This window comes from Phyllobates terribilis, unplaced genomic scaffold, assembly GCF_046119375.1.
Source record: "Phyllobates terribilis strain yellow unplaced genomic scaffold, ASM4611937v1 Scaffold_3__8_contigs__length_932513732, whole genome shotgun sequence".
NCBI classification, from domain to species: domain Eukaryota; kingdom Metazoa; phylum Chordata; class Amphibia; order Anura; family Dendrobatidae; genus Phyllobates; species Phyllobates terribilis.
Genome location: NW_027362763.1, coordinates 517029087 through 517317444, shown reverse-complemented (window position 1 = coordinate 517317444; position 288358 = coordinate 517029087). Strand labels below are relative to the sequence as shown.

The 288358-nt window shown below is 42.8% G+C and overlaps 1 protein-coding gene across 4 annotated transcripts; it reads right to left on the bottom strand.

Annotated features, from left to right (window-relative positions):
* Positions 1–73150: 73150 nt before the first annotated feature.
* Positions 73151–274608, bottom strand: TMEM200A (transmembrane protein 200A). 4 transcript variants are annotated; one of them, XM_073673212.1, is made up of 4 exons: positions 274402–274608; positions 273553–273878; positions 133412–133578; positions 73151–75541 (listed from the first exon to the last, which is right to left on the bottom strand). In XM_073673212.1, the coding sequence occupies exon 4, from the start codon at positions 75523–75525 to the stop codon at positions 74071–74073; it is 1455 nt and encodes a 484-aa protein (XP_073529313.1). In that variant the 5' UTR covers positions 75526–75541; positions 133412–133578; positions 273553–273878; positions 274402–274608; the 3' UTR covers positions 73151–74070. The 4 variants fall into 4 exon arrangements, with proteins under 4 accessions (XP_073529313.1, XP_073529312.1, XP_073529314.1 ...); XM_073673211.1 differs by lacking the exon at positions 133412–133578 and adding an exon at positions 153216–153262 and having other exon boundaries at positions 274402–274607; XM_073673213.1 differs by lacking the exon at positions 133412–133578 and having other exon boundaries at positions 273553–273814; positions 274402–274606.
* Positions 274609–288358: the final 13750 nt, after the last annotated feature.

The window sequence follows — 288358 nt, the reverse complement described above, 5'->3', positions numbered from 1 at the left end:
TGTCACACACCACATGGTCAGATAAGGTTGTAAAATGTTAAAATGACATTTCCAGGTGAATGCATTTGTTTTAAAAAAAAACATAAAAAAATAATAAAAACACAGTAGGATCTTTGTTTAGTACAAAAACCAGACTCGCCAATGTAACCTTAATGTAATCACATTGTTCAGCTCCTGCACCTCCTCCTTCAGTTCGGCCTCCATCTCCAAAATGACCACATCAGTCACAAGCTGAAAGCACTGCAGCACTGCCTTGGCCAAGCGACAACAGGCTGTGCTGAAGATAACATGCTTAATGCTTAGGTGACAAACCACCCACCGCTGCAGAGTTGTTGAAAGCTGTAACACAGTGACCTGATCTATGGCTCTCACCGCTGAACATACAGCCAGGCATGGTCGTGTGTGACAATGGGCAGAACCTGGCGACGGAGAAATGACAGCTAGAGTAGATACGGTTTCTCAAGTCCTTTCACCGAGCTAAAGAATATGGCTGTTGTAAAATACAACTCTCACCGACAAGCTATGGACTGGCTCCGTACCGTCCCTGGCCACATTCACTTGTCCACGTGTTTGTGGTTAGGCGGTCCTTCCCAGTAAGTGGTAATGTTGTGGGACCCGTGCTTGTCGAAGGCGGAGACGATACCAGGAGAAATAGCGGGGCTGGGGACAGAGTATGGACACCTGGCCACCACCGCCATGAGGTTGTGAAAAGCTCCTGCCTCTAAGAGCCTAAAAGGCCACATTTCAAGTGCTAGCAGCTGCCCATAAATCTGTCATTGTGGCCTGTGGGTGGGTGGCTGCATACTTGCGTTTGCATTCCATGTAACAGAAAACTAAGCAAATGGTGGCCTCTATTATCATCATGGCCCCACCTTGGCACTATGAACTCTCCTGAAGGAGAAGCCAAGGCCCATCGGAGGAATTTTTGGTTCTCTGGTGGGAACGTCCAACCCTGCCGAGAAGCAGCCCTGGCTAAGAAAAGTGTGGGGGAAGGTTCTCGGACACTCTATGGCTCCTTTTTTAATGTGGATTGGACATGCTTATGCATATTATTTCTCAAACCGCATTGCAGATCAGGCCATTGCCCAATCTGTAGTCATGAAATTAAATGCGCAAGGAAAGATGTGTGTGTGTCAAAGCACCACCGACAAGTGCGAATTGATGTTGGACGGGCTGCCATTGCTTCTGCAACAAGCTGCATTAGAGGACTTCCTGGGAGAAATTACACCCAGAGTAGATACGGTTTCCCTCTATGCCAGTCCTTTCACCAAGCAAAATACAACTCTCAGCAAAAACAGCTGTGGACTGGCTCCATACCGTTCCTGGCCACATTCACCTGTCCACGTGTTTGTGGTTAGGCGGTCCTTCCCAGTAAGTGCATTGGAGAGGGCACGGGTAATGTGTGGGACCCTTGCTTGTGGAAGGCGGAGACGATACCGGAAAAATAGTGGCGGCTGGGGACCGAGTATGGACACCCGGCCGCCGCCGGCATGAGGTTGTGAAAAGCTTCCGCCTCCACGAGCCTAAAAGGCCACATTTCAACTGAAAGCAGCTTTAGAGGACTTCCTGGGAGAAATGACAGCGGGGTAGATATGGTTTCCCAAGTCCTTTCACCAAGCTAAAGAATATGGCTGTGGTGAAATACAACTCAGCAAAAAAAGCTGTGGACTGGCTCTGTACCATCCCTGGCCACATTCACCTGTCCACGTGTTTGTGGTTAGGCTGTCCTTCCCAGTAAGTGCACTGGGGAGGACACAGGTAATGTTGTGGGACCCATGCTTATGGAAGGTGGAGATGATACCGGGAAAAATAGTTGCGGCTGGGGACCGAGTATGGATATCCGATCGCCATCGCCATAAGATTGTGGACAGCTTCCATCTCCACGAGCCTAAAAGGCCACATTTCAAGTGCAAGCAGCTGTCAAAAATTTGGCAGTATAGTATTGCAGCCTGTGGGAGAGTGGGTGGCTGGCTGCATACTTGTGCTTGCATTCCAATGAATGGGGTAGGGACAACTGAACGCTGCACTGGGGCAAGGATGTGGACGGTGATTGCTGCAAGTCTGCAATGACAGGTGCATGGCGGGAGGCATCTTCGCATGCACCAAGGATCACTTATGATGGGCACACTTTTAGGCAGTGACCTGGGAGTCAGAAATGCTTCCAGAAGTCTTCCCCATGCTGTTCCCATGTCTTTTCAGCACTGTATGCATGTGTCTGATGATTTGTCACACACCACATGGCCAGATAAGGTTGTAAAATGTTAAAATGACATTTCCCAGTGAATGCATTTGTCTTGGTTGAAAGCAATGCAAAAGTGCAAAAGCGCATAAAAAACACTACGTGTGAACATAGCCCAAGGTGTGGAGAAGTATTTTTGGTTTTGGTTATTTATTTTGCCTTATATGCAAGTCATTACCCTGGAAAGGATGTTCCTTAACATATTTCCCAGGAAAATCCATTTTGGTTTCGTTTTTGTATGTTTTATTGTGAGTCCATAAAAGTGGCATAATACTCTGACAATGTTGTTGACAGCAGTGACCTGGGAGTCAGAGATGCTTCCAGGGGTCTTCCCCATGCTGTTCCCATGTCATTTGAGCACTGTTTTCATCGATTTGGGCAATTTTTAGGCCCTCTGCAGACCACCGGGGGGAGCCGCCTGAAAAATGCTCAAGTTTCCCATAGACTTACATTGGGCACGTTGCTCGGGTCGAGCAGCCGAGTATTCCAATTTGCTCGACCCAAGCAACGAGTACCCGAGCATGTTAGTGCTCGCTCATCACTATTGCAGATTCAATGATCGGAACCCTAACCCGAACATCAAAACATTCGCTCATCTCTAAATATGACTAATATATTTGTGAATAGGAGCTATTCTAAACAACTCTTTTAGGAGCAGAAAATTAAAACCAAAAAAGTTGATCACTCAACTCTCTTTAATACAAAACATAAAAAAAGAACCAATGGAATGGATTGCAAAGATATTTACTTATGGGAAAGTGAGTAGTAAGGTAGCCAAAATTATAAGAAAGCACTGGTCCATTTTCGGTAATTGTTTACCAGATGTTTTGACATTCAAAAACCCTCCTTTATTTTCATACAAAAGAACAAGAAATATTAAGGGCAAAGTAGTGTGGCGCCCCTGAGGGTTCAGTCGCCACAGGGGTACTGCACCTCAGATGAGGTGTGGTATCTCCTCCTCCAGGTAAGGATGGAGCATCACACAAGACCCCACTCCACACTCAACACTACACCACTCCTGTCCTGTAGGGGGCCTAAATGCACCAGGGTGCTGCCCCGGCCCGGGATAGAGGAGATGGGGGGAACCAAAGATAGGGGGAACCAAGTAGTGGGTGAGGGTGGAGGAAACACTTACAGGAAGCACTTATAGAATCTATATAATACTTGGCCATCTTAGTTTCAAGGTCCTTTGATTGTGGTCTTCTGTCGGGGTCCAGCAAGAGTCTGTAGCTGGCTGAAGATTTGCGGTCCTCGCTCTCTGGCCTTGAGACGAGGAGCGGGTCAGAGTTAACCAGTGTCTCTGCCTGGTCAAGGTCCTGATCTAAGAAGGCCTCAGAGGGAAGCAGAGGAGATAGGCTCCACAGGCAAAAGGATCCCAGGGGGATACGGACATTGCGCAGTCGCCCCCTGTATTCTTTACTCTGGCCTAGCCAGAGGGATTCCTGCTGCAAAAGGGGTAACCGGCCCCCGATATCTGACTTTGTCACTTCACGTCTCAGTCAGAAAAACCCGGAAGCTTAGTGGATCCCAGGGGGATACGGACGGAGCGGAGTCGCCACCTGTATCTCTTAAACTGCGTTTACCCAGTGGGACCCGGCCTTACAACACGTTCATATCACACACAGTCAGGAGAAGACTCAGTGGGAGAACTTACTAAGGAGAGGAACACACCAGCGGGGTCTCAACAGGTGCTCCTGATCTACCTGGGAAGTACAGAACCCCCTTCCTGGTGGCCGCAGTACGCCGTGTGTAGCAGAGAGAAGTTTTGCGGCTGAAAGTTCATCTAAAGTGAGTAAAGACCCGGATGACTTCATTCACCGCCTCCGCTTGTTTATTACCACGTGGCACTGCACCCACTATATCTCCACACTGTTCATCTCACACTGCCCTGAGGCCTACTCTGCCTGTGGGGAGTAGTACCAACCAAGCTGCCAGTACATCAGCCTCAGAGGACTGTCGCAGCGCTGGTGGCCTTCACCAGAAACCACAGGTGGCGTACTCGAACAACCACTCGTCCAAAAAGCCCATATTTTTAATGTGACAGCCCTGGGCACGGAACGGGTCAAGGCCACGACTGCATCCCCCACGACTTCATCAAGGCCCGACTCCGAGTATCCCCCATTGGCTCAGGGAGGGCGAGTCACTTGTACACTCAGATGTCAGATCTTTGACATTGCATAATCAAATCTATTTGACAGGTGCTTCAAGGAAAGGGTGTTTCCTGTGTAAACTGTCCCCTGTTGTGAAAGAAGGACAGATTTGTACATTCGTGGACTCATGAGGCATATCATATTAACCGCTACTTAACTTGCAATACTGATAATGTTGTTTATTTGCTGCAATGTCTCTGTAATTTATGGTATATCAGCAAAACAACATGGGACGGTGTCAATCACTGATATACCATAAGTAAAAAGCAACTGGATTTACTGCTCTCTAAACACTTCTTTGAATGTGAACATTTTGAAAAACAATTGAGATTCAGAATAATTGGCTATATCCAGCCTCAGAAATTAATGCTATATTGTGGGGTGATTGCTTGCCTTCTTTCCTAAGATTTGCATCTGGATATTTTTGTTTTTGTACTATATTTTAAATGTTATGTCTACCTTGTATTACTTTTTCTATTTTAAATTTATAACATTGAAGATGACTAATATGTTGTAATACTGAAGAGAGATGATTCACATACGAGATTATTCTTGACCCTGAATTTTACTGCGAACACAAACTTTTTTTTTTTTCCCAAATTAAAATTGTCTGTAAAGTATTTTTAGCTAGCTGCATTGGGGATTGTTTCTGAACATGGGATGTTTAGTATTTATGGAACATAATAGAGTATAAATTGAGGTGTATGTGCGTACTCTACTATAAGTGCTATAAGGTGGGATCCCTTATTATTTACTACACATATAAATGCATAGTCAGCCTTTAGGACCATGGTGATCAGAAGAGTACTGTATGATCTGAAGGGATTATGTCTCTTTGCTGATTCCTCATATTCTGGAGTGTTCATCTTATGATATGGGGGATCTTTCCAAGACCGATGGTTTTAGGCTACTTAATGCATCTGAAAAGCAAAAAATCTGGTTCCCAGTAGCTCTAATTTTTAGCTATATTTTTGCAATTGAATATTTTCATACTATAAATTATTTCATTTCGATCGTATGGTCATAAGAGGCACTGTAATTTTCTGTTCAATAGTTTATGTATTATGCTTATCATACTACACTAAACAAGAGATCCCTTATTTAAGATTGTGCTTATTCAGTCAAATCGTAGTGCGTATGAGCCAGCTATGTTTAGTACATAAATCTGGTGATTCCCTAACAAAACATGGCGCTTATTTCCCTGCTGCAAGGTGCTGCACCAATTATTTCTATGTTGCAGGGAGCTAGTGTCAATCTCTCTTATGACGTAGAGCTCATCTTTCCCAATTATGATTGCATAGTTCAGTTTTGACATGCGCAGAAAGTTCTTTAGAACTCTGAGATTGGTGCTTTTCAACTTTTATGAGTCTTAGGGTATGTGCAGACTATCCGGAGCCGGCTGTGGCCCTGAGGCTGCGGAGAAGCCGCCTCTGGCTTCCGTTCATTATGCAAATGAGCGGCGGCCATATTTTTTTTTTCTCACAGGTGGGCTTTCCCCATAGAGATTAGGCCTATGGGGAAAGGCCGCATGCGAACCCGCAGGAGGAAATAGATATGCTGCGGTCTGGAAAGACGCGCCGCATGTCAGTTTCCACGGGTGTGCCGCAGACGCATAGTGGGCATGGGATTTGTATAAATCCCATCCACTATGCTGTAACATCTGGCCGCTGCGGATTGCATGCAGCGCAATTGCTTTGCGTCCAATCCGCAGCGAACACTGATCATGTGCACATACTCTTATATTCTACCTTATAGAAACTGAGTCATCTTTTCTAATTATGTATGAACCTGTATTTGATCACAGGTTTTGTAAGTACTATGCACTTTATTACACATTGAACAGTATATGAACTATGATTACTTTGAAAAATTACCATTATGTATATGAATTATATGCTCAGTTTATGAATTACCGGTATTTCCTCTTTATTTTTAATACATACATAATTATGCACCTGATTGTGAAATTTATATTTACTCTCATTGTACACTTGTTTGCTGCTTCAGAAATGTTCTGTGGTAGAACTAAAACGTTGCCACATGGGCTAATAAAAAGTCCACTTTTTGCACATGAATTATCTGTTACAGTGTGTTGTATTGCTAAATTGTACTGCTATTCAAACCAGAATCAGCTCCCAACATAGGAATAATTTTTTCTTAACCTGTTGTCAAGTTATTTCTTCTTCCCTTTGAAAACAACTAATCGATTCCTGCTCCCTAAATAAAGGGATATGATTTTTCAGATGGCCTGTGAAAAAGCTGTGGCTTCTTCATTTAGCAAATAACACAGTTCTTCATACTCTATAATAGGAATAATTTTTCCACCACTCCACATGAAAAAGCCAGTGATTCTTCTGCTTGCACTGTGTATGTATGAACAACAGTAAGGCATGCATCTGCCCTAAAAAAGGACATTTTTTTCACAATTTTTACAATTTAAGAAGCTAAAAAAATCTATTAGCATAGTGCAGGGGTGGGGAACCTCAGGCCCGCGGGCCATTTACAGCCCACAATGACCTTTTCTCTGGCCCCGGGCAGATTCCTGGGGACCATAGTGCTTGGGCCAGCAGCTGTGTTTTGATGGCCATCGGCCTTTAATTTTTTCTTGCTCTGTGAGCACACGCAAGCAGTATTCACTACTGAACGCTGAAGTACATGCAATGAAAGATTACATCCTGACACCAGTGCCAGCATCAAGACTTACTTTGTGGTGGAGTTAATTGGTCAATTTGTACGACCCCCAAATGGTTTAAATATCCAAATGGCCCCTTGCAAAAAGAAGGTTCTCCACCCCTGGCATAGTTTGTTGTTAGCTACCACTGGTTACCATCTGTTTTTCACTAGCAAGAAGTATTGAGTTCACGTGAACATTTCTAAAGCTTTGTTTGCACTAAAGGTCTTGAAAAGGGTTCAGTACAGTTATAAGGAACCTCAAAACATTTCTTCTTTCTTTTCCAGACAATAAGAGGTTCTGAAATGTTGAGATTCATGATGAATTGAATTGCTATGAATCAAATGTTTTGGGAAAATGTGTCAAGCCCAACAAATTTGAATTTCAAAAGATTCAATCATGTCTACTAAAGACCCATCCACATTTCCTGCAATCTGTCTCAGCATCTCTGCTGATAGAAATGTAACACTTGACAACAGGCACTGGATGGCAAGTTATACAGAGTGGAGATACCTAGTGGCCTGCATTTTGGAGTGATTTTTCATGGTTAAGACAATGTCATTTTTTAATAAAATTATATGTAGATTGTCTATTTAGCACACTATCAAATAAAATCAAGTTGTCTTAAAGTGCAGTGACTATTTAAATTATTTAAGCCATTACAGCAGTGTACCTGGCGATTTTATTGCATTGCACAGTGAGATAATAACTTGTTTCCCCTTTTCAACTCATTTTCTAATTGTATTAGATCCACTTGAATTCATTAACTGATGGTAAAAATTTCATTTGGTTGCATGTATTTAATTCAGCCAAGGTGATTTCTGTTGGAAAATAATTACACAATGGCATATGGCCTCACTGTGTAAAAGTGTCATGCTTTAAGGTATATTTCCATGTTTTCTGGGGTGTTGTGCTTTTAGCTGTTTTTACATACAAGAAACGCACTGCTTTCATTGTTTTTCATTTTTTGCTTTTCCATACAAAAGTGTAATAATTTACAGCTATAATAAAGCTGGTAACTTGGGATAATTCTTCACAAACACACAATGAAATTTTCGGCACTAAGCTGCCAAATAGTTTTTGATGTAATCATCAATGATATATAAGTTATTGAGCGAAGTATTAAGAGCTGTTCAATATTGTAATATTTTTATGTCTAAAAAGCGATACTCCAAAATATTCTAGTATAAATAAGCTTTTAGAGTCTGCATTGTTACAGGAAAATGCAATGGAATATACAAGATGGCAAGAAAAAAAATAACACAAAACAGCAAAAAAATAGTATAATTTTGCAACCAATGCAGCTATTCTGGACAGAACCATTGTGTCAGTTGCCCAAAATACTGTGTACTGCAAATAACCACCTATTTCTCCCGAAGCAGCTGAACCTAGACGATGTATGTGTGGACAATTCACATGTAGTTTCTAGAAATTAATCTTGATTTAGTATAATGTATATCCCAAGAAACACATATATATCATATATCTAGTCATTTTGAACAATTAAATGGATAAATAAAGAAGCAAACATCAAAAATAAGTAAACATTCTTGAAACTTTGAAACTTTTCATCAGCTTTTCAATTCAACTACTGGAGGCGGTCTGAGTGTCAGGCAGCTGCTGTAATAAGCAGTTGAGATGCAACTATAATCAATTTCAGCAATCTGCACCCTGCACACAGATCAATTTGTGTTTGATGGGAGCGGCTGATTTTTGCTGTTGCTGCAGCTCAGCTGTTTGTTACTGAAACTGTAAACTTTATGTTAAAGGGGTTGTCCGGTCCAAATCAATAAGTCTGCAGTCACTCTGTGTGACTGCATACTTATGAATCCCCCCAATGCATGCACTGTGGACTGCGGGGATTCACCGGTTTCTGACTCTGGACTGAAGGGTATGTATGTGTTATACATTTACCCGGCCAGTGGGCGCGGCCTTGCTTCCATACACTTGTATTTAGCGAGGCCGCGCCCTCTAGTTGACCATGCCCACTGGTCGGCCACATCACTCGGCTGGGCGTGGCCTTGCTTAATACAAGGTTATGGAGTGAGGCCATGCCCAAAAGGTGAGCCCTGGAGTATAACTTATACATACCATTCGGTCCTGGGTCAGAAACCGGCGAATCTGTGCAACGCACACTGCTTGTGTTGAGGGGATTTATAAGTCTGCAGTCATACAAAGTGACTGCAGACGTATCGATTTGGACCGGACAACCCCTTTAAGTGGTGCTCTGAGGGTCTGATGGGAGCATCTGAGTCCAGTGGCTGCTAGAGCACAATTGATTTCTCCTGCAGTCACTTGCTCTCTATGTCTGGTGGGTGACTGCTGCATTGATGGTGGGAGGAACACAGCTAAGGGGGGAGTGAGGGGAAGGGCAGGTAAGACTTATGATATTTTAATCAATAATTGCCTGTATAAAAGTTCCTTTGCTGTTTAGCTGAAATACTATAATTCAAGAAAATACACTGCTCAAAAAGTAAAGGGAACACTTAAACAACACAATGTAACTCCAAGTCAATAACACTTCTGTGAGATCTACCTGTCCAGTTATGAAGCAACACTGATTGTGAATCAATTTCTCCTGCTGTGGTGCAAATGGAACAGACAACTGGTTGAAATGATAGGCAGTTAGCAAGATACCCCCTATAAAGGAGTGGTTCTGCAGGTGGTGACCACAGACCATTTCTCTGTTCTCATCCGTTTTGGCTGTTGTTTTGGTCACTTTTTCATTTTGCCATTGCTCTCACCCCTAAAGGTACAGTAGCATGAGGTGGTGTCTACAGTACAACCCACAGAAGTTGCTCAGGTAGTGCAGTTCATCCAGGATGGCACATCAGTGCGAGCTCTGGCAAGAAGGGTAGCTGTGTCGGTCAGTACAGTGTCCAGAGTATGGAGCAGATACCAGGAGATGTGGAGGGAGCCATAGGAGGGCAGCAGGACTGTTACCTCCTCCTTTGTGCAAGGAGTCACAGGAGGAGCACTGCCAGAGCCCTTCAAAATGACCTCCAGCAGGCTACAAATGTGCATGTGTCTGCACAAATGGTTAGAAACCGACTCCATGAGGGTGGTATGAGGGCCCAACGTCCACAGATGGGGGTTGTGCTCATAGCCCAACACCGTGCAGGACGCTTGGCATTTGTCACAGAGCACCAGGATTGGCAAAGTCACAACTGGCGCCCTGTGCTCTTCACAGATGAAAACAGGTTCACACTGAGCAAATGTGACCGAGGTGACAGAGTCTGGAGAAGCCGTGGAGAGCGATCTGCTGCCTGCAGCATCCTTCAGCATGACCGGTTTGGCAGTGGGTCAGTAGTGGTGTGGGGTGGCATTTCTTTGGAGGGACGCACAACCCTCCATGTGCTCGCCAGAGGTAGCCTGACTGCCATTAGGTACCTAGATGAGATCCTCAGACCCCTTGTGAAACCATATGCTGGTGCGGTTGGCCCTGGGTTCCTCCTAATGCAGGACAATGCCAGACCTCATGTGGCTGAATTGTGTCAGCAGTTCCTGCAAGATGAAGGTATTGAAGCTATGGACTGACCTGAATCCGATTGAGCACATCTGGGACATCATGTCTCGCTCCATCCACCAACGCCACGTTGCACCACAGTCTGTTCAGGAGTTGGTGGATGCTTTAGTCCAGGTCTGGGAGGAGATCCCACAGGAGACCATCCACAACCTCATCAGGAGCATGCCCAGGCATTGTAGGGTAGTCATACAGGCACGTGGAGGCCACACACAATACTGAGCCTCATTTTGACTTGTTTTAAGGACATTACATCAAAGTTGGATCAGCCTGTAGTGTGCTTTTCCACTTTAATTTTGGGGGTGACTCCAAATCTAGGCCTCCATTGGTTAATAAATTTGATTTCCATTGATGATTTTTGTGTGATTTTGTTATCAGCACATTCAACTTTGTACAGAACAAAGTATTCAATGAAAATATTTCATTCATTCAGATCTAGAATGGTTATTTGAGCGTTCCCTTTATTTTTTTGAGCAGTGTAGTTTTTTTCTAAAATCTATTGTTGTATTGACTTATATAAAGACTACACCTTGTAAAGAGGTATAGTTAGGTTTGAAATAAACACCCTTGGTGGGTCCAATCTGACAGGGTCTTCTTAGATTCTTATATCAAAAAAGGTGTTTGGTTGGCATACATCTACATCTTTTTTTGGTGCACATCTGAAAATGGGTACAAATGGTTTGGTAGGTTTGAATGAAAGATTGTAGACTAATTGTAATGAAAATGAGCAAAATTGTTACTATAGCTCTGGACTATAACATAGCAGATTCCTGAGTTTAAAAAAAATACTAAAAATATTTCAAATGTTGTAATTAGGCTGAAAGAAATTATTTGTATTATACATTTCTGGCAACAAAGAAAAACAATGCTGGAGGCAAGAAAATTCCATTTAGAAAACCATTGCAAGATTTAAACAAGTCCATCAGATTTGTTTCCTACAGGAACCATGCATTACATAAGACAGAATTAATGAGTATTTCCATTACATGTGCAGAATTCTAATGTAATATCTATTTTTTCCTCTACAAATTGAATGACATAGATTTGCCCTGTAGTTACCCACTAGTAGGAAAGCTTAGCTGTCAACTGGCATTTCCTTAGGATATCTTCTTTTACAGATGGCACAAAGTATTGAAAAGGTCTGACCCCTTCCATGCATTCCTTTCCAACTGATGCTTCTATAGATAGATACCATCTTTAGCTAGAGAGCAAAAATATAAAACATATATATATTCTAGTATATTTAAAGGCAACCTGTCAGAACAATTTTAGCACTGAATCGAGTGATATGGCTATAAACTATACCTACTAATACAACAAAAAAAATTTAATTGATCGTAATTCAGTAGGCCTGCTCCGAGAAATCAACTAAAAGATTTGGCAGGCCAGAAGACATTAAAGGGAGCCAGTCAGTTATAGAATAGGGGGAGCTTAGTGGATTTATATATAATTTTGTGAGAAAAGATTCAGTATAACCTGAGTTTTAATAATTGAATTATTTGCTCTTTCAATAATTTTTATTCCAGTGGGTGGTCCTATAAGTGACTAGAATTATCTCTGTATACATACTTATACAGAGTTAGCTGTCAATCACTGATAGGACCTCTCTCCGAACCTAAATCCCTGAAACTACTGAGGTTTAAAGAAGTTGTCCACTACTTTATCCCCCCCCCCCCAATGTATTCACCTGGGGCCCCTAAGACTTATTGTAAATACCTTCTGTTGCTGATAATGCCTGTGAGCGGCGCTATCGGTGGCCGCTCACAGGCATCACATGACCCCACGCTGACGACACGACAAGTGAGGCGTGACTCAGCGCTGGGGTCCCCGCGGTGGCTGCTGGATTGTGGGCGGCTTACCCCACGCGTCACACCCAGGATCCACCACGCGCTTTCCCAATGAATGGGGAGAGGCCGAGCGCAAGGTGGATGCTGGGTGTGACGTTGCTGGGTAACCCCGCCCACAGCCTGGCATCCGCCGTGGAACCAGGAAGATCGTGACCCCCGGCAGCAGCCGGGGGTCTCGTGATGACTGTGAGCGGCCAGTGATAGCGCCGCTTACAGGCATTATCAGCAACAGAAGGTATTTACAAGAAGTCTTAGGGGCCCCGGGGGTATACATGGAGGGGAATATAAAGTAGTGGACAACGCCTTTAAATGATGAAAATACAGTGGCTGGAGTCACTCTAATCAAGGAGTGGTACGAGTGAAATCTTTATGGTCTTCTGTTTGTAATGCGTGTGCAAGGTGAGTATGCAAATTTTTATACCATGCCATCCATGTAGTTTCCATAAATTATCCATATGGCATCCATATATGTTGTGATATTTAACATGCTTTTTCAATCAAATACACTATTAGAGGCTGATTGTTTAGAATTAGTAATGAGCAAGCACTAAAATGCTCACGTACTCGTTACTCGGGTCGAGCAAATAGTAATGCTCGGGTGCTCGACCCAAGTAACGAGTATAATGGAAGTCAATGGGAAACTCAAGCATCTTTCCGATGGCACCCCCAGAGGTCTGGAGGGGTCTAAAAATGGCTTAAATCGATGGAAACAATGCTGAAATGGCATGAGAACAGCATGGGGAAGACCCCTGGAAGCATCTTTGAATTCCAAGTCGCTGCTGGGAACAATATTGTCAGAGTATTACACCACTTTTACTGACTGACAATAAAACATACAAAGCAGAAGATAAAATGGATTTTACGAGAAAGAATGTTAAGAAACATTTTTTCCAAGACAATGACTTGCATGTAAGGCAAAATAAATCAGAGAAAAAAAGATGCTCCCCCACACCTTGGGGTCACACGTAGTGTTTTTGCTGCATTTTTGCACACTCGCATTGCTTTCAACGGTGAAAAAAACATTCACCAGTAATTGTAATTTTAACATTTTAATACCTTATCTGCTCATTTAGTGTGTGAGACATGATCAAACACATCCTGCTTAATTTATGAAGGAGGGACTCTGAAAGTCCTATTTTTTAGGCCATCAGGCGACCCTATTTTTATGGGCCATCAGGAGGCCCTTACTATTGTTAGAAAGCCAGTAGTCGGACCTTACTATTGTTAGAGGGCCAGTAGTCAGCCCTTACTATTGTTAGACGGCCAGTAGTTGGTGCTCACTATTGTTAGAGGGCCAGCAGATGGCCCTCACTATTGTCAGAGGGCCAGCAGATGGCCCTCACTATTGTCAGAGGGCCGTTCGGCGTCCCTCACTCAAATTTTAGAGGGTGAGCAGTTGGCCCTCACGCAACATTTTTAGAGGGTCAGCAGCCAACCTTACTAAGCATTTTTGGAGGGCCAGCAGCCGGCTATGCTTTGCATAGCCATATGTTACTACTGCAATATAATGTATTCATCTGAGGTGGTCAAATTTTCTTTTTCGTACAGTGAAGGAAATAATTATTTGATCCCTTACTGTTTTTGTAAGTTTGCCCACTGACAAAGACATGAACAGTCTATAATTTTAAGGGTAGGTTAATTTTAACATTGAGAGATATCCAAAAAAAATCAAGAAAATCACATTGTATAAATTAGATAAATTTATTTGCATTTTGCAAAGAGAAATAAGTATTTGATCCCCTACAAACCATTATCAGTTCTGGCTCCTACAGACCAGTTAGACACTCGTAATTAACTTGTTACCTGCATTAAAGACAGCTGTCTTACATAGTCACCTGTATAAAAGACTCCTGTCCACAGACTCAATTAATCAGTCACACTCTAACTTCTACAACATGGGCAAGACCAAAAGAGCTTTCTAAGGATGTCAGGGACAAGATCATAGACCTGCACAAAGCTGGAATGGGCTACAAAAGCATAAGTAAGACGCTGGGTGAGAAGGAGACAACTGTTGGTGCAATAGTAAGAAAATGGAAGAAATACAAAATGACTGTCAATCGACATCGATCTGGGGCACCATGCAAAATCTCACCTCGTGGGGTATTTTTGATCATGAGGAAGGTGAGAGATCAGCCTAAAACTGCACGGGGGGAACTTGTTAATGATCTCAAGGCAGCTGGGACCACAGTCACCAAGAAAACCATTGGTAACCAATTACGCCTCAAAGGTTTAAAATCCTGCAGTGCCCGCAAGGTTCCCCTGCTCAAGAAGGCACATGTGCAGGCCTGTCTGAAGTTTGCCAATGAACACCTGGATGATTCTGTGAGTTATTGGGAGAAGGTGCTGTGGTCAGATGAGACAAAAATTGAGCTCTTTGGCATTAAAGCGAATCTGTCACCCCCTGGGAGATATTAGACCTCTACTATGGGCATACAGGTTATAGAAAACTAAATCTATAGATACCTGTATGGCCCATAGTAGATTTGATTGCAGAGAAATGTGTTTTTATCAACTCTGTGTATTACAGGCTTGACGTCCCCCAGACACCAAGAAATCCCCGCCTATCTTCTTAATAATCCCCGAAATCCCCATGTATTTGTTTAGTTACCATATTCCCCCCCCCTGCACGTCACAGGGCCCAGTGACGTGCACTGGTCTCCCTCACTTCCCGAGGATGTGCAAAGCGCCGCTCACATGGTGCGCGCTTTGTTCCCTCCCGGCCTCGTCTGCCTGTGCACTGCACCACAGGGTTCTATTGCGCAGGCGCCGGGAAGTGAGGGAGACCAGTGCATGTCACAGGGCCCTGTGAAGTGCAGGGGAGGGGGTGGATATGATAAATAAGCACATTGGCAGGTATTTCCGGGATTAATAAACAGATAGGTGGGGATTTCTTGGCATCCGGGGGACGCCAAGCCTGTGCAAAATAGAGTTGATAAAAATACATGTCTCTGCAATCAAACCTCTACTATGGGCCATACAGGTATGTATAGATTTACTTTTCTATAACCTGTATGACCATAGTAGAGGTCTGATATCTCCCTTTCACTCAACTTTCCATGTTTGGAGGAAGGGAATTGCTGCCTATGACCCCAAGAACACTGTCCCCACTGTCAAGTATGGAGGTGGAAACATCAAGTTTTGGGGGAGTTTCTCGGCTAAGAGCACAGGACTACTTCACTGCATTAATTTGAGAATGGATGGAACCATGGACCGTAAAATCCTGAGTGACAACCTCCTTCCCTCCTCCAGGACATTAAAAATGGGTTTTAGCTGGGTCTTCCAGCAAGACAATGACCCAAAACATACATCCAAGGAGTGGCTCAAAAAGAAGCACATTAAGGTCATGGAGTGGCCTAGTCAGTCTCCAAACCTTAATACCATAGAAAACTTATGGAGGGAGTTGAAGCTTCGAGTTGCAAAGCGACAGCCAGAAAATCTGAATGATTTAGAGATGATCTGCAAAGAGGAGTGGACCAAAATTCCTCCTGACCTGTGCGCAACCCTCATCATCAACTACAAAAAACGTCTGACTGCAGTGTTTGCCAACAGGGGTTTTGCCACCAAGTATTAAGTGTTGTTTGCTAGAGGAATCAAATACTTATTTCTCACTGCAAAATGCTAATAAATTTATCTAATTTATACAATGTGATTTTCTTGATTTTTTTTGGATATTCTATCTCTCAATGTTAAAATTAACCTTCCCTTAAAATTATAGACTGTTCTTGTCTTTGTCAGTGGGCAAACTTACAAAAACAGCAAGGGATCAAATAATTACCGTATTTTTTGGACTATAAGACAAACCGGACCATAAGACGCACCTAGGTTTTATGTAAAGGAGGAAAATAGGAAAAAAAATGTAAGATAAAAATGTGGTCATGATGCCCTGTTATGGGGGCGGGGTCTGCTGCTGACACTGGTATTGGGGTAATGTCCCCCAATTCTGTTAATATCCTCCATCCTGGTATGTATGGCCCCTCCTTCCTGGTATAAGTTGCCCCCATCCCATCCTGGTATGCATGGCAGCCCTTTATCCCCCATCCTGGTATGCATGGCACCCCTTTATACCCCATCTTGATATGCATGGCACCCCTTTATCCCCCATCTTTGTATGCATGGCACCCCTTGAGCCCCCATCCTGATATGCATGGCACCCCTTGAGCTCCCATCCTGGTATGCATGGCACCCTCTGAGCCCCCATACAGGTATGCATGGCACCCCTTGAGACCCCATCCTGGTATGCATGGCACCCCTTGAGCCCCCATCCTGGTATCCTGGTATGCATGGCACCCCTCTGAGCCCCCATCCTGGTATGTATGGCACCTTCTGAGCCCCCATCCTGGTATGCATGGCACCCTCTGAGCCCCCATCCTGGTATGTATGGCACCTTCTGAGCCCCCATCCTGGTATGTATGGCATCTTCTGAGCCCCCATCCTGGTATGCATGGCACCCCTCTGAGCCCCCATCCTGGTATGTATGGCACCTTCTGAGCCCCCATCCTGGTATGCATGGCACCCTCTGAGCCCCCTTCCTGGTATGTATGGCACCCTCTGAGCCCCCATCCTGATATGTATGGCACCCTCTGAGCTCCCATCACGCTGCCTACAAAAAAAATGAACAATCATACTCACCTCCTCTCTCCTCCAGCGCTGTCCCGCTCTGCTGCCGACACTCTCACTGTGTGAGCGGCGCATGACAGGGCGCCCATGGCGTCCCTGCCATGCGCCCTCACACAGTGTGAGACGCTGTGCTGGAATAGTCACTGCTCCCCACGCACAGAGTCCCGGCGTGGGGAGCAGTGACTATTCCAGTGACCATTTAGTCTGTTCAATAGCCGGCACACTGTACCGCAGCGCGGCTCCTGCTGCCACTCTGTGGTCAGTGTGCCTGCTATTAAAGACCATGGATATTCACTACAACCCATGGAGTGGGTTGTAACGAATATTCATGAGCTTTAATATCCGGCACACAGACCGCAGAGCAGCAGCAGGAGCCACGCTGCGGCTCCAGTGTGACGGCTATTAAGAGAAATGAATATTCATTGCTCTCCACGCCCACGGGCGAGCGGAGCAGGGAATATTCATTTTCTTTAGTAGCGGGCACAGCTAGGCTGCAGCAGGCGGTTGCTTCCTCCTGTGCCACGCTGATCACCCGCAGCCGCTCCCCCACACCCACCACTATGCGGCCATACAATAATATAGTATTCGGACTATAAGACGCACCCCCCCAAATTTTGGAGGAAAAAAGTGCGTCTTATAGTCCGAAAAATGCGGTATTTCCTTCAGTGTATATATTCTGTAAAGTTTGAAACTTGGAGTGCTAGCAGGCAGCTGTCACAATTTATAGAGTGTCAGCAGATGGCCTCCACTAATTTTAGACGGCCAGCAGGAGTCTTGTGGACAGATGAGACCAAGATAGAGCTTTTTGTTAAAGCACATCATTAAACTGTTTACTGTAAATGGAATGAGGCCTACAAATAAAGGCACGGGGTGCCTTAACTGTGTGCAAGGCATAATGAAATGTGAAGATTCCCAAAGTACTTTGGGTGGGAATGTAGTACCCAGTGTTAGAAAGTTGGGTTTGCATCATAGATCATGGGTCTTCCAGCAGAACAATGACCCCAAACATACTTAAAGAAACACCCAGAAATGGATAGAAACAAAGCACTGGAGAGTACTGAAGTGATAATTCCTGCTCCAGTAGTGTAAAGTCTCCCACCACTACGTCTTACATATAGAAGCTACAGAGAAACTGTGAATGGACGCACTAAATCTGTTAATTTTGCCTGTGTTGATAAATTTCTGAGTATAGATCACTGTAAAAATCATGAATCTGTCAATGAGGCTATTGAAAAAAGCATTAAAGGAATAGACAGTGTAAGAGATGTACAGTACAGACCAAAAGTTTGGACACACCTTCTCATTTAAAGATTTTTCTGTATTTTCATGACTATGAAATTTGTACATTCACACTGAAGGCATCAAAACTATGAATTAACAACACATGTGGAATTATATACTTAACAAAAAAGTGTGAAACAACTGAAAATATGTCTTATATTCTAGGTTCTTCAAAGTAGCCACCTTTTGCTTTGATGACTGCTTTGCACACTCTTGGCATTCTCTTGATGAGCTTCAAGTGGTAGTCACCGGAAATGGTCTTCCAACAATCATAAAGGAGTTCCCAGAGATGCTTAGCACTTGTTGGCCCTTTTACCTTCACTCTACAGTCCACTGGTGAGGCCAGGTCATCTGGCGTAGCACCCCATCACTCTCCTTCTTGGTCAAATAGCCCTTACACAGCCTGGAGGTGTGTTTGGGGTCATTGTCCTGTGGAAAAATAAATGATGGTCCAACTAAACGCAAACCAGATGAAATAGCATGCCGCTGCAAGATGCTATGGTAGCCATGCTGGTTCAGTATGCCTTCAATTTTGAATAAATCCCCAACAGTGTCACCAGCAAAGCACCCCCACACCATCACACCTCCTCCTCCTTGCTTCACGATGGGAACCAGGCATGTAGAGTCCATCCGTTCACCTTTTCTGCGTCGCACAAAGACACGGTGGCTGGAACCAAAGATCTCAAATTTGGATTCATCAGACCAAAGCACAGATTTCCACTGGTCTAATGTCCATTCCTTGTGTTCTTTAGCCCAAACTAGTCTCTTCTGCTTGTTGCCTGTCCTTAGTGATTTCCTAGCAGTTATTTTACCATGAAGGCCTGCTGCACAAAGTCTCCTCTTAACAGTTGTTGAAGAGATGTGTCTGCTGCTAGAACTCTGTGTGGCATTGACCTGGTCTCTAATCTGATTTGCTGTTAACCTGCGATTTCTGAGGCTGGTGACTAGTGTTGAGCCACCCCCGTAGTGTTCGGGTTCGGTTCGGTTCGTCGAACACCAGTATGTTCGCCGAACTGTTCGTCGAACACCATTAAAACCAATGGCAGGCAAACAAAAACACATAGAAACACATAGAAAACACCTTCAAAGGTGTCCAAAACCTGACAAACTGCTCAGAAGACACAACTAACACATGGAAAAGTGACAAGTAAATATAGTCATGCGAAAAGAAAGAAGTGGAGGAGTAAAAGGAGGGGGAGACACAGATATAGGCATGTCATGCCCTTCTAAAACCAAAAAAGTGAGAAGCTGACACAACCAGTCCGTTCCTGCCCATGCGACCTCCGTGTCGCCGGGTTTGTGCCAGAGCTGCGGTGGACCCCGACGGCCAGCCCCCCTCTCCCAATACTGGTGCCTGTGCGCTGGTGGGTCGAGCCCCCCCGCGGTGGAGGCAGGTCTAAGCACTGTAATTTAAATTGTCTCTCTAATTTGAATGAGTGCACTTTAAATCCTTTTACAAGGATGTATTGGAGGGCAAGTCTGATGCCAGCAGCCGCGGTAATTCCAGCTCCAGTAGCGTCCACTAAAACTGCTGCAGTTAAAAAGTTTTTATAAGGATCGAGCTTGGTTGTCCACCGCAAGGCGTCCTACCGCCAGTCCCAGCCCCTGTGCCTTGGGGTGCCTCCCCCGATGCTCTTCACTGAGTGTCCTGGGGGCCCGAAGCATTTCCTTTGAAAAAATTAAGTGTCCAAACTACAGGTGGTGTAGCTTGCTTAACAGCTGGGATAATCCGCTGACTAGCAGACACTGCTACTAGGCACAAAGTATTGCTTGGGCTAGATGCAGTTAAAAATTTGTAATTAGATCTACAGGCGGTGGCTACTCCGCTGACTAGCAGACACTGAAGCTTTGCAGCAGACTTCTGATTCCCAGGCTATAGTATGAGTAAACAGCTCTTCAGACTCAACCATCTGTGTTACCCCAAGCCATAGTGTATGTACTTTCTTACGGTTAAAAGGGGGGTAGAGACCAGACCCACCTGGAATTGACAATGCCAACGTCATGTAAAACACAGCAAGGGGACTCCAAAAAGAGTCTCCATTTTTTCCAAAAATTGTGGCACAGACACCACTTAAGTGGCATCAATTGTCCCAGAGTTGCTTAAAATGGTTGGTGAGGTGATTTTACCAAATCCTCAAGCTTTTACTATCCCCAGGATGACACAGGGGTAGAAAAGTCCTTGCGGACAGATGGTGGTTGGACCGGCCCGCTAGGCCGCATTGTAGCACAGTGAGCTTCGCACTGCAATTTATGCTTCATATCCATGTGACGGTTCAAGCATAAAGTACTCAAACTATTGTTTTTTTGGCCTCTACTTAGCTTTTGGTGACAAATGTTACAGATAACTAGTGTTGAGCCACCCCCGTAGTGTTCGAGTTCGGTTCGGTTCGTTGAACACCCGTGTGTTCGCCGAACTGTTCGTCGAACTGTTCGTCGAACACCTTCGAACACCGTTAAAACCAATGGCAGGCAAACAAAAACACATAGAAACACATAGAAAACACCTTCAAAGGTGTCCAAAAGCTGACAAACTGCTCAGAAGACACAACTAACACATGGAAAAGTGACAAGTACATACAGTGCTGGCCAAAAGTATTGGCACCCCTGCAATTCTGTCAGATAATACTCAGTTTCTTCCTGAAAATGATTGCAATCACAAATTCTTTTGTATTATTCTCTTCATTTAATTTGTCTTCAATGAAAAAAACACAAAAAGAATTGTCCTAAAGCCAAATTGGATATAATTCCACACCAAACCTAAAAAAGGGGGTGGACAAAAGTATTGGCACCCTTTGAAAAATCATGTGATGCTTCTCTAATTCGTGTATTTAACAGCACCTGTAACTTACCTGTGGCACCTAACAGGTGTTGGCAATAACTAAATTACACTTGCAGCCACTTAACATGGATTAAAGTTGACTCAACCTCTGTCCTGTGTCCTTGTGTGTACCACATTGAGCATGGAGAAAAGAAAGAAGACCAAAGAACTGTCTGAGGACTTGAGAAAACAAATTGTGAGGAAGCATGAGCAATCTCAAGGCTACAAGTCCATCTCCAAAGACTTGAATGTTCCTGTGTCTTCCGTGCGCAGTGTCATCAAGAAGTTTAAAGCCCATGACACTGTGGCTAACCTCCATAGATGTGGACGGAGAAGAAAAATTGACAAGAGATTTCAATGCAAGATTGTGCGGATGGTGGATAAAGAACCTCGACTAACATCCAAACAAGTTCAAGCTGCCCTGCAGTCCGAGGGTACAACAGTGTCGACCCGTACTATCCGTCGGCGTCTGAATGAAAAGGGACTGTATGGTAGGATACCCAGGAAGACCCCACTTCTTACCCCGAGACATAAAAAAGCCAGGCTGGAGTTTGCCAAAACTTACCTGAGAAAGCCTAAAACGTTTTGGAAGAATGTTCTCTGGTCAGATGAGACAAAAGTAGAGCTTTTTGGGAAAAAGCATCAACATAGAGTGTACAGGAAAAAAAAAGAGGCATTCAAAGAAAAGAACACGGTCCCTACAGTCAAACATGGCGGAGGTTCCCTGATGTTTTGGGGTTGCTTTGCTGCCTCTGGCACTGGACTGCTTGACCGTGTGCATGGCATTATAAAGTCTGAAGACTACCAACAAATTTTGCAGCATAATGTAGGGCCCAGTGTGAGAAAGCTGGGTCTCCCTCAGATGTCATGGGTCTTCCAGCAGGACAATGACTCAAAACACACTTCCAAAAGCACTATAAAATGGTTTGAGAGAAAGCACTGGAGACTTCTAAGGTGGCCAGCAATGAGTCCAGACCTGAATCCCATAGAACACCTGTGGAGAGATCTCAAAATGGCAGTTTGGAGAAGACACCCTTCAAATATCAGGGACCTGGAGCAGTTTGCCAAAGAAGAATGGTCTACAATTCCAGCAGAGCATTGTAAGAAACTCATTGATGGTTACCGGAAGCGGTTGTTCGCAGTTATTTTGGCTAAAGGTTGTGCAACCAAGTATTAGACTGAGGGTGCCAATACTTTTGTCCGGCCCTTTTTTGGAGTTTTGTGTGAAATGATCAATGATTTGATTTTTGCTTCATTCTCTTATGTGTTTTTTCCTTGCAAGCAAATTAAATGAAGAGAATAATACCAAAGAATTTGTGATTGCAATCATTTTCAGGAAGAAACTGAGTATTATCTGACAGAATTGCAGGGGTGCAAATACTTTTGGCCAGCACTGTATAGTCATGCGAAAAGAAAAGAGGTGGAGGAGTCAAAGGAGGGGGAGACACAGATATAGGCATGTCATGCCCTTCTAAAATCCAAAAAGTGAGAAGCCGACACGGCCAGTCCGCTCCTGCCCGTGCCACCTCCGTGTTGCCGGGTTTGTGCCAGAGCCGCGGTGAACCCTGACGGCCAGCCCCCCTCTCCTAATACTGGTGCCTGTCCGCTGGTGGGTCGAGCGAGCCCCCCTGTGGTGGAGGCAGCTCTAAGCTTTTTAATTTAAATTGTCTCTCTAATTTGAATGAATACACTTTAAATCCATTTACAAGGATCTATTGGAGGGCAAGTCTCATGCCAGCAGTCGCGTAATTCCAGCTCCAGTAGCGTCCACTAAAGCTGCTGCAGTTAAAAAGCTTTTATAAGGATCGAGCTCGGCTGTCCACCGCAAGGCATCCTACTGCCAATCCCAGCCCCTATGCCTTGGGGTGCCTCCTGATGCTCTTCACTGAGTATCCCGTGGTCCCGAAGCATTTCCTTTGAAAAAATTAAGTGTCCAAACTACAGGTGGTGTAGCTTGCTTAACAGCCGGGATAATCCGCTGACTAGCAGACACTGCTACTAGGCACAAAGTATTTCCTGGGCTAGATGCAGTTAAAAATTTGTAATTAGATACTCTCGTTGGATGCTGAGAAAGCATTCCATAGAGTCTCCTGGCACGCCATATATGATTCTCTTAAAAAGCTTGGGGTAGGGGTCTAGGGGACCCTTTTATAGCCAAAATCACGGCCCTGTATCGCAATACGTCACCTAGGCTGAAGATAAATGGAACTGTAGCAGCCTGAGGGCTCGGTTGCTACAGAGGTATTGCACCTCACCCAGAGGTGTGATATCTCACTCTCAGGTAAAGATGGAGTGTGGATCAGGACCCGACACCTGCATGCATTACACCACATTGCCGTGGGGCAGGGCGACCAATATGCCCCTGAGATGGGCACGAGAGTCCCTGTCCCTGGCTGGAGTGGGGTGAGGGAACACTGAGGAAGGGGAACCCTTTAGTGCAGGAGCAGGGAGGAAGCAGTTCCTGGGTGCATTGAGAAGGGAGTATATAAGGTTCAGTGCAGAGAATTCTGAGCAGAAGTGACAGGGAGCAGGGGCTCTGCATGAGCTCTGCTCCGGAGGCGGGACTAGTAACAGAGGCCCAGGCCTGAAAGAGGGAGAAGGAAGGAAGAGGAGCAGAGAAGGCTCCAGGAACGAGGAACGAAAGGATCCCAGGGGTGCGGAAGGGCGAGTCGCCACCGCACGCCCGAATCCACCTGCGTGGAGGGGTCAGGCCAAAGGGCGAGACCGGTCCCCAAAACTAGTGGAGGCAGGAAACGACCCTAAGCTAGAAACCGGAGGCTGTGACATTTTATGTGGCGCAGCCCCTCGCTACACCCGCTAGGAAGGCACCACCTAGGGTCAGGGAAACTGGCGCCAAGTTTACCAAGAGGAGGCCCGAGGCAGCCGGACAGAAGGGTTGGTAAGAAAGGCCAGACAAAGGACACACAAAGGGGGTCCTGTGAAGCGCTCCAAAGTTATCTGGGAGTTGTCTGAGCCCCTCACCTGGTGAGCACAGTACGACGTGGGCAGCCGTTACCTGCAGACGTGGTCTGGATAATAAGAACTGTGAGTAAAGGCCCTGGACTGCATCACTGACTCCGTGTCGTTACTGCTGCTGCCCTACACCATCACCCCCATCCTCCGCATACACTGCCCTGAGGCTATACTCCTCCCGTGGGGAGTTATGCTACGCTCTGCTGCACCCACAACACCAGCCTCAGCGGTCTGCCCTGCAGCGGCGGTTCACTCTGACCGCAATCCACGGGTGGCATAGTCGGACATTTAAACATCAAAACCACATAAATAGTTCCGCCACTGGTTTGACCGCCCTGAGCCACGGAACCGGGTCGCCGCCACGGAGACTACAACCACCAGCATCCACCAAAAAGGGTCCGGCTCCAGGTATCCCACGGCCCAGGGGGTGCATCAGAACATTTTCATCACCTTTCACAATCACCAATGGGACAAGGCAGGGATATCCTCTGTCCCCTCTCTTATACATCCTAGTGACGGAGCACCTGCTCTCATCAATTCGCCATAACCCCAATATTAGGTGGATTGAGGTGGGAGGCACCGAGTACAAGTGCTCTCTATTTGCTGATGATGTCCTAGTATATATCACTCAATCACATATATCCATCCATGCTGTTATGGCTGAAATAGATCACTTTGTTACATGGTCAAAATTTAAAATCAATGGAGCGAAGTCTGAGGCCCTCGATGTCTCCCTCCCCAAATCCATACAGGATTCTATCCAGTCCAACTTTCCCTTTGCCTGGCCCTCACAGGGTATCAAATACTTAGGAATTCCTATTCATAGAGACCTCTCCCATCTATGTTATCTTAATTTTGGGCCCTTTATTGAACAACTCCATACAGACCACGGTTGGCAAGTTAGAACTGTAAGATTCACTACGTGAACCACTGGTGTTTTGTGGAAAAGCACATGTACACTGTGTTCCAAATTATTATGCAATAAGTGTTTAGGAGTGATAAGGGAAGAATTTGTTTGTTTGTCAGTTAAACTCATTGATGGTGATGTGTGTCAGGGCTCTTTATATCACTGTAAGCAATTGCAGACACCTGTGCTAATTAGTTTGGCAGGTGTGTCCAATGAAAGGCAATACTACTTAAGAAGGCTGTCCCACATTATTAAGCAGCCTACATTTTCTGCCAAAATGGGAAAGAAAAAGGATGTGTCGGCTGCTGAGAAGCAACAAATTGTGGAGTGTTTAGGTCAAGACATGACTACAATCAACATTGTGCGATGATCAGGATGAAGTGTCTTGGCAATCAAGAAGTATGTAGCTGATTCACAGTACACACGCTGATAAGGGCAAATTGAGGACTCTTTTCTACAGGCAATTACATCAGGTTAAAAGAGCAGCGGAAAAAAGCCTTGTCATAGCAGCAGACAAGTTTTTGAAGCTGCTGGTGCCTCCAACGTCCCCCGAACAACAAGATGCAGGGTCCTTCAGAGGTTTGCAGCTGTGCATACGCCATCATGTCGACCTCCGCTATCCACTTCACACAAGCAGAAACGGCTCCAGTGGGCCAAACATTACATGAAGACTGATTTCAAAACTGTTTTGTTCACGGATGAGTGCCGTGCAACGCTCGATGGTCCAGATGGATGGAGTGGAGGATGGCTGGTTGATGGACACCCCACGCAAACATGGCTACAGCGCCAACAAGGAGGAGGTGGAGTAATGTTTTGGGCTGGAATCATGGGGAGAGAGATTGTCGGCCCCTTTAGGATCCCTGAAGGGGTAAAGATGAACTCCATAATGTATGTGGAGTTTCTCAAACAGCACTTCCTGCCATGGTTCAAGAAGAAGAACCGTGTATTCCACAGCAAGATCATTTTTATGCATGATAATGCACCATCTCATGCTGCACATAAAACATCTGCATCTCTGGCAGATATGGGCATAAAAGGGGACAAACTTATGGTGTGACCCCCATGCTCCCCTGACCTCTACCCCATTCAGAACCTCTGGAGCATCATCAAAAGGAGTGTCTATGATGGCGGGAGGCAGTTCACATCTAAGCAACAGCTCTGGGAGGGTATTCTGTCCTCATGCAAAACAATTGAAGCAGAAACCATCCAAAACCTGACAAATTCAATGGACGAGAGAGTTCAGAAGCTCCTTTCGAACAAGGGGTCCTATGTGAAAATGTAACATCACCTAGAATAAAGTTTTGTGTTGAAAACTGTTTGATTTCAGTTTCTAATAACCTGCTAATGCTTATAATTTCAAAAATGACCATTTTTTTGGTCTTTATTAAAATGAAAAGGTTGATCGAAAAGTTTGGGGGATCTAAGAGTGTGGCAACCCAGTAGTCAGGAATACTTCGAATTCTGACAATATGAGGGTCATGTTGCAGGTAGTGCAGCAAGAAGGCACTTATGTGTCTTGCGCATCTCGGAGCCCCAAAATAATTTTCCGGGCTAGATGCAGCTAAAAATTATTATTAATTTTAAATCTGGTGGAGCTTAGTATAGATGGCCTAATAGAATCAGTGCTGCACACTGCTACAAAGCCCAAACTATTTTCCAGCCAAGGTACAGATAAACATGATTAGTAATTTTAAATCTGGTGGAGATTAGTCTAGATGGCCTAATAGAATCAGTACTGCACACTGCTACAAAGCCCAAATTATTTTCCAGCCAAGATACAGATAAACATGATTAGTAATTTTAAATCTGGTGGAGCTTATTATAGATAGCCTAATAGAATCAGTGCTGCACACTGCTACAAAGCCCAAATTATTTTCCAGCCAAGATACAGATAAACATGATTAGTAATTTGAAAGCTTAAAACGGTTGGTGAGGTGATTTTAACCAATCATCAAGCTTTTACTCTCCCCAGGATGACACAGGGGTAGAAAAGTCGTTTCGGATCCATGATTTGTTCATCTTTATGAACGTGAGTCTGTCTACATTATCAGTGGAGAGCCGCGTGCGCTTATCTGTCAGCACACCACCAGCAGCGCTGAACACACGTTCAGACAGAACACTGGCTGCGGGGCATGACAAGATCTCCAAGGCGTAAGTGGCTAGCTCCGGCCATTTATCCAGATTGGAAGCCCAAAAAGAGCAAGGGTCCAGTGACACAGTCATGGCTTCAATGTTTACTTGGAGATACTCCTGTACCATCGTCTCTAGGCGTTGACTATGTGTCAGACTTCTTGTCTCCTGTGGCCTTGCAAAGGATGGGCTAAAAAAGTGGTGAAATGATTCCGCAAAATTGATGTTACCAGCAGATACTGTGGTTCTGTTACGGTTTGAGTGCTGAACACTCGACGGTCCCATGGTTGGCAAGTTGGAACTGTGAGATTCACTACGTGCACCACTGGTGTTTTGTGGAAAAGCAATGTAAGATTCTGCAACAGTCTCTGCTGATACTCCTGCATGCGTGCATCCCTTTCTATGGCAGGAATAATTTCTGCAAATTTACTTTTGTACCGGGGATCTAACAGTGTGGCAACCCAGTAGTCAGGATTATTTCTAATTCTCACAATTCGAGGGTCATGTTGCAGGTAGTGCAGCAAGAAGGCACTCATGTGTGTTGCACATCCAGGAGCACCAAGTCCCTGTTGTGTTGGTGGCGAGGTAACAATCATGCTTCCTTCCTCTGTCCTCTCCCCCCAACCTCGCACAACAGAAATGTGATCAAGGTCTCCCTCATCTGATGAGTCTTCCATCAGTTCGTCCTCCACTTCTTCCTGGGCTCCTGCACCTTCCTCACTAGTTTGGCTGCTACCATGCGCCCTGGTAAAACCATCTCCCCCACCCTCACATGCCTGCAGCCTTGGTGCTGCCGACCGTCTGGACCTTGCAGATGATAGCCCTTCCGCATACAACTCCTCCTCCTCTACTTCCTCCACCTCCTCTTGTGCCACCACCTGACTCCGAATTCTGTTTAACATGTGCTCCAGCATGTAAATCACCGGAATAGTCATGCTGATAATGGCATCGTCAGCACTAAACATCTTCGCCGCCATTTCAAAACTGTGCAGAAGGGTGCATAGGTCCGTGATCTGAGACCACTCCTCCAGCGTGATTTGCCCCACCTCTGGATCTCGTTGGCCCAGGCTATACGTCAGAACGTATTGCACCAGGGCTTGTCGGTGCTGCCACAGTCGCTGCAACATGTGCAGAGTTGAATTCCACTGGGTAGGCACATCGCATTTTAGCCGGTGAAGTGGCAGGCCCAACGAATTCTGTAGAGATGTAAGTCGCTGAGCTGCGGGATGCGAACGGCGGAAGTGAGCACACAGCGACCGTGCCCTCTGCAGAAGGCCATCTACTCCGGGATAGTGGGCTAAAAATTGCTGGACAACCAGGTTCAACACGTGAGCCATACAAGGCACGTGTGTGACATTGCCCCGGCGAAGGGCCGCACCCAGGTTTGCAGCATTGTCGCACACGGCCTTCCCTGGTTTCAGTTTCAGTGGAGACAACCATTCATGAAATTGGTTCTCCAGAGCTGACCACAACTCCTCAGCTGTGTGACTCACATTTCCCAGACATTTCAAAGTAAAAACCGCCTGATGACGTTGAGCCCTACTGCCAGCATAGTAAGGAGGTGAGCAGGATCCCTTCTGCGCAGTTAGAAAGCTTGTGGCATGACCAGACAGGTTTTGGGTGCAGGTGGAGGACCGAGAGGAGGTTGAGGAGGCAGAAGCAGTGGAGGAACTTTGAGATAAAGAGGATTGACGCACAACTCGTGGGGACGGCAAGACTTGGACAGCAACCCCTTGTCCTGCTGTCACCATAGTTACCCAGTGCCCAGTCAGCGACATGTAACGCCCCTGTCCACGCCTACTCGTCCAAGTGTCTGTGGTGAAATGCACCCTGTCACACACAGAGTTTCTCAAAGAAGCGGTGATGTTGTGTGCGACAAGCTGGAGGAGCGCAGGCACACCTTTCTTTGAGAAGTAGTGCCGACTGGGCATCTGGTACTGGGGCACTGCGACGGACATAAGGTCTCGAAAATCCTCTGTGTCCACCAGGCGGAAAGGCAGCATTTCTGTAGCCAAGAGCTTGCAGATGGTGAAATTCAACCTCTTAGCTTTCTCATGGCTAGGAGGAAATGGTCTTTTACTTGTCCACATCTGAGGGACCGAGGGTTGGCTATTGTGCTTAGACGGGGTTGATAAGGGTGTCCCCGGCAAACTGCCGGTCTGTGAGGAAGATGCAGGCGGACATGTTAGGTTGCCTTGATCCAAAGGTGGCGCTATCGATGTCGGACAGCGCTCAACACGAGCTGGTGTTACCACCTTCAAAGAAAATGATGACCTGCCAATCACGCTGGCTGTTGCGGGTAAAGAGGTGGCAGGTCTGCGCCCCAAAACAGGTGTGACTGCTGTCCCCCCAGTCACAGAGGATGAAGAGGCCGCGGATGCACAAGATATGGCAGACGGTGGTTGGCCCGGCCGGCTAGGCCGCATTGTAGCACAGTGAGCTTTCCACTGCAACTTATGCTTCATGTCCATGTGCCGGTTCATGCATGAAGTACTCAAACTATGTATTTTTTGGCCTCTACTTAGCTTTTGCTGACAAATGTTACAGATAACACGAGTTGGGTCATCTTTATCGATCTGAAAAAATGCCCAGGCTATGCAAGGCTTAGCACCCATGCGACCTGAAGAGCCACCACGACTTGTGGTGAGAGGCAGAGTTGTGTTTGAGGATGCAGTTGTTGACGTGCTTCCAGTACTACGTCTCTGTCCAGGAAGGCGCAACCTGACCTCGTCGTCACTAGCATCCTCCTCCACCTCCTCTGCTGACCTCATCTCTTGGCTGACTGTGGGTTGACAGTAAGTGGGATCTCCAACCTCATCATCATCACCCTGTACGTTATCAAACCCGTCGTCCTCAGAGCCAAACTGTTCCTGCCCTGACAAAAAACTAAAGTTGTCGCTCCAATCAGGTATTTGAGTCTCATCATCGTCTTCCTCATTGTCTCCACCAACAGGAGTTACAGTTTGGGAATGAGGGTCTACATTATGGTCAGAACCTACTGCGTCTGGTCCTGGATCCGACTCATAAAGATTCTGGGCATCAGTGCAGATCATTTCCTCGTCTGGATTCACAGAAGTGCTGGAGTCGACCTCTGATTCCCAGGCTATAGTATGAGTAAACAGCTCTGCATACTCAACCATCTGTTCTACCTCATACTCAGACGGGCAGCTAGAGATTTGGGAGCTGTGAGGAAGCAAGCGCGATTGGGGTGACACCTTTGAGGACTGGAGTATTTGTGATGTTGAAGTTGATGTGGAGGAGAGCCCACTTAAAGGAACACTTGATATCCGTTGAAGCACCTGCTGTTTTTGTGCCTCATCTGGAATTTGTAGCGATTGGCGTGGCCGTAAGAAAGGGATCTTATCACACTGTCCGCTAAAAGAAGTAGACATTTTAGTTTGGCTGGAAGATGGTCTTTCTTCTGCAGATGTTACTGTTGCTTTAACACCTACCCCACGGACACAACCTTTTTTCCCCTTCCCAACACGCCTATTCCCCTTTCCACCAGCAGAAGGCCTTTTTCCACTCATTTTGGTGGTTAACTAATTCACAACTCTGGAGTTGTTTGCACAAAAAAACAATGGATGGGAACCGAGCAGAGCTGAGTGGCCAAACTGTGGTATTAGGCCAAAACTATTGGCTGGGTTAGATGTAGAAAAAAATTATATTCAATTTGCAACCTGATGGAGGTCAGTATAGATGGACTAATAGAACAAGTCCCACACACTGCTAGAAGGCCAAATATTTTTTCAGAGGTAGATGCAGACAAAAAATTATTTTTAATTTGCAACCTGATGGAGGTCAGTATAGATGGACTAATAGAGAAAGTCCCACACACTGCTAGAAGGCCAAATATTTTTTCAGAGCTAGATGCAGAAAAAAATTATATTCAATTTGCAACCTGATGGAGGTCAGTATAGATGGACTAATAGAGAAAGTCCCACACACTGCTAGAAGGCCAAATATTTTTTCAGAGCTAGATGCAGACAAAAAATTATTTTGAATTTGCAACCTGATGGAGGTCAGTATAGGTGGACTAATAGAACAAGTCCCATACACTGCTAGAAGGTCAAATATTTTTTCAGAGCTAGATGTAGAAAAAAATTATATTCAGTTTGCAACCTGATGGAGGTCAGTATAGATGGACTAATAGAACAAGTCCCACACACAGCTAGAAGCCCAAATATTTTTTCAGAGGTAGATGCAGAAAAAATTATATTCAGTTTGCAACCTGATGGAGGTCAGTATAGATGGACTAATAGAACAAGTCCCACACACAGCTGGAAGCCCAAATATTTTTTCAGAGGTAGATGCAGAAAAAAAATATATTCAGTTTGCAACCTGATGGAGGTCAGTATAGATGGACTAATAGAGAAAGTCCCACACACTGCTAGAAGGCCAAATATTTTTTCAGAGCTAGATGCAGACAAAAAATTATTTTTAATTTGCAACCTGATGGAGGTCAGTATAGATGGACTAATAGAGAAAGTCCCACACACTGCAAGAAGGCCAAATATTTTTTCAGAGCTAGATGCAGACAAAAAATTATTTTGAATTTGCAACGTGATGGAGGTCAGTATAGATGGACTAATAGAACAAGTCCCACACACTGCTAGAAGGCCAAATATTTTTTCAGAGCTAGATGCAGGAAAAAAATATATTCAGTTTGCAACCTGATGGAGGTCAGTATAGATGGACTAATAGAACAAGTCCCACACACTGCTAGAAGCCCAAATATTTTTTCAGAGCTAGATGCAGAAAAAAATTATATTCAATTTGCAACCTGATGGAGGTCAGTATAGATGGACTAATAGAATGATGCTATGCCCAAAAGATTTTACTTCACTAGTTGCAGTAAAAAAATTGGTATTCTATACACAGGTGGTATATCTTGCAACACAGATAGGCTACTCCACTGACTAACACACTCTGCAATAGGCCAAAAAGGATTAGCTTTGCTAGATTCAGCCAAATGCTGTGAAAAAAACTTGCACAGCACTGGCACAGACCTGCCTGGCAAAAACTGATAGGAACTGATGCAACCTAGTCCTGAAAAGGACTGCAATTACAATTAGTCTTTACTCCCACAACCTATCTATTTAAGAGCACACACCTGCCTGATAAAAGTCGTAGGAAATGCTGTAACCTAGTCCTTAAAAGGACTGCAATCACAACTATTCCCTACTCCCAAGCTATCTGTAGATTTGTGCGAAAATTGGCTTGAAATTAACAAAGTATAGCGCACACAGCAACAGCGGTGCCGTCTAACACGCAGCTGCAGCAGTGAGAAAATGGTGGCGACGGGGAAAATGGCTTGGTCTTATAGGGCAAGGACATGTGACATACACTGCCAATGACACATGCCCTTGCTTGTGTGAAAAAAAGCACTTCGCTCCGTGTGTGCGCTGCTGATAGGCTGACAGATTGCACCTCCCCACTGTAAATGCGGGAAAGAGGAAAAAAAATGGAGATCTTCATTATTCCTGCAGAGATCCATCCCCTGCCCCTCCCCCCGCCCCGCTGTACACTCAAACTGCGTATTAACATTAATTTTCATCATTACTGAGAAAAAATCCAGTTATGATTTTGGTGCACAAACAGTTATCGAACATAACCTCGAACAGCCTAATTTTTCTCAAATCGTTCGTGTTCGCCGAACGGCTCGAACACCGCCCAAAACAGCTCGAATTTGAGATTGGCGAACAGTTCGAGTCGAACAACGCTCATATTTACAGATAACATGAGTTGGGTCATCCTTAGACATCTCAAAAAATGCCCAGGCTATGCAAGGTTTAGAGCCCATGCGACTCTGCTACTAGCAATACTATCAAATGATTGTCTGGGTTAGATGCAGTAAAAAATTCTTATTAGATACACAGGCGGTGCAACTTGCTTCGCAGCTGGGCTACTATGCCCAAAGTATTGGTAGACTCTATACTAAATAAGGAAGGATTCACTGACTGTGGTGGCCCCTCCGCGAGCTGTGGCAATTGGTCATCCACTTTCGCTGCCCCTTACTCAACAAATTCACAAACATCTCCCGTCGGTTGGGAGTCCCATTATGCCCAACCAAAAACATAGGCCCCACAACAAAGATATCGTTCTTAGGCATCGAAATCGACACCACAGCAAGGTTGTTCCACCTCCAATGGGAAAAAATACCAAAACATTACACCTGATCTAGGTTTTTTGCGCAGTATGGAAAGTAACACTACAGCAGATGAAAGTATTACTAGGTCTCCTCGTGTTTGCGAGCCGGGTGATGCCAGTCGGAAGGGTTTTTTCTCTTCATTTATCGCCCGCAACAAAAGGGGCATCTAAACCGAGTCATACAATCAGAATCAGCAGGCAGCTACAAGGGGACTTAGAGGTGTGGAAAACCTTCTTATAATCATTCAACGGTCAAACGTTATTTATGTCAGCAGAACAGTCAAACATTGAACTAAGATTATTCACCGGGGCGGCAGAATCAGGCGGATATGCAGCGATACTAAATAACCAATGGTGCACAAGCTTATGGCCTCCGTATTGGGCAGAACAAGTGCTGACAAAAAAACAGACAGTCCTGGAACTGTTTCCAATAGTGGTAGCAATAGAATTATGGGGCGCGCGCCTGGCTAACAAAAATATACTCTTCATAACAAAAAACACCAGCCTAGCGCACTTCATTAATAATATGGCATCATCGTCTCTCCCAGTGCTAGGCCTACTACACCGGCTAGCATTCCTGTGCCTAAAACACAATGTATGGGTCCGCGCTAGCCACGATGCTGAGGGGTCTAACGCTGCTGCTAACGCTTTATCACAATTCAATTGGCAGATTTTCACAGAGCTCCTCCCCAACGCCCACCCATTGGGCAACAGTTGACAAGCCTCCCTATGGTATCTAGTGGAGAATAGTTGATGCCATTAATCAGAGCGTCAGTTGCCCCGTCGATGTGGCAAGCATACGGTAAGGCATGGGAAGAGTGGATACGACTAGTAGCAGGCAGACGGGTTGATCAATGTGAACAAGCCAGATTACAAGTCACCATAGAATTTCTCCACCAGCTAATGATGAGGGGCATATCAGGGGCGCCAGCGCAGTGGTGGCTGACCGGAGTAGCATTTCACTTCCAACTACTGAATTGGGGAGATGTGACAAAGAGATTCATCATCAGACAATCCATAAAAGGGTGGAAAAGGGGTCAGCCAAGTCAGGAGTGTAGACGTCCCGTCCCGTGTCACTAAAACTGATTTCTCACATCATATCCCTAACACAATTAACATGACACTCACAATTCGAAGCAGCACTACTGTCTACTGCATTTGCGATCGCCTTCTTCGGGGCGCTATGCATAAGCGAATTAGTCCCTCAATCCAAAATTACCACCAGTGGAGGCTTATTACACCTGGACGTAGTCATAGCCAATAATGCAATATGTCTACGCATACGCAAATCAAAACGGTTCCAGCGGGCAGGGGCACTTGGGTACTTCTACAACCCACAAACGGTACACTGAGTCGGGTAACAATAGTAAAAACATATATAACCATCAGATCACAAAGTAATTTCTTCCTATCACACATTGATGGAACGCCATTATCAAGATACCGGTTCCAAGCTATATTTAATAAATGCCTAACATCGGCAGGGAACCACCCCAAAGATTATGGGACACACTCATTCCGCATAGGCACGGCCACAGAAACAGCAAGAGCAGGACTGTCAGAAACGGAAGTTCAGAGGATAGGGAGATGGCGATCCACGTGTTTGGCGAGATACATAAGACCGGACTTGTTATCCTAAAGTGTTTTTTTTCTTTTACAGGTGACGCTAAGCCAACAGTGTGGGTGATAGGCCACTCGTATATATATTGTGCAGAAAATAGGGCGAAGGTCCGCCCAGGCGGGAGGAAATTTGAGATTCATAACACATATTTCAACTGGAGAGGTATTAGGGGCCTGCAATGGCCACAGGTACTAATGGAGGTAATCAAGGTAGGGAGATAGGCAAGAGGTCCAGTCATCTTAGTTATACAGGCCGGGGGAAATAACATAGGTTATCACAAGAGCGCATAATTAATGGCAATAATGAAACTAGACACTGAGCGCTTCAGAGAATTTTTCACAAAAATAACTATAGAATGGTCAGAGATTGTGCCGAGAGCAGTATGGCAAGGTGCCCGAGACATCACGGCCATTGAACGGACAAGGCAGCTAATAAATATTTGGATGGCAAAATTTATAAGAGACAGAGGCGGTGTAGTGATACGACACCAACAACTGGAAGGAGATAAAGCAGGCCTCATACGGCCCGACGGTGTTCACTTAATGGATATTGGACTGGACATATTCCTGTCAGGACTCCAGGACGGAGTGGAACAAGCGTTAAGAGTGATGGATGGGGGTCAGAGTCCTGCATACGAGTACGCAGGATCCTCCGTGGCCTGGAAATAGAAAGGACATGTTGGAGAGTTACACTTGTTGGCCAACTTGCCGGTGTGGAGACACAGGGCATGCTACAACAAGCTGAATTATTTTAGAACTAAAATGCCTTTCTAATGTCATGAGTATAAACAGTTAATAAAGCTGTGACCGATCCTCACCCATCCAGTTGTAAGAGTTACATGATTGTATTGTCAATGAAAGGGGGGCGGTAGGGGAGCTGAGCGTCTGGGTTTGGTTGGGGGTCCCCACAGTCTGCCTAGGCTAGATGCAGTTAAAAATTATTATTAGATACACAGTTGGTGTAGCTTGCTTCACAGCTGGACTACTACGCTGACTAGCAGATACTAAAGCTTTGGAGCAGACCTCTGAGTAAACAGCTCCTCAGACTCAACCATCTGTGTTACCCCAAGCCATAGTGTATGTAGTTTCTTACAGTTAAAAGGGGGGGGGGAGACCCAACCCACCTGTAATTGACGATGCCAACGTCACGTAAAACACAGCAAGGGGACTCCAAAAAGAGTCTCCATTTTTTCCAAAAATTTGTGGCACAGACACTACTTAAGTGGCATCAATTGCCCCAGAGTTTCTTAAAACGGTTGGTGAGGTGATTTTACCAAATCCTCAAGCTTTTACTCTCCCCAGGATGACACAGGGGTAGAAAAGTCCTTGCGGATCCATGATTTGTTCATCTTTATGAACGTGAGTCTGTCTACATTCTCAGTGGACAGCCGCGTGCGCCTATCTGTCAGCACACCACCAGCAGCGGTGAACACACGTTCAGAGAGAACGCTGGCTGCGGGGCACGACAAGATCTCCAAGGCGTTTGTGGCGATCTTAGGCCATTTTTCCAGATTGGAATCTCAAAATGAGCAAGGGTCTAGTGATACAGTCATGGCTTCGATGTTCACTTGGAGATACTCCTGTACCATCGTCTCTAGGCGTTTACTATGTGTCAGACTTCTTGTCTCCTGTGGCCTTGCAAAGGATGGGCTAAAAAAGTGGTGAAATTATTAGACAAAATTGCTGTTACCAGCAGATACTGTGGTTTTGTTACGGTTTGAGTGCTGAAGACTCGACAGTCCCACGGTTGGCAAGTTAGAACTGTGAGATTCGCTACGTGCACCACTGGTGTTTTGTGGAAAAGCACAGGTAAGATTCTGCAACAGTCTCTGCTGATACTCCTGCATGCGTGAATTCCTTTCTATGGAAGGAATTATTTCTGCAAATTTACTTTTGTACCGGGGATCTAAGAGTGTGGCAACCCAGTAGTCAGGATTATTTCGAATTCTGACAATCCGAGGGTCATGTTGCAGGTAGTGCAGCAAGAAGGCACTCATGTGTCTTGCGCATCCAGGAGCACCAAGTCCCTGTTGTGTTGGTGGCGAGGTAAGAATCATGCTTCCTTCCTCTGCCCTCCCCCCCCAACATCGCACAACAGAAATGTGATCAAGGTCTCCCTCATCTGATGAGTCTTCCATGCCCTTCGCCTGTTCGTCCTCCACTTCTTCCTCAGCTCCTGCACCTTCCTTAACAATTTGGCTGCTACCATGCACCCTCGTTAATCCCTCTCCCCCACCCTCCCATGCCTGCCGCCTTGGTGCTGCCGACCGTCTGGACCTTGCAGATGTTAGCCCTTCTGCATACAACTCCTCCTCCTCTACTTCCTCCACCTCCTCTTGTCCCACCACCTGACTCCAAATTCTGTTTAACATGTGCTCCAGCATGTAAATCACCGGAATAGTCATGCTGAAAATGGCATCGTCAGCACTAAACATCTTCGTCGCCATTTCAAAACTGTGCAGAAGGGTGCATAGGTCCCTGATCTGAGACCACTCCTCCAGCGTGATTTGCCCCACCTCTGGATCTCGTTGGCCCAGGCTATACGTCACAACGTATTGCACCAGGGCTTGTCAGTGCTGCCACAGTCGCTGCAACATGTGCAGAGTTGAATTCCACCGTGCCGGCACATCGCATTTCAGCCGGTGAAGTGGCAGGCCCAACGACTTCTGTAGAGATGTAAGTCGCTGAGCTGCGGGATGCGAATGGCGGAAGTGAGCACACAGCGACCGTGCCCTCTGCAGAAGGCCATCTAGTCCGGGATAGTGGGCTAAAAATTGCTGGACAACCAAGTTCAACACGTGAGCCATACAAGGCACGTGTGTGACATTGCCCCGGCGAAGGGCTGCACCCAGGTTTGCAGCATTGTCACACACGGCCTTCCCTGGTTGCAGGTCCAGTGGAGACAACCATTCATGAAACTGGTTCTCCAGAGCTGACCACAACTCCTCAGCTGTGTGACTCACATTTCCCAGACATTTCAAAGTAAAAACCGCCAGATGACGTTGAGCCCTGCTGCCAGCATAGTAAGGAGGTGTGCATGATTCCTTCTGCGCAGTTAGAAAGCGGGTTGCATTACCAGACAGGCTTTGGGTGCAGGTGGAGGACCGAGAGGAGGTTGAGGAGGCAGAAGCAGTGGAGGATTGACGCACAACTCGTGGGGACGGCAAGACTTGGACAGCAGCCCCTTGTCCTGCTGTCACCATAGTTACCCAGTGCCCAGTCAGCGACATGCAACGCCCCTGTCCATGCCTACTCGTCCAAGTGTCTGTGGTGAAATGCACCCTGTCACACACAGAGTTTCTCAAAGAAGCGGTGATGTTGTGTGCGACATGCTGGTGGAGCGCAGGCACACCTTTCTTTGAGAAGTAGTGCCGACTGGGCATCTGGTACTGGGGCACTGCGACGGACATACGGTCCCAAAAATCATCTGTGTCCACCAGGCGGAAAGGCAGCATTTCTCTAGCCAAAAGCTTGCAGATGGTGAAATTCAACCACTTAGCTTTCTCATGGCTAGCAGGAAATGGTCTTTTACTTGTCCACATCTGAGGGACCGAGGGCTGGCTGTTGTGCTTAGACGGGGTTGAGTATGGTGTCCCCGGCAAACTGCCGGTCTGTGAGGAAGATGCAGGCGGAAAAGTTAGGTTGCCTTGATCCAAAGGTGGTGCTCTCGATGGCGGAGAGCGCTTAACACCAGCTGGTGTTTCCACTTCCAAATGAAATGATGACCTGCCAATCACACTGGCTGTTGCGGGTAAAGAGATGGCAGGTCTGCGTCCAAAAACATGTGTGACTGCTGTCCCCCCAGTCACAGAGGATGAAGAGGCCACGGATGCACAAGATGGGGCAGATGGTGGTTGGCCCGGCCCGCTAGGCCGCATTGTAGCACAGTGAGCTTCCCACTGCAACTTATTCTTCATATCCATGTGACGGTTCATGCATGAAGTACTCAAAATATGGATTTTTTGGCCTCTACATAGCTTTTGGTGACAAATGTTACAGATAACACGAGTTGGGTCATCCTTATCGATCTGAAAAAATGCCCAGGCTATGCAAGGCTTAGAGCCCATGCGACCTGAAGAGCCACCACAACTTGTGGACAGAGGCACAGTTGTGTTTGAGGATGCAGTTGTTGACGTGCTTCTGGTACTACGTCTCTGTCCAGGAAGGCGCAACCTAACCTCGTCGTCACTAGCATCCTCCTCCACCTCCTCTGCTGACCTCATCGACTGGCTGACTGTGGGTTGACAGTAAGTGGGATCTCCAACCTCGTCATCATCACCCTGTGTGTTCTCACACCCGTCGTCCTCAGAGCCAACCTCTTCCTGCCCTGACCGAAAACTCAAGTTGTCGCTTCAATCAGGTATTTGAGTCTCATCATCGTCTTTATCATTTTCTCCACCAACAGGAGTTACAGTTTGGGAACAAGGGTCTACATTATGCTCAGAACCTTCTTCATCTGGTCCTGGATCCGACTCATAAAGATTCTGGGCATCAGTGCAGATCATTTCCTCATCTGGATTCACAGAAGCTCTGGAGCAGACCTCTGATTCCCAGGCTATAGTATAAGTAAACAGCTCTGCAGACTCAACCATCTGTGCTACCCCATACTCAGACGGGCAGCTGGAGTCTTGGGAGCTGTGAGGAAGCAAGTGCGATTGGGGTGACACCTCTGAGAACTGGAATATTTGTGATGTTGAAATTGAGGTGGAGGAGAGCCCACTTAAAGGAGCACTTGATATCCATTGAAGCACCTGCTGTTTTTGTGCCTCATCTGGAATTTGTAGCGATGGGCTTGGCCGTAAGAAAGGCATCGGATCACATTGTCCACGAAAAGAAGTAGACATCTTAGCTTGGCTGGAAGATGGTCTTTCTTCTGCAGATGTTACTGTTGCTTTAACACCTACCCCACAGACACAACCTTTTTTTCCCTTCCCAGCACGCCTATTCCCCTTTCCACCAGCAGCAGGTCTTTTGCCACTCATTTTGGTGGTTAACTAATTGACTGTAGTAGTTTGCACAAAAAACGATGGATGGAAACCGAGCAGAGCTGAGTGGCCAAACTGTGGTACTAGCCCAAAAGGATTGGCTGGGTTAGAAGCAGTAAAACAATTTTATTACATACACAAGTGGTGGAGCTTGGTATAGATGGCCTAATAGAATGAGTACCACACACTGCTACAGGCCCAAAATTATTTTCCAGGCTAGAAGCAGCAAAAAATTATTATTAGTTTCAAGGCTGGTGGAGCTTAGTATAGATGGCCTAATACAATGAGTACCACACACTGCTACTATGCCCAAAATTATTTTCCAGGCTAGATGCAGCTAAAAATTATTATTAATTTCAAAGCTGGTGGAGCTTGGTATAGATGGCCTAATACAATGAGTACCACACACTGCTACTATGCCCAAAATTATTTTCCGGGCTAGATGCACACGGTGACTGCAGACTTATTGGTTTTGACCAGAGAACCCCTTTAATTTGTGCTGTTTAAACCTTGAATTTGTGGATGTAGGTTATTTAAAGCTATGTATACAGTATATGTGACCTTCTCTACCCTTTTGGGTCCATATATACCAAGATAAGTGGCACGAGATTTTGTTTCAACTGTAAAGCTATACATGTTACATGTGTGATCACCCAGTGATTGTGATGTAGGTTTCCGCCCGCAGAGGGTTTTACTAGCATCTTATGCCAAACCTCAAAATATGTTTACACATTTGTATAAATATCAGTTTTAGAATTTCCATAAATGATAGACTGTTGACATTTTAGGCAGCACATTCAGAAAAGTTATAGCCCATGTTTATAATTAGTCTTGTACGGTAGTCTGATGTGTAAATCAAAAAGTTTGATATGAGACTAATACAAAAGTCATTTTTATCTTTCATTGTTTTATTATTTGTCAGCTCTTACTTATATAAAACCTTAGGCAAAAGTAGATATATTTTCCTTAAAGGAGATATCCAGAACTAACTTTTACTGCAGAACTAAGAACAGACAGTCAAGTAATTACTAACAACCTGCCTGTTGTGCCCAGCACCAATGTCTGCTGGCACAGAAGGGTAATTTTTTGCGTTTCCGCTAATGTCAAATTGACAGAGAAGCGGCTTCACTTTCGCTCTGCTCTGTTGACGGGGCATAACTGCCGATGTCATACTGGTTGACAACTGACTCCCCACTGCATAACTGTGGGAATCTGGCTGTCATTCAGCATGATGTCGGCAGTCATGCCCATTAGACAGAGCAGTCCGGAAGAAGAAGAGCTGCTCTGTTGACATGGAACAGCTGAATCAACGGCAGGAGAGATCAGCCTTGGATAAAACAGGTTCATAGTTGCTAACTGGTTAGCAATTACCTGTCTGATAGATTTTTGGTTCATAGTAAAAACATTTAGTCCTGGATGACCCCTTTAAAAATGTAATAACCCCATGCCAGAACTGTAAAGGAGAGCATATAGCTATGGTAACTGGGTGTCAAGTGTCATTCATTTTTATAATGAATAAAAAAGTAGAAAAAAAAACATTTAATTAAAAAGCGTACTGAAAAATGTAAACCCATTTACATCAATTGTACAGATGCAAAGGCTCTCAAGAGTATTAGTAAAATGTCAAATTTGATTAACTCATGATCTTTATCCTGGCATAAATTATAAAGAAAAACATATCCATGGAGACGAAGTTGTTATTATTCCATTTCAAAGCTCAGTTAGGCACTCGTTAGATAATATACTTTAATTATGACATTTTCTTCTATGATCTTATCATTGTTCCATGATAATGATATTTACCTTTCAGGGAGCAATAATTATAACTGTAGTTAATATAACAAAATGCAGTAACGTTCACAAAACCTGAATGTGGTTCATGAAAAATGATTAGTTGCTGCTACTGTTATTCAATAAACTCTAACAAGCTTGCCGTATAAATTGTGGTGCACTTGCTACCTGAGATGAGCAGAATGTTTGAAATTAAAATATGCCAACTTTGCCAAATTTTCCCCAAAGATTTGATTTGGGGTAAATACATTTGTGTGGATTTCAATACTGGAAAGGAAAGAGAACAAACTATACAAATAATATGAATTGTCTTACCTGGTGAATTTAGAGAGGGAATCCAGCTCTGCCGTACATATCACCATTACTGTACCCAACTGTAATCCGCTTGTAACCACTGAACAAGATATGAAAATCAGATCTATAAACTGAGATGTATGTCATACGGTAGCTGCTGGGTATTCCTGGGAAACCCCCCTCAGTCGTGTAAAATGGTTTTAGCCCACTCTCTTCAACAGTGTTGGAAATAGCAAAAGAGCCGTTAGTCAAGCAAGAAGAGGCAGCGCTGGACATTTAATAGAGCTGGAATGACAGAGGCTTGAGATCTACCATAGCTATTTGTGTATTAATTCAAATGCTGATTTGTTAGAAACAGAGGAATGGATTGGCCATGTAAAGGTATTGCTAGACTTGTCTTCGAAAAAGCTACTTGTGCATATAAATAGTTTGGGGTGTGAAATTCTGTTGACAGATTCCAGTTAAAGGCTCCCCTTAGACTTTAACCACAATATGGATGAAAATAGGACATGCTATAAGTCTCACATATAATCTCACATATAAGACACATGGATCTAATTTTAAATTGTATGTGCATATGGATTAATGAAACTTTATTGGCCAGTATGCTATCTATTTAAAAAATGAACAGCACATGGATGTGTACAATAGATGAGTGTACGCAGCCTTTTTCATACTGTATGTTAATTAGAATGCTCCATAAACCGTTGATGTCGCTTATCGGATAGGTTCACTGATCTGCAAAATTGAGTAAGACTGCCTCCCTCTCTCTTCATTGACAGCACTCTCTTTCCAAGTGTGAGGGTCGCCTGCAGAGGAATCTCATTAATTTGCTCACTCTATGAGGTCTGGAGTGGTGCGCACACCTTTCTCTCTTCATCAGACACTCTACACAGGTACTCGCAACAGAGATGAGTGAGGGCTCTGTGTTCCACTCCGATACCACATAAAGGGTGCATCATGCACTCTATTAATCATATGGAATAAAGTGAGTTTGGAAGATAACTAATAAGGTGAATTTAAAAGTATCCCTCACAAGACCATATACTTATCTTACAGGGGAATGGTAATATCATGTAACATTTAAGAATAAGCTTTCTTGTGTGTACATGAGAAATAACACCATTTATGACCATTACATGGCTTGCATTCTATCTGTTCAACAGTTTTCTCTTTTGCAAACTCTATCTCTAATTTGTAATCCACTGGTATCTGGGGGAGGAGATGAGCTCTTCACTTTTTAGCTCACAGAGATAAGCTGCAACATGGAAGACATTGTATAGCAGAACTGAGCTGTTGTGATCTGAATCAAGCCTGACCTTCATTCACTTTTTAGCTCACAGAGATAAGCCTGAGCAACATGAAGAACATTATGCAGCAGAGCTGAGCTGTCTTCGTCTGATCAAACTCTGCTGTGAATTAAAGATCTTGTTAAAGAGCTCTGCACAATCTTTCAGCCCACAGTCTATCTACTCTGAGCAAGAAGTACTTGAGCTCTTTTTTAACAATGAATTGTAAGTTCAGAAGGCAGGGGGGGAAGGAAAGAAGTGTCTGATAAGTGGGAAAAGAAGCTGATTTCTCTGAATGGATACATTACGTTTCTTAAAATCACCTGTATTATTGATCTGTGCAGTCTGCTGAAAATATTATTCCTTTATAACCCCTTTACCCCCGAAGCCTCTTTGCACGTTAATGACTAGGCCAATTTCTACAATTCTGACCACTGTCACTTTATAAAGTAATAACTCTGGAACACTTCAATGGATCCCACTTATTCTGAGATTACTTTTTCATGACATATTGTACTTTATGGTAGTGGTAACATTTATTCGATATGACTTGCGTTTATTTGTGAAAAATCGTAAATTTGTAATTTTCAAACTTTGAATTTTCATGCCCTTAAATCAGAGAGATATGTCACACAAAATAGTTAAGAAATAACATTTCCCACATGTCTACTTTACATCAGCAAAATTTTGGAACCAGAATTTTTTTTTGTTAGGAAGTTATAAGTTGACCAGTGATTTCTCATTTTTCCAACAAAATAGTTATAAGTTATAGGAAGTTATAAGCTGACCAGTGATTTCTAATTTTTCCAACTAAATTTATAAAACCATTTTTTTAGGGACTGCATCACATTTGAAGTCACTTTGATGGGTCTATATGAAAGAAAATACCCAAAAGTGACACCATTCTATAAACTGCACCCCTGAAGGTGCTCTAAACCACATTCAAGAAGTTTATTAACCCTTCAGGTGCTTCACAGGAATTTTTGGAATGTGGAAGAAAGCAATGAACATTTAACTTTTTTTCACAAAAATTTTACTTTAGACCCCAATTTGTTTATTTTTGCAAAGGTAACAGGAAAAAATGGACCACAAAATTTGTTGTGTAATATCTCCTGAGCACACCGATACCCAATATGTTGGGGAAAACCATTATTTGGGTGCATGGCAGGGCTCAGAAGGGAAGGAGCTCCATTTGACTTTTTGAATGTAATATTTGCTTGAATAATTAGAAGACGACATATCGCATTTGGGGAGCCCCTGATGTGCAGTGGAAACAGTGGAAACCGCCCACAAGTGACACCATTTTGGAAACTAGACCCCTCAGGGAACTTATCTAGATGTGTGATGAGCACCTTGAACCCCCAGGGGCTTCACAGAAGTTTATAACATTGAACCGTAAAAATAAAATTTTCCCACAAAAATGTTTTTCAGCCCCAAATTTTGCATTTCCATAAGAGTAACAGGAGAAATTGCACCATGAAATGTGTTGTGCAATTTCAACTGAGTAAACCGATACCCCATATGTAGGGGAAAACCACTGTTTGGGCGCATGGCAGGGCTTGGAAGGGAAGGAGCGTTATTGACTTTTTGAATTTAAAATTTGGTTGCATAATTAGAGGATGCCATGTCGTGTTTGGGGAGCCCCTGATGTGCCTAAACAGTGGAAACCCCCACAATTGACCCCATTTTGGAAACTACACCCCTCAAGCATTTTATCAAGGGGTATAGTGAACATTTTGAACCCAGCGGTATGACACAAAATTGAAAAACATTAGATCATTATATGTTGTCATTAGTCTTGAGCACAAGTGCTTGCAACTTGAGTTTGCATCGGGTACTCTGGTATGCACCATGCTCATTTTTCGGACCTGCACGTTTCACGGTAGCTAGACACCCCAAAAAAACCATTCGGGGATTGCTCGTGTATGGCTGGCAATCCTTGCATGTTTTTTTGGCTGACAAACATATGGGGCGGAGACTAAATAATGTCACTCGAGCACCCGCGATACTCGGTGCATATGTGACGCCTCTACTCGTAAAGCCCGTGTTTTACCCTGGGAGTTGGGGGACTCGGTGTCGGGCCCTGTGATTGAGAGATGGGATACAGCCGTGGCCCGGGCCCGACCCGTGCTCAGGGCCGTCACATTAAAAAGAGATGGTATGGGCTTGTCCGGGTTGAGTGGCTGATTTGCGACTACGCCACCTGTGGTGCCTGGTGAAGGGTCACCAGCGCCGCTACAGTCCGCTGAGGCCTGGTATAATGGTGGCCAAAGTTCTTACTACTCCCCACAGGTGGAGCATGGCCTCAGGGCAGAGGGACAGGAGGATGGGGGTAGTAGTAGAGGGAGACGGGCGCCGAGTCGTGCGGTGTGGCGCAGAATAAACAGTCCGGAGGCCATAGAGGTGAACTTCCAAGGCTTTACTCACTTTAGAGATGGCAGAAGGAAGGCGATTCCCTGCTCCCCGTGGAATCCTGTGGTCACCAGGGACTGGGGTCCGACAACCTCCGAGTAAGTCCAGCATTCAGTCGGGACCCTACTGCAGAGTGTTCCTGAACTACAGACCGAATCCTTTCCTGTCCGTGTGTGTGCAAATAGGCCGGGACTCTCTCTGAGCTCCTCTCAGAACAAGGGCACGGGAGGCAGCTCCGCTCCGTCCGATACCCGGTGGGATCCTCTGGGCCTACCGGGCTTCCTCGACCAGGACGTAGAGTAGCAAGGTCGGGTGTCGGGGGCCGGTACCCCTTTTGCAGCCAGAGTCCCTCTGAATATATCAGCATGGCGAGGACAGGTGGCATACACATCTGCATCCTGCCTGGGATCCATTTGCTGTGGAGCCACACTCTTAAGCTCCGGGCCTTCTTGATCCTGGTCCTTGGCCGGGTTGAGACATTCCTTGTCTACAACCTACCTCTCGTCCCAAGGCCAGGGTATGAGGGCTGTGTCCCTTGCCGGTGCAGGCCCACACAGGATCTGCGCTCCCGGAGGGAGGTCACATTACACACAGTATTTGACAGCACAGTACGACCAACTAACTAACAACGAAAGACCAAGATCAAAGATGGCTTTTGTATTAAATATGAAATTTAAAGTGTAACTAACTTGTAAGTCCTCCACCCTCACCCACTAACTGGTTCCCCTAACTCTTGGTTCCCCAGTCTCCCTGTAACCAGGGGAGCAGCACCTAGTGCATATTAGCTCCCTCTGGTGGAGAAATGTGGTGTTGGATGCAAAAGGTTGGGTCACGACTATCACACTGGCCTTACCTCAGAGGAGGAACACTACACTCCCTTAAAGAAGTGCAGCATCCCTGTGGCGGTCGAACCCTCAGGGGCGCCACACATACCTGAGCACCGATGCAAACTCAAGCAGCGAGCACTTGTGCTCAATACTAGTCACCATATTGTCATCATTTTGTTTTCTTTACTTTTGAAAAAATCCCAACCCTAACACAAACCTAAGAGTAACCCTAACACAACCCTAACCCTAATCCTAACCGTAACCCTAACACAACCGTAACCCTAACACAACCTTAACTGTAACCCTAATCCTAACCCTAGCATAACCCTAATATTTACTCTAACACAACTCTAATTCTAATCCTAACCCTAACTCAACCCTAACTTTAACATAACCCTAATCCTAGCACAACCCTAACCCTATCTTGAGGGATCCATTCACTATAATGAGGCAGCAGAGTTACTCTGGACTCCATCTGGCCTCTATTTAGCGGTGTCCTTGTTTTCTGTGGTTCACAAAACTGTGGCCAACAGCACCTTTATGCACGCTAAATAAAAAGACGGACACCATGGGATCACAGGCCAGTTGGTGTCCAGGGTGCCTCCATCCAGGGCCGGCTCCAGGTTTTTCTGGGCCCCGGGCGAAAGAGTCTCAGTGGGCCCCTTTAATACATACCACGATTCATGATGCACAGATACCGCAGAGAAATATATATATAGTACAATGCAAAGATTTCACTTCTTACATTACATGAGCGATATCTATTGTAAATTCCACAATAGCTCATAAACCGGTGAATCGCTCCACACAAAATACTGGCCCCCATATAAGGCCCCATACGGAATACTGGCCCCCATATAAGGCCCCATACGGAATACTGGCCCCCATATAAGGCCCCATACGGAATACTGGCCCCCATATAAGGCCCCATACGGAATACTGGCCCCCATATAAGGCTCCATATGGAATACTGGCCCCCATATAAGGCTCCATACGGAATACTGGCCCCCATATAAGGCTCCATACGGAATACTGGCCCCAATATAAGGCTCCATATGGAATACTGGCCCCCATATACGGCTCCATACGGAATACTGACCCCCATATAAGGCTCCATACGGAATACTGGCCCCCATATAAGGCCCCATACGGAATACTGGCCCCCATATAAGGACCCATACGGAATACTGGCCCCCATATAAGGCTCCATACGGAATACTGGCCCCCATATAAGGCTCCATACGGAATACTGGCCCCCATATAAGGCTGCATACGGAATACTGGCCCCATATAATGCTCCATACAGGATACTGGTCCCCTTACAAACCTCCATACAGGACTCTAGCCCCCATATAACGCTCCATACAAGATACTGGTCCCCTTATAAAGCTCCATACAGGATACTGGCCCCCTTATAATGCTCCATACAGGATACTGGTCTCCTTATAACGCTCCATACTGGATACTGGCCCGCATATAATGCTGCATGCAGGCTGTTTCCCCCCACATAATGCCCCATACAGGCTGTCCCCCCCTTATAATGCTCCATGCAGGCTGTTACCCCCCACATAATGCCCCATACAGGCTGTCCCCCCCCCTTATAATGCTCCATGCAGGCTGTTCCCCCCCACATAATGCACTATGCAGGCTTCCCCCCCCTTATAATGTCCCATGCAGGTTGTTCCCCCCCTTATAATGCCCAATGCAGGCTGTCACCCCCTCTCTCTATAATGCCCCATGCAGGCTGTCACCCCCTCTCTCTATAATGCCCGATGCAGGATGTCACCCCCTCTCTCTATAATGCCCCATGCAGGCTGTCACCCCCTCTCTCTATAATGCCCCATGCAGGCTGTCACCCCCGCTCTCTATAATGCCCCATGCAGGATGTCACGCCCCCTCTCTTTATAACGCCCCATGCAGGATGTCACCTCTCCCCCCATATAATGCCCCATACAGGCTGTCCCCCCCCTTATAATGCTCCATGCAGGCTGTTCCCCCCACATAATGCACTATGCAGGCTGCTCCCCCCTTATAATGCCCCATGCAGGCTGTCACCCCCTCTCTCTATAATGCCCCATGCAGGATGTTACCCCCTCTCTCTATAATGCCCCATGCAGGCTGTCACCCCCTCTCTCTATAATGCCCCATGCAGGATGTCACCCCCTCTCTTTATAATGCCCCATGCAGGATGTCACCCCCCCCCCCATTATGCCCCATGCCTCCATACATTAAAAAAAAAAAAAATCAAATACTCACCTCCCAATCAAATTTATTAACCAATGGAGGCCAGGATTTGAAGTCACCCCCAAAATTAAAGTGGAAAAACACACTACAGGCTGATCCAACTTTGATGTAATGTCCTTAAAACAAGTCAAAATGAGGCTCAGTATTGTGTGTGGCCTCCACGTGCCTGTATGACCTCCTTACAATGCCTGGGCATGCTCCTGATGAGGTTACGGATGGTCTCCTGTGGGATCTCCTCCCAGACCTGGACTAAAACATCCGACAACTCCTGGATAGTCTGTGGTGTAACGTGACATTGGTGGATGGAGCGAGACATGATGTCCCAGATGTGCTCAATCGGATTTAGGTCTGGGGAACGGGCAGGCCAGTCCATAGCTTCAATGCCTTCATCTTGTAGGAACTGCTGACACACTTCAGCCACATGAAGTCTGGCATTGTCCTCCATTAGGAAGAACCCAGGGCCAACCGCTCCAGCATATGGTCTCACAAGGGCTCTGAGGATCTCATCTCGGTACCTAATGGCAGTCAGGCTACCCATGGCGAGCACATGGAGGGCTGTGCGGCCCTCCAAAGAAATGCCACCCCACACCATTACTGACCCACTGCCAAACCGGTCATGCTGAAGGATGTTGCAGGCAGCAGATCACTCTCCATGGCGTCTCCAGACTCTGTCACGTCTGTCACATGTGCTCAGTGTGAACCTGCTTTCATCTGTGAAGAGCACAGGGCACCAGTGGCGACTTTGCCAATCCTGGTGTTCTGTGGCAAATGCCAAGCGTCCTGCATGGTGTTGGACTGTGAGCACAACCCCCATCTGTGGATGTCGGGCCCTCATACCACCCTCATGGAGTCGGTTTCTAACCGTTTGTGCAGACACATGCACATTTGTGGTCTGCTGGAGGTCATTTTGCAGGGCTCTGGCAGTGCTCCTCCTGTTCCTCCTTGCACAAAGGCGGAGGTAGGGGTCCTGCTGCTCAGTTGTTGCCCTCCTACGGCACCCTCCACGTCTCCTGATGTACTGGCGTGTCTCCTGGTAGCGCCTTCAGCCTCTGGACACTACGCTGACAGACACAGCAAACCTTCTTTCCACAGCTCGCATTGATGTGCCATCCTGGATGAGCTGCACTACCTGAGCAACTTCTGTAGGTTGTAGAGTCTGTCTCATGCTACCACGAGTGTGAAAGCACAACCAACATTCAAAAGTGACCAAAAAATCAGCCAGAAAGCATTGGTACTGAGATGTGGTCTGTGGTCGCCACCTGCAGAACCACTCTTGAGGGTGTCTTGTTAATTGCCAATAATTTCCATCTATTGTCTATTCCATTTGCACAACAGCATGTGAAATTGATTGTCAATCAGTGTTGCTTCCTAAGTGGATAGTTTGATTTCACAGAAGTTTGATTTACTTGGAGTTATATTCTGTTTTTTAACCCCTTACTTACCGGGGACGTATTAGTACGCATATTTACGTACCCCCCGTTCAGTGAGGGCTGCTGCGCTGAGCCCTCACTGAACGGAGCACATGTCAGCTGATTCTTACAGCTGACATGTGCCCGCAACAGCCGCGGGTGGAATCGCGATCCACCCGCGGCTGTTAACCAGTTAAATGCTGCTGTCAATCTCCGACAGCAGCATTTAACGCACGCTTCCGGGTAGCGCGGCATAAGCCCCGCCCACTGGCGACCCCATCACGTGATCGCGGGTCGCCGATGGGCGTGCATGACAACCCAGGGTCTGCAGCAGACGCCTGTGGTTGTCATGATCTTGTCGCTATGAGCGCCACCTAGTGGTCGGCGCTCATAGCACAGGACCATTTCTGCTGCATGCAGGGGACCTGCTCGTCCCCTGTATGTAGCAGAGGCGATCGGATAGTTGCTGCTTCTAGTCTCCTATGGAGACTATAGAAGCATGCAAAAAAATATAAAAAAAAATAAAAAAATATAAAAGTTTAAATCACCCCCCTTTCGCCCCATTCAAAATAAAATCTATAAAAAAAAAACCACATACACATATTTGGTATCGCCGCGTTCAGAATCGCCCGATCTATCAATATAAAAAAAGAATTATTCCGATCGGTAAACGGCGTAGCGAGAAAAAAATTCTAAATGCCAGAATTACGTTTTTTGGTCGCCGCAAAATTGCAATAAAATGCAATAATGGGCGATCAAAACATCGGATCTACCCCAAATGTTATCAATAAAAACGTCAGCCTGGCACGCAAAAAATAAGCCATCAACCAGCCCCAGATCACGAAAAATGGAGACGCTACGGGTCTTAGAAAATAGCGCTATTTTTTTATTTTTTTTTTTACCAAATTTTGGAATTTTTTTTCACCACTTAAATATAAAAGAACCTATACATGTTTGGTGTCTATGAACTCGTAATGACCTGTAGAATAAGAAGCGCAGGTCAGTTTTAGCATTCAGTGAACATGGTAAAAAAAATAAATAAAAAACAACTGTGGTATTGCACTTTTTTTGCAATTTTACCGCACTTGGAATTTTTTTCCCGTTTTCTCGTACAGGATATGATAAAACTAGTAATGGCGTTGAAAAGTACAACTCGTCCCGCAAAAAATAAGCCCTCACATGGCCATATTGACCAAAAAATAAAAACGCTATGGCTCTGGGAATAAGGGGAGCAAAAACGAAAATGCAAAAACGAAAAATGCTCCGGGGCTTAAGGGGTTAAGTATTCCCTTTATTTTTTTGAGCAGTGTAGTTTTTTTTATGTTTTGGCGCTTTTACACAATAAAAGCTATTTTATAGAAAAATATTTTTTTTTGAGAGCTATAACTTTTTTATTTTTTGGTTGATGGAGCTGTATGGTGGCTTATTTTTTGCGGGACAAAATGATGTTTTCAGTGGTACTATTTTTATTTACATTTGTCTGTTTGATCGCGTTTTATTCCACATTTTGTTCGGCAGTATGATGATAAAGCACCATTTTTTGCTTTGTTTTTTATTTTTATTTTTTACCGTGTTCACTAAAGGGGTTAACTAGTGAGACAGTTTTATAGGTCAGGTCGTTCCAGATGCGGCAATATCAAATATGTGTACTTTTATTGTTTTTTTTTTTTTCATAATAATGTTCATTTATGGGTACAATATATATACAGTTGAAACCAGAAGTTTACATACATTATATAAAAATACACATATGCCTGTTTTTCTCAATATCTGACATGAAATCAGAATAAACCTTTCCCATTTTAGGTGAATAAGGATTACCATAATTTTTAATAAATGACAGAATAATGAGAGAGAGAATGTTTTAAGGCATTTTTATTTCTTACTGCAAAGTCATATTGAGAAAAAATTGCATATGTGTCTTTTTATATAGTGTATGTAAACTTCTGGTTTCAACTGTATATATATATATTTTTTTGGATTATTTTTTCATTTTGTTTTCACTTACTTTCACTTTTTTACTTTGTCCCACTATGGGACTTTCATGTTTTGCTGGTTCTTTGCTTGTATAGCATAGGGATGCATGGGGAAGGAGAGAGACACACTGCTGTATTTCTCGTGGGAGGATCGCATCGTAAACCTCGTACTGGCCGGCATCTCTCCTGACCTGAGCTTGACAGCTGCATAGAAATACATCACGCTGTCATGTTCAGGTCAGGAGAGATGCTGAGCCAGTCCGTTCAGTGCGATGCGATCATCGCATGAGTTATACAGCAGTTTGTCTCTGCCCGAAACGTATAAATGTTTTGGAGTTGCCTAGTCAAAGCCCAGACCTTAATCCAATTGAGAATCTATGGTCTGACTTGAAGATTGCTGTTCACCAGAGGAAACCATCTAACTTGAAGGAGCTGGAGCAGTTTTGCCTTGAGGAATGGGCAAAATCCTAGTTGCAGGATGTGGAAAACTCAGAGAAATATCCAAAGCGACTTGCAGCTGTAATTGCCGCAAAAGGAGGCTCTACAAAGTACTGACTTTAGGGGGGTGAATAGTTATGCACACTGAAGTTTTCAGTTATTTTGTCCTATTTGTTGTTTGCTTTACAATAAAAAGAAAACTAAATGTTCACAGTTGTAGGCATATGTACACTTTTTAGTACGCAATTGATAGGTGTCTACATTACCACCTGCTGCTTTTCCTCCTGTCTCAATTAAAAACACTGCTCCCGGGTTTCTTCATTGCATCTGTATGTTTCCATTTACCTGTGGAGTTGTATGGTTTAATCTTTGGACTGTTCTGAATTGGCTCAAAATAGTGGTGAGTCATTATACCACTGCAACTGAGGATTGAGCATTCTAGATACCATATTGCATATACACTCCTTGATAAAGCCACCCAGCGAAACGGCGTTGGAGGTGTTGGGGCCTAGCTATATGGTATTTATATGGTATCTATTCCTTCCTATGTATTTACTTGATCACATTTAATGCATTTAATTTAGCACTCCAATTTATCTTTATCCACTGTGATTTAATATTTATTTATTTATATTCTTTATATTCTGGAGTTGCTGTTATATGTATTTATTGCACTATGCACTTTTACACATAGTTTGAATTTGCCATTTATAATTTTCTTTCTATTGATCCATGCCCCACAGCAAATGAACTATTGGGTACTTACTATATATCCCTGAGTCTGTGTTTTTTTCTGTAATCATGTCTGTTGATCTATACATATATTTTTAATATGAATTTATTAAAATGAATAATTTTTTAAAAAGAATTACGTGGTTGTTAATTGTTTATCTGAGTGGGTCTTGCATTTAAGATTAATGAATAACCCATCATAAATATATTATACTATTTCTAGTTAGTTGTGTTGCCAGTTTTTATATTCTCTATCATCTGCCACTAGCTGTGTTTAGCGTTGTTTGATACTTTGTTTATATAGTATATTACTCTTGATAGTTTCTATAGAAAACTGTTTATAAGGGATAACTGAGCACTATTGTACACAAATCCATTCATGTAATGTAAAAAATGAAAATAGGCATATTTTGTGTGTGATCGGAAAGAAAGTAAAATGAAATAAAAAAAAATATATATATATATATATATATATATATATATGTATATTTCAGACATCGAAGGCTGGGGTTCCATGGTGGTCTGGATCTCTGTATGCTTGTTGCAACATCGCAGCATAATGTAAGTGAATAATCTACATCATAAATCATGACCATGACATCTTCTTACAAAAAATTCAGAAGTAGATTAATTTTTCGTAACTTGCAGGTTGCAATATGGCCCTATTCACTTGCAGTATGCTATGATGTAGCGGGGCATATAGAGATCTTTGGCTGTGCGACTTGTTACATAGCCAAAATCACAATGTAGCCTCACCCTTAGGCCTCGGCCCCACTATCAGTATTTGGTCAGTATATTTTCTCAGGAGTGGGAGCCAAAACCAGGTGAGGAGCAATCAGAGAAAAGGTATAATAGAAACAAGTCACCAATTCTGCATTTATCACCCACTCCTGGTTTTGGCTTCCACTCCTGAGAAAAAATACTGACCAAATACTGATAGTGAGGCCGTAGCCTAAGGGTTATGGTTATAACAGGGGCAGACATATCATTATTGCAAACTGTGCAGCCACATAGGTGCCCAAGAGGTTAAAGGGCCCATTTGCACCTCCAAACAGGTGGAATTGTGCATTATGATAAGATATTGGGCTGCAAAGGGCCCATATAATGTTCTTGTACAGGGGCCCTCTTCTGTGTGTACCCACCAGTGGGCTACAGGCATATTATTTCTCCAAATAATCTACTCAATGCTGTTTATGGGGCACTATTTTACATTATTGGCCCTTAGATTCCATATGAATGTTTTTTTTTTCCTTTTCTGTCAGATATTGAATGAATTAGGCAATCAAAAATACTGGGATGCTCCATGGTTTCATACATTAGTGTATACAGGCACCATACAGCTGCACATGGAGTAATCTATGGTACATCAATTTCCAAAGAAGCCACAGTGAAGTACAAGATATCTTTACTCTCTCTGTATGTTCTAATTCCCAAGTGAAGAATTAATGCATGATGGACACAAAATCTCCCCTGTTGTGTGGAGAAAGACAAAAATACCACCCAGTCACAATTATTTCTGTATAGCCAAAACAATAAATTTATTCATATATTTTTCAAAAATAGTAAATGTATTAAGAACACAAAACATATATATATATATATATATAGATCTTGAGTCCTCGTTAATAAAATATTAAGTAAAGTTAGTATAATACAACAGGCTTCTGTTTTAGCAAATTATATTTTTCTGTTTTAACTTGAAATTCTAGCCATAAGAAATTATTAAATTATCAAATCGATATACCATAAGCCGTATCTTAAATAATAGGCTAAGCTTCTGAAAGAGCAGTTGTTATTTTTGACATGTTGTTTAGTAAGAAGAATATAAACGTATTTATTCATAGAAGCGTTTTAGATACGAATGTTCCCTTTACATATGAAGATTGAATTTCTAGATGAGAGCACCACATTGGTTCTTTAACTTTCTCGGTATTGAAGCAGCGTTATCCCTTTAAATACAACAATGACATTCTCTTTGTACTGCATTGAATAGTAAACCCCATGGTTTCAGATTTTTACATTCGTGGTCCTATGGTTTTTAGAAAGCCTTATCAGCAACAGCATAACTGTAGAATTGGTGCAATCCATCAAACTGAATGATTAAAGATGGAGGTACAAGATTAAGGCAGTGGAAAATAAATAGTTCCCTTCTTGCATTTCAAGATGGATGGGAGAAAATACATATTTCATTTATTTCTCTTGATTTTTCTAGATTGCTACTTAATATTTAAATGAATGTTAAACACCTTTCATAATTCATGTACAGAGTACGCTTCTGGATTTTAGGACACATTTACACAGCCATATTTAAAGTTACTATTATTCTTGTTTTATTTAATTTATTTTATTTTTTTCAAATATTCGATTGGACACCAAAGGAGACAACTAGTATAGCAGTGTAAAAGACCCCTAACATTGAATACCTTTTGTTCAAAATTACTACAAAGAGTAAAGCAATATGTCATATTATGTATTAAATAGGATAAAAGGGAATCTGTCAGTAGGATCAACCCTCCAAAGCTGTCTATATGGTCATGTAAGTCATAGGAAGCTGAATAAAATGATACCTTGATATCTGCAATCCAATATCTTATTCCAGAGAAATCCATGTGTTATTTTATATGTAAATGAGCTATTAAATACTATCGACCAGACACTGATCTGCATGAGAATCTGCCTCCAGAACACATTAGCGGTGTGATATGTAATGGCCGCTCTCGGCTCTCCCAATCTCACTGCAGAGCTGTGTGTGACTGTAACTGACACATCTGCAGGTTTCTCTCAGTGTTGTAATACTGTTGTAAAGCAGCAGAGCTGTGAGAACTGCAGCTGCTAAAGTATTTGTAAGGAGACAAAGTTCAGTTCTACTGTTCTGTATTAGTTACATGTCTCACACTGATAACTTCCTTTTTATTTAAAATAAGCTCTGGGTGCAGATTCTCCTGCAGATCAGTGTCTGGCCCATAGTCCAGAACAGCTCATTTACATATAAGAAAAACATGGATATATCTGGAATAAGACATCGGATCACAGATATCAAGATATCATTTTATTCAGCTTCCTATGACTTACATGCCCATATAGACGGCTTAGGAGGGTTGATCCTACTGACAGATTCCCTTTAAAGCAAAATTTAAAAATTACATATCTACTGCAATTTTGAGCCTCTAAAGCAACAACTATTCAGTCAAAGGTTTTGTTCATTTGTGTAGCACTTCAGTAAATCTTTGCTTATAACTTCTATTGATTAATCCAACAATATATTGACTGTTTCACAATAAATAAAGTTCTGTATTAAACAATCTGTTTGTGACTCCATTGAAGCCCATATTCTATTTTCTTCTTGTGTAGAAAAGAGCACAAGAAGCTGAGATATAATGAGTTATTTCTTAAAGTTCAACAGTTTTAACAGTTCTGCCTATGTCAAGAAGGTGATGGCTTTTTTATTGGCTTAGAAAAACCCGTACCCCTTTAGCTGTTTCTGGGCTTTAAACAGCTAAAATAGATATGCAATGTAAGGTCAAACAGAAACCTTTCCTCCTGAAACCATTAATATGATTCTGTAGCCCTTTAAAATATAAGCCAGTCAAATCACATTTGAACATGTGTCTAGAAGTGCACGGGGTCGTGTCAATGCACATTAAGCTTCTTAGCCTAACGCTTTATTTCCTACATAGCTGCACCCTTCCTTACCTGATTGACAGGTCAGTGGCAATGTATCGTAGCAAATGACCTGTCAATTGTCCAGGGGAGGGAACTGTAAGTGCATTGTCTTGCCCCAATGCACTTCCAGACACAACTTCAAACTACAATTTTTGTTGCTGGAGTAACTCTTTTGGGGTCATAAAGGGATCAACTAACTCATCATTTAAAGAGTTACAGAAGGATGGGGGAGGAAGTAAAAGTTTCTGACAGGTTCCTTTTAAATATAGGCATTAAAGAGGCTTCAGAGTGTTGTCTTTTGACCTACAGCAATTTGTTCTTTACACTCTTCTACCTCTCCTTCCTCTGTCTTTACTTTTCTATTATAACTGTATTTTTTGGACTATTACATGCACTGAATCATAAGACGCACTCCAAATTTTCAGGATGAAAATAGGGAAAAAAAAATGAATGTGTCAATTGGGGGTTCGTCTTACAGTCCAAATTCAGCTTACTCGGGTGATGCTGTGAGTCCCATCCCAGGCTTGAAGAAGGGGCTGCTCAGTGGTGCTCGGTGGCAGGAGTCAGGCAATGCTGCGGGTACTGCTCTTGAAGGAAGGGGTGTCCGGAGGTACGACGCTGCGGGGCGGTGCTGCGAGTCCCAGGGTGGTAGGATAGAGTGTTTGATGGTCCTCGGCGATACTCTGCAGTCTGCCGACATTTTGTGAAGGTCCGGAGTCCACACACTTCCTTGTTTTCTATGCGATGGACTCCAGGAAAAAGGCCACTGGAGGCAGTGCCTGCGCAGATTGATATCTTGGCACTGAGGACCGTCAAACACCCCCTCTTATCACCCTGGGACTCACAGCATCACCCCGCAGTGTTGTACGTTCGGATACCCCCTCCTCCAAGGCAGGACCTGTAGCATTGCCCGCAGCATCTCCCAACTCCTGCTGCTACCGGCCCCCTGGTAAGCTACATTGGGTCTATAAGACGCACCCCAATTTCCCCCAAAATTTTGAGTGAAAAAAGTGGGTCCGAAAAGTATGGTACCTGCCAATCTTGCTTTATTAATTTCATAGTCACCTCAGTGACTTATGATTATGCTATTAGTAAAATGGAAAGGCACTATACTGAGGTATGGATGCCCACAAAAGAGACCATCCTGGAAGATATCAACATGAGGACAAAGTAATTCTGCAACAGTTTTATCAACTGTAATAGCCAATATGGACTGAAATATGTATGGCTGCGTCTGTGAAACGTTCATTCAGCAGACAGTCGCTCATTCATCAATTCTTCAACCATCAACCTACCTTATTTCTGTCTAAAAGGACAACATTAACCTGTTCTTACACCATAGAGTTTGATCAAGCAAAAAGGACAAATCAGATTATTTTCTAATGCGTATTGATGCCTTTTTATGACACAAAGGAGTGTGACAGATGTTGACTCATGGCAAATATTTGTGGAAAAGCTACTTTGGTGGATTTTTTTCTTACTGTTGATCAGTATAGTCATTGCAATGTCATTCATACCAATAACAGATTGGTATCTCTTAATTCCTCACTAAGGCTGTGTGCCACTATGCGTTTTTTAAGTGTTTCCGCAGCGGCAATTCCGCCGCAGAAACGCTTAAAAAATGCTTGGTAGGAGGTCTGCAATGTTCCCCAATGATAATCCGCATGTGCTATGCACATGCTGCGGAAATTTCCGCTGCGGATTATCATTGCGGAAAAATCCGCAGCACTATCAATTATTTTGTGCAATTGCGGCATTTTCGCTGCCATTGACTTGCATTGAATCGCTTAACATCCGCAAGACTACATGTGCGGATATTAAGCGATTCAATGTGCGGATGATACCCGGGTCTGGAGAAGAGGAGACTCATCCAGACCCGGGTACCATAGTACCTGTAAAAAAAAGAATTTAAAATAAAAAAATACATTATACTCACCTTCAGATGGCCTCCGGTCTCCTGTATGATGCGTCCTGGCTCCCCGGCAGCTCGCGATGGTCTAAAAGGACCTGCCATGACATCATTTAGTCATGTGATGGGTCACATGACTGCTGACATCGGCGGATGCGTGACCCCTCACATGACTAAATGATGTCATGGAAGGTCCTTTTACACAACCGCGAGACACCGGGAAGACCGGACGCATCGGATAAGGAGACAGAGGCCATCAGAAGGTGAGTATAATGTTTATTTTTATTTTTTACCATTTTTATCTTTTTTTTTTAACTAACTTGGTCACACTATATAAAATCCATGCCGGTTGCATGGATTTATATTGTGTGACCAAGTTGTCAAGCACTTTCCAAGTGATGCTAAAATCGTTTGGAAAAGCGCTTGACAACCCGCATGCGGAAATGCATGTGAAGAACGCTTCACTTCCACATGTCCCTGGCAGGAAAACGCATGTAAAATCTGCATGTACAATCCGCATGTACAATCCGCATGCGTTTTTTCTGCCAGGGAAATGCAGGAACGCTCAGGAAAAATCCAGAGCATTTCTGCATTGTGGGCACATAGCCTAAGGGTTTCATTCTGACACAGTATTGCACATGCACTAGCCTTAAATGGGCAGTGTTTTTTAAAATAGGGGTGGCTAATCGACATTTCAGGTCACATACTCTCTGTCAGTGACTATATGAAGGCTGGGATGACCAGACAATTTGAAAATATGACAAATATTTAGGCAGTATGAAAAATCTGGTAAATGTGGCAAAACAATACACTTGTGTAAGAGCCAAAAGATACTATTGGACATTTTAGTCATATTTCAATTATGTGGGTCTGCAAAAATCCATTTGATAAACCTACAAGGATAGAGAATCAAATAATAGTAATTTGGCCAATAGATAATATAGTGAAATGTGTCACTAAATTTACTTTACTAAATTGTGCAAAGAGAGCATTTGGTCAAGAATAGTGTTGAGCCACCCCCGTAGTGTTCGGGTTCGGTTCGGTTCGTCGAACACCGGGATGTTCGAGGAACTGTTCGTCGAACTGTTCGTCGAACACCTTAGAACACCGTCGAACACCGTTAAAACCAATGGCAGGCAAACAAAAACACATAGAAACACATAGAAAACACCTGCAAAGGTGTCCAAAAGCTGACAAACTGCTCAGAAGACACTCTCTTTAAAAAAGCCGGCCGGCAAATTCAGCAGCGGCATACACCGGTACCCGACAATTTAGACAAGAAGGAATAGAGCATCACACATAGATTAGATAGATAGAAACATGTCAGTCACACATATAAGAAGCACAGTGACAGTGTTGGTTACTGCACTTGTCATTTAGTGTAAAGGATTTATTAAAAAAAATATTAGTGTTTTCATGCACTGTCTCTTTAAAAAAGCCGGCCGGCAATTCAGCATCTGTACCCGACAATTTAGAACAGAAAGAATAGAGCTTCACACATAGATTAGATAGATAGAAACATGTCAGTCACATATATAATAAGTACAGTGATAGTGTTGCTTACTGTACTTGTCATTTAGTGTAAAGGATTTATTTAAAAAAATAATAGTGTTTTCATGCACTGTCTCTTTAAAAAAGCCGGCCGGCAATTCAGCAGCGGTACCCGACAATTTAGAACAGAAAGATAGAGCATCACACATAGATTAGATAGATAGAAACATGTCAGTCACATATATATGAAGTACAGTGATAGTGTTGGTTACTGTACTTGTCATTTAGTATTAAAATAAAGGATTTATTATTAAAAAAATTGGCGTGGGGTTCCCCTTAATTTTAGGCTCTAGCGGAGGTTAAGCAGACGGCTGGGGCAGATGTTTGAAGCCTGGGAAGGGGGTAATACCCACGGAGCTTCCCAGGCTACTAATATCAGCCTCCAGCTGAATACATAGCCTTTACTAGCTATTAAAATGGGGGACCCCCCCAAAAAAATGACGTGGGGTCCCCCCTAATTTAATAGCTAGCAAAGGCTAGGCAGACAGCTGGGGGCTGATATTAATAGCCCAGGAAGGGAGCCATGAATATTGGCCCCCTCCCAGGCTAGAAACACCAGCCGTCAGCCGCCCCAGAAATGGCGCATTCATAGGATGCGCCAATTCTGGCACTTAGCCTCGCTCTTCCACGCTGCCCTGGTGCGGTGGCAGGGGGTAATAGGGTTGGGGTTGATGTCAGCTTATAATGCCAGCTGACATCAAGCCCAGGTTAGTAATGGAGAGGCGTCTATAAGACACCCCCATTACTAACCCCATAGTCAAAGTTAAAAAAAACACAAACACCCAGAATAAAGTCCTTTAATTGAAATAAAGACACAATCCTTTATTGTTCTAAATTAAACCATACTTACCATCACGCCCATTCCAGCTGAAGCCAACGATCTCCTGCAATAAAAGAAAAATAATAAAGCAACCTCATCCTTACCTTTCCATGGTTCCCACGACAGCTTCAGCTCTGCTACATCGAGATGACAGGCTGGACCGCAGCAGAACGCTGCCATCCAGCCTGTCATCCCGCAGACACTGAGAAGCGCAGGCTTGCTTGCGCTGCTCAGCGTCTCTCTGTGACGACATCCAGATGAGCCGAGTTCATGTCCAATGAACTCGGCTCACCTCATGCACGTCACTGACAGCGTGGGAAAATTCTCACGCTGAAGCGCTGATTGCAGGAGAATTTTCCCACGCTGTCAGTGACGTGCAGGAGGTGAGCTGAGTTCATTGGACATGAGCTCACCTCATGCACATCACTGACAGCGTGGGAGTATTCTCCTGCACTCAGCACTTCAGCGTGAGAATTTTCCCACGCTGTCAGTGACGTGCATGAGGTGAGCCGAGTTCATTGGACATGACCTCGGCTCATCTGGATGCCGTCACAGCGAGACAGTGAGGAGCGCAAGCATGCCTGCGCTTCTCAGTGTCTGCGGGATGACAGACTGGATGGCAGCGTTCTGCTGCGGTCCAGCCAGTCATCTCGATGTAGCAGAGCTGAAGCTGTCGTGGGAACCATGGAAAGGTAAGGATGAGGTTGGTTTATTATTTTTCTTTTATTGCAGGAGATCGTTGGCTTCAGCTGGAATGGGTGTGATGGTAAGTATGGTTTAATTTAGAACAATAAAGAATTGTGTCTTTATTTCAATTAAAGGACTTTATTCTGGGTGTTGTGTTTTTTTTAAATACTTTACTAGAAATTCATGGCGGTCATGTCTAATACTGGCGTGACCCCATGAATTTTGGGCTTGGGGCCAGCTGATAATACCAAGCTGGCCCTAACCCCTTTATTACCCAGTGAGCCACCGCACCAGGGCCCTGGATGAGTTGGGTACAGCGCCAGAAGATGGCGCTTCTATGAACGCGCCATTTTCCGGGGTGGCTGCGGACTGCAATTTGTAGCGGGGGGGGGGGCCCAGAAAGCTTGGGCCTCCCTGCGCTGCAGATTCCAGCCCCCAGCTGCCTAGTTGTACCTGGCTGGACACAAAAATAGGGCGAAGCCCCACGTACTTTTTTTTTAATTATTTCATGAAATTCATGAAATAATTAAGAAAAAAAGGGCTTCCCTATATTGTTGTGTCCGGCCAGGTACAAATAGGCAGCTGGTGGATGGGGGCAGCCCGTTCCTGCCTGCTGTACCTGGCTGGACACAAATATAGTGCGAAGCCCCACTTCAATTTTTTTAAATTATTTCAGGAAATTCATGAAATAATTTAAAAAAAATTGACGTGGGGCTTCGCACTATATTTGTGTCCAGCCAGGTACAGCAGACAGGAACGGGCTGCCCCCAACCACCAGCTGCCTATTTGTACCTGGCCGGACACAACAATATAGGGAAGCCCTTTTTTTCTTAATTATTTCATGAAATAATTTAAAGAAAATTGACGTGGGGCTTCGCCCTGTTTTTGTGTCCAGCCAGGTACAACTAGGCAGCTGGGGGCTGGAATCCGCAGCGCAGGGAGGCCCAAGCTTTCTGGGCCACCCCCGCTGCAAATTGCAGTCCGCAGCCACCCCGGAAAATGGCGCGTTCATAGAAGCGCCATCTTCTGGCGCTGTACCCAACTCATCCAGGGCCCTGATGCGGTGGCTCACTGGGTAATAAAGGGGTTAGGGCCAGCTTGGCATTATCAGCTGGCCCTAAGCCCGAAATTCATGGGGTCACGCCAATATTAGACATGACCACCATGAATTTCCAGTAAAGTATTTAAAAAAAACACAACACCCAGAAAAAAGTCCTTTAATTGAAATAAACACACAATTCTTTATTGTTCTAAATTAAACCATACTTACCATCACGCCCATTCCAGCTGAAGCCAACGATCTCCTGAAATAAAAGAAAAATAATAAAGCAACATCATCCTTACCTTTCCATGGTTCCCATGACAGCTTCAGCTCTGCTACATCGAGATGACAGGCTGGACCGCAGCAGAACGCTGCCATCCAGCCTGTCATCCCGCAGACACTGAGAAGCGCAGGCTTGCTTGCGCTCCACAGTGTCTCTCTGTGAGGGCATCCAGATGAGCCGAGTTAATGTCCAATGAACTCGGCTCACCTCATGCACGTCACTGACAGCGTGGGAAAATTCTCCTGCACTCAGCGCTTCAGCGGGAGAATTCTCACACTGAAGCGCTGAGTGCAGGAGAATTCTCCCACGCTGTCAGTGACGTGCAGGAGGTGAGCTGAGTTCATTGGACATGAGCTCACCTTATGCACGTCACTGACAGCGTGGGAAAATTCTCCTGCACTCAGCGCTTCAGCGGGAGAATTCTCACGCTGAAGCGCTGAGTGCAGGAGAATTTTCCCACGCTGTCAGTGACGTGCATGAGGTGAGCCGAGTTCATTGGACATGAACTCGGCTCATCTGGATGTCGTCACAGAGAGACGCTGAGCAGCGCAAGTAAGCTTGCGCTTCTCAGTGTCTGCGGGATGAGAGGCTGGATGGCAGCGTTCTGCTGCGGTCCAGCCTGTCATCTCGATGTAGCAGAGCTGAAGCTGTCGTGGGAACCATGGAAAGGTAAGGATGAGGTTGCTTTATTATTTTTCTTTTATTGCAGGAGATCGTTGGCTTCAGCTGGAATGGGCGTGACGGTAAGTATGGTTTAATTTAGAACAATAAAGGATTGTGTCTTTATTTCAATTAAAGGACTTTATTCTGGGTGTTTGTGTTTTTTTTAACTTTGACTATGGGGTTAGTAATGGGGGTGTCTTATAGACGCCTCTCCATTACTAACCTGGGCTTGATGTCAGCTGGCATTATAAGCTGACATCAACCCCAACCCTATTACCCCCTGCCACCGCACCAGGGCAGCGTGGAAGAGCGAGGCTAAGTGCCAGAATTGGCGCATCCTATGAATGCGCCATTTCTGGGGCGGCTGACGGCTGGTGTTTCTAGCCTGGGAGGGGGCCAATATTCATGGCTCCCTTCCTGGGCTATTAATATCAGCCCCAGCTGTCTGCCTAGCCTTTGCTAGCTATTAAATTAGGGGGGACCCCACGTCATTTTTTTGGGGGGGTCCCCCATTTTAATAGCTAGTAAAGGCTATGTATTCAGCTGGGGGCTGATATTAGTAGCCTGGGAAGCTCCGTGGGTATTACCCCCTTCCCAGGCTTCAAACATCTGCCCCAGCCGTCTGCTTAACCTCCGCTAGAGCCTAAAATTAAGGGGAACCCCACGCCAATTTTTTTAATAATAAATCCTTTATTTTAATACTAAATGACAAGTACAGTAACCAACACTATCACTGTACTTCATATATATGTGACTGACATGTTTCTATCTATCTAATCTATGTGTGAAGCTCTATTCTGTCTGTTATAAATTGTCCGGTACAGATGCTGAATTGCCGGCCGGCTTTTTTAAAGAGACGGTGCATGAAAACACTATTATTTTTTTTGATAAATCCTTTACGCTAAATGACAAGTACAGTAAGCAACACTGTCACTGTACTTCATATATATGTGACTGACATGTTTCTATCTATCTAATCTATGTGTGAAGCTCTATTCTGTCTGTTATAAATTGTCGGGTACCGCTGCTGAATTGCCGGCCGGCTTTTTTAAAGAGACGGTGCATGAAAACACTATTATTTTTTTTGATAAATCCTTTACGCTAAATGACAAGTACAGTAAGCAACACTATCACTGTACTTCGTATATATGTGGCTGACATGTTTCTATCTATCTAATCTATGTGTGAAGCTCTATTCTGTCTGTTATAAATTGTCGGGTACAGATGCTGAATTGCCGGCCGGCTTTTTTAAAGAGACAGTGCATGAAAACACTATTATTTTTTTTGATAAATCCTTTACGCTAAATGACAAGTACAGTAAGCAACACTGTCACTGTACTTCGTATATATGTGGCTGACATGTTTCTATCTATCTAATCTATGTATGATGCTCTATTCTGTCTGTTATAAATTGTCGGGTACCGCTGCTGAATTGCCGGCCGGCTTTTTTAAAGAGACGGTGCATGAAAACACTATTATTTTTTTTGATAAATCCTTTACGCTAAATGACAAGTACAGTAAGCAGCACTTTCACTGTACTTCGTATATATGTGGCTGACATGTTTATATCTATCTAATCTATGTGTGAAGCTCTATTCTTTCGGTTCTAAATTGTCGGGTACCGGTGTATGCCGCTGCTGAATTGCCGGCTTTTCATGTTTCACTGTTGGCACTGTTCCCATCGATTTGGGCAATCACTGTAATGCCACAACCACCATGGCTGTGGCATTACAGTGAGTGGCAGACAATCCCTGCATGATTGGTGCTCTAAATAGCGCCAGACATGCAGGACACGCTTTTGGTGCACGAACAGTTATCGAACATAACCTCGAACAGCCGAATTTTTTGCAAATCGTTCGGGTTCGTCGAACAACTCGAACACCGCCCAAAACAGCTCGAATTTGAGATTGGCGAACAGTTCTAGTCGAACACCGCTCATCTCTAGTCAAGAACCACATATAGGCAATATTTTTTTAATTTGTTGAATACTTGGAATGATTGCTGTTAACAATTCATCAATAAGCTGTTTTTAGGATTTAAAGGCTGTAAAAGCAGATGTAAACCCTGTATAAAATAGAGGCACTATTAGTATATATTAAACTTCACAGAGACAGACTACAAAATTACAACATATCAGCTCAAAAATACTAAAGGTATATAAGAGAGGAAGAACATATAAAACATATATCATAACGTACTAATAAAAATGTGCATTTTTTTCAGAATATTCAATTGGGGAACGTTATAAAAGAATAAATTGAATCATCACTTTTTATGACAGAAATTTCAAAATACAGCATATACAATCAGAGACATGAACAACATTGTGTAAAATGATACATCATTAGCATTTTCATTATTTAGCTTCTGTACATCGCAACAATGAATTTGACATCATGTCTTAAAAATTTGATTAAAGTCCAGACTTTAAAGGAGATCTATCAGTATGTTACACCTCCAAACTGTAGGCATTTTGGACTGTGAAACATAAGGCAAGCTGTACCTTTACTTAAAGGGAGCCTGTTATGTAAAATACCTCTATTAACCTGCAGATATGGGGTTAATCTGCAGGTTAATAGCATTCTGACACCGTGCAGCGCCCCTACTGTGAGCCCCACTGCTGAGAAGAAATTAATTTTTTTCCCCCTAGCTCTTTCAGTCACAGGGATGGTGCTGGCACTGCTTCAGTCACCACTATGTGTATAGAGAGCGGTGGCGGTACACATGCCCCCAACACTGACTGACAGCTGGCTCTAATGCTGAGCCTGTTGTCAGTCAGTGCCAGAGAGCAGTGACTGAAACCATGCTGATGCCACCCCTGTGACTGAAAGAGCGAGGCTGCCGGGGGAGGACCAGCCAGAAAGGTGATAATAAACAATAAGCTATTACTCACTTTTCCTTGGCCCTTCTCATACATTCTTGCTTCCATCACTCTTTCCTTTGTTCTTTTCCCTTCAGAACATTTAGTGGGTGCAGACATTGCTGACTAGGCCCATCACTATTATATAATGTGCATCCGTTGTGACCATGTGGAGCGCAGCGCACATCATTGACATGCATCATGCTCCATGTGACAGACTATCCAGCAATGGCATTAAGGAGATGATTGGCATGCACTCTGTCACAAACGAGGTGCTGATGCAATGGGCATATGCTGCCCCGTCAACAGTTCAAGATTAATTCATCGCACACTCGGGTGTTGAATAATGCACAGTTCATTTATTTACACGTTAGACAAAAGTAATAACAAACCAATTGTGGAAGGCGACAGTAAAGACGTTTCGGCCTATTATTTGACCTTAATCATTTTGGTCGCTAGTGTAAACTGGTTTGTAGTCAAATTGGACTTCAGAATAAGGTAAAAGGGAAGATCCACTATGGTGGGGGACTTGTGTGAGTCCTGTAAGTTTGTAGGGCTATTCAGACTTTATGTACAGGGCCAAGTGCTCCTGGGTCTCGTGAAAAAAGGGAAATCCAGCATCCAGGAAGTGTAGGGGTGAATAGAGCGGCGCTCCCACGCCTTGCTGTTTGATTTGACTACAAACCAGTTTACACTAAAGACCAAAATGATTAAGGCCAAATAATAGGCCGAAACGTCTTTACTGTCACCTTCCACAATTGGTTTGGTATTACTTTTGTCTAACGTAAATGAACTTTGCATTCTTCAACATTCAAGTGTGCAATGAATTAACACCAGCTGTAACAACTAGAGGGAAAAGAAGGAATAAGAGGAGCAAATTGAGAGGACTGGATGTGGAGTGAGACAGGTATGGGGAGGTATGAGGAGATGTGTAATAGTAAGAGTTTATTATTTTTTTACCTCTTGTCGACATATTTAATTTGCAACAAATTTATTCGATGCAAATCACATTTCCCCCTGAATTAAGCAAATCTGCTATAATCAAACTTTCAATTTCAGGAGATTCACTAACCTCTATGGGGCAGTCATTTCAGATATTTTCTAGCCTGTTTTGAGAGTTATGATTAGTTTACAACTTGAGATAAACCTTCTAGATTTACATTAATCAATGCACCTCTTGAGTGTAGCCTTTAACAAAGATATGCTCTTCTTTTTAAGGGTTCATTTGGCCACACAAAGTTTTTTCTATTTCATTGATTGTTTTTTTTTTTCAGACCAATGATGGCCTTCTACACTTGCATTGACGAATCTTTGACTAAATGTTAAGAGGTTTCCTAAACAGCTACTCCATGCAAACTCAACACTAGAACTCAACCCCATTTTATATACAGTACTTATCTTGTCATGAAATAATGAGTTAGGCCACTTTCTTTTTTGCTTACAAAAATGTGGGACTATGTAAAGATTATCTTTAATTCCTGTATGGTTTATGCAATATTTCTGATAAACCACTTGAATGAAAGCTTAATATCCACAGTTCAAAAACATATTTTTTGAGGGGTTGGTGTACAGAAACTAAATTATATAAATTGTGCCACTGTCCAAATATTTCTGAACCTGACTGCATCTGTGAAAATATCCACTGATGTATTGTATGATCAATCAATCCTTATATATAAAGAAAGTCAAAATCTAGATGTAACCCATTTATAAATCATCACATAGATTGCATTGTATGTATGTTTTACTATCAGGATCATGTTAAATGGATAAAACACTTTGAAACATTAAACTGCATAAAAATTACAAAAAACATCAGGACTGTGTTCCACTAGAGTGAATAGGCTGGCCAATAGCTATATACTCTGGCTATTAAGGCCTTTATTGATCAAGCAACATAATAAATGCTTAGTAAATGCTTTAATTTACTTCCTGTACATCAAAAAGTTGCTTTCAGGTTTTCTTATATTTTACAGTAACAGTTAATCATAGTGCAACTGGATAGTTGAAACATAGTGGACTAGTTGAGCCAGGTTAACTTGCACATAATTACATTACCACACAACTAATATAATCAACTACTCAGTGAACACTATACACTTAGTTCTAGTGTTCAAATGTTTTGGGGTTGAATATAGTTTTGGGGGAAAACATGACGATTTATAAGCATGCGTTAATAAAATTTTACCATGTAAACATCTATCCTTTTTGACTACATTTTTAAAGCCTACTGTCACTGATATTGCACCGGTTGTCTCTCATTACACCATAGTCTCATTTATTGATAGCCTGCCAAACAAGTATTCAATGGCGCATGGCTCAACACACTTGGCATTAAGGGAATCTGTCAGCAGGTTTTTGCTATGTAATCTGAAGACAGCATGCTGTAGGGTTTAAAACACAGATTTCAGGGATGCCTCTCTTATCAACCTCCTGTGGTTTAGTTTGCTTGCAATGATTGTTTTAGCACCAGGAGCTTTTCATTGCTGGACACAGCAGCACATTCCTCCTGGTCCAGCAACGTCCCCTCCTGTGATAAGCAGCTCACTGTCTATGGACATTGAACATACAGAAACTGGTGTGGGCGTGGTTAGCTTCCTCAGCTCTGCTTCATGCTAAATCTAAAAGCTCTGATTGTGTCAGAATGATTGCAACCAGTAATCTAAGTGATACATCGTTGGATTCAGCTTCTGTTTGCCTACATGAGGCTGCTCTCAGATGAGGTAGAAAACACCTGATGGCAGATTCCCTTTAAGGTATTATTTGGGGTCTTGGTAATCTAGTCTGCAGCTGGTAATCTATGCACTGTATATAGTATATGCAAGCATTTCCATATTGAGTCCAACAGTGAACACATGGATCTCTGTATATTCAGTAAATGCATATATAATTCTATATGGACACACAAGTAAATAATCTGCTAGTCAGTTGGTTTCATATACAAGATGTATTCTTGGTAATCATATTTGCACATAATGTGCATTACCAAGGGTCAAAAGTACCAGTTTCACATTTATAAGTGCACGTATTGTCTTGGTTACTGGGTGGCCCTATTAATCAACCTAACAAACAACTGCATATCCAACAAAAACCTAATGATGGATGAAAACTATGGCATCAAGCATTTGGTGTTGTTAGATTCCCTTGAATAGACCATTTGATAATGCCTCTAAATGTTAGTTTAATTCGAAGCTTTTGGAGCTACTATTCAGAAAATATTGTACAATTTCAACTTCAGTACCAGGGTTTGTTTTCCATGTTAATGCTTAGACTTAGTTAAACTTTTTTAGTAGAATTATTTTTTGTTAGGCCATAAAATAACATTTATTCATTTTCTATGATAAACAAGTCTTTTTATTCTTTGCTTACACCACTTTTATGAAAGTATTTTTTTTTTTTAATTTTAAGAGGTAAGATGTTATCAAAACTTTTAGTTTTTTTTTATACTTTTACTATTTAACTTTTAGATATCAAAAACTCAATTTTATACCTTAAATTAAAACTATATTTTACATTTTAAGTCTCTAACTTGGTTTACCTTTTCTCTTGGGTAATTATGGAAGAAGATAATGTTATGTATTTGATTTTCGCAGTTGATCATTTTCTGCTATTACCCAGCAGCTGTACCGGACAGAGTGTAACTGAAAATCATGATTTATTATGTGATCATTGTATTTTCTACACTACAGTCATACAAATAGGAATAATTCCTGATAACATGATTTGACATTTACTTTTCTTCGCAAATACAGATCATCAGTCACCAAATATAAACTTTTATAAAAGGGGCATATTTAATTAGAAAAATGTTTCTAAAATTCTTCTTTTTACATGTTTGATGTAAGCTTCTGTGGACAGTAATGATTACAAGGTAGTGTTTTAAATGATTATTTATGTATATAATTATTATGAAAATTATTACTATGTAAATATAATAATACCATGTTAAATGGATTTAAAATAAATATATTTGATATTTCACAACACTATAATTTTTGTTTTGTTCAGTAGATCTATATAGAGATTTCTTTCTTGCACTTTATGAAAAACTAAACACTCTTTACTCTGAACAATATCTGCAGCATACGTCAATATATGTTTAAAATTCAAAAATGAAATATATCATGAAATTAGAATTTGCATGTATTATTTCATATCAGGTAAATTTCATGATATCGTACTTTTAAATTTGGTAAAAAAAGCAAAAAAAAAATCATAATTTTTTAAAAATGATTCCTCTCTTCTGAAGTATCACCAAAACACTGCATTTTGTCATTTCTTCATTTGAATACATGGACCTGAATACATAGCAGCCATAAAAAGGACTAAGAAATCTTAGACAGTAATCAATAATATGTATACCTGTTTACAGTGTGCCTTTGGTAAGACATTTGTCCATATACAGTAAGTAAAATAAGATGATATTTATAAGATTCCATGGGAACATTTCTTTGGCTTACTCAAACTAAATCAACTTACTGACTTTACTTATTTATATGGTAAAAGATATCTGTAGAAAAAATATATACATCTACACCAATAGAAAGGCTTGTATGTATGAATAATGATAAAAAAGAACACTTCATATAATAGGATAATAGAAACATCCATATAAAAGGATTTGGTAATATTCACAAGTATACTGAACAAAGGGCCAGAGTTTTATTGTAGGGATTTCTATTGACCTCATAACCATATTTATTGTTATTCAGGCAAACTACACTCCCTAACAGAAGTTGTGTCGCTTATCCATGTTATGTAAATAAAAGCTTATAACCTGACGTTAAATTCATCCATTGGTTTTATAAATTACTCTTTTGAAAGCTGAAACCCTCCCAAATTTGGTTTTGGTTAAGAAAATAAATTGGCATCAATGCTGAAATATCGATCATTTAATGAACACAGAATGGTCAGATTTTGGCAAGACAAAAGTTTTGTCGCCTGGTCATATAATGCACCCAATCCTAGTTTACATCCTCACCAGTGCTCAGTAAATGATCGGTTAATTAGTGGGTGTGCATAAAAAGAAACCCAGCAACCCAGACCTTCACTTGAACTGCAACTTGAGCTCTGACAACATGCCAAAAATCCACCCTGCGACCAAAGCCTTGATTATCAAGAGGCTGAAGACCATATCAACTGCAGAGCTGGCTGGCACCTTTAATGTGTCTCAGAGTCAAGTACAAAGAATTTAAAAAAGATTTGAAGAGATTGGAGATGTGTTTGACAAGCCCAGGTCCGGTAGATCCCACAAGACAACTGCTCAGGACGAACGTTTGTTGGTTAGAAAATCCAAAGCAAGCCCCTCTTCCACTGCAGCAGAGCTCCAACAGGCCTGGTCACCTCAAGTCCCTGTGTCAACTAGAACAGTATGTAGGATTCTGTCTCGAATTGGCCTCCATGGTCAAATCAGTGCCCAGAAGCCAGCACTAAACAAAAGGCATTTGCAAAGTCCCACAGCCTGCTAAACAGATGGATGCTGGAAAAGTGGCAGAAGGTGTATTTCTCTGATGAATCTTCAGTAGAATTACACTACAGCCTCTGCAAATACTGCAGGAGACCTACTGGAGCCCGTATGGATCCAAAATACACCCAGAAAACAGTTAAATTTGGTGGTGGAAAGATCATGGTCTGGGGTTACATTCAGTATGGGGGTGTGCAAAACATTTGCAAGGTGGAAGGCAATATCAATAGCCTAAAATATCAAGAAGTATTAGCTACCTCTTACATTCCATATCATAAAAGGGGTCAAATTCTGCAGCTGGATGGTGCTCCATCTCATACATCCATCTCTACAACAAAGTTCCTCCAGGCAAAAAAGATCAAGGTGCTCAAGGACTGGCCAGCCCAGTCACCAGACATGAACATCATTGAGCATGTTTGGGGTAGGATGAAAGAGGAAGCTTGGAAGACAAAACCAAAGAATCTAGATGAACTCTGGGAGGCATGCAAGACGGCATTCTTTGCTATTCCTGATGACTTCATTAATAAATTGTATGAATCATTGTTGAACCGCATGGATGCAGTCCTTCAAGCTCATGGAAGTCACACAAAATATTAAATATGACTCTAATAGCACCACAACTTCATTCACCAATATTATGCAACATATATTTGTATTTTAAGATAATTATTTGTTTGAATATCACATTACTTTCTGAGGGCGACAAAACTTTTGTCTTGCCAAAATCTGACCATTCTGTGTTCATTAAATGAATCAATTTCAGCATTGATGCCAATTTATTTTCTTAACCTAAACCAAATTTGGGAGGGTTTCAGCTTTCAAAAGAGTAATTTATAAAACCAATGGATGAATTTAACGTCAGGTTATAAGCTTTTATTTACATAACATGGATAAGCGACATAACTTCTGTCAGGGAGTGTATTAATGGAAAATATCTTAGAAGACTTTCTCTGGGTACATATCAATGTACCCCAATGAGGACTACTGGGGGAAAAGGAAAAGTGCACCTTTTTTAATACATGCATCTAAGGCCCATTAAATGTAATTGGGGCTCATAACTGAGACCCCAGCTATTTGTAGAACAAAGGAAGTGTATTATTTAGCAAGTAGTTTAGGATTTGGCTACTATCAGTGCCTTCCATTTGTAATGATGAGGAGAAATGGAGACTTTCAGCATTAGAAAAGGTATATGAAAGTGTTGTGTATTAAAATTTTGTTTGACCTGTTGCATCCATGTTCTACTTACAGTTTTGTAAACTTTCTATATAGGAGATAAAAACAATGCTACAGTGTTAGTAATGCACATCCGTGTGTAATATATGAACTTTCAAAGTGTCCCTCCAATTCAATTAATATGCCCAATCTTACATTGGACATGAGGAATCACAGGATATACACTGGCAGATATGGTTGACCCGAACTTCTTGACCATGAGTTATCATAATCAGTATTATCTGGGCATTAAACTCTCGGAAAGTTGTATGGTTGCTTCAGCACCTGTAACACCCAACACACCTTCTGTCTCTTCATACTCAATATTCAATCAGGTAGAAAGTTTTATTTGAGAGGGCACTATATTATTATATTGCTATTCCCAGAGATTTATTAGCAAAAATGTATTCATATACAAATAAATTGTAACCTTGAAACAACTAAAAGTAATAATAATGATGTCTAGATATTTAAAAGAAGAAAGTTGTCCTCAATCTGACAACAACAAAGTTAAGAAATCAAATTATCTTAATATCTGTAAAAAGTTTTTCAAATTCCATTTTATACAGGAGAAAAAAATACTTAATTAAAATTCAAAATCTGGTTTCTGATGTACCTCTTTTAAGATTATTACTCAAGAACTCATCATGTTCAAAACTCAAGTTATTGTGTGATCTTGAGATCATAAGAAGTTTCTCCTTGTTGGTGTAGTCCTTTTTTGTTGGTGGTCCTTGGGGTACAATCAACCTGTCCATAGGGTCTTCTTTATTCTCAAGTTTCATGTACCCCTTGCTGTTACTACGGTCAAGTCTAGGCCAACTTGGGTGTTTTCTTTGTTCTCCTTGAACATTCAGTGTAGAATGACCCCTATCTAAGTCTAAAGATTTGGAATGTGACGATAAAATATGTAAAGATGTGTTAGATCCAAATTGCTTTCTAGCTGCTCCTGGAGTTAAAAGTTTTACATTATCAGGTGTTGGAGCTAAAGAATCACATCTTATTGGTTCCATAATAGAATAACTTCGTGATAAAGAATTAGTGGATTTATAGAGTCGATTTCCATCATCTGGCAGTGGAATAGCCAATGAATCCATTGATACATTTCGAGGTCTGCTACTAGTGATTTCTAAGTCTTCAGTTATATTATTAATATCTGGTTCATCAATGACACAATTGTTCAATTTTATAACAGGAAGTGTAAAAGCATTAATTGATGATGACACTATAGATTTTGTTTCACATTTTTTAGAGCTAAGGCTTTTGTCTTCTCCAAATCTGTTGGAATGGCCATGAAGACCAAACACAGAGCCTGAGCGTTCCATAAGAAGTGGAGGCAGAAGATTTGTAAAGCTTTTACTCTCTCTCGGGCTGCTATCTTCATCCTCAATAGAACTGCAACTTCTATAGCTTCCAGGAAAGGATGCAATTGTGTTGGCAGCCAGTCTGGATGCACATGGGTTGTCAGAATGGCGATACTCTGTTTCTCCATACAAGCCAGAGTAAGCCCCATTGAGATGCTTTTGTTCTTTAATCCTCATGCTGTGAATATCTATGACAGTTGAATATATGTCTCTCATATGAATTACTTTAGTCTCTTTGTCTCGATTTTCATGTAAGATAGCATTCGCACAAATAAATATAAATATACCAATACCCATAGTAAAGGGGCCCAGCATTTTCATTTTCTCTGAATGCAGATGCTGTTCAAAAAATCTTACCATCATCCCAGTTTCTTTAAGTATTTGCGTCTTATTAACTTCTAGTGTGAGCTCTGGTGTTAAAAATGTCTCCTTTTGAGGCCAGTAGCCAAGCACAGCCATTGCTATCCCTGCTACAGATATTAAAACTCCCAACATAAGAAAGAAACCAGATGGAGAGTACAGGCGAATTTTCCCCCTGACAATTACTACATCAGCTCTTGGGCGACGTCTTACAGGCTTCTTCTCTGGAGGTGGCGAAGTAGGCCGAGACAACAGATGCTGTGATCTGGCTGAATCTTGCCTCTTTAAGGCTGCGAGTCCTGTTATAACTCCTCCAGTTGCTATCATAGTTCCGTCTTAGGTTCTGAAGAGAGATAGAGAATAACCAAAGTTTACAATAAGGTGACAATATAGACAGTACAATACCCAATAGATAATCGCATCAACAGTTTTTTCATGCTTTTTAGAAATCATTTTAAACATCTTTTATTGATAACCGGTAAAGGTAGCTTCACACAGACAACATTTTGAGGGAAAACACCTCTACAGTTCTTGATGGAGGTCTTTTGAGTTAAAACTAGAAATATGAGAAGCTGAAGTTCTCACTTTGTATATGTATTTGCATTACAACTTTTACATTACTTTTAAATCCACTTTTTGCTTGGTCTTAAAACACTGTATGAAAAACAGACACAAAAAAACTTCAATTTTTCCAGAAAAATACTGTGAGAAACGCACTAATTAACCTTCTAGCTATACTTAGTTGAAGTCTCTAAACGGGATTTGACTAACTTGTATTTTAATTTTAAAAATATTATCAGCATTGATGATAACATTTTCCATTTTTCATGTTAGTAATGATAACATTTGTTACAAAGGAAATGCATTAACCCACAAATAGAATCTACCTTGACACAAACAAATGTGCCATCTGTAAGCAAGGCCACACTAACAAGTGCAGAAATAGAATCTGTAGTCCTTATATATTAGGAGTACCAAAAAATTATAACTTATTTGTTAACATAAAAATCAACTACTTTAAAATTGTTAGAAAGTATTAAAGGGGAAATGTTTTCTATCATAAACCAAACACGTCTATATTAGGCAACTGTAATTCAGATTAAATCTATACCTTCTTTTTATAATCCTCGCTTCCATGACAAAGTAATCTCTTAGCAATTTTTATGCAAATGAGATGCAAGTGCAGGGGGCTTCACCCTGCACTTACAGCTCTCCATCCTCTTTTCATCTTGTACCGCACATTGGGATCTCAAGCTACCTGACTGACAGGTCACTGTTATCGGAGGGTCCTGCCTCCCTCATCTGAAATCTCACATAAGCGCTGTCATTCACTGCAGCGGTGCATGCGCAGATGATGCAGCGAGATCAAGACTATGCATCACCATGTGTACACCCCTATGAGAAGACAGCCGCCGGAACAGAAGCATGCATGACAAAAGAAATGTATAGACTTAATCTGAATTACAGGGGCTTGGTAATGTTTGGTTTATAGTGCAAAAACCTGCTGACAGGTTTCCTTTAAAGCTCTTAGAATAAACCATAGCTGTTCAGTTCTTGACTCACAGAAGTTTTGATATAACTCACTAACTAACAAGCAACATAAGCACATTTTTTTGTCTTTAGAATCTTATAGACTAGACCTCATAGACCTTCAAGGCTGCCCTAGCATGGCTCCATACAAAACAGATCCATGATACAGCCATATGCACTATACCTAGAGGATATTCACCCAGCTGTTTACTTGTAACAAATACTCAAATCACAGACACAACACAAAACTATCAACTTGTTTAATAGTTGAACTTTTTGACTTTGTGACTCATACTTAAAATATTGAAAGGAAATTATTTTAATTAACGGAATGTATTTTTCTACATTACGTAGAGGAAATGTATTATGGACTGTTGGGCATCTATTCTGGCATCTTGATGTCTTTTACCTGGCTGGCTATCTAATGTATATTTAAGCTCCCAACTCTTGTCCAAAAAATGATGTCAGGGGAAAAAATCAGTGATATTGAATTTCAGTGGCCTTTCCTTTGTATCCAAGATGGAGTTATCAATCAACAGCACTGAAGGCACTAACCCAGGTTTGCTGATACAAGTCAAAGCAACTGCCTAGCTCAGTACTGCTTGTTTAGCATTTGTAGTATTATGTGCATGCGTGATCAAAGTTAATTCTCGTTTTCTCTGCAGCTTTAATTCAAAATACAAATGGTCGTAGATGTATGTTACAACATGTATGTAAAGAGTTATTCCCAAAATCAAAAGTTATCCTCTATCCATACGATGGGGATAATCTGATGACTACTTGGTGCCTGAGTGCTGTGACCCCCTGTATTCTTGAGAATGGGTTTTTAGAACTCTAAGAGCAGGACTTTGCAGCTCTTTCTTGAATGTAGCACATGCTTGACCTTCTCTCCATTCATTGTCAATGTCACTGCTGAAAATAGCCAAGGACAGCGCTTGTCTTTCTCATATAGTCCCATAGACAATTATTGAAGAGGAGGCTGAATCGTATCTGCTCTCCATTCAAGGCAGGTCAACAAAGCCTGACAATTGGGATTCCTGAGCCCCATTCTCTGGATCACAGGGGGTCCCAGTGGATAGCAAGTTATCCCCTATCCTACACTTAGAATATTACTTGAGATTTTGGGAAAAACCCTTTAAAAGGTGTTGTCCAGTTGGGCACGAAAATGCACTTGTTAGGATTCTCCGTTGCTGTCAGCAAGACTGGGCGGTCATGAGATGCAAGTGGCCTCACTCAATTCATCCATTGAGCAAGGCCGCATAAGTCTTGTCGGAATGTGGCTGGGTGTATGCATATCGCATACTTATGGTCACATGACTGCCCGATCTTGACAACAGAACTGGAGAATCCTGACAGTGTGGACTGTGCACGCTGTGAGAATTACTTTCATGCCAAACCTGGATGTCCAATTTAAGTACCCTACCTGATGCTCTGATTTATTTACACGGCCCAACATTTAACAGACACCCTTTAAACCAGAGTATGCACTATGAATTCAGAATTTTGAAGTTTTGAGGCTAAACACAGTGATATACAGTATATATTTAAATTCATGTATGCATACCTAAAGAATGATAGATGGAGTCAGAACTGATTGAAACGTCTATTTATACAGTGTGCTCAGCACAGTGAGAAGCATAAGGCAAAGCCTTAAACCTGCCAATGTCATTCCTTCAAACTGCGTTTGTTGCTTCAAATTCAGCTATAGCCAGACTGAAGTTAGAAGATATTTTCCTTTATCAACTGTCATTAAGAAATGTGTAAACAACTCATAGTTTTGTTCAGTGAAGCTTTAGAGCATGCTCCATGCCGAGACTGTCACAACCTTCAGCTGCTGGTGCAGGGGACCACACAATAGCAGCTTTCACTTTTTTTACTCTTTAATGTTTTCTATTCCTCAACCCCTGTTGTTATAAGTAAAAACTCAGCAAGCAACATTGTCATTCTAGCTATCTGTCTATTCACTTTATTTTAGATATCAGGTAGCAATAAAATATTGATGCTTTATGATCACATGCTAGGAAAAGTGAAAATCAGATATAAGGTTTGTGTTGGCTTTCTATAATTGTACTTTGTATCTTGTGCACAGTTAAGGTTCCAAATTTGTTAATCAAGCTATATTTAAGGCATGTTATGGTTCATGCACACAAAAAAGCCGTGTGCAAATGTGGTGTCCTCAAGTCAGAAAGGTTTATGGGTATTAGGCAGCTGTTCAGTTTGTGATGGCAATTTGCCTGCTGTGGCCTTGTATATCTATATTTTGGATATCTATATGTTGCAGATATGGCAACTGACAGCAATAAAGTATGTTGGTTGCTAGTGTTGTGCGAACGTGCTCATATAAGGGGTTATCTGAGCACGCTCGAGTCCTAACCGAGTATCTTTGGCATGCTCACAAAATATGTTCTCATCGCCACGGCAGTTTGACAGCTAAGAGACATGCAGGGATTGCCTGACAAACAGGCAATCCCTGCATGTGTTGCGGCTGACTAACAGCCGTGGCGACGCAAACATATTTTCTGGGCATGCCGATGATACTTGGCTAAGACTCGAGCATGCTCGGATAACCCCTTATCCAAGCACATTCACGCAAAACTACTGGCTGCGTCAACACTGTATGTTGGATTGGCAAGGAAATTCTGTCGAGCCTATAGATATTCAAGAATTCTATAAGCTCCGTCAAGAGTCTTCTGGTAGATCTGTCTGGGTGCTCGGCTTTGCCATGTTTTTCTAGTGCTGTCTGGACTGATGTAGACCCTAAACACTATCTCTCACTTGCCAAGCTGCCTACTTGCTGTAGATTGATACATATGCCGGTCGTAGTCAGACTGAAAGCAATAGGTTGAAGTGCGTAGATATGCACACTGAAATTAGGACAGGATGAATACAGAAGACTCCGGCCCGCTACTCCTCCTCTGCAGATTTCTGATGGCATCTGCCTTCCTCCCCAACTTTTCTAGTTTATTTCAGCCATCCATAGCAAACCCCACCTGTCTTCTGCTGTTATATTACCAATAGCTGTTTCCCCCTTTCTCTGCAGCCCTAGCCATGATTACTTACTAATGGCTCATCTTCATCTCGCAAATGCTGCCAAAATGCTGCCAGCATGTCCAAAATTCAGCTGTTAACAGAAAAAGTATGCATATGTGTAATGTATGAGTGTACTGTTGGTAAAAGTGTGAAATGTGTACACTTGTTTGTGTAATATGAATACTTGTGTATGTTTGAGTATTTAATGTGAGCATGTGTAATGGGTGTATAGAAAGCTGTATTGGCCAAATAGTAAACTAGAGTGAAACAATAAAAAGTTATATCCCACTAAACTAAATGATGGCAAATAGGCAAAATTATGACTTTTCAGACAGGTCTAAAGTACCCTGAGTGGTGGTTTATACTTTACATCATGTACATAAAAACCATTTAAAAAAGATTTTGATAATATGACATACTGATGGTAAAAAAGAACAGAATGACCATACAATGATGACACACTGATGAAAACCACTGAAGACACTAATTCTTTCATGTACGGTGACAGGAAAATATTAATGTTAGTAAAATGTTCTTCCATATTTGCCTGACATAGATGTTCACCCCCCCCTCCCTTACTCCACTCACCACTTTTCAGCACTGAGCTGTCCCATTTTCCTCAACACAAAAGCCCCAATTAGCACACGCCTGAGAAATAGCTTCTGCAAACAATGCCAGCCAAGGAGTGTTATAACTTTGTTAGGAAACAAGCATCTTTTCTCTGAAAGATGCAGGAGGTAAGTAAAACGCTGGCTTGCACTAATTTGCGTGTAACCGTGAGGCTGCTTCCCGAGCCTCAAAGGGAAATTTGAAGACGCGCTGACTCCGATATGAACTTATGAAATATTGTGAATTCCAGAATGTATATGTAGTTTTCCAGGGCTATAAGCAAAATCAGGGAGCTGTAGCACAAAAACACCAGAATAGCAGACTGCAGCTATGTGATGTGTGGTCTCTACATAAAGATAAAATCATAAGGGAAAAAATGGTGTAGATTGCAAGCTTCTGCGATTAACAAGCGATGAGTTATTGCAGAAGTTAACATTTTTAATAAAAATGTACAGGCTGGAGACCGGCCCACATGATGTCACCACAAGGGGCGTGTGGCCAGATCTCCCCTTAGGTATAAGAGAACCCATGGACAGTGCAGAAGCACTCATTGCCATGGGGGAATAAGAATTATAAGCAATGGGTCCTGTGCAATAACAGCATAATCCAACTGGGGAGCCCCTCCTCCACCTATATAGAATTGTCTCCGTGATCGTATAGTATAAGTTATCTTTAGTGTTGAGCCACCCCCGTAGTGTTCGAGTTCGGTTCGGTTCGTCGAACACCCGTGTGTTCGCCGAACTGTTCGTCGAACTGTTCGTCGAACACCTTCGAACACCGTTAAAACCAATGGCAGGCAAACAAAAACACATAGAAACACATAGAAAACACCTTCAAAGGTGTCCAAAAGCTGACAAACTGCTCAGAAGACACAACTAACACATGGAAAAGTGACAAGTACATATAGTCATGCGAAAAGAAAAGAGGTGGAGGAGTAAAAGGAGGGGGAGACACAGATATAGGCATGTCATGCCCTTCTAAAATCCAAAAAGTGAGAAGCCGAGACGGCCAGTCCGCTCCTGCCCGTGCCACCTCCGTGTCGCCGGGTTTGTGCCAGAGCCGCGGTGAACCCTGACGGCCAGCCCCCCTCTCCCAATACTGGTGCCTGTCCGCTGGTGGGTCGAGAGAGCCCCCCTGTGGTGGAGGCAGCTCTAAGCTTTTTAATTTAAATTGTCCCTCTAATTTGAATGAATACACTTTAAATCCATTTACAAGGATCTATTGGAGGGCAAGTCTCATGCCAGCAGCCGCGTAATTCCAGCTCCAGTAGCGTCCACTAAAGCTGCTGCAGTTAAAAAGCTTTTATAAGGATCGAGCTCGGCTGTCCACCGCAAGGCATCCTAGTGCCAGTCCCAGCCCCTATGCCTTGGGGTGCCTCCTGATGCTCTTCACTAAGTATCCCGTGGTCCCGAAGCATTTCCTTTGAAAAAATTAAGTGTCCAAACTACAGGTGGTGTAGCTTGCTTAACAGCCGGGATAATCCGCTGACTAGCAGACACTGCTACTAGGCACAAAGTATTTCCTGGGCTAGATGCAGTTAAAAATTTGTAAGTAGATACTCTCGTTGGATGCTGAGAAAGCATTCCATAGAGTCTCCTGGCACGCCATATATGATTCTCTTAAAAAGCTTGGGGTAGGGGTCTAGGGGACCCTTTTATAGCCAAAATCACGGCCCTGTATCACAATACGTCACCTAGGCTGAAGATAAATGGAACTGTAGCACCGAGGGCTCGGTTGCTACAGACGTATTGCACCTCACCCAGAGGTGTGATATCTCACTCTCAGATAAGGATGGAGTGTGGATCAGGACCCGACACCTGCATGCATTACACCACATTGCCGTGGGGCAGGGCGACCAATATGCCCCTGAGATGGGCACGACAGTCCCTGTCCCTGGCTGGAGTGGGGGGAGGGAACACTGAGGAAGGGGAACCCTGCAGTGCAGGAGCAGGGAGGAAGCAGTTCCTGGGTGCATTGAGAAGGGAGTATAAAAGGTGGGCACCATCTTAGTTCAGTGCAGAGAAGTCTGAGTAGAAGTGGCAGGGAGCAGGGGCTCTGCATGAGCTCTGCTCCGGAGGCGGGCCTAGTAACAGAGGCCCAGGCCTGCAAGAGGGAGAAGGAAGGAAGAGGAGCGGAGAAGGCTCCAGGAACGAGGAATGAAGGGAACCCAGGGGTGCGGACGGGCGAGTCGCCACCGCACGCCCGAATCCACCTGCGTGGAGGGGTCAGGCCAAAGGGGGAGACCGGTCCCCGAACTAGTGGAGGCAGGAAACGACCCTCAGCTAGAAACCGGAGGCTCTGACATTTTATGTGGCGCAGCCCCTTGCTCCACCCGCTAGGAAGGCACCACATAGGGTCAGGGAAACTGGCGCCAAGTTTACCAAGAGGAGGCCCGAGGCTGCCGGACAGAAGTGTTGGTAAGAAAGGCCAGACAAAGGACACACAAAGGGGGTCCTGTGAAGCGCTCCAAAGTTATCTGGGAGTTGTCTGAGCCCCTCACCTGGTGAGCACAGTACGACGTGGGCAGCCGTTACCTGCAGACGTGGTCTGGATAATAAGAACTGTGAGTAAAGGCCCTGAACTGCATCACTGACTCCGTGTCGTTACTGCTGCTGCCCTGCACCATCACCCCCATCCTCCGCATACACTGCCCTGAGGCTATACTCCTCCTCCTGAGTTATGCTACGCTCTGCTGCACCCACAACACCAGCCTTAGCGGTCTGCCCTGTACCGGCGGTTCACTCTGACCGCAATCCACGGGTGGCGTAGTCGGACATTTAAACATCAAAACCACATAAATAGTTCCGCCACTGGTTTGACCGCCCTGAGCCACGGAACCGGATCGCCGCCACGAAGACTACAACCACCAGCATCCACCAAAAAGGGTCCGGCTCCGGGTGTCCCAAGGCCCAGGGGGTGCGTCAGAACATTTTCATCACCTTTCACAATCACCAATGGGACAAGGCAGGGATGTCCTCTGTCCCCTCTCTTATACATCCTAGTGACGGAGCACCTGCTCTCATCAATTCGCCATAACCCCAATATTAGGTGGATTGAGGTGGGAGGCACCGAGTACAAGTGCTCTCTATTTGCTGATGATGTCCTAGTATATATCACTCAATCACATATATCCATCCCTGCTGTTATGGCTGAAATAGATCACTTTGTTACATGGTAAAATTTTAAAATCAATGCAGCGAAGTCTGAGGCCCTCGATGTCTCCCTCCCTAAATCCATATAGGATTCCATCCAGTCCAACTTTCCCTTTGCCTGGCCCTCACAGGGTATCAAATACTTAGGAATTCCTATTCATAGAGACCTCTCCCATCTATGTTATCTTAATTTTGGGCCCTTTATTGAACAATTCCATACAGACCACGGTTGGCAAGTTAGAACTGTAAGATTCACTACGTGAACCACTGGTGTTTTGTGGAAAAGCACATGTACACCGCGTTCCAAATTATTATGCAAAAAGTGTTTAGGAGTGATAAGGGAAGAATTTGTTTGTTTGTCAGTTAAACTCATTGATGGTGATGTGTGTCAGGGCTCTTTATATCACTGTAAGCAATTGCAGACACCTGTGCTAATTAGTTTGGCAGGTGTGTCCAATGAAAGGCAAGACTACTTAAGAAGGCTCTCTCACATTATTAAGCAGCCTACATTTTCTGCCAAAATGGGAAAGAAAAAGGATGTGTCGGCTGCTGAGAAGCAACAAATTGTGGAGTGTTTAGGTCAAGGCATGACTACAATCAACATTGTGCGATGATCAGGATGAAGTGTCTTGGCAATCAAGAAGTATGTAGCTGATTCACAGTACACACGTGTGCGTGCTGATAAGGGCAAATTGAGGACTCTTTCCTACAGGCAATTACGTCAGGTTGAAACAGCAGCGGCAAAAAAGCCTTGTCATAGCAGCAGACAAGTTTTTGAAGCTGCTTGTGCCTCCAACGTCCCCCGAACAACAAGATGCAGGGTCCTTCAGAGGTTTGCAGCTGTGCATATGCCATCCTGTCGACCTCCTCTATCCACTTCACACAAGCAGAAACGGCTCCAGTGGGCCAAACATTACATGAAGACTGATTTCAAAACTGTTTTGTTCACGGATGAGTGCCGTGCAGCGCTCGATGGTCCAGATGAATGGAGTGGAGGATGGCTGGTTGATGGACACCCCACGCAAACACGGCTACAGCGCCAACAAGGAGGAGGTGGAGTAATGTTTTGGGCTGGAATCATGGGGAGAGAGATTGTCGGCCCCTTTAGGATCCCTGAAGGCGCTAAAGATGAACTCCATAATGTATGTGGATTTTCTCAAACAGCACTTCCTGCCATGGTTCAAGAAGAAGAACCGTGTATTTCACAGCAAGATCATTTTTCTGCATGATAATGCACCATCTCATGCTGCACATAAAACATCTGCATCTCTGGCTGATATGGGCATAAAAGGGGACAAACTTATGGTGTGACCCCCATGCTCCCCTGACCTCTACCCCATTCAGAACCTTTGGAGCATCATTAAAAGGAGTGTCTATGATGGCGGGAGGCAGTTCACATCTAAGCAACAGCTCTGGGAGGGTATTCTGTCCTCATGCAAAACAATTGAAGCAGAAACCATCCAAAACCTGACAAATTCAATGGACGAGAGAGTTCAGAAGCTCCTTTCGAACAAGGGGTCCTATGTGAAAATGTAACATCACCTAGAATAAAGTTTTGAGTTGAAAACTGTTTGATTTCAGTTTCTAACAACCTGCTAATGCTTATAATTTCAAAAATGACCATTTTTTTGGTCTTTATTAAAATGAAAAGGTTGATCGAAAAGTTTGGGGGATCTAAGAGTGTGGCAACCCAGTAGTCATGATTACTTCGAATTCTGACAATATGAGTGTCATGCTGCAGGTAGTGCAGCAAGAAGGCACTTATGTGTCTTGCGCATCTCGGAGCCCCAAAATTATTTTCCGGGCTAGATGCAGCTAAAAATTATTTTTAATTTTAAATCTGGTGAAGCTTATTATAGATGGCCTAATAGGATCAGTGCTGCACACTGCTACAAAGCCCAAATTATTTTCCAGTCAAGATACAGATAAACATGATTAGTAATTTGAAAGCTTAAAACAGTTGGTAGGGTGATTTTAACCAATCATCAAGCTTTTACTCTCCCCAGGATGACACAGGGGTAGAAAAGTCGTTTCGGATCCATGATTTGTTCATCTTTATGAACGTGAGTCTGTCTACATTATCAGTGGAGAGCCGTGTGCGCTTATCTGTCAGCACACCACCAGCAGCGCTGAACACACGTTCAGACAGAACGCTGGCTGCGGGGCATGACAAGATCTCCAAGGCGTAAGTGGCTAGCTCCGGCCATTTATCCAGATTGGAAGCCCAAAAAGAGCAAGGGTCCAGTGACACAGTCGTGGCTTCAATGTTTACTTGGAGATACTCCTGTACCATCGTCTCTAGGCGTTGACTATGTGTCAGACTTCTTGTCTCCTGTGGCCTTGCAAAGGATGGGCTAAAAAAGTGGTGAAATGATTCCGCAAAATTGATGTTACCAGCAGATACTGTGGTTCTGTTACGGTTTGAGTGCTGAACACTTGACGGTCCCACGGTTGGCAAGTTGGAACTGTGAGATTCACTACGTGCACCGCTGGTATTTTGTGGAAAAGCACATGTAAGATTCTGCAACAGTCTCTGCTGATACTCCTGCATGCGTGCATCCCTTTCTATGGCAGGAATAATTTCTGCAAATTTACTTTTGTACCGGGGATCTAACAGTGTGGCAACCCAGTAGTCAGGATTATTTCTAATTCTCACAATTCGAGGGTCATGTTGCAGGTAGTGCAGCAAGAAGGCACTCATGTGTGTTGCGCATCCAGGAGCACCAAGTCCCTGTTGTGTTGGTGGCGAGGTAACAATCATGCTTCCTTCCTCTGTCCTCTCCCCCCAACCTCGCACAACAGAAATGTGATCAAGGTCTCCCTCATCTAATGAGTCTTCCATCAGTTCGTCCTCCACTTCTTCCTGGGCTCCTGCACCTTCCTCACTAGTTTGGCTGCTACCATGCGCCCTGGTAAAACCATCTCCCCCACCCTCACATGCCTGCCGCCTTGGTGCTGCCGACCGTCTGGACCTTGCAGATGTTAGCCCTTCCGCATACAACTCCTCCTCCTCTACTTCCTCCACCTCCTCTTGTGCCACCACCTGACTCTGAATTCTGTTTAACATGTGCTCCAGCATGTAAATCACCGGAATAGTCATGCTGATAATGGCATCGTCAGCACTAAACATCTTCGTCGCCATTTCAAAACTGTGCAGAAGGGTGCATAGGTCCCTGATCTGAGACCACTCCTCCAGCGTGATTTGCCCCACCTCTGAATCTCGTTGGCCCAGGCTATACGTCAGAACGTATTGCACCAGGGCTTGTCGGTGCTGCCACAGTCGCTGCAACATGTGCAGAGTTGAATTCCACCGGGTAGGCACATCGCATTTTAGCCGGTGAAGTGGCAGGCCCAACGACTTCTGTAGAGATGTAAGTCGCTGAGCTGCGGGATGCGAACGGCGGAAGTGAGCACACAGCGACCGTGCCCTCTGCAGAAGGCCATCTAGTCTGGGATAGTGGGCTAAAAATTGTTGGACAACCAGGTTCAACACATGAGCCATACAAGGCACGTGTGTGACATTGCCCCGGCGAAGGGCCGCACCCAGGTTTGCAGCATTGTCGCACACGGCCTTCCCTGGTTTCAGGTCCAGTGGAGACAACCATTCATGAAATTGGTTCTCCAGAGCTGACCACAACTCCTCAGCTGTGTGACTCACATTTCCCAGACATTTCAATGTAAAAACCGCCTGATGACGTTGAGCCCTACTGCCAGCATAGTAAGGAGGTGTGCAGGATCCCTTCTGCGCAGTTAGAAAGCTTGTGGCATGACCAGACAGGCTTTGGGTGCAGGTGGAAGACCGAGAGGAGGTTGAGGAGGCAGAAGCAGTGGAGGAACTTTGACATAAAGAGGATTGACGCACAACTCGTGGGGACGGCAAGACTTGGACAGCAGCCCCTTGTCCTGCTGTCACCATAGTTACCCAGTGCCCAGTCAGCGACATGTAACGCCCCTGTCCATGCCTACTCGTCCAAGTGTCTGTGGTGAAATGCACCCTGTCACACACAGAGTTTCTCAAAGAAGCGGTGATGTTGTGTGCGACATGCTGGTGGAGCACAGGCACACCTTTCTTTGAGAAGTAGTGCCGACTGGGCATCTGGTACTGGGGCACTGCGACGGACATAAGGTCTCGAAAATCCTCTGTGTCCACCAGGCGGAAAGGCAGCATTTCTGTAGCCAAGAGCTTGCAGATGGTGAAATTCAACCTCTTAGCTTTCTCATGGCTAGGAGGAAATGGTCTTTTACTTGTCCACATCTGAGAGACCGAGGGCTGGCTATTGTGCTTAGACGGGGTTGATAAGGGTGTCCCCGGCAAACTGCCGGTCTGTGAGGAAGATGCAGGCAGACATGTTAGGTTGCCTTGATCCAAAGGTGGTGCTATCGATGTCGGACAGCGCTCAACACCAGCTGGTGTTACCACCTCCAAAGAAAATGATGACCTGCCAATCACGCTGGCTGTTGCGGGTAAAGAGGTGGCAGGTCTGCGCCCCAAAACAGGTGTGACTGCTGTCCCCCCAGTCACAGAGGATGAAGAGGCCGTGGATGCACAAGATATGGCAGACGGTGATTGGCCCGGCCGGCTAGGCCGCATTGTAGCACACTGAGCTTCCCACTGCAACTTATGCTTCATGTCCATGTGCCGGTTCATGCATGAAGTACTCAAACTATGTATTTTTTGGCCTCTACTTAGCTTTTGCTGACAAATGTTACAGATAACACGAGTTGGGTCATCTTTATCGATCTGAAAAAATGCCCAGGCTATGCAAGGCTTAGCACCCATGCGACCTGAAGAGCCACCACGACTTGTGGTGAGAGGCAGAGTTGTGTTTGAGGATGCAGTTGTTGACGTGCTTCCAGTACTACGTCTCTGTCCAGGAAGGCGCAACCTGACCTCGTCGTCACTAGCATCTTCCTCCACCTCCTCTGCTGACCTCATCTCTTGGCTGACTGTGGGTTGACAGTAAGTGGGATCTCCGACCTCATCATCATCACCCTGTGCGTTATCACACCCGTCGTCCTCAGAGCCAACCTGTTCCTGCCCTGACAAAAAACTAAAGTTGTCGCTCCAATCAGGTATTTGAGTCTTATCATCGTCTTCCTCATTGTCTCCACCAACAGGAGTTACAGTTTGGGAATGAGGGTCTACATTATGGTCAGAACCTTCTGCGTCTGGTCCTGGATCCGACTCATAAAGATTCTGGGCATCAGTGCAGATCATTTCCTCGTCTGGATTCACACAAGCGCTGGAGTCGACCTCTGATTCCCAGGCTATAGTATGAGTAAACAGCTCTGCAGACTCAACCATCTGTTCTACCTCATACTCAGACGGGCAGCTGGAGATTTGGGAGCTGTGAGGAAGCAAGTGCGATTTGGGTGACACCTTTGAGGGCTGGAGTATTTGTGATGTTGAAGTTGATGTGGAGGAGAGCCCACTTAAAGGAGCACTTGATATCCGTTGAAGCACCTGCTGTCTTTGTGCCTCATCTGGAATTTGTAGCGATTGGCGTGGCCGTAAGAAAGGGATCTTATCACATTGTCCGCTAAAAGAAGTAGACATTTTAGTTTGGCTGGAAGATGGTCTTTCTTCTGCAGATGTTACTGTTGCTTTAACACCTACCCCACGGACACAACCTTTTTTCCCCTTCCCAACACGCCTATTCCCCTTTCCACCAGCAGCAGGCCTTTTTCCACTCATTTTGGTGGTTAACTAATTCACAACTCTGGAGTTGTTTGCACAAAAAAACAATGGATGGTAACCGAGCAGAGCTGAGTGGCCAAACTGTGGTATTAGGCCAAAACTATTGGCTGGGTTAGATGCAGAAAAAAATTATTTTGAATTTGCAACCTGATGGAGGTCAGTATAGATGGACTAATACAAATAGTCCCACACACTGCTAGAAGCCCAAATATTTTTTCAGAGGTACTGTAGATGCAGATAAAAATTATTTTTAATTTGCAACCTGATGGAGGTCAGTATAGATGGACTAATAGACCAAGTCCCACACACTGCTAGAAGCCCAAATATTTTTTCAGAGCTAGATGCAGAAAAAAATTATTTTTAATTTGCAACCTGATGGAGGTCAGTATAGATGGACTAATAGACCAAGTCCCACACACCGCTAGAAGCCCAACTATTTTTTCAGAGCTAGATGCAGAAAAAAATTATATTCAATTTGCAACCTGATGGAGGTCAGTATAGATGGACTAATAGACCAAGTCCCACACACTGCTAGAAGCCCAAATATTTTTTCAGAGCTAGATGCAGAAAAAAATTATTTTTAATTTGCAACCTGATGGAGGTCAGTATAGATGGACTAATAGACCAAGTCCCACACACTGCTAGAAGCCCAAATATTTTTTCAGAGCTAGATGCAGAAAAAAATTATTTTTAATTTGCAACCTGATGGAGGTCAGTATAGATGGACTAATAGACCAAGTCCCACACACTGCTAGAAGCCCAAATATTTTTTCAGAGCTAAATGCAGAAAAAAATTATTTTTAATTTGCAACCTGATGGAGGTCAGTATAGATGGACTAATAGACCAAGTCCCACACACCGCTAGAAGCAGAAAAAAATTATTTTTAATTTGCAACCTGATGGAGGTCAGTATAGATGGACTAATAGACCAAGTCCCACACACTGCTAGAAGCCCAAATATTTTTTCAGAGCTAGATGCAGAAAAAAATTATATTCAGTTTGCAACCTGATGGAGGTCAGTATAGATGGACTAATAGAATGATGCTATGCCCAAAAGATTTTACTTCACTAGGTGCAGTAAAAAAATTGGTATTCTATACACAGGTGTTATATCTTGCAACACATATAGGCTACTCCACTGACTAACACACTCTGCAATAGGCCAAAAAGGATTAGCTTTGCTAGATTCAGCCAAATGCTGTGAAAAAAACTTGCACAGCACTGGCACAGACCTGCCTGGCAAAAACTGATAGGAACTCATGTAACCTAGTCCTGAAAAGGACTCCAATTACAATTAGTCTTTACTCCCACAACCTATCTATTTAAGAGCACAGACCTCCCTGATAAAAGTCGTAGGAAATGCTGTAACCTAGTCCTTAAAAGGACTGCAATCACAACTATTCCCTACTCCCAAGCTATCTGTATATTTGTGCGAAAATTGGCTTGAAATTAACAAGGTATAGCGCACACAGCAACAGCGGTGCCGTCTAACACGCAGCTGCAGCAGTGAGAAAATGGTGGCGACGGGGAAAATGGCTTGGTCTTACAGGGCAAGGACATGTGACATACACTGCCAATGACACATGCCCTTGCTTGTGTGAAAAAAAGCACTTCGCTCCGTGTGTGCGCTGCTGATAGGCTGACAGATTGCACCTCCCCACTGCAAATGCGGGAAAGAGAAAAAAAAATGGAGATCTTCATTGTTCCTGCAGAGATCCATCCCCTGCCCCTCCCCCCACCCCGCTGTACACTCAAACTGCGTATTAACATTAATTTTCATCATTACTGAGAAAAAATCCAGTTATGATTTTGGTGCACGAACAGTTATCGAACATAACCTCGAACAGCCGAATTTTTCTCAAATTGTTCGTGTTCGCCGTCCGGCTCGAACACCGCCCAAAACAGCTCGAATTTGAGATTGGCGAACAGTTCGAGTAGAACAACGCTCATCTCTAGTTATCTTCTTTTTACCTTGTTTATTTTATGTAACTGCTTATGTATTCTAATGTCTCCTTTGTAACATCCTTGTATATATTTTTCCTAAACACTGCCTCCCTTTTGGATTAAATATAAAATTTAATAATCCTGTTTCTTTTGTTCTGTAATCGTTCCCTTCCCCGAAGCCATATACGCTACCAAAACGCAGGCGTCCGGCTAGGCCTGTATTATATTTCAAACTTGGCCGGTGGTGGCAGAGAATAATAATAATTGGGCTATCATGAAGCTGACAGTGACCGTACGGAGGGCGTTAAACACGGATTCCAGGCTTTGGAATCCCTGAGGTGTGACGCCATACGCTCACTGGTGGCTTACCTATACCTACGCAGAGAGTAGTCTGGATTGTGTGCTTTGGACTACAGACGAAATATGGACAGCGTGACGGCACGGTGAGATATTGCGTGATCTCTCCGGTGTCGTCTCGCGTGTGTGTTAGAATTCCTGACATACGGGTTTAAAAACAGACGTGTGAATGAAGCCTATGTTATCATTTGTATTGACAATTTTTCTGATGCATGATTCTTATAGCACCAATCACTTTATAAGTTACTTCTGGAAGTGTACAGTATAAATAAGTTAATAACAGGGGACCATATTCATCATGTAGTAATAGGAGGTATTCTTACAGTATGACACTATAAATGTTAGTATGTAGGGGCATGATGAACACCCATTTATGGGAATGGACCTGAACAGACCTATACCAATTAAATATTTATGGCCTGTACTAAAAAAAAGTTTAAGGATTATAGTTCAATAAATTTACTTTTTGATCCATCAGCATACTGATTTACCCTATTAGGACACCTCTTAACTATTTACTTCAGTGGCCTCTTAATCAATTACATTCCTTTAATCCAACATCCATCAATCCAGAAAATCTAATAAACTACAATATATTTTTAATTTAAATGCTGGGACATTTAGAAAATTGCACAAATAAAAAAAATAAGTTATCAGTGAATTTGTATATATATTTTTTTACAATTTTTTCTTCAAAGATTTCTACTCTCATATTTAAGACTAGCAGTACCCGACCACGCGTTGCTGTGGCTCAGTCTGGTTAAATTGAAAAAAAGAAAAGCGCACGTTTCTAAAATATTTAATTTCACAATGCGGGTGGGTATACAATATTGTTTGTTGTTCCATTGTCTGTGTAGATACAGTATAGAGATATGTCTGGTTTGCCGACTCTAGAACAGGCAAGATATAATTTTCCATGAGAGAAGCAATCCGTGTCTAGATTTAAATCGCACAATTCTAAAGATTGGCCTTGAGCTTTGTTGATGGTGATTGCAGACGCCAAACGAATTGGGAATTGAAATCTCTTAAATTGAAATGGAATATCCGTTAGAATCATAGGAATGCGAGGAATGAAGACATCTTCACCTATGAAAGGTCCTGTCCAGATTGTTGCTTCAACGATGTTGCTCATTAATTGCTTTACTGCAAGCCGCGTGAGGTTGCAAAGCTTTGGCTGGTTGATATTTCGCAACATGATAGTCACTAAAGAGGTCGGTAATTGCTGTCTGGTGTCACAATGGAGCCGGTCATGTCAGGCTAGTTATGCAATTCCCTAGTAAAAAGGGAATGTGAAAGGAGGGGGCGCAGAGATGAAGGTAGACGGCAAAGGAAGAGGGGGTGATCCGCTTGACATGTCCCGGGCTGGCTCGGGGCCAGCTCAGCGCCCAGAGCGGAGGCCACAGCCTGCACCTCTCTGTGCAGCCTCACTCTCTCCTTATCTTCCTCCCCCGCTTGTTGTTGCGCAGTTGGAAATAAGACTCACCTGCCGGAGAATAAGAAGCCTCAGCAGCGGTGTCAGAGAGCAAAGACGGCTGCCTTTCGCCTATCGGCCTCGAACAGACGATCTCATCATTCCCCTTCCCCCAAACCCCCATGGGGGACACGAAAGGAGCAGAACACAGGCAGCGGGTGGGGCGAATGAAGGAGAGGGAGAAGGGTTTATGAATGAGATGTCACTAAGGGGGGGGAGAATGCCGGGCAACCGGGGAGAGTCAGCCTGGTACTGAGCTAGTAACACCCCCCCACTTGCTGTTGCTTTTACGTCCAACAGCTGATATATAAATACATAGTAGCTACATAAAAACATGCGCGTATTCAAATGCAACATTGTGTCAAAATTTCAAAGCAATCGGTAAAGAACTTTCGGAGATTTAAGATTTTGAACAAACGAACATTTACATTTTTATTTATATAGATTTTAATTCTAATACATGACTGACGGATAATACAGAATATTTGATCATCTGGGACTTATTAGTTCTCATTGATGCCATGTTAAATGAATTTTGCTAAATATTTGTGGAAATAATACAAGGAAGAAAACTTAAGTCTATTGTACATACAGTACAGACCAAAAGTTTGGACACACCTTCTCATTTAAAGATTTTTCTGTATTTTCATGACTTTGAAAATTGTACATTCACACTGAAGGCATCAAAACTATGAATTAACACATGTGGAATTATATACTTAACAAAAAAGTGTGAAACAACTGAAAATATGTCTTATATTCTAGGTTCTTCAAAGTAGCCACCTTTTGCTTTGATGACTGCTTTGCACACTCTTGGCATTCTCTTGATGAGCTTCAAGAGGTAGTCTGCAGAAATGGTTTTTCTTTTCACGGGTGTGCCCTGTCAGGTTTAATAAGTGGGATTTCTTGCCTTATAAATGGGGTTGGGACCATCAGTTGTGTTGTGCAGAAGTCAGGTGGATGCACAGCTGATAGTCCTACTGAATAGACTGTTAGAATTTGTATTATGGCAAGAAAAAAGCAGCTAAGTAAAGAAAAACGAGTGGCCATCATTACTTTAAGAAACGAAGGTCAGTCAGTCCAAAAAATTGGGCAAACTTTGAAAGTTTCCCCAAGTGCAGCTGCAAAAACCATCAAGCGCTACAAAGAAACTGGCTCACATGAGGACCACCCCAGGAAAGGAAGACCAAGAGTCACCTCTGCTTCTGAGGATAAGTTTATCCGAGTCACCAGCCTCAGAAATCGCAGGTTAACAGCAGCTCAGATTAGAGACCAGATCAATGCCACACAGAGTTCTAGCAGCAGACACATCTCTACAACAACTGTTAAGAGGAGACTTTGTGCAGCAGGCCTTCAAGGTAAAATAGCTGCTAGGAAACCACTGCTAAGGACAGGCAACAAGTAGAAGAGACTTGTTTGGGCTAAAGAACCCAAGGAATGGACATTAGACCAGTGGAAATCTGTGCTTTGGTCTGATGAGTCCAAATTTGAGATCTTTGGTTCCAACCACCGTGTCTTTGTGCTACGCAGAAAAGGTGAACGGATGGACTCTACATGCCTGGTTCCCACCGTGAAGCATAGAGGAGGAGGTGTGATGGTGTGGGGATGCTTTGCTGGTGACACTGTTGGGGATTTATTTCAAATTGAAGGTATACTGAACCAGAATGGCTACCACAGCATCTTGCAGCGGCATGCTATTCCATCCAGTTTGTGTTTAGTTGGACCATCATTTATTTTTCAACAGGACAATGAGCCCAAACACACCTCCAGGCTGTGTAAGGGCTATTTGACCAAGAAGGAGAGTGATGGGGTGCTACGCCAGATGACCTGGCCTCCACAGTCACCAGACCTGAACCCAATCGAGATGGTTTGGGGTGAGCTGGACTGCAGGGTGAAGGCAAAAGGGCCAACAAGTGCTAAGCATCTCTGGGAACTTCTTCAGGATTGTTGGAAGACCATTTCCGGTGACTACCTCTTGAAGCTCATCATGAGAATGACAAGAGTGTGCAAAGCAGTCATCAAAGCAAAAGGTGGCTACTTTGAAGAACCTAGAATATAAGACATATTTTCAGTTGTTTTACACTTTTTTGTTAAGTATATAATTCCACATGTGTTAATTCATAGTTTTGATGCCTTCAGTGTGAATGTACAATTTTCAAAGTCATGAAAATACAGAAAAATCTTTAAATAAGAAGGAGTGTCCAAACTTTTGGTCTGTACTGTATATATATATATACAGTACAGACCAAAAGTTTGAACACACCTTCTCATTTAAAGATTTTTCTGTATTTTCATGAGTATGAAAATTGTACATTCACACTGAAGGCATCAAAACTATGAAATAACACATGTGGAATTATATACTTAACAAAAAAGTGTGAAACAACTGAAAATATGTCTTATATTCTAGGTTCTTCAAAGTAGCCACCTTTTGCTTTGATGACTGCTTTTCACACTTTTGGCATTCTCTTGATGAGCTTCAAGAGGTAGTCACCGGAAATGGTCTTCGAACAATCTTGAAGGAGTTCCCAGCGATGCTTAGCACTTGTTGGCCCTTTTGCCTTCACTCTGCGTTCCAGCTCACCTCAAATCATCTCGATTGGGTTCAGGTCTGGTGACTGTGGAGGCCAGGTCATCTGGCGTAGCACCCCATCACTCTTCTTCTTGGTCAAATAGCCCTTACACAGCCTGGAGGTGTGTTTGGGGTCATTGTCCTGTTGAAAAATAAATGATGGTCCAAATAAACGCAAACCGGATGGAATAGCATACCGCTGCAAGATGCTGTGGTAGCCATGCTGGTTCAGTATGCCTTCAATTTTGAATAAATCCCCAACAGTGTCACCAGCAAAGCACCCCCACACCATCACACCTCCTCCTCCATGCTTCACGGTAGGAACCAGGCATGTAGAGTCCATCCGTTCACCTTTTCTGCATCGCACAAAGACACGGTGGTTGGAACCAAAGATCTCAAATTTGGACTCATCAGACCAAAGCACAGATTTCCACTGGTCTAATGTCCATTACTTGTGTTCTTTAGCCCAAACAAGTCTCTTCTGCTTGTTGCCTGTCCTTAGCAGTGGTTTCCTAGCAGCTATTTTACCATGAAGGCCTGCTGCACAAAGTCTCCTCTTAACAGTTGTTGTAGAGATGTGTCTGCTGCTAGAACGCAGTGTGGCATTGACCTGGTCTCTAATCTGAGCTACTGTTAACCTGCGATTTCTGAGGCTGGTGGCTCGGATAAACTTATCCTCAGAAGCAGAGGTGACTCTTGGTCTTCCTTTCCTGGGGCGGTCCTCATGTGAGCCAGTTTCTTAGTAGCGCTTGATGGTTTTTGCAACTACACTTGGAGACACTTTCAAAGTTTTCTCAATTTTTCGGACTGACTGACCTTCATTTCTTAAAGTAATGATGGCCACTTGTTTTTCTTTACTTAGAATTTGTATTATGGCAAGAAAAAAGCAGCTAACAGTCTATTCAGTAGGACTATCAGCTGTGTATCCACCAGACTTCTGCACAACACAACTGATGGTCCCAACCCCATTAATAAGGCAAGAAATCCCACTTATTAAACCTGACAGGGCACAATGACCCCAAACACACCTCCAGCCTGTCTAAGGGCTATTTGACCAAGAAGGAGAGTGATGGGGTGCTACGCCAGATGACCTGGCCTCCACAGTCACCAGACCTGAACCCAATCGAGGTGGTTTGGGGTGAGCTGGACCGCAGAGTGAAGGCAAAAGCGCCAACAAGTGCTAAGCATCTCTGGGAACTCCTTCAAGATTGTTGGAAGACCATTTCCGGTGACTACCTCTTGAAGCTCATCAAGAGAATGCCAAAAGTGTGCAAAGCAGTCATCAAAGCAAAAGGTGGCTACTTTGAAGAACCTAGAATATAAGACATATTTTCAGTTGTTTCACACTTTTTTGTTAAGTATATAATTCCACATGTGTTAAATCATTGTTTTGATGCCTTCAGTGTGAATGTACAATTTTCATATTCATGAAAATACAGAAAAATCTTTAAATGAGAAGGTGTGTCCAAACTTTTGGTCTGTACTGTATATAGTGTGACCAAGTTGACAAGCACTCTCCAAGTGATGCTAAAATCGCTTGGAAAGCGCTTGTCAACCCGCATGCGGAAACGCATGTGAAGAACGCTTCACATCCGCATGTCCCTGGCAGGAAAAACGCATGTACAATCTGCATGCGTTTTTTCTGGCAGGGAGATGCATAAACGCTCAGGAAAAATCCGGAGCATTTCTGCATCATGGGCACATAGCCTCAGGAAGGAATTTTTTTCCCCAATGTGGAGCTTAGTGTTTGCCACATGTTTTTTTTGCCTTCCTCTGGATCAACATGTTAGGCTATGGGTTGAACTAGATGGACTTAGTCTTCCTTCAACCTTAAAAACTTTGTTACTGTGTTACTATGTAATAAAGGACTTAGTTACAGTCATGGCCAAAAGTGTTGGCACCCTTTAAATTGTCCTAGAAAATGAAGCATTTCTCCCAATAAAATTACAGCAATTACACATGTATTGTTGTACACATGTTTATTTCTATTGTGTGCATTGAAACAACACAAAAAAATGAGAAAAAAGGCAAATTGAACAAAATTTCACACAAAACCCCCAAAATGGGCCAGACAAAATTGCTGGAACCTTTCCAAAATTGTGGGTAAACATGGACGTGGAGAGGGGATGAATATTCATGCCATTTAATAGCGGGCACAGGCGATCGCCCGGCAGCAGCAGGAGCCGTGCTGCTGATACACGGTGTGCTGCTATTAAGGAGCATGAATATTCAGTGCTCCCCACACCTATGGGTGTGGGGAGCAGTGAATATTCATTTTCTTTAGCAGCGGGGACAGTATAGGCTGCAGCAGGCAGCTGCTGCCTCCTGTGCCCCGCTCCTCTGCCGCAACCGCTCCCCCCACACAGTATTATATATACATATATATATATACCCCCCCAGCAACATTCGGACTATAAGATGCACCCCCCCATTTTCCTCCAAAATTTTGAGGCTATCAAGCTTTCATAACAGCCTATCAGCATTCCACAGTCACTTGGCAGGAGCAGTGACTGGAATGACAGTCTCTCTGTGTAATTTCCTAGATGCCACCAATGCAATTGACCGTAGCAAGTAAAGGGATAAATGGTAGAGATTAAAGTTGTCTTTGATTCCAGCATTTACAAGAGGAGCCCAGTTGTATATTACAGTCGCCTCTCACTGCAGTGGCAAGAACTGTGCTTCTGAGCCTGGGCCACTTATGGAACTCACTGTGCCACTATAAGAAAGTTTTCACATTTCTGGGGTTGAAATGATGGAATCAAGCCTTTGGAAAATCCCTCAATATGTATGGGTTTGCAGTCTCTGAATGTTCTCAGTTACTGATAACACCGGCCAACAACTTTAAATTTTTTTTCTATTTCCTGTTTTAAAATATGTTGTCCGTACGTATTTTGAGGCGCTAATTTCAGAAATGTAATCGGAATTTCTGTAGCACGTACCATTTCCAAGATATTTTCATTTTACGATTATAATGATAAAGACTGTACATAATGCATAATAAATTGCCACTTATATTAAACTTTTTATTTCAGAAGTGTATTTTTGGTAGAAATAACCAATGAAATTCATAATATGGACTACTGAACTTAAGCCCTGTCCAATCATGGACTGCATTAGTTGTGCACTCTCAGGCATGCCCAGACACAACTCTCAGACTTTGGTCTATTTTCAAGTAGCATTATATAATAGCAGCAGTAATGACACTGTAGTTTTCAAGTGTTTCTTCTGTTTTTCAGAAAATTTCATAAGTAGCAAAACTGTTTAATAAGTAACGAGTTGCAGAATGTCGCAACATCACAATCGCAGTGACCTCTTTTGTTATATATGTGGAGATTATACCGTTAATGTCCAGAAAAGGAGTATAAAGTATAACTGTAGTTGTTAAGAAGGCGTATGAGTTATATTTTGGATGCAAAATTGATGACCAAGACAGAGCATGTGCTCCTTATATATGCTGCTGATTTTGCGCTACGAGTTTGAGGTCTTGGCTGAAGGGTGTGCGACCATCGATGCTGTTTGCCATTCCAATGATCTGTAGGGCGCAGAAGGACCATATAACCGATTGTTACTTCTGCATGACAAATGTGTCCTGTGTAAGGCAGCGCTTGTCATTATCCTGGGGGATACTCGCTTCGCTGCGTCAATTTAAAACACACCAGCCATATTTTCCGTTATTTCTCAACTCAGCAGTTTATTAACTCCATAAACTGCTGATTTCCGGGTCCAACTCCGTGGCCCACCGACACACATATAAAGTCCACGAGCCCAAGTGGCAGACCGGCCCACTTGGCTCTAGTTACAGCCTCCCGCAAGGTAATAATAAAACAATGTCCATGAAAATGTCCATAACACAAATAGTATTACCTACGTCGGGCTTTAGCTGCTTTGGTCCATTTGTTTCCCAGATGGGGTCTCTAGCCTCTGGCCCTCCAAGGCTTACTGACATCCACACAGGATCCAGGCTTCACCCGGCCTCACTAGGCTTCAGACAAACAATGTCCCACCCACCCGGGGAACAGGCCTCATGCCTCTCTCACAGGAACACTGCACACCTGCACCACTCACACTGCACAAATCACCAGGGTTTTATATCCTGTAGAAACAGCCACAGGACCAGTGCTTATCTCACAGTCACGTGTCCATACCTTCTGTGAGCAAAAGGACCTGTGTGATGTCACAGTCATGTGACCAGTCAGCTGAGGGGGAGGAAATAGCATAAACAGACATACTAGATCATTATAGCAATGCTGCTGCACCACACCTGTTTTTCTTCTAAGAATAGGAGGTCTATTGAATATCCCAACCTTGCTTCTGCAATTAGACCAGTGGCTCACGATAAAAGTCTTCCAGTTCCAAAATCACTGACGTTGTGGAGAATAGAAGATGATGATGAAATGACGGTTGATTCATTAGAGATGGAAGCTGCTGCTGATTCAGATTTCGAACCATCAATATCAACTGCTCCACGTTTAATATCTCAAGCAAGACTCAACGATCTGGTCAGAGATTTGGGTTTATCAAAGAGTCAGGCAGAACTTCTTGGATCAAGGTTGCAAGGGTGGAATCTGTTGCAGCCAGGTACAAAAATTTCAGTATTTCGCAGTCGTCATGAAGATTTGACCAAATATTTCAGTCAAGCTGACAGTCTCACTTTTTGCAGTGATATTATTGGATTGTTTTCTGTCCTTGGAGTTGACCATGACCCAAGGGAATGGCGACTGTTCATTGATTCATTGGTCTTAAGTTTCAAGGCAGTCTTGCTACACAATGGCAATGCCTACCTTTCGATACCTATCGGACTTGCCATTCATATGAAGGAGACCTATGAGAATATGCAGCTTCTGCTCAATCACATTCAATACTCAAGGTACAAATGGAATATATGTGGTGATCAAAAGGTAGTTGCAATTTTATTAGGTTTACAGCTGGGATACACTAAGTACTGTTGTTTCCTTTGCGAATGGGACAGTCACACAAGAGATTTGCATTATATCAGGAAGGACTGGTCACTACGCAATAAATTGATTCTAGGGCAGAAGAATGTTAAATACAAACCATTGGTAGATGAAAAGATGATATTCCTTCTATTCCTTCCGCCTTTGCACATCAAACTGGGATTAATGAAGAACTTTGTCAAACCAATGAACAAGCAAACTGAAGCCTTTGCTTACTTGCGACAGAAGTTTCCACGCATCAGTGATGCCAAGATAAAAGAGGGTGTTTTCATTGGCCCACAAATCTGAGAGCTAGTAAATGATAGTAACTTTGATGGTCTTCTGCATGGTGCAGAACATGTCACATGTTCGGCCTGCAAGAATGTCATTTTCAACTTTCTAGGCAACTACAAGGCGCCAAACTATGCTGAACAGATTGAAAGTCTTCTTCAGGCTTACAAGTCAATGAAGTGCAACATGTCACTTAAAATACATTTCCTTCATTCACACATTGACTTTTTCCCACCAAACCTCGGCGCTGTAAGTGATGAACATGGTGAAAGATTTCAACAAGACATTTCCCAGATGGAGAAATGGTACCAGGGGAGCTGGAGTCCCTCGATGCTGGGTGACTATTGTTGGAATCTTGTCCGTGAATCATCGAACAGTGATTATAAACGAAAATCAATGACAAAACATTTCTAAACTTGATCGCTGTTGCTGAATTTTGCATTCGGAATATCACATGCCACTACGAATTTGACAGTATTCAATGCATACATATAATTGCATTTTTCTCAAAAATCTTACGTGATAGAGCAATTCTGAAGTTGTTTCTGAACTCAGCATGACAACTCCGATGACATTCACCAAATTTCATGCAGGAAACAAAAACCTTGTTGAAAAGTGTAACATACAAACATCTTGTAAATGGTAAAGAATTAAGAATATATGAGCAAGTTGTATGGTCTGTAACCTTTTTTTCCAAAATTCTGTTTGAAAAGAGTTATAGGGTAAAAGATTCTGATTCTCAGCTTTGCAGTAAAGACATATTCAATAAACTGATGGCTTTTGTGTTTACCGAGTGCCGAGGAATGGCAGCTATACAGTAAAAGCATTTGTTGTTCAAATGATAGTCTTTAGATAAAAATCCTGTACAAATCCGATAAAAATCCTACCTACACTATGATTTATTGTTGTCCTCATTTTAGTGCAGAAAAGTATTAAATATTGCTGTCACTGCACAGTACAACATTGCACAAGTAACAGTAATGGAGACAACATTGTTCAAAATTCTTAGCATCCAAGGCTTTGTAAAATCTTTACCACTGTTCAAAATCCAGTCCACTATAATGTCATTAAAAAGTTTTAAGATATACTGATCCTATAACACTTCCAGTTGCAATCAAAATTATTCAACTCCCATTCCAAGGCAGGTTTAATGCCACAATTACAAACTTCCTCCTTTTTGCATTAAACCAATCAAACAAGAACAATTTAAATACCCAGCAGTCGGCGCTCATAGCAGATCAGCATTTCTGCAACACAAAGCAGGGCTAAAGCCCCGCTATGTGTTGCACAGAAGATCAGATGATCGCAGCTTCTAGTCTCCCATGGAGACTATTGAAGAATGTAAAAAGTGAAAAAAAAATGTTTTAAGAATATTTAAAAAATTAAAAAAAGTTTTTAAAAATATTTAAAATTTTTTAAAAAATATAAAAGTTCAAATTACCCCTCTTTTGCCCCATTCAAAATAAAACAGTTAAAAAAAATACACATATTTTGCATCGCCGTGTTCATAATTGCCCAATCTAACAATATATAAAAAGAATTAACTCGATTGGTAAATAGCGTAATGAGAAATACAATGAAAACACCGAAATTACGTATTTTTGGTCGCCGCAACATTGCAATAAAATGCTGTAACGTGCGATCGAAACATTGTATCTGCTCCAAAATTGTATCAATAAAAACATCAGCTCTACACACAAAAATAAGCCTTCACCCAGCCCCATAATCCAAAAAATGGAGATGCTAAGTGTCTCAAAAAATGTCATTTCTTTTTTTTACAAACTTTGGATTTTTTTTTCACCACTCAAATACAAAAGAGCCTATACACGCTTGGTATCTACGAACTCGTAATGACCTGGAGAATTATAATGGCAGATCATTTTTAGCATTTAGTGAACATGGTAAAAAATAACCTATTATGGAATGGTACTTTTTTGCAATTTCACCACATTTGGATTTTTTTTCCTGTTTTTCAGTACAAGATATGGTAAAACCAATGACGTTGTTCAAAAATACAACTCATCCTGTAAAAAACAAGCTCTCACACGGCCATATTGACAGAAAAATAAAAAAGTTATGGCTCCGGAAATAAGGGGAGCAAAAAACGAAAACGCAAAAATAGAAAAATCCAAGGTGGTAAAGGGGTTAAAAAAAGAAGTGGCTCCTCCACATTCAACATAAAATGCCAAATTTAATGACTACTCTAATATCAAAATCATTCAAATCCTTCATGACACGTGCCTTTAGTACTTAGTAGAGTGTCCTTTGGCTGTTTTGGCAGTCATTATGCATAGCCAGACACTAATATCTGGCAATGTTCTGGAGGAATCTTAGCCCATTCACCATGGGCAATGGCCTTATGTTTACTAATATTATTGAATTTGTGGGCTGTAATCATCTACTTCAAATCCCATCAAATATTTGGTATGAGATTTAAGTCAGGCAACTGTACTTGAAACCCCAAAATATTCATGAACTTCTTCTGAAACTAAGACTTGGTGGACTTTGAGGTATGTTTGGGTACAGTGTTGGACTTACGAGTAGTGTTGAGCGATACCTTCCGATATCAGGAAATATCGTATCGGATTGGATCGGACCGATACCCAAAAAGTATCGGATATCGCCGATTCCGATACCGGAAACCAATGCAAGACAAAGGGACACAAATATCGGAATGAAAATAAACCCTTTCTTTCCTTGTAGGTTAATTCTACATGAAGTAAAACAACTAAGAATAATGTAGAATGTATTACGCGAAAAGCCGGCAATTCATCAGCGGCATACACCGGTACCCGACAATTTACAACAGAAAGAATAGAACATCACACATAGATTAGATACATAGAAACATGTCAGTCACATATATAAGAAGTACAGTGACAGTGTTGATTACTGTACTTGTCATTTAGTGTAAAGGATTTATTTAAAAAAATAATTGTGTTTTCATGCACCGTCTCTTTAAAAAAGCCGGCCGGCAATTCAGCAGCGGTACCCGACAATTTATAACAGACAGAATAGAGCTTCACACATAGATTAGATACATAGAAACATGTCAGTCACATAAATATGAAGTACAGTGACAGTGTTGCTTACTGTACTTGTCATTTAGTGTAAAGGATTTATTTAAAAATATAATAGTGTTTTCATGCACCGTCTCTTTAAAAAAGCCGGCCGGCAATTCAGCATCTGTACCCGACAATTTAGAATAGAAGGAATACAGAATCATACATAGATTAGATAGATAGAAACATGTCAGTCACATATATATGAAGTACAGTGACAGTGTTGATTACTGTACTTGTCATTTAGTGTTAAAATAAAGGATTTATTTAAAAAAAAATTGGCGTGGGGTTCCCCTTAAATTTAGTCTCTAGCGGAGGTTAAGCAGATGGCTGGGGCAGATGTTTGAAGCCTGGGAAGGGGGTAATACCCACGGAGCTTCCCAGGCTACTAATATCAGCCCCCAGCTGAATACCTAGCCTTTACTAGCTATTAAAATGGGGGACCCCCTCAAAAAAATGACGTGGGGTCCCCCCTAATTTAATAGCTAGCAAAGGCTAGGCAGACAGCTGGGGGCTGATATTAATAGCCCAGGAAGGGTGCCATGAATATTGGCCCCCTCCCAGGCTAGAAACATCAGCCGTCAGCCGCCCCAGAAATGGCGCATCCACAGGATGCGCCAATTCTGGCACTTAGCCTCGCTCTTCCCACTGCCCTGTAGCGGTGGCAGTGGGGTAATAGAGTTGGGGTTGATGTCAGCTTATAATGCCAGCTGACATCAAGCCCAGGTTAGTAATGGAGAGGCGTCTATAAGACACCCCCATTACTAACCCCATAGTCAAAGTTAAAAAAACAAAACACAAACACCCAGAATAAAGTCCTTTAATTGAAAAAAACACACAATTCTTTATTGTTCTAAATTAAACCATACTTACCGTCACGCCCATTCCAGCTGAAGCCAACGATCTCCTGCAATAACAGAAAAATAATAAAGCAACATCATCCTTACCTTTCCATGGTTCCCAGGATGGCTCCAGCTCTGCTACATCGAGATGACAGGCTGGACCGCAGCAGAACGCTGCCATCCAGCCTGTCATCCCGCAGACATTGAGAAGCGCAGGCATGCTTGCGCTCCTCAGTGTCTCTCTGTGACGGCATCCAGATAAGCCGAGTTCATGTCCAATGAACTCAGCTCACCTAATGCACGTCACTGACAGCGTGGGAGAATTCTCCTGCACTCAGCGCTTCAGCGTGAGAATTCTCCCACGGTGTCAGTGACGTGCATGAGGTGAGCTCATGTCCAATGAACTCGGCTCACCTCATGCACGTCACTGACAGCGTGGGAAAATTCTCCTGCACTCAGCGCTTCAGCGTGAGAATTTTCCCACGCTGTCAGTGACGTGCATGAGGTGAGCTGAGTTCATTGGACATGATCTCACCTCATTCACGTCACTGACACCGTGGGAGAATTCTCACGCTGAAGCGCTGAGTGCAGGAGAATTCTCCCACGCTGTCAGTGACGTGCATGAGGTGAGCCGAGTTCATTGGACATGAACTCGGCTCATCGGGATGCCGTCACAGAGAGACACTGAGGAGCGCAAGCATGCCTGCGCTTCTCAGTGTCTGCGGGATGACAGGATGGATTGCAGCTCTCTGCAGCGGTCCAGCCTGTCATCTCGATGTAGCAGAGCTGAAGCTGTCCTGGGAACCATGGAAAGGTAAGGATGAGGTTGCTTTATTATTTTTCTTTTATTGCAGGAGATCGTTGGCTTCAGCTGGAATGGGCGTGACGGTAAGTATGGTTTAATTTAGAACAATAAAGAATTGTGTCTTTATGTCAATTAAAGGACTTTTTTCTGGGTGGTGTGTTTTTTTTAAATACTTTACTAGAAATTCATGGTGGTCACGTCTAATATTGGCGTGACCCCATGAATTTCGGGCTTAGGGCCAGCTGATAATGCCAAGCTGGCGTTAACCCCTTTATTACCCAGTGAGCCACCGCACCAGGGCCCTGGATGAGTTGGGTACAGCGCCAGAAGATGGCGCTTCTATGAACGCGCCATTTTCCAGGGCGGCTGCGGACTGCAATTTGCAGCGGGTGGGGCCCAGAAAGCTTGGGCCTCCCTGCGCTGTGGATTCCAGCCCCCAGCTGCCTAGTTGTACCTGGCTGGACACAAAAATAGGGCAAAGCCCCACGTATTTTTTTTTTTAATTATTTCATGAAATTCATGAAATAATTAAGAAAAAAAGGGCTTCCCTATATTGTTGTGTCCAACCAGGTACAAATAGGCAGCTGGTGGTTGGGGGCAGCCCGTTCCTGCCTGCTGTACCTGGCTGGACACAAATATAGTGCGAAGCCCCACGTCAATTTTTTTTAAATTATTTCATGAATTTCCTGAAATAATTTTAAAAAAATTGACGTGGGGCTTCGCACTATATTTGTGTCCAGCCAGGTACAGCAGGCAGGAATGGGCTGCGCCCAACCACCAGCTGCCTATTTGTACCTGGCCGGACACAACAATATAGGGAAGCCCTTTTTTCCTTTATTATTTCATGAATTTCATGAAATAATTTAAAAAAAAAATACGTGGGGCTTCTCCCTATTTGTGTGTCCAGCCAGGTACAACTAGGCAGCTGGGGGATGGAATCTGCAGCACAGGGAGGCCCAAGCTTTCTGCCCCCCCCCGATGCAAATTGCAGTCCGCAGCCACCCCGGAAAATGGCGCGTTCATAGAAGCTGGATGCTGTACCTGGCTGGCATACAAAAATATGGCAAAGTCCACGTCAAAATTTTTGGGAAAAATTAATTAAAAAATAAATAATAATTTAGGGACTGCATTTTTATTAACTCCTCAAATGTCATTTAGTGTTAAAATAAAGGATTTATTTAAAAAAAAATTGGCGTGGGATTCCCCGTAATTTTAGTCTCTAGCGGAGGTTAAGCAGACGGCTGGGGCAGATGTTTGAAGCCTGGGAAGTGGGTAATACCCACGGAGCTTCCCAGACTACTAATATCAGCCCCCAGCTGAATACCTAGCCTTTACTAGCTATTAAAATGGGGGACCCCCCCAAAAAAATAACGTGGGGTACCCCCTATTTAATAGCTAGCAAAGGCTAGGCAGACAGCTGGGGGCTGATATTAATAGCCCAGGAAGGGTGCCATGAATATTGGCCCCCTCCCAGGCTAGAAACACCAGCCGTCAGCTGCCCCAGAAATGGCGCATCCATAGGATGCACCAATTCTGGCACTTAGCCTCGCTCTTCCACACTGCCCTGGTGCGGTGGCAGGGGGTAATATGGTTGGGGTTCATGTCAGCGCCAGCTGCCATGAAGCCCAGGTTAGTAATGATGGGCGTCTATAAGACACCCCCATTACTAACCTACAAAGTGTTAAAAAGAAAAAACACACTACACCCAGAAAAAAATAATTTATTTGAAATAAAACACAATTTTATTTAATTCTTAGTTTACTTAAAAAAAATAGTTACCTGTCCACGTTCCTGCGCTGATCTCCCATGCACAGCTGTCACATCTGGAGATGGTGACAGCTGTGCATGGCTGCTGTAAGCTCACGCTGCCGGGAACACGTCCGATCCCGGCAGCGGGAGCCACTGACTGAGGTCACCGGAGTGCATTCAGGCAGCGCAGCTCCGGAGACCTCCTTTACGGCACTGCTGTACCGTGGGAATTTCTCACGATACAGCAGGGCCGTAAAGGAGCTAACCGGAGCAGCGCTGCCTGAACTCCGGCGAACCCGCTTATGCAATGACGGGGCTGCTTTACGGCCCCATCATTCTAGCTGCGGCAGCGGTTCAGAGCGGTCACATTCTATGTGGCTGCTCTAAACTGGAGATCATCGTGGGACACTCGTGGACTACTACGGAGGGGTAAGGATAAGATTGTGGTTTATTATTTTAGATTTTATTACAGGAGATCGATGGCTTCAGGGAATTAGGTGTCTAGGTGAGTATAGGTGTAGTTTTTTATTTTTTACTTTATTTTAGGTGGCGATCAGCGGGGACAGGTAATGTATAAACTAATTTATTGTAGGTAACCACTGGCCACCAATGACATGTATTTAAAATTTATTGGGGACACAGTAGGGCAATTTAAATAGCAGGATCAGGCTGATGGGAACTACTGCTCCCATTGAGCTGATCCTGCTGGCACGAGTGGACGGGGGACAGACATAGGCCGATGGGAGTAGTAGTGTCACATCGGCCTTTGTCTGCCTGCACGCACACACCCGCACACATCGCACAGACACCGCACACACCCGCAGACATCGCACAGACACCCCGCACACACTCGCAGACACACGCACAGACACCCCGCACACACCAATCATGATGGGTCTGATCGTCTGGGAGGTGAGGCTGACCTGTGCGGCCGTGGGAAAGTTCATGTGAGTTCATGCAATGCAGTCAAGCATGAACTCACATGAATCCTCTGAGGGCACCGTGGCTACTTCAAATGAACAGCTGATCGGCATCACCTGATACCTCAGCTGTTCATTTGAAATAACCGGCGGGAAAGCACAGCACAGAACGGGAAAGCCGGCGGTGAAGTCTTTTCACTGCCGGCTTCCCCGCCCGGGTCCTTTGCTCCCCGCTCCTTGGTGCTGCGCTCCCCGCCCGGTCCTAACTTACGATCGGGATGGGAGGTGGCGAGGGGAGCGGAGGATCGAGGTGGGAGGCTGCGGGGAAGCAGTATGGGGCTGTGCGATTGTTTAAAAGCCGGCGGCTTTTTACCGCCCGCCGGCTTTTAAACGATCAGGAGAATTCTCCCACGCTGGGATGGCATTCTGATGACAGGCTGGATCTCAGCTGAGCGCTGCCATCCAGCTTGTCATCCTTCAGAGACACTGCAGAGCGCAGGCATTATGGGAACTTCCGATTCCGGTATTCGATATTGTAAAAGTATCGGAATTAAGTATCGGAATTCCGATACCGCGAATATCGGCCGATACCCTATATTTCAGTATCGGAATGCTCAACACTACTTACGAGGTGTCCCACTGGTCATAAACATTCAATATTACCTGACCTTTGTTCACAAATGTGCCTATGCTTTTATATGATAATAAACTGGGTACTTTGTCAAATGAATGATCAGATGCTGCCCTTATGTGTACATGTTGCATTAAAGTTATCCCTCGTTTTAAATTTTATGCAGTAAATCAACAGCACACATAAAAATAAGTAACTTTGTAATATATCTTATCAGAGAAATCTGTTTCTTTATCTGCCAGGACTGATCATTCATTCTCTAGATTCTCACTAGTGTTGAGCCACCCCCGTAGTGTTCGGGTTCGGTTCGTCGAACACCGGGATGTTCGAGGAACTGTTCATCGAACTGTTCGTCGAACACCTTAGAACACCGTCGAACACCGTTAAAACCAATGGCAGGCAAACAAAAACACATAGAAACACATAGAAAACACCTGCAAAGGTGTCCAAAAGCTGACAAACTGCTCAGAAGACACTCTCTTTAAAAAAGCCGGCCGGCAAATTCAGCAGCGGCATACACCGGTACCCGACAATTTAGACAAGAAGGAATAGAGCATCACACATAGATTAGATAGATAGAAACATGTCAGTCACACATATAAGAAGCACAGTGACAGTGTTGGTTACTGCACTTGTCATTTAGTGTAAAGGATTTATTAAAAAAAATATTAGTGTTTTCATGCACCGTCTCTTTAAAAAAGCCGGCCGGCAATTCAGCATCTGTACCCGACAATTTAGAACAGAAAGAATAGAGCTTCACACATAGATTAGATAGATAGAAACATGTCAGTCACATATATAATAAGTACAGTGATAGTGTTGCTTACTGTACTTGTCATTTAGTGTAAAGGATTTATTTAAAAAAATAATAGTGTTTTCATGCACTGTCTCTTTAAAAAAGCCGGCCGGCAATTCAGCAGTGGTACCCGACAATTTAGAACAGAAAGATAGAGCATCACACATAGATTAGATAGATAGAAACATGTCAGTCACATATATATGAAGTACAGTGATAGTGTTGGTTACTGTACTTGTCATTTAGTATTAAAATAAAGGATTTATTATTAAAAAAATTGGCGTGGGGTTCCCCTTAATTTTAGGCTCTAGCGGAGGTTAAGCAGACGGCTGGGGCAGATGTTTGAAGCCTGGGAAGGGGGTAATACCCACGGAGCTTCCCAGGCTACTAATATCAGCCCCCAGCTGAATACATAGCCTTTACTAGCTATTAAAATGGGGGACCCCCCAAAAAAAATGACGTGGGGTCCCCCCTAATTTAATAGCTAGCAAAGGCTAGGCAGACAGCTGGGGGCTGATATTAATAGCCCAGGAAGGGAGCCATGAATATTGGCCCCCTCCCAGGCTAGAAACACCAGCCGTCAGCCGCCCCAGAAATGGCGCATTCATAGGATGCGCCAATTCTGGCACTTAGCCTCGCTCTTCCACGCTGCCCTGGTGCGGTGGCAGGGGGTAATAGGGTTGGGGTTGATGTCAGCTTATAATGACAGCTGACATCAAGCCCAGGTTAGTAATGGAGAGGCGTCTATAAGACACCCCCATTACTAACCCCATAGTCAAAGTTAAAAAAAACACAAACACCCAGAATAAAGTCCTTTAATTGAAATAAAGACACAATCCTTTATTGTTCTAAATTAAACCATACTTACCATCACGCCCATTCCAGCTGAAGCCAACGATCTCCTGCAATAAAAGAAAAATAATAAAGCAACCTCATCCTTACCTTTCCATGGTTCCCACGACAGCTTCAGCTCTGCTACATCGAGATGACAGGCTGGACTTCGCACTATATTTGTGTCCAGCCAGGTACAGCAGGCAGGAACGGGCTGCCCCCAACCACCAGCTGCCTATTTGTACCTGGCCGGACACAACAATATAGGGAAGCCCTTTTTTTTTAATTATTTCATGAAATAATTTAAAGAAAATTGACGTGGGGCTTCGCCCTGTTTTTGTGTCCAGCCAGGTACAACTAGGCAGCTGGGGGCTGGAATCCGCAGCGCAGGGAGGCCCAAGCTTTCTGGGCCACCCCCGCTGCAAATTGCAGTCCGCAGCCACCCCGGAAAATGGCGCGTTCATAGAAGCGCCATCTTCTGGCGCTGTACCCAACTCATCCAGGGCCCTGATGCGGTGGCTCACTGGGTAATAAAGGGGTTAGGGCCAGCTTGGCATTATCAGCTGGCCCTAAGCCCGAAATTCATGGGGTCACGCCAATATTAGACATGACCACCATGAATTTCTAGTAAAGTATTTAAAAAAAACACAACACCCAGAAAAAAGTCCTTTAATTGAAATAAACACACAATTCTTTACTGTTCTAAATTAAACCATACTTACCATCATGCCCATTCCAGCTGAAGCCAACGATCTCCTGAAATAAAAGAAAAATAATAAAGCAACATCATCCTTACCTTTCCATGGTTCCCATGACAGCTTCAGCTCTGCTACATCGAGATGACAGGCTGGACCGCAGCAGAACGCTGCCATCCAGCCTGTCATCCCGCAGACACTGAGAAGCGCAGGCTTGCTTGCGCTCCACAGTGTCTCTCTGTGAGGGCATCCAGATGAGCCGAGTTAATGTCCAATGAACTCGGCTCACCTCATGCACGTCACTGACAGCGTGGGAAAATTCTCCTGCACTCAGCGCTTCAGCGTGGGAGAATTCTCACACTGAAGCGCTGAGTGCAGGAGAATTCTCCCACGCTGTCAGTGACGTGCAGGAGGTGAGCTGAGTTCATTGGACATGAGCTCACCTTATGCACGTCACTGACAGCGTGGGAAAACTCTCCTGCACTCAGCGCTTCAGCGGGAGAATTCTCACGCTGAAGCGCTGAGTGCAGGAGAATTCTCCCACGCTGTCAGTGACGTGCAGGAGGTGAGCTGAGTTCATTGGACATGAGCTCACCTTATGCACGTCACTGACAGCGTGGGAGAATTCTCCTGCACTCACCGCTTCAGCTTGAGAATTTTCCCATGCTGTCAGTGACGTGCATGAGGTGAGCCGAGTTCATTGGACATGAACTCGGCTCATCTGGATGTCGTCACAGAGAGACGCTGAGCAGCGCAAGCAAGCCTGCGCTTCTCAGTGTATGCGGGATGAGAGGCTGTCATCTCGATGTAGCAGAGCTGAAGCTGTCGTGGGAACCATGGAAAGGTAAGGATGAGGTTGCTTTATTATTTTTCTTTTATTGCAGGAGATCGTTGGCTTCAGCTGGAATGGGCGTGACGGTAAGTATGGTTTAATTTAGAACAATAAAGGATTGTGTCTTTATTTCAATTAAAGGACTTTATTCTGGGTGTTTGTGTTTTTTTTAACTTTGACTATGGGGTTAGTAATGGGGGTGTCTTATAGACGCCTCTCCATTACTAACCTGGGCTTGATGTCAGCTGGCATTATAAGCTGACATCAACCCCAACCCTATTACCCCCTGCCACCGCACCAGGGCAGCGTGGAAGAGCGAGGCTAAGTGCCAGAATTGGCGCATCCTATGAATGCGCCATTTCTGGGGCGGCTGACGGCTGGTGTTTCTAGCCTGGGAGGGGGCCAATATTCATGGCTCCCTTCCTGGGCTATTAATATCAGCCCCCAGCTGTCTGCCTAGCCTTTGCTAGCTATTAAATTAGGGGGGACCCCACGTCATTTTTTTTGGGGGGTCCCCCATTTTAATAGCTAGTAAAGGCTATGTATTCAGCTGGGGGCTGATATTAGTAGCCTGGGAAGCTCCGTGGGTATTACCCCCTTCCCAGGCTTCAAACATCTGCCCCAGCCGTCTGCTTAACCTCCGCTAGAGCCTAAAATTAAGGGGAACCCCACGCCAATTTTTTTAATAATAAATCCTTTATTTTAATACTAAATGACAAGTACAGTAACCAACACTATCACTGTACTTCATATATATGTGACTGACATGTTTCTATCTATCTAATCTATGTGTGAAGCTCTATTCTGTCTGTTATAAATTGTCGGGTACCGCTGCTGAATTGCCAGCCGGCTTTTTTAAAGAGACGGTGCATGAAAACACTATTATTTTTTTTGATAAATCCTTTACGCTAAATGACAAGTACAGTAAGCAACACTGTCACTGTACTTCGTATATATGTGGCTGACATGTTTCTATCTATCTAATCTATGTATGATGCTCTATTCTGTCTGTTATAAATTGTCGGGTACCGCTGCTGAATTGCCGGCCGGCTTTTTTAAAGAGACAGTGCATGAAAACACTATTATTTTTTTAAATAAATCCTTTACACTAAATGACAAGTACAGTAATCAACACTGTCACTGCACTTCTTATATATGTGACTGACATGTTTCTATCTATCTAATCTATGTGTGATTCTCTATTCCTTCTATTCTAAATTGTCGGGTACCGCTGCTGAATTGCCGGCTGGCTTTTTTAAAGAGACGGTGCATGAAAACACTATTATTTTTTTTGATAAATCCTTTACGCTAAATGACAAGTACAGTAAGCAGCACTTTCACTGTACTTCGTATATATGTGGCTGACATGTTTATATCTATCTAATCTATGTGTGAAGCTCTATTCTTTCGGTTCTAAATTGTCGGGTACAGGTGTATGCCGCTGCTGAATTGCCGGCTTTTCATGTTTCACTGTTGGCACTGTTCCCATCGATTTGGGCAATCACTGTAATGCCACAACCACCATGGCTGTGGCATTACAGTGAGTGGCAGACAATCCCTGCATGATTGGTGCTCTAAATAGCGCCAGACATGCAGGACACGCTTTTGGTGCACGAACAGTTATCGAACATAACCTCGAACAGCCGAATTTTTTGCAAATCGTTCGGGTTCGTCGAACAACTCGAACACCGCCCAAAACAGCTCGAATTTGAGATTGGCGAACAGTTCTAGTCGAACACCGCTCATCTCTAATTCTCACTTCTTGGATAAAATCAGACTTTGCTGATTCTTGATTGAATCCAATAGTGCAATAGGACACAAGAAGGTTTAAGTTTAGTACATGTGTACAGAGTAGGAGTATAATTTGAAGACAACATGGTATTTTTATATTGGCACTGTATGGTAGTATTATTTAGTCAGCTACATTATTTGCACTATTCCTGGCAGTATTATTTGGATACCTTTTACAGTACAGTGCTATCATTTCGATTGTATGCATACAGTGTTCATTGTATGTTAGCAATATTTGGGAGGTATATGGCAACATTATAAAAGATATTGAATATAATTTATTTCATTGCCTTATAATCAACACATAAAGCAAGCCTATTCATAATAAAATTCGGGAATATGATGACTAATCAAAGTAATTTTTTAAATATTTATTTGCAGGGAAATTGTAAGAATATGTATTGTGGCAAGACGACTCACTCGGCTGCTTCTAGAAGTAGACACTGGAATGTTCTCATCTGCAGGTTTATTTAAAACACATAAAACACTGCAGGTCCCACTAAATAAACATGGCCTTGCTGGCATAATGGCAAAACAAAAGATAAATGATAGCACAGTCCATATGGATTCGGGTTTTGCCCACTTAAGTTGCAGCACACTACTCCTGAGCTGAAGTTCCACAGTCTGGAGATTTCCTTCTCCAAGCACACAACAGAAAAAACCCCTCAATTATAGAGATTTAACTCCTCCAGCCACACCCTTGAGATGAAGATATGGTGAATGACCTCCCACCCTTCACAATGATCATTCACAAAAACCAATCCCTCTTAAAATGGTAGTTTAACCCCCAACACATAACAAGCTGGAGAAAAGTTGTAGGTTCACTTCAGTAAAGCTAGTAGCCGCAGTGAAACATATCTCCCCTCACACATAACACCAGCGACTCTGTCACAATATGTATATATATATACATTAAATATATATATATACACATACATATATACCGTACAGACCAAAAGTTTGGACACACCTTCTCATTTAAAGATTTTTCTTCATTTTCATGGCTTTGAAAATTGTACATTCACACTGAAGGCATCAAAACTATGAATTAACACATGTGGAATTATATACTTAACAAAAAAGTGTGAAACAACTGAAAATATGTCTTATATTCTAGATTCTTCAAAGTAGCCACCTTTTGCTTTGATGACTGCTTTGCACACTCTTGCCATTCTCTTGATGAGCTTCAAGAGGTAGTCACCGGAAATGGTTTTCACTACACAGGTGTGCCCTGTCAGGTTTAATAAGTGGGATTTCTTGCCTTATAAATGGGGTTGGGACCATCAGATGTGTTGTGCAGAAGTCAGGTGGATACACAGCTGATAGTCCTACTGAATAGACTGTTAGAATTTGTACTATGGCAAGAAAAAAGCATCTAAGTAAACAAAAACGAGTGGCCATCATTACTTTAAGAAATGAAGGTCAGTCAGTCCGAAAAATTGGGAAAACTTTGAAAGTGTCCCCAAGTACAGTTGCAAAAACCATCAAGCGCTACAAAGAAACTGGCTCACATGAGGACCGCCACAGGAAAGGAAGACCAAGAGTCACCTCTGCTTCTGAGGATAAGTTTATCCGAGTCACCAGCCTCAAAAAATCACAGGTTAACAGCAGCTCAGTTTAGAGACCAGGTCAATGCCACACAGAGTTCTAGCAGCAGACACATCTCTACAACAACTGTTAAGAGGAGACTTTGTGCAGCAGGCCTTCATGGTAAAATAGCTGCTAGGAAACCACTGCTAAGGACAGGCAACAAGCAGAAGAGACTTGTTTGGGCTAAAGAACACAAGTAATGGACATTAGACCAGTGGAAATCTGTGCTTTGGCCTGATGAGTCCAAATTTGAGATCTTTGGTTCCAACAACCGTGTCTTTGTGCAACGTAGAAAAGGTGAACGGATGGACTCTACATGCCTGGTTCCCACCGTGAAGCATGGAGGAGGAGGTGTGATGGTGTGGGGGTGCTTTTCTGGTGACATTGTTGGGGATTTATTCAAAATTGAAGGCATACTGAACCAGCATGGCTATCACAGCATCTTGCAGCGGCATGCTATTCCATCTGGTTTGCGTTTAGTTGAACCATCATTTATTTTTCAACAGGACAATGACCCCAAACACACCTCCAGGCTGTGTAAGGGCTATTTGACCAAGTAGGAGAGTGATGGGGTGCTATGCCAGATGACCTGGCCTCCACAGTCACCAGATCTGAACCCAATCGAGATGGTTTGGGTGAGCTGGACCACAGAGTGAAGGCAAAAGGGCCAACAAGTGCTAAGCATCTCTGGGAACTCCTTCAAGATTGTTGGAAGACTATTTCCGGTGACTACCTCTTGAAGCTCATCAAGAGAATGCAAAGAGTGTGCAAAACAGTCATCAAAGCAAAAGGTGGCTACTTTGAAGAACCTAGAATATAAGACATATTTTCAGTTGTTTCATACTTTTTTGTTAAGTATATAATTCCACATGTGTTAATTCATAGTTTTGATGCCTTCAATTTAATGTACAATTTTCATAGTCATGAAAAAACAGAAAAATCTTTAAATGAGAAGGTGTGTCCAAACTTTTGGTCTGTACTGTATATATATATATATATATATATATATATATATATATATATACAGGGTGGTCCAAAAGTAGGTGGACAGAAAGTGTAATAAGGTTATGAAGGGGGAGATTTATCAAACATGGTGTAAAGTGAAACTGGCTCAGTTGCCCTTAGCAACCAATCAGATTCCACTTTTCATTCCTCACAAACTGTTTGGAAAATGAAAGGTGGAATCAATTTTGGTGTCAATGTTTGGGGTGGTATTTCAAGTTTTGGTGTTTTAGGACCAATATTTTTGATGGAACAGTCACAGGAGATAAGCATCTCGAAATTCTAATGAATCAAGTTGTTCCCCAGTTACAGCAACAGCCTAATTCACATGACCTTTATTTCCAACAAGATGGGGCCCCTCCACATTATTCAAGAGTAGCCCGCGAGTATCTTGATGAAACATTTCCTAATAAATGGATTGGCCGAAGAGGCCCACTTCATTGGCCGGCACGTTCACCAGACTTGACCCCAATGGATTTTTTCTTTTGGGGAGTACTCAAGGACAAAGTTTATAGTCGAAAACCAAAAAGTGTCAGTGATTTGAAAAATTGCATAAGAGATGCATTTCAAGAAATTCAAGAAATTAATACCCAAAGAGACTTGTGCAAAAAAGTTTGTCAAAGCGTAAGAGGCGACTTCAAAGCTGTGCAAATTGTAATGAAAACAGTTGGAGCACCTGCGGTGATAAAATTTAAGGGCTTTTGTATTATTGTTCAGAATAAAATTTAATTGTCAATGCTATGCTTGTGTTAGTAAATATAATTTTATATATAAATCAAAATAAATGTTGTTATTTTCTGTCCACCTACTTTTGGACCACCCTGTATATATATATATATATATATATATATATATATATATATATATATATATTGTTCAGGTTATAGTTAAATGCACTGAGAAAAGAGACTTTCTCAATAAAAAGTTACATTAACATGTACAACGTGCATTTTAATAAAACTATAAAATAGCACAGCAGGGCTTCTGACACAGAAAGCAGAATAATGATTTCCTGTAACACCTACACTCTATATTTCCAGCCTCTAATGAGAATTTCTGCCTTTTGGGAATGCCTGGAAACAAAAAATGTTCTCATTTCATGCTTTTGTGTGATCAATGTATTCAAAAAAATAAACCTATTACTGTGTATTTTCCTATTGCTTGTAGTCACCTATGTGCTGCCACCCACACACAAAGAACACTGCTAAATTACCTTTATCATTCTCCTTACCACACATGTGCCCCCCGTCACCCATTTATATAAAGACTACATTTTCCAACAAAGAAGCTCTCAAAGTTGAGAAGGAAAAAACCTAAACTGAAACAACAATTGACACATTAGAGAATGTATGTAACATACCCTTTATCATTAATAGTCTAACAAATAATGATTAAAAGCCATGTGAGATAAAATGCTCTTTTCTCCTCTCCAAGTCAGTATGACAGGTGTTGCTAGGTAACTCCGATTCATTTCCCGTCATACCGGAGCACAAAAGCTTCTTTTCTCAGTCTTCTCCCTTATATATAAATATCAATGCAAGCTCAAGCTATAGTTCCCACTCTAATTCACAAAGCCATGGAGAGAAAAGTGAAAAACCAGAGTCATAGAAAAAAAAATATTTCCAGCAGTGATAGTAAAATTTGAGATGCTGTATTTCGGCTCATTTTACTTTTTCATATCCTGAGGTCATGGCAGATTGGCATTTATTGAGTACCTTAACTGTACAGCAATGAACTGTATTATTAGAGCTGGATATTTAAACTTTTAGTATAAAAGGTTTCTAGAACAAAAATAGAATTCATTGATTTTAGTTCAGATTTATTTTTTAGTGGACAGTCACCTATTAGACTGATACATTTACCCTTATAAATGAGAATTTCTATGTTTGTTGGTCTGAATCTTTGGCCTATATAATAGTGTGCCTTTGAAATGTTATCTATAGAGGAAAGCCTAGAAGGCAAATGACAGAAATCAAGGCGCAATAAAGGTCTGACCAGTAAAAGAACTCCAAAATGCAATAGCATATTAGGGGGGGGGGGGGGGGCAGTCACCACGCGCCCCTTACTTGCAGAACCATCACCCTTAACTTTTAAACTCTGTGGTAGAGCAGGGAGACATGGTCTCACTGCAATACTGCCCTCTGTTCTGTATGCCACAGTTCGCTTTAGGCCAGTGACCTGCAGAAGGGCAGGTCCCAGGCGGAGCGATGTGATGACGTTCTCGCACTGGAACTCTGACGTCCAGTGTGTGCCCTGGCACGATGACATCACTGCACCTGTCAGCCTGCTCCTTGTAGCTGTCTACCAGTGGACTTGCCAGAGTTAAGCGAGTATTTGTTTATTTTTTATTATAATATTGTGTGAGGTCCAACATACAGAGTGGGGGCCTTCATACACAGTGCAAGCTACTAAGGGGATCATCATATAGTGTTGGGGCAGCTGTAGGGGCCATCATACTACTAAGGAGGAAGTGATACAGTGAGGGGCTACTGTGGGTGCCATCATACAGCATAGGGACTACTAAGGGAGCCATCATACGGTGTGGGGAGCTACTGTGTGGGCCATCATACAGAGTAGGGGCTAAAAGGTAGGCCATGATGCTGAGTGGAAACTATTAAGGGGGCCATCATACAATCTGGGGGCTCCTAAAGGGGCCACTATACAGTATGGGGGCTACTAAAGGGATCATGATAGAGTGTGAGGGTACTAAGGGGGTCCAACATGCAGTGTGGAGATTACTGTTGGACATTATACAGTGTGGGAACTACTGTGATGCCATCAGACAGTGTGGGAGCTATTATGCAGGCTATCATACAGTGTGGGAGCTATTATGCAGGCTATCATACAGTGCGAGGACTACAAAGGAGGCATCATATACTGTTGGAGTTATCATATGGTGTTGGGCTACTATGGGGCCCATCATATAGTGTGTGGGCTACTTTAATACATCATACAGTTTTGGGGGGGCATTAAACTGTGAATAGGGGATCCGCAGGCTCATCATACCATGTATAGATGAGCTTTGGGGGCATCGTACTGTGCAGAGGGGACCTGTGGGGGCATTATAATTTGTATAGGGGAACTGTGGACCCATCCTACTGTGTATAGGGTAGCTGTGTGACTATTATACTTCACATAGGGGATTTGTGGGCTTATCATACTGTGCATGGGGAGCTGTGGGGCCATCATACTGTAAATAAGAGAGCTGTGGAGTCATCATATTGTTTATAGGCGAACTGTGGGAGCATCACACTGTGTAGGTAAGAGCTGTGGGACATCCTACTGTATAGAGGGGAGCTATGGGGGAATCATACTGTGTAGAGGGGGCTCTAGGAACCTTGTTTTGTGTACATGGGAGCAGTGGGTCAATTATATTTTGTATAGGGGAGGGGTGCGAACATCATGCAGTGTATAGGTGTCACGCTGTCTCTGTATACTGGAGGTAGGGGGCCTAAGCTGACCCTAAGCTGGGGCCCTGACTAATCCCTCAACCTGGAGGTACTGTTAAAGGTACAGAGGTCCAGGCCGCCAGCGTAACCCCTACCTCCTGAGGATCCCTGCACCTAAGTAATCTAGTCCTGAGAAGGACCCCGATCACAACAAAAGGGGACAAGTAATAATATGCCCACACACAGTACTTAGACGAACGAGACAGTACAAGGGAAAAACCAAAACCACCTTGCATACAAAAACTACACAACTACAACAGAGGGAACACCAACGGGAAAGGAGATAAATGATAAAGCGAGGAAGGGAAAAAACGCTCCAAATACACTTATCTCTGAAACTCCAAATACCACGATCCGCTCTGTTAGTCTGCATGAAATGCTTTCACCGACACTTCCCTAACAGACCAGCAGGCATTTGAAGGAGTCTCACTACAGCAGCATTGATTGCAGCTGGGCGAGGCTGGACCTCGTCTAGCACAGAGAGAGAGAATTAACTCCCTCACTGCCGAAAAACACAAAGCACCAAAAAGTCAGCTGCGAGAAGTCAGGCTGTGTAATCGTGACGATCTTCGTGGCGACACACCAGTGACAATAGGGGAGCTGTGAGAACATCATACTGTGAAGAGGGGAGCAGCAGGCCCATAATACTATGTACAGTGGAGCTGTACAGGGGAACTCAAGGGACATTATTAAATGTTAAATGGCCACGTATTGTTATAATGGCACTCAGGGTATTGTGACTGTCAAAGGGGCACACCAGGGGCATTATTACTTTCTAGAGGGCAAAATATGAGCACTGTTTTCTAGGTCACTTGCACAGGGCATTAATATTTTCTTGAAGGCAATTTTACCATCCAGAGGGCACAAAGAAGACATTTTCCTTTGTAAAGGGCACAGTGGTGGGCATTATTATGTGAGGCACATATGGCAGCATCAGCTAAGTATTTGTGTATCAGTAGAATGAGGGGTTTGTAGTTGTTGGGAATAGATGGGGATGGTGCTGGAAATATGGGAAGTCAAATGTCTCTTTGTTGTAAATTCTACAGATGAGTGGTGGCTGGAAGAAGTTGTCATGGCAGTCTGGGCCAGAAGGAAAGTGAACGACTTCATTGGAAAGAACATCAGCTGTAAATCATTATATACAATTGTAATGTAGGACTGTTATCTATCACTAGGTGGTCACCATGTGGCAGTAATATCGGTGTTGAATCTTCGTATGGCTATTTATTTTCAGTAACAGTATTTATCGGCTGTATTTCCCCTATTCTCACTATTAGGGTGCACCACCATAGTTGCAAACGTGGTTACCTGGTTAGGGGCCCACTCAGAAGCTTTGCCTCTCCTCAGCTGAACTTCTAGCTACGCCTCTGCCAAAAAATATGAGTCCACAGTACATATATTCACTGGAGGGGTTCAATACGTATTTCTAATCCTATTTAAGCAAGTAATTATAAATTGCTTTTTAATATAGGAATAGGCTTAGTAAGAAGCCTTTGTGGAGAAAGACTCTATTGGCATTATTAGTTTCCACCAGGGGGTTCTATTAGATTTTCCTTTACTATATGGCAGGAAACACTATTCTTCATGACAAAACTATTGTAATCCTAAATGAAACATGATAGACCCTATTACTATTAGAGTCCCTATGTATGGAGTTAGCTCAGAAACTGAAACTGCACCTTACCAGTCTATTGCCAGCTGCAATATATAGCTGGCATCCACATGTAACTATCACACTCTGATTGCAGTATATAGTACAAGCAATCAAGCAATTGCAAGTTCAAATGCCCTAAGCAGACTAAAAAATAAAGTAAATGTAATGTAATAAATGGAAATAGAAAAAAAAATGTTGAATCACAACCTTTTCCCCACCATTAAATAATAAAGATATTTGGTATTGCTGTGTCCATAAAACTTCAGTCTATCAAAATGTAAAATTAATCAACCCAATTGGTAAACAGCATAAAGAGAAAAAAAAATACAAAAGTCAGGATTGCGTATTTTTGGTTGCCACAACTCTGCAAAAGTGCAATAAAAACAATCTAATCATTGTATGTACCCCAAAATATGATGAATAAAAATATAATTTCACCATGCAAAAACACAAGCCCTTCCACAGCTCCTTTAATTGAGAAATTAAAACTTCTCAGAAAAGTGACACAAGCAAATAGTGTGTTTTTTTTGTGTGTGTTTTTTTTATTTTTATGAATTTGATTTTTTTAACCACTTAAATAAAAAAAGTATACAAATTTGCAATCACCATAATTATACTAACCTGTAGATTCCATGTCAGTTTTACATCAAAATGAATGTTGTAAAAACAAAACCCCTAAAATTATTGCAGAATAGTATTTTTGTGTCATTTCACTGAACTTGGAATTGTTTCTCATTTTCCAGTACATTGAATAATAAAATGAATGGTGCCTTTCAAATCTACAGCTCATAACACCAAATTAAGCCCTCAAGTGGACTGAAGAATAAAAAGGTTATGACTTTTGGAAAAAGAGTAGGAAAATACGAAAGTGCAACAATGGAAAATCACCTGGTCGGGAAGGGGTGAATGGGATCCATTAAGATCATCAATCATTCTCTGTTTCATATACCCAGTGCTTGTAAAGTTGCCATGGCTCTGTTATACAATTCGTATGAACAAGCCAAAAATATTGAAGGACAACATAGCGTCACAATAAGTTTCTTCTGAATGAAAGCATCTTTGCCGCTAGATCTACTAGAGCAGTGGCATCTACTAAATGGGTCTTGGTTTAATTTCTGGGAATCTACTGCCTTCTGTAAATAAAGTTTAAAGGGGTTGTCCCCTATTTTAAAAGTAAAACTATATGGGCTCAGTGAGGTGTAAAAGATAAAAATCAATAAATAACTATAATCACAGTGAGGCACAAGTTTTTTGCTTTTTTTTTTCTTGGCTATCTCCGGCGGTCTTAGAATCAATGGAGCGGCAAGGGCATGACCGCTTCATTTACATGGAGCTCTTCAGAGCCCCGATTCTCTGGATCAGTGAGGTTCTCAGCAGTCGGACCCTTAGCAATCATGTAAGTTATCACTTATCCTATATATAGATGATAAATTCCAAACTTGCTACAACCCTTTAGTGACCAAACCTTGAAATAAAGAAAGTGTTGATGCTTTTGTTTTCAATATAGCGCTCATTGATTGCTATTTAGACACAGAAGTAAATAAACCACTTCTGTCTTCTTCTCAAGATTTAGCAACAGTCGGAGTCCAGACCTAGTCCTGCTACATTGCAGGAGCTGAAGCTTTAATACCGTGCAGTAAATTTACAATGGCGCAGGGTTAAAGCCTAAAACCAAATGCTGTGAATATTTCTAGAACTCTATGCACTAAGGCTGATATTATAGCAGAGGATCTACAATTCGAAGAGTGATTCTAATAAAAATATTACATTGGGGAACTGCTGCATATATAAAATTTAGAAAGTGCACAAAATATAACTAGTCTATCCTGTTATTATAATTAACCATACAGAATCAGTGATATCCGAGGCTGTTTTATGATTTTTTTTTCTATGAATTTTGAAGCAGATGTACTTCAAAATCCACAACAAAGTATATTCTAAGTGTTTAAAGAAGTTTTAATGTGAATTTTGAAGGGGGTCCGGATATCATAAGTGTGAATATACCCTTGTCTAAAGAGATTTTTTTATTAGGCAAACAAAAGTACATTAAATCAACAGACCTTGGAATAATTATAAGTTCCACAATTGGATGCGTTTAAATAAAATGTTCCTGTGCTAAGATAATGTTATAAATGTGCCCCTGCTGAGTACTGTGTAATGGCTGTGTCTGACCATACAGGGACATGGTCTGATCATACCACAGCTCCTGGACAGGGGAGTACACAAAAGAGTATACAGAAATTTCAGCACTAGATCACAGCTGATTCTTTCTTTGAGGTAAAATATTGTTTCAAAACAGGCAGTGAAATGTTTTTCTCACAAAAAGAATCAGCTGCGATCCCCTGCTGTAATATCTGTACACTCTTTTGCGTTCTAACCTGCCATGTGATATGATCAAACCATGTCCCTGCACAGTCAGACACAGCCATTACACAGTATAATATAAAATATTATATATATATATATATATATATATATATATATATATATATACAGTACAGACCAAAAGTTTGGACACACCTTCTCATTTAAAGATTTTTCTGTATTTTCATGGCTTTGAAAATTGTATATTCACACTGAAGGCATCAAAACTATGAATTAACACATCTGGAATTATATACTTAACAAAAAAGTGTGAAACAACTGAAAATATGTCTTATATTCTAGGTTCTTCAAAGTAGCCACCTTTTGCTTTGATGACTGCTTTGCACACTCTTGCCATTCTCTTGATGAGCTTCAAGAGGTAGTCACCGGAAATGGTTTTCACTTCACAGGTGTGCCCTGTCAGGTTTAATAAGTGGGATTTCTTGCCTTATAAATGGGGTTGGGACCATCAGTTGTGTTGTGCAGAAGTCAGGTGGATGCACAGCTGATAGTCCTACTGAATAGACTGTTAGAATTTGTATTATGGCAAGAAAAAAGCAGCTAAATAAAGAAAAACGAGTGGCCATCATTACTTTAAGAAATGAAGGTCAGTCAGTCTGAAAAATTGGGCAAATTTTGAAAGTGTCCCCAAGTGCAGTTGCAAAAACCATCAAGCGCTACAAAGAAACTGGCTCACATGAGGACCGACCCAGGAAAAGAAGACCAAGCGTCACCTCTGCTTCTGAGGATAAGTTTATCCGAGTCACCAGCCTCAGAAATCGCAGGTTAACAGCAGCTCAGATTAGAGACCAGGTCAATGCCACACAGAGTTCTAGCAGCAGACACATCTCTACAACAACTGTTAAGAGGAGACTTTGTGCACCAGGCCTTCATGGTAAAATAGCTGCTAGGAAACCACTGCTAAGAACAGGCAACAAGCAGAAGAGACTTGTTTGGGCTAAAGAACACAAGGAATGGACATTAGACCAGTGGAAATCTGTGCTTTGGTCTGATGAGTCCAAATTTGAGATCTTTGGTTCCAACCACCGTGTCTTTGTGCGACGCAGAAAAGGTGAACGGATGGAGTCTACATGCCTGGTTCCCATCGTGAAGCATGGAGGAGGAGGTGTGATGGTGTGGGGGTGCTTTGCTGGTGAGACTGTTGGGGATTTATTCAAAATTGAAGACATACCGAACCAGCATGGCTACCACAGCATCTTGCAGCAGCATGCTATTCCATCCGGTTTGCATTTAGTTGGACCATCATTTATTTTTCAACAGGACAATGACCCCAAACACACCTCTAGGGTGTGTAAGGGCTATTTGACCAAGACAGAGAGTGATGGGGTGCTGCGCTAGATGACCTGGCCTCCACAGTCACCAGACCTGAACCTAATCGAGATGGTTTGGGGTGAGCTGGACCGCAGAGTGAAGGCAAAAGGGCCAACAAGTGCTAAGCATCTCTGGAACTCCTTCAAGATTGTTGGAAGACCATTTCCGGTGACTACCATTTCTTGAAGCTCATCAAGAGAATGCCAAGAGTGTGCAAAGCAGTCATCAAAGCAAAAAGGTGGCTACTTTGAAGAACCTACAATATAAGACATATTTTCAGTTGTTTCACACTTTTTTGTTAATTATATAATTCCACATGTGTTAATTCATAGTTTTGATGCCTTCAGTGTGAATGTACAAATTTCATACTCATGAAAATACAGAAAATCTTTAAATGAGAAGGTGTGTCCAAACTTTTGGTCTGTACTGTATATATGCAGTACAGTATATTAGTGAATATGGTAAAAAAAAAAAAAGGAAAAAAAAAACAGAGCAAAAAACATTGCTTTATCATCATACCGCCAAACAAAAAATGGAATAAAACGCAATAAAAAAGACGAATGTAAATAAAAATGGTACCGCTGAGAACGTCATCTTGCCCCGCAAAAAATAAGCCACCATGCAGCTCCAACGGCTGAAAAATAAAAAAGTTATAGCTCTCAGAATAAAGCGATGTAAAAACAATTCTTTTTTCTATTAAATAATTTTTATTGTGTAAAAGCGCCAAAACATAAAAAAAATATAAATGTGCTACCCTACCGCTGTAAACATACTGACCTGAAGAATAAAGCTGCCTTATCAATTTTACTACATGCAGCACGGCATTAAAAAAAACAAAAAAATGATTACTGAATTGTTGTTTTTTGTTTATTCTGCCTCCCAAAAATCGGAATAGAAAGCGATTAAAAAATGTCACGTGCCCGAAAATGGTACCAATAAAAACGACTTGTGTTTTGTGGGACAAGTTGACATCACAAGACTCTGTCGACTGAAATATGGAAAAATTATAGCTCTCAAAATATAACGATGCAAAAACTAGTCTTTGCAAAAAAAAGGGTTTTTTAGAGTGTGACAGCTGTCAATCATAAAAACCCGATATGAATCTAGTATCCCTGTAATTACACTGACCCGAAGAATAAAGTCATCTAATCACTTAAACCGCACGAGGAACAGCATAAAAAATAAACTCTAGGGTTAGGGTTAGGGTTGAGCTAGGGTTAGGGTTGTGCTAGGGATAGGGTTGGGCAATTGTTAGGGTTGGGCTACGGTTAGGGTTAGGGTTGGGCTAGGGTTAGGGTTGGGCTAGAGATAGGGTTAGGGCTAGGGTTGGGTTATGGTTGGGGTTGTATAAGGGTTGGAGTTAGGCTTGTGTTGGGATTTTTTCAGAAGTAAAGAAAAAAAAATGACAACGATATGGCGACTAGTGTCAAGTGCTCGCTACTTGAATTTGCATCAGGTGCTCGGGTATGCTAGCGGGTGCTCGAGCGACATGCTCTAGTCTCCGCCCCATATGTTTTGCAGCTGTTATACAGCCCAAAAAATCTTGCGGGGATTGCCTGCCATGCACGAGCGATCCCCGAATATTTTTTTTTGGGGTGTCTAATGTGAAACATGCGGGCGGGGACTCGAGCATGTCACTTGAGCACCCACGATACTTGGTGCATACCCGAGTTCCTGATGCAAACTCAAGAAGCGAGCACTTGCACTCAAGACTAATGACAACTTATTCACTATAATGACCTAATGTTATCAAATTCTGTGTCATACCTCTGGGTTCAAAATGTTCACTATACCCCTTGATAAAATCCTTGAGGGGTGTAGTTTCCAAAATGGAGTCACTTGGGGGGGTTTCCACTGTTTAGGCTCATCAGTGGCTCACCAAACGCAACATGGCGTCCGTTAATTATTCAAACAAATTTTACATTCAAAAAGTCAAATGGCACTCCTTTCCTTCCGAACCCTGCCGTGCACCCAAACAGTGGTTTTCCACCACATATGGGGTATCAGCATGCTCAGGAGGAATTGCACAACAAATTGCATGGTGCAATTTCTCCTGTTACCCTTCTGAAAATGCAAAATTGGAGGCTGAAAAACATTTTTGTTGGAAAAATGTGAAAATTTTATTTTTATGACTCAATGTTATAAACTTCTGTGAAGCACCTGGGGGTTCAGCATGCTCACCACACATCTAGGTAAGTTCCCTGAGGGGTCTAATTTCCAAAATGGGGTCATTTTTGAGGGGTTTCCACTGTTTAGGCACATCAGGGGCTCCCCAAACTCAAATGGCATCCGCTAATTATTCAAGCAAATTTTACATCCAAAACGTCAAATGGCGCTCCTTCCCTTCCGAACCCTGCCATGTACCCAAACAGTGGTTTTCCCCCACATAAGGAAAATCAGCGGGCTCAGGAGGAAATGCACAACAAATTTTGTGGTTCATTTTATAATGATACCCTTTCAAAAATGAAAAAATTGGGGCTTAATGTAAGATTTTTGTGAAAAAAAATAAATGTTAATTTTTTTCTACCACATTCCAAAAATTCCTGTGAAGGGTTAATAAACTTCTTCAATTGGTTTTGAGCTCCTTGTGGGGTGCAGTTTTTAAAATGGTGTCACTTTTGGGTATTTTCTGTCATATAGACCCCTCAAAGTCAAAGTCAAATGTGATGTTGTCCCAAAAAAATGGTTTTGTAAATTTTGTTGTAAAAATGAGAAATCACTGGTCAATTTTTAACCCTTATACAGTGCTGGCCAAAAGTATTGGCACCCCTGCAATTCTGTCAGATAATATTCAGTTTCTTCCTGAAAATGATTGCAATCACAAATTTGTTGGTATTATTCTCTTCATTTCATTTGCTTGCAAGGAAAAAACACAAAAGAGAATGAAGCAAAAATCAAATCATTGATCATTTCACACAAACTCCGAAAAAGGGCCGGACAAAAGTATTGGCACCCTCAGCCTAATACTTGGTTGCACAACCTTTAGCTAAAATAACTGCGAACTACCGCTTCTGGTAACCATCGATGAGTTTCTTACAATGCTCTGCTGGAATTGTAGACCAAACTGCTCCAGGTCCCTGATATTTGAAGGGTGCCTTCTCCAAACTGCCATTTTGAGATCTCTCCACAGGTGTTCTATGGGATTCAGGTCTTGACTCATTGCAGGCCGCCTTAGAAGTCTCCAGTGCTTTCTCTAAAACCATTTTATAGTGCCTTTGGAAGTGTGTTTTGGGTCACTGTCCTGCTGGAAGACCCATGACCTCTGAGGGAGACCCAGCATTCTCACACTGGGCCCTACATTATGCTGCAAAATTTGCTGGTAGTCTTCAGACTTTATAATGCCATGCACACGGTCAAGCAGTCCAGTGCCAGAAGCAGCAAAGCAACCCCAAATTATCAGGGAACCTCCACCATGTTTGACTGTAGGGACCATGTTCTTTTCTTTGAATGCCTCTTTTTTTTCCTGTACACTCTATGTTGATGCTTTTTCCCAAAAAGCTCTACTTTTGTCTCATCTGACCAGAGAACATTCTTCCAAAAGTTTTAGGCTTTCTCAGGTAAGTTTTGGCAAACTCCAGCCTGGCTTTTTTATGTCTCGGGGTAAGAACTGGGGTCTTCCTGGGTATCCTACCATACAGTCCCTTTTCATTTAGACGCCGACGGATAGTACGGGTTGACACTGTTGTACGCTCGGACTGCAGGGCAGCTTGAACTTGTTTGGATGTTAGTCGAGGTTCTTTATCCACCATCCGCACAATCTTGCGTTGAAATCTCTCGTCAATTTTTCTTTTCCGTCCACATCTAGGGAGGTTAGCCACAGTGCCATGGGCTTTAAACTTCTTTATGACACTGCGCACGGAAGACACAGGAACATTCAGGTCTTTGGAGATGGACTAGTAGCCTTGAGATTGCTCATGCTTCCTCACAATTTGGTTTCTCAAGTACTCAGACAGTTCTCTGGTCTTCTTTCTTTTCTCCATGCTCAATGTGGTACACACAAGGACACAGGACAGAGGTTGAGTAAACTTTAATCCATGTTAACTGGCTGCAAGTGTGATTTTGTTATTGCCAACACCTGTTAGGTGCTACAGGTAAGCTACAGGTGCTGTTAATTACACGAATTAGAGAAGCACCACATGATTTTTCAAAGGGTGCCAATACTTTTCTCCACCCCCTTTTTAGGTTTGGTGTGGAATTATATCCAATTTGGCTTTAGGACAATTCTTTTTGTGTTTTTTTCATTGAAGACAAATTAAATGAAGAGAATAATACCAAAGAATTTGTGATTGCAATCATTTTCAGGAAGAAACTGAGTATTATCTGACAGAATTGCAGGGGTGCCAATACTTTTGGCCAGCACTGTAGCTCCCTAACCAAAAAAAATTTTGGTTCCAAAATTGTGCTGATGTAAAGTAGACATGTGGGAAATGTTATTTATTAACTATTTTGTGTGACATATCTCTCTGATTTAAGGGCATGGAAATTCAAAGTTTGAAAATTTCAAAATTTTCAAAATATTCGCCAAATTTCAGTTATTTTTTACAAATAAACGCAAGTGATATCAAAGAAATTTACCACTATCATGAAGTACAATATGTCAAGAAAAAACAATCACAGAATCAGTGGGATCCGTTGAAGCGTTCCAGAGTAATTACCTCATAAAGTGACAATGGTCAGAACTGTAAAAATTGGCCTGGTCATTAACGTGCAAACCACCATCGGGGGTAAAGAGGTTAAACACATTCAATTGTGGAGTTTATTTTTATTCCAAGATCTGTTGATTAAAATGTACTTTTGTTCGTGGCACAACTCCTTTAAGTCTTAGAGCTCGCTCAGATAAGCGTACAATATGAACGTTTGCTGTCCGAGTATAAATTGGACAGCACACTGACCAATGTAATTCAATTTGGCTGTTCAGATGACAGTTTTCTCACACAGACCAAATGTCTGAGTGATGAAAAAAATTACAGCATGCACTATTCTTTTTCGTAGCTTGGATAAGATTGACCTCTACAAGTTTGTTAAAAAATCATATCCCATACAGATCAATCATAAACGGTAGCATCCGATTTTTATGGTTACACTTTCATAAGATATAAGCAACTAGAATATGACAAGATTCAAATTCTCCAGATGTGCAACTTCTACTGGGATATTCGATTCACGGTGAATTTATTTTCTGTGGGTTGAATGATCCTTGTTATGCTCTGAGGTCTGGAGAGATTCCAGAACATAATAAACTTAAGATGTTGAAAGAAATAAAAACAACCAATGCTCACCTCACTGCTCTCCTCTTTTGCTTACTGTCCCCCATGTGGTCCTCGGTGCATCTTCTCACCACCGACGAGCACTGAAAAGTCAGGTATCTTCACATTACGCTGTGACTTTTTTTCTGTGAATAGGCCCAGTATGTCTTTGTGCATGCATTTATAAGGTGATGTGCTTGATATACACACGTGGTCAAAATTGTTGGTACCCCTCGTTTAATGAAAGAAAAACCCACAATGGTCACAGAAATAACTTGAATCTGACAAAAGAAATAATAAATTAAAAATCTATGAAAATGAACAAATGAAAGTCAGAAATGATGGTACCCTTAACTTAATATTTTGTTGAACAACCTTTTGAGGCAATCACTGCAATCAAACGATTCCTGTAACTGTCAATGAGACTTCTGCACCTCTAAACAGGTATTTTGGCCCACTCCTCATGAGCAAAATGCTCCAGTTGTCTCGTGTTTGAAGGTTACCTTTTCCAGACAGCATGTTTCAGCTCTTTCCAAAGATGCTCAATAGGATTTAGGTCAGGGCTCATAGAAGGCCACTTCAGAATAGTCTAATGTTTTCCTCTTAGCCATTCCTGGGTGTTTTTAGCTGTAGTTTTGGGTCATTATCCCTTTGCAAGACCCATGACCTGCGACTGAGACCAAGCTTTCTGACACAGGGCAGCACACTTCTCTCTAGAATCCCTTGATAGTCTTGAGATTTCATTGTACCCAGCACAGATTCAAGACAGATGTGCCAGATGCAGCAAAGCAGCCCCAGAACATAACAGAGCCTCCTCCATGTTTCACAGTAGGGACAGTGTTCTTTTCTTGATATGCTTAATTTTTCCATCTGTGAACATAGAGCTGATGTGCCTTGTCAAAAACTTCCATTTTTGTCTCCTTTGTCCATAGGACATTCTCCCAGAAGCTTTGTGGCTTGTCAACATGTAGTTTGGCAAATTCCAGTCTGGCTTTTTAATGATTTTTTTCAACAATGGTGTTCTCCTTGGTCGTCTCCCATGAAGTCCACTTTGGATCAAACAATGATGGGATGGTGCGAACTGACACTGATGTTCCTTGAGCTTGAAGTTCACTTTTAATCATTTTAGAGGTTTTCCTGGGCTCTTTTGCTACAATTCGTATTATCTGTCTCTTTGATTTATCATCAATTTTGCTCCACGTCCAGGAAGATTATCTACAGTCCCATGGATCTTAAATTTCTAAATAATATGTGCAACTGTAGTCACAGGAACATCAAGCTGCTTGGAGATGGTCTTATAACCTTTACCTTTAACATGCTTGTCTATAATTTTCTTTCTAATCTCCTGAGACAACTCTTTCCTTTGCTTCCTCTGGTCCATGTTGAGTGTGGTACACACCATGTCACTTAACAGCACAGGGAGTATCTGTAGCCCTATGTATAGGCCCACTGACTGTTTACAAGATTGTAGACACCCGTGAAGCTAATTAGTGGACACAACTTGATTTAACATGTCCCTTTTGTCACATTATTTTCAGGGGTACCATCATTTCTGTCCAGGACTATTTCATGAGTTTAATTTTTTTTTAAATTCTGTGGAAGCAGGGTTGAAAAGCAATGTCTGACTTTCATTTGTTCATTTTCATAGATTTTTAATTTATTATTACTTTTGTCAGATTCAAGTTATTTCTGTGACCAGTGTGGGTTTTTCTTTCATTAAAAGAGGGGTACCAACAATTTTGACCACGTGTGTATATGAGCAGGCATGTCCTGAGCCTAATCATGGCCTAGTTCCGGCTAAGAATGCACATTGTACAATTGTGGCATATGTCGTGACATCATGACATTGATTTAATCTTACAATGAGCAAGTACAAAGACGTCCTCAGCCTGGTTATAGCCAGTAGCCCTGGCTGAGCATGAAGAGACCAGCAAGCGGCCACTATGTTAAATTCAAGCAGAGCGAAAAAAAAACAGTTTTCTGGAGAATATGGATTTTTGCAAAACTCGAATTGAATTAAATTCCACTCAAATAAATCTGACCAAATCTAATTGCCATTATTAACCAAACTAATTATGTAGATTTTAAAATGTTGATGAATAAATATTGATGCCACACAGATGTCTCAATGATGGCATAAGGACATAAAATGTGGAAACACGGATGGAACACCAATCTAATACAGATGATAATATGGATGAAAATCATCCGAGTTTTCTGCATGAAAATTAGACAATTTTTCATACAATAGTCTGACCTTGGTCATAATGAGAACAATCTTTTAAAGACAACCAAAAGAGGACCCAACTGGAAAGTTCATCGAGAAGATTCTCATTTGGGAAATTGTAACAATGAAAATATCCTTGACCATATTTGCCCTTATTACAAAAAGGAAATGTTTTCTTAGGATTACTTATTCGATGAGTCATTTTAGATTTTCCGCATGGCCAGGTGCCTTTCTTGCTTTCGCTTATTTCTTCTGCTACTGAACTGAAAAAGCTGTGAAATAAAAAGATGAATATGAAAAGCAGCTAGCTAACATATTCTCAGCGGGAACTCTTCTATTGATCAAAAATGAATACATCAAGATTTCTACATTCTTCAAATCAATAACACATTATCAGTTGGTAAAGAATACTGAAGGATCTATGTACCAAAGCCCAACAGACAGAAAGGTGTTCTTGTTGCTCATAGCAAAGAAAGTACATCTTTCATTCTTCCCGTCCAGCTAAAATGAAAGACAAGTCTCATTGGTTGCCGTGGAAAACAAAAAAAATGTATTCTCTGAAAAATGTCTCATATATTGCCCATGTGCAACGGTAAATAATGTGACAAAAATTGAATTGCAGTACTTATGGATTAGTCAAGTTATTTTATGTCTGGTCAATCAATATAAAGGATTATGCCCATGCCACTAACGATTGTATTAAATCAAATACAATGCACAATATATACAAGTACACAATCATATACAACCACACAGACTGAAGGCAAAGTCTCTAAATGCATTTCATGTGTCTTCATGTAGTAGTACCTCGATAAAGGGATCCCGGCAGCGGATAAATGAGCTGAAATGCCATGTTGCCCAGCGACAGTCCCGATATCTGAAAGATCTGGAGAAGATCTGTATGGAGGAGTGGGCCAAAGTCCCTGCTGCAGCGTGTGCAAACTTGGTCAAGATCTACAGGGAACGACTGACCTCTGTAATTGCAAACAAAGGTTTCTGTACCAAATATTAAGTTTTGTTTTTCTATTGTATCAAATACTTATTTCATGCAATAAAATGCAAATTAATTATGTTAAAATCATATAATGTGATTTTCTGGATTTTATTTTAGATTCTGTCTTTCACAGTTGAAGTGTACCTACGATAAAAATGACAGACCTCTCCATTCTTTGTAGGTAGGAAAACTTGCAAAATCAGCAGTGTATGCCACATATCTTGGGATAATTCAAACCATGAAGTCAATTTCTGTAAAGAGTTGTGGATTATGTTGGTCATTTCTCCTATCAGAAGTTTAAAATCTTCAGGATGAGCTACATTCTGTCGCCACCTTTAAACGCCTGACAAGAAACATGGCTACAAATGTAAATAGAGATAAAAATCATTCTATGTAAAAAATGTAATAAATTAAAGACATCTAAAAGGAGTCAAATATGTTTTTATTACTACTGTATCAGTACTGTAGTTTGAGAATATAGCTTAAAACTTGTTGGTCAAAATATTAGCTGTTAATCTACAGTATATCCCATTGTTATTATTTTAATGTCTGTAGTTTTTTTCTGCGCATTAATTCTATTCTTCCTCCCAGACAAGGCTGTATTACATCACTCCACTTATTAATTTTAATTATAATCTACTCCATGTGTAATCGGCTGAGGATACTATTTTCACTCTGTATGTTATTCAAAGAGGAATGTGTTAAAAGTGAGATAAAATGTAAATACCTATATTCAGCAAACAGCTGGCATTGACCTACATTCCTTGTATCAGTCGAATGCTAAGCATTAGAGCTTTAGGGGATTGTAGAAATACCAGCCTTCATCATTGGATTAAGTCACACCTCCCACTTGGAGTATGAAGCACTGAGACTGAGATTTAAGGCTATATTCATGTACTTTTTAATAGTACAGTATCTGGTCTGTGATGTTAACTGCCATGTAAGAAGTAAATTCATGCCGTGACATTTTCATCTGACAAGATAGGAATCCATTGGCGTTGTACATACAAAAAACCCATGTTTACAGAACCTGTTGGCCAACAAAAGGAATCCCTCCAGTTCTGGGTTAGGCACTCTATTTGCCAATGTATAGTGCCTTCGTATGGCATAGTATTTCACACAAAAAACAATACAACCGATATTGTCAGGAATGTGCCACACCCTGCTGGGACCTGTGGTGCTTCTGGGATCAGAAAATCACAGCGTTTAGCTGATCACAGGACCTCTTTGGTATCTGCACGGCCATTCACGAGTTAAACAGGTTTATGGTTTCTTGTGGTGTGGAAGGGGTTAATAATTCCTTGTTTAAACTCTGCTGAGTTTTCCATTGGCTCCTGCGTCATCTGCGGCATATTGAGACTACTCCCCTTTAATTAGTTAAACCCTCTCCTTGCTTCCTCCCTTGCCAGCTATAGTTTCTATCCTGTGCCTTATTTCTCTGGAGGTGTTTCTGGAGAAGCTGTTGTGTTCCTTTTTATACCGGTGGCGTTCCATTTGTTTGTGTGTTTTCCTCTGTCTGTCTCTTTCCCTGTGTTGGCTTATCATAGTAATAAAAGTAGTGTCATGCTGTCCTTTTCACTCTCCAGGGCTAGGCCCAGGGTCAGCCAGGGTTTAGGCTATGTAAAGGCGCATGGGGGGAAGGACCCGTTGAGAGCGATAGGGAGCGCAGGGTTTGGCATTAGGTGAGTGTTTGGGGGACACCATCTTATCCCTGTCCCTATCATCAGGGCTCCCCTTTTATCTGTTTCCCCACCTCTCCCTTTGCATCACACACCATGCATCTCTCTACATGCATACGGCATGCAGTGGAACATGGCAGAATCTATACGGACCTATGAGGGAAAAGTCTCATTAAGTCTCAATTTGAGAGGCATGTAGAGGTACAGCATAGGCCCATTGATCCCTCAGCATCCATTGGAATATATGTCCAGCCATCAGCATGATGCAAAAGTTTGGGCAACCTTGGAGATTTGTGTACTTAGATAACTTTGACTAAGCTTTCAGACCTTAATTAGACTGTTAGGGTTATGACTTGTTACCTATCATTGTTAGGAAAGGCCAGGTGATGCAAATTTCCCAACTTTATAAAACCCAGCCTCCTCTAACCTTGCGCTAAAAAACAGCAGCCATGGGTTCTCATAAGCAGATGCCTAGCACTCTGAAAATGAAAATGGGGGAAGCCCACAAAGCGGAAGAAGGCTAAAACAAGATAGCAAAGCATTTTCAAGTAGCCCTTGACTCAGTTCGAAATGAAATTAAGAAATGGTAGTTAACAGGAATAATGGAGATCAAGATAAGGTCTGGAAGAATAAGCAAAATTTCAGTGAGAGCTGCTTGTAGGATTGCAATAGAGGCAAATCAGAACCCCCTTTTGACTGCAAAAAAACTTCAGAAAGATTTAGCAGACTCTGAAGTTGTGGTACACTGTTCTACTGTTCAGAGACACCTGCACAAATATGGCCATCATGGAAGAGTCATCAAAAGAAAACCTCTCCTGCAACCTCATCATAAAATTCAGGGTCAGAAGTATGCAAAAGAACATCTAAACCAGCCTGATGCATTTTGGAAAGAATTCCTGTGGACAGATGAGGTTAAAATAAAACTCTTTTGATCACAATGATCAAAGGTATGTGTGGAGAAAAAAAGGGCACAGAATTTCAGTAAAAGAACATCTCGCCAACCATTAAGCATGGGGGTGGATCAATCATGCTGTGGGGTTGTGTTGCAGCCAATGGCAAGGGGAACATTTCATGGGTAGAGGAAAGAATGGATTCAATGAAATTTCCACTTATTCTTGATGCACATATAACACCATCTGCAAAAAAGCTGAAGTTGAAATGAGGATGGCTTCTACAAATGGATAATGATCATAAACACATGCCAAAATCCACAAAAGACTACTTCAAAAGGCACAAGATGAAGGTTTTACAATGACCCTCACAGTCTTGTGATCTGAACGTCATTGAAAATCTGTGGCTAGACCTCAAAATAGCAGTGCATGCAAGACGACCCAGGAATCTCACAGAACTAGAAGAATTTTCCAAGGAAGAATGGATGAAAATTCCTCAAATAAGAAATGAAAGACTCTTGTCTGGCTACAAAAAGTGTTTACAAGCTGTGATACTTTCAAAAGGGGGTGCTATTAGGTACTAACCATGCAGGGTGCCCAAACTTTTGCATCGGTCAATTTTCTTTTTTGTAATTTTTAAAATGTAGAAAAATTACAATATACATATTTTTTTGCCTAAAATACAAAGGAAATGTGTCGTCTTTAACTTTAGGCCTTTTAGAGATCATTTCATCTTCAACTTGCTTAACTGTTCACAATAACAGTAATTTTGACTATGAGTGCCCAAACTTTTACACCCCACTGTGTCCTTTGGCCCATGGATCTTTGACTGGAAGTTCAGCAGCACAGATTAAATCCACTATCACAATATCCTTTTTAAAATAAACATAGAGAATGTGACAGGTATTCCATAGAATCTCAATGATCTATTTCAAAGCCTTTTTAAAAAGCAAATTACACATAAAATGTGAGCAAATCTTGTTCTTCTTTTCACTTTTTTGATTACATGTAATAGATTTTTTGCTTTTGTGAATAGACTTATTATTTGAATAAAATAATTCTTATATAGAATGTCGACCGAATAAAACAGAATTTCTGAACTAAAAAAAGTATTTGGCTTTATACTGAAAAGCTACATTCATAAAATACGGTACAGTTGGCATAAACGTCAAGTGCCAACTTGAGAGAAAGTAATAAATGTCACAATGTTTCCAGTCAACAGCTTTGTTTTCTGGAGTCCCATGTGTTTCCAAACTATGAAATGCTCCTTCAGCTCAAGTTTTCATTGATTTTTAGTCTGTTGATAAACTTCTGGAATAGCAATGTTCATAAAGATGAACAAATCAATGCAATGTGAATAGAATGAGTCAAATTTTATGAAATTCAAAGTTACCAGGGAAATTTAAACAATTTGCTGAATAATAATTATTGTGAATTGCCAAAAAAATGCCAGGTGCATTTTACACATTGCAAGAAATTGCATCAGTCACAGAACGCTGACAAAACCCTAGGTATGACCATGTGGGCTTCCATATAATTCCTTTCAGCTATCATATCACATGGTATAGTGCAGTCAATCAGGAGGGACTATCTTAGCCTGTATAAAAGCCTAGACTTTGAATGCAGCAGCCATTTTGGAGTGATTTTGGAATAGTGACAGTTTGTCAGAACACACAACTCAGCAAATACAGACTTAAAAATAAATATTGGACCAATACTCAAGATAAGAGTAGTTGTCTGGGAATATATACAAAGAGTCAATTGACAAGGGGAGTGATAGATAAAAGAGGTGCCAGCATTCGTGCCAGACTCCGTATGATTAATCACTGATATGGTGTAGCTACTAGCATTTGTGCTGCTGCATTTAAATTACAATTAGACTTTTTTTTTCATTGTTAAAGGGAATCTGTCACTAGGTTTTTGCTAACCTGAGAGTAGCATGATGTAGGGACAGAGACACTGATTCCAGTGCATCACTTACAAGGCTGCTTACTGTAGATTTCACATTTTTATCTGCTGCAGATCTACAAGCTCTCTGTATGCTGAACTCTATATAACTCAACCCACACTACTTAATAACAGATTTCTGTATACACTATGCAGAGGCAGAAAGCTGCTAGTCAATGATGGGGACAGTGAAACACAGAGCAAATGAATATGGAGAACTACATAGCAGCAGGTTTACTAGTACTCTAGTGATAATATCCTGCTGATTTAACAGTCATTTTAACAAAACTACAGCAAGCACACAGTAAGTGACAAATTGTTTGAATCAGGGTGTCTTCCCCTACATCATGATGCCATCAGATTACTTGGCAAGAACCTAGTAACATATTGCTTTTAATGCACTATAAAGCAGAGGCAAGTCAGCATAATATTTTTCAACCCCCCCCTCCCCTCCCTCCAAAAAATCTGAAATTAATGTCAAATGGTGTGCTTGTTTGCCACAAGTGACTGCAATTATTATTTGCTTTCTTGTGGAATTGTTATCCTGAAGAAGGGAATAATTGTTTTTATTTTAAATACAAAAGAAAATTCCCTAAATTGTGACTGTCTACCTCATAAAGGATGCGTGTCTTAAACTATTTTTTTTGCATATCTGTGCATACATGCACACAGGGTTTTTTCAGGCAAATTCTATCTGGAACAATCCTTCAAAAGTGCTAAAAAATGGCAAAAAGAACAGCATTGTCAATAATGACATGCTGTGCATATGTTCATTCTTATTTCACTTCTTTTATCAGGCTTTGAAATCTATAAAGCAACTAGAAAAGTGAGTGGTCCATTCATCTGACAGCTTCAGCTTGAAAGCCATCACTCTGTTATATATGGAATTAAAAAACTCGGTAATGCCACCGCAAAGGACGACCAAGAGGACATTAGAAAAGATGCTCTGAGGAAGACACCATCGTTTTCTGCCTGAAACGTCTTCTGCTTCAAAAGCAATGTGGAAACACTGATGTCTAAAATACATCATTTGTGTATATACTCTAGCTATTCAAATTTTAGATCCGTACATGCCACATCAATAAAGCACCCTGTTGTAGGTGCTGCCTATTGGTCTTATACATACCGTGCATTTCTTGCTTTGTTATTTTTGGAAAGAAGCTTTAATTTTGTTAAAAAATAGCAAAACAATTAAAAACATTTAGACATTTTACTGTGTATGTCTATTTTTGCACACCTGTTTTTGTCAGTCCAAGTTAACCACCAAAGCATGCCATGTCTGTATTGTAGCTTGCTGCTACATTTTTCATTCTGCACCTGTACCTACATAGCTACCACCTGAACTGCAGCCTACATTTTGCTAGTCTATCTAGAATTTCTTATTACATCCTTCTTGTCAAGGGCTGAAGAATTGGGGTTCACAAAAGCTATAGTGTTGTACCATCGCTAAGAATGTGGGAGCTGCTAGCAGCAGTAGAAGCACCACCAACACTAGCATCAGCCATCCAGGCAGTAATACTACAAAATGCAGGCTATAACTGGCCTCCTTGACCTCTAGCAAGCGAATTATAGTGGTGAGGAAGCAGAGAACATTATGGATTATATGGTACATTACTCGTCTCAGTTACAGCAGGACGATGTTACCTCTAACAGCGACTCCGTAAATTTGAGTCAGTGTTCTGTACAGAACAATCTGATGAACAAGAGAGATAATCTTTTGACCGTTTTTAAATTAGAAAACATGAAAAGTCTGTTAGTACACTGTGTTATTAAATGGGCTGTTGGTTACTACCAGCCACCATCCATTTCTATAATCCATTTCTATGGTGAGATCCATTTCTATGGTCTAGTTCTATGGTGACGTAATGGTGTGCGACAGAGCGATAGTCATGACCGAGCTGCTGTTCAGTTTTGCTATGGCACTTTTGTGGAGCCCCTGCGGGTCCAGTTGCCACAGAGGTATTGCATTTCAGCCAGAGGTGTGGTATCCCACTCTCAAGTAAGGAGGGAGCACTACCCGGGACCCACCCACTCACATCCAACACCACACCACTCCATTAGGAAAGGTCCGGATTGCTCCTAAGGGAGAGCACAGAGCCGGTCCCTTCTGGAAGGTGGAACTATGTAGAGGAGGTGGGTGGAGGAAGTAGTTTAGGTGAGCAGTTCAGTTCCAGTCCTGGGTCCAGACCCAGTGAGAGAGGACCAGAGCAGTGAGGAGGGCTCCAGAGAGAGAAAGGATCTTAGGGGCAAGGGAAGTGCGGTGTCTACCCGTGCACCCGAGTTCACGCTAACCATTAAGGGATCATGTCACAGTAGGGGATCGGCCCCAGACTAGTGGAGGACTACAAGACTCAGCTAGCAAACCGGAGGCTGCGGTATCTCTATGTGCCATAGCCAAAAACCACACACATTCGCTGAAAAAGTGGCTATATAGGACCAAGGGGACAGGGAGGACATCGCCCGACAAGGCCCACGGCCACTGGCTTGGGACACTGTCTGTGAGGTGCAGGGCAAGAGGGCGAGAGCCAGCGCAGAGAGACGACCCGGGAAGGTACATAAGAAGGGGGTCCCGATCAAGAACACCCAAGCTATCTGAGAGTTGGCTGGATCACTTCCCCGGAGGACACAGGATTCGGTGGGCTGTTATAACCTGCTGGCAGTTGTAATCTGGAACACCATAAAAACTGTGAGTAAACACTTGAAGACAGCACCCAACCCGCTGTGTCCTTGACTTAATTGCTGCATCACCTGCCTTGCACTACAACACCAATATCAAGATCCTCTATTTAACTGCCCAGGGGCTAAGTTCTACCCGTAGAGAGCTGAACCATCACTGCTGCGTCACCAACAGCCCCAGTGGATCTGAACAGCAGCGGCGGCCACCTATAGCCGCATACCACGGGTGGCGTCACGAAACTTTATCCCCTAAACTTTATTCCCCTCTTTTCTTTATTTATTGACCACCCTGGGCCACGGACCGGGTCACGCCACCGTGACTACCCCAATACAGGACCGGCCCGGCTACCGAGTACCCCATGGCCCCAGGGGATGCGTCAACTTTACAGACAAACTGTGTCCCAGTCCCAGTATGCCGTCAGGAGTGTAGTGCATAACACTCACTTGTAGGCCGCAGGCCTCCGCTGTCTCCATGCTTCTGTCTTCAGGAGCCGCCGCACACAATTCAGGGGATACCAAGTGCTTTACAACAGGCAAACGTTTACTGATCAGTTCAAGTTCATCAGGTGGTGACATGTGGGATAGGGCACATCAATTCACATATCTTCCTTCCTTAGTACAATACCTCTTTAGCCTTGCCACCCATTGTCCTGGCTATCCCCAAGCCCGCTGACTCCATCAGCCCCAGGGATTAGCTGTCCACTCCAGCAGTGCATCCGTAACTAGCCATCTCCCCCTCACATAATTCCACTTGCCTTGTGATGTCAGAAGACCAAGGCCCGCTCCTTGGTACCTGGCCCAAGCCCTAGGCTCTAGACGTTGAAGGAATATCCATCAGTGAACTCTATATGACCTCCCACTGCCTCAAACGATTGTCCCATGCTGCTCCTAGCAGCCCACTACACCTGAACTTGACTTGAACACTGCACTTCTCTAACCATTTGTAACATACCTGGCGGCGTCCTTGCATAGTGGTCCATCTCCCACTGTGCAAGAGCGCGCACTTGATCTCCAGTCCAGTCTGCTAGCCTGGCTTCCCTCCATGCTGTCTGCTTGCCTCTGTTTCTGCTGCTTAAGGGCGGCGCCCGATCACTTCCTGTTTCTTTTACCTGCTGCGGGCACACCCCTTGTGCGTCCTCAGCCTATTGCTGTCTGTCACCTGGTATTTAACCCAGCTCCTCCCATGAATCCCTGCCTGAGCATTGTGTTTCATTCAGTGTGCTCTTTCACTCTGAATGTGCCAGGTCCCCTTCTGTGTTTGCTTGCCTGCCCTTCCTGGAGGCTGTATTTCCAGGCCTGTCTGAACACGCTCCTTGCCTGTTCGTTCCGCCTTCTAGGGGCCGCATACCTAGACCCGCTCCTGTATCTTGTCTGTCCTGTCTGAACACGCTCCTAGCCTGTTCCTCCCGCCTTCTAGGGGCTGCATACCTAGACCCGCTCCTGTATCTTGCTACTGTGTCTGTTCTTGTCTGTATACTCTTCTAGCCTGTTTCCTGTGTTTCTCTATGTCCGTACCTTTCCTTTTTCTGCAGAGTCTGAACTCGTACCTAACTCCTGCTCGTTGTTACTGTACTTCCGTTTGTGAGTTAGTGGTCCACTCGCTACTTCACTGTAAGTACCTTGTGGGTATCTGGTTCTGCCTTTCCCTTCCTGCCTGATCCGTGTGTATAGAGCCCTGTCCCCCCTGCTCTGCCTTGCTCACCGCTCTGGCGGTTCTAGCCTGCTCTGCCTTGCTCACCGCTCCGGCGGTTCTAGCCTGCTCTGCCTTGCTCACCGCTCTGGCGGTTCTAGCCTCCTCTGCTTTGCTCACTGCTCCGGCGGTTCTAGCCTCCTCTGCCTTTGCTCACCGCTCTGGCGGTTCTGGCCTGCTCTGACCCTTTGCTCACTGCTCCGGCAGTCTTGCTCTGCTCTGACCCTTTGCTCACTGCTCCGGCAGTCTTGCTCCTCTCTGACCCTTTGCTCACTGCTCTGGCAGTCTTGCTCCACTCTGACCCTTTGCTCACTGCTCCAGCAGTCTCGCTCCGCTCTGCTCTGAACCTTTGCTCACTGCTCCGGCAGTCTTGCTCCGCTCTGACCCTTTGCTCACTGCTCCAGCAGTCTCGCTCCGCTCTGACCCTTTGCTCACTGCTCCGGCAGTCTCGCTCCGCTCTGACCCTTTGCTCACTGCTCCGGCAGTCTCGCTCCGCTCTGACCCTTTGCTCACTGCTCCGGCAGTCTCTCTCCGCTCTGACTACTCTTGCACACCGCTCCAGACGGCCTCGTCCTGCTCTACTCTTGCTCACCACTCCAGGCGGCCTCGTCCTGCTCTACTCTTGCTCACCGCTCCAGGCGGCCTCGTCCTGCTCTACTCTTGCTCACCGCTCCAGGCGGCCTCGTCCTGCTCTACTCTTGCTCACCGCTCCAGGCGGCCTCGTCCTGCTCTACTCTTGCTCACCGCTCCAGGCGGCCTTGTCCTGCTCTACTCTCGCTCACCGCTCCAGGCGGCCTCGTCCTGCTCTACTCTCGCTCACCGCTCTTGGCGGTCTCGTCTTGCCCTGCTCTCGCTCACCACTCTGGGCGGCCTTACTCAGCTGTGTTTGTCCGCCACATCTGTGGTTCTGTTCCTGAGTCCCAGTGTGTACTGGGTCCTATCCCGCCTGTGTTCCTACCTGCTAGTGCCTGTACCCCCCTGCCTGCATACCCGCCTGCCTGCATACCAGTCGTGCCTGCCTATACCCACCAGTTTGTGTGCCAGCCTAACCTGTTTGTTCCTGTATTCCCCTGTGTGGGTCAACAGCCGTGTCCGGGGTCTGTCCTGGAGTAGCACCTGGTCCCTCTGCTCGGTTCCTCCTTGGTGCACTGGCATCGTATGCCGTCGTGCGACCCTGGTCGGATCGGGTAAATAACTAGTTAAGCCCCTCCAGGCATTCACTCTCCGGCACGGTCCAGTGGAATCACACGCACACGCCGCTGAGCCCGGGCGTGTGCATTACACCATTCTTAACTCCTGCAATAACAGGAAGTGCCCCCCTTTTTATCTCCACTAGCTCCCACCCACTGGGCTAGTTCTATTGTTAAATATTTCCTATCTTATAGACTAAACCTATTGTTCCTATCCTATATCATATACTGTTGCCAAACCAATCACTATATTAACCATACTTATGCTATCCAAAGCTAATCCTATGCTTATCCTGCAGTATACACTTCTACAATAACGCTTTACATTACTCATATGCTGTACATTATCAAAATACATTAACCCTTTCGCAACCTTGGGTTTTGTCGTTTTTGCTTTTTCGTTTTTTGCTCCCCTTGTTCCCAGAGCCATAGCGTTTTTACTTTTTGGTCAATATGGCCGTGTGAGGGCTTATTTTTTGCGGGACGAGTTATACTTTTCAACGCCATTACTAGTTTTACCATATCGTGTACGGTAAAACGGGGAAAAAATTCCAAGTGCGGTAAAATTGCAAAAAAAGTGCAATACAACAGTTGTTTTTTATTTATTTTTTTTACCGCGTTCACTGAATGCTAAAACTGACCTGCCATTCTTATTCTCCAGGTCATTACGAGTTCGTAGACACCAAACATGTATAGGTTCTTTCATATTTAAGTGGTGAAAACAAAATCCAAAATTTGGTAAAAAAAAAAAAAAAAATAGCACCATTTTCTGAGACCTGTAGCGTCTCAATTTTTCGTGATCTGGGGCTGGGTGAGGGCTTATTTTTGCGCGCCGGGCTGATGTTTTTATTGATATCATTTTGGGGTAGAAAAAACGTAATTCCGGTGTTTAGAATTTTTTTCTCGTTACACCGTTTACCGATTGGATTAATTCTTTTTTTATATTGATAGATGGGGCGATTCTGAACGCGGCGATACCAAATATGTCTATGTAGGTTTTTTTTTTATATATATATTTTATTTTGAATGGGGTGAAAGGGGGTGATTTAAACTTTTTATATTTTTTTAATTTTTTTTATATTTTTAAAAACTTTTTTTTTCACTTACTGCATGCTTCAATAGTCTCCATAGGAGACTAGAAGCAGCAGTTGTCTGATCGTCTCTGCTACATACAGGGGACGAGCAGATCCTCTGCATGCAGCAGAAATGGTCCTGTGCTATGAGCGCCAACCACTAGGTGGCGCTCATAGCGACCAGATCATGACAACCACAGGCGTCTGCTGCAGACCCTGGGTTGTCATGCCCACCCATCGGTGACCCGCGATCACGTGACGGGTCGCCGATGGGCGGGGCTTATGACGCGCAACCCGGAAGCGCGCGTTAAATGCCGCTGTCGGAGATTGACAGCGACATTTAACATGTTAACAGCCGCGGGTGGATCGCGATTCTACCCGCGGCTGTTGCGGGCACATGTCAGCTGTAAGAATCAGCTGACATGTGCTCGGTTCAGTGAGGGCTCAGCGCAGCAGCCCTCACTGAACGGGGGGTACGCAAATGTGCGTACTAAGACGTCAAGGGTTGGAAAGGGGTTAAATAAGACACAGATCACTATTACATATAAATCCTCATAACACTATACACACAGTGCGGTTGTTATCTTCAGGGACAGGAACAGGGTATGGAGTACACATCCATACATTCACGTTAAAGACATTGAAAGGGATTTGACACGGTCCTAAGAGAACCCAGAGTTTTACACACATCTTTTCAAGGCAATTAGTGTAGCGACGATTTGGCAAACATTTGCCAAAAGATTCAATCTTTTCTAAACGTTCACAAACTTAAAAATAATAATAATAATAATGATGCCAAATACAGTACAGACCAAAAGTTTGGACATACCTTCTCATTTAAAGATTTTTTTGTCTTTTCATGACTTTGAAAATTGTACATTCACACTGAAGGCATCAAAACTATGAATTAACACATGTGGAATTATATACTTAACAAAAAAGTGTGAAACAACTGAAAATATGTCTTATATTCTAGGTTCTTCAAAGTAGCCACCTTTTGCTTTGATGACTGCTTTGCACACTCTTGACATTCTCTTGATGAGCTTCAAGAGGTAGTCACCGGAAATGGTTTTCACTTCACAGGTGTGCCCTGTCAGGTTTAATAAGTGGGATTTCTTGCCTTATAAATGGGGTTGGGACCATCAGTTGTGTTGTGCAGAAGTCTGGTGGATACACAGCTGATAGTCCTACTGAATAGACTGTTAGCATTTGTATTATGGCAAGAAAAAAGCAGCTAAGTAAAGAAAAATGAGTGGCCATCATTACTTTAAGAAATAATAGTTAGTCAGTCCGAAAAATTGAATGTGTCCCCAAGTGCAGTTGCAAAAACCATCAAGCGCTACAAAGAAACTGTCTCACATGAGGACCGCCCCAGGAAAGGAAGACCAAGAGTCACGTCTGCTTCTGAGGATAAGTTTATCCGAGTCACCAGCCTCAGAAATCGCAGGTTAATAGCAGCTCAGATTAGAGACCAGGTCAATGCCACACAGAGTTCTAGCAGCAGAAACATCTCTTCAACAACTGTTAAGAGGAGACTTTGTGCAGCAGGCCTTCATGGTAAAATAGCTGCTAGGAAACCACTGCTAAGGACAGGTAACAAGCAGAAGGGACTTGTTTGCGCTAAAGAACACAAGGAATGGACATTAGACAAGTCGAAATCTGTGCTTTGGTCTGATGAGTCCAAATTTGAGATCTTTGGTTTCAACCACCGTGTCTTTGTGCGACGCAGAAAAGGTGAACGGATGGATTCTACATGCCTGGTTCCCACCATGAAGCATGGAGGAGGAGGTGTGATGGTGTGGGGGTGCTTTGCCGATGACACTGTTGGGGAGTTATTCAAAATTGAAGGCATACTGAACCAGCATGGCTACCACAGCATCTTGCAGTGGCATGCTATTTCATCCGGTTTGCGTTTAGTTGGACCATCATTTATTTTTCAACAGGACAATGACGCCAAACACACCTCCAGGCTGTGTAAGGGCTATTTGACCAAGAAGGAGCGTGATGGGGTGCTCCGCCAGATGACCTGGCCTCCACAGTCACCAGACCTGAACCCAATCGAGATGGTTTGGGGTGAGCTGGACCGCAGAGTGAAGGCAAAATGGCCAACAAGTGCTAAGCATCTCTGGGAACTCCTTCAAGATTGTTGGAAGACCATTTCCGGTGACTACCTCTTGAAGCTCATCAAGAGTGTGCAAAGCAGTCATCAAAGCAAAAGGTGGCTACTTTGAAGAACCTAGAATATAAGACATATTTTCAGTTGTTTCACACTTTTTTGTTAAGTATATAATTCCACATGTGTTAATTCATAGTTTTGATGCCTTCAGTGTGAATGTACAATTTTCATAGTCATGAAAATAAAGAAAAATCTTTAAATGAGAAGGTGTGTCCAAACTTTTGGTCTGTACTGTATGTACCTGATTTGTTTTAATTTGTTAAATTTATATATTTTTTTTAAGATTTTGATGCAACGTGCAATGTAAACATACACAGCAAATATTCTAACGTAACCCCTTTACGACCGCCAAGACGCATTAAAACGGCGGTCGTAAAGGGGTCGATCGGAAATAAGGGAATAGAGCCACCCGGCGGCAATTTCCGTGGGTGTCACCTGTATCTGACAGCTGACACCCTGCAGTATCAGATTGGGTTTTGCATCTGATCAAGGCCGAGTAACTCCTTAAATACCGCTGTCAATCGTGATAGAAGTATTTAAGCTGTTGAAAGGGGGTCATAAGATCCCTCTTAGTAACCACTGGACCCCCGAGATAAAAATTGCAGGTCCCAATGGTTACCATGGTACCCTGAAGTCATGTGATGACCTCAGGGTATGGTGGCTTGTAAGATCCAGCTGTAAGCTAGGTTTCACAGGCTGAGTCAATGAGACACTGATAGTCTCATGCACTGTAGTACACGAGTACCGGTGTATCAAACCAGTGATTAAAAAAAAAATTATACATGTCCCATAGTAGGACTAAGTAAAAAAGTAAAAAAAAGTAAAATATAATATGTCAAAAAGTAAAAAAAAAACAATAAGGTTGACATGATTAGGCGGTTGGAGGAGCTCACCAGCTGGGAGACTTCCTGGCATTCCCATTTTCTTGAGGTTTGGTTTCCCTGGAAACCTACATGGACGGTTTAGCGGCTTTGTGGGTTAAAAATAACTACTACTTATTCTGTCATATCTTGAGCACCTCCTTCTCCTTCCCATTACTGTTTATCTCCTACCTCATTCAGGTTGTTTATTAATCTTGCCAACGCGCCGCAACACACATAACTTTGTTTTGGTACGTGATGTCTCTCATACATTATGCTCCCTTGCAGATATTATTCATTTTCCTAGCTTAGGTCTCTTGTTGTCTAGGTATACTAGCTTTAGTTTTGTATTTGTCTTGTTATATATTGTTTCACGTGCCTTGATTTGTTCCATTGAGATACTATTGTCTTTTTATTGATATTGTTATGATATCTCAATTTCCTTGTCTATAATTCCATATGTTGCACTGATGTTATTTGCTTCTGTTCTATTTACTTAAATAAAGAATGCTTTTTTTAAAAAAAGTAAAAAAAACACACAAAAAAGTGCACAAATCATGAAAGCTGTTTTGCCACTCAAAACGCAGCAATTGTGATAAAACAAAATTAAACAAAAAAAGTACACATAATTGGTGTTGCTGCATCCAGAATGACCCGCTCTATAAAACTGGCACATTATTTATTCCGTTTGGCAAATACCGTAAAAAAAATAATAAAAAACACGTCAAAGATGACGCTTTTTTATCACAATGAATTAAAAAAACTAAATAAAAAGTGATTAAAAAGTCATATATAAAAAAAAATTGTATAAATGAAATCACCATACCATCTCATAAAAAACAAGCCTTAATATGGCTCATTCTGCAAAAAAAACAGTTACAGCTCTCAGAATATGGCGATGCACAAACAAATTCATTTAGTAAAATATTGTTTTCAGTCTGTAAAAATATCAAAACATAAAAAAAAACATAAATCTGGTATGTAATCGTACTGACCTGAAGAACATCTCGGTCTTATCACTTTTACCATATGGTGAATGGCGCAAAACATAAAAACAAGAACTGAATTGCTGGTTTTTATTCATTCTGTGTCTAAAAAATCTGAGTATAAAGCAATCAATAAATATTATGTGCCCCAAAATGGTACCAAAAAAAATCTGCACCTCATTCAGCAAAAAATAAGCCATCATACAGCTCTGTTCACCAAAAAAATAAAAAAGTTACAGCTCTCAGAATATAGCGATGAAAATAATCTCCTTTTTATAAAAAAGCATTTTTACTGTGTAACAGCAGCTAAATCTAAAAAAATCCCATAAAAATCTGGTATCGCTGTAATTGCACCGACCCGAAGAAAAAATCTGCTTAGAACTTATACCGCACTGTGAACCAAGCAAAAATAAAAATAAGAAGTATTCTTGTACAGTCTATATGTTCATTCTGCTTCAAAAATTGAAATAAGGCTAGGCTCACATTTATCCTGCGCTCTCCGCTGAGTGCTTATGTGGGGGGTTTGTGTGTACATTCTCCAAAACCGCGATTCAGACAAAACAAGTGATGGAACCACTCACTTATGAGGCAGATGAAGTCACTTTGAACTGGTCTGTGTTCCAGTGTCCTACTGTACATGTCTAAAAAGATGGATACCACCAAAGCAGACGTCAAACGGACTCCAAAGTGTTTTCATCTGCCTCATTATGGTGGGTGGGTTTTGTCTGAATCACATTTTTGTGGAATTTACATGGAAACCCCGACGTAAGTGCTCAGCATAGAACACAACAAGATGATCCTAGCCGTATTCTGGAAACGATCGAAAAATATTATGTACCTCAAAATTTCACCAATCAAACCTTAATTTATTCCGCACAAAATCAGCCCTCACTCAGGTCCTTCATCTGTCAACTGAACTATGGGGGGGTTCCCACCTTACTTCTAGAACAAACTCTGGAAAAGCGACATGGCTCCTGACCCCTCAAATGATATCCAATGAATTCTGCGCTACAAAATCAAAATGCCCCCCTCCTGCTGAACCCCACTGTGCCTAAACTGCAGTAAGCGACCACATGTTTGGCATTATTGCAGTGGGGACAGAGCACTTAATTTATGGGGTTTGTGTTGGCAAAAGCACAAGCTGGGCACAATGAATGGGGGTGCTAAAATATATGGGGGCACTACACTGTATGGTAGCACAATGTATGGGCACTAAACTGCCATATTTTCAATTCTCCAGAAAAAAAACTGGCGTGGTTGTTACTAAATAGTCACTGCAGCCATAGGTGAATTCATAGAGAGGTACAATTTCTACAATTGAGTCACTTTTTTTTTTTTTTCTACTTTTCTGGCACCTTCGGGGCTCCGCAAATGTCGCCCATAAACTATTCTAGCAAAATCTGTGCTCCAAAAGCCAAATAGCACTCCTTTCTTCTCAGCCCTGACGTGTGGCCTAACAGTAATTTCTGACGACATATGGGGCATCATCATGTTCGGGAGAAATTGTGCACTAAATTATGGAGTCGAGTTTCACCTATTAACCTTTGTACCTGAAAAATTTGCAGCAAATACAATAATTACATTTTTACCACTAAAATGTCATATTTTATGCCTCAATGTTATAAAATTCTGTGACGTACCTATGGGTTAAAATTGCTCAATACACTCCGGATGAATTCCTTAGGCAGTGAAGTTTCCAATATGAGGTCACTTGGGGGGGGGGGGTCTGCTTTTCTGGCACCTCAGGGGCTTGGTTAATGGAGCCCACAATCTATTCAAATGGAATCTGGGTTCTAAAACCCGAGTAGGAGTAACACTCCTTCCCATCTGATCCCTGCTGTGTGCTCAAACAGTAGTGTATAACAACATATGGGGTACTGCCACATTCAGGAGAAATTGTGTAACAAATTGTGGGGTTCGATTTCTCCCATTACCCATCTAAATGTTATACAGTTTTATGAATCAACTGTAGATTAAAAATGGTCAGTACGCCCCTAGATGAATTCCTTGAGGGGTCTAGTTTCCAAAATGGGGTCACTTGTGGGGGTTTTCTGCTTTTTTACATGTCAGGGGCCCTCCAAATGTGACATGGCAATCACAATTTATTCCATACAAATAGCGCTCTTTCCTTTCCTAGCCCTGCCATGTGCCCAACCAGAAGATTTTGACCACAAATGGGGTATCATCGCATTTGGGAGAAATTGTGTAACAAATTATTGGGTCTGGTTTCACCTATTATTCATTTTGGGGCGAAAACATTTTTGTGAAAAAAATAAAAATTTTCTGTATGACGACCTAATGTTATCCATTTCTGTATAATACCTGTGGGTTCAAAATGCTCTCTATACCCCTGGATATAATCCTTGAGGAGTCTTGTTTCCAAGATGGGGTCACTTGTGCGGAGTTTCCACTGTTTAGGCACATCAGGGACTCTCCAAATGCAACATGGCATTCACTCTCGATTCCAGCAATTTTTGAGTTCAAAAAGTCAAACGGTGTTCCTTCCCTCCCGAGCCCTGCTGTGCGCCCCCCACAGTGTTTTTTTCCAGCATATGAGGTATTGGCGATAAACTAGATGGAGAGCAGGGATTAATGTGAATAGCAACTGTCCCTGTAAAGCGAAGCAGCCTGGGGTATTAAATATAATGCTGACAATCAAGAGGGCAAACAGGGCTGAACCCCACATGGAGGTAGGAGGAGAAATTGAACAACAAATTTTGGAGTCCATTTACTCCTGTAGCCCTTGTGAATATAAAACATTTTGGGCTAAAGTACATTTTTGTGGGAAAAATTTGATTTTTTTATATTTGCGGCTCTATGCTATAAACTTCTGGGAAGCATCTGGAGGTTCAAAGTGTTCACCAGAAATCTAGATACATTCCTTGAGGGGCTTGGTTTCCAAAATGGAGTCACTTGTGGGAGGTTTCCATTTTGGGGGGTTTAGGCACATTAGGGGCTCTCCAAACGGGACATTTCGCCATCTAATTATTCAGGCAAATTTTACATTCAAAAGGGTAAAAGGGTGCGCCTTCTCTTCTGAGCCCTGCTGTACGCCCAAACAATAGTTTTCCCTCACATATGGGGTATCTGCATGCTCAAGAGAAATTGCACAACAAATTTTGTGGTCCATTTTATCCTGTCACCCTTGTAAAAATAAAAAATTTGGGGCTAAAGTAAATTTTTTGTGAAAAAAAAGTAAAATGTAATTTTTTTCCTACCAAGTTGCTCTAGTTCCTGTCAAGCACCTGAAGGGTTAATTCAATGTGGTTTTAAGGACTTTGAGGCATACTGTTTTAAAAGTGGTGTCACTTTTGGGTATGTTCTGTCATATAGGCCTCACAAAGTCACTTCAAATGTGATGTGGTCCCTAAAAAAGGGTTTTGTAAATTTTGTTGGAAAAATGAGAAATCGCTGGTCAATTTTTAACTTTTCTAACAACAAAAAAATCATGTTTTAAAAATTGTGCTGATGTAAAGTAGCCATATGGGAAATGTTATTTATTAACTATTTTGTGTGACATATCTCTCTGATTTAAGGGCATAAGAATTAAAAGTTTGAAAATTGCAAAATTTTAAAAAAATTTAATTTTTTTTGATGTTTTCACAAATAAATGCAAGTTGTATCAAAAATATTTTACCACTGTTAGGAAGTACAATATGTCATGAAAAAACAATCTCAGAATCAGGGGGATCCGTTGAAGCGTTCCAGAGTAATTGCCTCATAAAGTGACAGTGGTCAGAATTGTAAGATATGGCTGGGTCATTAAAGTCAAAATTGTCTCGGTCACTAAGGGGTTAAAGAGCATCCATGCCATTTTCTCAACTTGACAATAAATCAGTTATCCTGTTTTATTATATACTGTAATTCCACAGCTACATTGACCTAAGGAATAAATAAGGTAAAGTAGTTTTCCACAATGTACAGGTACTTGTCATTACATTTGATTGACACGAACAATAGGCTTACTGGTGATTGTTTAGTACTTGAGATTAGAGACTACTTGCTGCACCGCTTAAGTCATAACCAATCAATAATGCTAAGTAAATATCTGAAAAAATATGGGAAGCAGTGTACTAAATCAGCACTTCTGATGGTTTATTCATTTTATAGTTAATAATGCTTTAATGGTATTATCCTAGCACAAATGTCATGTAAAATAGACTGACATGTTTGTCATTCCCCATATGGCTTATAGATTATGGCAGATATTGCAGCTATGACTCAGTCTTCAATGACATCTTTTACAATAATTACCACACAAAACGTTAAACTATTCAGACACGTACATGTGATTGCTATGTATTATTAAGATATGAAAAGGCTTCCGTAGAAGTAACCTTGAACTGAAATGAAAAGAAGCTTTGTTATCACATTGTTAAATCGGGATCTCTGATGATCAGCTCTTTTTATGCAGCGTTTACCCAAACTGAAAAGTGCAAGATAGCCCAACCTGTGCTGTCAGCTTAAATATGTCTCCAGACATTACTGCACTGTTGTCTGAAACAAAAAAAATGTATAAATATCACTATAAGAAAATATGGAATAAAAAGGAAATTAAAAAAGAAAATAAGTAAATGTTACAACAATGGAGCAGATAAATCAAGACTTGCATTTTGCGTGCCACTCTTCATGAAAGCAGTGCTGAAGTAAGATGACTCAAACTCATTAGGAGGTGTGTGGCGCTTCATGAATTTGGCATATCTTTCAGCAGCATGTGCCAGTGTAACAATGTACTCAAGTTAGGGGCTTCAGTGCATTTCTAACATAATTTATGTATTTTTTTGTAGCATAAATTCTGATGAATTTGTTAGCTGCACTCAGCCATGTGTCCTTTCTGCTAAGCCTCGAGTATATTTAAAAAAATTGGTAGAGCTGGCCGGGGCAGGCGCAAAAACACCAAAATTGCAATGTTAGGGCAGCACAGTTGATCACATTTTAGCCCTCTTGCTCCCCGTGTTTTTGTAGGTTTCCTCCGGGTGCTCCAGTTTCTTCAAAATCTCCAAGAAAGACATACAGATAGGGGATCTAGATTGTGAGCCATGGTGATATCTGTAAAGCGCTGTGGAATTAATGGCGCAATAAAAGTGAGCAAAATAAAAGTTTATTGTAATTGAGAGGCACAATCATTCTTTTTTCTTTCTTTATACTATTTTTCTAGTTTTACTTTACATATTTATATGAGTTGCGGAAAAATTTTGCACCATATCAAAACTGTTTTACTTGAAAATTCTGGCAAAAACTGATGAAGTGGACCCAAAGTTTCAGAGCTACAAACTACAGTAAAAAAAAAAAAAAGAAAACTGGAAACAGCACAAAAAGAGTGTACAAAATTTGATTATTTATAAGCCCATTATGGCGACGTTTCAGTACCAATATGCGAAATTTTATAAGGAGGGTTCACATATTGGAACCGAAACGTCGGCACAATGGGCTGATAAATAAATAATCAACTTTTCTACACTCTTTTGGTGTGCTGCCTCCAGTTTTTCTTTTTATCTGGATAGTATGGTATGTACCAAGGAGGCTGTGCACCCTCATTTCTTAAAAGAGCTGCTCTATTTTTCTAATTACAAGCTATAACCAGTTAGCAAAGATAACAATAAGACCCCTTTCAGGTGCTGCTAATAACCATGGACAGGAGATACTAGTGATTCAAAGTGAATTCCCTAATTCTTTTTTTGCTATCATCATAACACATGTGGAGATCCGATCCTTTATTATATTGAACAAAAATATAAACACAACATTTTTGTTTTTGCTCGCATTTTTCATGAACTGAATTGAAAGATCTAAGTCTTTTTCTATGTACACAAAAGGCCCTTTTCACTCAAATATTGATCCAAAAATTTGTCTAAATCTGTGTTAGTGAGCTCTTCTCCTTTGCCGAGATCATCACTGTGTCTCAGTGGTTAGCACTGCAGTCTTGCAGCGCTGGGGTCCAGGGTTCAAATCCCACCAAGGACAATATCTGCAAGGAGTTTGTATGTTCTCCTTGTGTTTGTGTTGGTTTCCGCCGGGCTCTCCGGTTTCCTCCCACACTCCAAAGACATACTGATAGGGAATGGAAATTGTGAGCCCCAATGGGGACAGTGTCCATAATGTCTGTAAATTGTCTGAATTGTAAAGCGCTGAGGAATATGTTGGCGCTATATAAATAAAAAGATGAAATGATGAAAAGATGAAGATGATCATCCATCCACCTCACAGGTGTGGCATATCAAGATGCTCATTAGACAGCATGCTTATTGCACAGGTGTGCCTTAGGCTGGCCACAATAAAAGGCCACTCTAAAATGTGCAGCTTTACAGCATTGGTGTGTTCCAGGGTGAGGGGGTCGGAAAATCAGTCAGTATCTGGTGTGACCACCATTTGCCTCACGCAATGCAGCACATCTCCTTCACACAGAGTTGATTGTGCCTGTGGAATGATGGTCCACTCCTCTTCAATTGCTGTGCGAAGTTGCTGGATAATGACTTGAACATGCTGTTGTATATATGCCAATCCAGAGCATCAAAAACATACTCAATGGGTGACATGTCCAGTGAGTATACTGGCCATGCAAGAACTTCGCACAGTCATTGAAGAGAAGTGGACCAACATTCCACAGGCCACAATCAACAACCTGATCGACTCTATGTGAAGGAGATGTGCTGCACTGGTGGTCACACCAGATACTGACTGGTTTTCTAACCACTCCTGGAACACCCCAATACAGTAAAACTGCACATTTTTTGAGTGGCCTTTTATTGTGGCACACCTAAGACACACCTGTGCAATAATCATGCTGTCTAATCGGCATCTGGATATGCCACACCTGTGACGGGGATGGATCATCTCGGCAAAGGAGAAGTGCTCACTAACAGAGATTTAGACAAACTTGTGAACAATATTTAATATGCAAATTGCCTCTTCAGAAAAAAAGAGGACTTGATGCAATATCAATTTGAATCAGAATCTCAATTTGCAGACACAGTGTTTCGGGCTGTTGGCTCTCATCAGTGCAAAGTATGAGAACTGATTTGGCTAGGTGAGAGGCTCTGGACTGAGTTCTAAGGGGTAAGATTTCTTCTTGTGGAGAGTGACATACCAGCACTGGCATGCCAAGGTAAGGAGGCTTATTGAGATTCTGATTTGGCTATTATCCTAAGTCATATTGTACAACTCGTTAAAGGGTTGATTGTGGGAATGCTGCTTCCAATAGGTGGCGCTATAGAGTTCAAGTCCTTTTTTTCTATGAAAAGGCAATTAGCATATTAAATTTCCCAGAGGAGCATTGCACGGTGAATAAGCCTCCTTACCTTGGCATGCCAGTGCTGGTATGTCACTCTCCACAAGGAGAAACGTTACCCCTTAGACCTCTGAACAATATTTGAGAGAAAAAGGCCTTTTCTGTATATAGAAAAAGTCCTAGATCTTTGAGTTCAGCTCATGAAAAATGGGAGCAAAATCAAAAGTGTTGCATTTATATTTTTGTTCAGTACAGATTATTATCATCCATTTATAATGGGGAGGGACAAGATCAACCTGAAATGAGCTTTTTCTTTCCAGGGGCTGTAGAGGAGCCACATATGCTGCCTGTGTAGCACCCCAGGGGTCTGGTTTCCACAGTAATAGCAATATTACGTCTGAAAGCAGGTGGGAGGTCTCCTGGTCAGGAATCCTATGCATGCCACACCTCCTGCCCAGTCCTGGGAGGGGAAGAACTTCCCCTATATAAAACTAGGGCTGAGGCAGGGTTAGAGGAGAAGAAGAAGAAGAGGAGTCCCAGATGTAGACATAGTCTAGTCTGGAGAGGAGCGGCTATAGGAAAGAAAGATCAGGAGCTCAGTGGGAGCAGTGCTAAAAGGAATCAGGGGCTGGAAGCTGTAGAGCTCGCCCTGATTGAAGAGTTCTTACCGGACCCGGAGTCCGAGGCTGTGGGGACTAATCCTTACCCAGCAGCAGAAACCGCCCGTCAGGGGATTTCAGGTCCTCTGGCCAAGAAACCCGAAGGCACGGTTACACGCAAGGGACCAGCACCGCCGTCGTGGAGCGGAAGCTACCAGAAGGCCCCGAGTCATCGGCCATACGGGTGAGCACCACACGGTACACTCAGGGACGTGGGCTACTTCTATCAGCCTCTAGCAAGGTAGCCAGAAGAGTACGATTAGTTGGGGAGGCCTACAACTCCACCTGGCCAGGGGAGATTCCATCTGCTCACGGACTGACCAGGCCCCGATCGTTAGCCAGTACTCCGGGAGGGTCTACCTTTGCCACCAGTAAAGACCCTGAACTACACCGCACCGTCTCTGAGTGTTTCATCATCCACGTCCGCTGCCCTGAGGCCATACCCCTCCCGTTGGGGGTTATACCATCCCCGCTGCACAACCGTATCACCGGCCTCAGCGGTCTGTCCTGCAGCGGCGGTCTCATGACCACATTCAACGGGTGGCGTAGTCGAACATTCTAACATCTACTGCTAAATACTGCCGCTCAGTTTGACTCCCTGGGCACGGACCGGGTCACCGCCACGAAACTACTACCCCTCTCAGATCCGGCTCCGGGTAGGCCCCTGCGTGCGCAACGCTACTCAGCACAGGCCCAGGGGTGCGTCACCTGTATGGTTGATTATTGCTCCTGTATTCCTTTATTGGAGAAAGGATAAAACTGTCATAATATGCTAAATTGCAATTAGGGTAATATGTGTACGATAAAACCCAGCAGCTCTAATGTAGGAAAGCCAAAAGAAAAAAAATCAATGTGCATGTTTAAGTGGTTTTATAAAGCCAATGGCTGTCCTGAGAAGTCCTTTTTCAAAGCTGCAGTCTCATGACTTTCCTCCCTAACTCACTTATTAGAACCATACATTAAGTAAAATATATAGCACCTTATTAAAGTAAACACTGGCAATCAGCAAGTGTCAATGAGCTCAATTCAACATTGCATGTTTGGATGTTTTTGGTGTGTAAACTGCTCACTTAGTGACTTTTTGATTTGCAATAAATTCATCAATCAATAGGCTCCTTTTTTTAAAATTGTCTTTTGTTATTTAGCTACTTTTTAAGTAATTTCGCTTTTCCAGATTTTTTTTTGCTGATTCATCAAATATGACTTTTTCAAAATTTGTCACAAATGTACTCTAGCCCCCTCCATCCACTAGAGTGGTTTTATGTACGGTCAGGTATTTGAACGCAATTTTTGCATCGTTTCACAAAATTTGCAACTTTTTGTGCTAAAATAGCTTATACTACATACTGCAGTATTGCAGTATATAGTATAAGCGGCTGGGCAATGGCAATCTCAAATTCCCTAAGGGAAGTAAAAAAAATAAAGTAACAATTAAAAAAATGGTTTAAAAATATATAAAAATTTAAATGACTACCCTGGTTCCTCTTATAAACCCCCCCCCCCCAAAAAAAAACATATTTGGTATTGCCGAAAATGTATCAAAATATAATATCTATATTATATTTAAAAAAAAATGTGCAAAATATAATATATTATATCTTGATACATTTTTGGCAATACCAAAAATGTTTTTTTTATAAGGGGAAACAGGGTAGTCATTCAAATTTTTAAACCAATTTTTTAGTTGTTACTTTATCTTTTCACCTATGGCGTGATCCGGTCCGATGGGCGCCACTGGTCTTGATCCTGCCCTGATCTCTATTATTTGGCTGCATGTCACATCAACATTGCTGCAGTCGATCAGTATCCTCAGCTGAGCTCAGTGATCTATTGCAGCCAAACAAGTAAGACTGAAGTAGCGGCAGAGACACTGTGCTGGACCACGGGAGGGTAAGTGAAGTAAATTTGTTTATTTTTACAATTTGCACATAAAGAAAAGTTGTCTGAAAAGGGACAACCCTTTTAATATTTATTATTCTATATTGCATAGAGGGCCTGGTCTGTAAAGTGTGCGGAAGGCTCTGGCTTCCCACACGTAGAGCTTCCAAGATTGTCCAAAACCAGTCTTTCATGTAAATAAATACAAACAGGACTGTTTGCGGAATAGTTCATTGTATATTTAATAGACATTATCATGATTTATTTCAAGAAATTATAACAGGAGAATGCATGCCTGGAGAGAGAAGAGTATATCATAAATGATAATTCACTGCCAAATTATAGAAAGTCATGTCTTAATTTATTTTCATAATTAGTTGCTTAGCTCTGTTAAAACAATTTACCTAGCCAGCAAATCAATGGCCTATTTAGTTAATTTAACCTTATAAAGTAGACAGAAATGGAATTGCAGTTGCTCCCTATATAAGACAGGCCCCAAACCAGTCATTATCCTTGCAAATATTGTAGACTACTCATACAGTGTGGACTGTGGAAGGCTGCCAGTTGGCATTGGATGTCTATTTCTTGTACTGAAACAATTAATAAGCACTAATAAATCAATCTGCATTGTACATTTCAGTTTCAGAGGTCATCATTCCAAGACCTTTTAATGCACATTTCTTATACGCTTTATTTTTAGCAATGCAATAAATGAGTATTGCAATGTGCAATCAGAATCCTAATGAGTGGTGATTCTTCAAGGCTACGTAGATATGCCAATGTTTTCAGTACTTTTGCTGCTACAAAAAAAATACAATAGTTAAAGGGAAACTGTGACTCGGTTTTTCCAATGTAAACCACCGCCACCAACTTTAAGGCCTGTTTTACAGTATTCTAGTAAGTTGTATATAAGTCCCCAATCCCCTCTGCATAGCTCAAAAATACTTTTTATAATAAACCTTTACGGCACAGTTTTGCCCGATAGGCATTGCTGCAGGGCAGAGTCAAGGGCCTACACAGGAGTGCAATTGTGGGACACTGTGTGGATGACTTAGAACGCATCATTCGTATGAGTGGGAGTAAAATGGTTGCCGACAAGAGAGCAAGACCAGCGATGCCCATCAGACCGGACTGCGTCGTATGGGGAAATTATAAAAAGTATTTTTTTTGCTCTGTAGATGGGATTGGAGACTTATATACTGCATACTAGAATACTGTGGGCAGCACAGTGGCTCAGTGGTTAGCAAATCCCACCAAGGACAACATCTGCAAGGAGTTTGTATGTTCTCCCTGTGTTTGCCTGGGTTTCCCCTGGTTTCCTCCCACACTCCAAAGACATACTGATAGGGAATCTCGCTTGTGAGTCCCAATGGGGACATAATGTATGTAAAGCGCTGAGGAATACGTTAGCACTATATAAAAATAAAGGTTACTGTAAATGAGGTCTTAAAGAGGTTTTCCCACAAATACAGTTAATTTTAATCAGCATTTTAATCAATAGACCTTTGAATAATAATGAGGTCCACAATTTGATGTGTTAAAAAAATGTTCCTGTGCTGAGATAATGTTATAAATGTTCCCCTGTGTCATTGCTGTGTCTAACCATACAGGGACATGGTCTGATCATACCACAGCTCCTGAGCAGGGGAGAAAGCAAAAGAGAGAACACAGACAGGTCAGCATGGGATCGCGGATTATTCTTTCTTTGATGTAAAACATTGCTGAAGAACAGGCAGTTAAATGTTTTACCTCCCAAAATGAATCATTTGCAAGCCCATGCTGTAATGTCTGTATTTTCTTTTTCTTCCTCCCTTGCCCAGGAGCTGTGGTATGATCAGACCATGTTCCTGTACGGTCAGACACGGCCATTACACAGTACACAACAGGGACATATTTATAAAATAGTCTCAGCATAGGATCATTTTTTTAATAACATCCAATTGTGGAACTTATTTTTATTCCAATATCTATTATCTAAAATTTTGGGGAAAACTCATTTAATGGTGGTGGCCTTAGTTTATGTTAGGAAAACCTGGTAACAGTTCACCTTTAAGTAATTCACATTTTATGAAAGGTCATACTTAGGAATAACGCACTCTGCTATATAACAGAACTGTTTTACATGGAAACCCACAGAAATTTATGTGACCTCACAGTACATGAGGCATACAGAAGTTTTTTCTTATGGGTTCATATATTGTGAAAAAAATTGTTGCTTTATAAATCCAATGTCATTATTCTCTCCCAGAAGAATTTTTAAAAAATGCAATATAAAAAAGATCCCATCTTTTACATGCAATCCCACAATGTGATCTTCTATCTACACCGTTTTATGAATGTTCTAAAGCTGTTTTTTAGAAAATTAAAGTGACCCTGATTTCAATGTTCCTTTTGTGCACAAATTATAACATTTTTGCCATGTCAGTAATTCCATGATATAATAGGAAAAAAATAAATACTAATAGGCACTCTGATTCAATGGTTTAAAAAATAAAAAAATTAAATGATTTACATCTGAACTAGACTTCAATAGCCACTGTTGGGATGCCACACACGTGGCACTAGTATGCTACTCAGCCAATGACCATGGTGTCAAAAAGTAAATAGTTTTACGGTATGTTACCATAATTTTTCAATGCAGTTTTTGACCATGTAACTTCAGCCACACATTTTATTAACTGAAGCAAAGAATAGAAGCGCATTAACCCCTTAACAACCGCTGCTATGCCTTTTAACAGTGGCCATTATGGGCCTTATTTATCAGTGCCACTACTTAACGGCACTGAGGAATAAATGAATAGCGCTGCCCCGCAGCTGAAACTCCCACAGGTAACAGCTGAACGTGATAGCTGACACCTTGCAGTATCGGCCTTGGCTAGTTTTGTAACCAACTTGGGCCAATTAACCCCTTAAATAACTTGACAGCGGTATCTAAGTGGTTAAAAGGGGGTTAAAAGACTCCATATGGCAGTATCAACCACCCACTATCATAATCACGGGTGTCAATCATTTCCATTGTACCCTGAGGTCATGAGATGACTCCAGGATATAGTGGCCTGTAAGATCCTGCTACAAGCAGGGTCTTACAGGCTCTGTCAGTGAAATTACAAAAAGTCATTTTGCCACTGAAAAAGCCTTTGTGATAAAAAAATAAACCAAAAGAGTACACATAATTGGTATTGCCACGTGTAGAACATCCTGATCTAAAAAATGTTCATGTTATTTATTCCGTATAGCGAACATTATAAAAAACAATGAAAAAAAGCACACCAAAATTATCACTTTTTCATCATACTGAACAAAAAAATGAATAAAAAAAGCAAACAAAACGTCATAGTTAGGAAAAAAATGGTATAAATGAAAACTCGAATATGTCCCACAAAAAACAAGCCCTAATATGTATGGCTCATTTGGCAAACAAATAATAAATTTACAGCTCTCAGAATATGACGATGCAAAAACAAATTAATTTTTGGAAAATATAGTTTTTAATGTGTAAAAGTAGCAAAGCATAAAAAAATATAAATCTGGTATCGCATTAATCGTACTGACCTGACGAACAAATCAGTCTTATCACTTTTACTGCATGATGAACCGCGCAAAAAGTAAAAACAATAACTGAATTGCTGTTTTTTGTTCGTTTTGTGTCTGAAAAATCTGATTAAAAAGTGATTAAAAAACATTATGTACCTGAAAATGGTATAAAAAAAATCTCCAACTCGTCACGCAAAAAATAAGCCCTCATACAGCTGTGTTTGCCAAAAAATAAAAAAGTTACAGCTCTCAAAATATAGAGACGAAAAAACTATTTTTTTTAATAAAAAAGGCATTTTTACTGTGTGATAGCAGTGAAACAAAAAACTATATAAATCTGGTATAGTTGTAATTGCACCAACTCGAAGAAAAAAAACCATCTTATCACTTATACCACACAGTGAACTGCGCAAAAATAAAAATAAGAACTATTCTATTTTTTCTTTCTACCTCCTAAAAATCAGAATAAGGCTTTGGTCTCATTTATCCTGTGCTGTCCACTGAGTGCTTAATGTATATCCCCAAAATATATTGTATGTATGCTTCCATGTATATCCCCAAAACAGCGGTTCAGAGAAACCCCCCGGCTGAACCACTCACTTATGAGGCACATGGAGTCCCTTTGGACTTAGTCTGGTCTCTGTTCTGGCGGTGTCACATTTTATAAGGCGTCTTTTTAGAGCACAAGTGTGGTGACCACAGTTCTATGCACTCCTAAAAAGATGGATACCACCAGAGCAGATGCCAAACGGACTGCAAAGTATCTCCATCTGCCTCATTAGAGTGAGTGGTTCCATCGAGGGTGTTGTCTGATTTGCATTTTTGCAGGATTTACGTGGAAACCCAAAAGTAATTGCTCAGCGTAGAACACAAGATTGTGATCCCAACCTTATTCTGCAAGAGATCAAAAATGTTATGTACCCCAAAATGTTACCAGCTAAAACCCTAACATCCCACACAAAACCAGTACCCACTCATGTTCATCATCTCTCACTAGAAATACAGGGGTTCCCACGTTACTGGTAGAACAAAGACTCTGGAAAAGCAACAAACCTTCCACCTCCCCAAATAAAATCCAGTGAAATCTGTGCTCCCAAATCCAAATTCCCCTCTACTTCTGAGCCACACTGTGCTTAAACTGCAGTAAACAGCCACATGTTTGGCATTATTGTAGCGGGATCATGCAAATTAACAATTTACGGGGTGCGAATCTCCCAAAGGACAAGCTGGGCACAATGTTTGGGGGCGCTACAATATATCGGGTCACTACACTGTATGGGGGCACAATGTATGGTCACTAAACTAACAGAAAACTAACTTTTTTCTCCAGAAAAAAAGCATGTTGTGGATGTTACAAAATAGTCACTGCAGCTGTAGATGAATTCATTGAGAGGTGCAATTTCTACAATGAGGTCAATTTTGGCGGTTTTCTGCTGTTCAGGCTCCTTAGGGGCATTGCAAATGTCCGCCGCAAACTATTTTAGCAAAATCTGTTCTCTAAAAACCAAATAGTGCTCCTGCCTTCTCACCCCTGAGGTGTGGCCTAACAGTAGTGTCCGACGACATATACGGCATTAACACTTTTGGGAAAAATTGCACAATAAATTGTGGGGTCCAGTTTTACCTACTAACCCTTGTGTAACTAACAAATTTGCAGCAAATAAAAAAAATAATAATTTTTACCACTAAAATGTCCCAAGATTATAAAATTCTGTGAGGCACTCACTACACCCCCAGATGAAATCCTTAAGTAGTCAAGTTTCCAATATGTGGTCAGTTATGGGGGTTTCTGCTGTTTTGGCACCTCAGGGGCTGTGCTAATGGAGCCCACAATCTATTCAAACGGAAACTGCGTTCTAAAAGCCAAGTAGTGCTTCTTCCCATCTGATCCCTGCCATGTGCTCAAACAGTAATGTACAACCACATATGGTACATGGTATGACTGTGTTTGGTAAAAATTGCATAACAAATTATGGGGTCCATTTTCTTCTATTAGCCCTTGTGTAAATTATAAATGTAGTGATAAAACAGTATTTTAGTGGCAAAAATTTAATTTGTTGTTTTCACATCTAAATTATATAGTTTTGTGAATTATCTGTAGGTTAAAAATGCTCAGTACACCAATAGATGAATTCCTTGAGTTGTCTAGTTTCCAAATGAGGTCACTTGTGTGGGGTTTCTGCTGTTCTGGCACCTCAGGGGCTGGGCTAACGGAGCCCACAATCTATTCAAACGGAAACTGCGTTCTAAAAGCCAAGTAGTGCTTCTTCCCATCCGATCCCTGCCATGTGATCAAACAGTAGTGTACAATCACAGGTGGGGTACTGCCACATTTGGTAAAAATTGCATAACAAATTATGGGGTTTATTTTCCCCTATTATCTCTTGTATAAATTATAAATTTGGTGCTAAAACAGTATTTTAGTGGAAAAAAAAAATTATCTTCACATCTAAATGTTCTAAAGGTTTTTTAAATAACCTATATGTTTAAAATGTTCAGTACACCACTAGATGAATTCCTTGAGGGGTCTAGTTTCCAAAATGGGGTCAATTGTTGGGGGTTTCTGCTGTTTTGGCATGTCAAGGGCTCTGCAAATGTGACATGGCATTCACAATCTATTCCAGACAAATTTACGCTCCAAAAACCAAATAGTACTCTTTCTTTTCTGAGCCCTGTTATGTGCCCAAAGAGCAGTTTTTTATCACATATGGGGTATCATCACATTCAGGAGAAATTGTGTAATTACCTATAGTTTATTTTTTTCCTATTATCCATTGAGAAAATTACAAAGGTGGGGCTAAAACAACATTTTAGTGGAGAAAAACATAATTTTCGTTTTCACATCACATTTTTAAAAGTTCTGTTAAGCACCTAATAGGTTCAACATGCTCATCACAGCCCTGCATGAATTCCTTGATGGGCCTAGTTTCCACAATGGGGTCACTTGTGAGGGTTTCCGCTGATTTGGTACCTCAGGGGCTCTGCAAATGAGACATGGTGTCTGCAATTTATTCCATCCAAATTTACATTTCAAATACTATATGTCGTTTCTTCCTTTCCGAGTCCTGTCGTTTGTCTAAACAGAACTTTTTGACTACATGTGTGGTATCACGGCACTTAGAAGGAAGTGCGTAACAAATTCTGGGGTCACTTTTTCATATTACATCTTGAAAAAGCAAAAAATTTGGGGCTAAAGCAACATTTTCATGAAAAAAATGAATATTTTCAACATGACGACCTAATGTTATAAAATTCTGTGTAATATATATGGGATCAAATTGCTCAGTACACCCCTGTATAAAATCTCTATGGGGTTTAGTTTCTAAAATGGGATCACTTGTGGGGGGTTTCTGCTGTTTAGGCACATCCCTTCCAAGCCCTCCCATTTGTCCAAATAGAGGTTTCTGACCACGTGTGGGGTATCAGCACACTTGGAAGAAACTGGGTAACAAATTTTGCTGTCCATTTTGTCATGTTATCCCTTGTAAAAGTGATAAAACTGGGGCTAAAGCAACATTTTAAATTTAAATTTAGTTTTTTTCATTCCATTTTGCAGTAATTCCTGTGTTGCACCTGAACAGTTAAAACAATTCCTGACAGAAGATATAAAGTATTTGAGGGGTGCAATTTTTAAAATTGCATTACTTTTGGGAAGTTTCCAATATATAGCCCCTCAAAGACCTTTTAAATCTGAATACGTCCCTAAAGAAACAGCTTTTTGTAAATTTCTTGAAAAAATTAGAAATTGCTGCTAAATTTTTAACCCCTCTAATATCCTAACAAAATAAAATGACATTTGAAAAAGATGCACATGTAAAGTAGACATATGGGAAATGTTATTTATTAATTATTTTGTACAGCATGACTAACTGGATTAAGGATATAAAGATTGGAAAATTGCCAAAATTCCTATATTTTCACAAATAAACAGCACATGGATCAGTGAAGACCAGGATGGTAGAGTAGGTAGGACAACAGATCAACAAATGAAGCATTAGATGCTGCTGGAGGGCAGTGGAGAAGTACATGCAGACTGGAACTCGCAGCAAGGTTATGATTAATAGCAGAGACAAATGCAATCAGGAACTTGTAGCAGGGCTATGGTTAATATCGGAGACACATATGCAATCAGGAACTTGTAACATTGATATGGTTAAAGCCAAAGATATATGTAAACAGGTATGTGGATGCAACAGCACAGAGGAAGAGACAATTTGCATATTTAATTTTCCAGAGGAGCATGCAAGGTGTTTAAGTCTCCTCATACTGGCTTGCCAGACCTGGAATGTAACTCTCCACAAGGAGAAACTTTACCCCTTAGATCCAACTCTTAGCCTCTCACCTAGCCAAATCAGATACTTTGCGCTGATGAGGGGCAATACCCTGAAACACCGTGTCTGCAAATTGAGATTCTGGTTTGGCTTCTATCCTAATTCATGTAGCAAGGCTCGTAAAAGGGTCAATATTGATTGTAGGATTGCTACTTCCAATAGGTGGCACTAGAGTTCAACTCCTCTTCCTCGCTGAATAGACAATTTGCATATTTAATTTCCCAAAGGAGCATGCAAGGCATTAAACTCTCCTCATACTGGCATGCCAGACCTGGCATGTCACTCTCCACAAGGAAAACCTTACCCCCTAGATACAATGGTTTGCTAAAAACCATTGCTTCTTCATTGATCATATTGTTTGGACCCTGGTTCTTCCCTATTACTTATTCACTTTATGAACAAATGCCAAACCTGCTACTACTCCACAAAAACAGATTAATCATTAATCAAAGGGGTTGAATTTAGTGTGAATTCTAAGTGTGTTATGTACATCGTTTCAGTTTCAGGGCAATGGGAAGATTTGCAATACTTTCAATTTGAGGCCTCCCTAAAACATGACAAATACATATATTGAAAAATTTGTATCACTATAAAGTTAAAATAGATACTTCTGTTCAACAATCTATTAAGCCCAAACAGTGGCTTGAAATAAGAAAACAGTGCCCAATAGTGACACTGAATTATACATACTGTGACAAAGTCACTGGCAAAGTACTGGAGGGCAGATATGTAGCACAGAGATTAATAGCTACAGTAATTATACATAAGAAAAGGTTCTAGCACATGAGTGGGTTAATCAGCCATCTTAGTGCTAGGGTGATTAAACGATTAAACACCTGTAGAAAGGGAGGAACTCAGAGGATAAAATCACAGCTTTTCAGAGCATTTGGGGTGGGGAGGGCCAGGGGGCAAAAGACCTGAGCTGCGGTGTTCATATTAAGGAAAGCTAAACCTTGGGTTGCTTTGTTCCTGATGCGGGTGGTTATCTGTAGCAACAAGGACTGTGCCATACATTATGGTTATGTTTTCCTTTTCCTGTTAGGCCATTTTTTTTTTTTGCTAACATTGCTGTAGTTTATGCATTGCTCTTAATAAACTCAGCAGAAGATTTAAAGAGACAGTGTTCCTACGTGCAACCAAGTGAGCCGATCTACCACAATACCAATCAATGCATAATAGTTTCTCTTTGTGGAAACAGACAACTTGTACAGGAAGGCTAATAGACCAGACAGTACTCCCTGAAAAAGACGATATGCAAATTAGCTCTCCTATAGAAGGAAGAAAGCTATCTCTCTAATATTCTCAATTGGATGTAGCTACCCAGTAAGTCAAAGTCTGATCCTATAACAAATCTTACAACATGACTAAGGATGTTCAACCAAACCAAATTTTCTTCCTGTAATCAAGAAACGCTGATCTGCAGACAGCGGCAGCTATTTGTCTGAACACGTTTCTGAACTATTTCTAAGGGGAATCCTACAAGAAATCAAACTGTGCACCTATGTGAAGCATACCATCACATTTGAATCATTACAGTACACATTTAGCAATCAGATTATTCAAAGTTCTATTCATAAATGTAACATTTCTATAGTTTTCAAAGGATCAATGGCAAAAAACACATATCTTTAATGACCTAATATGATCTATTGGGCTCCACTGTGACTCAGTCAAGAAGACTGTTATCTTGAAGTGTTGAGGTCCCAGATTATAGTTAGTCCAAGAATAACATCTGCAAAAATGTGAGTGTTTTCAATGTGATTGTTGGGTTTTCATTGGGTATTCCAGGTTTCTCACACAAAATTTATTGAAAGGAAAATTGACTAATTGAAAGGAAAATGCATTAATCTGCATACTTGTGCACTGGAGTGTGAGCCTTAATGAGTAAGGTGGAGTATGATGCATAAAAAACCCTGAAAAAAAGAATAATAAATCAATATGACAGGTTAATTATATTTTGTTTGGTTTCACTATCTAATTTTAATACTATGATAAATTTGTCAGTGTTTAGTCAGATTTCCATTTTTATTTCTCATTTTTTTTAAGTGGAACCAACATTTTACATATAACTATTTCGAGAATGCCAATACACTTAAAATGTTCGGGGGCTGTGCATATCACTCAGCGATGATGTTCAAAAACCTCATTGCCCTGTAAGAAGCTGCAGAATGTTGTACAGCTGAAGATGCCGGCTGCCAGATAGAACTAGTCTCCCCACAGAGAAGGCAGGCAGGCATGGTTTATTACCATCTCTGCCTTTTCGATTATGGTATACACAGTGCTGAACAAAAACCAGTGATCATGTGATCTCCAGATGACATCCAGATCAGTGCTGCTTTGCAGCCAGGGGGATAATTTGCTTGCCCTGTAACAGGGGCTAATACACGAGCTATAGTACAGAAGAAACCAGATATAAAAATGTATTCATATGATGAAATGCCGCCCAAACGTATTTTATGGCCTTATGTGGGGCACAATGTGTGAAATAAATATTCAGTGGGTGAAATAAATATTGAACATGTCATTAATTTTCTAAGTAAGTCTATTTCTAAACGTGCTGTTGACATGAAATTCTCACCAAATGTCAGTAACAACCCATCCAGTCCACACACATAAATAAATCAACCCATAGATGTTCATAAATTATGTTACTTGTTATAATGAGAAATGACACAGGGAAAAAGTTTTTAACATATGAAGAAAGAGAGGTGCAAAAAGCCATGGAAAGTCTTAACACCAGCTGAAATTTATCAGTAATTAGAAAGCAATCCTGCTACTTAGTGAAAAATAATATCAGTTGGTTCAACTCTTAAAAGAAGGTAAATCATCACGCAATGTTGCAAAAGATGTTGGTTGTTCACAATCAGCTGTGTCTAAAATCTGGACCAAATACAAACAACATGGGAAGGTTGTTAAAGGCAAACATACTGGTAGACTAAGGAAGACATCAAAGCGTCAAGACCGGAAACTTAAAGCAATATGTCTCCAAAACAGGAAATGCACAACAAAACAAATGAGCAACGAATGGGAGGAAACTGGAGTCAATGTCTGTGACCGAACTGTAAGAAACCGCCTAAAGGAAATGGGATTTACATACAGAAAAGCTAAACAAAAGTCATTATTAACACCTAAACAGAAAAAAGCAAAGTTACAATGGGCTAAGGAAAAGCAATCGTGGACTGTGGATGACTGGATGAAAGTCATATTCAGTGATCAATCGCAGATCTGCATCGGGCAAGGTGATGATGCTGGAACTTTTGTTTGGTGCCGTTCCAATGAGATTTATAAAGATGACTGCATGAAGAGAACATGAAATTTTTCGAGTCATTGATGATATGGGGCTGCATGTCAGGTAAAGGCACTGGGGATTTACATCTTCAATAAATGCCCAAGTTTACATTGATATTTTGCACAGTTTTCTTATCCCATCAATTGAAAGGATGTTTGAGGATGATGACATAATTTTTCAAGATGATAATGCATCCTGCCATAGAGCAAAAACTGTGAAAACATTCCTTGAAAGAAGACACATAAGGTCAATGTCATGGCCTGCAAATAGTCCACATCTCAATACAATAGAAAATCTTTGGTGGAAGTTGAGGAAAATGGTCCATGACAAGGCTTCAACCTGCAAAGCAGAACTGGCAACAGCAATCAGAGAAAGTTAGAGCCAGATTGATGAAGAGTACTGTTTGTCACTCATTAAGTCCATTCCTCAGAGACTGCAAGCTGTTATTAAAGCCAGAGGTGGTGCAACAAAATACTAGTGATGTATTGGAGTGTTCTTTTGTGTGTTTGTTTTTCATGATTCCATAATTTTTTCCTCAGAAATTAGTGATTCCATAATTTTTCCCTCTGCTTGGTCTAAAAAAAATTACCCTTACTGAGTACCACATTTTTTTCTTGATTTCTTTTAGTGTTTTTTAAAGCCATAAAGTTGCTATTTGAAATGACTTTAGTTTTGTGCCATGTCTGTGATCTGCTTTTTTCCAACAACATTAAACAACTGAATGAACATCCTCCGAGCCCGGTGATTCCATAATTTTTGCCAGGGTTGTATAGTAGATGCGGATCCCACTAACGGGGCCATGACGTGTGACGCTGTCAGCCAAGAGATGACAGAATTCCCATTCATGAGTATAGGAATATATATCACTTCTCCATGAGAAGCAACAGTGCCTCATTCTCCAGGCTAATGTGGGTCCCATTGGTGAGATCCGTATATACTGCTCATTATGTGATATATTGTGAGCACGGCATAAATGGACAGGATCAGAATACCCCTTGAAGGGGAAGTTCAGATGTAATGGATTGTGGATGGATGTGCAGAATCCACACCGCATATTTGGAGGTGTTTATGTACAATACATGTGTGTATGGGGTGATCATTTTATGGCAAGAAAAAAAAATATGTGAAGAACGCTGAAATTAATTTTATAAGTTATAAAAAATGGCCTCTTGCAATCATTCATGCTCTGGGTAAAAAAAGTCAATTGGGGGCACCAAAGAGCAATTTTGCACAAGGTACCATTCAGGCTAAGGCCGGCCCTGGAACAGACTAATATATACTCTTGGTGATTCTGTTTCAAAAGCCACCCTATTGATTGAATAGAAATCTGTTTCAAAAAATTATCTTGCTCTTGGATATAATATCCAAGTTTAACCCTTTCACCCCGGGGGAATTTTCTGTTTTTGCGCTTTCGATTTTTGCTCCTCTTCTTCCCAGAGCCATAACTTTTTTTATTTTTCCATCAATATGGCCATGTGGGGGCTTATTTTTTGTGGAACAAGTTCTAATTTTGAAAGACACCATTGGTTTTACCATATAATTTTTTTATTTTTTACATGCTTCAATAGTCTCCACGGGAGACTAGAAGTGGGATTGTCTGATCACCTGTGCTACATACAGGCTATGATCAGATCACCCATGCACTGATATGCCTGACTAAATTCTGCCAGTTTTTAACCCCTTAAGCCCCGGAGCATTTTTCGTTTTTGCATTTTCGTTTTTGCTCCCCTTGTTCTCAGAGCCATAGCGTTTTTATTTTTTGGTCAATATGGCCATGTGAGGGCTTATTTTTTGCGGGACGAGTTGTACTTTTCAACGCCATTACTAGTTTTATCATATCCTGTACGGGAAAATGGGAAAAAATTCCAAGTGCGGTAAAATTGCAAAAAAAGTGCAATACCACAGTTGTTTTTTATTTATTTTTTTTACCATGTTCACTGAATGCTAAAACTGACCCGCCCTTCTTATTCTACAGGTCATTACGAGTTCATAGACACCAAACATGTATAGGTTCTTTTATATTTAAGTGGTGAAAAAAAATTCCAAAATTTGGTAAAAAAAAAAATAAAAAAATAGCGCCATATTCTAAGACCCGTAGCGTCTCCATTTTTCGTGATCTGGGGCTGGTTGATGGCTTATTTTTTGCGTGCCAGGCTGACGTTTCTATTGATAACATTTGGGGTAGATCCGATGTTTTGATCGCCCGTTATTGCATTTTATTGCAATTTTGCGGCGACCAAAAAACGTAATTCTGGCGTTTAGAATTTTTTTTTCGTTACACCGTTTACCGATCGGAATAATTCTTTTTTTAAATTGATAGATTGGGCGATTCTGAACGCGGCAATACCAAATATGTGTATGTGGGTTTTTTTTTTATATATTTTATTTTGAATGGGGCGAAAGGGGGGTGATTTAAACTTTTATATTTTTTTATTTTTTTTTATATTTTTAAAAACTTTTTTTTTTTACTTTTTGCATGCTGCTATAGTCTCCATAGGAGACTAGAAGCAGCAACTATCCGATCGCCTCTGCTACATACAGGGGACGAGCAGGTCCCCTGCATGCAGCAGAAATGGTCCTGTGCTATGAGCGCCGACCACTAGGTGGCGCTCATAGCGACAAGATCATGACAACCACAGGCGTCTGCTGCAGACCCTGGGTTGTCATGCACGCCCATCGGCAACCCGCGATCACGTGACGGGGTCGCCGGTGGGCGGGGCTTATGACGCGCTACCCGGAAGCGCGCGTTAAATGCTGCTGTCGGAGATTGACAGCAGCATTTAACTGGTTAACAGCCGCGGGTGGATCGCGATTCCACCCGCGGCTGTTGCGGGCACATGTCAGCTGTAAGAATCAGCTGACATGTGCTCCGTTCAGTGAGGGCTTAGCGCAGCAGCCCTCACTGAACGGGCAGTACGCAAATATGCGTACTAATACGTCCCCGGTAAGTAAGGGGTTAATGCAGTGCCGACTCACCACTCATAGATCACAAGCATCCAATATTGACCTTGTCGTACGCGTTTAAGGACTTCTACAGAATCTCTGAATCTTTTGATGATATTATGCACTGTAGATGGTGGGATAATTAAGGTATTTTTATCTTGAGAAATATTTTACTGAAATAGTTCCACAATTTTTAAATTCAGTTGTTCACAGGTTGGGGAACTTCAGAACATCTTTGCTTCAGAGAAACTCTGCCTTTCTAACAAGCTTGTTTTGTACATATTCATGTGACTTAGCTGAACATTAGCCCTCCAGCTGTTTTTTCATTAGTACCACTTACTTTTCCACCCTTTTGTTAACCCTCTTCCAACTTTTTTGAGATGTGTTGCTGCCAGCAATTTACAAATTGTTAGTTTTTTTTTTCAAATGAAATTGAAATATGTTTACCTTTCAATATTTAATATTGATATTATTTCAATGTATTCAATACTTCTGATCTGTGTTCTAAGTTCTGTTGAGAATAAAATATGACTATAAGAGATCTTCAAATCATTACAATCTTGTTTACTTTAAAGTTTTCACGTGGTCTCAACTTTTTTGCAATTGGGGTTATAGTTTTTGACAGGTAAAAACTAAAAAGACTTATTGTTGTAGAGTATGAATAGAAGCAAATAAAAGTTTAGAGAACATGGGCACAATACTGAAACAGATGACAGAGTTCTACAGACAAAATGAAATCAGTAGTCACTGTGACGCGCCCCTGGGCCTGTGTCGCGCTGCGTTGCGCACGCGGGAGCTTACCCGGAGCCGGATCTCTTGAGGGTTGTAGTCTCGTGGCGGTGACCCGGTCCGTGCCCAGGGAGTCAAACTGAGCGGCGATGTAACAGCGGTAGATGTAGGACGACTACGCCACCCGTTGAATGCAGCTATGGAGCTGCCGCTGCAAGACAGTCCGCTGAGGCCGGTGGATGGATGGTGCAGCGTAGATGGTATAACCCCCAACGGGAGGGGTATGGCCTCAGGGCAGCAGATGTGGATGATGGGGGTAGCAGGAACCACTCAGAGACGGTGCGGTGTAATTCAGGGTCTTTACTGGTAACAACGATAGACCCTCCCGGAGTACTTGCTAGTGAACGGGGCCTGGTCAGTCCTTGAGCAGATGGGATCTCCCCTGGCCAGGCGGAGTTGTAGGCCTCCCAAACTGACTGTACTCTTCTGGCTACCTTGCTAGAAGCGGATATAAGTAGCCCACGTCCCTGAGTGTACCGTGTGGTGCTCACCCGTATGGCCGGTGACTCGGGGCCTTCTAATGGCTTCCGCTCCACGATGGCGGTGCTGGTCCCACGCGTGTGACCGTGCCTTCGGGTTTCTGGGCCTGAGGACCTGAAATCCCCTGCCGATCGGCTTCTGCTGCTGGGTAAGAGTTAGTCCCCACAGCCTCGGACGCCGGGTCCGGTAAGAAAGCTTCTCAGTCAGGGCGAGCTCTGCAGCTGCCAGCCCCTGACTTGTAGTAGTATTGCTCCCACTGAGCTTCTGCTGTTTCTTCCTGTGACTGTTTCTTGTCTCTACTCTCCTTGACTGACTAACCCTGCCTCAGCCCAGGGTTTATACAGGGGAAGTTCTTCCCCTCCCAAGACTGGGCAGGAGGTGTGGCATGCACAGGATCCCTGACCAAAGGACCTCCCACCTGCTCTCAGACATAACATTACATTACTGTGGAAAACCAGATCCCTGGGGTGCCACATTCCCCCCTAGTGAAATTTAGTACTCCGGGACTAAACATATTTTAGAAAAAACATAACAAGATATAACAACAATAATAGTACAATAAGAAGAAACACATAAAGGTGGTCACGGCATGTCCGTAACCGGGTGTAGTCTTTGAAGAAAGCAAGGTGTCCATTTCACCAAAACAGGGAGACGTAACCAGGTAGGGGTCTGTCCTACCCCGAGTCCTTAACAGTCTCTAGTCCATCCTGGGTTACGCTCCAACTATGTACAAGGATTCCCGGTAAATCCACCAAGGATTCCTAAAAATAACTGGAAACACAAAATTATACACAAGCAACAATACACAGATAAACATAAATAAAACAATTTATACACTTCAAATCCTCCAGCGTGCGGGTAACTGGCCTCTAGTGGCCCTAGTGGACCTACGGAGCTGACTGTCTGGCCCTGAACTACAGGGTGTAGGAGCTGTCAAGGGTAAACTGGGCAGCTGTCTACCGGCTCTTTGTCTCACTAGGGGTACGGCAGGCTCACTATAAGCAGAGGGTTGATCCTCCTGTCCTGCTTGTGTGGAGTCTTCTGCCTCCTGGACCGGCTGTTCTTCCAGCTCTACCTGTTGCTCCGTAGGTGCTTGGGATGCTGGTTGGAGGAAGGTGAGTACGGGTACCACAACTGCACCATTGACTTGAGTCCAAGACCGAGGGAAGTCCCCGAGCACAGTACTAACCATATCTTCCCTTTCCTCTACGGGTCGATGGTCTTCTTGTTCCTCTTCAGGGTTCCTCAGTTGTTCGGGACACTTCTTCAGGTGGTCCCGGGATACAATGGCTGTGGTTTCCCCTCCGTCTTTACTGATGGTACAAACCTTCGGGTTCTCGTGGCTTGAGGGCAGTACGGTGTACGGGTCCTTCTCCCACTGGTCATCCAACTTGTGGAGCCGTCTCTTCCTCTTCAAGACCTGCTCTCCGGGTACCAGGGGAACAGCGGGAGCATACTGGTTGTAAGTTTTCTCTTGTCTTTCCCTAGCCTGACAGAGACTTCGCTCCACGCTCTCCTGTACTCTCCGGTACTGCTGCTGCCTCTCTGTGTCCCAGTCTGTTTCTGGTGAAGTGTCCTCGGGTGTCAGGACTCCCATTTCCAGGTCAACAGGTAACTTACCAGGTCTTGCCCTCATTAGGTAAGCCGGGGTACAGTTGGTGGAACCTACCGGGATGTGGTTGTATAGGTCCACCAGATCGGGCAACTTCTCAGGCCACAGACTGCGTTCTTCCAGGGGCAACGTTTTTAGAAGATCCATTACCACCTGGTTCATTTTCTCACAAAGTCCATTAGTTTGCGGATGGTAGGGTGTCGTCCTTATCTTCCGGCAGCCATACAGATTGCAGAATTCCTGGAAGACCTCCGCTTCAAAGGCAGGTCCCTGGTCCGTCAGCACTTGGTCCGGGTACCCGTGTGGACGGCAAAAGTGCTGCTGGAAGGCTCTAGCTGCTGTTTGAGCCGTTAAGTCCTTGACGGGGACGACAACCAGAAACCGGGAGTAATGATCCACGATGGTTAACGCGTAGACGTAGCCACTTCTGCTTGGGGTCAGTTTTACATGATCCAAGGCTACCAGTTCCAACGGTTGCCGGGTGACGATGGACTGCAGGGGAGTCTTCTGGCTGGCACGGTCCTTCCTTCTCAGGTTGCACGGGCCACAGTCTCTGCACCACTTCTCGATGGTTCCCCTCATGCCTACCCAGTGGAACCGCTCGCGCAGCAGGAACTCCAGCTTCTTCCACCCGAAGTGTCCAGCTCCGTCGTGGTATGCCTCCATCACCATGGCTGCGTCTCTTCGTGGCACCACTACTTGCCAGAGTAATTCATGCGTCCGGGAGTTAACCATTCTGCGGCACAACTTCCCTTTGTAAAGGAACAGTCGACTCTTCTCTGCCCATAGTTGTTTGGCTTCCTCCGGAGCGTCTGGTTCAAGGCGAGCCTCCGGCCGAGTCAGCATCTCCTTCACCAGTCGGACGGCAGGGTCGCTGTCTTGCGTTTCCGCCCAGTTGTAGTGGGGTAAGGGGTTCAACGTAGCAGCCTGCTTACTCCTTACCCGGTGGGAATACTGGATAGTCCCATGACGGTGGAACGCAGGGAGTTCAACTTCTTCCAGTCCCTCCGGATCTTCTCCTCCGTCCGGCAGGTTGGGCATCCTGGACAGGGCGTCCGCGTTGGTATTGGAGCGTCCTGCCCGGTATTTGATTGTGAACTCATAGTTGGACAGACGGGCCATCCATCTCTGCTCTAGGGCACCGAGTCTTGCTGTGTCCAGGTGTGTCAACGGGTTGTTATCCGTGTACACGATGAACCGGGAAGAAGCGAGGTAATGCTTAAAGCGCTCGGTGACTGCCCATACTACGGCCAGGAACTCTAACTTAAATGAGCTGTAATTCTCGGGGTTCCTTTCGGTGGGTCGCAGTTTTCGGCTGGCGTAGGCGATTACTCGTTCCTTCCCCTGCTGGATCTGGGACAGTACGGCTCCTAGCCCGATGTTACTGGCGTCGGTGTAGAGAATAAAGGGCTGGCTATAATCCGGGTACGCCAGGATTTCGTCCCCCGTGAGGGCCATCTTCAGCTGGCGGAAGGACTCTTCTTCCAGCTCCTCCCATTTGAAGGGCGGCTTCTGGTTCTTGGCCTTCCGGGACTGGCCTATCAGGAGGTCCTGCATAGGTGCTGCCTTTTTGGTGAAACCGGGAATAAACCTTCGGTAGTAGCCTACCAACCCGAGGAACTGCCGCACTTCTTTTACGCTGGAGGGGCTTGGCCATTCCTTAATTGCGGTGATCTTATCAGGGTCGGGAGCCACTCCGTCAGCGCTCACCACGTGTCCCAGGTACTGCACCTTTGGTTTCAGGAGGTGACACTTGGAGGGTTTCACCTTTAGGCCATAACTTGCCAGAGCTTCGAACACTTCCGCCAGGTGTTTCAGGTGGTCCTCATACGTCTTGGAATATACGATGACATCGTCCAGGTACAACAGGACCGTCTCGAAGTTTCTGTGGCCCAGACAACACTCCATTAGTCGTTGGAAGGTTCCCGGAGCGTTGCAGAGTCCGAACGGCATGCAGGTGAACTCGCTAAGTCCCATCGGGGTGGTGAATGCGGTCTTCTCCCGGTCCGCCTCTGCTACAGGAACCTGCCAGTACCCGCTAGTGAGATCCAAGGTGGAGAAGAAGTTAGCAGATCTTAAAGCAGCCAAAGACTCCTCTATCCTTGGTAAAGGGTACGCATCCTTGTGTGTGATACGGTTGATTTTCCGGTAATCTACACACATCCTCATAGTGTTGTCTTTCTTTTTGACTAAAACTAGTGGGGCTGCCCAGGGGCTACAGCTATCCCGGATTACCCCAGCCTCCTTCATGTCTCTAAGCATCCCCTTGGCGTGTTGGTAATGTGCAGGGGGTACGGGTCGATACCTCTCTTTTATGGGAGGATGATCTCCCGTGGGGATGCGGTGTTCTACCCCCTTGACTCGCCCGAAGTCTAACGGGTGTTTACTAAACACTCTCTCATACTCTTGAACCACCCGGTAGACTCCCTGTTTCTGGTGGGAGGGAGTGGAGTCAGTTCCCAAGTGTAGTTGCTGACACCAATCCTCCATTACTTTCTTAGAGCCGTTACCTTCCTCCGGGTGAGATGGAGGCAAGGGTTCCACAGACTGTATAGAGTTTTGGTTGATGGTATATAATTTGGCTAGCGTGGCATACCGGGGCAGGTACACTTCCCTCTCCCCGATATTGATTATGCGAACGGGCACCCTCCCATGGCGTACATTGACCACCCCCCGTGCTGTCAAAATGGTGGGCCTACTGTCTGAGTAAACTGGTTCTACCATTGCCTGGTAATCTCTACCTCTCAGACCAATAGCTGCCCGGCACCAAATCATCATTTCACTTTTTGGGGGCATGGCAATAGGAAAAGGGTCACACATTCTTACGCTACCAATCTCACCGCCGGAGAGTTCCACCTGTTGCCGTCGCATCAGTGACCGGATCTCTTTCTGGAGCACCCGCTGCTCGCAGGAGCTGGCGTTCTTGGCAACCTGCTGTAAAAGGAAAATCACCTCTGCAAGACAATTTTCAATTACATTAGTTCCTAGAGTTATTTTTGGGTGACTCTCATGTTTGTCAATATCTACAATGATCAGTCCCTGTGCTGCCAGTTCGACTCTACCGATTTTGATGGTCACCTCTTTAAATCCGATCTGTGGCACGGGCTGGCCATTGCTGGCGATGATACTCAAGTCGTCGTCAGGGTAGCGGGTAATATCCGAGTCATTCCAGTACTGCTTAAAGAGCACGTACGGGATGGTGGTGACCTGTGACCCGGTGTCCAGTAGGGCACTCATGGGAATGCCATCCAGTACCACAGGCAAGACTGGACGTCCTCCCACATATCTGTCGCGCCAGTTCGATGGGCCTGGTGATCTTTTTCCTGGGGGTTGGCCCTCTACCCCAGGTTGTGCCCGTTTAAAGAACAGTACCTTGCCATATGTCCAGGTTGATTGCAGCGGCGGCAGATGGGTCGTCCGTCCTCGCTGTATCGGTCACTGGGTCTTCCTCTGGCCGGTGGGGTCCTCCTTGGTCGACGCCACGGGATGTCCTCCGGTCCGGATGCCAGCTGGATCTTCCCTGGGGTGGAAGCCTGTAAAGACTGCACAGTTCGGGTTAGCGCAGCAACGCTCTTAGCTAGCTCTTGGACCTGATGGTGTAGGTCTGGAGCCGGGTCATTGTCCAAAGCCTGCGCATCAGCTCCCACAGGCCCTGCCGACAAGGGCGCCGCCTCCTGGTGGTAAGTGATAGCAGGGCGCTTGTGGGTCACAACGCCACCCGGTGCCGGTTCTCGGAGCACCCGGATGGCTCTGTCCTTGAACTGTGCAAAGGCCAGATGGGGATCCTGTAAGGCCATTGCCCGCAACTGGGTTCGGTGGGTATTACAATACAGTCCCTCTATAAACTGTTCGGTCAACAGCCTGTCCTCGTTTCCCACTCCATCAGGGTCGGTCTGCTTAATGGCCCTCAGGGCCTCTTGTAGGTTTAGTGCATAGTCCCTTATACTCTCATGCGCTCGCTGCTTGCACCCGTAGAATCTAAGCTTAATCTCGGCTGAGGTGCGGGTATCAAAGGTGTCCTTCAGCCGGGTTAGTATCCCTGCGACAGTCTTCCTCCCAGGTGGCCAGGATTTTACTTCCCTTTTGGCTGCCCCGGTTAGTTGGGCCACCAGGATGCTCACTTTTTGCTCTTCTGTGAGGGGGTACACCTGGAAGAGGCTATCCAGCTTTTCTCTAAAGTCATGCAGGGTATGTGACTCCCCTGAGTACTGGGGTAGCCAAGCTGCTCCCGGGATATAGGGCATGGTGAAGGGCATAACTGCAGCAGCGGTAGCGCTGGCGGGGGTTGAGGCAGTGAAGCTCTCCTCCGTATCCGACATCTTCCTCCCCCCTAGTGGACCGTGGCCTACCTTGCGATGATCCTGTTCCGTAGGCCGCGGCTCCGCAGTGGATCGTCAGGGTTGAGGACCTTCCGTCGCGCTCCTGTGACGTCGGCGTCTGCTGGGCTCCTTCCAGGACCTTACGCAACGTCCGGACGTGAGGCGGGGCTTCAGTTCTCGCGCGCTTTCGGAGTCCACGCCCCTCTTCTTCCCGCGCGGCGTCCTCAAGATGGCGTCCAATGGCGGGAAAACTCCACGGATGGCGGGAAGAAGGCAGAAGATGGCGCCGGATGGCGGGAAACTTCACCGATGGCGGGAAGAAGGCTGAAGATGGCGCCGGATGGCGGGAATCTTCACCACAGGTAAGTTTGAAAAGTCTCTTTTTCAGGCACGCAGTACCCGGTGGTTGCGGGCACGAAATCCTGCCGACTACGCCAAAGTTGACGCGCCCCTGGGCCTGTGTCGCGCTGCGTTGCGCACGCGGGAGCTTACCCGGAGCCGGATCTCTTGAGGGTTGTAGTCTCGTGGCGGTGACCCGGTCCGTGCCCAGGGAGTCAAACTGAGCGGCGATGTAACAGCGGTAGATGTAGGACGACTACGCCACCCGTTGAATGCAGCTATGGAGCTGCCGCTGCAAGACAGTCCGCTGAGGCCGGTGGATGGATGGTGCAGCGTAGATGGTATAACCCCCAACGGGAGGGGTATGGCCTCAGGGCAGCAGATGTGGATGATGGGGGTAGCAGGAACCACTCAGAGACGGTGCGGTGTAATTCAGGGTCTTTACTGGTAACAACGATAGACCCTCCCGGAGTACTTGCTAGTGAACGGGGCCTGGTCAGTCCTTGAGCAGATGGGATCTCCCCTGGCCAGGCGGAGTTGTAGGCCTCCCAAACTGACTGTACTCTTCTGGCTACCTTGCTAGAAGCGGATATAAGTAGCCCACGTCCCTGAGTGTACCGTGTGGTGCTCACCCGTATGGCCGGTGACTCGGGGCCTTCTAATGGCTTCCGCTCCACGATGGCGGTGCTGGTCCCACGCGTGTGACCGTGCCTTCGGGTTTCTGGGCCTGAGGACCTGAAATCCCCTGCCGATCGGCTTCTGCTGCTGGGTAAGAGTTAGTCCCCACAGCCTCGGACGCCGGGTCCGGTAAGAAAGCTTCTCAGTCAGGGCGAGCTCTGCAGCTGCCAGCCCCTGACTTGTAGTAGTATTGCTCCCACTGAGCTTCTGCTGTTTCTTCCTGTGACTGTTTCTTGTCTCTACTCTCCTTGACTGACTAACCCTGCCTCAGCCCAGGGTTTATACAGGGGAAGTTCTTCCCCTCCCAAGACTGGGCAGGAGGTGTGGCATGCACAGGATCCCTGACCAAAGGACCTCCCACCTGCTCTCAGACATAACATTACATTACTGTGGAAAACCAGATCCCTGGGGTGCCACAACTGCATAAATGATTTCCTTCTGTACTTATCTGTCATAATCCAGAAATGAGAGTCACATATTAAAGAAAATTCAGAGTATTCAAATCACAGTAGTAGCCTGTCACAAGCAAAGATTTAATCAGATACATTTTTGATTGAAACCTCTCTATAGTAGCTAAAAAGCTCACCTACTGAAATATTATGCACCAAGGTAGTGGATGACTAAACGTCAATCACAAAGAAAGGGTGTAGTGCAAGGGAAAAAATAATTCTCAGTCCAGGGACCAGTACTATCAAATACATAAATAGGCAATACAAGACCCTGAACGGACGGACGATCAGGAACATGATATACAGTAGTGCCATCAGATACCCTTGATTTTCCTAGATCCTCACTTGGACAAAAGTCAATTGAAACTTGATAGCAGGTTTAGGGTGCATTTACACTGTGTTAAATGACCGATGGCCAGTAATATGTTTGCTGGTTGATGGTCATTTAATAGGCTACTTCTTCAGGCAGACCATACCTCAGATGATATACAGTGGGGAAAAAAAGTATTTAGTCAGCCACCAATTGTGCAAGTTCTCCCACTTAAAAAGATGAGACACCATAGGTAGACCTCAACTATGAGAGACAAAATGAGAAAACAAATCCTGAAAATCACATTGTCTGATTTGGAAAGAAATTTTTTTTAAATTTTGGTAAAAAACAAGTATTTGGTCAATTACAAACAAGCAAGATTTCTGCCTCTCACAGACCTGTAACTTCTTCTTTAAGAGGCTCCTCTGTCCTCCACTCATTACCTGTAGTACTGGCACCTGTTTAAACTTGTTATCAGTATAAAAGACACCTGTCCGCAACCTCAAACAGTCACACTCTTAACTCCACTATGGTGAAGACCAAAGAGCTATCGAAGGACACCAGAAACAAAACTGTAGCCCTGCACCAGGCTGGGAAGACTGAATCTGCAATAGGAAAGCAGCTTGGTGTGAAGAAATCAATTGTGGGAGCAATAATTAGAAAATGGAAGACATACAAGACTACTGATAATCTCCCTCGATCTGGGGCTCCACACAAGATCTCACCCCGTGGAGTCAAAATTATCTCAAGAACGGAGAGCAAAAATCCCAGTACCACACGGGGGGACCTAGTGAATGACCTGCAGAGAGCTGGGACCAACGTTACATAAGCTACCATCAGTAACACACTACGCCGCCAGGGACTCAGATCCTGCAGTGCTAGACGTGTCTCCCTGCTTAAGCCATTACATGTTCGGGCCCGTCTGAAGTTTGCTAGAGAGCATTTGGATAATCCAGAAGAGTATTTGGAGAATGTTATATGGTCAGATGAAACCAAAGTAGAACTGTTTGGAGAAAGAATGCTGAGTTGCATCCAAAGAACACCATACCTACTGTGAAGCATGGGGTGCCAACATCATGCTTTGGGGCTGTTTCTCTGCTAATGGACGAGGACGACTGATCCGTGTACATGAAAGAATGAATGGGGACATGTATTGTGAGATTTTTGAGTGCAAACCTCCTTCCATTAGCAAGGGCATTGAAGATGAAACGTGGCTGGGTCTTCAGCATGACAATGATCCCAAGAACACGGCCAGGGCAATGAAGGAGTGGCTTCGTAAGAAGCATTTCAAGGTCCTGGAATGGCCTAGCCAGTCTCTAGATCTAAACCCTATAGAAAACCTTTTGAGGGTGTTGAAAGTCCGCATTGCCCAGCGACTATTATGATCTGCAACATGTACTAAGGAAAGATAGGGGAAAGCTGTCCCTACAGTAAGACTAAGCTGAATCCTTACGATGTAGCGGGCTGCCTGTTCCTAGTCAACAGACCCGCCTTAGCCCTCGGCTAGTCTGAACGAAGACCTATAGAATTAAGGAAGGGGTCCCTAAAAGAACTAAGGACTGGGACAAAAATGGGACACCTCCTAAACAGAGAAGTTGTTGCAGAACACAAAAAGACAAACTGACAAAAATGTACTAGAGGTCCCAGAAGGACCAAGCGAACTGACAGAGAAAGGCACCGAAGCACCAGGCTAGAGAAACAGTCAAACAATGAAGTCCAGCACAGCCAGAAGGGCAGAACTGGAATATAAAGGCAGATGGTCACATGACCGCAAACCACAAGATAGAAAAAACAAACAGGAGGGTTCTAACAGTGACAGCCCCAAAACATCACTGCTCTAGACGAGATCTGCATGGAGGAATGGGCCAATATACCAACAACAGTGTGTGCCAACCATGTGAAGACTTACAGAAAACGTATGACCTCTGTCATTGACAACAAAAGATATATGACAAAGTATTGAGATGAACTTTTGTAATTGACCAAATACTTATTTTCCACCAAAATGTGAAAAATTTTTTTTCCAAATCAGACAATGTGATTTTCATGATTTGCTTTCTCATTTTGTCTCTCATAGTTGGGGTCTACCTATGATGTCAATTATAGGCCTCTCTCATCTTTTCAAGTGGGATTACTTGCATAATTGGTGGCTTTTTTCCCCACTGTATATACCATGTATTTATATAGTATATTTACATACTTATGTCATGCTTTTGAGCAGGTCATACTGTATATCTTTATTGACTCTATCAGGTCCACTGTGTCCGACAAGTCTATACAAGCTAGTAAAGGATGGAAAGACCCAGGTCCAAAAATTGCCCTGAGGTCCAAAGCACTCTTATGCCCCCTGGCACTACCTACATATTTTGGTAGAATGGTTGGATAAAATTCAGATTTTAAAATTGATGTGCCTGGGAAAGTATGAGTTTCTATTTGTAATAACTTTGAAACATACTGTATGTGTGTGTGGGTATATTCCTCAGCAATGTTTTTATTCCAGTTAATTTAATCCTAAGGTAATATTTAAAAATAATGTGAATAATTCTATATTAATAGCTGGCTCCTACATATACCTCCAGGCTCTGTGTGTGGGATTCAGTGCAACAGTCTTGGATTCCTAGCACTTTCTGAAAATGCAAAATATCTGTAATCTTTGTTTTGGTTCTTGACTGTAGATATTGGTTTAGAAAGAGAGGTGCTATAGTAGAGAGCAGTACAGATCCATGGAGGAAATAAGTGTCTTATCTACACATAGGACGGGAACATTTCATACTAGTTCTATGTGTAGAGGACAATACTATAGTTCTTAGTTAGCAATTGACATTGCTGTGTAGTTGGCACAATGTCTCCAATAATTGTATTTGTAGGCACCGTGAAATGGCCAGCAGAGATGAGTGAATTGATCCATGATTGATTTTTTTTTAATGAGTTCAATTCGAACTTACTGAAATTCGTGGTTTCATGTGAATTTGAACTTTTTGAGATTCGAGTTGTGGTTCACAAAAAAAAGCTTGCCTGGAATCATTTTCCACACTGCTGAAGAATCAGAGAGCAAGCTAATGTAATTTCGCATTTCTGCATAGGGATCCCCATAATGTCCTGCAGCAGTGACATCTTACAGTGGTGATCAGTACCTGGTCCATCAGAAATCAGCCGTTCCCAGTAGAGCACAGCTTGTATGGCAAAGTCGTTTTCTATCTCCAAAATCACTTGGTAAGTCTCTCTCTCCTGTAAAGTTTAAGTTTTTATGAGTAGCAAGGTCCTCTCTTCCTCTCACCTGTAGAGTGTAAGCTCTTATGGTCAGCTTGGTTCTCTCTCTCTTTTGCCTGTAGAATGTAAGCTCTTAAAGTCAGAGGGGTCCTCTCTTTCTCTGTCCTGTAGAGTGTAAGTTCTTATGGTCAGCGGGGTTCTCTCTCTCACCTGAAAAGTGTAAGCTCTTCTGATCAGCTTGGTTCTTTTCTCTCGCTCTCCTCTACCCCATGTGTATTTTCAAAGCAATTACAAATTTTCCAGTCCTGAGATTCATGCAAATTGATTAGTCTTGTGACGCACCCCTGGGCCTGTGTCGCACAGCGTTGCGCATGCAGGAACTTACCCGGAGCCGGATCTGTTGAGGGTTGTAGTCTCGTGGCGGTGACCCGGTCCGTGCCCAGGGAGTCAGACTAAGTGGCGTTGTATTAGCGGTAGATGTTGGACGACTACGCCACCCGTTGAATGCAGCGAAGGAGCTGCCGCTGCAGGGCAGACCGCTGAGGCCGGTGGTAGGATTGTGCAGCGTGATAGTATCACCCCCAACGGGAGGGGTATGGCCTCAGGGCAGCCAACGTGGATGATGGGGGTAGCAGGAATCACTCAGAGACGATGCGGTGTAGTTCAGGGTCTTTACTGGTGATAAAGATAGACCCTCCCGGAGTACTGGCTAGCGATCGGGGCCTGGTCAGTCCTTGAGTAGATGGGATCTCCCCTGGCCAGGCGGAGTTGTAGGCCTCCCAAACTGACTGTACTCTTCTGGCTACCTTGCTAGAGGCGGGTATAAGTAGCCCACGTCCCTGAGTGTACCGTGTGGTGCTCACCCGTATGGCCGGTGACTCGGGGCCTTCTAGTGGCGTCCGCTCCACGACGGCGGTGCTGGTCCCACGCGTGTGACCGTGCCTTCGGGTTTCTTGGCCAGAGGACCTGAAATCCCCTGCCGGTCAGTTTCTGCTGCTGGGTAGGAGTTAGTCCCCACAGCCTCGGACTCCGGGTCCGGTGATAGCTTCCCAGTCAGGGCGAGCTCTGCAGCTGCCAGCCCCTGACTCCTTATAGCACTGCTCCCACAGAGCTCCTGATGTTCTTTTCCTATATCTGCTTCTCTTCTCTGTCTCTACTTCTTCTCTACTCACTAACCCTGCCTCAGCCCTAGGTTTATATAGGGGAAGTTCTTCCCCTCCCAGGACTGGGCAGGAGGTGTGGCATGCATAGGATCCCTGACCAAGAGACCTCCCACCTGCTCTCAGACATAACATTGCTGTTACTGTGGAAACCAGACCCCTGGGGTGCCACATTCCCCCCTAGTGAAATTTAGTACTCCGGGACTAAACATATTTTTAGAAAAACATAACAAGGTATAAACAATAATAATACAATAAGAAAAACACATAAAGATGGTTACGGCGTGTCCGCAACCGGGTGCAATTTTGAAGAAAAGCAAGGTGTCCATTTCACCAAAACAGGGAGACGTAACCAGGTAGGGGTCTGTCCTGCCCCGAGTCCTTAACAGTCTTTAGTCCATTCCTAGGTTACGCTCCAACCAATTGTACAAGGATTCCCGGTAAACCCACCAAGGACTCCTAAAAATAACTAGAAACACATAATTATTTACAAGTAACAGACAGGTGACCTCAATAAAACAATTTAAACACTTCAAATCCTCCAACGTGCGGGTAACTGGCCTCTAGTGGCCCTAGTGGACCTACGGAGCTGACTGTCTGGCCCTGAACTACAGGGTGTAGGAGCTGTCAAGGGTAAACTGGGCAGCTGTTTACGGGCTCTTTGGCTCACTAGGGGTACGGCAGGCTCACTATGAGCAGAGGGTTGATCCTCCTGTTCTGCTTGTGTGGAGTCTGCTGCCTCCTGGACCGGCTGCTCTTCCAGCTCTACCTGTTGCTCCGTAGGCACTTGGGATGCTGGTTGGAGGAACGTGAGGACGGGTACCACAACTGCACCATTGACTTGAGTCCAGGACCGAGGGAAGTCTCCGAGCACAGTACTAACCATATCTTCCCTTTCCTCTACGGGTCGAGGGTCTTCTTGCTCTCCTTCTGGGTTCCGTAGCTGTTCAGGACACTGCTTCAGGTGATCCCGGGATACAATGGCTGTGGTTTCCCCTCCGTCTTTACTGATGGTACAAACCTTCGGGTTGTCGTGGCTTGAGGGCAGTACGGTGTACGGGTCCTTCTCCCACTGGTCGTCCAACTTGTGGAGCCGTCTCTTCCTCTTCAAGACCTGCTCTCCGGGTACCAGGGGAACAGCGGGAGCATACTGGTTGTAAGTTTTCTCTTGTCTTTCCCTAGCGAGACAGAAACTTCGCTCCACGCTCTCCTGTACTTTCCGGTACTGCTGCTGCCTCTCTGTGTCCCAGTCTGCTTCCGGTGAAGTGTCCTCGGGTGTCAGGACTCCCATCTCCAGGTCAACAGGTAGCTTACCAGGCCTTGCCCTCATTAGGTAAGCCGGGGTACAGTTGGTGGAACCTACAGGGATGTAGTTGTATAGGTCCACCAGGTCGGGCAGCTTCTCAGGCCACAGACTGCGTTCTTCCAGGGGCAACGTTTTCAGAAGATCCATTACCACCTGGTTCATTTTCTCACAAAGTCCATTAGTTTGCGGATGATAGGGTGTCGTCCTTATCTTCCGGCAGCCATACAGATTGCAGAATTCCTGGAAGACCTCCGCTTCAAAGGCAGGTCCCTGATCCGTCAGCACTTGGTCCGGGTACCCGTGTGGACGGCAGAAATGCTGCTGGAAGGCTCTAGCTGCCGTTTGAGCTGTTAAGTCCTTAACGGGGACGACAACCAAGAACCGGGAGTAATGATCCACAATGGTTAACGCGTAGACGTAGCCACTTCTGCTTGGGGTCAGTTTTACATGATCCAAGGCTACCAGTTCCAACGGCTGCTTGGTGACGATGGACTGAAGGGGGGTCTTCTGGCTGGCACGGTCCTTCCTTCTTAGGTTGCACGGGCCACAGTCTCTGCACCACCTCTCGATGGTTCCCCTCATGCCTACCCAGTGGAACCGCCCGCGCAGCAGGAACTCCAACTTCTTCCATCCGAAGTGTCCAGCCCCGTCGTGGTATGCCTCCATCACCATGGCTGCGTCTCTTCGTGGCACCACTACTTGCCAGATTAGTTCATGCGTCCGGGAGTTAACCATTCTGCGGCACAACTTCCCCTTGTAAAGGAACAGTCGACTCTTCTCAGCCCACAGTTGTTTGGCTTCCTCCGGAGCGTCTGGGTCAAGGCGAGCCTCTGGCCGAGTCAGCATCTCCTTCACCAGTCGGACGGCAGAGTCACTGTCTTGCGTTTCCTCCCAGTTGTAGTGAGGCAAGGGGTTAAACGTAGCGGCTTGCTTATTCCTTACCCGATAGGAATACTGGATAGTCCCATGACGGTGGAACGCGGGGAGTTCGACTTCTTCCAGCCCCTCTGAATCTTCTCCTACGTCTGGTAGGTTTGGCATCCTGGACAGGGCATCCGCGTTGGTATTGGAGCGTCCTGCCCGGTATTTGATTGTGAACTCGTAGTTGGACAGACGGGCCATCCATCTCTGCTCTAAGGCACCGAGTCTTGCCGTGTCCAGGTGTGTCAACGGGTTGTTATCCGTGTACACGGTGAACCGGGAAGAAGCGAGGTAGTGCTTAAAGCGTTCGGTGACTGCCCACACCACTGCCAGGAACTCTAGCTTAAATGAGCTGTAATTCTCAGGGTTTCTTTCGGTGGGTCGCAGTTTTCGACTGGCGTAAGCGATTACTCGTTCTTTCCCCTGCTGGATCTGGGACAGTACGGCTCCTAGCCCGATGTTACTTGCGTCGGTGTAGAGGATAAAGGGCTGGCTGTAATCAGGGTACGCCAGGATTTCATCCCCCGTGAGGGCCATCTTCAGCTGGCGGAAGGACTCTTCTTCTAACTTCTCCCATTTGAAGGGCGGCTTCTGGTTCTTGGCCTTCCGGGACTGGCCTATCAGGAGGTCCTGCATAGGAGCTGCCTTTTTGGTGAAACCGGGGATGAATCTGCGGTAATAGCCTACCAACCCGAGGAACTGCTGCACTTCCTTTACACTGGAGGGACTTGGCCATTCCTTAATTGCGGTGATCTTATCAGTGTCGGGAGCCACTCCGTCAGCGCTCACCACGTGTCCCAGGTACTGCACCTTTGGTTTTAGGAGGTGACACTTGGAGGGTTTTACCTTTAGGCCGTAGTTTGCCAGAGCTTCGAACACTTCCGCCAAGTGTTTCAGGTGGTCCTCATAAGTCTTGGAATATACGATGACATCGTCCAGGTACAACAGGACCGTCTCGAAGTTTTTGTGGCCCAGACAGCACTCCATTAATCGTTGAAAGGTTCCTGGTGCGTTACAGAGTCCGAACGGCATGCAGGTAAACTCGCTAAGTCCCATCGGGGTGGTGAATGCGGTCTTCTCCCGGTCCGCCTCTTCTACAGGAACCTGCCAGTACCCACTAGTGAGATCCAAGGTAGAGAAGAAGTTAGCAGATCTTAAAGCAGCCAAAGACTCCTCTATCCTTGGTAAGGGGTACGCATCCTTGTGTGTGATACGGTTGATTTTCCGGTAATCTACACACATCCTCATGGTGTTGTCTTTCTTTTTGACTAAGACTAGTGGAGCTGCCCAGGGGCTACAGCTATCCCTGATCACCCCAGCCTCCTTCATGTCCCTAAGCATCCCCTTGGCGTGTTGGTAGTGTGCAGGGGGTACGGGTCGATACCTCTCTTTTATGGGAAGATGGTCTCCCGTGGGGATGCGGTGTTCTACCCCCTTGACTCGCCCGAAGTCTAACGGGTGTTTACTAAACACTCTCTCGTACTCTTGAACCACCCGATAGACTCCCTGTCTCTGGTGTGAGGGAGTGGAGTCAGTATACAAATGTAGTTGCTGACACCAGTCCTCCATTGTTTCCTTAGAGCCGTTACCTTCCTCCGGGGAAGATGGAGGCAAGGGTTCTACGGACTGTATGGAATTTTGATTGATGGTATACAATTTGGCTAGCGTGGCATACCGGGGCAGGTACACTTCCCTCTTCCCGATATTTATTATGCGAACGGGCACCCTCCCATGGCGTACATTGACCACCCCCCGTGCTGTCAAAATGGTGGGCCTACTGTCTGAGTAAACTGGTTCTACCATTGCCTGGTAATCTCTACCTCTCAGACCAATAGCTGCCCGGCACCAAATCATCATTTCACTTTTTGGGGGCATGGCAATAGGGAAAGGGTCACACATTCTTACGCTACCAATCTCACCACCGGAGAGTTCTATCTGTTGCCGTCGCATCAGTGCCCGGATCTCTTTCTGGAGCACTCGCTGCTGGCCGGAGCTGGCGTTCTTGGCAACCTGCTGTAAAAGGAAAATCACCTCTGCAAGACAATTTTCAATTACATTAGTTCCTAGAGTTATCTTTGGGTGACTCTCGTGCTTGTCAATGTCTACAATGATCAGTCCCTGTGCCGCCAGTTCAACTCTACCGATTTTAATGGTCATCTCTTTAAATCCAATCTGTGGCACGGGCTGACCATTGCTGGCGATGATACTCAAATCGTCGTCAGGGTAGCGGGTGATATCCGAGTCATTCCAGTACTGCTTGAAGAGCACGTACGGGATAGTGGTAACCTGTGACCCGGTGTCCAGTAGGGCACTCATAGGGATGCCATACAGTACCACAGGCAAGACTGGACGTCCTCCCACATATTTGTCACGCCAGTTCGATGGGCCTGATGATCTTTTTCCTGGGGTTTGGCCCTCTACCCCAGGTTGTGCCAGTTTAAAGGACAGTACCTTGCCATATGTCCGGGTTGATTGCAGCGGCGGCAGATGGGTTGTCCGTCCTCGTTGTATCGGTCGCTGGGTCTTCCTCTGGCCGGTGGGGTCCTCCTTGGTCGACGCCACGGGATGTCCTCCGGTCCGGATGCCAGCTGGATCTTCCCTGGAGTGGAAACCTGTAAAGACTGCACAGTTCGGGTTAGCGCGGCAACGCTTTTAGCTAGCTCTTGGACCTGATGGTGCAGGTCTAGAGCCGGGTCATTGTTCAAAGCCTGCGCATCAGCTTCCACAGGCCCTGCCCACAAGGGCGCCGCCTCCTGGTGGTAAGTGGTAGTGGGGCGTCTGTGGGTCACAACGCCACCTGGTGCCGGTTCTCGGAGCACCCGGATGGCTCTGTCCTTGAACTGTGCAAATCCCAGATGAGGGTCCTGTAAGGCCATTGCCCGCAACTGGGTTCGGTGGGCATTGCAACATAAACCCTCTATAAATTGTTCAGTCAACAGCCTGTCCTCGTCTCCCACGCCGTCAGGGTCGGTCTGCTTAATGGTTCTCAGGGCCTCTTGTAGGTTCAGGGCATAGTCCCTTATACTCTCGTATGCTCGCTGCTTGCACCCGTAGAATCTAAGCTTGATCTCGGCTGAGGTGCGGGTATCAAAGGTGTCCCTCAGCCTCAGCCGGGTTAGTATCCCTGCAACAGTCCTCCCCCCAGGTGGCCAGGACTTTACCTCCCTTTGGGCTGCCCCAGTTAATTGGGCCACCAGGATGCTCACTTTTTGCTCTTCTGTGAGGGGGTACACCTGGAAGAGGCTATCCAGCTTTTCTCTAAAGTCATGCAGGGTATGTGACTCCCCTGAGTACTGGGGTAGCCAGGCCGCTCCCGGGATATAGGGCATGGTGAAAGGCATGACTGCAGCAGCGGTGGCGCTGGCGGGGGTTGAGGCAGTGAAGCTCTCCTCCGTATCCGACATCTTCCTCCCCCCTAGTGGACCGTGGCCTACCTTGCGATGATCCTCTTCCGTAGGCCGCGGCTCCGCAGTGGATCGTCAGGGTTGAGGACCTTCCGTCGCGCTCCTGTGACGTCGGCGTCTGCTGGGCTCCTTCCAGGACCTTACGCAACGTCTGGACGTGAGGCGGGGCTTCCGTTCTCGCGCGCTTTCGCAGTCCACGCCCCTCTTCTTCCCGCGCGGCGTCTTCAAGATGGCGTCCAACGGCGGGAAAACTCCACGGATGGCGGGAAGAAGGCAGCAGATGGCGCCGGATGGCGGGAAACCTCCACGGATGGCGGGAATCTTCACCACTGGTAAGTTTGAACAGTCTTTTTCAGGCACGCAGTACCCGGTGGTTGCGGGCACGAAATCCTGCCGACTACGCCAAAAGTTGACGCACCCCTGGGCCTGTGTCGCACAGCGTTGCGCATGCAGGAGCTTACCCGGAGCCGGATCTGTTGAGGGTTGTAGTCTCGTGGCGGTGACCCGGTCCGTGCCCAGGGAGTCAGACTAAGTGGCGTTGTATTAGCGGTAGATGTTGGACGACTACGCCACCCGTTGAATGCAGCGAAGGAGCTGCCGCTGCAGGGCAGACCGCTGAGGCCGGTGGTAGGATTGTGCAGCGTGATAGTATCACCCCCAACGGGAGGGGTATGGCCTCAGGGCAGCCGACGTGGATGATGGGGGTAGCAGGAATCACTCAGAGACGATGCGGTGTAGTTCAGGGTCTTTACTGGTGATAAAGATAGACCCTCCCGGAGTACTGGCTAGCGATCGGGGCCTGGTCAGTCCTTGAGTAGATGGGATCTCCCCTGGCCAGGCGGAGTTGTAGGCCTCCCAAACTGACTGTACTCTTCTGGCTACCTTGCTAGAGGCGGGTATAAGTAGCCCACGTCCCTGAGTGTACCGTGTGGTGCTCACCCGTATGGCCGGTGACTCGGGGCCTTCTAGTGGCGTCCGCTCCACGACGGCGGTGCTGGTCCCACGCGTGTGACCGTGCCTTCGGGTTTCTTGGCCAGAGGACCTGAAATCCCCTGCCGGTCGGTTTCTGCTGCTGGGTAGGAGTTAGTCCCCACAGCCTCGGACTCCGGGTCCGGTGATAGCTTCCCAGTCAGGGCGAGCTCTGCAGCTGCCAGCCCCTGACTCCTTATAGCACTGCTCCCACAGAGCTCCTGATGTTCTTTTCCTATATCTGCTTCTCTTCTCTGTCTCTACTTCTTCTCTACTCACTAACCCTGCCTCAGCCCTAGGTTTATATAGGGGAAGTTCTTCCCCTCCCAGGACTGGGCAGGAGGTGTGGCATGCATAGGATCCCTGACCAAGAGACCTCCCACCAGCTCTCAGACATAACATTGCTGTTACTGTGGAAACCAGACCCCTGGGGTGCCACACTTGCATCAATCTTTTTTTTTGGGGGGGGGTCGAATTCAAAGAAGTCAGAGAATCTGAATTTCAAAATATCCACTCATTTCTAATTGGATGTCATTGGTTAAACTTACTACTTTGCTTGGACTACTTCTTAGTACAGATAAACAAATGATCGATGGGAATAGAATTTATGTTTCATTTTTTTAGGAATTTGCTGAACTTAGTGAAGTAGAATAATTTACAATTCACTTCTCCTAAAGTATCCACTGCCATTTTACACATTGCTTAAAATTGCATTTCGCAGAGAAATATCAAATGGTCCTTGGGAAACGTTCCTAAAATATTTTGCATTGATCACATCACTTAGAATTGCACAGCCAATAAAGAGAGAGTATCACAGCTTGCATAAATGCAGAAGCAGATAGCAGCCATTTTGTAGTGAATCTGGTTGGTGAGAAAAACATAACAGCTCACAGGTTAGTCAAAGAGATAGTGAGACAAAGACCTAAAACACTGAGGTACTGTTCAGATAATGTGCGTATCAGCACAGCAGTGACTAATAATAGTGTGTGAGGTAGGAAGTGTGTAAGTCCAAGAGTTGGGAATAGCATGGCCTGCATGGGGACAGTCAGTCAGAAATTCTACTCTTTGGAACAATAATAGAGATTCTGGAGTGTGAAAATAAAATTGCAGTGAGCGAATTTTTGAGCGGAGGTCAGTGTAATTGGAAAAGTGAAGCATACCTTTCTCTGATTGAGTATTCTGAATAACAGCTAAACTTTAACATAGATCCACATTAAATGGAAATGCATCAGATTTGCACAATGGTTTACAATAGCAGGCAAGTGGAAGATAACAAATCTCATTCATATCCTATGAAATCTATGAAATTTTCTGCATGGAAATTGGAATGTTACACATGTAGATTTACTGTGGATTATTGGTAGATTTATCTACCCTTATTGGGGAATAAACCTAAAAGTATACCAGTTCATCCAAGCAAAAGCAAAATACAGCATCTATAAAAATTATTCAAGGCTTTAATTTTTAATAAATAATGCATCAGACTGACTCAGATGTATTTTTCTTTCTAAACCTGGTATATCAAAAGATTTATAATGCAAAACATTAACAAATGTGTTTAAAGGTAGATGACCAATGGTTGTCTTATGATTGTTAGAGTTGAGAATATTATTTTTACATTCTTACTTGTATGGAACAATGATGAAAGCATAAAAATATATATACAGTATATGTGTAAATATGTGTGTGTGTGTGTGTGTATATATACAATGAAGGAAATAAGTATTTGATCCCTTGCTGTTTTTGTAAGTTTGCCCACTGACAAAGACGTGAACAGTCTATAATTTTAATGGTAGGTTAATTTGAAAATTGAGAGATAGAATATCCAAAAAGAAAATCACATTGTATAAATTAGATACATTTTTTTGCATTTTGCAGTAAAGTATTTGATCCCCTACAAACCATTATGAGTTCTGGCTCCTACAGACCAGTTAGACGCTCCTAATCAACTCGTTACCTGCATTAAATACAGCTGTCTTACATAGTCACCTGTATAAAAGACTCCTGTCCACAGACTCAATTAATCAGTCAGACTCTAACCTCTACAACATGGGCAAGACCAAAGAGCTTTCTAAGGATGTCAAGGACAAGATCATAGACCTGCACAAAGCTGGAATGGGCTACAAAACCATAAGTAAAATGCTGGGTGAGAAGGAGACAACTGTTGGTGCAATAGTAAGAAAATGGAAGAAATACAAAATGACTGTCAATTGACATGGATCTGGGGTACCATGCAAAATCTCACCTCGTGGGTTACCCTTGATCATGAGGAAGGTGAGAGATCAGCCTAAAACTACACGGGGGAACTTGTTAATGATCTCAAGGCAGCTGGGACCACAGTTACCCAGAAAACCATTGGTAACACATTACGCCTTAAAGGTTTAAAATCCTGCAGTGCCTGCAAGGTCCCCCTGCTCAAGAAGGCACATGTGCAGGCCCATCTGCAGTTTGCCAATGAACACCTGGATGATTCTGCGAGTTATTGGGAGAAGGTGTGGTGGTCAGATGAGACAAAAATTGAGCTCTTTGGAATTAACTCAACTCACCATGTTTGGAGGAAGAAGAAGGATGTTAGGCCGGTACGCAGGAGAAGGGCATTCTCGCGGCTTCCGGCCAGGCCCTTTCCTGCTGGTCAGTAATTGTCAGCATTTAGGTTCCGTTCTAGGTATTCTAAGTGTGGTTTCTACGTTTCTGCTCATGCGCCGCAAAGCCACGCCCCCTTGCGGTCATGTGCCAAGCCATGCCCCCTTGCGGTCAAGTGCCGCTAAGCCACGTCCCCTTGCGGTCATGTGCCGCTAAGCCACGTCCCCTGGCGGTCATGTGCCGCTAAGCCATGCCCCTTGCGGTCATGTGCCTCTAAGCCACGCCCCCTGCTGTCTGGTACAGTGTGGTTGGTTGTCCTGGGGGGCTGGGGCTGTCTTTAGTGTATTTAAGGGCTCCGTGGGCTCCGCCCCGGTGCCTATTCTATCTCTTTCTAACCTAGCGTGAGGTCTCTGGCAATAAATGCAGTGTGTAAGAGTCGTTGTCAAGGCTTCCTGATGTGTGCTCCCTATTCATCCTAGCCATCAATTAGGGCTAGGGGAATGCACCGGTTGGCGTCCACGCCACAGAGGCGTCCTTGATACCGATCCAGCATTCCAGGGTCCGCTATTGTATGTGTGGTCACACTGCCGCTTTTACACCCATGTGTTGGGCACTGCAAAGATCCTCCTCCTCTTTAGGAACTTAGGTTCCAGGCCTTTCCTGGCCTGCAGCTATCTGCAGCTCTATACGCCGCCATCTAGTGCTCGGGTGTTTCATGCTGCCAAATCCTTCCTGCTCTGCACAGCGGTGTCTTGCAGTGCATACGTTTATTAGTTTCGTTTCTAGAGTGTTGCTAACTCCCAGCATTGTACCTTGTTTAGTTACTACTTGTGTGTACACTTGACACACTAGTTCATTTCTTTCTCTGTGCTTAGCTGAACATTCCTTTGGACTCAGCTGCTGCAGCTCCTCTGCAGTCTGGTGGACCCCGACGTGTCCTTTAAGTTTTTTTTTATTTTATTAAAGGACACTCCAGCATAACAAAGGATGAGTACAACCCTAAGAACATCATCCCAACTGTGAAGCATGGTGGGGGAACATTATACTTTGGGGATGCTTTTCTGCAAAGGCGAAATGACGACTGCACCATACTGAAGGGAAGATGGATGGGGTCATGTATCGCGATATTTTGGCCAACAACCTCCTTCACTCAGTAAGAGCATTGAAGATGGGTCATGGTTGGGTCTTCCAGCAAGACAATAACTTAAAACATACAGCCAAGGCAACAAAGGAGTGGCTCAAAAAGAAGCACAGTAAGGTCATGGAGTGGCCTAGCCAGTCACTGTGTGTATATATATATATATATATATGTATATATATATATATCGTATTTTTCAGACTATAAGACGTACCTAGGTTTTAGAGGAGGAAAATAGACAAAAAATGTAAGCAAAAAATGTGGTCATGATGCCCTGTTAAGGGGGAGGGGATCTGCTGCTGTCATATTATTATTACTGTTATAGGGGTAATATCCCCCAATTCTGTTAATATCCCCCATCCTGTTATATATGGCCCCCTCCTTCCTGTTATACATCCCCATCCTGATATGAATATCACCCCTCATCCCCATCCTGGTATGCATGCCACCCCTCATCCCCCTCCCGGTATGCATGCAACCCCTCATCCCCTTCCCGGTATGTATGGCACCCTTCATCCCTCATCCTGGTATGTGTGGCCCCCTCATCCCCATCCTGGTACCTATGGCACCCTTCATCCTGGTATGTATGGCCCACCTCATCCCCATCCTGGTATGTATGGTACCCTTCATCCCTCATCCTGGTATATATGGCACCCTTCATCCCTTTCATCCCTCATCCTGGTATGCATGGCCCCCCTCATCCCCATCCTGGTATGTATGGCCCCCTCATCCCTCTTCCTAGTATGTATGGCACCCTGCAACCCTCTTCCTGGTATGTATAGCATCCCTCAACCCTCTTCCTGGTATGTATGGCACCCTTCAATCCTCATCCTGGTATGTATGGCCCCCCTCATCCCTCTTCCTAGTATGTATAGCATCACTCATCCTGGTATGTATGACATCCCTCATCCCTCTTCCAGGTATGTATGGTTCCCCTTATCCCTCTTGCTGGTATGTATGGCCCCCCTCATCCCACTTCCTGGTATGCTTGGCACCCCTCCATCCTGGTATGCTTGGCACGTCTCTTTCTGGTATGTATGGCCCTCCTCATCCCCCATCCTGGTACGTATGGCACTCTTCATCCCTCATCCTGGTATGTATGGCCCCCCTTATCCCTCTTCCTGGTATGTATGGCACCCTTCATCCCTTATCCTGGTATGTATGGCACCCCTCATCCCTCTTCCAGGTATGTATGGCACCCTTCATCCCTCTTCCTGGTATGTATGGCCCTCTCATCCCTTTTCCTGGTATGCATGGCACCCCTCATCCTGGTATGTATGGTCCGCCTCATCCTGGTATGTTTAGCACCTCTCCAACCTGGTGTGCTTTTCACCCCTCTTCCTGGTATGTATGACCCCCCTCCATCCCTCTTACTGGTATGCTTGGCACCCCTCCATCCTGGTATGCTTTGCAGCCCCTGATCCCCAGCATGCTGCACACAAAAAAATAAACAATTATGCTCACCTGCTCTCTGCTCCAGCTCTGCATCCCGCTCTGCTGCCGACGGGGATCTCACTGTGTGAGTCGCGCATGGCGTAACTACCAAAACATGGCAGTGCACCTAAACTAACATCCCAAGCAAGGAGAACACTAATTAGAAAAGCAGCCAAGAGGCCCATGGTCACTCTGGAGGAGCTGCAGAGATTCACAGCTCAGGCGGGAGAATCTGTCCACACGACAACTATTAGTTGTGTACTCCACAAATCTGGCCTTTATAGAAGAGTGGCAAGAAGAAAGACATTTTTAAAGCAAGTCAAAGAAGTCCTGTTTGCAGTTTTCATTAAACCATTTAGGGGACACAGCTAGAATGTGGAAGAAGATGCTGTGGTCAGATGAGACCAAAGTAGAATTTTTTGGGCAAAATGCAAAACCATATGTGTGGTGGAAACTATCATGTATGGAGGTAAGTACAGGCTAATTGTGGAGGAAAATCTGTTAGAGGCTGAAAAAGACTTAAGACTGGGGTGTTGGTTCATTTTCCAGTGGGACAACAACCCTAAACATACTCCCAGGGCTACAATGGAATGGTTTAGATCGAAAGCATATTCATGTGTTTGAATGGCCCAGTCACAGTCCAGACCTAAATCCCATTGAGAATCTGGCAAGACTTGAAAATTGCTGTTCGCAAACGCTCTCTGTCCAATATCACTGAGCTAGAGCTGGTTTACAAAGAAGAATAGACAAATATTTCAGCCTCTAAATGTGCAAAGCTGGTAGAGACATGCCCCAAAAGACTGGCAGTACTAATTGTAGTGAAAAGTCGTCCTACAAAGTAATGACTCAATACAAATGAACATCACAATTTTCAGACTTAAAATGTTAAAATAATTAGAAAACCATGTATCATTTCCTTCACACTTCACAAATACTTTCTTTTTTGTGTTGGTATATCACATAAAATTCCAATAAAATACATTTAATTTTGTGGGTATATCGTGAAAAAATGTGGAAAAGTTCAGAGGGTATGAATACTTTTTCAAGGCACTGTACATATACATATACATCAAACTATGTTCACAACACTAAATATTGCTAATAGATTTTCTCATAGATTGATAGTTTGATAAGTTACATTTTAAAATGCTATATTGATTCTTGAGTCAATATTAGTGTTGAGCGAGTATGTTCTGTTAACCCTTTCGCCGAGTATGCTCGGGCCGAGCTCCGAGTATTTAGAGCTGCTCGGTGATATGGTTGAATCGCTCCCGTGCATGATTTGCGACTGTTTGACAACTTTATTACATGGGAGTAATATGTAAGAAATATTACTCTTTGTCTTTGGTGTCTGTACAAGTCCCCTCTGAATTGTAAAGTGCTGTAGAATATGTTGTGCTATATATAAAATAATCATTATTATTATTATTATCAGAGCTTGGATGCCAAGTCTGAGAAATGACAAATCAGTTTTTAAAGTCAGTCAGCTACCCTAAAAACGAATGCCTAATGTGTTTAGCAATAGCGTATGCTGATATATTGCATAGTCAGACTACTTTAAATACAAGAATGATGATTTTATACAGTGTTCTGAAAGAAACGAGTACAATCTCATTGGCTTTGTTAATAGTTTTGAAAGAATTTATAGTTATGAACAATATCTCAGTTGGCCTTTGGTCTGCGAGGTTACACAATTAAATAGAGCGTATTCTTAAGGTTTTAGGAATAGAATGACAACGTCTGTCTATCTACAATATGGTACCCGTCTCATGTTCTGAGGTAGAAATGAACAAGGACTATATCTTAGATGTCACCGTGTCTTCCACCATATGTCATTTCTGAAACAGCAATAAATTTGCTAAAATAGAAGAAAGGAATAGTGAGTCATTCCCATCTAATAACTAATGAAAAACAACAAAGACAAAAGAACAGTCTGTTCCATTTGATATTACAGAAGGTTTAACTCCTGTTTGGCCATTTTCAAATGAAATGCATTGTGAATTTGAAATAAAATATTTAAAAGTGATATCTGCTTAATCTTTCATTTCACAAATGTGTTGGAGATATGATTTTGTGACACTAGTATATAAGTATGGCAGGTTCTTTTGTCTTTTTTAGTGTAGCCTTCCTCATAGACTGCACAGTTCTCCTTTCCGCAAAATGGCAGCTGATCTGTCGATCATGCTCCACGAATTGAAAAACAACTTTACCATGTTCAGTGTTTTTTAAATTAGAGAAGGCTTGTGGACAGGTCTGTAATACTTATATATTAGTAAGTGGAACAAAATCATGTTCCCATCACATTTGTGAAAATACAGATAAAGTGTATAGCACCTTTTTGATCTGAGTTAACATGTGGTCATTTTCGCCACAGTACTTCATAAAAATAATAGTACTTTACTGTTATAGGAAAAAATTAATTAAATGTATTAGCGAAACAGACGTCCTTACCCATGAGTAGAGAATTTACAAAAAATAAGGTCAGCTTGACACTAATATTCAAAAATTTTACCTTCAATTTTACTGTTTTTTTTCTTCCTCTTATTTCTACATTCAAGAGATTAAAATAGATGTTTGCCTTAAACAGGAGTTATGCTTATAAATGAGCTTGCAGAACCTTCACTTGCTGATATATACTGTATCAATTATCTGTATATCACTTGTAGTTGATTCTGATATTACAACACTCTTTATAACACTGACGTGTACTATTCTTTTCTTTATATTGCATGAAAATCCTAATAACTTTGGAAATTAAAAAAAAAATATCAACCACAGTTAGATGATCTAGGCCTGGCCACAAAGTCACAGTTAAGAAATAGGATGTTTGCCGATCCTATACTGCTAATAAGATGAGTGGATTGATCCGCAGAGGATAAAGTTTGAGTCCAATTTCCTGAAATTCCTGGTTTTACGCAAATTAGAACATTTTGAGAATGAATTCGCAGTTCGCAAAAAAAAAAAAACTTGCCCAGCACCATTTCCCACATTGCTACAGCATCAGAAAGTGGGATAATGTCTATTTGTGAGGCTGTGCAGATTTCCACATAATGCCCTGTATTTATGATGTCTAGTGGATTATCACACCTTGTAATGTGGTGGTTAGTACCTGGGCCATCACTGATCAGCACAGCACAGGTTGGATGTCAGAATCACTTCCTATCTCCAGTCACTGAATAAGTCTCTCTTGTAGTGTGTAAGCTCTTATGGTCAGTGGGGTCCTCTCACTCTTCTATAGAGTGTAAGCTCTTATGGTTAGCGGGGTCCTCTCTCTCTTCTATAGAGTGTAAGCTCTTATGGTCAGTGGGGTCCTCTCTCTCCTATAGAGTGTAAGCTCTTATGGTCAGTGGGGTCCTCTTTTTCTATCTGGCTCTCTCTACTGTAGAATCTGTAGAATTCAAGCTGCTATGGTCAGCAGAGTCCTGTCTCTCTGTGTCTCTCTTCTGTAGAGTGTAAGCTCTTCTAATCAAAGAGGTCCTCTCTCTCTTCTGTAGTATGTAAGCTCTTCTGGTCAGTGGGGTATTCTCTCTCTCTTCTGTAGTATGCAAGCTCTTATAGTCAGTGGAGTATTCTCTCTCTCTTCTGTAGTATGTAAGCTCTTCTGGTCAGTGGGGTATTCTCTCTCTCTTCTGTAGTATGTAAGCTCTTATAGTCAGTGGAGTATTCTCTCTTCTGTAGTATGTAAGCTCTTATAGTCAGTGGGGTATTCTCTCTCTCTTCTGTAGTATGTAAGCTCTTCTGGTCAGTGGGGTATTCTCTCTCTCTTCTGTAGTATGTAAGCTCTTCTGGTCAGTGGGGTATTCTCTCTCTTTTCTGTAGTATGTAAGCTCTTATGGTCAGTGGGGTATTCTCTCTTCTGTAGTATGTAAGCTCTTATAGTCAGTGGAGTATTCTCTCTTCTGTAGTATGTAAGCTCTTCTGGTCAGAGGGGTATTCTCTCTCTTTTCTGTAGTATGTAAGCTCTTATGGTCAGTGGGGTATTCTCTCTCTCTTCTGTAGTATGTAAGCTCTTCTGGTCAGTGGGGTATTCTCTCTCTTTTCTGTAGTATGTAAGCTCTTATGGTCAGTGGGGTATTCTCTCTCTCTTCTGTAGTATGTAAGCTCTTATGGTCAGTGGGGTCTTCTCTCTCTCCCCTATAGAGTGAAAGCTCTCATAGTCAGTGAGTTCTCTTACTCTCTTCCCTGTAAAGCATAAGCTCTTATGGTCAGAGGGGTCCCCTCTCTTTTTTGCGCCTGTAAGTGTAAGCTCTTATCATCAGCAGGGTCCTCTTTCTCTCTCTCCTCCCCACCACATATATTTTCTGAACAAGCACAAACTTTCCTGTATTGAGATTTGCATAAATATATTCACAGCAAATCAATTTTTTTTGCTTATCTTGAATGTCTGGAATGGTTATGGGGATAAAAGGTGGGGTTGTTCCAGGATGGGGCTTGTATCTATATTTCGTATTCGTTTATGCATAAAAAATGAAATAAAAATGTTGATAAAAATGCATTAAAAAATGTTAATGTCAAAGACAGGATGTAACTATGGAGGGTGCAGACATAGCAGTCCCACCTGTTCATGGTGCCAGATGGTACCCAAAGACCTCTCTTTCACAAATGAAGATCTCAGTGTTGTAAAAGGCACATGGTTAGTGGGGGGCACTGTCACAGATTTTTCATTAGGACGCAGGAGATTCAAATTAGTCTTTTGGCAATAAGGAAATGACACATGTCAAACCTTACCTAAAAAACTCTTAAATAGTGACATAAAAAGGCGGATCTGTCATCAGATTATTTAATACAAACTGCATACATTAATGTAATCTTAATCTCCGCCCACCTAGCCTGACTGACATCTCCTCAGTGTCCCTCTTCCCTGCCGCAGCAGAAATGTAACACGGCTCAGTACAAGCTGCATCTGTCTGACAGATTGAAGCTAAATCCACAAGGACACAAGCTCTCTCTATATGTAGCTGGACTCAGTAAATGCTCTTTTTAACATCAAGATCATACAGCCATTCTGACATGTATATTCAATGTAAGTACACCAGCCTTGTTGACCGTAAAATAACTACTTCTTAATACTGCAGTTTGTACTGTGAAATCTGATGACAGATCCATTTTTAGAAAACACAGCAGTAACAATAAAAAGCATATTTCAAACCTTTCCCAAATTAATAATAATCTTTTTATTTATATAGCGCCAACATATTCTGCAGCGCTTTACAATTCAGACAATTTACAGATATTATGGGCACTGTCCCCATAGGGGCTCACAATCTATATTCATTATGTCTTTGGAATGTGGGAGGAAACCTGAGAATCCAGAGGAAACCCAGGCAAACACAGGGAGAACATACAAACTCCTTGCAGACGTTGTCCTTGGTGGGATTTGAACCCATGACCCAAGCGTTAAAAAAAGGACTGGAAAAAGTAGCGATTTCTCGCCTTCAAAGAAGTGTAAATCAGCCTGTGGATATGATGGCAAAGCTGGTACATTGCGTTGTTCTGACCACCACATTGATACCATATGTCCAGAAGAAATTCATATGAAAAAAGAAAAGGTAGTTCAATTACTGCAACTAAAACTTTTCAGCAACTTGTTCCGTGTAATATTAAAATAAATTATTAATCCCGTCTACTAACTCAAAGCTTGTAACACTTCACTGTATAATGTCCTAATGTACTAGAACTATATTTAATTTATGTAAAAGAATTTAAAAGCAGAACATCAGACTGGATATTCTTAGCTCTAATTAGCATGATTTTTCCTTGATTATCTTTTGACATTTTCAATATTGAACCTAAGTATTTCTGGCAATAAAACACATTACTGCCTACATTATCTTAAGCTATATCGGTCTAGTTATACCACATAGCAGAGCAGCAGTTTATCACAAACACTAGGAACAGAAGATGAGCTAGAACTTTACCATATGCACATGACAGAAGGAGTTAGTATATGCAATAGACAGTGACCTCACTGGGACCCATCCAGCTGCTTCCTGAGACAGCTCATCATACTTTGCTCATTATCAGCCATGGAGAAAGTTGTAAGCATTCTGTGATTTTATTAAATCATCTGAAAATAATTAAATTCATATTTTATAACTCTTAAAAGCAATATGTCTTTTCTACAAAATTATGGAAGTCATTACTTAAGGTTCCTGGTTTTCAGTACAGAGAAGCTAGTAAAGGTCATATAGACAGCTTACCAGCAATGGGAAAATCAGCCTTCCCATTTTCTAAAAACCTTATTCAGTAACGATTGAGATGGAGATAAATGAATACAGTATTATAGAATTCAAACTTTTCTTAGTTTTATATTTACAACATGTTCTATTACAGATATACTCTGTAACGCTGGTGCCTCTGCCTTCAGCCTCCCTCCCCTGGCAGAGACGCCGACTCTCTCAGCGCCACGGTCCCTGGCTAGAATGTCCCACTCCTCCTTCCTCCTCCTGATCTGATGCTGACCAGGGTACGCGCACAGTGCACAGATCCCCGGGCACAGTGCTTAGGGCGTGTTCGCTCCCCGTCTCTTATAGGGGCTGAGCGTGCCGCCCTAAAGTGTCCCCAGCCAATTGCTGGAGGACACTTAATATTTAAGGCACCTCCTCCAACATGGAGGTGCCTGAGCAATGTAAGTTTGTTCATAACACTCTTTTTAGTTCTCAGGTTCCAGTGCGTGTACATCCTATACACCAACCTGTCTATCAGCCATGCCCGCCTGCCTGTCTATCAATCATGCCAGCTTGCGCCTGCCAACTCTACCATCCCTGGCCATGCCTGCCTCCTGTCCCTTGGGGGGTCAGCTGCCATCCACCCGAGGTCAGTCCTGAACTAGCACCTGGTTCCGCCTCCCTCGTCTCTCCTCAGATCTCGGAGTCGTCAAGCCGCAATACATCCAAGGTCAGACTTGATGAGGTCCCTAGTCACACCCCTCCTGGCTCTCCTGGGTCCACGGCACAATCGTTCAACTACCCAACCTGTTACATACTCCAACTCTCTGAAGTAACAGACAAGTTTGGATGTTGTGACATTCTGCTCACTTTCCCAACCAAAAGACTCATATTCTAATCTTGAAATATTAAGGATGTCCTAAGCTTTCAAAATGGAATTTACTTACAGTATATGCATAAGTACACTAAATACACTGTAACATCATACTAGCCATAGTTTAAAAGCTTAATACCACTAAGGCCTTTGCCAATATTACAGCTTTCCCAAGTCTCATTTCACATACACTGAATAGCAGCTTTATAAGGTTAGGACACAGGACTGCTTTTTTCTCAACCGAGAAAATTGGTCCGATTATGCTAATCAGACTCTGATAAGAGTTTTACCAGAGGGTGATCAGAGTGTGATCCAATTTTCTTGGAAGTGAAGAAAAAAAGTTTCTCCACCTTCTACATTCAGTTGGTCTATGGAAATTGGACTGCACTCGAATGTCATCTGAGTGAGGTCAGCTGTTTTCCACAAACCCGTGGAAGTGTGCTTGTCACGTGAAACAGCCGTTGTCCTAAGGTCTGATCCATGACCCACTCCCCCGCATCCTTGTTTTAAAGATTGTGTGAATAAAGCAGAAGAATTTTACCTCACACAGTGTGCCACCTGTTCATCTCTATGTTGCTTCATTCACGAGTTATAGAGTTGTCTGCACGAGCCCTTAGAGACAGCCATCTAGTAGCGCATTAGGCCTCCTCTGGCCTTCAAAACCAAAGCAAGTTATTGTGGCATAAATTCCATTAGGTGTTCTGAAATTGTTCTGCAGGAATATTGGTCCATGAGAACAGAATAGACTCTTACAACTGCTTCAAATTAGATGGAGGTCTTTGAATGCACTGAACAGCCCATACTACCTCCCCTTTGGAAGTGCATTGAGGTGAAGGGTACATTGCTGGAAAAGGAAGAAAAAAAAAAAAACTCTTTAAATCTCTTAGTTTGCGAGTGTGAACGAGCTGCGTGTGTCCGGAGCGTAAGTGCGAACGAAAGTAAGTGTGTGACTTGTTTTTCAGTGAAGAGGTATTGGGAATCCTGCAGAAAATACCTGTGTGAATTGCGGTGAGTGCTGCATTGTGACCTGCTGAGTGCTTTTCTACCTGTTTAGATTTATTGGGCTTTTTAAAACCTATTTTCTCACTACAGTTTTAGTTTCTTAGTTTACTACCTGTGTATTTAAGGGTGAACTACATTGCACTAAAATCCTGAGGTGTAGATTTACTCACAAGGGGTTAATTAAGGGGAAGGGGTCATAATTAAGGGTTTATAAGGGGCAGCTGGTTGGACATCAAGTCCTTTGGAAGTGCATTGAGGTGAAGGGTACATTGCTGGAAAAGGAAAAAAAAAAAAAAACTCTTTAAATCTCTTAGTTTGCGAGTGTGAACGAGCTGCGTGTGTCCGGAGCGTAAGTGCGAACGAAAGTAAGTGTGTGACTTGTTTTTCAGTGAAGAGGTATTTGGGAATCCTGCAGAAAATACCTGTGTGAATTGCGGTGAGTGCTGCATTGTGACCTGCTGAGTGCTTTTCTACCTGTTTAGATTTATTGGGCTTTTTAAAACCTATTTTCTCACTACAGTTTTAGTTTCTTAGTTTACTACCTGTGTATTTAAGGGTGAACTACATTGCACTAAAATCCTGAGGTGTAGATTTACTCACAAGGGGTTAATTAAGGGGAAGGGGTCATAATTAAGGGTTTATAAGGGGCAGCTGGTTGGACATCAAGTCCTTTGGAAGTGCATTGAGGTGAAGGGTACATTGCTGGAAAAGGAAAAAAAAAAAAAACTCTTTAAATCTCTTAGTTTGCGAGTGTGAACGAGCTGCGTGTGTCCGGAGCGTAAGTGCGAACGAAAGTAAGTGTGTGACTTGTTTTTCAGTGAAGAGGTATTTGGGAATCCTGCAGAAAATACCTGTGTGAATTGCGGTGAGTGCTGCATTGTGACCTGCTGAGTGCTTTTCTACCTGTTTAGATTTATTGGGCTTTTTAAAACCTATTTTCTCACTACAGTTTTAGTTTCTTAGTTTACTACCTGTGTATTTAAGGGTGAACTACATTGCACTAAAATCCTGAGGTGTAGATTTACTCACAAGGGGTTAATTAAGGGGAAGGGGTCATAATTAAGGGTTTATAAGGGGCAGCTGGTTGGACATCAAGTCCTTTGGAAGTGCATTGAGGTGAAGGGTACATTGCTGGAAAAGGAAAAAAAAAAAAACTCTTTAAATCTCTTAGTTTGCGAGTGTGAACGAGCTGCGTGTGTCCGGAGCGTAAGTGCGAACGAAAGTAAGTGTGTGACTTGTTTTTCAGTGAAGAGGTATTTGGGAATCCTGCAGAAAATACCTGTGTGAATTGCGGTGAGTGCTGCATTGTGACCTGCTGAGTGCTTTTCTACCTGTTTAGATTTATTGGGCTTTTTAAAACCTATTTTCTCACTACAGTTTTAGTTTCTTAGTTTACTACCTGTGTATTTAAGGGTGAACTACATTGCACTAAAATCCTGAGGTGTAGATTTACTCACAAGGGGTTAATTAAGGGGAAGGGGTCATAATTAAGGGTTTATAAGGGGCAGCTGGTTGGACATCAAGTCCTTTGGAAGTGCATTGAGGTGAAGGGTACATTGCTGGAAAAGGAAAAAAAAAAAAACTCTTTAAATCTCTTAGTTTGCGAGTGTGAACGAGCTGCGTGTGTCCGGAGCGTAAGTGCGAACGAAAGTAAGTGTGTGACTTGTTTTTCAGTGACTTTGGATTCAGGGAGTTTGGAAGGGAGGACTTAGGACTGAATTGCTGACTGTATTTCATTCTTTCTTTACTTTACTTTTTACTTAATTAATCCACCTGACCTACTTATCTGATTCCCCCGTCCATACTTGATACTTAACTGATCCCCCGCCGATATCTAATTGATACACTTGCACATCCCTAATTGATCCCCGTCCATACACCTATATATAAATAATTGTGTTTTGTACTTGTATATATATACTGACTGTATCCCCATATTTAGAATGACGTCCATTTTGGCCGGAGCCGTGCAGTGTACATCTTGCGCAATGTATGCATTCTGTGAGCAACCGCTCGAGGATCCATACTGCTGCGAGAGATGTGAGCATATCGTGCACTTGGAAGCCCAAATTCTGGATCTAAGTGCTCAGATAGCGGTACTGAGGAGCATTGACAACATGGAACGGAGTTTGCTGCTCACCGAGCAGACACTCAATGGGTCAATACTGGGGGTGGAGCATAGAGGGGAAGTGCAGGCTGAACAGGCAGGGAGCTGGATAACAGTTAGGAGGGATAGAGGGAAGAAGTATAGGAAGGCTGGTTCAGAACCGGCATTATTGGAGCACGACAGATCCTCTGACCGCCGGGGGAGTGTATGTTCCAGTAATGAGGGGGAGGGGGGGAAGTGTAGGGCAGGCAAGACAGGTTCTGGTAGTGGGTTATTAGGGGGACAGACAGGGCAATCTGTCACAAAGACCGGGATCGCCGAACGGTGTGCTGCCTCCATGGCGCTCGAGTCCGGCACATCGCGGATCGGGTTGACAGGTTACTGGGTGGGGCTGGCGAAGACCCAGCGGTCATGGTCCACATCGGCACCAATGACAAAGTGAGTGGTAGATGGAGGGTCCTTAAAAATGATTTCAGGGACCTAGGTAGGAAGCTTAGGGCAAGGACCTCCAAGGTAGTTTTCTCAGAAATACTACCAATCCCGCGAGCCACACAGGAGCGCCAACGGGAAGTTAGGGAGGTGAATAAGTGGCTAAAGAGTTGGTGCAAGGCAGAAGGGTTTGGGTTCATGGAGAACTGGGCCGACTTCGCGGTCGGCTACAGGCTCTACCGTAGGGACGGGATGCACCTCAATGGGGAGGGTGCAGCGGTGCTGGGGAAGAAGATGGCTAATAGGTTGGAGGAGTTTTTAAACTAGAGACGGGGGGGGGAACCAAGGAAATAGGTGGGATGTGAGGCAAGCAAGGGGGAAGGGGAGAAGTGAATATAATGAGGGTGGAGAGGGGGGTGGGGATAGTACAGTTAGATCGTTAGAGAAGAATAGGATGCTAAATAACCCCAAAGTTTTATCTTGCATGCTGACCAACGCAAGAAGCCTGACCAATAAGGCGGATGAGCTGCAGGCGCTTATATCGGAGGAGAGGTATGACATCGTAGGTATAACAGAGACTTGGCTAGACGATAGCTACGACTGGGCGGTAAATTTATTAGATTATAGTTTATTTAGAAGGGACCGGAAACAGGGGAAAGGCGGAGGAGTCTGCTTATATGTAAAGTCACGTCTAAAACCCAGACTAAGGGAAGATATAGGAGAGGGAGAAGAGGGGGTCGAGTCCATGTGGGTAGAGATAGAGGGAACTAAAAATAATAATAAAATATTACTGGGGGTCTGCTATAAGCCACCAAATATAACAGAGGAGAATGAGAATCTGCTATTAGGACAAATAGACAAAGTAGCAAAACATAATGAAGTGATTGTAATGGGGGATTTCAACTACCCGGATATTGACTGGGAAACAGAAACCTGTAGATCTCAGAAAGGAAAAAGGTTCTTGACAAATATTAAGGATAATTATCTCTCCCAACTAGTGCAGGAACCAACGAGAAGGAAGGCCGTGTTGGACTTAATATTGACTAATAGGCCTGATAGAATAACTGAGGTACAGATAGGGGGGCACCTAGGTAATAGCGACCATAATATTATCGACTTCAAAATGCCCTTCAGTAGGGTTATCAATAAGGGAACAACAAAAACATTAAACTTTAGGAGGGCGAAGTCTGATCAGCTGAAAGAAAGCCTTCAACTTATTGACTGGGACAAAGTTCTTAATCAAAGGAATACGAATAGTAAATGGGAAACCTTCAAAAGAATTCTGAATACTCAGTGCGAGAGGTATATACCGTATGGGAATAAAAGGGCCAGAAATAAGAGGAAACCAATATGGTTGAACAAGAACGTAAAAGGGGCGTTAAATAGCAAAAAAGAGGCATTCAAGAGATTAAAACAGGAAAACAGTAAGGAGGCACTAATGTGTTACAAGGAAAAAACGAGAACCTGTAAAAAACAAATAAAAATAGCGAAGGAGGAAACAGAGAGACGTATTGCTAGGGAAAGTAGATCAAATCCCAAACTGTTCTTTACGTATATAAATAGTAAAAGGATTAAATCGGATAATATTGGACCGATAAAAAGTGAGGAAGGCAAAATCATAGAGAAAGATGAGGATAAAGCTAATCTATTAAATAATTTTTTTTCGACAACTTTCACAAAGGAAATCGAACTAACAGGAGAAATGAGAAGTGACAAGCTTAATCCTCCACTAAGTATGACAAATCTAACCCAAGCTGGGGTACAGAAACGCCTCAGTAACATTAAAATAAACAAATCACCAGGACCTGATGGCATACACCCACGGGTACTAAGGGAACTAAGTAATGTGATAGACAGACCGTTATATCTTATATTTAAGGACTCTGTTGAGACTGGGTCTGTGCCACTTGATTGGCGACAGGCGAATGTAGTGCCAATATTCAAAAAGGGAGCGAAAAGTGACGCCGGAAACTATCGGCCGGTGAGTCTGACGTCCGTTGTGGGCAAAATTTTTGAAAGCTTCATTAAAGAGGCAATTACGGAGCATCTTGATGCTAATAATCTTTTAATCCCGAACCAACATGGATTCATGAGGAATCGCTCCTGCCAAACAAACCTGATTGACTTCTACGAGGAGGTTAGCTCTCAAGTAGATCAGGGGGAACCAGTGGATGTCGTGTATCTCGACTTCTCAAAAGCGTTCGATAGCGTGCCACATAATAGGTTGGTATACAAAATGAGAATGATGGGGCTGGGGGAAAATGTCTGCAAGTGGGTAGCTAACTGGCTAAAGGATAGAAGGCAGAGGGTGGTTATAAATGGAATATACTCAGATTGGGTAAGCGTCACTAGTGGGGTACCACAGGGGTCTGTACTAGGCCCAATGTTATTTAATATCTTTATTAACGACATAGTCAACGGGATAAATAGTAAAATATCAATATTTGCAGATGACACAAAGTTATGTAAAACAATTAATACAAAAGAGGACAGTGCAGACCTACAGAGGGATTTGGATAAGCTGGGTAGGTGGAGCATTAAGTGGCAAATGAGGTTTAACGAGGAGAAATGTAAGGTCATACATATGGGAAGGAAAAATGGAAGTCACCAGTACTCACTGAATGGGAAATCATTGGGGAATTCAGAGATGGAGAAGGACTTTGGCATCTTGATTGATAGCAAACTAAATTGGAGTGCCCAAAGTCAGGCCGCTGCTGTAAGGGCAAACAGGGTAATGGGATGTATCAGAAGAGGTATAGCTGCAAAGGATGAGAACATTGTTCTTCCACTGTACAAAGCACTGGTCAGACCACACTTGGAATACTGTGCTCAGTTATAGGCCCCAATATATAGAAAGGATATAAATGAGCTTGAAAAGGTACAAAGGAGGGCAACAAAATTAATAAAGGGAATGGAGGGACTGCAATACCCAGAGAGGTTGGCAAAACTAGAACTATTCAGCCTGGAAAAGAGAAGGTTGAGGGGGGACATAATAAATGTGTACAAATATGTTAGGGGACAGTATAGAGATCTTGCCCGGGATTTGTTCAAAAGGAGGGATATTACGGTAACAAGAGGGCACTCACTAAGACTGGAAGAGAAAAGGTTTCAGCACCAGCATAGGAAGGGGTTCTTTACGGTAAGAGCAGTGAGAATATGGAATTCACTGAGTAAGGAGACGGTAATGTCGGATTCACTACACCAGTTCAAGCGGGGACTGGATGCATTTCTAGATACCAGGCAGATTTCAGCATATACTTAAAAATAAAATAAAATAGTAGGTTGATACAGGGATTTATTCTGACTGCTGGTTTCAGAGTCGGGAGGGAATTTTTCCTCAGGTGAAGATTGGCTAAATCATTTGGGGTTTTTGCCCTCCTCTGGATCAACTTTAGCAATTACAGAACTAACAGGTCGAACTTGATGGAAGCAAGTCTTTATTCGGCTTTACAAACTATGTTACTATGTTACTATGTTACAAGATGCTCTATGAAATTAAGATCTAAAAACTGCAAAGGCAAGGAAAGCAAAAAAAAAGTTGTCATGTTCCTCGTATCAGAATACATGATCCTTGTGGCATAGATCAGTTCTGATGACAGTGTCCTTCTAAAATCGGGTAAACAAGGTAAGTCCTACTGTCCAAATGTCATCCACAAGAATCAGAGGACCTAGGGTGTGGCAAGAAACATTCCTCAAACCATTACTCCACTGCTATCAGTCTAAACTGTTGACATGGATAATTTGTCAATTCATTTTGGCTGCACCAATACAGAAATTTGGTTAGATCTGACTAGGCAATGCTTTGAGTGTAATACAATTTTTTAGCTCAATTTCCCATTGGAGTTTTGCATTTCTTTTATCCTTAAAGGGAATCTGTTTCCCCCCTGGGAGATATCAGACCTCTACTATGGGCATACAGGTTATAGAAAAGTAAATCTATACATACCTGTATGGCCCATAGCAGAGATTTGATTGCAGAGAAATGTGTTTTTATCAACTCGGTTTTGCACAGGCTTGACATCCTCCGGACGCCATCAAACCCCCGCCTATCTTCTTAGCAATCCCCGCCTGTGTGTTTATTTACCATGTTCCCCCCTCTCTTGCAAGTCACAGGGCCATGTGACATACACTGGTCTTCCTCACTTCCCGGGTATGCGCAATGCGCCGTCAGTGACTCCCCGGCACCGGCACAATAGTACCCTGCGGCGCAGTGCACAGACATATGGGGCTGGGAGGAAACAAAGCGCCCTGTATGTGAGCGGCGCCTAAATAAGTCTTGGCCGAGAGGTGCCAAGAAGAGGTGAAATGTACACCGGCAATAATAGCTGTAGGCACCACCCCCGGCATACGGACCACCCGAACACACTAAGTGACGGCTATACCTGCCCTCACCAAGGAATATCACCTCTTGGCCACGACTAATTAAGCTGCCTACAGCTATTATTGCCGGTGCATTTCACCTCTTCTTGGCACCTCTCGGCCACGACTTATTTAGGCTGCCCACAGCCATTACTGCCGGTGTATACCTTACCCCTTTTTTGCAACAAGCAATTTCTGGTTATACCTGGCATTCATTCCCGATATACAGTAGGCCACGTGGGAAGATTCCCAGTATCCTACAGACTATATGATTTAGCTTATCTGAAGCCCCTGATGAAAACCCCTGTGGGGTTGAAACGTTGGGCAACTATACTGACAACACCTTGAGCAAGTATATATCGGAGAAATAATTAAAGCACCTATTATTGTATCCATACGTTTGACTCTTTAAATTCATTTGGTGTGCCGGAATCTTTGTCTACACTGACGAGTATGCTGTGTTCCTGGCACCCCTCTTCATAAGTTGAGCTTGGTCTTTATATATTATTGAATGGACATGGCAGGACAGCTACGTCCAGAAATATTTGGACAGTGACACAAGTTTTGGCATTTTAGCTGTTACCAAAACAAATTCAAGATACAGATTTATAATCAATATGCGTTTAAAGTTCAGACTCTCAGCTTTAATTTGAGGGTATTCACATCCTAATTGGAAAAGAGGTTTAGGAATTACAGCTCTTTAATATGTAGCTGCCTCTTTTTAAAGGTACCAAAAGTAATTGGACAGTTATATCAAAACATCTTTAATGGGATGTATGGGCAATTCCCTCATTATTCCATCATCATTTAAGCAGGTAAAAGGTCTGGAGCTGATTCCAGGTGTGGCATTAGCATTTGGAAGCTGTTGCTGTGAACCCACATGTGGTCAAAGGAGCTCTCAATGGAGTAGAAACAGACCATCATTAAGCTGGAAAAAAAAGAAATCCATCAAAGAGAAAATAAAAATGTTAGGAGTGGCCAAATCAACATTTAGTACATTCTGCAAAAAAAAAAAGAGCGCACTGATGAGCTTGGAAACTGGACATCCACAGAAGACAGGAGTGGTGGATGATTACAGAAATCTTTCCATAGTGAAGAAAAACCCCTTCACCACATCCACCCAAGTGAAGGAAGTAGGTGTTTCAGTATGAAAGTCAACCATAAAGAGAAGACTTCATGAGGGAAAATACAGAGGGTTCACTACAACGTGCAGACCATTAGTCAGCCTTAAAAACAGTGAAGCCAGATTAGAATTTGCCAAAAAGCATCTAAAGATGCCAGCCCTGTTCTGGAAAATCATTCTTTGGACAGATGAAACTAAGATCAACCTGAACAGTATGATGGGATGAAGAAAGTATGGAGAAGGCTTGGAACAGCTCATGATCCAAAACCTCTATAAAACACATCCTCTATAAAACATGGTGGAAGCAGTGTGATGGTGTGGCACCCCAGGGGTCTGGTTTCCACGGTAACAGCAATGTTATGTCTGAGAGCAGGTGGGAGGTCTCTTGGTCAGGAATCCTATGCATGCCACACCTCCTGCCCAGTCCTGGGAGGGGAAGAACTTCCCCTATATAAACCTGGGGCTGAGACAGGGTTAGAGAGTTGAGAGGGAGAGTTCAGCCAGGAGGGCTGACAGGGAGCTGTGGCTCCGGCTGGGCCCAGCTCCTGGGCCATGCCAGAAGTAGAGAAGAGAAGCAGCATAGGAAGAAACAACAGGAGCTCTGTGGGAGCAGTGTTACAAAGAGTCAGGGGCTGGCAGCTGCAGAGCTCGCCCTGACTGAGAAGATTTCTTACCGGACCCGGAGTCCGAGGCTGTGGGGACTAACTCCTACCCAGCAGCAGAATCCGTCAGGCAGGGGATTTCAGGTCCTCTGGCCAAGAAACCCGAAGGCACGGTCACACGCATGGGACCAGCACCGCCGTCGTGGAGCGGAAGCTACTAGAAGGCCCCGAGTCACCGGCCATACGGGTGAGCACCACACGGTACACTCAGGGACGTGGGCTACTTATACTCGCTTCTAGCAAGGTAGCCAGAAGAGTATCGTTAGTTTGGGAGGCCTACAACTCCGCCTGGCCAGGGGAGATCCCATCTGCTCAAGGACTGACCAGGCCCCAACCGCTAGCCAGTACTCCGGGAGGGTCTATCTTTGTCACCAGTAAAGACCCTGAACTACACCGCATCGTCTCTGAGTGGTTCCTGCTACCCCCATCATCCACGTCGGCTGCCCTGAGGCCATACCCCTCCCGTTGGGGGTTATACTATCACGCTGCACAATCCTACCACCGGCCTCAGCGGTCTGCCCTGCAGCAGCAGCTCCTTAGCTGTACTCAACGGGTGGCGTATTCGTCCAACATCTACCGCTGATACAGCGCCACTTAGTCTGACTCCCTGGGCACGGACCGGATCACCGCCACGAGACTACAACCCTCAACAGATCCGGCTCCGGGTAAGCTCCCGCGTGCGCAACGCTGCGCGACACAGGCCCAGGGGTGCGTCAATGGTATGGGCATTCATGGCTTCCAATGGCACTGGGTCACTAGTGTTTATTGATGATGTGTCTGAAGTCAGAAGCAAACAGATGAATTCTGGAGTATACTGGGCTATACTTTCTGCTCGGAGTCAACAAAAATGCAGCAAGGTTGATTAGATGGTGCTTCAAAGTACAGATGGACAATGACGCAAAACATACTGTGAAAGCAACCCAGGAGGTTTTTTAGACAAAGAAGTGAAATATTCTACAATGGCCAAGTCAATCACCAGATCTCATCCACATTGAGCATGCATTTCACATGTTTAAGACATTGCTTAAGGTAGAAGGACCCACAAACAAGCAATAACTGAAGTCAGCTGCAGAAAAGGCCTGGCAAAGCATCACAAAGGAGAAAACCCAGTGCCTGGTGACGTCCACGGATTCCAGACTTCAGGCAGTCATTTCCTGCAAAGAATTCTTTACAAATAAGTAAAAATGAATATTTTATTTATGGTAAAGTTAATTTGTTCAATTACTTTTAAGCCCTAGAAATGAGAAGGCTTTGTAGAAAAATAGTTGCAATTTCTAAACGTTATACAGGATATTTTTGTTCAGCCCCTTTAATTAAACCTGAAAGTCTACATTTCAATTACATCTCAGTTGTTTAATTTTAAACAAAATATCGTGACAAGCGGAGCCCAAATAACAAAGATTCGGTCACTGTCCAAATATTTCTGTACTTGACTGTATTCTAAGAAAATTATGTTGAAAGAATGTATCACGTGTCGTTTTCAAATATGCATGTTCCTCCATTATAAGCCTTTTGCAATTAGTCTTTGCTCAATTTTAAGCCAACCGCACATACTTGCACCTAGACCAATTTCTTAGTCTGGCACCATTTTCCTAACAAATGTGGCATTGTTTTGTTAACATAGAGCACTGAAGCAACAATAAAGAGTTTTTTTCTTCTACAAAGTATGTTGCATCAACTAAAAACAAATGTGCTACTTATAAATTAAGTGGGATAAGTTTGGACTGCAAAGAAGAGCTGCTCGGAATTCAAGGAGACAGTAACAAGAGAAAGACAGCTGCTGTTAGGACAAATACAGCAGAAAAGAGACAGCAATTATAGGGTAGTTCATAATCACAAATCATTAGTCATATTATGGCTGGAATGTTCAAGTTAAGCGTGAGAGCTTCAGACTCTTGTAACCATATGAATTTAAGAGTGTTTGGTAACAAAATGCAGGTTTGTGGATTTTTTTAAATTACACGTTTGAGGACAAAATCTCCAAAAGAAAATTAATTCTTCTTTCAAATAACGCAATTCATAATCTCCACTCCCCCCATTTAACATTTACAGCACTGGTGGTTGTATAGTATTATCCCAGTATAGTGTGAATAACTGACCCATTTCATTAACGGCCAATGAAATCGATAAAATGCAGTTGAGACCCTGCTGAAGCAGCCAGGATCAGCGTCAGCTCCAATCTCATCTGTCTAATCCTTTAGATGCTGGGGAAAAACTTAACGGCATCTGAGTGTTTAGACAGAAGGAGGGAACTCCCATTATCAAATCATACACTCCCCAGCGAGGTGATCATGAGTGCCAATGGGCAACTATGGCAGTTCATCTACAATGTTCAGTTCTTATGGTCACTTAAAATCTCCATTGCTAGTAACTCAGCTTCACCTCCTTAGATTCATTTGTACATGAGAAATGAAGCGCTACTTCTGGGTCATCCTTAGGGGGGTGATATTTGCAAAATGGGGCAGTTGATAAAATGGGTTATTTTGGCACAATTAATGAACTGTATGTGTACATCTTTATAAGATCATATTGTGATTTGGGGAATTACCTTTTAATCTTTTTATACTAGATTTTTGGTGGATCAAAGACGCAAATTTTGGGCCCATGCATAGCCGTGAAAAAACACAATTAAAATTTCTGCCATTTATACGCCTGCTCACAATTCTTCTAAATAGTTGGAGAGACTTATCACTTTAATCTACATACTACCTAATGTACAGACAGTCCAGTAAATGTGCCAAATTTATTAAGAGGTGTCTGCCTTAATTTATTTGGTGCATATAACACCTGCAGACTTTTCTTCAAGTGTTTACTGTAATAAAAAAAAAACTCCAGTCTTTATGAATGGCCCCCTTTGTAATCTAAAATATGTTTATATTTTGTTTTACCTGGTATTGTGCAGAAAACTTCTTTTGCCGATAACTTATTTTGCAGATGAACATAGGTTACTCATTTCCTTGTCTTTGTTACTGTAGTGATAACTTTCTGGACATTTTATAAGTTGTGTATGCTATGAATTTTCCATAAAGTATTAATTTACTGCTTCTGTTACCTCTATGGAAGTGATTCCCTTTGTTGTCCTCTTGCTCATTTCCCTTCATTGGGTATACTAGGTGCTAATGAATTCAAATTTAGAGCAATCCTTTCATAATCTTCGAATGGACATTGTGTCAAATTTTATTAAATTTACAGGTCCAGATGACTTGAAACAAATTGAGATTTGATGTGGCCAAAAAAATGCACACCGACATTTTATACAATGCAGTAGATTGCATCAGCCAAAGAAAGCTGTCATGATCTCGGGTGCAACTGCACAGGCTTCCTTAAAATGCCTTGCAGCTATTGCATCACATGGTATAGTGCAGCCAATCAGGAGGATTATCATAGCCTTTATAAAATCCTAGGCAGGGAAAGAAGGAGTCATTTTAATGAGATTTAGAGTAGAATGGTATGTCAGAGCTCAACAATATAGATAGAAAGAGAAAACTCTAAAGCACTAGGCAAATACTCCAGACAGTAATTTGTTGTATAACTGCAGCCGTTAAGAGGATGAGAGTAGCAGTCTGTGCCTATACAGATATTGAATTGATAGCAGGAGAGCGAGATAGAAGAGGAGCTAGGAGCACAGACAGACTCAGTGTGATTGATAAGTGAGATGATGTAGCTGCCATCTAATGCCCTGTTGTAGGTGCTGGTTTTTTAGATGTTTACCAACCTAATATTTCTTATCACGTCAATTTTTGGGAAAGGGGTTGAATTTTGTTGCAAAAAATAATATAAATATATATATTTTTTAATATAAAGACATTTACCTGTGCACATATGTTTTTGCACACCTGTTTTACTAGTTCAAATTGACAACAGTACAAACTGAACCTATACTGCATCCTGCTACCACAATTTGCATTCAGTATATGTTCCTACTGACTTATCTTTTATTGTTACGTCCTTGTTGATAAGGGTTGAATAAATGGATGTCAATTATTGTCGAAATGTTATTATAGTGTATGGTAAAAGAAAAGGTTACATTAGGAATGGATAGGGTCTTGTTGAAAAAAAAATACCACGGGTTGGGATGCAGTAGCTGCTAGCTGCAGCAGAAACACCAAACACCATTGGCACCAGCCATCCCAGCAGTAGTACCACCAAACACAGGTAACAATTGGCTTAAATTGCCTCTGGCAAGCACATAAGTGGAGAGGAAGCAGACAGCGTTTTTCATTACATGTCATTACATGTCATATCACATGTCTCCTTCATAGCAGGATGATGTTACCTCTAACAGTGACATAGTCAGTTTGATTCATGCCTAAAATGTTTGGTCAGTCTTTTAATTAAACAAAAAAAAAACCTAAAAAAGGCTGTCAGTGTGCTGTGTTATTGTTGGTTACTATCAGTTGCCATCAATTTATATGTTGAGGTCACTTTGATATTATAAAGGCTGTCTTTGTTTTAAAGAGATTAAATTGAATTGGAGATCCTAAAATGTTACAAACAACTTTTTAGGGCAATTTGAGATTTTTTAGGGTTGCGACTTGTGACAAATCAATTAACTGTGAATCAATTTTTTAAAAAAAATCTATAAACATATCGAATTTGAAAAGATTCAATCATTTCAACCCATCACAGGTAGAGCGGTTCCATTTTGATGCAGGAATACTTTTTGTGATTCCATCAATTTTCCTTTGCACATGGGCACTACTGACATTTAGGATGGTATTGGCATTTATTCAATTTATTAGTGGTCAGATTGAGCCTTTTTTATGGGTATGAACCCAAATTTGTAATTTCAAGAAAGCAAATTTCTGTTTTACTGTATTTTAAGTATCAGTTTGGTCATCGGGAGAAGTCAAGTCACAGTCCGCAAAAAAGCGCAACGGAACATTTTGTCCAACAGTAAAATAGTGACATTAACTACTCTCTACTAGGGTTACATTGAATTGTAGTTATTAAATGCTTAATTAGGAATACAATTACCTAGCTTGAAATCCTATACAGTATTTGAGTGGCACACAGTCTGTGTACTTTGCTTACTGAGGGATTGCATTTCTTGCAGCTACACAAAAATACACAAAAAGCTTGAATTCTCTATGAAAGGAGGATCAGCTTGAGCTCCTCACATAATTACTGATTAACACCAAAGCAATATACAGTAAATCAACAGCAAACATATATGGTATGTTTAGTATCATGATACAGGCTACAGTAGTCAAGCAACGAAGTAAAAGCAGCTAAAGTTGCAGCTTTACGATACTTCACAATTGGTATACCAAGAGTTGGTATGTGAAAATAAATAGCACTAACACAGAGTGCCAGCAGTTGGCAGTTTAACCCCTTTACCCCCGAGGGTGATTTGTACATTAATGACCGGGCCAATTTTTTCAAATCTGACCACTTTCACTTTATGAGGTAATTACTCTGGAACTCTTCAACGGATCCCGCTGATTCTGAGATTGTTTTTTCGTGACATATTGTATTTCATGATAGTGGTAAAATTTATTCAATATCACTTGCATTTGTGAAAAAAATCGGAAATTTGGCGAAAATTTTGCAATTTTCAAAATTTTAATTTTTATCCCCTTAAATCAGAGAGATATAACACACAAAATAGTTAATAAATAACATTTCCCACATGTCTACTTTACATCAGCACAATTTTGGAACCAAATTTTTTTTATTAGGGAGCTATAAGAGTTAAAAGTTGACCAGCGATTTCCCATTTTTACAACAAAATTTGCAAAACCGTTTTTTTAGGGACCACATCACATTTGAAGTGACTTTGAGGGGCATTTATGCAAGAAAATGCCCAAAAGTGACATCATTCTAAAAACTGCACTTCAAGGTGCTTAAAACTACATTCAAGAAGTTTATTAACCCTTCAGGTGCTTCACAGGAATTTTTGGAATGGGGAAGAAAAAAATGAACATTAAACTTTTTTCACAAAAATGTTACTTTAGACCCAAACTTTTTTATTTTTGCAGGGGTAACAGGAAAAAATGGACCACAAAATTTGTTGTGCAACTTTCCCTGAGCACGCAGATACCCCACACATAGGGAAAAAACACTGTTTGGGTACACTGCAGGGCTCGGAAAGGAAGGAGCGCCATTTGACTTTTTGAATGTAAAATTTGCTTGAATAATTAGCGGACGCCATGTTGCATTTGGAGAGCCCCTGATGTGCCTAAACAGTGGAAACCCCCCATTAGTGATACCATTTTGGAAACTAAACCCCTCAGGGAACACATCTAGATGTGTGGTGAGCACTTTGAACCCACAGGTGCTTCGCAGAAGTTTATAACATAGAGCCGTGAAAATAAAATTTTCACATTTTTCCCACAAAAATGTTTTTCAGCCCCCAGTTTTGCATTTTCATAAGGGTAACAGGAGAAATTGCACCATGCAGCTTGTTGAGCAATCTCTCCTGAGTAAGCTTATACTCCATATGTGGGGGAAAACCACTGCTTGGACATACAGCAGGGTGCAGAAGGGAAGGAGCGCCGTTTAACTTTTTGAATTGAAAATTTGCTTGAATAATTAGCGGATGTACCCCTGATGTGTCTAAACAGTGGAAAACCCCCACAAGTGATACCATTTTGGAAACTATACCCCTCAGGAAACTTATCTAGATGTTGTAGTGAGCACCCTTAACTCCCAGGTGCTTCACAGAAGTTTATAACATGGAGCCGTGAAAATAAAAAAATCTAACTTTTTCCACAAAAATTATGTTTTAGCCCCAAATTTTTTATTTTAACAAAGATAAAAGGAGAAAATGGAACCTAAAAACTGTTGTGCAATTTCTCCTGAGTACGCCAATACCCCATATGTCGGGAAAATACACTGTTTGGGCGCACGTCAGGGTTCAGAAGGGAAGGAGCACTGTGTGACTTTTTGAACGCAAAATTGGCTGGAATCAAGAGCGGACGCCATGTTGCATTTCGGGAGCCCCAGATTATTATTATTATTATTTATTATTATAGCGCCATTTATTCCATGGCGCTACATGTGAAAAAGGGGGTATAATACAAGAACAATTTCAATAATCTTGAACACAATGTGACAGCGACTGGTACAGGCGGAGCGAGAACCCTGCCCGCGAGGGCTCACAATCTGTGCCTAAATAGTTGAAACCCCCCACAATTGACTCCATTTTGGAAACTAGACCCTTCAAGGATTTTATCAAGGGGTACAGTGTACATTTTGAACACAGAGGTACGACAGAATTTGATAACATTAGGTCATCATATTGAATAAGTTGTCATTAGTCTTGAGTGAAAGTACTCGAAACTTGAGTTTGCATCAGGTACTTGGGTTTGCACCATGTATCACGGATGCTCGAGTGACATGCTCGAGTCCCTGCCCCGCATGTTTCATGGTTGTTAGACACCCAAAAAAAACATGTGGCAGGCGATCCCAGCAATGTTTTTTTTGGCTGCAAAGCATATGGGGCAGAGACTCGAGCATGTCACTCGAACACCCACGATACTCAGTGCATACCCGAACACACGATGCAAACTCAAGTAGCGAGCACTTGCGCTCAACACTGTTCGCTATATCATCATCATTTTTTTTTCTTTTACTTTTGAAAAAATCCCAACCCTAACCCCAACCCTAATACAACCCCAACCCTAACTCTAGCCCAGCCCTAACTCTAGCCCAACTCTAACCCTAGCCCCAACCCTAACCCTAGCCCCAACCCTAACCCAACCCTAATACAACCTTAACCCTAACCCTAGCCCAACTCTAACCCTAGCCCAACACTAACCCTAACACAACCCTAACCCTAGCACAATCCTAACCCCAACCCCAATACAACCCTAACCCTAGAACAACCCTAATCCTAGAGTTTATTTTTTTATACCGGTTCTCGTGTGGTATAAGTGATAAGACGACTTTATTCTTCGGGTCGGTGCGATAACAGCGATGCCAGATTCATATCAGGTTTTTATGATTGACAGCTGTCACACACTAAAGGGAGCTTTTTTTTGGCAAAGACTAGTTTTTGCATCGCTATATTTTGAGAGCTATAATTTTTCCATATTTTGGCCGACAGTCATGTGATGGTTTGTTTTTTGCAGGACAAGTTGACGTTTTTATTGGTACCATTTTCGGGCATGTGACATTTTTTGGATCGCTTTCTATTCCGATTTTTGGAAGGCAGAATAAACAAAAACCAGCAATTGCGGAATTGTGTTTATGTTTTTTTTTATGCCGCTCCGCGAGTGGTAAAATTGATAAGGCAGCTTATTCTTCGGGTCAGTACGTTTACAGTGGTACCGCATTTATATCTTTTTTTCTGTTTTGGCGCTTTTACACAATAAAAACTATTTTCTAGAAAAAAAAAATTTTTTCTATCGCTTTATTCTGAGAGCTATAACTTTTATTTTTCGGATGATGGAACTGTGTGGTGGCTTGTTTTTTTGCGGCACAAGATGACATTTTCAGCTGTACCATTTTTATTTACATTTGTCTTTTTGATCGTGTGTTATTCCATCTTTTGTATGGAGATATGATGATAAAGCATTGTTTTTTTGCTTTTTTTTTTTTTTTTTTTTACCGTGTTCACTAAAGGGGTTAACTAGTGGGGCAATTTTATAGGTCAGGTCGTTCTGGATGCGACGATACCAAATATGTGTACTTTTATTGGTTTATTTATTTTTTTTCATAATAAATAAATATTATGGGTTCAATACATTTGTATTTTTGGGGATTAATTTTTTCATTTTTTTAATATTTTTACAATTTTTTTTTATTTTTGTTTTCACTTTACTACACTTTTTTTTTACTTTTACACATTGTCCCACTATGGGACTTTCACTTTTTGCAGCCTGATTGGCTGTATACCATAGAGAGCAGCAGTTCCCTATGCTATGCAGCCTGTCAGCGCTGCACACAGGAAGACACTACTTTAGTGCACTGCGCATGACCAAAGTAATGTCCTGCCTCCTGCTGATGTGGATGTTGTCATGACGACATCGGATGGTCATGACAACATCCGGAAGCCGCCACAGACATCGCTGGACGCCGACAGGAGTTGAGTATAGCAATCACCTCCCCCTTTGCCCCCGCAACGCTGCGATCGACTTCGGTGCGGGACCACTCCCTGCACATAGCACTGGGTGTCAGCTGTGACAATCAGCTGACACCCGGAGGCAATCGCCCCGCACCACTTGTGTGCGGGCGCGATCGCATTATGCGTAATAGTACGTAGCTGGTCCATAAGTCCCAGGGCACAGCTACGTACTATTACTGACGTCGTCGGAAAGGGGTTAAATGTTAAAAACACAGTGGCAGGGAGGGTTAATAAATTCATCATTTAAGGCATCCAGTTTGAACTATTCTTTTATACACAAATATATAAACTATCCCAAACCTTCCTGTATTCTGAAATACCTATTTTTGTATTGGACAATTGATTTTAAGGTCTTATATCTTTGTATAGCTCTCTATAATATATTCAGTTAAGTCCAGAAAAATTTGGACAGTGACCAAATCTTCATGATTTGGATTCTGCATGTCAGGAATTCCAATACGCAGAGCAACGACACCGGGGAGATCACGCAATATCCCTCTGTTGCCATCATGCTGTCAGTATTTCATCCGGAATCACGAGCATACGATCCAGACTCCTTGCTACGTGGATATCGGCAAGCGACCAGTGAGCATATGGTGTCACACCTCGGGGATTCCAATGCATGGAATCCGTGTTTAACGCCCTCCGTGCGGTCACTGTTAGCTTCACGTTAGCCCAATTATTATTATTCTCTGCCACCAATGGCCGAGTTTGAATTATAATACAGGCCTGGCTGGACGCCTGCGTTTTGGTAGCATATATGGCTTCGGGGAAGGGAACGATTACAGAACAAAAGAAACAGTACTATTAAATTTTATATTTAATCCAAAAGGGAGGCAGTGCTTAGGAAAAATATATACAAGGATGTTACAAAGGAGACATTAAAATACATAAGCAGTTATATAAAATAAACAGGATAAAAGAAGATAACTTACACTATAAGATTGCTGAGATGATTCAATATAGGTGGAGGAGGGGCACCCCAGTTGATTTGAGCATTATCGAATGTGACCCGTTGCTTCTTATTCTTATTCCTCCCTGGCAATGAGTGCTTCTGTACTGTCAATGAGTTCTCTTATACCTAAGGTGAGATCTGGCCACACGCCCCCTTTGGTGACATAATGAGGGCCGGTCTCCAGCCTGTACATTTTTATTAAAAAACGCTAACTTCTGCAATAACTCATCACTCGTGGATCGCAGAAGCTTGCAAACTACGCCATTTTTTCCCTTATGATTTTATCTTCAGTTAGAGACAATACACCGCATAGCTGCAGTCTGCTATTCCGGTGTTTTTGCACTACAGCTCCCTGATTTTGCTTACAGCCCTGGAAAACTACTATACATTCCTAGGCTGATTTGGTCACTAAACATATGGATCCCGTTACTGTCAGACTTATGGAACTCACAATATTTCAGATTTCATTTCGGAGTCGGCGCAGCTAGTAATTTCTGTTAAATTCTCTTTGAAGCTTTCTGATATTAATACGTCCTGACACTGCATGTCACTATTTTTTAATTACAGTGAAACAACTGTGATGCAATTGAAGTGTAGACCTTCAGGTTTAATTAAAGAGGTTTAACAAAAATATCCTGTGAAACGTTTAGGAATTGCAACCATTTTTCTACAAAGCCTCCTCATTTCAGGGGTTCCAAAGTGATTGGACATAACTTTACCATAAATAAAATGTTCATTTTTAATACTTTGTAAAGAATCCTTTGCATGCAATGATTGCCTGGGTCTGGATGCCATGGGCGTCACCAAACGCTGAGTTTCCTTCTTTGTGATTCTTTGCCAGGCCTTTACTGCACCTGACTTCAGTTGTTGCTTGTTTGGGGGTCTTTTTGCCTTAAGTTTTGCCTTAAGCATATGAAATCCATGCTCGATGGGGTTGAGAGCTGGTGATTTACTCGCCCGTTGCAGAATTAGTGTTGAGCCACCCCCGTAGTGTTCGAGTTCGGTTCGGTTCGTCGAACACCCGTGTGTTCGCCGAACTGTTCGTCAAACTGTTCGTCGAACACCTTCGAACACCGTTAAAACCAATGGCAGGCAAACAAAAACACATAGAAACACATAGAAAACACCTTCAAAGGTGTCCAAAAGCTGACAAACTGCTCAGAAGACACAACTAACACATGGAAAAGTGACAAGTACATATAGTCATGCGAAAAGAAAAGAGGTGGAGGAGTAAAAGGAGGGGGAGACACAGATATAGGCATGTCATGCCCTTCTAAAATCCAAAAAGTGAGAAGCCGAGACGGCCAGTCCGCTCCTGCCCGTGCCACCTCCGTGTCGCCGGGTTTGTGCCAGAGCCGCGGTGAACCCTGACGGCCAGCCCCCCTCTCCCAATACTGGTGCCTGTCCGCTGGTGGGTCGAGAGAGCCCCCCTGTGGTGGAGGCAGCTCTAAGCTTTTTAATTTAAATTGTCCCTCTAATTTGAATGAATACACTTTAAATCCATTTACAAGGATCTATTGGAGGGCAAGTCTCATGCCAGCAGCCGCGTAATTCCAGCTCCAGTAGCGTCCACTAAAGCTGCTGCAGTTAAAAAGCTTTTATAAGGATCGAGCTCGGCTGTCCACCGCAAGGCATCCTAGTGCCAGTCCCAGCCCCTATGCCTTGGGGTGCCTCCTGATGCTCTTCACTAAGTATCCCGTGGTCCCGAAGCATTTCCTTTGAAAAAATTAAGTGTCCAAACTACAGGTGGTGTAGCTTGCTTAACAGCCGGGATAATCCGCTGACTAGCAGACACTGCTACTAGGCACAAAGTATTTCCTGGGCTAGATGCAGTTAAAAATTTGTAAGTAGATACTCTCGTTGGATGCTGAGAAAGCATTCCATAGAGTCTCCTGGCACGCCATATATGATTCTCTTAAAAAGCTTGGGGTAGGGGTCTAGGGGACCCTTTTATAGCCAAAATCACGGCCCTGTATCACAATACGTCACCTAGGCTGAAGATAAATGGAACTGTAGCACCGAGGGCTCGGTTGCTACAGACGTATTGCACCTCACCCAGAGGTGTGATATCTCACTCTCAGATAAGGATGGAGTGTGGATCAGGACCCGACACCTGCATGCATTACACCACATTGCCGTGGGGCAGGGCGACCAATATGCCCCTGAGATGGGCACGACAGTCCCTGTCCCTGGCTGGAGTGGGGGGAGGGAACACTGAGGAAGGGGAACCCTGCAGTGCAGGAGCAGGGAGGAAGCAGTTCCTGGGTGCATTGAGAAGGGAGTATAAAAGGTGGGCACCATCTTAGTTCAGTGCAGAGAAGTCTGAGCAGAAGTGGCAGGGAGCAGGGGCTCTGCATGAGCTCTGCTCCGGAGGCGGGCCTAGTAACAGAGGCCCAGGCCTGCAAAAGGGAGAAGGAAGGAAGAGGAGCGGAGAAGGCTCCAGGAACGAGGAATGAAGGGATCCCAGGGGTGCGGACGGGCGAGTCGCCACCGCACGCCCGAATCCACCTGCGTGGAGGGGTCAGGCCAAAGGGGGAGACCGGTCCCCGAACTAGTGGAGGCAGGAAACGACCCTCAGCTAGAAACCGGAGGCTCTGACATTTTATGTGGCGCAGCCCCTTGCTCCACCCGCTAGGAAGGCACCACATAGGGTCAGGGAAACTGGCGCCAAGTTTACCAAGAGGAGGCCCGAGGCAGCCGGACAGAAGTGTTGGTAAGAAAGGCCAGACAAAGGACACACAAAGGGGGTCCTGTGAAGCGCTCCAAAGTTATCTGGGAGTTGTCTGAGCCCCTCACCTGGTGAGCACAGTACGACGTGGGCAGCCGTTACCTGCAGACGTGGTCTGGATAATAAGAACTGTGAGTAAAGGCCCTGAACTGCATCACTGACTCCGTGTCGTTACTGCTGCTGCCCTGCACCATCACCCCCATCCTCCGCATACACTGCCCTGAGGCTATACTCCTCCCGTGGGGAGTTATGCTACGCTCTGCTGCACCCACAACACCAGCCTTAGCGGTCTGCCCTGGAGCGGCGGTTCACTCTGACCGCAATCCACGGGTGGCGTAGTCGGACATTTAAACATCAAAACCACATAAATAGTTCCGCCACTGGTTTGACCGCCCTGAGCCACGGAACCGGATCGCCGCCACGAAGACTACAACCACCAGCATCCACCAAAAAGTGTCCGGCTCCGGGTGTCCCAAGGCCCAGGGGGTGCGTCAGAACATTTTCATCACCTTTCACAATCACCAATGGGACAAGGCAGGGATGTCCTCTGTCCCCTCTCTTATACATCCTAGTGACGGAGCACCTGCTCTCATCAATTCGCCATAACCCCAATATTAGGTGGATTGAGGTGGGAGGCACCGAGTACAAGTGCTCTCTATTTGCTGATGATGTCCTAGTATATATCACTCAATCACATATATCCATCGCTGCTGTTATGGCTGAAATAGATCACTTTGTTACATGGTAAAATTTTAAAATCAATGCAGCGAAGTCTGAGGCCCTCGATGTCTCCCTCCCTAAATCCATATAGGATTCCATCCAGTCCAACTTTCCCTTTGCCTGGCCCTCACAGGGTATCAAATACTTAGGAATTCCTATTCATAGAGACCTCTCCCATCTATGTTATCTTAATTTTGGGCCCTTTATTGAACAATTCCATACAGACCACGGTTGGCAAGTTAGAACTGTAAGATTCACTACGTGAACCACTGGTGTTTTGTGGAAAAGCACATGTACACCGCGTTCCAAATTATTATGCAAAAAGTGTTTAGGAGTGATAAGGGAAGAATTTGTTTGTTTGTCAGTTAAACTCATTGATGGTGATGTGTGTCAGGGCTCTTTATATCACTGTAAGCAATTGCAGACACCTGTGCTAATTAGTTTGGCAGGTGTGTCCAATGAAAGGCAAGACTACTTAAGAAGGCTCTCTCACATTATTAAGCAGCCTACATTTTCTGCCAAAATGGGAAAGAAAAAGGATGTGTCGGCTGCTGAGAAGCAACAAATTGTGGAGTGTTTAGGTCAAGGCATGACTACAATCAACATTGTGCGATGATCAGGATGAAGTGTCTTGGCAATCAAGAAGTATGTAGCTGATTCACAGTACACACGTGTGCGTGCTGATAAGGGCAAATTGAGGACTCTTTCCTGTAGGCAATTACGTCAGGTTGAAACAGCAGCGGCAAAAAAGCCTTGTCATAGCAGCAGACAAGTTTTTGAAGCTGCTTGTGCCTCCAACGTCCCCCGAACAACAAGATGCAGGGTCCTTCAGAGGTTTGCAGCTGTGCATATGCCATCCTGTCGACCTCCTCTATCCACTTCACACAAGCAGAAACGGCTCCAGTGGGCCAAACATTACATGAAGACTGATTTCAAAACTGTTTTGTTCACGGATGAGTGCCGTGCAGCGCTCGATGGTCCAGATGAATGGAGTGGAGGATGGCTGGTTGATGGACACCCCACGCAAACACGGCTACAGCGCCAACAAGGAGGAGGTGGAGTAATGTTTTGGGCTGGAATCATGGGGAGAGAGATTGTCGGCCCCTTTAGGATCCCTGAAGGCGCTAAAGATGAACTCCATAATGTATGTGGATTTTCTCAAACAGCATTTCCTGCCATGGTTCAAGAAGAAGAACCGTGTATTTCACAGCAAGATCATTTTTCTGCATGATAATGCACCATCTCATGCTGCACATAAAACATCTGCATCTCTGGCTGATATGGGCATAAAAGGGGACAAACTTATGGTGTGACCCCCATGCTCCCCTGACCTCTACCCCATTCAGAACCTTTGGAGCATCATTAAAAGGAGTGTCTATGATGGCGGGAGGCAGTTCACATCTAAGCAACAGCTCTGGGAGGGTATTCTGTCCTCATGCAAAACAATTGAAGCAGAAACCATCCAAAACCTGACAAATTCAATGGACGAGAGAGTTCAGAAGCTCCTTTCGAACAAGGGGTCCTATGTGAAAATGTAACATCACCTAGAATAAAGTTTTGAGTTGAAAACTGTTTGATTTCAGTTTCTAACAACCTGCTAATGCTTATAATTTCAAAAATGACCATTTTTTTGGTCTTTATTAAAATGAAAAGGTTGATCGAAAAGTTTGGGGGATCTAAGAGTGTGGCAACCCAGTAGTCATGATTACTTCGAATTCTGACAATATGAGGGTCATGCTGCAGGTAGTGCAGCAAGAAGGCACTTATGTGTCTTGCGCATCTCGGAGCCCCAAAATTATTTTCCGGGCTAGATGCAGCTAAAAATTATTTTTAATTTTAAATCTGGTGAAGCTTATTATAGATGGCCTAATAGGATCAGTGCTGCACACTGCTACAAAGCCCAAATTATTTTCCAGTCAAGATACAGATAAACATGATTAGTAATTTGAAAGCTTAAAATGGTTGGTAGGGTGATTTTAACCAATCATCAAGCTTTTACTCTCCCCAGGATGACACAGGGGTAGAAAAGTCGTTTCGGATCCATGATTTGTTCATCTTTATGAACGTGAGTCTGTCTACATTATCAGTGGAGAGCCGCGTGCGCTTATCTGTCAGCACACCACCAGCAGCGCTGAACACACGTTCAGACAGAACGCTGGGTGCGGGGCATGACAAGATCTCCAAGGCGTAAGTGGCTAGCTCCGGCCATTTATCCAGATTGGAAGCCCAAAAAGAGCAAGGGTCCAGTGACACAGTCGTGGCTTCAATGTTTACTTGGAGATACTCCTGTACCATCGTCTCTAGGCGTTGACTATGTGTCAGACTTCTTGTCTCCTGTGGCCTTGCAAAGGATGGGCTAAAAAAGTGGTGAAATGATTCCGCAAAATTGATGTTACCAGCAGATACTGTGGTTCTGTTACGGTTTGAGTGCTGAACAGTTGACGGTCCCATGGTTGGCAAGTTGGAACTGTGAGATTCACTACGTGCACCACTGGTATTTTGTGGAAAAGCACATGTAAGATTCTGCAACAGTCTCTGCTGATACTCCTGCATGCGTGCATCCCTTTCTATGGCAGGAATAATTTCTGCAAATTTACTTTTGTACCGGGGATCTAACAGTGTGGCAACCCAGTAGTCAGGATTATTTCTAATTCTCACAATTCGAGGGTCATGTTGCAGGTAGTGCAGCAAGAAGGCACTCATGTGTGTTGCGCATCCAGGAGCACCAAGTCCCTGTTGTGTTGGTGGCGAGGTAACAATCATGCTTCCTTCCTCTGTCCTCTCCCCCCAACCTCGCACAACAGAAATGTGATCAAGGTCTCCCTCATCTGATGAGTCTTCCATCAGTTCGTCCTCCACTTCTTCCTGGGCTCCTGCACCTTCCTCACTAGTTTGGCTGCTACCATGCGCCCTGGTAAAACCATCTCCCCCACCCTCACATGCCTGCCGCCTTGGTGCTGCCGACCGTCTGGACCTTGCAGATGTTAGCCCTTCCGCATACAACTCCTCCTCCTCTACTTCCTCCACCTCCTCTTGTGCCACCACCTGACTCCGAATTCTGTTTAACATGTGCTCCAGCATGTAAATCACCGGAATAGTCATGCTGATAATGGCATCGTCAGCACTAAACATCTTCGTCGCCATTTCAAAACTGTGCAGAAGGGTGCATAGGTTCCTGATCTGAGACCACTCCTCCAGCGTGATTTGCCCCACCTCTGAATCTCGTTGGCCCAGGCTATACGTCAGAACGTATTGCACCAGGGCTTGTCGGTGCTGCCACAGTCGCTGCAACATGTGCAGAGTTGAATTCCACCGGGTAGGCACATCGCATTTTAGCCGGTGAAGTGGCAGGCCCAACGACTTCTGTAGAGATGTAAGTCGCTGAGCTGCGGGATGCGAACGGCGGAAGTGAGCACACAGCGACCGTGCCCTCTGCAGAAGGCCATCTAGTCTGGGATAGTGGGCTAAAAATTGCTGGACAACCAGGTTCAACACGTGAGCCATACAAGGCACGTGTGTGACATTGCCCCGGCGAAGGGCCGCACCCAGGTTTGCAGCATTGTCGCACACGGCCTTCCCTGGTTTCAGGTCCAGTGGAGACAACCATTCATGAAATTGGTTCTCCAGAGCTGACCACAACTCCTCAGCTGTGTGACTCACATTTCCCAGACATTTCAATGTAAAAACCGCCTGATGACGTTGAGCCCTACTGCCAGCATAGTAAGGAGGTGTGCAGGATCCCTTCTGCGCAGTTAGAAAGCTTGTGGCATGACCAGACAGGCTTTGGGTGCAGGTGGAAGACCGAGAGGAGGTTGAGGAGGCAGAAGCAGTGGAGGAACTTTGACATAAAGAGGATTGATGCACAACTCGTGGGGACGGCAAGACTTGGACAGCAGCCCCTTGTCCTGCTGTCACCATAGTTACCCAGTGCCCAGTCAGCGACATGTAACGCCCCTGTCCATGCCTACTCGTCCAAGTGTCTGTGGTGAAATGCACCCTGTCACACACAGAGTTTCTCAAAGAAGCGGTGATGTTGTGTGCGACATGCTGGTGGAGCGCAGGCACACCTTTCTTTGAGAAGTAGTGCCGACTGGGCATCTGGTACTGGGGCACTGCGACGGACATAAGGTCTCGAAAATCCTCTGTGTCCACCAGGCGTAAAGGCAGCATTTCTGTAGCCAAGAGCTTGCAGATGGTGAAATTCAACCTCTTAGCTTTCTCATGGCTAGGAGGAAATGGTCTTTTACTTGTCCACATCTGAGGGACCGAGGGCTGGCTATTGTGCTTAGACGGGGTTGATAAGGGTGTCCCCGGCAAACTGCCGGTCTGTGAGGAAGATGCAGGCGGACATGTTAGGTTGCCTTGATCCAAAGGTGGTGCTATCGATGTCGGACAGCGCTCAACACCAGCTGCTGTTACCACCTCCAAAGAAAATGATGACCTGCCAATCACGCTGGCTGTTGCGGGTAAAGAGGTGGCAGGTCTGCGCCCCAAAACAGGTGTGACTGCTGTCCCCCCAGTCACAGAGGATGAAGAGGCCGCGGATGCACAAGATATGGCAGACGGTGATTGGCCCGGCCGGCTAGGCCGCATTGTAGCACACTGAGCTTCCCACTGCAACTTATGCTTCATGTCCATGTGCCGGTTCATGCATGAAGTACTCAAACTATGTATTTTTTGGCCTCTACTTAGCTTTTGCTGACAAATGTTACAGATAACACGAGTTGGGTCATCTTTATCGATCTGAAAAAATGCCCAGGCTATGCAAGGCTTAGCACCCATGCGACCTGAAGAGCCACCACGACTTGTGGTGAGAGGCAGAGTTGTGTTTGAGGATGCAGTTGTTGACGTGCTTCCAGTACTACGTCTCTGTCCAGGAAGGCGCAACCTGACCTCGTCGTCACTAGCATCTTCCTCCACCTCCTCTGCTGACCTCATCTCTTGGCTGACTGTGGGTTGACAGTAAGTGGGATCTCCGACCTCATCATCATCACCCTGTGCGTTATCACACCCGTCGTCCTCAGAGCCAACCTGTTCCTGCCCTGACAAAAAACTAAAGTTGTCGCTCCAATCAGGTATTTGAGTCTTATCATCGTCTTCCTCATTGTCTCCACCAACAGGAGTTACAGTTTGGGAATGAGGGTCTACATTATGGTCAGAACCTTCTGCGTCTGGTCCTGGATCCGACTCATAAAGATTCTGGGCATCAGTGCAGATCATTTCCTCGTCTGGATTCACAGAAGCGCTGGAGTCGACCTCTGATTCCCAGGCTATAGTATGAGTAAACAGCTCTGCAGACTCAACCATCTGTTCTACCTCATACTCAGACGGGCAGCTGGAGATTTGGGAGCTGTGAGGAAGCAAGTGCGATTTGGGTGACACCTTTGAGGACTGGAGTATTTGTGATGTTGAAGTTGATGTGGAGGAGAGCCCACTTAAAGGAGCACTTGATATCCGTTGAAGCACCTGCTGTTTTTGTGCCTCATCTGGAATTTGTAGCGATTGGCGTGGCCGTAAGAAAGGGATCTTATCACATTGTCCGCTAAAAGAAGTAGACATTTTAGTTTGGCTGGAAGATGGTCTTTCTTCTGCACCTACCCCACGGACACAACCTTTTTTCCCCTTCCCAACACGCCTATTCCCCTTTCCACCAGCAGCAGGCCTTTTTCCACTCATTTTGGTGGTTAACTAATTCACAACTCTGGAGTTGTTTGCACAAAAAAACAATGGATGGTAACCGAGCAGAGCTGAGTGGCCAAACTGTGGTATTAGGCCAAAACTATTGGCTGGGCTAGATGCAGAAAAAAATTATTTTTAATTTGCAACCTGATGGAGGTCAGTATAGATGGACTAACAGACCAAGTCCCACACACTGCTAGAAGCCCAAATATTTTTTCAGAGCTAGATGCAGAAAAAAAATATTTTTAATTTGCAACCTGATGGAGGTCAGTATAGATGGACTAATAGACCAAGTCCCACACACTGCTAGAAGCCCAAATATTTTTTCAGAGCTAGATGCAGAAAAAAATTATTTTTAATTTGCAACCTGATGGAGGTCAGTATAGATGGACTAATAGACCAAGTCCCACACACTGCTAGAAGCCCAAATATTTTTTCAGAGCTAGATGCAGAAAAAAATTATTTTTAATTTGCAACCTGATGGAGGTCAGTATAGATGGACTAATAGACCAAGTCCCACACACTGCTAGAAGCCCAAATATTTTTTCAGAGCTAGATGCAGAAAAAAATTATTTTTAATTTGCAACCTGATGGAGGTCAGTATAGATGGACTAATAGAACAAGTCCCACACGCTGCTAGAAGCCCAAATATTTTTTCAGAGATAAATGAAGAAAAAAATTATTTTTAATTTGCAACCTGATGGAGGTCAGTATAGATGGACTAATAGACCAAGTCCCACACACTGCTAGAAGCCCAAATATTTTTTCAGAGCTAGATGCAGAAAAAAATTATTTTTAATTTGCAACCTGATGGAGGTCAGTATAGATGGACTAATAGACCAAGTCCCACACACTGCTAGAAGCCCAAATATTTTTTCAGAGCTAGATGCAGAAAAAAATTATTTTTAATTTGCAACCTGATGGAGGTCAGTATAGATGGACTAATAGACCAAGTCCCACACACCGCTAGAAGCCCAAATATTTTTTCAGAGCTAGATGCAGAAATTTTTTTTATTCAATTTGCAACCTGATGGAGGTCAGTATAGATGGACTAATAGACCAAGTCCCACACACTGCTAGAAGCCCAAATATTTTTTCAGAGCTAGATGCAGAAAAAAATTATTTTTAATTTGCAACCTGATGGAGGTCAGTATAGATGGACTAATAGACCAAGTCCCACACACTGCTAGAAGCCCAAATATTTTTTCAGAGCTAGATGCAGAAAAAAATTATTTTTAATTTGCAACCTGATGGAGGTCAGTATAGATGGACTAATAGAACAAGTCCCACACGCTGCTAGAAGCCCAAATATTTTTTCAGAGATAAATGAAGAAAAAAATTATTTTTAATTTGCAACCTGATGGAGGTCAGTATAGATGGACTAATAGACCAAGTCCCACACACTGCTAGAAGCCCAAATATTTTTTCAGAGCTAGATGCAGAAAAAAATTATTTTTAATTTGCAACCTGATGGAGGTCAGTATAGATGGACTAATAGACCAAGTCCCACACACTGCTAGAAGCCCAAATATTTTTTCAGAGCTAGATGCAGAAAAAAATTATTTTTAATTTGCAACCTGATGGAGGTCAGTATAGATGGACTAATAGACCAAGTCCCACACACCGCTAGAAGCCCAAATATTTTTTCAGAGCTAGATGCAGAAAAAAATTATATTCAGTTTGCAACCTGATGGAGGTCAGTATAGATGGACTAATAGAATGATGCTATGCCCAAAAGATTTTACTTCACTAGGTGCAGTAAAAAAATTGGTATTCTATACACAGGTGGTATATCTTGCAACACAGATAGGCTACTCCACTGACTAACACACTCTGCAATAGTCCAAAAAGGATTAGCTTTGCTAGATTCAGCCAAATGCTGTGAAAAAAACTTGCACAGCACTAGCACAGACCTGCCTGGCAAAAACTGATAGGAACTGATGTAACCTAGTCCTGAAAAGGACTCCAATTACAATTAGTCTTTACTCCCACAATCTATCTATTTAAGAGCACAGACCTGCCTGATAAAAGTCGTAGGAAATGCTGTAACCTAGTCCTTAAAAGGACTGCAATCACAACTATTCCCTACTCCCAAGCTATCTGTATATTTGTGCGAAAATTGGCTTGAAATTAACAAGGTATAGCGCACACAGCAACAGCGGTGCCGTCTAACACGCAGCTGCAGCAGTGAGAAAATGGTGGCGACGGGGAAAATGGCTTGGTCTTATAGGGCAAGGACATGTGACATACACTGCCAATCACACATGCCCTTGCTTGTGTGAAAAAAAGCACTTCGCTCCGTGTGTGCGCTGCTGATAGGCTGACAGATTGCACCTCCCCACTGCAAATGCGGGAAAGAGAAAAAAAAATGGAGATCTTCATTGTTCCTGCAGAGATCCATCCCCTGCCCCTCCCCCCGCCCCGCTGTACACTCAAACTGCGTATTAACATTAATTTTCATCATTACTGAGAAAAAATCCAGTTATGATTTTGGTGCACGAACAGTTATCGAACATAACCTCGAACAGCCGAATTTTTCTCAAATTGTTCGTGTTCGCCGACCGGCTCGAACACCGCCCAAAACAGCTCGAATTTGAGATTGGCGAACAGTTCGAGTAGAACAACGCTCATCTCTATGCAGAATATTCCACTTCTTTGCCTTAAAAAAAACTCCTGTGTTGCTTTCACAGGATGTTTTAGGCCATTATTCATCTGTACTGTGAAGCATTGTCCAATTAACCTTGTTGCATATGGTTGAATCTGAGCAGAGAATATAGCATTGTAGACCTTCATAATTCATCCAGCTGCTTCTGTCTTCAGTCACATCATCAATAAACACGAGTGTCCCAGTGCCTTTGGAAGCCATGCTTGCCCATGCCATCACACTGCCTCCATAATGTTTTACAAAGGATGTGGTGTGCTTTGGATCATGAGCCATTCCAGCCTTTCTCCATACTTTCTTCTTCCCATCATTCTGGTATGAGTAGATCATAGTTTCATCTTAACAAAGAATGCTTTACCAGAGCTGGGCTGGATTCGTTAGATGTTTTTTGGCAAAGTCAAATCTGGTGTTTTCATTTTTAAGGCTGATTAATGATTTGTACCTTGCAATGAACCCTATATTTTGCTCTCATGAAGTCTTCTCTTTATGATAGACTTAGATACTGAAAAGCCTACTTACTGGAGAATGTTTTTCACTTGGGTGGATGTTGAAGGGTTTTTACTTCATCATGGAAAGGATTGTGCAATAATCCACCACTGTCATCTTCCATGGATGTCCAGGCATTTTTGAGTTCCCAAGTTCACCAGTGCGTTCTTTTTTTTGCTGAATGTACCAAACTGTTGATATGACCACTTCTAACATTTCTTCTTACTCTCTGATAGATTTCTCCTTTTTTCAGCCTAATGATGATCTGTTTCACTTCCATTGAGAGCTCCTTTGACCGCATGTTGTGGGTTCACAGCAACCACTTTCAAATGCAAATGACACTCCAGGATTCAGCTCCCACCTTTTACCTGCTTAATTGATGATGGATTAATGAGGGAAAAACTCATGCAGCCCATTAAAGATGTTTTGATATAATTGTCCAATTATTTTTAATACATTTACAAAGAGGCAGCTACATAGTAAAGAACTGTATTACCTAAACCCTTACACCAATTAGGATGTGGAATGCCTCAAACTAAAGCTGAGAGTCTGCAAATCAAGCCCATATTGATTATACAGCTGTTTTGGTAAACAGCTAAAATGCCAAAACTTGTGTCAATGTCCAAGTATTTCTGAACCTAACTGTAAATTGACAGTCTACCTTCTGTCAGCCGTCTGATCAGACATTTGACTGCTACTATCCTACTGACTTATTGGAGTGGGCTTATTTTCACAATTTATAGAGAGAGAAAGAGAGAGGGCTCTGGGTCTACAGACTGTAATATATTACTCCGTCAGCTCCTGTTAGTTTTCCTCATCAACAGCACAAGAAGATCAGCACATCATAGACATTTATTTTTAATAAATTAGTATTTAAGAATACTAAATACTAAAATACTAATAGAATTTTAGTACATTTTGAAAACTAACGACATTTGTGTACTAAGATACTAAAAAAACTATGTAATGTCTTAAATTTAAAAAAAATATTGATATCCCTTAGCAATTTCACAATACTACAACTTTGGTTAATGCTAGCTTCACATACAGTTAGGTTCAGAAATATTTGGACAGTGACACAAGTTTTGGCATTTTAGCTGTTTACCAAAACATATTCAAGATACAGTTATATAATCAATATGGGCTTAAAGTGCAGACTCTCAGCTTTAATTTGAGGGTATTCACATCCTAAATGGAGTAAGGGTTTAGGAATAATAGCTCTTTAATATGTACTTGCCTCTTTATAAAGGGTCCTAGGTGATTGGACAAACATTTCAAAAGCTCTTTAAAGGGCTGCATGGTCTATTCCCTTATTAATCCATAATCAATACAGCAGATAAATGGTCTGGGGCTGATTCCAGGTGTGGCATTTGGTTTTGGAATATGTTACTATGAACCCATAACATGTGGTCAAAGGAGCAATGTAAGAGAAACTGAATATCATTAGTCTGAAACAAAAAAGAAGAAATCCATCCAGTGTCCAAGATTCGGTCACTGTCCAAATTTTTTTGGACCTAACTGTATGCCAAAATCTGAAAAGCAGGACAACCTTAAGGACAACATTAAATGCATATAGTACCATAATATTCGTTGTACTATTTTTCTGTGCTTTTAAAAATTAAAATGTTTAATGCCATGTTTTTCTTAAACACTTTCCCTAAAACAAACCATTAAGCTAATGTTTCAAAGACGTAAAGACTTAATATCAAACATGAAAGGTATTAAAAAGTTGAAAAACTGTTCCTAATGCCCAAGCAATAAGTGGATCCAAGAGTACTAGATAGGTATTATCTACTGTTTGGATAATTTATTTTTAGAGTCTATTTTTTTACACTTCTCAAACACCTGGTGTCCAGTTTACATTACCAAAGGAAAAATAATCATTATTATATTAAAATAAATACCTGCACAAGTTAATTTAGTTTGATACTAAAAAATGTCTACGTACATTTTTGGCCAGGTTTATTTAGCCAGATACCCTAAATAAAGTAGTTTTTCAATATATCAATTTTGATGAGTAGAGATGAGTTAGTCAATTCACTTTGAATTTCACAAAAACAATGTCATTCACTAGAATCTGAACTTTTTATTTAATTTGCTCAAATCCAGATCCAGAATTTAAAAAAAGTTATATTCACTTGCCCTTCATGTAGCCCATGCCTAGTTCTCTGCACGACTACTGTAGCTCCTTCTAGTCCATTCTTCCTTCTTCACAGTGCTCCTCAGCATCATGCAATTTCATGAGCACTGTGATGACATGTGATGGCCAGTTCCAGATGAGTGAGTACAGTTGTGTTCAAAAGTTTAAATACCCAGGCAGAATTTTTCCCTTCTTGGCGTTGTTTCTGAGAATATGAATGATAACAAAAAACTTTTTCTACACTCATGGTTATTGGTTGGGTGAAGCCATTTATTGTCAAACTACTGTGTTTTCTCTTTTTAAATCTTAATGACAACCAAAAACATCCAAATGACCTTGATCAAAAGTTAACATACCCCAGTTCTTAATTCTGTGTATTGCCCCCTCTAACATCAATGACAGCTTGAAGTCTTTTGTGGTAATTGTGGATGAGGTTCTTTAATTTCTCAGATGGTAAAGCGGCCCATTCTTCTTGGCAAAAAGCCTCCAGTTCCTGTAAATTCCTGGGCTGTCTAGCTTGAACTGCATGCTTGAGAGCTCCCCAGAGTGGCTCAATGATATTGAGATCAGGAGACTGAGATGGACACTCCAGAACCTTCACTTTGTTCTGCTGTAGACAATGACAGGTTGACGTGGCCTTGTGTTTTGGATCGTTGTCAGGTTGGAACATCTAAGTACGTCCCATGCGCAGCTTCTGGGCTGATGAGTGCAAATTTGCCTCCATTATTTGCTGATAACGTGCTGCATCCATCTTTCCTTCAACTTTTACCAAGTTTCCTGTGCCTTTGTAGCTCACACATCCCCAAAACATCAGCGATCCACCTCTGTGCTTTACTGTAGGAATGATGTTCCTTTCATCATAGGCCTTGTTGACCTCTCTACAAATGTAACGTTTATAGTTGTGGCCAATTTTGGTCTCATCACTCCAAATTACCTTGTTCCAGAAGTTTTGAGGCTTGTCTCTGTGCTGTTTGGCATATTGTAGGCGAGATACTTTGTGGCATTTGTGCAGTAATGGCTTTCTTCTGGCGACTCGACCATGCAGCCCATTTTTCTTCAAGTGCCTCATTATTGTGCATCTTGAAACAGCCACACCGCTAGTTTTCAGAGAGTCCTGAAATTCAGCTGATGTTATTCGTTGTTTTTTCTTTGCATCCCAAACAATTTTCCTGGCTGTTGTGGCCAAAATTTTTGTGTCTACCTGACCGTGGTTTGCTTTTTACAGAGTCCTTGATTTTCCATTTTTTAATCACAGTTTGAATGCTGCTGACTGGCATTATCAATTCCTTGGATTTTTTCCGGTGTTATATAGTTCAACTACCTTTTCCCACAGATCCATTGACAATTCTTTTGCTTTCCCCATGACTCACAATCCAGAAACATCAGTGGATGGATGAAAGATGCAAGAGTCTGTCTGGATCCCAGAAGCTCACTCAGCTTTTATGCACACACACTGATTACAAGTAAACAGGTCACAGGTGATGATATTACCTTTAGTAGCCATTCAAACCCATTTGTGTCAAATTCTGTGCATGTTATCAGGCCAAAATTACCAGGGTATGTGAACTTTTTATCAGGGTCATTTGGATGTTTTTGGCTGTCATTAAGATTTAAAAAGAGAAAATACAGTATTTTGACAATAAATGGCTTCACCCAACCAATAACCATGAGTGGAGAAAAAGTTTTTTTGTTATCATTCATATTCTCTGAAGCAGGCCAAGAAAGGAAAAATTCTGCCGGGGTATGTAAACTTTTGAGCACAACTGTAGATACTTTTTAAACCCTAGTTTTATTTGTACTCAGAGCATAAAATTAGATGTCTGATTAGCATAAAATAAATTTGAAGCCACTCAAATTTCCTTACTGAATTATTGCAAATTTGTCAAATTTGAAAATCACCATACAGGATTTGTTCCTCAGTATTGATGACCTATTTTGAGGATATGATTTCAATATGAGATCGGTGGGGCCCTGACACCTGACATCCTCATTAGCTATTATATCCTCCCACAGCAGCCAGATGTAAAAAGTGCATGGTGGTGTATGGGCCCCTGAGATTTGTCACACTATTTAGTGCCGCAATACTGCTGGTCAGCTCCTAATATTTGAAGGGCACTATCTTAAGGATATCTCATAAATATTAATATAGTAGAAAATCCTTTTATTACTTAAAGATTTTGCATTGATTAGTTTGGAAACTGTATTTTTGCAAAAAAAAACTAGTATGGCAGACAGTTTAGTTGTCCATTTTCATTGTGGAAAAAATTTGGGTCAAGATCATAACTGTTAACCATTACGATAATTTTCGGAACAAAATTGAAATGTGCAAATGATTTTAGTACATGGACAGCAAATGTAAGTACCACACATGCTGATACTCATTTGGCAAGCAATATAAAACATGTCGATATACAAACTGAAACGAATTATATTTTATATACAAAATGTAATTACACAAAACATTATAAAATTGCATGATAAATGATGTGTGGAAGTAATTACCATTCTACTGCTACTTGTACAGTTAGACATATTTCCAGGGTGCAGAACTGTGGCCTTTCTTCCGATCATACACAATTTATATTAATGTAAAAAAAGTATTTTCCAATGAAAAATGGTATTGAAACCTCATGTTCCGTGAAAGCCTTTTCAGCCTTTTATTTAGTTATCAGCATAGCTGCATAAATACGTGTACGTAATAAAGTCCTCATTGTGATGTGGCTAATGTCACCAACAGTGATTACTATTCATTCAATACAAATGGGTATGCTGCTTTTATTTTTCTTATTTTAATTAGTATTTTACAGAAACCAGCCATGGTGGAAGTAGGGTGTACACTAGCAGTGTATCAGACATCCTTGTAAACGAGCATCCTTTATTTGAAGCTGGATATCAATGAATAATTCACCTGCAGGTATTTGAAAGGAGTCAGGAGGATCTTTGAATAGATTTGCCTTTATGTATGAGATAAACCACCAGAGGAATAAAATATATACAAATGCAGCAATGCATAAGATATAGCAATGAGGTCTCTGAACAGTAAAATGTGCAAACTAACAAGACACACATGTACTTATGTCATAGAAACTTAGGGATGGCATCCTGTGAACCATGTGATTACATTTAAATAAACATGTGCTTCTAGAAATCTGGAACAGTTACCAGTGTGACAATATAGACTATACACGTCCTAGAAATCTTAGGCTATAACGAGTCCTAGTGACCTTGTGTAACTTTCAATGTGCAGAAGAAATTGAAAAAAAAAATGTTTGAGGCTAGAACAGTGATCTTGGACATTGTGACCTTTTTATCCACTGTACTATATGGCATGATTGACACTTTAGGATCCTTTAAAAGAAGTATAAATGTCTATTGAAGAAAGTATGTTAATCGCCTCCATTCAACACAATGTGATGTGTCCTACTTTTTCTTGTATAGGCCATTTTTATGTGAATTCTTCACCACAACAGGCGTAAATTACAAGGAGTTTTTTTCAGATAAGTTCTAAAGCCATTTGAAAACAAAGCATAAAGCCGATGGTATGTCTTTATCATACCATTTTATTTTAAATTTTTCATTGTTAAAGCATAACTAAGACTAAATAGATATCAAATGACAATGAAATATGTAATCCTCTACAGAAATCTGAAATCTAGACGAAGTATAAAAACTGCAAAATGGTGGATAAGATGCAATCGAATAGACTATTAATACATGTCTCACGGGTGTGTCAGAGGTGATAGACAGCCGCCCTGCAGTGGTTTACAGGAGATCTCCACGTTTGGCAATGCTGACAGCTGCCTAGATAGGAGGCTGTATTTAGGACCCAGCGACTACCTTCCTTTAGTCTGGGTGTATATATACCTGGTGTGTCTAGATGGGAGTCGCCGGTAATACTCATTCCTACTTGGAACTCTTTGGAGTCTTGAGGCTGTGTGCCCTGTTGGAGTTTCTTCTAAATCTAAGCTGTAATTCCCCTGTGTTGTCTTCCCCTTTTGTCTTTAGAGTGCTAGCAGAGGTTGACTAGTGCTCATCTCCTTCCACCCCCAGCTATAGGCTTACGTCAGTGATGGCAGGGCGAGGCACGTGATCGGCGACAGCTGTGGAGGCTGTATAGGCACATTCAGGGGAGACAGGGTGACACTAGTCCAGATTACGAGGTCACCTCTTCCCCCTTTCCCTAGTGTCTGGGCTGCCTTTCCCTTTCCCCTCTGTGTTGCACTCACACCTGGCGTGACAACATGATATTGAATCAATGAATCCCTTAAAGCAGGCATTCTTATCTGGGACATGTTTTGGAATAACCACAGGAAAGATATATGCTTACAAGATATGACCAGATCTTTTGAAACTTGACTTCGCTGTCTTTGCCAAATTTTCATAAAAAAATTTGATCAGTGGAAAATTAATTTGTGCAAATCTCAACACTGGAAAACTTTAAATTGCTCAGAAAATATATGTGGGGAAAGGAGAGAAATAAAAAACCCTGCTGATCATAAGAGCTTACATTTTACAAGAGAGAGAGAGGACTGCGCTCACCATAACAGCTTACACTCTACAGGAGAGAGATAAGACTCCGGTGATCATAAGAGCTTACACTCTACAGGAAATAGAAAACGGTATTGACCAGAAGAGCTTACACTCTACAGAAGAAAAAGAGAGAAGACACAACTGATCATAAAATGTTACAATGTACAGGCGAGAGAGAGAAAACCCTGCTAAGCATAAGAGATAACACTTTACAAGAGAGAGACTTACCCTGTGACTCCGGAGATGAAAACTGACTCTGCTGTACAATTTGTGCTCCACTGGGAACAGCTGATCTGTGATGCCCAGGTACTGGCCCTCAATACAAGGTATGATAATCCGCTAGCAGTCATAGCTGCAGGGCGTTATAGGAAACCCACACAACAACAGAAAATGACATTAACCCACTCTATGATGCTTCAACAATGTGGGAAATGTTGGGAGGAAAGTTTAATTTTTGTGAACTATGAATTGAATCTCATCTCAAAATGTTTGAATTCATGTGAAACCACATATTTCATTATATTTTTAATGGAATTTGATCCTTCATGAATCAATCCATTCATCTCTGATTCCTACCATCTCAAGAACTGGGAAAGTGCTTGGTTATTTTTGGTAATCCCATAGAATAGAATCAAGAGAAGAGATCCACCTCTTCTTTCCCGACAGCAAAATATTGGGCCCTTATCTCAAGGTAAGTGCAGGCTCCAGTGGTGGGACCAGCATCTAGCAGATATGCCATGCGTAACAAAAGAATCCAGAAATATTCTCATGTCACACAGGCTGAAATCTAAAAAGCTTGCAGGCCATTTTTTATAGTTGCAATGTTGTGTTCTCAAGAATCACTTTTATAACCTCTAATCATTAATTTCAGCCAAGATCATAAAACCCAGTGTTTGCCAAGGTGCTTCACATCAATAATGGTCTCCTGATCTCCCGTTTTGGCTGGTTGATTGCTATGACTAGAGAGGTGGCCGGGAATGTGAAACTCTTCCATTGGAGTTTTAAAAACAACCATACCGGTATGTTCAATTGTTTTCAGAACTTCCACAGTAGTGTACGGATATTTGCAGATGACCTTTCCACTTACATCTGCATGGCACCTGGTGAAATTGATTATTGGAGACTGCTGTTCTAGAGATAAGTTCAGTCTCAGAGGTAGAAATGACATCTATCAGGCATTTATGGCAAATCCTGTGGCTATGCCATAAATGTCTGTGATGCGACAACCCCATTAAGCCATATGAAGGAGAGAAAATGCTGAAACTTTCAAACCTTAGCATCTATACTTGTACAGTAAAGTGGTTTACTATCATATTGTACTGTTATTTTTCTTTTTTTTAATGTTGTTCTGTATATATTTGAATTAGATTTTAAATCTATTACATTTTTATATACAGCTACACTGTACAAAAGCACAAGGGTTAATGTTTTCAGAAATACATGGCTGATGACAGGAAATGTCATTAGAACTGATTTGTCCGCTACACTATGTGGGTTAGCTTCTTGATTAATTGGGTTAATGCACTTTCTGTATTAAACTGAAAATGAAATAATCTCTCGATGTCCTTTGTTGACTGTCACCTTGCCCTTTCCATCATCTGCTGTCTCACACAATCATCAGAATTTTTTGCTCAGTATTTTCTGACCAATACTATAACAATCCTTTAAAGTCTTACTTTTCATCTATTGAAAAAAGGCATTTGTATGTTTATTAGTGTTGAGCGAGAATGCTCGACACTGCTCGGTACTCCCCCGAGCATCTCACTACTCGGGATGTTCGGCAAGCACCAAGCATTTCCGGGTTACTCGGAAGGGAGCTCGGGTCTCCGCCCTGCACGTTTGGCGCTCTTTACAGAGCCAATGAACATGCAGGGATTGCCAGCCAGTCACTGTAATGCCGCAGCCATGTTGTTTGTGGGCATTACAGTGATTGCCTGGCCGCTCAGCATCACCTCGAGTATTTAAAACCGGACGTCGCCATCTTGGACACAGTCGCTCCGGATCAGCCAGTGTAGGGTCAGTGCTTCTGAGCTAGGGAGAGATGTATACTCCGAAATAGTTAGTATAGGGTCTCTAAAGCCTGCCAAATCAAACAAACAGTTCTTCTCAGGACTAATATCCATCCCAGATATTAGGCAGGCAGGCAGACAGGGTGTATAGAAGAAGCAGTGGTTATACCAGCAAACAGTGCATTACAGTCCTGTGTGCTCCTGCTAGTCAAATTGCTAGACTTATTCCCCGGTCTCAGGGGTCAGGAAAAATCCTTTTTTTTTTTTTCATCCAAATCCTGTATTTTTTTTAGTGGTTTTGCAGTTCCACGGTTCAAATCTCTGTGTTATCCACCTTTGTGCCTCTTTTACATAAAACATAAAAAAATTGAGTGTCTCGCTCAGTGTTCAGACACAAATATATCTGTTTAAAAGATTCTGGTGTAGGCCAGAGAAATAGAACTGTGGTTTTCCTCTTCCACGGTTCTAATCTCCTTATTATTACCCTTTTTCCATTGATAGTGCGAGTGTAAGCTATTTTACTTCATTTACATTGGGCAAGGCGCGTGCCAAGGGACGTTGAACTGGATGTTCTGGTGATGGTGCGTGTAGAGGACGGGGCCGTGACCAAGGTGAAAATGTGCCACAACCAACAGCCACATCTTCTTGCTCCCACTTCTTGACCAAATTACTAGGGAAGCACACTACAACACCAGTATTGCGAACTGATCAGTGTGAACAGGTTATTAATTGGATAGCAGATAATACTTCCATTTACCTGGGCACCACCACCTCCGGTCTGTCTTCCACACGGTCAAGTCTTAGTAGCCGTGAGTCTCGACCGCATACTCCTCCTCACCCTGATGCTCCTTCCTCCCACCATGCCGAGTGTCGTCAGACAGCAACTGATCCCACACTTGGACACTCTGAAGAGCTGTTCACTGGTCCATTTTCATATTTGTGCCCCTCGCCTGCTCCGCTTGAAGTGGTGGAAGAGGAGATCCCATGTAGCGATGCCAAATATTTGAACAGCCACGGCCAGAGGAAGTCGACGCTGGCAATTTGTCACAAGAGGTGGACGATGACGAGACACAATTGCCACGAAGTGAGGAGGAGTATCGTGGTGCGCAAGTGGAAGAGGAGGTGGTGGTGGATGATCTAGTAACTGACCCAACGTGGCAGGAGGACACACAGAGAGAGGCCAGCAGCACACAGGGGGAGGGAGGCACATTACCCCAACAGGCAGGAAGAAGCAGTGTGGTGGTTGCAAACTGAAGGCGGGCAACAGTTCCCCGTAACACCAACACGAGGGACATTGCCAGTACAACCTGTAGGTCTCCAGAGTCTGGAATTTTTTTAAAGACTCTGCTGATAACCCCAAAGAGGCCATTTGTACCACCTGCCATGCCAGCATCAGCAAGGGTGACAAAACTACCAGCCTGACCACCACCAGCATGATCAGGCACATGTCAGCAAGCACCCGACTTTGTGGGGTGAACCCCAGGGTCCACGACCAGTGTCAGAGGGTGTCACCACGGCTTCTTCTGCTGTTGTGCATGTAAGAGAACCCGATGTTGTGCGAGCAAGGCAATCCCATGTCCATACTGCATGCAAAGATGCCCCCTCCTCTCAGTCTTCACTTGTTATGGAAGTTTCTCAAGAAACAGCATCAACGTCCACGTCCCACCACAGTGTTCAATTGTCCACATCCCAGAGCTTTGAACGAAAGCGCAAATTCGCAGCCAACGCCCCACAGGCCACAGTCCTAAATTCGCACATTTCACGACTGCTTGCGTTGGAAATGCTGCCTTTTAGGCTGGTGGAGACGGAATCCTTCCGCAACCTTATGACGGTGGCCGTCCCACGGTACTCGGTCCCCAGCCGACGCTATTTTGCCCGGTGTGCCATCCCCGCACTACACAAGCACGTGTCCCAAAACATCTGCCGTGCCCGCAACAACGCAGTTACTGAGAGAGTCCACCTGACAATGGACACGTGGACAAGTGCTTGTGGCCAGGGACGGTACATCTCCCTGACGGCACACTGGGTAAACATAGTGGAAGCCGGGACCCAGTCGGACCTTGGGACGGAACACATCCTCCCCACACCGAGGATTGCAGGCCCTATGTCAGTCAGAGTTGCCCCCACAGTGTACAGCTCCTGCACAGGAGGAGGAGGGAGAACAGGAGCTGGTACCATGCTCTGTAGATGGTAGTACTTGTACAACTGTCATACTGTCAGTTCAGCGAGGAGGAGGAGAAGAAGAAGGAGAAGGAGAAGAAGGAGGAGGAGAGCATGGTAAGTCGTCATCTTGGTGAGTACACGGAAGTCTTGCCCGTTACCAGTCTGGCACGCATGGCTGACTTTATGATACGCTGTCTTAACCGTGGCCCTCGCGTTGTCAAAATGTTGGGTGACAGTCATTACTGGTTCGTGACACTTTTAGACCCCCGCTACAAGGAGAACTTTCACTCTCTTATTCCTGAGGTGGAGAGGTCTACGAAAATGTGGCAGTACCAGAAGGCCCTTGCTGCAGAACTGTTAAAAAAATTCCCATCTGAACACGCTAGCAGCAGAGGTCACAGTTCGTTGACAAACCAAGGCGTACAGGCGAGAGAGACGCAACTCCAATCCAGCAGAGGCAGGGGAACACTGTCAACATTCTGGGACAGTTTTCTGAGACCCGCCCAACTTACAGGCCCTGAGGCGTGGGGTACTCTCACAAGGAGTGGAAAGTTTCAAAAGATGGTGAGGGAGTACCTTGCCGACCATACCAGCATCCTCCGTGATTCCTCTGTGCCTTTTAATTATTAAGTATCCAAGCTGGACCCTTGGAATGAACTCGCTCAGTATGCCTTGGAGGTCCTGGCCTGCCCTGCCGCTAGTGTGTTATCGGAGCGTGTTTTTAGTGCTGCTGGGGGAATTATAACTGATAAGTGCACTCGCCTGTCAACTGACAATGTTGACAAGCTGACCCTTATCAAAATGAACAAAGGCAGAATTGGACCAGACTTCTCATCACCACCAAATGACAGCAGAGTAACATAAAGTCAAATCCACTGTGTTATTTCGGGAGGTGTATTCCCATGCACCGCTTTACACCCACACATGGGTATACGCTTCCTCATTTCGGCTGTTTTTTGCTCTTCTCCTTATCCTCAGCCTCCACCACCACTATACCACCAGGGTGACCGTGTTCCGTGTTGCCAGCATTGCAAGTTCCTCCGTCCTAATTTTTGGCAGCTTTTGCTTGGAAGGCATAGGCAAAGACTATGGGAGACCCACTCCCCAATAATGGGAATAATGTTTTTAATATGCTGTACATCATGGCTCTTGTAAGGGGCATTAAAACTGTCTTGTTAAGCTACTGTGACCTCCACGTCTCTTGCAAGGGGCATTAAACCTGTCTTGTTAAGCTAAAGTGACCTCCACCACTCTTCCACGGGTCATTAAAACCATCTTATTAAGCTAATGGTACCTCCACGTCTCTTCCAAGGGGCATTAAAACTGTCTTGTTAAGCTACTGTGACCTCCACGTCTCTTCCAAGGGGCATTAAAACCGTCTTGCTAAGCTACTGTGACCTCCACCACTCTTCCAAGGGGCATTAAAAGCGCCTTGTTAAACCACTCTGAACTCCACAGCTCTTCCAAGGGGCATTGAAATGTTGTTTATAATTAACTCTAACCTCCACGACTCTTCCAACGGGCAATGCATTTCCTCCTAATTTTAGTGAGCTTTTGCTTTTCAATGCATAGGCGAACACTAAGGGAGACCCACTCCCCAATAATGGGTAGAAGGTTTTTAGTACGCTGTAATCCACGTCTGTTTAAAGGGGCATTGCATTTCCTCCTAATTTTTGGAAAGCTTTCCATTCACTGCTTAGGCCAACAGTGTACAGGAGACCCAGTTGCTATAAATGGAAAAAACGGTTTAGTTAAGGCCCTCTGACCTCCATGTCACTTCCAAGGGGCATTGGAGTGCCTCAAAATTTTTGGTAGGCATTGCACTCACTGTATGCCCTATAACTGTGTAGCTGAACTGCTCCCTTTGGTACAGAAACGTATCGTACAAGACATGTTTGGTTGACTGGCCTGATATTGATGTGAATGGTCCCTGTTCCTCCTCCTCTTTCTCCTTTGCCACCACCTCATCCGTCATTCATCACCTGAAGCTTTGTTTTAACGGGAGTCATAGAACTGGGATAGTAGCAGGAAAACATCGATCAATCCTCGGAGGAGGTAGGATATGCGCCAAAACACTGACCACCTCAGGCCTAGCCGCTACTACATACATGCGCTTGCATTCCAAGGAACAGAAAGCTAAGGAGATGGATGGCCTCATGATCATGAATAATTTACTCATTGTGTAGGAGGCCGACCACTGCTGCTGTCTACCTTCTGAACTTTGTGTTGAAGCCTGATTGACCCAGGACCCGCAATCCTCTATGTCTGGAGGACGTGTTGCATCCCAGTGTCCAACTGTGTCCCGGCTTCCACAATATTAACCTAGTGTGAAGGCATCAGTCAGATGGACCATCCCTGGCCACATTCACTTGTCCACGTGTTTGTGGTTAGGCTGTCCTTCAAATAGGGGTGGCTGGGGACCGTTTATGGACACCCGGCCGCCCCCAGGCAGCTGGGGTCCATGTGTGGGCACCCGGCCACGGGGCAGCTGGGGACCGAGTATGGACACCCAGCCGCCCCATGGCGGCTGGGGACCAAGCGTGGACACCCGGCCGCCGGGCGGCTGAGGACTGAGTATGGATACCGGGCCGCCTACGCAGCCATGACGTGGTCGCCAGATTCCACCTCCACATGCCTAAAAGGTCCAATTTGAAGTGCAAACAGCAAGCAGTATGGTATTGCAGCCTGGAGGTGGGTGGGTGGCAGGCTGCATATTTGCGCTTGCATTTCAAGGAATGGGGGAGGTACAATTGAACACTGCCCTGGGACAAGGACTTGCACGGGGATAGTTGCAAGTCTGCATCTTCTGATGCGGCAAGGATCACTTCTGATGGACACACTTTTAGGCAGTGACCTGGGAGTCAGAGATGCTTCCAGGGGTCTTCCCCATGCTGTTCCCATGTCTTTTCAGCACTGTATGCATGTGTCACACAGCACATGGCCAGATAAGGTTGTAAAATGTTAAAATGACATTTCCCAGTGAATGCATATTTCACAGTTGAAAGCAATACAAAAGTGCAAAAATGCATAAAAAATGCTACTTGTTAACATAGCCCAAGGTGTGGAGGAGTATTTTTGTTTTTGGTTATTTATTTTACCTTATACACAAGTCTTTACCCTGGAAAGGATGTTCCTCAACATATTTCACAGGAAAGCAGTTTGTTTCGTTTTTGAACGTTTTATTGTGAGCCCGTAAAAGTGACTTAACACCTCTGACCACTTTGTTGACAGCAGTGACCTGGGGGTCAGAAATGCTTCCTGGGGCGATCCCCATGCAGTCCCCATGTCATTTGAGCACTGTCACTATCGTTTTGGGCACTTTTTAGGCTTTCTACAGACTGCCGGGGGTGCCACCGCAAAAATGCTTGGGTCTTCCATAGACTAACATTGGGCTCGTTGCTCGGGTCGAGCACCCGAGTATCACGGTGAACTCGGCCAGAGCTTCGAGCACCCGAGCATTTTAGTGCTCGCTCAACACTAACGTTTATCCTTTGGAAGAAGCAAGCTGCTGATTTTCACTGAAATTAAAGAGGACTTTTCACAAGTTTGAGTAAAACATTTCTTTTTTCCTTTGTTCTAATTGCTCCTTCCTGTTGGCGCTATATAATAATAAAATAAAGATTATTATTATTACTACAACATATTCCGCAGCGCTTTACATACACTGTTGTGGAATTATCTTGTAAAGTTTAGGTTATAATTTATGATCATCCCAACTGGGTGTTACCAGAGATTCTTCTCTGAGGGCGTGTACTTTTTCCCCTGTATGACATTGAACAATCATAAACAGGAGGCATCATGCAGAAAAAAAACATGTCCTGCTTTCAGCCCTGATCTCTGCAGCTACTGTGTAATATAGCTCATAGCTGAGTCATTATATACACTTCCAGATCTGCTCTCCTCAAAATCACTGCGTGAAAGGGGGATATAGCAGAGGTGAGTGTGATTACAAACACATCTAGATCTCTTCTCATGGCATACAATGTAGGGTGAGGGAGAATCTAGCAGAGCTGAGTATGATTACAAACACTTACAGATCTCCCTTTAGTAAAGCTAGTGTAAAGGGAAGAAGTTATAGCAGAACTGAGTGTGATTACTAATACTTTCAGAGCTCTTCTCATGACAGTGTGTGGGGAGAGGCAGAGCTGACAGAGCTGTAAGAGGAGAGCTGCAAAGATGTTTGTAATGACACTCAGCTCTTCTATATTCTCCTTATCCCCACATTAATTGCCAGAGACCAGTGCTGAGAGCAGGACGTGCTCTTTTTTCCACTTGAAAACTACTTGCAAAGTAAAGAGTTGATTGAGCTTATAATTTCTAACTTTAATTTTGTAAAATACCGGAACAGAGAAAAGAAAAAAATAAAAGCTGTTTTATTCAGCTCTGAATATGATGTAGGCAGTTGAACATGCTCAAAGTAGTGAAAGGTCATCTTTAAGATAATTTATAGAGGACTCGCCAGATCTCCTAACATGTCTGTTTTAGCAAGAAATTGTGTTCTTTATGAAATAGCAATATTAAAACATTCTTTCTTATAACTTTGCATTGTTTCACTTCTCTGTCATTCATACTAGATATTTCTGAATAAATGAAACTGGATGATTAGTTGTGGTGTGACCCTAGATACTCTGACCTATCAGTGCTGTTAGTATCGGACATATCCCTTTCATAGGAGGAATGGTGAAGTCAAATTGATAATTTATTATAAATTCAGGTAGGGTATAAAAGAGGAATAGCACAATGCAGAGTTCTAAGAAAAGATTCTCCAAAATTACATTTGCTTTTTTTAGGCTCCACATAGAAGATTACAGAGAAAAAAATGCACCAAAACCGCACAGTTCAGCAGCGTGTTTAGATGCAGAGAGGACGCAGTTTTGATAAAATCACATCCACTTTGCTTGGACAATTAAAGTTGAATTTCTGTGCAAAAAAAAGCAGCAACAAAATGCAGCATTAACTCTACATATGAACAAGGTCTAAATGTCTAAGCAAAGTGGATGTGATTTCATGAAATCTCCCCTTCCTCGGTGCGTCTAAAGACACCGCTGATCGCCGCAGTTTTGGTGCATTTTGGTGAAAAAACACATGAAAAAAAATTCTGTTGCATTTTTCAGCACAGAATCAAAGCGTTTAATGTATTAAAAAAAACATTAAAAACGCGGATTCACATCTGCTCCAAAAATGTACCAAATATGGGGAAAGGGCATAAAAGAAATGTAACAAACACGCATAATCAGAGAAGATTGTTTTTGTGTTGTGTGGTGAGGACATCTGCAGAAAAAGAAGTAGAAAAATGCATTTATGCAACAAGTGAACATGGCCTCAGCGTTCCATTTTTTTTTTTTTTCTGGGTTTAATATAGAAAAAATATCAATCAGACCATTTCTTTACGCCATTTACAGTTCCCCATAAATAATTTAGTCACTGTGAAGTGTGGGTCATTACTATTAGAGGGACCCCAAGCAGGTCCATCTTATTTTCTGACTTACGATGTTCAATATTTTGTTAAAAAGCACATTAAAAATGACAATATTTTAAGTCTTTCATTATTTTTTTAGAAATTTTATAGGATAAAAAAAAATCTCTTTTATTCTGCTTCTAGAATAAAGAAACATAGAAATACACAGCTGTGCACAATCTATCAGTACAATCTGCCTCTAGAGTCAGAGCCTACAATACAGATCAAGTATACAAAATTCTCTCCATTATATGTAGCTCAATTGCTTTAGCTCCTGCCTGTAATGTAATGAGAGTTGTGGGTTTGATTACAGGGAAGACTCACAAAACAAAATACGTTTTCCTAATTGCTTTTAATTATTTTTAGTAGTTTTATAGGAACAAAAAAATCAGACTTTTTCTTCACCTCAGTTTACCGGGAACATAAAAATACATTGAAATATACAATCTATGTTTACGCACATACAGTACAGACCAAAAGTTTGGACACACCTTCTCATTTAAAGATATTTCTGTATTTTCATGACTATGAAAATTGTACATTCACACTGAAGACATCAAAACTATGAATTAACACATGTGGAATTATATACTTAACAAAAAAGTGTGAAACAACTGAAAATATGTCTTATAGGTTCTTCAAAGTAGCCACCTTTTGCTTTGATGATTGCTTTGCACACTCTTGGCATTCTCTTGATGAGCTTCAAGAGGTAGTCACCGGAAATGGGCTTCCAACAATCTTGAAGGAGTTCCCAGAGATGCTTAGCACTTGTTGGCCCTTTTGCCTTCACTCTGCGGTCCAGCTCACCTCAAACCATCTCGATTGGGTTCAGGTCTGGTGACTGTGGAAGCCAGGTCATCTGGCGTAGCACCCCATCACTCTCCTTCTTGGTCAAATAGCCCTTACACAGCCTGGAGGTGTGCTTGGGGTCATTGTCCTGTTGAAAAATAAATGATGCTCCAACTAAACGCAAACCGGATGGAATAGCATGCCGCTGCAAGATGCTGTGGTAGCCATGCTGGTTCAGTATGCCTTCAATTTTGAATAAATCCCCAACAGTATCACCAGCAAAGCACCCCCACACCATCACTCCTCCTCCATGCTTCACGGTGGGAACCAGGCATGTAGAGTCCATCCATTCACCTTTTCTGCGTCACACACGGTGGTTGGAACCAAAGATCTCAAATTTGGACTCATCAGACCAAAGCACAGATTTCCACTGATCTAATGTCCATTCCTTGTGTTCTTTAGCCCAAACAAGTCGCTTATGCGTGTTGCCTGTCCTTAGCAGTGGTTTCCTAGCAGCTATTTTACCATGAAGGTCTGCTGCACAAAGTCTCCTCTTAACAGTTGTTGTAGAGATGTGTCTGCTGCTAGAACTCTGTGTGGCATTGACCTGGTCTCTAATCTGAGCTGCTGTTAACCTGTGATTTCTGAGGCTGGTGACTCGGATAAACTTATCCTCAGAAGCAGAGGTGACTCTTGGTCTTCCTTTCCAGGGGCGGTCCTCATGTGAGCCAGTTTCTTTGTAGCGCTTGATGGTTTTTGCAACTGCACTTGGGGACACTTTCAAAGTTTTCCCAATTTTTCGCACTGACTGACCTTCATTTCTTAAAGTATTGATGGCCACTCGTTTTTCTTTACTTTGCTGCTTTTTTCTTGTCATAATACAAATTCTAACAGTCTATTCAGTAGGACTATCAGCTGTGTATCCACCAGACTTCTGCACAACACAACTGATGGTCCCAACCCCATTTATAAGGCAAGAAATCCCACTTATTAAACCTGACAGGGCACACCTGTGAAGTGAAAACCATTTCCGGTGACTACCTCTTGAAGCTCATCAAGAGAATGCCAAGAGTGTGCAAAGCAGTCATCAAAGCAAAAGGTGGCTACTTTGAAGAACCTAGAATGTAAGACATATTTTCAGTTGTTTCACACTTTTTTGTTAAGTATATAATTCCACATGTGTTAATTCATAGTTTTGATGCCTTCCGTGTGAATGTACAATTTTCATAGTCATGAAAATACAGAAAAATATTTAAATGAGAAGGTGTGTCCCAACTTTTGGTCTGTACTGTACATAATCTGCTTCTGTGTTCACTGCCTGCAATACAAGTCAAGATTACCAAACTCTCCTATTTTTATCATTACAAACTGTGGCTCATAGATAAAACTGTTGCACAAGAACATTGAGATGCGAGTTTGAGTCCTAGGGAGCCCCAATCACAGAACAACAAGCATTGAATATCATATTTATTTATGCACTGAGCAGAGAGAAACAGCACCGCCCCCCAAGGAGCTACGAAGAAGTCAGAGAATGACGAGTATTTAGAAGCCGGGACAAAGCTCTGATGTGGTGGGACTGAGCCCTCAAAGCGGAAAAGTACCACTGTATCCGGGAGGGTTGGGAGCTATGTGTACATATATATATCTACACACCTCTGTCAATAAAGCACAGACTCTGTGATCACAGCAGTCAGATCCCCTCAGATAAACAAGTGATGGCATTTCCTAGCAAACTGCTTATACTTGTACATTTGGGAAAATCATGTTAAGGTTTCGGCCACTTTTGTGTATACACAATATGACCCACAAAACCAGCTGCAACATAAAAACTAGTCCAGATGACACCAGGATTCAAGAGGAAGCAAACGCTTTCTCATCGATTGTCAAACACTGAATGCAGCAGAGAAAAAGAATGTTTATAGAGCACAATACTACAACAAATTCATCTGCACAATCAATTTTCTGTTCTTATTTTCAGAGGCCCTTTGAAAAATCAAATCAAACTTCTTCAATTTTTCCTTTGCTCTATTTTCAATAGATTTTCTTCTGTATGCTGTATTATATTGTCAGATCTTGCTTAGTATAAATCAATGTTTTTCCCAAAGAGCTAAAAAGTGTACCTCCTCACCGGTTTACATGAAAATGTGGGTGCATATACAGATCTAACTATACAGGCATGACCGAAAGTGTTAGCACCCTTGAAATTGTTGCAGAAAATGATGTATTTCTTCCAGAAAATTATTGCAATTACACATGTTTTGTTATACATGTTTATTTCCTTTGTGTTTATTAGAACAACACAAAAAAACACAGAGAAAAAGGCAAACTGGACATCATTCCACATAAAACCCCAAAAATGACCCAGACAAAATTGTTTGCACCCTCAACTTAATATTTGGCTGCACACCCTTTGGAATAAATAACTGCAGTCAATCGCTTCCTATAACCATCAACAAACTTCTTACACCTCTCAACTGGAATTTTGGACCACTCTTCTTTTGCAAGCTGCTCCAGATCTCGCATATTTGAAGAGTGCCTTTTCCCAACAGCAATTTTAAAATCTCTCCAAAGGTGTTCAATGGGACTTAGACCCGGACTCATTGCTGGCCACTTCAGAACTGTCCAGCACTTTGTTTCCATCTATTTCTGGGTGCTTCTTGAAGTATGCTTGAGGTCATTGTCCTGCTGGAAGATCCATGACCTAGGATGCAAAACCAGCTTTCTGACACTGGGCACTACATTGCAACCCAAAATCTTTTGGTAATCTTCACATTTCATGATGCCTTGCAAACAGTCAAGGCATTCAGTTTCAGAGACAGCAAAACAACCCCAAAACATATTTTAACCTCCACCATATTTGACTAGGTATTGTGTTCTTTTCTTTGCAGTCCTCATTTTGTTTTCAGTAAAAAGTAGAATGATGTGCTTTATCAAAATGCTCTATCTTGGTCTTATGTCTCCACAAGATGTTTTCCCAGAAGGATTTTGGCTTACTAACATACATTTTGGCAAACTGCAACCTAGCATTTTTAAGTCTCTGTGTCAGCAGTGGGGTCCTTCTGGGCCTCCTGCCATAGAGTTTAATTTCATTCAAATGTCGATGGATTGTTCGCGCTGACACTGATGCACCCTGAGCCTGCAGGGTAGCTTAAAATTCTTTGGAAGCTAATTGGGGCTGCTTACTCACCATCCGGACTATTCTGTGTTGCAACCTTTCATCAATTTTTTCCTGCCGCCCACGTCCAGGAAGATTAGCTACAGTGCCATGGGTTGTAAACATATTAATTATGTTGCGCACCGTGGACAAAGGAACATCAAGATCTCTGGAGATGGACTTGGAACTTTGAAACTTTTAATATTGTTAAACAATTTTGGTTCTCAAATCCTCAGACAGTTCTCTTCTTCTCTTTCTGTGCTCCATGCTCAGTATGGCACACACAGACACACAATGCAAAGATTGAGTCAACTTCTCTTTTTATCTGGTTTCAGGTGTGATTTTTGTATTCCCCACACCAGTTACTTGCCACAGGTGAGTTTGATGAGCATCACATGCTTGAAACAAAGTTGTTTACATTAAGTTATATCCAATTTGCCTTTTTTCTCTGTTTTTTTGTGTTGTTCCAATACACACAAAGGAAGTGAACATGTGTATAACAAAACATGTGTAATTGCAATAATTTTTTGGGATAAACATTTCATTTTCTGGGACAATTTCAAGGGTGTCAACACAACTGTTATAAGATGGCTGTTGGACACATAGTTGGTGAGAGGTATGTATCACAGAGGTATTTGTCCTGTGATGTAAACCTGCAGTGATGCTTTAGTACACATAGTACTAAGAGGCTTGTAAGATATCTGGGCCAGGTTTTCGGGCAGCCGGAGAGATGGGCGGGTCTGGCTGACCACATACTGCACCCCTGGGTGTGGTTCACATGGTAAAATGGGGCCTTTTTGTCTCACACATGGCTCTGTGTAGAGGTGTGCAGACCTCCAGGATTGTCTTTACTAAAAGACTAAGAAGCTGGACTTTAACCCAAGTGGGTTATGAATAAGGTCATCAATAGTTATTTGAGCAATGTCCTCCCACTCTGAATGCCCTTGAGCACATAAAAATCATCAAGATCCACTGAGGACAGCTCCTTTAGTAATTGCTGACTAAGGACATTCCAGATGTACTCGATAGGAGACAAATCTGGAGAAAATGTGGGCCATCGTAGCACATTGAGGCCACGCAGCTGCTCAAAGTAGCACAAGCAATCCTTGGTATGACCTGGTCCCGCTTATCTCTAATAAATGATAGACACAGTGGCTTACGAAAATATTCACCCCTCTGCATACTTTTGTGTTTTGCTACCTCAAAACCTGGAATTTCACAGGTATTTTTTGAGGGTTTCATCAGTTCATGTAAAGAACATGCCTACAACTGTGAACATTTTGTTTTTTTATTATTGTGAAGAAAACAACAACTAGGACAAAATAACTGAAAACTTCAATGTGCATAACTATTCATCCCCCCTAAAGACAGTACTTTGTAGAGCCTCCTTTTATGGCAATTACAGCTGCCAGTTGCTTTGGATAAGTCTTTATGAGCTTTCCACATCTTGCCACTGGGATTTTTTCCCATTCCTCAAGGCAAAACTGTTCCTTCAAGTTAGATGGTTTCCTCTTTCCTCTGGTGAACAGCAATCTTCAAGTCTGACCACATATTCTCAATTGAATTAAGATCTGGGCTTTGACTAGGCCACTCAAAAACATTTACACGTTTCCCCTTAAACCACATAAGTGTTGCTTTAGCAGTATGCTTTGGGTCATTGTCTTGTTGGAAGGTGAACCTCTGTCCCAGTCTCAAATCACTGATAGACTGAAACAGGTTTTGCTCAAGAACGTCCCTGTCTTTTGCACCATTCACCTTTCCCTCAACTCGGACTATTTAGTCCCTGCTGTCGAAAAACATCTCCATAGCATGATGCTGCCACCTGGTTTCACTGTGAGGATGGTGTTCTTGGGGTGATGAGCAGTGTTGATTTGGCACCCGACATAGTGTTTACCTGGGTGGCCAAAAAGTTCATTTTCGGTCTCATCTGACCACAGCACCTTCCTACATACATTTGGGGAGTCTCCCACATTGTCTTTTGGCAAACTCAAAATGAGCCTTACAATATGTGTGTGTAAATAAAGGCTTTCTTTCTGCCCATTCTTCCATAAAGGCCACCTCTATGGAGTGTACGGCTTATTGTGGTCATGTGAATAGATACTTCAGTCTCTGCTCGGGAACTCTGCAGCTCCTTCAGGGTTCCCTATGGTCTCTGTGCTACCTCCCTGATTAATGCCCTCCAGGCATGGGCTGAGAGTTTGGGTTGACAGCCCTCTCTTGGCAAATTTGTTGTGGTACAATGTTCTTTCCATTTGATCATAATGGATTTGATGGTGCTCTGAGGGACCATCAGATATTGGGATTTTTTTTTTTATATAACCCTAACTTATACTTCTCAACAACTTTGTCCCTGACTTGTTTGGAGATCTCCTTGGTCTTCATGGTGTTGTTTGCTTAGTGGTGTCTCTTTCTTAATGGTGTTGTAGCCTCTGTGGTCTTTCAGAAAAGGTGTGTATAAACTGACAGACCATCTGACACTTAGATTGCACACAGGTGGACTTCCTTTCACTAAGCATGTGACTTATCAAGGTAATTGCTTGCACTAGAAATTTTAAGGGCTTCATAGCAAAAGGGGTGAATACATATGCACATTCCAATTCGTAGTTATTTGATCCCATAAATTTAATTTATGCCTATATTTTTCTTACTTTACTTCACCAACTTAGACTGTTTAGTGCTAATGCGTTACACACAAATTGGGTTACAAAAATATGTAAACACAGGTTGCAACAAAACAGGTAAAAAGCCAAGCGGGGGTGAATACTTTTGCAAGCTGCTGTAGCTATAATAAAAATAGGCAGCACTCCAAAAATACAAAAGAAAACAGTGGACTTTTAATTAGCTCATGTGGCAACACTTTGGTTTAGAGAACCTTTTTGAAACGTTGCCACATGGGCTAATTAAAAGTCCACTGTTTTCTTTTGTATTTTTGGCTTGCTAGCTCTTTTTCTTATTTACTGTACATCACTACACCTGGATTATTGTTTTGGAGGCCTTGCAGCCTCCATTTTTGTATTTCTGTGCTGTTCCACCATTTTCCATATTGATAGATAGACAGTACTGTGCAAAGCTTTTAATCAGGTGTTGAAAAAATTGTATAAGTCAGAATGCTTTCAAAAATCATAGTGTTAAATTACTTTTATCAATGAGCAAAGTGCAAACTGAATAAACAGAAAATAAATCTAAATCAATCAATATTTGGTGTGACCGGCCATTGGCTTCAAACCACCATCAAAGCATCAATTCTTTTAGGTACACTTGCACACAGTTTGTAAAGGAATTTGGCAGAGAGGTTGTTCCAAATATTTTGGAGAACATATCTTCTGTGGTTGTAGGCTTGGGGAAAATCCTTACGGCTCTCCATGCAATCCCACTCAGACTCAGAGACATACCCTCACTTTCAGGACTTATTGTTCTTCTTTACATTGAAAATAGTTATTATATATAGCTGTATATCAGAGGATGGTATATTGCTGCAGAAGAAATTTGGTCCCCTTGAGAAAGTAGTGTGCAAAATGCAAATGGGGGTGCAGTCATCTTTGATGAATGTTGGCAGAACTATTTACAATATTACTGATCATGTTTCACCTCTATTTACCATCAAGTTTAGATATTTAGATATTTACTTGCATATGCACGTTAATGAAAGTGTCTAAACTTAGATTATTTTTGAAATTATCATGTGTTTTGGGGTGAGTCATGAATTTATTATTTATTGACCATATGATCATATTTTTTATTTTACCCCTATATGTCCAAACGTGTTTGATACTTTCCTGGAACACATATATGTACGTTTTTTAACATGATGAAATACACGTTTTAAACATATCTAATAAATTATGTATTTTATTTTTATACAGGTGTGGTAGGATTTAGAAAAAATTTGGAGCCAATAAGATACCTCCCTCATGCAATTGCATGGAGAATATTTATCTGCCTTTACTTCTCAGGATCGAGTACATCAAGAAATGGGCTACGGGAGATCATGGATGCAATGGTTGGCCAAGAAAACTTCATGCAGCAGATGATAGACACATGATGCTTACTTTTCTTAAAAATTATAGATGTACAGAAGTGCCATCAGCTCAGAACTGGCAACAGCTAATGGAACCTAGAAACACACATCTAATGTTCAGAGAAGTCTCACCAGAAGTGGCCATTATAGAAGATTTTCAGACAAAAACCATACCTTTGGCATAGAATCAAAACCAAGTGCACAAAAACATAGGAGCTGGGGTGTAGAAAAATTGCAGAAGGTGATCTGGATCGATGAGATAAAACTTGAAATACTTGAAAACAGTTTATTTTTTGAACAGCAGTTGAATAATGAGTGTCTGCAGGCAACAGTGAAACATGGTGGAAGTGTCTTATAAGTTTTGAGCTGCATTTCAACAACGGTATTTGAGGATTTGATCGGAATTAATGGTGTCCTTAATGCTAAGAAAGACAGGAAGATACTTTGTGCAATTCGACCAGGGATGGGACTGATTGACTCTAAATTTACTCTGCAGCAGGATAATGACCCCATACACACAGCCAATGTGATCTAGAACTAACTTCAGCAAATTAGATCAAGGATTTCTGGAAATGATGACATGGCCCCCACAGCGTCCTGACTGCAAAATGTTCACATCTGTCTGGCATTACATGAAGAGACAGAAGGATTTGCAAAAGCTTACATCCACAGAAGATCTGTGGTTAGTTCTCCAAGATGTTTGGAATAACCTCCCTGCCAAGTTCCTGCAAAAACTGTGTGCCTAGAAGAACTGATGCTGATGCAGAAGGTGGTCACACCAAATATTTATTTGATTTAGATTTCTCTTTTGTTCATTCACGTTGCACATTGATAAACAAAGAACTATTAACATTTCTATTATTTAAAACATTTTTTTGCCCTGATTCAGTTCTGGTTGCCAATGGCACTTGGTCCTGATGCCACACTGTGCCATTACCTAATATGTAGCAATGTAATTAATTTATCTGCCTGGAACAGAGTCTGATTTTAATAGCGGAATTTGGTTTGAGGTCTGAAATTTAGTTGGGGTCTAGTCTGTTGACTGAAATTTTTGCTATAAAATTTTTAAGTATATTTAGTGGTCTGGGGTTTGATATTATTGTTGGAGGGCTAAATACATTTTACCAATCCCGTTTATTAAGGGAAACACTCAAAAAGAATGACCCTGTTATTGGCTTTCCCCGGTTGACATCTCGGCTTACAGCAGCCAATAACATATTAGTTAAGAATGCTTGAAATCAAATGCATCATAAAATCAATATCGCAAGTTTTTCAAAATTCGAATCAAACAGATCATACATAATAATAATATATTTTTTTTATATAACTGAAAATATTTTTCTCCAACACATCCTCTACTTTGATAACAGCGAATAAATTAGAAGGTTGCTAATCTAAGGTCATGTGAATTTAAAACTGAATATTATTTTATTACATATTAAGACAAAAAATGAAAATTTAAAATATACAGTAATTAAAAAAATATGAATAAATGAAAGTTAAACTAAGGTAAAAAGATTTATAAATGTGCTTTATGCAACCACCTGCAAGAGTCTGCCGTTTATGATCTAAGCAAGATTACATAATAAATCAAAAGACACAAATAAAAATACATTTTAGTGAACAGCTCAAAAAGGAGAAAAATTTGTGTCTACTACAGGTATTAATATTTTTTTATCCCATCACAATGCTACTAATAATATAATACAGAAACTTAGCATAAAAACTATATAAAACTTGACTTTCAGGGGATTTTCAGGATTTATACATATACTGTACTTTAGTTTGCCTAAATCTTGAAAGCAAAATAAATTGCAATATACGCTGTACTTAGTGTACCTTCTTGATTTTGTACAGTGACACCTGTCAGCCCCCAATCCTTGTTGTGCAGCAGCGGTGACGACATAAGCATGTGATTGAGGCAGCTAATCACTGCCGCATGGTCAACATCAGAATAAATTGAATGTAATGCTGCAAATAAACATGAAGCGAAGTGCAGTATTAGTAGAAAACCATGCCATTGGTAGAGTATGTACTCTGGAATTATCCTATTTTAGGAATACTAAAACATACTTAAAATCCTGAAAACCAATTTTAAAACTTTTAAGCATCGAACAACCTACATGGGAGGTTGTGCTTATGGCACTTCAGTTGGATGTGACTAGATGCAGCTGATTCTAAAATGTTAGGAAACAATAGTTAGTTGTTCTTTTTCTCCATCAAGTTACCCTTCCAATAGTATGCTGAATTTGTAAATCAAGCTTTATTATCTTCATTAAAAGGGATATCCACCACAATTTATTAGTGTACTAATGGGACCATGCGGGTGGCTAAATAACAAATAACACATACTTAAGCTAAGTGGCTGCAGCAGTCAAATTTTGGCTGAGCCGGCAAACAGTGGTGCCAATGTTTCTTCCCGCTCAAATGTAATGTGACTGTTGATTGGCTGCAGATGTCACCTGACCCCCTTTCTGGAAGAAGAAGCCAGGAGAAAAGTGGGAGACACAATACAGAGTACAGAGGAGCTCCATTCATCTGGAATGTAAGTATGTGCCATTTGTCATTTTGCCAAAACGTAAGTACATTAATAAATGGTAGTCGAGAACCCTTTAAAGACAGTGTGGAATGTTAATAGATAACTTATAATTTGATAAATAGTTTTTCCACAAATTTGTCACAGTCCAGTACAGGATATTATGTATAAGCCTAAAGTTCAAAATCAATTTAATTTTTATTTTATAATTAAAGGAATATTCTCAAATTCTAAAGTAGCCCTCTTGAGCAGCTCACATATCTGCAATCTCCCTACTTCCTGGTTGTGGGGGTGCAGGCACTCTTCCTTGAGTGACAGTTCCAGTAAATTTCCTTTTGCTACTGTCATTGTTCAAAAGTGTACACTGTCAAATAACAGGTAATTTGAACAAGCACACGTCTCAGGAAAGTGAGAGGAATGATTAGAAGAATTTCTCTGAAAACTGACAATGCTGGGGATGGTGAATAAGCAGGACAGATAAAAGTAGCTCAGTCAGGAGTTGATAGGGAGGTAGAAGAGAGCAGATAACTGCTTTATAGAAATCAATGGGCTGGAAAGCGCTGACTGGGATCTTAGTAGTTAACTCATCTCCTGGACTGTAACTACTGCACATATTCGGCTAGGTTTTAGTGGTTGGTCTTCTTGGAGACAAGCTGTAAGATAAAACTTCTCACAACAGCAGAACGAAACTAGATAAAAAAGCAAGTTATTTGCAAACGTGCCTATTTTCATGCTTTCTACCTAACTATACATATTTAACAACATGTGAGAACCCCTTTAAGGGATTAATTATTAATATTCAGAGATTTTAGATCAAAGGGTTTTTCCGAGATTTTACATTTATGGTTTATCTTTATTTATTGGGCACTGCAGTGAAGGAGAAAAAGCATTCAAACAAGTGCAGATGCTTTTTGTTTTGTGAGAGGGGTCTTTTCCCTATGATAAAATAGTATATTTTTAATCTATGATAAAGAAGAGTCCATCAATTAAAAAAATCACAGAAAATTCAATATCTGAACTACTATATATGCCTTCCTCAGATAAATGTTTCCATAGCTTAATATTCTTAACTAATAATCTAGGAAAAACTACAATATTATCCACCACTCAATGTAACCAATGTAACCATATTTGTTTATGAGTTCCTGATTGGTAATTGTTCAAGACCAGAGTTTAGTTAATTTAAAAACATGTATAAGGCTATGTGCCCACGATGCAGAAATGAAGCAGAAAATTTCTGCAGCATTTCTGCATCTCCCTGGCAGAAAAAACGCATGCAGATTGTGCATGCGTTTTTCCTGCAGAATACATGCGGATCCACATGCGGATTCACATGCGTTTCCGCATGCAGATTGACAAGCGCTTTCCAGGCGATAGCATCACTTGGAAAGTGCTTGACAACTAGGTCACACTGTATAAATCCATGCAAACAGCATGGATTTATACAGTGTGAACCGTAAAAATTAAAACCAATAAAGCTATACTCACCCCCGAGGCCCCGGCGTGGCTGCAGCGCTCGTTCCTGTCTGGTTCCCAGCTGCCGGCATATCGCGAGACAGAGCGGTGAAGGGCCTGCGGTCACATGACTGTGACGTCACCGCAGGTCCTCAAGCGATGCCGGCATTCAGAGAGAAGCCGCCGGACAGGTGAATATAACTTTATTTGTTATTTTATTCTTTTTTTACAGGTACAATGGTACCCAGGTCTGGAGGAGAGTCTCCTCTCCTCCAGAACTGGGTACCATCCGCACACAGAAACGCATAGAAGCCGCTTGTAGAAATGTACAGTCGCGGTTTCTATGAGTTTCAATGCAAGTCAATGGCGGGAGTTCCGCTGCGTTACCGCAAAAAAAAAAAAAATCCGCAGCATGTGCATAGAACATGCGGAATCCCCTTGGGGACCATGGGGTGCGGATTACCTAGCGTTTAACAAGCGTTTACGCTGCGGAAATTCCGCAGCATAAAAGCTTGAAAAATGCTACGTGGGCACTCAGCCTAAATATTTAGACTCAGTTATAATACTTTCTGGCTTTCATACAAAAGAAAACCTGTGCCTTCACAAGTCAGCATACAAATGAATATAAATATATAATTTTGAAATTGTCTGCATTAGTTATTTATTTGGTCCTACACTGAGATTTATAGAAAAAAAGAAGACTGGGTATAACATTTTACAGGAGAGAATAACACAGTTTGAGTCTGCTATTCTTTTGTGTTAAACTACTGTAAAGAACACGTTTTGGAATTGTGCTTCTATGTTCCTCTAAAATAGCATGATCTTTTTCTGGTGGAGGCCACTGCAAGTGAACATCACTTAACGCATTTCAAGTCAAGGGTGTTTGCAATGGGAAGGGTGGTGGGTATGGGATACATACCTAAAACTGTTCCCTTGCAGCCCTTTCAATGGTATTCAGATAGATACAAAGGAGAAGTAGGAAAATAGGTGTAAAGAGCAGTTTTCAAAAAACTGAGTCCAGACAAATATTTCTAATTATTGTATTTAACCTTCCCATTACCTATGAGAAAATTCTGATTATGACTCTGTTTCATGAACTTCCATAGAAACAATGCTTTTAGGGGCAAATACCCACATAATATGGCATGTAATGAAATATGCCACCTTATGGAGAGCAGCGGCATGTCAGGCTGTCAGTGCTGTGAGTGACAGCTCAGCCACCCTATGGAGAGCAGGAGGATGTCAGGCTGTCTGTGCTGTGAGTGACAGCTCAGTCACCCTATGGAGAGCAGGAGGATGTCAGGCTGTCAGTGCTGTGAGTGACAGCTCAGTCACCCTATGGAGAGCAGGGGCATGTCAGGCTGTCAGTGCTGTGAGTGACAGCTCAGTCACCCTATGGAGAGCAGGAGGATGTCAGCCTGTCAGTGCTGTGAGTGACAGCTCAGCCACCCTATGGAGAGCAGGGGCATGTCAGGCTGTCAGTGCTGTGAGTGACTGCTCAGCCACCATATGGAGAACAAGGGCATGTCAGGCTGTCAGTGCTGTGAGTGACAGCTCAGCCACCCTATGCATAGCAGGGGCATGTCAGGCTGTCAGTGCTGTGAGTGACTGCTCAGCCACCCTATGGAGAGCAGAGGCATGTCAGGCTGTCAGTGCTGTGAGTGATAGCTCAGCCACCCTATGGAGAGCAGGGGCATGTCAGGCTGTCAGTGCTGTGAGTGACAGCTCAGCCACCATAAGTATAGCAGGGGCATGTTGGGCTGTCAGTGTTGTACTTGGGTTTCCTTCAGGTGTTTTCCTTTCCAGATAATTGCAGGGCTATTTAACTGGCTAGCAATGAAAGGTCATTGCCAACTGTAGTATCAGCTCAGTGGTGTGTTTAATCTGTTCCCTTTATTCTGATCTTTTGTTGCCGGACCTTGGATTTGCCTTTTGACTTTCCATTTATACAACCCCTTTTGCCTTTGACGCACTCTGACCTTAGTTACCAGGCCCCAGAGTTTGCCCTGACTATTCGTTTCTCTTATCTCTTTGTCTTTGACGTACCTTCCTAACTTTTAATCCCTGGACCCCTTGACCAGTCTGTCTCACGGCTAGTCCATGAGTAGTGATTAGCATCACAATTAGGCTTTACATTCCACACTGGTTTTCCCTATTCATTGCATGATGTTATTTTAATAAGATAGTGCAATTATTCCGCTATTAATAGCTTAAAATAAAAGTTATGTTTTAGTTCAGGGTCTTCAGTTAGGGGACCTCTATTTGCCTTTGGCAATTTGTGACTAATTATACTATACTTGAGGGCCAAGAGCATCATACTGTATGTCTTCAAAATTAAATATAAGTAGAAATAGAAATATATTAAATCATGGTTTAAAGAGGTAAAGTCTTGGAAAAATAAGGTTTACTTTCTTTTCAGTATTGCAAGGTATCCATATTTTAGTGAACAGGACGAGGCAAATCCAGGCCACTGACTATGATCAAAAGTGGCACTGCTTCAAGGCAAAAGGAAAAACTGTTTTCAAATCCCGGACAACTTCTTTAATAAAGCCGTTCAATCCATAATCATGTTTTTACAAATGCAAAGTATTTCAGATCCAGAGAAAAATAATTTATGGGAAAAAAATGAGTGTAACATGAAAGATCAGGTACTTCACTGACTTTTCAAGAAGTGTTTAGGTTTTGGTACTTCTGAATCCATGCTTTCACGAATAAGAGATAAGAAGTATTCATCCAAAGCACCACTCGATAATCTGGGCTCAAGGCTTGAAAGGGAATGTAGAACTTGACTACAGATAACAAGCACTTGTGTTACCGAGTTTTACTAAATGCTCTGGATATCGGACTTATGGTGAATAGGAGAGGAGGATGCTCCTTGCTTGCATATACTGTGCTGCTTTTAATTATATGACATGGCTCCTATTCAATCACAGATTTTCTAGTTAACAAAACTGTTCTATTCAACCATCGCCACAAAATTAAATTGATTTAGTGACAAAAATAGCACAGCTCTACTTTGTGAAGCATCAAGTATCACCTAGATATTGCTGCTATGTACCATGCAATGGGCTGTCTACCAAATTACACAGCAATCACGTAATTTGTCATTTAAATAAATGAATGACAATTAAAGTATACAGCTATTTAAAATGAAAATGCTACAGACAGCTGTGCCGAAAACTCTATGTTCAGATGTATAATACGTTTCAATGCCGAGCAGTGTTTTTTATGTACATGAATAATAAATGCTAGCGGAACACTATTGCTATCTGACTGTATATATATATGTGTGTATATTTGGTCCTTAAAGGGGTATACCATGTATAAGTATTTTAAGCTAATGTGCTTCCCTTTTTTGAAAATAATAAAAGAGCTACTATTCACCATCCCCCCACTCCAGTAAAATCTTTTTGTCCCTGCTACCATCTTTGTTGACAAGCTGCAGTGGTGACATCACAACAATAGTGTCTGTGACCGCTGCAGCCAAACATTGGGCTCAGAGGCTCATGTCGTTTACATTATCATCCACGCTGTACCCAGTGATTAGCTGCAACGGTCACATCCACCGCTGCTGCTTGTCATGTCAACAAAGATGGTAATAGCTGTGAGAGGAACTGATGGAGCGGGGAACGTGACAGCTCAGTTTATTATTTTAATCAAGAGGAAGCACGTCAGCATACAATAATTATACACAGAATCCTCCTGTATTGTTTTGAGTGTGGAGCATCAATCTTCACTCTCCATTTTGATCCCAAGTTCCAACATTCACCAAGAGCAGCAGTAGAGTCTCTGTGCTGTCCACAGTGTTCACAATTAGCACTGCTTCATCACATCACCTAGCGTCCTAGCTGTTAGCACTGGATAGCAGTTGTTCCCAATGAATGTTGGAACTTGGAGACAGAGAAGAGAATGAGGATTGAGGATGATCAGTCAAAACATTAAAGAGGTTTTCCCACAAAAAAAAATTCATTTTAATCAATAGATCTTGGAATAATAATAAGTTCCACAATTCGATGTGTTTAAATAAAATGTTCCTGTGCTGAGATAATCTTATAAATGTTCCCCTGCTGTGTACTGTGTAATGGCTGTGTCTGACCGTACAGGAACATGGTCTGATTATACCACAGCTCCTGGGCAGGGGAGGAAGCAAAAGAGTATACAGACAGGACAGGATCGCAGCTGATTCTTTTTGTGAGATAAAACATTTCATTGCCTGTTTTTAAACAATGTTTTAATTCAAAGAATGAATCATCTGTGATCCCGTGCTGTAATGATAAAATGGCAATCAAAATACTACAAAAAAAGTACAGGAAAATTATCTGTAAGAATGAAACCTTAAAATAATTTCAAATGTACTGTTTCTAAATTTGAAGCTCTATGGACCAGTAGATTAACTATAGAAGACCGGTCCAGTGGTTTGCTTACCTTGGCCTGGCACATGAGGATGAGCCACGCACTGGATGCTCAACACTGGCAAATAGTGAGGCGTTGCAGTCACTATATGCCAATGTACTGTATGATATTTCATTGGGAGCTGTATGCTGAGTACATAGTTCTACAATACAGCACAACATGATTTTTTTTCTGCTGGTTCCCTACTAAAAGACAATAGGTACAAATGTACAAAATGATCCCATAGAAGCCTATGGGTTTCCCTTTGCAGTTTTATTCAACTAAAAGGTTGTACTGTATGGATCAGTAATATAGCCATGGGCATAGCACCTGTATCCTGTGCACTGTACTCCATTTCCAGGCAAATCTCAGCAAACTTCATATCATTACTTTCTGGAGGTGGCATAGCTATAGGGCTTACAACAGCATGGAAGAAGTGCAACAGGCCACTCCTATTACTGTTTCCCCTACAAAGACAGCATAGCTTAAAGACTGCCCCCAACTCAGGGAAAGGTTGTCTGGTCTTAAGCTACAAGTCTGCAGTCACTGTAAGTACCGGGAGCAGACGGTCATGTGACCACAAGTATTCAATGTGCAAACTCATGGATACATTCCAACTAGACTGTATTCAGCATCACTGAATACACTTACATTGAGCAAAACCGTGCCCATCTAGTCTGCATATGACCGCATACATGCAAATCAAATACTTGCAGTCATGGACATCACATACCTGCAGTCATGCACGCACTGCACCTGGCACCAGCACCGGAGAATACTTACAGCGCACAGTGCATGCGATGTGACGTTTCACAAGTCTGCAGGCACATACAGTACTACTAGGACAACCCCTTCTTTAACTAAATGTTTAGGCCCAATAAAATAAAAAAGCTTATACTCACCTCAGGTGCTGGCGCCGTTCCAGCGGTGTCAGCACTTGTGGTCCCGGGACTGTGATGTTGGGGAATGTCACGTGGTGCCCGGTGCTGGTGTTACTGTCCGCGTCTCCTGTCGAATTGAACATGAAGAGGAAGTCCGGGATCAGTTGTTGTCTGGACTTACTCTTCATGTTCGATTTGTCCAAAGGCAGAGACAGTGATGCTAGGGCTGATTGGGCGTGGGCATCACGTGTCATTACACCGCATCACAGCTCTGGGACCACGAGTGCTGGCACTGCTGGGGTGGCACCAGCATGGGACATGAATATGGGCTTTTTTATTTTATTGGGGCCAAACATTTAGTTCAAGAAGGGGTTTTGCTAGTACTGGACAACACCTTTAAGACTTAACACCACCTTTAAATATAAAACAGAGTGCTGATGAAGCTCTCTGTCACACGATTCTCTGTATGACTGGATGAACAGTTCTGTCCCCTCTCCGCACTCTTTACTGTAATCAATGGAGGAAATAGGAGGCTGAAGAGGAAATGTTTGGTTGTTCCTCTGTGGAGTGGGAAGCAGTCTGTGTGGAGGGTAATAGCCTATGTGAAGGGCGCAGTCTACATGGAGGATGGACAGTTTGTGGGATGGAGGCATAAAGAGAAGTCTGTATCAGAAGGGTCTGTCTGTGTAAGAGAAAGGGGCATGCGGAAAAGACTGTGTAACCAAGGACATCATGGGGAGCAATTTGACTTCCCCTTCAATGATGCTGGACCCCTCACTATATATATCCCATTAACAGTACAAAGCCATGTCGTAAAACAAAGTGATACAAATCAAACACCAAAAAGATTAGCATAATAAATTAACAATTACTGTCCAAAGCAGTAAATTAGGTTAGGTTAGTAACTCGCTTTCCCGTATGCTTAAGAAGTTGATGGAGAAAGTTATCACCTGTATCTAGTCTAAGTCTGGGGTTCACTTGATATATCTGGTAATTAATCCAAAAGAATTTGCAAATTGAATTATAATTTACAATCATACTAATTTAAATAGCAATATAACTCCTGAAATGAAATACTGGGAGTCCGACAGTCTCCAAACTGCCCAAAAATTATTTCTTGTATCAACTGAAAGGTCCCCCAGAGAGAGTGTGGTAGACTTCTCTACAAGTGTTAAAGGCAGGATTATGATATACAATGATATGCACATTTTTGTTAACAAAGTATATACTGTAGATAAGATTTTTGTGTCTGGAGGTAAACCCCATAAATTATTGGTATACAACTATTAGAAGGTGCCTGTGTACCTCCTGTATGTCATTAAAGTCATTCAAAAATGAATTGTTTCATCTCAAGTAAATAACAGAGCCTTCATTATACGTACGGCGAACCCCATATACAGTACTGTATCATTATAGTAATTCCTGTGTTTCCTGGGGGATTAGCTCTTTCTTTGCTTCTCCTATAATAATTGTATTATTGTAATACTGGCAGCGTTGGACCTAGATTTTATACAGCTACGTATTCGACATGGCTAAAAATAAGCACAAAATGTCTATTGCCCCACTTGTTACTGATGTACTTCAAATGTAACTCCTATCTAAAATATACAAAAGGAAATATTATAGAACATATTTCTGCTCTAAGAATTGTGATTACCCCTCGATTGAGTATCCAATAAATCATATACTGACAGCGGGCCAATGTTCTGTCACTAGGAGATAAGCAATAAAGTAATATATTTAACCTTCACCACACACTATCAGTGTAACCTTCTGCCCCAAATAATGAATTGTTGGCATCTGTGGTCAGAAAGCTGTAATGTGCAATTCCCTTAATACACCACTACTCACATATCCAGTGATCTATATATAGCACATTATTATTTCATACCATTATACCTGGGAGAACCACTAATGGGTTTGAAGGCAGTGAATTACTCATTTATGTCTGGAATAACAGCGACACAACATATACATACAGTACGAATTTTCACACAGTGTAAGATTACATTACTTTATTGTAGTTATGCTTATCCACCCAGGTATTCCTTGTATCTACAGGTGATATAGATAGATAGATAGATAGATAGATAGATAGATAGATAGATAGATAGATAGATAGATAGATAGATTATAAAAAGAGAGGCAGCACTCCAGAAACAATGCAAATAAAGTGTGGACTTTATTCAGCCCAGTGGCAACATTTCAAGTCTTGAAAACGGTTCTGTGAAGCAAAACGTTGCCACTGGGGTGAATAAAGTCCACACTTTATTTGCATTGTTTCTGGAGTGCTGCCTCTCTTTTTATATTCTGTGTTGCACAACAATTTGACATTATTTCGAAGCTTGGCACCGAGTATATGCAGTTGTGAAACTGTTCCATTATTTTTGTATAAAATTAAAGATTGATAGAGTGATATTACACCAATCATAGATTGATAAATAAGATAGATATGGAATAGATATAGTGATAGAGCGTTAAAAGATAGATAGGTATGTGATAAGATAGATATGTGATAAAATAGATTTATAGATACCTAGATGATAGATATATGGATAGATAGATGATAGATATATGTGGGACAGATAGATAGATAGATAGAGGGATAGATACATAGATGATAGATAGATAGATAGATAGATAGATAGATAGATAGAGGGATAGATACATAGATGATAGATAGATAGATACATAGATGATATATACTGTAGATAGATATATAGATAGATACATAGATGATAGATAGATAGATAGATAGATAGATAGATAGATAGATAGATAGATAGATATGAGAGATAGATAGATAGATAGATAGATAGATAGATAGATAGATAGATAGATAGATAGATAGATAGATAGATAGATAGATATGAGAGATAGATAGATAGATAGATACTGAAGATTCAACGATAGATCATTTGCAGCCAGGTTACTCCATTGTGTATGAACATAGCAGGCAGGTACCAATTCCCCACTGACAATTCCTACTAGGAATAGGATGGAAAATAAATTGAACTGAGCTGACCTCCTGCTCACGTGCTGATGGATACAGAAAGTGCTGATGGGGGCGATATCTGTATACGCCTCTCAATCTCATGAAATGCTCAGTGAAATAACATTTTTCACTTGTAAGTAATTGAATATGTGACCACAGAATAAAGCCTGACAAGCTGTCTCATGTGTTTTCTGGAGATATGTTGTAGCACTTAATTAGCTAGTCATATAATGACAGATTGTCACATCCCCTGACCTCCCAGTCTGGGGCATTGGTCTCACCTGAGCAGAGTGACAAGGCACCCTTCCCTCAGCTTGTCCTCTCTGGCCTCATGGAGGTGGGAGGCTGGATGGTGACTTCCTCGGCTGAGCCCTGACATGTGTTTCTAGCAGGCATAGAATCCAGCAAGTAGTTGCCAAGGCTGAGCCTCCTGACTGTGCTTTCAGCTGGGATGCATCCTTGTGGAACATTCATTCTCCATGATCCAGTAGTCACCTTTACAAGTGCAGATCTTTGAGTTGACAACCATCCAGATGTATCTTCCTAGTAAGGGTTAACAAGAAGAGCCTGCAGTTCATATGATTATCTCCAGAAAAGGAGTGTGTTCCTTAGGGACAGAAAACAGGAAATCAGATCTAAATAAAGACAATCTGACAAGCAGTGTCACTTTCTTCTCAGTTCTATAAAATAGTATAAACTCTCACATATCACAACTTTACTAGGTGTGCAGAGCAGCATCCAACACTCATACAGAAAAGTGACCCCAAATATGTGCAGAATTCATAACGGCAAATACATAGAGGACGGGAGTGACAGTAGTGATACCCTCATCATCCATAAACGTAAAGGGAAAAGTTTTGCATAAACAAAGTTGAGTCATTGTGCCACATTTCTCTGAATACTGATGGTGGAGACATTTCTGTGCCATGTATCTAGCATGAAGCATGATGTAGAAATGACATTTTACACACTTGATCCCCAATTATATACTACTATGGAATCCTATAGAGAGATGCTATCTCATGTAAGCAATGGCAAATGAAACAATGGGCTTGTTCTTTAACTTTACTCTTTGTTAGGCTTTTCCTCAGACAATACCTGGTACAATTCCAAAAGTGTCCCCAACTCACCTTAGCTATTGCTGTGGCTGAGTCCCCAAGCATGTGCAGCCCCCAGCTGTCCTCAGTGCCTGCTGCAGGTGGAGCAGACCTTCCCATCCATGGATCCCCCTGTTGTACAGTTTGCAGCTTTCTTCTCCCTGCTGCTCATCCCTGCTACTGATCATTGCTCTGCTATCACTAGGAAGAGTGAGGGGGTGGAGAGGGACTGATAGGAGGAGCAGCAGTAGAGGAGGGGGCAGCTGGCACCCACACCAAGATAAAACAAAGATGTGCTGCTCTATTTCCTAGAAATTGGAAAAGAACCACTATGTGACATATGATGATATATGACAAAGCTTCAGGGATGGTGGTCAGTAGTCCATGTAATGAATAGGGGGCCAGAGAAATGTCATGACATTGACAAGCTGAACACTTGGCCAGCTTAATTAACATGGACTCTTCAAGGGTTAATGTAAAATAGAATTCTATTTAAATATTTATCTTTAAATAAAAACAACTGTGATACAATTGTTTAGCTGTGTTCTTGTTTTTCTAATACAAGCACTAATAGTGGCTGTACTGTAAGGACAATAGTTACATTTTCTTAACCTACAGGGGAAAACATATCCCGTAAAGATCCTTAATTAATCCTTTAATGATATCTGTTGCCAAGGTAACCAATATAGATATGGAACCTGCGTAATGTATTTAAGTGTGTGTTGTGGATATGTGCATTACACATCTCCATAGATAACACAGAGTCCTTTAGGAGCAAGCAGGAATTTATCTGATATTATTGGGGCAAATTCACACCTGGCAGATGTACGGCAGACGTTTCTGTGACAGCAGGGATCTATGCACTTGCTGCAGAAATAGCCAATTTCACAAATATAAAAAGGAAAGTACAATCACAGAAAAGTCTGCAACATGTGAGTTTACTCCTTAACCCATTACTTGCCAAATTAGCAATTTTCATTTTTTGTTTTTTTTTGACCTAATTGGACCTAATTAGAAAATCTTAGTCCCAAAAAAAGGACATTGGTAGATAATGGGTTTTAAGCAATATATTAAGGTGATGATATAGGGGGATAAAAATATATCCATATTAAGTAATATGTTTTGGTGAACTGTTACTGATATCAGCTGATTGTGGGGGTGATGTGTGTTGGACTCACACCAATCTCATATTGATGACCGATTCTAGGGATGAGTCATCAATATGTATGTCCTATCTTAAAAAGTGATGGCATATTGCTTTATGATTAATGGGAGTTCGACCTCTGGAACGCCCACCGATTCTGATCATAAAGGGTCCCTATCACCAGTAGTTCTGCATCCTCTCCTAAGCTTTCCCATTACAGCAGGATTCTCGGCCACTTGGCGATGCAGGGAACTGTAAGGCGACCTCAGAAAATTATCCATTAAAATTAATCAAATTTATTCAAGTCTTTTGTGGTCTTTAATGATCATTCATCAAAAACCTGTAGATGCTAATTCAGTGTCAATTATTATGGTCAAAATCATTTGTTATGAGGGTATTTGTGACATTTATTAGTCCCTCAGCTAGTACTAAACCATCTAAACAATATTGGATGATTTATGCTTTTCAATCCCAGTTTTCTATGTCACTTTATATTGATCTATGTGCCATAGTGTGTGCAAATCAATGTTGTGAACTGGCAGGATAACTAATCTGAGAATGTACTGATGATGTGCTGATCACACATGTGCTGATAGACTGGGAAAGTCTATATCTAACATTACAAAAGTACACTATGTCAAAAAACATCCTGACATTACATATTACAATGTAGTGAAATTAACTTGCAAAATGCCTTTTGGTTGCAATTAAGTGATTAAATAAATATTATAAGTTAAATGCAAGGATATCAGAAACGTTTACTTATCTGCTTGGAATGATAAGTAAAAACTAGGGTACATATACAGTATACAGATTTATATAGGTTTATAACGTGAGACATATGAGCATCTAACAGGTGATGCTAGCTGACACTCTTTTTATGAAGTTTTACAAAACTCCATACTGCCATCTGCTGGTCAGTTAAAAAAAATACACTTCATTAATAAAATTGTGGTGTTATTGGTGGCTATTGCCAACCACTCTGCTTGTTGTTCACACTTGCTACATGATTACATGGGTTGAAAAAAAGAAAACACAGGTCCATTAAGTTCTGCCTTTCGCCATTGATTATACGTTATGTTTCACTTGATTATTCATAACCCACAATGCCATTAGTTGTGAGAAAAGCATTCAGGATTTTTTTTTAAATTCAGATATAGTATAATAACTGCCATTATTACCTCTTGTGATCGGCATTCCACAGTCTGACTGCTCTAACTGTAAAGAACCCTTTCCTAATTAGCCTCCAGAATCGCCTTTCCCCCATGTGTAATGAGTGCCACTTGGTCCCTTGTAAGGTCATTGGAAGGAATAAGTCATGTACCAGTAATTTGTACTGACCACACATATATTTTATACATATAAATTAAATGACCTCTGAAGCTTATTTTTTCTAAGCTAAACAAGCCCAACTTTTCTAACCTCTCATTATCGGAGAGACCTTCCATTCCATGTAACAATCTATTTGCCTGACTGTACCTTCTCTAATTTCCCTAATATCCTTTTAAAAAATGGAACCAAAAACTGGATCCCATATTCCAGATGTGGCCTCACCAGTGATTTATAAAGGGGTAACAATACATTGGGATCATGGGATTTTATTTCTATTTTTATACACCCTAAAATCGTATTTGCTTTTGCAGCTGCTGCTTGACATTGAGTACTGCTGCTCAGCTTACTTCTAACCAGAATACCCAAATCCTTCTCCTGTTCTGTAGTCCCCAGTATACTCCCATTTAAGATAAAGACAAAAAGCCGGCACCTGTGTATTCCAGAGCCTCCTAATCAGCAGTGTTGCAAGGCGCAGTCAGGACACCTCATCCCACACGAGCCTTCTTACTCCCATTTAATGTATATGCATACAGTATAAATTATTATACTAACTTTTAGTCATCAGCAAAGATTTATTCATTACTTTCAAACCTGTACACAAGGTCATTAAAGAGGATATCCGGGACTTTAAAAACACTACTGGTGTCATGCTGATTGACAGCCGGCTTCCCCCAATTAGGCATCTGAGAGCTGGCTGTGAAACAGCATGACACCAGTAGTCCCTGTCAACAGGAAGAGAAACTGCTGGGGAGCAGATGAATCTCCTCCATGAGCTGGCAATGACCGGTGCCGGGTTCAACAGGCAGGTAGCTGTCTCTGTTAGCAACTACATGCCTTTTTTTAAAAGTCCCGGAAAACCCCTTTAAGGGTATGTGCACGCGGTCAGGAAACGCTGCGGATTGGATGCAGCGCACTTGTGCTGCATGCAAACCGCAGCGTTCTACATTACAAGCAAAGTGGATGGGATTTCAAGAAATCCCATGCCCACTATGCGTCTCCGTGCTCCTGTGGATCACCCGCAGACATGGATATGCGACTTTCCAGACCGCAGCAATGTATAGTCTCCGGAAGAGAAATGAGATCAGTGCAATGTATTGAATGCGTTCAATGAACACATGCGGATTCACCTGCATGCAGCGCTTTGGACACAGCATAAAGTATGCTGCGTTCAAAGCGCTGGCAGTACTGATCGTGTAGACATACCTTAAGAGGATAAAAAGAATTGGTCCTGACATCGATTAATTATTGTAGTTCCCACTACTGATTTTTTCCCATTTAGAGAATGTATCATGTACAACGACTCTTTGTTTCCTGCCCCATAACTAGCTTTTTACCTATTTACATATAGCATAGACTAAATGGAAAATGGGGGACTCCTATTCTCAAGATTGGTGCTCATTTAAGTGGTGGGACCATGGGCAGACAGTGCTACAAATAAGGAGCTCTCAGCAACAACTTAAGATGTCAGTGAAAGACCAATAGCATTTTGACACTTTTCTAGATCCTATGCTACATTCATTGGACTTCATGTGGCAAAAAAACAGAAACTAAGCAATCAGACTGTATGTTTCACTTTCCAGTTCATTTTGGAAATTTCATTTAAACCCTGATTGGTTGCAATAGGTATTAGCGTACAGTACAGACCAAAAGTTTGGACACACCATCTCATTTAAAGATTTTTCTGTATTTTCATGACTTTGAAAATTGTACATTCACACTGAAGGCATCAAAACTATGAATTAACACATGTGGAATTATATACTTAACAAAAAATTGTGAGACAACTGAAAATATGTCTTATATTCTAGGTTTTTCAAAGTAGCCACCTTTTGCTTTGATGACTGCTTTGCACACTCTTGGCATTCTCTTGATGAGTTTCAAGAGGTAGTCACCGGAAATGGTTTTCACTTCACAGGTGTGCCCTGTCAGGTTTAACAAGTGGGATTTCGTGCCTTATAAATGGGGTTGGGACCATCAGTTGTGTTGTGCAGAAGTCTGGTGGATACACAGCTGATAGTCCTACTGAATAGACTGTTAGAATTTGTATTATGGCAAGAAAAAATCAGCTAAGTAAAGAAAAACGAGTGGCCATCATTACTTTAAGAAATGAAGGTCAGTCAGTCCAAAAAATTGGGAAAACTTTGAAAGTGTCAACAAGTGCAGTTGCAAAAACCATCAAGCGCTACAAAGAAACTGAACTGGCTCACATGAGGACCGCCCCAGGAAAGGAAGACCAAGAGTGACCTCTGCTTCTGATGATAAGTTTATCTGAGTCACCAGCCTCAGAAATCACAGGTTAACAGCAGCTCAGATTAGAGACCAGGTCAATGCCACACAGAGTTCTAGCAGCAGACACATCTCTACAACAACTGTTAAGAGGAGACTTTGTGCAGCAGGCCTTCATGGTAAAATAGCTACTAGGAAACCACTGCTAAGGACAGGCAACAAGCAGAAGAAACTTGTTTGGGCTAAAGAACACAAGGAATGGACATTAGACCAGTGGAAATCTGTGCTTTGGTCTGATGAGTCCAAATTTGAGATCTTTGCTTCCAACCACTGTGTCTTTGTGCGATGCAGAAAAGGTGAACGGATGGACTCTACATGCCTGGTTCCCACCGTGAAGCATGGAGGAGGAGGTGTGATGGTGTGGGGGTGCTTTGCTGGTGAGACTGTTGGGGATTTATTCAAAATTGAAGGCATACTGAACCAGCATGGCTACCACAGCATCTTGCAGCGGCATGCTATTCCATCCGGTTTGCGTTTAGTTGGACCATCATTTATTTTTCAACAGGACAATGACCCCAAACACACCTTCAGGCTGTGTAAGGGGTATTTGACCAAAAAGGAGAGTGATGGGGTGCTACGCCAGATGACCTGGCCTCCACAGTCATCAGACCTGAACCCAATCGAGATGGTTTGGGGTGAGCTGGACCGCAGAGTGAAGGTAAAAGGGCCAACAAGTGCTAAGCATCTCTGGGAACTCCTTCAAGATTGTTAGAAGACCATTTCCGGTGACTACCTCTTGAAGCTCATCAAGAGAATGGCAAGAGTGTGCAAAGCAGTCATCAAAGCAAAAGGTGGCTACTTTGAAGAACCTAGAATATAAGACATATTTCAGTTGTTTCACACTTTTTTGTTAAGTATATAATTCCACATGTGTTAATTCATAGTTTTGATGCCTTCAGTGTGAATGTACAATTTTCAAAGTCATGAAAATACCGAAAAATCTTTAAATGAGAAGGTGTGTCCAAACTTTTGGTCTGTACTGTATGTGGCTGATTGTTAAAGGTGCATGCAACCGTTTTTGCACCTCCATGCAGAATATGACATAAAAAATTACATGACATGCTCTATCGTATACCATATTGTCAGTGCTTTTCTCTACTAGCCAGAGCTAATTCTAGTTTTCCTACTGCCTGATGCAAAAATTAGAATTGCACCCCTACCCAATGTGCAATATAAACCTGAAATGAATAGAAGCAATTCGCTTTTGCTTTCTGAATTTTATTTTTCTGATGCAGTATGTGTTTTGAAAATGACCTGTCAATATGATTCTTCAGGATAGTTCAATTACAAAGATACAAAAAAATATGCTTTTTAAAAGCAAAGCGAAGACGCATTAAATATTGATTTGATTTAATTTTCTCTTTTGTTCATTAACTTTGTATTAATTGCTAAAAATAAACTATTAACATTTGCATTTTTTTAAAATATTCTTACTTTGCAGCATATTTTCCACACCTGCCTAAATTTTTGCACAGTAATGTACATATACAAACAGACAGCATAGCCAGAACAATAAACAGAATTCTTTAAAAATTCCAAAGTCAAATTAGAAAATAGCAAAAGGCAATGGTACTCACTAGCCAAGGTTTCAAGAAAAATGCACACCAGGACGCAGCCGACCCCCTTTTGTTAGAAGGAGGTAACACACGTGCAGAATGCTCACTGGAGGAGCGACTGCCTAGCACTAAAGCTGCACACAGATGAAACTTGCAGTAGGGTGCAATTCACACACTCGCAGCACCGTGCCTAGTCAGCATCCTATTACACGCCCGTACTATTCGATTAGGCAAATTTGCTATTTGCTTTGCCATTTAACACATTGCATAAAATTGCATCAGCTAAAAATGGATCACATGCCTTAGTGCATGGCAGGGTGGGCTTATCCATAATGGTCTGAAGCTATCTCATCACATGGTATTCCATAGGCATTCCGTGATGAACCATCATAGCCAGTATAAAAGCAGAAGCAGTAACTTCAGTAGCCATTTTGTGGCGAATCATGGTGGTGAATTTTGTGGTGGACATCAGTGCTCAGAGTATAGCCATCCATAGTCATAGAGAGAGAAAGCCACAACATAATGATGAAACTGTACAAATAATGTATGACAGCACAGGAATAAAGATTAGTGTGTGAGGAGAAGAGAAAAATACAGATTTAATTGATAGGGAAAGGAGAACAGATCAAATATGTAACCAGGGCCACATTTCTGTTTGCTGCTGCTTATGTGCTCAGTGTGGCTATAGTGATGCTGCTGATTGCCACAATAAGTGTGGGTTTCACAAACAGTACTGATTTTTTGCACACTTGTAAGGGTGTGACAGGAGCTGTCATATGCCTCTCTACTAGTGATGAGCAAACGTGCTCGCCACTGCTTGGTACTCGCCCAAGCATCACGGTGCTCGACAAGCTCGGCGAGTATTTCCGGGATTCCCGGGCGGAAAAACTCGGGTCCCCTCCCTGCATGTCTGGCGCTCTTTAGAGAGTTAATGAACATGCAGGGATTGCTTGCCATGCACTGTAATGCTGTAGCCATATTGGTTGTGGGCATTACAGTGATTGGCTGGCCGCACAGCGTTATCAGGTCTATATAAGGCCTGGCGCCGCTATGCTTGTCACAGTCTACCCCAGAAACAGGCAGAGTAGGGAGAGCTGCTGCTGAGTCAGGGAGAGATTTGCTTGTTTATAATTAGTAAAAGTATTTCACAACATGTGTATATATATATCCATCTGAACTAACAGTCCTTCTGAGAACTAATCCAGCTGCATATATTCAGTGGTGATAGCAGGAGTTAGGCAGGCAGTGTATGTGGTAGACTGCAGTGCATGTAGTGCAAGAGGGTCCATAGCATGTTCCTGCTGCTGCTGTTCTTACAGATATTTGTAGACACCACTATTGAACTCAAAGCAGTGTCAAAAGGTTTTTGGTTGGATAGCAGATAATGCTTCCAGTCACTTTACCATCACCACCACCACCCTGTCTTCCACATGGTCAAGTCTCAGTAGCCGTGAGTCTGGACCGCATATTCCTCACCCTGATCCTCCTTCCTCCCACCATGCTGAGTGCTCGGAGACAACTGATCCCACACTTGGTCACTCAGAAGAGCTGTTGTAGTGATGCCCAAATATTTGAGCAGCCACGGTCACATGAAGGCAACAGTGAGAAAGTCAAATTACTGTCGCATGAGGTGGATGATGATGATGAGACACGATTGCCAGAAAGTCAGGAGGAGGACCAGGGTGCAGAAGTGGAAGACAAGGTGGTGGATGATATAGTAACTGACCCAACCTGGTAGGGGGACATGCAGAGTGAGGACAACAGCACACAGGGGATGGGAGGTGTAGCACCACAACAGGCAGGAAGAAGCAGTGTGGTGGCCGCAGACACAAGGTGGGAAAGCCCTCCCCGTAACGTCAGCAAAGCACCCGACTAAGTGGGCCGAACCCCAGGGTCCAGAAACAGTGTCTGCGAGTGAAACCACTGCTTCTGCCGCTGTTGTGCATGCAAGCCAATCCCCTATCCACTGCGCACGTGAAGATACCTCCTGCCCTACACCTGTCGTTGCACACTTTCAACTAGCACCATCAGCAAGCACATCCACGTCCTTGTCCAAGTGCAGTGTTCAGTTGTCCCTACCCCAGTCCTTGGAACGCAAGCTCAAATATGCAGCCAACACCCCACAGGCCACACTACTAAATTCACACATTTCGTGAATGCTTGCGCTCAAAATGTTTTAGGCTTGTGGAGACAGAAGCTTTCCGCAACGTGATGGCGGCGGCCGTCCCTATGTACTCGGTCCCCAGCCGCCACTATCTCTCCCGGTGTGCCATCCCCTCATTACACAAGCACGTGTCCAATAACATTAGCCATGCCCTCAACAGCGCAGCTAATGAGAAAGTCCACCTAACCACGGACACGTGGACAAGTGCTTGTGGGCAGGGACGGTACATCTCGCTGATGGCACACTGGGTTAATATTGTGGAAGCAGGGACCCAGTCGGACCTTGGGATGGAACACGTCCTCCCGATGCCGAGGATTGCGGGCCCTGGGTCAGTCAGGTTTGCCCCACATTCTACAGCTCCTGCACCACAATGCTGAAGTTTTGTGTACAGCTCTGAAAGAGCAGGCAGATTTGTGGCTGACACCGCTGACCCTATAGCCAGGCATGGTCATGTCTGGCAATGGCCAAACCCTGGTGGTGGCTTTGAGGCGAGGCAAGCTCACACACGTACCATGCCTGGCCGATGTACTTAACCTCGTGATTCAGCGGTTTCTCAAAACCTACCCGGATCTGCCAGATCTCCTTGTCAAAGTACGCCGCGTGTGTGCCCATTTTAGAAAGTCAGCTACAGCTTCTGCCGCCCTTGCCATGCTTCAGTAGCATTTGCAACTTCCAGCTCACAGACTGGCGTGCAATGTCCCCACGCATTGGAACTCTACATTGCAGATGTTGGGAAGGATTTGTGAGCAGAAGAGGGCAGTTGTTGACTACTAGCATCAACAAGGCTGTCGGTATTCAGGTCAGATTCCACACATAAGAACTCAGGAGTGGACATGGATGTCAGACATCTGTACCATCCTCCAAAACTCTGAGGATTCCACCAAGATGATGAGCGGCGATGACGCCATATATCGTGTCACCATCACGCTTCTTTGCCTTCTGAAACGCTCTCTGCTCACAATTAAAGAGGATGCATTGCAGGCAAAGCATGACTAAATGGAGCAAGGAACCATACAGAGTGATTCCACACAGCCCAGCCTCATCTCATCCCAACGTGGATTGAGTGACAATGAGGAAGAAGAGGAGTAAGAACAGGAGCTGGTTTCCTGCGCTATAGACGGTACTACCTGCACAACTGTCATACCGTCTGTTCAGCGTGAATGGTCTGAGGACAGGGAGGAGGAAGAGGATGAAGAGGAGAGCATGGTCAGACATCCTCTTGGTGAGGACACGGAAGTCTTGTCTGTTAGCAGTCTGGCACACATGACTGAGTTTATGTTACGCTGCTTTTCCCGTGACCCTCGCATTGTCCAAATTTTGGGTGACAGTCATTACTGGGTGGTGTAACAATTATAATCGATAACTCAGCAGTCTTTTTGCATGGAGTAAAGACACAACAGAACACAGTTTATAGGTGAGAAAGTCTATATTATAAACACACGGTGATTCAACACTAGTGCAGAGGAAAACTCAAAGTCCAGAAACACTCAGTGAAGATGCTGAATGAAAACTTAACAATAGTCTGTAGGAAACCTCAGAGGAAAGTGCAATCAGCGGAGCAGTCTATAAAGTGCAGTTTACACTTGAAGATGCTTGAAACAAGAAAGTCTCTGTTAAGTCCAAACACGGATATATATAAGCAAGTCCATATAATATATTAAATCATCCAGGGAGACCTGGGTAGGAAGTCTCAGATAGTCCAGAACAGTCCCGTACTCTGCATCTACTTAATAGTAGGAAGAGACACAGCAGCAACCAGCTTATGTGTCTTGCAATTGCAGGTGAGGGCAGAGACTCAGAGGGAGCAGCACAGTAGCCAGAAGCTGAAGGAATGCTGGTAACAGGAGTAAACAGTAGAATCTCTGAGAGCAGGAAACAGGGGATTCACACAGGTTTTCAGGAGCAGGCAGAAAACCAGGAAGCCACCAAAACCAAGAATAGGACTCCGGCGGAATACTCTAGCACTGACTAGAGGCTGGGGTGGAGTTATAAAGGCAAGAAGACAAAGGGCACATGAGACAAAATATGCTATCTTGAAAGAGGGCAGGAATGTCCAAAAGGTAATTTAAAAATATTAAAATACTCCCTCCTTAGAAGTGGCCTCAGAATGATCCTGGACCCATTTTCTCATGGAATCTCTGATGGAAACGAGAAATTTTCTGTTGGGCATTGACGTTTTCCACAGGTTTTCAAGAGTCTTCTTCAGGGGCATACCCGTGCCGTCTTATCAGCTATTGGAGCCAATTCCTGCGCATGCTAGAATCAATAATTACCTCCACCACAAATTGTTCTTGCCCACCAATCACCACAGGCTGCAGAGGTGGCACAACACGTCCCTGGAAGGTTTAGGAAACACAGACTTTAGTAAGGAAACATGGAAAACTGGGTGTACCTTCATAGTCCAAGGCAGCTTCAGACAGCAAGCCACAGAGCTCACAATACCGTTGATCTTGAAAGGGCCAATGAATTTTGTGTCCAAGTTTCTGTGAAGGAACGTTCAACTTCAGATTTTTAGTGGATAACCACATGGAATCTCCTACCTTGAACATGGATGCTGGTTTAGGGAATCTATCAGCCGATCTCTTGTAACGTTCCTGAGCTGAGGTCAGAGATTCCTTTAGAACCTCCAGATTTTGCCTAATCGCAGTCAGCCTTTCATCTACAGCCGGAACCGGAGCACTAATTGGAGACCTAGGGAAGATTCTCGGATGGTAACCCAGATTGACAAAGAAAGGTGTAACCTTAGTGGAGGCACTCTGAGAATAGTTGTATGAGAATTCAGCTAATGGAAGTAACTCCAACCAATCATCCTGAAGATGGCTGATGTAGCATCTTAGATATTGATCCAAAGTCTGATTGGTACGCTCGGTCAGATCATTCGTCTGGGGGTGATAAGCGGAAGAAAGACAGACTTTAATATTAAGTGCAGAGCAAAACCCCTTCCAGAATCTTGAGGTGAACTGCACTCCACAGTCAGAGATGATCTCATCCGGGACCCCATGCAGCCGAAAAGTTCACTGTATCCTCAGCTGAGGGGAGGTGGGTGCATGGAAGAAAATGAGCGGCCTTAGCCAGGCGATCCACCACCACCAGAATCATATTCATGACTCCCGATGTAGGCAGCTCCACAATGAAGTCCATTGAGATAGACCCCCGTGGGCGGGACAGAACAGGTAATGGTTGAAGAAGACCCGTAGGTGACACACGAGGAGTCTTATAATGAGCACATAGCTCGCAGGAGAGAACATAGTCCTTAGTATCCTTCAGGCAAGTCGGCCACCAGAAAAAACGGCTTAGAAACTTTTGTGTCTTTTGTACCCCCCTGTAACCATCCAACTTTGAGTCATGGACCAACTTGAGGATCTGCAGACGGAAGGCCTCAGGGACGTAGATACATCGATCTCTGAACCACATGCCACCCTTAAGGACAAGATTGATGTCATCAGGTGGATTGGCCTGAAATGCATCACCATCATAGGCCTCCTTGATTTCCTTCCACAAGTCGTGATCGTGGATAACTCCGATGAAGTTGGCATCCGATAGATTGGTCTTGGACGGGGCTCCAGGTACGGAATCAGCAGCGTGGATTCGGGATAAAGCATCAGCCTTCCCATTACGAGAACCTGGAAGTTACGAAATTACAAAATTAAATTGATTTAAAAATAAATTTCAACGAGCCTGACAAGGAGAAAGACATCTAGCGGATCTGAGGAACTCTAAATTGCTATGGTCAGTCAGCACTACAATCTGTTGTGCAGCTTCTTGCAGATGGTGCCTCCATTCCTTGAAAGCTGCAATAATAATTGCCAGCTGTTCCTTGTCTCCCACATCGTAGTTTTCCTCTGCTGAGGTAAGTCTATAGGAAAAGAAAGCACAAGGATGTAGCAGACCCTTCTCTCCAGTTCTTTGGGAGAAAATGGCCCCAAAAGCATTATCAGAAGCGTCCACCTCCACAATGAAAGGAAGTGCTGGGCCTGGATGGATCAACAGCGGTGCTGAGGTGAAACAGGTCTTAAGCCGTCAAAAGCTTCTTGAGCCTGCGATGACCACTTAAAGGGCTTTTCCTTCTTTGTCAAGGAAGTAATGGAACGAAAATGTCAGAAAAATTTTGAATAAAACGTTTATAGAAATTTGCAAAACCGATGAAACGTTGGACTTCTTTAACATTCTTGGGTACTGGCCAGTCAAAGATTGCCTGAATCTTACCATATTCCATGTTCAGAACCTGAGGAAATAACCTAAAAACTGTATCTCAGAACAATGGAACTCACACTTCTCCTGCTTGATATACAGATGGTTCTCTTTCAGACATTTCAAAACAGATTTGACATGTTCTTCAAGTTCCTGTAGAGAGTCAGAAAAAAATAGAATATTGTCCAAATAGATCACCACAAACTGGTCCAATAAATCTCTAAAAATGTCATTAGCAAGTTGTTGAAACGTAGCAGGGGCATTACAAAGCCTGAAGGGCATTACGAGATATTCAAAGTGTCCATACAGACATTTGAATGCTGTCTTCCATTCATCACCGGAACAAATACGCACCAAATTATAAGCCCCACAAAGATAGTTTAGAGAATACCTTGGCATGGCGGACTCTTTCCAATAATTCGGGAATCAAAGGCAAAGGATAACGATTCCATATGGTTACCTTATTGAGTTCCTTATAGTCAATACAGGGTCTTAGAGTCCCATCCTTCTTTTTTACAAAAAATATAGGCGCCCCTGCTGGTGAGGAAGAAGGACGTATGAAGCCTTTGGCCAGGTTTTCATCAATATACTCCTTCAAGGCTTGAAGCTCAGGTGCCACAAAAGGATATACGTTACTAAAAGGAATAGCCGCCCCAGGAAGCAGCTCAATGGGACAGTCATAATGCCTATGTGGAGGAAGCTGATCTGCTTTCTTCTTGTCACAGATGTCAGAGAATTCTTTACACACTGAAGGTAAAGTGAATACCTGTACAGTAGATGTTGTATCCGTGGACTCAGGAACAGCTTCAGTTATCGCTGAATTGCTCCTTGTCGGAAAGATAATCTCCTTAGTCTCCCAGTTGATAGTCGGGTTCTGAGAATGCAACCAAGGGATGCCTAGAATCACAGGGAAATGAGGAGGAGAAATTAACAAGAAAGAAAGTTGATCCTGATGTTTAGGCTCCAACAAAATCGCAAAGGGTACATTCTCCTGATCCACAGGCCCGGAGATTAAAGGTGATCCATCCACTGTTTCCATGGTAATCGGAGAGGCTCTTCGCTGTATCTCAATACCATGTTCTTTGGCAAATGTAATAGCCATAAAATTGCCCCCTGCGCCAGAGTCAATCATAGCTGCACTGGAAATCCACTGTCCTGAACACAGGATCTTAATAGGGAGCGAACAGTGAGAGTTCTTTTCCTTCAGCTCCCTGGGAGGTATAGTCATAGACAGAGAATGGAATACAGCATTTAATGGCAGGCTACATTCAGAGATGTCAGATTCATCATCACAGTTATCATACTCCCCTACCGCTG

Coding starts and splice junctions, on each gene's coding strand:
- TMEM200A (XM_073673212.1), bottom strand. CDS start 75,525: ATGATAGCAACTGGAGGAGTTATAACAGGACTCGCAGCCTTAAAGAGG.